This window comes from Myotis myotis, unplaced genomic scaffold (genome assembly GCF_014108235.1).
Source record: "Myotis myotis isolate mMyoMyo1 unplaced genomic scaffold, mMyoMyo1.p scaffold_m19_p_27, whole genome shotgun sequence".
NCBI classification, from domain to species: domain Eukaryota; kingdom Metazoa; phylum Chordata; class Mammalia; order Chiroptera; family Vespertilionidae; genus Myotis; species Myotis myotis.
The window spans coordinates 168,572-410,715 of record NW_023416332.1 but is presented as its reverse complement, the minus strand read 5'-3'; the positions used below and the strand labels follow the sequence as shown (position 1 = coordinate 410,715).

Genomic DNA, 242,144 nt, shown 5'->3' with positions numbered 1-242,144 from the left:
CTCCCCCACTCCCGCCGGCGGGACGCTCTGTTTCCAAATTTACAGCCACTTCCCACAGCCGCTTCCCAGCTCATGGAGATTTTATTAAACGCGTAATGATGGGGTGCGGGGTCCTTCTGGCTACACACCCCCCCACTTGCACACCCTCATGCGCTTCTCCCCCTGAATCCTCTATGCTCCCTCCGGGATGGCCGCCCACCGCCCACACCCAGCCAGCTCTCCTTCCTTCCCAGAGGCAGCGGGCGGAAGGGAGACCCCAGGCCGGCACCGAGCAGGCCCTGCCCGGGCAGGAGCGCCCTCCGCGCTGCAAGATCTGAGTGGGCTGGGGCTGAGAGCACAGGCCCTGTCCTCTGAAATGGCAAACATGTTTACGGGCTAAAAATACCCGGCAGCCAACTCTCTGCCAGCCCTGGGGGCTGTGTCCCAGGTCCAGTTACCCACACAGGGTACAGGCCGAGGGGGAGGGCAGAGACAGCGAGAGGAGACACGGACATGTAGACACTCAGATAATGGGCACAGGAAGGTGGAGACACATGTGCAGACATTCTGACAGGCATGGACATGCAAAGGCACAGAGAAGGCAGAACCGTGGGCACCAGCATTCTGTTTCCCTGTCTCTGTGTCTGTGTCTCTCTGTCTCTGTCTCTGTCTCTCTCTCTCTCTCTCTCTGACACACACATACCCAAATAGTGACTCAAATCCCCAGCAGAGGCAGCCCCACCACACACCTCAGTCACAGCCGGACTTTCTGAGGAATCGCCTTCATTTTGTCCTGCACCCCCTTCCCAGCACCTACCTCATTTAAAGAAGAAAAAAATCTAAACCTTTCAACTTTGGGATGCTTTTAAAAACTGGAAACCGAAAGCTAATTGTTTCCTTTCCCGATGGCCTATTCGATGTTTTTCTTTCTTTTCACGTTTATTCAGCATTTTAAATATGGGCTGAGGATACAGATAAAGTGGCCTGTGATCCTACAAGCGAGCCAATCCTTGTTGACGTATTTTAAATAAAATCAATAGCTCCTTAGGGTGAAGATTATAAACCATGCACAGCAGTGGACAATGCAGTCAGCCTCCCTCCTCCCTCCCCACCCTCCCCACCCTCCTCCCCTCTGCCCAGCGGTGACCACTGAGAGCTGTTCCCCAAGGGATTTCTAACTTTATGAAATGAATCATTTGCTTCCTTGAAAGTGCAAGTTTTCCCAGGTCATACATATCAAACCCCCGGAAATGCTTACACCTCGGTTTTCGGAAAGATGTTGTGCTGCGACCTATGCCACACAGACATAGGGTGTTTGCTGAAGCAGGGTTAGGGGAGCTGGCAGGGAGGGGCTGGAGCAGGAAAGGAAGAGAGGGAGGGTGTGGAGGCTGCGCCCTCACCCCTCACCTCAGCTGGGCCCCAGGTGTGGACAGCCTGGGCTGGTGTCCTGGCCCGGCGCCAGCCTTCAGGCTCCACCGTGTGCTCGGGCCGCCCTCCTGATCAACAGGGGAAAGGCAGGACCGGCTGGTTTGGGGAGCAGCCGGGGCAGAGCAGTGATCACTGTGCAGACACTTCATTCATTCAGGGGTACGACTGCGGAGTGGGTGGGGTCCCTGTGACTGGCTCTTACCCCCTTCCAGGCTACTAGGTAGAGAGGGGTAACAAGACCTTGCCCCCTCAGAAACCATGACCCTGCCTGCTGTGAACAGGGGCCGGGGAGGGTGTTCTAGGTGAGCCTATTAAATAGCCCAGGGGGAGGGAATCTTTCCAACAGTTGTGGGTTTGGTTTTTTATTCAACCGTTTTTTCAATGATGTCGCTGAAGACACTCAGTAATTTCTGCCAACCCTATTCTGCCCACTGCATAACCCGCTCCCCCCCTACACACACACACACACTCCTCACCCCCCAAGCTACCTGCCGGTGACTGTGTCTGACACGGCACAGGCCCTTCCATATGTTGGCTCATTGAATCCTCACACATTCTGGAAGAAAAGGGTTTCAGAGAGGGCTTGTGATTTCCCTGAAGTCACACCGCCCTCAGCAGCAGGAGTCAACCCTCCCACGGCCCCGAAGCTCCATGAGGACAGGTATCTTACTCTGCTGCGTGCCGGTGCCTAGAGCAGTGGCTGGCACTTAGTCAAGAGCATGTTGTGAATGAATGAATGAATGAATGAATGAATGCGTGAACTACAGGTGCATCTGGCCCTGCCCCTGTTCTTTACACAACAGCATCCTGCCCCTCAGATTCCCCTGCTCTCAGCTTCCCCTCCAGCAATCCCCCGCCCCCCACTGGTAGGCCTATACGCAGCTGCACAAACATTGACTGTGTCCAGCACAGGCCCGTGCCTCTGGTGCTGGTGGTGATGCAGGTGGTGGAGAACTGGACAGGATGGGAGCTCTGCCCGCAGGCCCTCAGTCCAGAAGGACATGGACTCCGATGTCCCCTTACCTTGGACTCTGAGTTCCTTGCAGGTCCTACGCTTTGGAGAAATTGGATGTTATCTGTTCTGCCAGGTCACCTCACTCCCTACACACACACACACACACACACACACACACTAGTTTTTAGTTATAATTTGTCCTCTTGGTCCGAACATCGCAAAGATAAGCTCTGTCAGGTTTCAGATTCCACATCAAAATCAGGGCTATCCAGGAATCAGGGAGGACAGACGGCGGTTGGCACGCCCTCTCCGGCTTCAGAGGCAAAGTCCCACACCACGCAGCTCTGCAGACGCCCTGGCAACGCCAGGTGAGTTCCAGGACTTGTCGTCACCGGGATACCCCAGCTTCCTCAGGAGGGCCGCTCCCTGGGGTTCCCTCAGCTGTACTGTAGTGTCTGTTGAACTTGGACTCCTGTTGCCCAGCAACGCGCCTGTTTTGTTCCTATTATGCTTATGTGTGTTTCCATAGCAACCACCAAGGGGCGCTCTGTGGGCAGGCCCCAGGCCAGGGGATTCCCCTTCCCCTCCCTCCTCACCACAGTCCCCTTCGCTGACATCAGTGTTACGGAGAGGAACAGATGCAGGCGGCTCAGAGGCATCATGGCTTCCGAACGCCCACCCCAGAAGGGAAGGGAAGTGAGCCGCCTGTTCGCCGTCTCTGGGAACAGGCTTCCCGCCGGGCGCTTTGTCACGTGGACCCTCCAAGCAGAGGAATGAGGGCCAGCCCTCTCGGGGCCATGTGGGACCATCACGATCACCGGACCCCCCTCCTCCAGCCCGGCCCAGCGAGCAGCGTCCCTGCCCAGCACCAGGCCCTCTCCACTCCCTTCCAGGGCCTCCTCTCTGTCCCGTCCCTAGCCGCCCTGGAGCCCATTGGGTGGTCCCGGATCCAAGCATTCTCTCTCAGCACTTACTCCCCTCACCCCATTCAGACCCCGCAGCCAGGTAAGAGCCTCCGGCTCCAGCCCAGCCCAGTCCAGCCTGGGGTTCAGGCCCAGGCTTCAAAAAAGGAGTCCCTGCAGCTCAGACCAGACAGCGGAGGCGGCAACTCCCCTTTCCACCGCCCAGGCCTCCCTGAAACCTCCAGAGCCAGCAGGCCTGCTCACAGCCACAGCGCGGGGAGAGCAGGGGCAGGGCACAGGCTCTGATAGGTTCTGGGAGGAAAGGAGGCAACAAAAGATGGTCAGGGCAAGAGCAGGGAGCAGAGAGGGCTGGGGGCGCGGGGGCGGGGCCACCCCGGATGGTTGGATTACAAGCATCAGCAAGAGAAGGCCACAAAGGCTGGTGAGTTGTGGGTGTGAGGATGTGGGGGAGCGAGAAGATAATAGGAAATGCGGTCAGGGATTAAGGTACAGAAGTGGCCAGACATGATTGAATGGGGCTGTGTGAGGAGGGAGGGGGGGAGGACGGAGGAAAGAAGAGCTGAGAGCTGGGCTGGGACTGGGCCGACCGACTTGTAAACAGCAGCGGAGGGAGGGAGCTGGAATGATCGGAGCAGCCAACGCCCGCCGCTCCCTCCCCAGCAGGGCCGGGGCGCAGGCCCGGGGCGGGAGGGGCCCAGAGAGGGGAGCACCAGCCTCCTCTCCCCTTTTTCGGAATCTGTCTCTCCCATCCTTCCCATCGTCCCCTGCCTTTCCCCCAGTTCCCGGGGGAGAGGGCGAGCAGCCCGGCTTCCGCGTCCTCTGCTGACACTTCCAAGTCTGGTTGAAGGAAATCAGGCTGAGCGGGAGGAAGGGCCTCAGCTGCCCGGGGCCTGAGTCACCACATAGTTGAGGTTCCTGTTACTGGAAGCCTGGCCGCCTCTACACCCTGTGCCCTCTGCCCGCCAGGCCCCAGGACTTGGGTCCGAGGGCTGCCCTGCCCCTGCCCCTGCCCTGCCCCAGGACTCACTCCTCCCACACTTCCTACCGGTCCAGGCTGCCTTCAATGGCACCCTGGCCCTGCTGCCCTGCTGCCCAAAGCCAGGGAGCTCCGTCCACTATGCTGCCCCCTGCCTCCAAGGAAAGCATCCTCCGCTGTTCTCAGGAGCAAAAGTGACTCAGTGAGTGGCCGCGGGGACTGCAGAGACCAGCATGCGCCCCTGATAAGTCACTTCCCCTCTGGGCTCGCTTCCTCCTGGGTGAGTGAGGGCCTGCTGGGATGGTCTCCCCGGCACTGGCTGCACGAGGCACATTCTCTGTGTCTGAGTCAGAGATGGAGAGTCCCTCGAGGAGAGAGAGTGGGTAGAAGGGGTGTGTCTGCTGACCCCGCGCTGGCAGCAGGAGGGGTGGAGGACACGGGCGCTGCCACCGCAGGGGCAGGGCAGCCAACACCCTGCAGCCAGTGACTCAGGCCCCATATAGAGGCCCACTGGCAGCAGCACCTGGTGGCCGCCGGTGAGTCAGGGGACACAGGGATCTCCCCAAGGCACGGCTGGCCAGGGTCCACTATGGCCAACTTTCCCTCACACCTAACAAAGCGGCAAGCCCAGCCCGGCCCGCATGGCTCGGTGGTTGAGCGTCGACCCATGAACCAGGAGGTCACCCGTCGATTCCGGTCAGAGCACATGCCCGGGTTTTGGGCTTTATCCCCAGTGGCGGGGGGTGGGGGTGGGGGGGTGCAGGAGGCAGGTGATCAGTGATTCTCCCTCATCATTGATGTTGCTCTCTTTCCCTCTCCCTTCCTCTCTGAAATCTATAAAAATATTAAAAAAGAAAGCGGCAAGCCCAGTGCAGCCACTTCCCCAGGCTCCTCACCCACATCCCAGCCTGCAGGGCTGCCCCCTCCCCTCTGCCCTCCCTCCTCCACCGGCTCCCCGGCCCTGCCACGTCCCCTCGGCCACCCCTCGGCTCGGCCACCCTCACTGTCCACCCCCGTGCTGGTCCCGGAGAGCCAGCCAGATGATTGCAAAAGGGCTGAGCCAGCGGGAGAGGCCCTCACAGGCCAGCTGCTCCTGCAGCGGCGGGGAGGGGGCAGCGGGAACCAGAGGAGGCACATTCCAGGGAGATCCGAACAGAAACAGCCCCGAACCCTGACTGGCCAGCAGCCCCGGCCCTGGGCCCCGCCCTTTGTGTAAATAGGGTCGAGGCAGGAGCTCCCGCTGGAATCCCGGGAAATCGGGAAGCAGAGGTGGGCGGGGCTGCAGGAGGGCGGGGGTGACAGGCGTGAAAAGCAGCCGAACATCTCAGGTCATCAGCGACATCCTTGCCACTGACCTAGTCCCACCTGCGCAAGGAATCCTTACAAGGAATCAGAGTGCTGCTGGCCATCAACTGCCATATCCCGCACCCCACCCAGCCCCCGGGGCCGAGGTACCGGGACACCCCCTAATTCCACTGCAGTAAGACGCCAGCCTCCTCCGGGAGCCACGCCAGCCTGACTAGAGCAAACAGACGCGAGCAGGTGGCGTGGTCTCTCTAACCTTTCAGGAGGCAATGCGCTAGCGCCTCAGCATTAGGGGGCTAGGGAAGGGGGTACCCCAGGGTTACATTCCCACATGCAGGACCCAGCACGCTGGGGACGATGCGGTGCCCTGTGGGCGCACCAGCGGGGTGAGCCGGGGAAGCCATGCCACCCAGCAAAACCCACCCGGCGCTGGGGGGACGGGGCTGGGTTCCGAGGACAGTGCCGGTTGCCATGAAAACACAGTATTGCTTTCAGAAACGATTGGGTGGGGCCTCCAAAGCACTCATTCCTCTCCCTTCGACATTCTAGACCCTTCCCCCACCTCCCGAAAGGGGAAGTGGCACATTTGGGGCATGTGGGCCGCGGCAGGTCGGACCGCAAACAGAGCAGCAGCTGTCCCGCTCCGGCTCGAAGCTGTGGGCTCTCGGAAGAACTTCAAGGCTTCTGACTTTACGTGACTGAAGCCAGAAGCGCCAACAAAGCTGAAACAAACAGCTGCTCTAACCAGCACCCACCGCCCGGTCATCCACCGCGGCGGCAGCGCTCGCGAGCCCACTCCCACTGCACCCGGCGCCCATCGTTTCTCGGCCTCCCTTTTTGAGGCGGAGGTTTTGCCCAGTAAGAGGATAAAATAGCCTCCCCTTCCCTCAGCCTCCCCGTTTTCCAAAACCACACCCTGCTCTCGGCCCCTCACTGCACCCCTCCGCCTGAGACCCCAGCTCCTGCGGGCGTGGGCACTGCACCCCTCCCTCTGCCTGAGACCCCAGCTCCTGCGGGCGTGGGCACTGCACCCCTCCCTCTGCCTGAGACCCCAGCTCCTGCGGGCGTGGGCACTGCACCCCTCCCTCTGCCTGAGACCCCAGCTCCTGCGGGCGTGGGCACTGCACCCCTCCCTCTGCCTGAGACCCCAGCTCCTGCGGGCGTGGGCACTGCACCCCTCCCTCTGCCTGAGACCCCAGCTCCTGCGGGCGTGGACACGCAGCACGCACTGGGGGCACAGGGGTGGCACGTGGGGAGCAGTGTCCCCGGCGCAGGTTCTCACTGGCTGCCATGGCCAGCCCACGCCTCCAACCAGAGCTGAAAGGAAGGGGGGGGGGGGCCGGGGCATCAGGATGGGCTAGTTGGGGCGGGAGGTGCAAGTCCAGAGCCTGCAGCGGTGCAGTGACGCAGGCCTCCCGGGGCAGGGCGGGGCCGAATCAGCTCCAGATGTACTTCCCCTCTTTCCAGCCCCACATCTGCCGCTAGAAACTCCCCGTTAACCTTCTCGCCTGCCCATCTGAGCAGCAAGAGGTCCTTCCATCTCACCCTTTTGGAGGCCAACTGCGAGCCTTCCAGAGGCCACAGCCCCTCCCCTCGGGCCTCCCAGCCCACCTCTGCTTGTGGGCAACTGGCCCTCCCCCAAACACAGGCCTGGCCCCAACCACCAACCCAGCCACCCTCCTCAACACCAAACCGCCAGAGCTAGAGGCACAGGAGGCAGGAGGTGTGGATGAGTCACTCTTCCTGCAGACGGGAGGGGGGGAGGGGGGGCAGGCAGGCTAGGAGGCGGGGTCCCAGCCCCCCAGGCCAGAGCCGGCCAATCCACAGGGACTGCCAGGCTTGCTGTTGCCCAGGGTCCGGCTCACCAGGCAGACACAGCCCCTTTCCAGTTGGACTCTTCCTGGGCCTCTCAGGCCTGCCCCCTCACACCCACGTGCCCGGCTTGGTCTCTCCTGCCCAAACCGTCGGCTCCTGGGAAGATGAAGGGCCGGGAAGGCGGGGAGATTACACCAGCGGACAGGGTGTGGTGGGAACGGGAGTCTGACAGGCTCAGTGAGGCCCCAGCCACCAGCTCCGGGCGCACCCGGTCAGCACTCGGCGCTTTCAGATCCTATCCAAGAGGAGCCCAGAGGCTCAGATGCAAGACAGGTAGCAAGTCTGGACCGAGTGCAAGATGAGATGCCAGGAAGCAAACTGAGCAAGAACCAGCCCATCCTCGCCCAGCTGGATTCCTAACCCCCACTGCAGTCCCGGATCCCAGCTAGCTGGAGCTCTACCTTGAAACCACCAGTCCGCTCAGTACCTGGAAAGGTCCCGCTTTCCCTCCTAAGCCAGGAGGGCACCCCCCACCCCGGGCTTAGACTAAACGGGAGGGAGAAAACACCCGGAAAGCCACAACCTCAATACCAAAGGCAGCCACGACTGTTTCTCCATGTGCTTCAAAACGGACTCTAATGTTTGCACGTTCACCTGAGCCGTTAACTTCATAGGGAGGTCAATGCTCTTCAGAAAAGACCAGCAGAGCAGGGCAAGAATCCCTGCAGAGTAGAAAAATTAAGCTTACCCCAGCCAGTGTTGCTCAGTGGATAGTGTCAGCCTGCAAACTGAAGGATTCTGGGTTCAATTCCGGTCAAGGGCTTGTACCTCAGTTGCAGGCTCCAGGGCGAATGCAGGAGGCAACCAATCAATGTTTCTCTCACATTGATATTTCTGTCTTTCCCTCTCTTAAAAAAAAAAATCAATGGAAAAATACCCTCAGGTGAGGATTTTATTTTATTTTTAATATTTTTTGTATTGATTTTTTACAGAGAGGAAGGGAGAGAGAGAGTTAGAAACATCGATCAGCTGCCTCCTGCACATCTCTTACTGGGGATGTGCCTGCAACCCAGGTACATGCCCTTGACCGGAATCGAACCTGGGACCTTTCAGTCCACAGGCCAACTCTCTATCCACTGAGCCAAACCGGTTTTGGCTTGGGTGAGGATTTTTAAAAAACGTTGAAAAACAAAAAGATAAATAATATTTCTTTAAAAAAAATTAAGCTCAAAAGAAAAAACAGTAACCACTGATTTGAGCAGGATTAATGGATGACAATTATGTCGCAACAGGGTGTTTCCAGGCTTTAGTGACACCAAAGGGGTTTAAAATCCTGCCTCTACCAGTTAAGAAATGTCACCACAGCCCGGCCGGCGTGGCTCCGTGGTTGAGTGTCGACCTATGAACCAGGAGGTCACAGTTTGATTCCTGGTCAGGGCACAGGCCCAGGTTGCAGGCTCAGTCCCATGTGTGGGGTGCAGGCAGCAGCCAATCAGTGATTCTCTCTCATCATGGATGTTTATATCTCTCTCCCTCTCCCTTCCTCTCTGAAATCAATAAAAATATATTTAAAAAATAAGGTCATCGCAGGCAAGTCATTAACCCTCTGAACCCTCCCTAGCAAGCAGGGCCGCCCGGTGGCCTGCAGCCCGGTCAGGGCCGCCGCGCGGGCGGTCAGCGGTCAGACACCCGTTCCTGTTGGCCCCTTGCACCCAGCGCCTCGCTCGCAGGGCGGCGGCGGGAAACGGCACACACTGCGCACCATGGCTCCCTCCACGCGTGGACACGCCCACCGCGGGGGAACCCGGTCCCTCAGAGTCAGGTGGTCACCAAGCCCACGTCCCGCCCACCCAGCGGGCACAGGAGGAGGCGGGCGACGACACCGGCCGAGGACAGGACGGACTCTGCCGCTCCGAGGCTCCGCCTGCCCCCGCCGCCCGCCGGAGCGGCGCCCTCACAGAGCAGGCAGACCACACAGGGCTTGATGTTCAGTTTCCTTTAATGACCCCCAGCGCCGGGAGGGCGGGTGCAGGCAGCTCGGCGAGGGCGATGTTCACTTGAAGATCTTGCCCTGATTGAAGGCTTTGCCCACGTGCTGGAAGGCCCCCTCCCAGCAAAAGTACTCTCGCACCAGCGTCTGGGTCTCCGCGCTGCCGGGATCCAACTTCCGCCACGTGTATGACTCGTAGTCCACCTGCCAGTCTGGACTCAGCTGCGGAGAAAAGCCAGGTAAGAAGCATGTGGTCAGGTTACCAGACACGGTCTCACACCTGCCACGCCCAGCTCAGACTCATGCCATCAGGTCGCTAGGCCGCTGGGGACATGCCAGCTCCGCCGTCCCCGCTCCGGGAGGCCCCTCCACGCCTATCAGCCGCAGCCTCCCGGCTAGACGCCCTCCGCCCCTGCCCCTGCCCCTCCTCACCGGAAAGGCGAGCTCCTGGCCTCGGAAGACCCAGACTCCAGAAATGGAGCTGCTGTTGTTGGTTCCAAAGAGGATGACACTGGCAAAGGCGTTCTTCCTCAGCTTGTCCAACCGCTGGAACATTCCTGAAGGAGCAGGGAGAACACTCGGCCTGAGATCGCATTACCTGGCCCTCCTTCCTCTTCCCAGACCCACGCTCTCCTCACCAGTGATGAGGTTGCAGCTCATGAAGGTCTGGGTGAGCTCCTCGGGGAAGCGGTACTCGGCATACCACAGGGACCAGCCGTCCTTATCGAAGTGCTCCCAGAAGTACGGCAGCGCCACCGCCAGCGTGTCCTCGTTGGAGTACTTGCGCTTGAATTCGTCCAACACAAAGGTACTGAACGGAGGGAACAGCAGGGTCAGTGTGGAGCAGGCCTCTTGAGGCGGCGGCAGCCCTGCCAAGAAGCCAAGGGCATTTCCTCGTGCTCCCCACCCCCAGCCCAAGTATGCTTAGCACGAGGGTGGGACCCCAGGGAGCCGCGCCCCAGGAAAGCACGGCGTACTGCTGCCCCCTAGTGGAGGCACAGGGCGGACATTCTTCCCGCCCGCCCCTCCCAGGGCTCTGTTCCATGAGTCACATTCAGCCACTGACTCAGTGTCTTCCCCCATCACACAGGCCTCTTGGGTGACACTCTCATGACAGCGAGGTTAAGCAGGGAGTGTTCTCCCAGGGCCTCCGCCCAGCCTTCCACCCCGTCCTGTAGTCCTGCTGCCCGGAAACCAGCTCAGCCGCTGAACCCTCAGGTGCGGGTTATCTGTGAAGCCTCTGGCACACAGCCGGCCGGGAATTCCAGCCCCCGCCCCCCCCGCCGCCGCCGCCACCCCCCAGTGCTGTTCTTTCTTTTCCAATTGCAAAAACACATGCGCCTGAAGACCACCCACAAAACCAGCAAACAAGACAACTAGTACTTTTTATGTGTTTTGTGAAAAATTCCACTGGTGATTTTTCAAAGATGATATAGCTAGCTTTGTGCCTTTACAAATTGTTCCTTGAACACTATGACACGCCACCGAGAATTCTTTGCAAATGTTTTAATGGCTACATAACCTCCCACGGCATGACTGTGCCATGAACTTATTAAGCCCCCTTACTGAATGTCTAGGTTGGCTCAATTATTCGTTAGTTTTAATAATGCCACGAGTTGCCACCTATTTCACTCCTCAAAGCAAGACCTAGAGCAGTGATGGTGAACCTATGACACGGGTGTCAGAGGTCTGACACGTGAACTCATTTTTTTGGTTGATTTTTCTTTGTTAAATGGCATTTAAATATATAAAATAAATACCAAAAATATAAATCTTTGTTTTACTATGGTTGCAAATATCAAAAAATTTCTCTATGTGACACGGCACCAGAGTTAAGTTAGGGTTTTTCAAAACGCTGACACGCCGAGCTCAAAAGGTTCCCCATCACTGCCCTAGAGTTAGACGCCCCCTCCCTTCACAGACCAGGTTAAGTGCGTGCCCTGCCCGGCTACACTGGAGCCAGGTTCCTTCCTGACACCAGAGTCCTCACCTGAGCTTGTCCACGTCCACCACCACCAGATGGGACGGATGTTTCACACCCTCCTGACCATGTTTATTTTTCATGACCATCATCCCTCCCTCACCCCACAGCTCTCAGCAGCTCCTGAAACAAGCTGGCTGGAAGCCCTAACCAGACCAGAAGGAACTGGACAATGATGGTCTTGGTCTTCGAAGGCATTACCTCTGTGACATTAAGAGTCCTGGGGGAGCCCTAACCAGTTTGGCTCAGTGGATAGAGCTTCGGCCTGTGGACTCAAGGGTCCCGGGTTCGATTCTGGTCAAGGGCATGTACCTTGGTTGCAGGCACATACCCAGTGGGGAGTGTGCAGGAGGCAGCTGATTGATGTTTCTCTCTCATCGATTGTTTCTAACTCTCTATCCCTCTCCCTTCCTCTCTGTAGAAAATCAATAAAATATAATTAAAAAAAAAAAAAAGAGTCCTGGGGGAGCCCGGGCCAGCATGGCTCAGTGGTTGAGCATCAACCTATGAACCAGGAGGTCACAGTTCGATTCCCAGTCAGGTCAATGCCCAGTGTGGGGTGTGCAGGGGACAGCCAATCAATGATTCTCTCTCAACACTGATGTTTCTCTCTCTCCCTTCCTCTCTAAAATCAATAACAATAAGTTAAAAATAACCCTGGCGGAAATCGTCCTGGCAGCCAACTGACAGGGCCTACTTATTAAACAGGCGTTACACACACTCTCAAGCTGTTAAGAAACTCGACTGATTGAAGACCTCAAGCTCGCGGCCTGATTTATTTTCTGCCCAGAGTAACATATGTGACGATCTCTAGCTAATAATTAACAGTGTCGACATCATAACAGCCTATGTAATTGGGTTAGTTATCACAGCTCATTTACACACACCAAAATCCTGCTGGCTTTTCTTTTTCTTTTCCTGTTTAGCCATTTCATATAGAAGGAGGACACAAACAAATCCTCCCCCTTCAGATCACGGCGATGTTACTCTATCCCCTCAGCACAGCCACTAAAATCTACTGGGAGGAAAGGTGGCAGGCAAACGGGGAGAGTCCTGCTCAGTCTTGACCTGCCCCTGAGCCAGGTTCACAGCAAATCAGCTCAAAGAGACACTGTGGAGAGCAGCCGAGCGCGGAGCCTCCGGTCCTGAGGAAAACCCCAGCCACCCTCCAGGCTGTTCCCGCGTGGGAGAAGAGCGGCTGACCTCCCACCAGCACAGCTGCTGTGCCAGCACCGGCGCGCCCCTCCATTCGCTCTATCTACCCCACGAGACGGGAAGTCCACCGCGCTGAACCAGACCAACGATGAAAGGGCGGCAGTGGGCGAGGAAGACCTTTCTCCTATCGCTTGCAAGTCCAACACAGTGACTGGGGGCAGTGAGCGAAGATGTGATGACAGTGAGACTTCAATGGCGCCACCACACTGGACCCTCCAGGCAGAACCAGCTGGATTCGGGCCAGCACAGGCCCCACCCCTATGCCCCGAGGCCTGCTGCTCCCAGCCGGCAGCAAGCATGCAAGGCATCTTCCTCCTATCTGGGCGGGTGACCCTGTGCCCTCTCCGTCCTGCCGTCCTGCCGTCCCGCCCCGTGGCAGGAGGATGCCACGGCGCCTGCGGGAAGAGTGTGCACCTGGCGTGTCCACTCCCTTAACAAACCTGATGTGAAGATGGAGTTGCTGCCTCTGCCAGCGCCTCTCGGCCCTGGGGAGCTTCACTGACCCGGAGAACTGGGCGTGCACTGGGTGCCCCGCTTTTATACACCAACAATCTCCCTTTTACCTTATTCTTTCCTCCAGGAACCCCCACACTGACTGAAAAGAGGGAACAGACAAGCACCCATCTCCTTCCTTCTTCCCGAGGGGCTGCACTCCCCCGTTTGGGAACAATGGGCAGAGGCCGCATGCAGCCCGGTCATCGCCCCCCGACCCTGTGAGCACCAGGCACAGGCCGATTCACCCAAGCAGCGCGCTCCTCACTGAGCTGAGGGTCAGAGGCCGACAAGCACCCCCGAGACCAATGACCCCCCGAACTCCGGCCTGCTGCCTGCCTGCTTGCGAGAAAGGGGATTCTGAACGTCCCCACTGCTGGATGCATTTAGATCGTACTTGCTCCTTTCAAAGCTCACCCAATTCTTAAATTCAGAAAGTCACCTGATTTGCCAACTAAAACACACCTTTAATTTTGTATGAATGACCTCAAACTCTGGGCCCAAGCTGTGCGAGGACACACTCAGGTGAGAAGGGGCCTTCTTGGGTCCCATGCAGCGCTCCCCCCACGTCCCCGTATCCTCACCTCTTGGGCAGGTGAGCAAAGGGGTCCTTGGCCTTGGGCTCCGCCGCCAGCGCCTGCTCACACTCGTCCATCTCCTCCTCGGCGGCGGGCGCAGCGGCCTTCTTCTCCTCCTTCCGCTCGGCCTGGGGCTTCGGCTTCTCCTCCCGGGGTCCCTTCTCCTTCCGAGGGGTGTCCTTTTTCGGCTGGCTCTCTGCAAACTTTTTAGCTGGCGCAGAGGAAGGAGAAAAGTCAGTACCCGGCCTCTTTCCGCTGCAGCACGCGGGGCAGTGGAGGAAAGCGGCAGCGCGGGAGCCGGGCTCAGCCACAGGGCCGCCGGGCGCCACGTCCCCGCGCACGGCCCTCAGTGACAGGTGCGCGGGCAGAAGACAAGGTTCACAAAGCACCAGCTACACAGGTGATGCCCTGCACTCGGGGGCCCACGTCACCCACAGGCTAGACAGGAAGCCCAGGGGCTGGGACTGAGCAAACCCGCCCGGCCTGGCGGCTCACCCCCCGCCTCCTCAGACTCACCATCAAACTGGGCCATCTTCTCACAGAGCTTCACCTCCCCCAGGACAGCGCGGAACTGGGGCTGGTTAATGCAGGTGAGGAACCAGCGGTTGGTGTTGGGGAAGGCCTGGCGGAAAGACGGCTCCAGGACCTGCCAGGACGGGAGGGTGGGAACAGTCAGAGGGGGGACCATCCAGAAGGTTCCGGCCAGAGACCAAGACTTGCTTCTTCCTACACCCGAGCTCCTCCGTCCCCTCACCAACAGCGGCTGCCTGGACACCCACTCACCCTGGAGGGCGACGCCCCACCCACCGTCCTCATCTCCTTAAGGTGATCCAGTCCAACGCAATGGACGCTTGGTTCCCCTTCACTAAGAATCTATTTCGCAGGAACAGCATTCGTACGGCGCCTTGCTCCTTTTGCCAAGCCATTTCACACCTCGTCTCCAATCTTTTAAATTTCACGTGTTGAACATAGAATTTTTTTAAAGGTTGGGATCAACAGAGGGCTATCAATTACTCATTTTGTCAAATAAATAAGTAGAAAATATGCAACAGCAAAAAGTTTGTTTCAGAATAATGGACAGCCAAAACCAGTTTGGCTTAGTGGACAGAGCGTCGGCCTGCGGACTGAAAGGTCCCGGGTTCGACTCCGGTCAGAGGCATGTGCCTGGGTTGCGGGCACATCCCCAGTGGGAGATGTGTGGGAGGCGGCTGATCGATGTTTCTCTCTCATCGATGTTTCTGACTTTCTATCTCTCTCCCTTCCTCTCTATGAAAAATCAATAAAATATATTTAAAAAAAAAAAAAGAATGGACAGACCTTTTAATTAAACAGCTTCATGAAAAACTCATTAACCATTTTTTTTTTTAAATGTTGGGTTTTTTTTGTATTTCAGAGAGAAAGGGAGAGGGAGAGAAACATCAATGATGAGAATCATTGATCGGCTGCCTCCTGCACACCCCCTACTGGGGATCCAGCCCACAACCTGGGCATGTGCCCTGACCGGGAATCGAACAGTGACCTCCTGGTGCATAGGGCAATGCTCAGCCCCTGAGCCACACTGGCAGGCTCATGTGCCATTCTTTTTAGTTTGCCAGGATCCGTGGGGGAGACAGGCGCAGCGTCAGCTCTGTCGTGCTGGTTCTACAGACTCGGATTCAGATTCTACTCCACCATGACCCCCACAACGGGCCACACTAAGCCGATCCCTGTAAGCCAGTGGTTCTCAACCTTCCTAAGGCCGCGACCCTTCAATACAGTTCCTCATGTTGTGGTGACCCCCAAATTCATTGTTACAAATTGAACATAATTAAAGCATAGTGATTAATCACAAAAACAATATGTAATTATATATGTGTTTTCCGATGGTCTTAGGTGACCCGTGAAAGGGTCATCCGACCCCCAAAGGGGTCACGACCCACAAGTTGAGAACCGCTGCTGTAAGGCCTTGGCATGGGGTCTGGCGCGAAGTAGGTGCTTTTCCTTGCTCTCAGCACATTACTACTGACCCCCATCAGTCCGAGAGCTGCTGTTTAGGACCAGCAACATGTCATCTTTGCCCCAATAACCTCAATTGTGGGATTAGTCCCTGGGTTTATGTTTACAGGGGAAGAAAAAGGACCAAAGAGTGCCCACACCCCCACCCTCTACTACAACTAGTCAGAATGCGGCCAGCACTGAACCCAGCTCCGCTTCCAGATCTCCATGCTGAGCCTGCCACCCCCACCCGCCTTCACCACGAAGCACAACTGGCTTCATCAGAACCGTCTCAGCGCCACACAGACGCTAAGGGCAACGGACCACTGCGCTTCCCGGAAGGCCGGAAGGCAGGCGGCCCCGGCACCCACCGGGACTCCCGCGGCTCCCTCAGCGTCCCTCACACCCAAGTCCTCCAATCAGGATAGAGCGGCCCGAGACTTGTCACTTGGTTCTAACCCCACCCACCCTCTGCCGAGCTGATTCGCTGTAAACTAACCTGCTTATAGAGCCACAACAGGGTGCAGACAACTGTGATGTCAGCCAGTGTCACACGCTCGCCCACCAGAAAGGTCCTCGTCTTCAAGTGAGCATCCAGCAGCCCCAGAATTCGCCTCATGTCCTCCTTTGCGGTCTCTGTGGCCTGTTGATCCAGTGAGTAAACTTATCAGTGACTATCAATCCCTCCCCCAATAACTGAACTAAGACAGCTGTTTCACTTACTCATCCCCCCCTCTCAATGGGTCAGAGTCTAGGACAGCCGTGGGCAAACTACGGCCCTCGGGCCGGATCCGGCCGGTTGGAAATGAATAAAACTAAAAAAAAAAAAAAAAAAAAAAAAAAAGACCGTGCCCGTTTATGTAATGATGTTTACTTTGAATTTATATTAGTTCACACAAACACTCCATCCATGCTTTTGTTCCGGCCCTCCGGTCCAGTTTAAGAACCCACTGTGGGCCTCGAGTCAAAAAGTCTGCCCACCCCTGGTCTAGGATCAGCCCAAACATGTCACATGCGAAGCGCAATGTTACATTTGTTCACGGCGTAGGCTGGCTCATGTCCTTTCCCACCTTTCCTTTCCTTTCGGCTGCATTTCCCACTGTCCTGGTCACAGCTGTGTCACGTCTTTGCACGTTAGAAGGAACCTTAGCGGTCATCTGGTCTAACCACTCCCGTCATTGCGTTTAACCTTCCTTCAGAAGAAACCCCTTCTCTGACCACCTCCACGGGTCTGACAAAGAACTCAGACACCACCCACCAACAGCCCAGGGCTCCGAACTCACAGCCCGAAGATCAGGGCCTGTTACACACTCTTGGCATTCTCCACCCCCTTTCTCAACCCCCTTTATTTCTCACTGCCTGACCCTCTGGAGCTGACTCCATCCCGCCTTTGGCTTCTTCCAAGTTCCAAGACTTACCTGCTTGTTGTAGTGCATGATGCCCAAGGTGGGGAACACCCAGGTACTGGCCGGGGGCACTATGTCGCTATCAGCAAAGCTCACCCACTGCACCACCTGGGCTGCTGCTTCTGGACTACTTCCCCGCAGGTCCTCATTGCTCACTGCAGAGGCGGGACACAAAGTCAGAACCCTGGGGTCCACCAACACCAGGCCAGTGCCCGAACAGTCCTCTCCTCCACTCCAGCTCACCCGCACCCTCTCCTACACCCCTCGCTTGACCCTCCCATCCACCACCCAACTGCAAGTTACCGTAGTAGGCAATGGCATTGCTCTCGAACACACAGAATCCATCATCACCTTCAAATGCTGGAACCTGCAGACAGCAGTCAAAAGATAAGTGAAACACTGGCCGGGTGCTCAGTGGTTAGAGCGTCGGCCCCCCAAACGAAGGGTCTCGGGTTCAGTTCCCAATCAAGGGTACGAACCTCGTACCTCAGATGCAGGACCCCCAGCCCCGGTGGGGACGTGTATGAGAAGCAACCAATCCACGTGCATTGCTCACACTGATGTTTTTTCTCCCTCTCTCTCTTTCCCCTTCCTCCCTCACTTCCACTCTCTCTGGAAATCAATGGAAAAAATATCTTCAGATGAGGATTAAGGAAAAAAAAAAAAAGGTAAGTGAAACAGTCATTTCTTTTTTTTCTTTTTTTTTTTTTAAATATATTTTATTGATTTTTTACAGAGAGGAAGGGAGGGAGACAGAGAGTTAGAAACATCGATGAGAGAGAAACATCGATCAGCTGCCTCCTGCACATCTCCCACTGGGGAAGTGCCCGCAACCCAGGCACATGCCCTTGACCGGAATCGAACCCGGGACCCCTCAGTCCGCAGGCCGACGCTCCATCCACTGAGCCAAACCGGCCTCGGCGAAACAGTCATTTCTTACTAGCCAATCCCAGGAACTAAACTGTTCTGGGTGAACGTGTTTATATAATAAGGCTGACAACCCTTGCTAACCAAACTCCTGATATTATCTAAAACTCAAGAACCAAAAGTATTTGAATAACTTGGTGTCCCTTACAGTCTGAGCTCACAAAGAAAACCCAAAATACTTAGGTATTACCAGCTATTTGGAGAAAATCCCTCAATCAGATGAGTAAAGGTAAGAAGCCACTCTTGCATCTCTGTCTGTAACGGTGAGAGCACCAGGTGCTCCCCCCACTGCACCCCCCTCTGCTGAGGATGGCCCCGCCAGCCCCCCGGCCCCGCCAGCCCCCCAGCCCGCCAGCCCCCTGGGGAAGAATGCCGCTCACAGGAGACACCTGACAGGTTGCACTGGAAACAGTCAGAAGTCACCCTCTCCCCCAAAGTGAGCGCGCAAACTATTAAACGTCACCGAGCAGCTCTTTACCATTAATCACTTCAAAATGTGTCCATTGCAATTGACTTGACTTTAGCTACACAGGAATCTGAGATTACCTCAAAATAAAAGGACTTTCTAAAAATACATTTTTCGCCCTGACCAGTTTGGCTCAGTGGATAGAGCGTCGGCCTGCGGACTGAAGGGTCCCAGGTTCGATTCCGGTCAAGGGCATGTACCTTGGTTGCGGGCACATCCCCAGTGGGGGGCGTGCAGGAGGCAGCTGATCGATGTTTCTCTCTCATCGATGTTTCTGACTCTCTATCCCTCTCCCTTCCTCTCTGTAAAAAATCAATAAAATATATTTTTTTTAAAAAAAATTATAAAAAAAAAATTAAAAAAAATAAAAAATAAAAATACATTTTTCATTGATTTCAGAGAGGGAGAGGGAGAGACATGGGTGAGAATCACTGCACTTCCACCACAGGGGATGGAGCCCACAACCTGGGCCTGCGTCCCGACTGGGAATCTAACCGTGACCTCCTGGTTCACAGGCCCGCACTCCGCCCCTGAGCCACACCAGCAGAGCTCAAAATAAAAGTTTTTAAAAAATCACTAAAATACAGGGGGGGGGGGGGGTCTGAAATCTCTTTAAAGATGGAGGCTACCTGCAAAGTAATAGAATCTTACAGCCACTTGGGTTCTCAGGACCAAAGACCCTTTCCCGCGTCCCTACTCACCTTGCCTGCCGGAAACTTGCGGAGAAATTCGGGGGTGCGGTTGGTTTGGCCGAAGTGGAAGTGGGGCGGTGCGGAGAGTACGCGGACCTGAGCCCCGCTGTACTGCGCGGCGATGAGGGCCTTGAAGGCCCTCCAGTTTTCGGGGTATGTGTACAGGGTCTGTGCAAGGAAGAGGGGACCGGGCGTCAGCGCGAGGCCAGGGGTCCCGGTCCTACCCGTCACCTCCCGGGACGACTCCCCCGAATCGTCGCCGTCTGCCCCACTCACTCCCGCTTTCCCTCGGCGGGTAACCCGAGTTCTGCAGCTCGGGGCCTTGTGTAATCAGAGCAGAGGACAGACACACCGACGGCTAAATAAAGCTGCTGACAGCGCTGACCTTCCCTGAGGACACCCGCAGCAGCACGGAACCCACAGCCTGAAGCTGCCGCGGCCTCCGCCTGCGGACCAACGCACCCCGCCCGCCCCGCGGAGCCCGCTTCATTCATTGATGCTACCAGGCCGGCCGGCGCGACTGCGGGGCCGCTCACTTCAAAAGCATCGCCCCTGCCGGGGGCACACGCCCCGCCCGAGCCGCCACGCGGATCCCGAGTGGGTCTTCTCTTCCCCGATCAACCCGGCCTCCCCGTAAGGAGCCTCCCTCCCCCTGGCGCGCAGGCGACCCGCGGGCCGTCGCTCCGGTGCCGTCCGCATGAGCTGCCTGGTGTGGCCCCTCTCCGTCCAGTAACCTGGCCGGCGAGGTCCGACTGATCGGACCCACGTCGGGGTCTCTCCGCTCCCGAACCTCCCTGGTGGGCGAGCCCTGACCGTGGCCAAGTACATGCCCACAAAGACGCCCCGCTTCACCCTGTCCCTGCTATCGCCCCACCAAACGGTCGCAAAAGTTCCGTCCACCTGCCCGGATCCCACGCCTCAAGGAGTGAACCTGAGCCCCTTTCTCCGGCCCCAGGCGGCCAGGACCCGGCATCTCCTTCCGCCTCGAACCCAGGCCATTCCAACTCCTCGGCCTCCCACAGCCTCAGCATCAGTTTCTGCCCGGGGCCTGGAGGCCCGGCTCCCCAACAGCACGGCCTCCGGGCCCCGGATCCGCCCCCCGCTCGGCTCCAGAACTCCTCTGACGCCAGCGGGTCGCAACCGGGCAGAGGATGGCGCCGGATAGGGTGACCCGGACGGCCAGAGCCGGCAAACTTACCCCGGCCGCCATGGTGATTCCGCAGAGAAAGGGGGTGGGGTTCTCAGTGCTGCCGCAAAGTAAGCCGTCGGGGGGAGGGGGGGGTCGGAGAGCCGTGGGGAAACAGCGGCCGGAAAGCGAGGACGGCATAGAAGGCACACGCACGACAGTTGTGCCTACCGCGGCCGCGAAATTGGAAAAAGGGGTGGGGCCTGCGGGTCTGCGCGGAGGAGCTCGCGCCTGCGCAGTGAGTTGCTTGACGGGCCCGCCCCTCAGGCCTGGCCAATGGGAGTCCCGACGTGGAGGGAGAAGGCGCGGAGGGAACCGGGCACCAGGCGCCGGCGGCTGCCCGGGCGGCTGCGTGGCACAGCTCCCCGCCCCGGGTGCCGCGGGGTGAGAGTGACCTGATGGGAGGCTCTGCCAAGCCCCCAACGTGTTGGTGTGACAGGAGCGGAAACTCCGCCTGCAGGTGGCGGTGGGCCAGATTCCATATCCGCTCTGCTGTGTTGTTTTAAGATAAATTTCCATTTCAGAGAGGAAGGGAGAGAGGGACACATCATTGCTGAGGGCGAACCATCCATCGGCTGCCTGCTGCTTGCTCCCCACTGGGGACCCAGCCCGCAACCCGGCATTTGCCCCGACCGGATCCACTGCGGCCGAGGAAGCTCACCCACCAGCCACACCTGGCGGGCGGGGCTTGTTGCTTGACTAGAGCAGCGGTTCTCAACCTTCCTAATGCCGCGGCCCTTTAATACAGTTCCTCATGTTGTGGTGACCCCCAGCCATAAAATTATTTTCGTTGCTACTTCATAACTGTAATTTTGCTACTGTTATGAATTGTCATGTAAATATCTGATATGCAGGATGGATTTTCATTGTTACAAATTGAACATAATAAAAGCATAGTGATTAATCACAAAAACAGTATGTAATTATACATGTGTTTTCCGATGGTCTTAGGCGACCCCAAAGGGGTCGCGACCCACAGGTTGAGAACCACTGTCTAGTTGATAATCCTCTGAAACTTAAATTGGTTTTCTCATTGGACTGCCTTGCAGCTCCGGGATGCTGTTTCTGCAGAAGCAGGGGAGGGGCCAAGGGAGAGCAGCCCTTTCCTGCCCACCTCCTGTCACCCAGGAGCGGACAGTTTAAGACAAACTGATGGGCTGCCCTTTACCCATGTCCAGGCCTGAAGGTCAGGCAGTCGGGTGTTCTCACAGGCACTGTGCAGTACCCGCACCCGCACCCCAGCACCCAGAGCTCTGCTGAGGGGCTGCAGGCACCAAAGGGTCCCAGCCACTCCCTCCAAGTGTGATAGAGGCTGGCAGGGCGGCCAGGCCTCAGAAGGCTGCGATAAGGCTGGGGTGCGGAAGGAGGGCTGTCACCAGGTGGGAATTCCAGAAACTGTAGCAGGTATTAAACCAGCAGCTTTATTGCCCTTTCAGGTGCCAGGCTTCACTTAAGGAGATTGCGAAGGGCTTGAGGGAGGAAAACCTGTAAGAAATGATGGAGATCAGGGAACAGGCCTTGGGAATCCTGCAGTGGGGTCACAGTGAGCGCCTGGTCGGCCTGGGAGGCAGACACCACGAAGGTCAGCAGCGGCTCAGCCTCCGGCCTCTGCTCGGCACTGCCCAGTGCTCTCAGCTCCTGGGTCACGCGAGCCTCCGTCGCCAGCCACTCCACCCCCATGCCTGCGGTGCCTGCCTTGGTCTGCTGCTGCAGGCATCTCCGGGCCCGCCGCCGCCCCTGCCACACTCGGTGCCACAAGGCACAGCGCCAGCTCACTGGAGAGAGCGACGCCCCCTTCCTTGTCTCAACCTGGGCCCCTTCTTCGGCCGCCTGAGGTCCTGCATGGCCTGGCTGCTCTTCTCCAGGGGCCAGAAGCTTTGCAGTTGGCAGGGGAGGCGCCGCTGGCTGCCCAGGGCTCTGCAGGGCCCAGTCTTGTGTAGCTTCGCCAACCTCTGTAACCATTTCTTCCAACCCTTTTCCGCGCGGGCCCCCTGCACACGCCTGCTGCTCCTGCTCCCCGTCCTCGGGGCTGTTTTTCTGTCTGTCTATTTTCAGTCTCTTGCGTGACCCTTCCCGGGGAGAATCCCCAGTCCCACCTCCCTCCAGCCGCAGTCTCTTGGTTCCCTGTTCCAGCCGGCACCCCAATGCTTCCCTTAACACCTGGGCCAGGGCAGCAGTGAGCTGGGTGAAGGGAGCAGGAGGGAAGGGGATGGGGGTTGCAGACAGCAGGGCGCTAGGGGAGCTGGGCTGCAGAAGGGGGAGCAGCCCCCAGTCCCGACCCCGGGAAGAACGGTGCTGGTACTGGAGGCTTCGGCAGTAACTGGCTGCCGCGCGGCAGCAGTTCTGTAGCCGCCCGGCTACCCTGCTGGTTACGTTGGCTGCCACATTGTGACTCAGGTCAAAGGGGTCCTGGAGATTCATGGGGCCGAGACGCAGGCCTTCCCAGCGGTTGGAGGGCAGGCCCCCCGCCACAGGCAGTGCCTGACCCTCCCGAAGGGACAGCAGTGAGCCACGAAGATCCCAGCAAGAAACGCAGGAGAAGAACTGGGCCAGCAGGGAACCTGGAGGAGGAGGAAGACCAGGGAAGGGGGGTGACTCAGAGGCCAGAACCGAGACAGGCCCTGAACCAGAGCCTTCACTTAGCAGGACTTGCTTTTTCCCTTCAAGGAGCTCACCAGTGCCAGCAGCCAGGCCTCTCTGAGCCCTGCAAGCAAGAGGCCAAGCTCGCGCGCTGTGCCCCTAGCAGCGTCCTCCCCTCCCCAGATGCTGCTCCTTCCCCTGGCAGCAGTGCAGCCCGGGGCCGCCCCCATTACTCCAGGACCCGGCTTCTTCAGCTGTGAGCGGCAGTAACACTAGCTGACCCAAGGCGCTGTGAGGGCCATGCGGCCCCAGGAACTGTGGGTGGATGCCACCTGTCGCCATTAACGTCTCCTCCTGGTCCCCACACTCACTCAGGGGCTCCTTGTTGGCGCTGGGCTCCAGTCTCGAGGCATCTCTGGGGAAACTACAGTCCCAGCCGTCCACCGCCACCTGCTCACCCTCACCTGGGAGAGGAGAAAAGGGGCGGTCAGCCTGGAAGCTGGAAGAAGGGGGGGGGGGGGGGGGGGGGGGGGGGGGGGGGGGGGGGGGGAGAGAGGGGTGATAACGGAGCTCTCAGTCCCCTTGGAGCTCAGGGTGTCTACATGAGATAAAGAGCAGGTGAGATGATGCTAACGAGAGAGGGTGGAGGCCGGCTGCGTACCTGCTTTCTGGGTGAGCTGGGACACAGTGGGCAACACAGGAGGGTCCCTGGTCTGAAGGAAATAGATCACGAGCAAGGTCAGGGCGTAGTTATTGAGAAGGGGGCCACTCCCTGGGGAAACGATGATTCATGGATTAGAGGTGGTTCCGGCGCCCTGCCAGGCGGGTTTTCTCAACCCTGGTTTCTGTATCTGCCTCCCTCCTTTGCCCCAACACCAACTCAGCCCCTGGGCCGTCCAACTCTCACCTGTCAGCCCTCGACCCTGAGCCCAGCAGCGGAGGGTGTACACCAGGGGCCGCACCCGCTCATCCAGCTCGGAGCAGAGACTCAGGAAGCGAGAGTTATGCAGGGCCAGCCTGGAACAAAGAGGAGACAAGGATGTTAGGGCGCAGGAACCCTCTGAAGGCATCTCCCCCAGATTTTATTCCAGACTTGGTAAGGGGAGCCGGGAATAGGCCAGGAGAGGGTTCCCACAGTGTCTGCTGACACACTGGCCTTCTGAGAGGCTGTGCAGAGCAGGTCGCATGCTACCCGTCCTATATGCCTGTCGGACATCCACGGAGCAGATCACTGTAAGGCTGCTCAGAGCCTTCGTGTGCAGAGCAACGAAGACAGGAGGGAGGGAGGAAAGGAAGAAAAGGGAAGGAGGAAGAGAGAAAGAGGAAGTGGGGAAAGGGAGGGAAGGGAGAAACCTATTTGTGTTTAACTTAGCATTTCCCAAATCAATTCAACCATGTAACTATCTAAATCCCTTCAAAATAGCATTTCCAAACCCCCGCTTCATGGACACGGAATGGCAGCCACAGGAGGTGCGTGGCAGGAAGGACGGGACCCAACAGGACAACCTCGAGGCCAGCAGGTGCAGGAGCGCCCCACACCAGGCTCCCTCCTCAGCCGCCCCTCCCCAATCACCCCCGAAACAGGTACCGGTTACTGAGGGAGACGTCCCCGTGGAGACCTGAAGGCCGATGGCAGAACTTGACCACGGGGCACCGGGCAGAAGGCACAGTTTGGACTCGGTACACTCCAGGAACACAGCCCCGAAGAATGGACCCCACCAGCTCCAGCATGGCTCCCTGCTCGGTCTTCTCCCCCTTCGGGGCCTCTGCCAGCTCCAGAGCCTTCCCCAGCTCCCCCCCTCCCCGGTCCTCCTGCAGCGGTGAGGCTGGAGGCAGGGACTGGGGAGAGGCCAGGGTCTCGGAGGCCAAAGCCGAGTCCGGAGTCTGAGGTGCCACGGAGGAGGAAGGGATTTCAAAGTCCAGGGCTTCTGAGTCTTGGGGAGAAGCTGGGGGCTGCGAGTCTGAAGAGGATGCTGGGGTGCAGGCCAGGGCTTGAGGATCCAGCGGGGATGCAAGGGCCGAGTCCAACGACGGAGACTCCGGAGCCTTTGGGACCGGCTGTGGATGGGAATGAGCTGAGTGAATTCCTCTCCTGCTGTCCCCTAATTAAGGACCATTCCGTCCCCAAAACAAACTATGACTTACTGCTTATTATGTGCCAGGCCCTACTCCAAGGACTTTATACCTATAACTCATTTAATCTTCACAATACTTTTCTTTTCATTAAAAATAACCTTTCAATGACATAAAACAATGGTCTCTAGCCTACAGAAATGTCATTGTCAAAAAAGGCAGAGAAACTGTTCCAGGGGAAAGAAGACTAAAGCGACAACGCAGCCGTCCATTGTGAGGGAGGCTGACCAGACGGGAGTGTGTACTGCCCATTAAAGTCTTGCCGAGCTTTACACTTGTTCAGTGTAACATTCTCAACGTGCTAACGGCACTGTGTTCTGCACACGCTAGGGCCCCTCGGTTCTGAGGTGGTGCACACTGGAACAGGAAGGGGTAAAGGCGTGGTGTGCAACCTGTTCTCAAATGATTCAGAAAATACAGTGTACGTGTGTAGAGACGATGATAAAGGAAACTTTCTTTTAAAAGTAACCCTTTTTGAGGGGCTGGAGGTAGATGGGAACTTTATACTTTCTGCTTAATTTTGCTGTGAACATAAAACTCTGAAAAATGTAATAACCCTTTCCTATTCCAAAAGCAGAACCTGTACCTCAGATAGTAAAAAACACAGAGAAGCAAAAAACAACCCCAAAATGACCTTATTATATGTCCTATTATATATATATATATATATTTTTCCAGCCAAAATAAGATATACATGCCATTTTGAAATCTGGGCTTTTTCCTGTTACAAATGCCATCTATCTCATGTCAGTTCATTTGCATATCAATCCACATCCACATTCACATTTTTCGAATTACAATATCTTTCAGGCAGGGCCTATGATCCCCACCTAACAGATGAGGAACTAAGGCCTGAGAGGTGACCTGCTTGCCCCGTCACATAGCCATTCCCACTGACGACCACCCCGGTCACTCACCTGGGGCTCTTCCAAGTCACCCAGATCCAGGAAGAGGTCAAGATCACAGTCATGGACGTCAAAGCTGTTTATGGAAGAGCCAAAAGGACGGACCACACAGCCTGGGTGCGGAGCAGAGAATAAGGTCAGGAGACGTTGGGGGGCTAAGCGTGGAAGCACAAAGATGAAAGAGCCACCGAGCACCCACGGCCAGCGGAGGGGGCACCGGAGGGAGCACCGGGGAAGCAGGCGGGGGGACAGCACGGGCTCGGGCGGGAGGCGCTCACCGGGGAAGAACTCTGTGAAGACCTCTTGGATCAGCGCCACCACGAGGCTCCGAAGCTGCCGCTCGGCCTGGGACAACTCCCGCAGCCCCACGAGCTTCGCCATCTGCGCCCCCACGTCCGGGGCCTCGGCCAGGGCTGTGGCCAGCTGGTGACTGTCGGGGGCCGCTCCTTTGGGAGATTTGGAGGCCGGCCTCTGGAATTCTTTCTGTTCCCGTGGCCGGACGCGCAGGCGCTGTCCCCCCAGGCTGTGCTGGGGCTGGGACAGAACAGCCTCCCGGGAGCCCACGTCCCCCATCTCCACGATGGCAAACACTCCCTGGGAAATCACAACAGGGGCAGGGATGATGGGTCCGCAACCAAGAACCCAAACGCGTGGTCTGAGAGTGGGCACGGAAGGTTAAACGAGGAGCACCCTGTGAACCGGGAATATCTGCTTGCTGTTTCTGGAGCAACAGGAAACATTTGGACAAGCAAGTCTCTCCTTCACTTGGATCCCATACGTTACTCACCCCAGTTGGCCTCACTTTACCTATCCCATTGCCCCACTCTTCCCAATGACGTGATTTCACTGGTTATATTGGACCCATCCCCTCACCTTCCTGCTGTGATTAGAGTCATTTAACGTAGATGAAGAATCCACGCAATGAACACTGTGCTAGATAAAATCATAAGCCCTACCTCTAACTTACCATCTAAGCATAAGGGCAATAGGATAGTCGTGTTGCTATCGTGTGGTTGAGTTCAATGATGTTCACTGGGTAAGAGGGTGGGGGAAACTGGGGACATGTGTCAAAATGAACCATTTTTTTAAAATTCGGCTCTAAGCAGTGCCTAGTACAAAGTTAGCAGTTAATGGTAATTGGCAAATAAAAGATTGGCTGAATAAGTAAACAACCAACAAGTAGCCCAGTGACTAACTCCGGTGAACTGTGAAAGTTCAAGTTGGGTGGTATTCACAAAGCTGAACCAGTCCATGGACAAGCCGCGTTAGGAACTGGCCAAAACGGACGCCTGGTTCCTCTCATTTCTTTTGCTGCGTGGAACACCTGACTCCTCATTTACCCCCAGACACATTCATTCTACCTTGTCCTTATCCATGACGACACTGGCCACAGGTCCAAACGCCTGGAAGTACTCAGAAAGCTGAGTAGAATCCACATCCCGGGGGAAACCACTGACAAACACACTTCGAAGTCCCTGGGCCTTTCGGGCAGCTCGTAGTTCTACCAGATGCCGGTGCTTCCGGCCTCCCAAGTGGGCATCCAGGCTGGGTCCTGCAAAGACAAACACGAAACAAAAACTTCCAAACTCGCTCCTCAGGGTGCCTGTTACCCGCCCCCCTAAATCCTACTGACCCTTCCAAGCCATAGAAAGCGTGAACTTTGAATAAACAAACTCCTGGCTCCCTCTGCCTTCCTCTTTTGTCCGTCTTTACATATAGTGCATTTCAAGTGGTTCCCAGAACTGACTACACTACAGGTATTTCTTAAACCAGCGGTTGCCAACCGGTGGTCCACGGACCACTGGTGGTCGGTGAGGTCCGAAAGGTTGGCGACCATTGTCTGAAACCATCTGTAAGTGCTAGGAAGAGCAACACCTGCAAATTGTAAGAGAAAAAAAAACACAGCTAACTTGTGCAAATAATACAAAGAAGAACGAAATATACCAAGACCCTAGACCAGCGGTTCTCAACCTGTGGGTCGCAACCATCGGAAAACACATATAGCATATCAGATATTTACATTACGATTCATAACAGTAGCAAAATTCAGTTATGAAGTAGCAACAAAAATAATTTTATGGTTGGGGGTCTCCACAACATGAGGAACTGTATTAAAGGGTCGCGGCGTGAGGAAGGTGGAGAGCCACTGCCCTAGACTATTTCCCATGGGTCATCTCCGAGTATGGTATAAAGATTACAAATGCAAGATAGGAAGCCACACTGTCCAAGTTCAAATCCGAGCTCAATCAAGCCGAGATCTTGGGCAACTAACTCTCTTCGTGCATCAACTTCCTGAGACATAAAACCGAGGTAACAACAGCACATAACCGACAGGAACTGTTCACATGGCACTTGGCAGAGAGTCTGGCACGCGGCGCACGAAGGAAAAGTTTAGCTGCCATTATGTTTATTACATTTTGAGTCAGCTGCTCGATGTCATCACTGTATGGATGGGGCCAGGGAAGACTGGGTTTCCGGCCGGCCCTGGTGGGACGTAGCAGCGGTGCCATTCACAAAGAAAGAAAAAGAAAAAAAAAACAAGACTGGGAGGTCCTGTTAGGGAATATCGTGATTCTGACTTCAAAGGTCAAACCCGAGGTTTCATGGAGCGCCTGTGCTGTCATACAAGGACCTTGCCAACTTTTAGAATCCCACCTGCCGGCCATGCTACTCGCCCTTCCTCGCCTCTGCAGGGCTTCCCTGGCTCCTTTACTACCTTCCCTGGCCCCGCCGCTCCGCACACAGCTGCAGAGCACGGAATGGTCTCCACCTCTAGGTGGCGTGCTCCCGCATTCCCTCCCCCCGCACCCCCGCCCCCTGCAGAGCCCAGCGGGAACCCCAGGCGCACAGTGGATGTCCAACAAGTGGCGGTCAAAGAGGGGGTACAATGGGAGGTTTCGGATGGCGGGAAGGAGGCTGTAAGGTGGTGGGGCTTCCCCCACTCTAAGTCCTTGGGCCGGACGGAGGGAAGACGGAGGTGGGCGACTCTACCTATCGACGCTTGGCAAGAAGGATGACCTGTTACCCTAACTTTCGCCAGGACCCAAAGACGAGAGCCCACAACCACCCCTCCTCACTAGCCACCGCTTACGGTTGGCTGTGGTGACGTGGCAGAGGCGGCAGCGGAAAGCCCCACGCGGCAGCGACTCGACATCCGAACCCACCGCCGCCATCGCGACTACCCGGTACCGACCGACTGCAACCACTTCCGCCACCAGCGGAGCTCGCGCTTCCAAATCGCAATGCGCTGGAAAGCAACTTCCGCCAGCCCGATCGGAAGTGACGTAAGGCGGCAAACCGTGTAGGCGCACACCTCCGGAAACCAGGTCCCTTCGACTCAGGGTTCCGTTTCCCGCGGGTGTTAAGGCTTTGGAAAAGCCGCCCCATCCACGATCCTTATCTGCATGCCGTAAGCCGATTGGTGTGCTCTGAGCTGTTCCGGTGCTGATTGGCCCAAAGAATCGTGAATATTCATAACGACAGACACAAAGGCGGGCGCGGGTGACAGCCGCTGTTTCCCTGCTGGGGGCGGTGGGCAGGTTGTTCTCCGCTGCGAGGGGCAGTAGAGACCCGCGCGGCTGTATCCTCCGCCCTGGGTTTCCCTGGAGAACAAACGCGGAGGGTGAGCAGCTCCACGAAACCGACCGCTGTCCCTGGACTCCCAACCTCAGGACTGTTGTTTCTCTCTCTGCCCTCGCTCCGCCCCCAAAACGGTGTTCTGCGCCCGCTTCCCAGCCCTGGTTGGGGAGCTCTGCCCGCCCCGTCCCCTTCCGGACTCCGAAGGGCCACAGCCAGATGGATGAGCAAGGCTTTGCTTCCGCAAAGGTGGGCTGCACTCATGTGGGGCCCGAGCCACAGCCACCTCAAGGCATGGGCCGAACCTTCTCTGGTGGCAGCTGAGTAAAAGGCATCGGAGGGGGAGGCGCCGCTTCCCCCCCCCCCCACTTGTCTAGTGAGTGGTCAGTGCATCCTGACCTACAAGTGGAAGCTCAAGACAGGAGCGGGAGGGAGCTGGGGAGGCCCCAGGCCCAGGGAGCAGGAGCTAGAGCACTGTCGATGGGCGAAGCCGCCCTTGCTGTGGTTGTCAGCTCGTAGCTGTGGCCTCTGGAAAGAGCCTCAAGGTCTGCAACCTTGAGCAAGTGACAACTGCTGAGGCTGTGCCCATCTCTAAAGGAAGTGTGCAAGGAGCACAGGATAGGCGTCTGATCTCTCCCCTAAGGTGCGGAGACCATGAGAAAGAAGACACCTACTAAGGGCTCCTGGTGGCTAACTGGATTCAAATTTGTTTTTGCTCACCTGAGGTTATTTTTTCCATTGTTTTTCCGAGAGAGTGGGAGGGAGGGAGGGAGGGAGACATCTGCCTTCCCCACGTGCCCCCACTGGGCGTGCCCTTGACCGGGAATCAAACCCATGACCCTGGTGCTCTAACCTTGGAGCACATGGGTCAGGGCTGGACTCAAATTTTATTTTTTTTTAACCTAGGACCCGTCAGTGCACAGGTTGATGCTCTATCCACTGAGCCAAACCAGCTAGGGCTCAAATTTTATATTTCTTTTCTTTTCTTTTTTTATTTCAGAGAGGGAGGGGGAGAGAGAGAAACAAACATCAATGAGAATCATTTATCAACGGCCTCCTGTACACTCCACACTGGGGATCGAACCCGCAACCCGGATATGTGCCTTGACTGGGAATCCAACCGGGACCTACTGGTTCATAGGTTGATGCTCAACCACTGGGCCCCACCAGCCCGTTTGGCTCGGTGGATAGAGCATCGGCCTGCGGACTGAAGGATCCCAGGTTCGATTCTGGTCAAGGGCACAGGAGGCAGCCGATCAATGATTCTCTCTCATTGATGTTTCTATCTCTCTCTCCCTTCCTCTCTGAAATCAATAAAGATATATTTTTTTAAAAGTAAAAAAAAAAATTAAAAAAACAGAGCCTAGCAGGAGCCTCTCCCACGACCTGCACTTCGGGCAGAAGCCTGCACAGAACTACAGGGTCCTGCCACCTGAACCAGCCCTTGGAAAGGAGCTCCTCACCAATGACAGCGCCTTTGGACCGTTCCCACTGAAAGGACTTGGAGTCCTCGTCTGCATGAGGACAGATCACTCTGAAGGCTGCCCAGAGCACAGAGCTACCTAGCTGGAGAGGCCTGGCCCCAGGGTCACCTCACAGCCGAGTTTGGAGATGGCACCACCCATCAGTTGACAGGCGCTTCGTCTACTGGGCCTAGCGACCTCGGTCTCTCAACCCTAAAGGGCAGGAGCACTAGAGTGGGCCCTGACATGAAGGCAGCTGCTGAGGCCGCCTTGGGGACCCAGGAAGCAGCACTATGCAAATACACCGGAGCGAGGTGGTAAGATCTTGCAGTACCGCCCCCGAGTTGGCTACGTGTCTCGCTCTGGCCTCCCAACAACTCCCAGAATTCCATAGGAAAAGGAAAAGGAGAGTTAAGAATTAGGAAATAAAGAAGCATCTTCGCACACACATACCCATCCTGTGGAGGAGTCCCATCCAGAGAACCAGCTCATCCCAACTGCTTTGAATAAACCTGGGTCACCACAGGGAACTGGGGAGCAGTTTGGGCCCTGCAAGAGGGCCACCTGCCCAGGCTGCACCTCACAGAGCTGCTCCCAAGGCAAGCCCCATCTGTACTTTCTTGTCGTCCTTTATTTTCCAACTGAAGACACACACCCCCACACACTCATGGCAGAGAACAGCTGAGCCAGGAGGAGCTGAAGAAAACAGCTTTTTATTTGTTACTGTAAGAACCAATTACAGAATCGACATTTAAAAAATGGACAAAAGATCTTTATTTCTGAGAATTGGCGTACAAAAGGCGGAGGGGACAAGGGGAGGGGAGGAAAGAGTGAGCATGGGCTGGGTTTGATGCCAGCTTAGGAGCCTCAAACTGTTTAGCAAAGTCCGGACACCGGACAGGAAGAGAAACCCCCAATTAGGAAAAAGAAAAAAAAGAACAGACATGGCAGTGCACCCCCCCTCCCCCAACCAGGTGTCTGTTTACTCTTCCCCTCCCCTGTCCCCTTTCACAAAGGGAGGCAAAATTTTTAAAAAATTAAAAAACCCTCCCCCTAAAACTGTCCAAGACAGCTGTGGGTCCTATCCCCCAAAAGAGGCCAGGTTCCCACCATGGGTCAATTCCTGCAGTCCGCCTTCATCACCAGGCACGGAGGAGCAAGGGAAGGAGGCAAGCCTTGAAGTGGTAACACCAGAGGGCGCCCAATCCCTCCAAGGACACACACTTGCTCCCTCCTTCCCTCCCTCCCTCCCCCCCTCCCTATGACACTCAAGAAAAGGGAACTTGGGTGTACTGGGCACCCACCCTCTAGCTTCCAGCCCCCCTCCCTTCCCCAGAAGTTCAGTCCTCCAGGACAATGGGCTCATTGGTGCTGGCAGGATGTGAAGGTGCAGGCAGAGAGACGGGGGGCCTCACTGCCATCAGCGGTGGCTTCACCTTCAGGGGCAAGTTGGGCCTGCGGGCAGCTCGCCGCATCTCCAGGTGAGTCAGAGCTTTCCGAAGGGCCCTGGCCAGGAAGAGGAGAGGGGAATCCAGAAGCCTACGACCCCAGCGCTGCAACCCCACACTCCACATGGCAATTCCTCCAGCCATTCCTGCCTGGCACCCCGAGCCTGCACCCACGCTCCCTGTTGCTGGCCAGGCTCAGACACTCCTATTTCCCATGCCACCAACCTGGGTTGCCAACATCTCAGCCTCCTCCCATAGTGGGCTCCCTACCTGGTATCTTTTGTGGCCACAAACACCACAGGATTGGGGGCATCCGCTGGGTTTAGTTTCTGACGCTTGGCTGCTGGCTGGGAGCTTGAGCGAATCCCTGAAGCCAGGGGCCTTCCATTGGCAGAGAAGGGAACCCCTGCCATCTGGAAAAGGGTGGGCAGAACAGTGAGGGGCCTCTCTCTCAGCCCCGTCATAAACCAAAGCCCGCCCCCTCGGCGTGGCCACGCCAGCCTGTCACTCACAGCCTCATAGGCCCGTTTCACCATGATGCCCCCCAGGCCCCGGCTCTGGGTCAGCTGGTTTCTGTTGATGGGTGTCTTGGTACCCCGAGGTGTTTTTGGTTTCAGAGGTGCCTGGGCCACTTCAAGGTAAAAAAACAAACAAAAAAACAAAAAAACAAATACCATTCACACTTCCTTTTCTCTATGCAGTTTCCCTGGGCATCCCTAAGCGTAGTGGTGGGGGAGGGGTTTGACAAGCAATTACCAGTACAGTTGACCCTTAATGTGGGGTTAGGGGCACTGACCCCCCACACAGTAAAAAAAAATCCCCAGATAGCTTTTCCTTAAAGTATATTTTTATTGATTTCAGAGAGGAAGGGAGAGGGAGAAAGAGATAGAAACTTCAATAAGAGAGACTCATTGATCGGCTGCCTCCTGCACACTCCCCACTGGGGTTCGAGCCTGCAACCTAGGCATGTGCCCCTGACCGAAATTGAACCCAGGACCCTTCAGTCCACCGGCTAGGGCACCCATATAGCTTTTGACTCCCCAAAAACTTAACCAGTATTTCAAAAGTCACACAGGAGTATGATCTTGTCAAATCAGTATGGTCATATGGATAGCTCATGAGAAAATATTATTAACCTACAAGAGTACAGTTTGTTAAGACTAAACCTCTAAGGCCTGAATGGGAAAGAAAAAAGCAAGGGGAGAGGAGGTTACGACAGTAAAAGGACTGAGAGCCTAACACCAGCCTAACTGGTTCCCCATCCTGTACCCACCCTGTACCCAGTCTGGCTCCCCATCACATACCCAGATCTTTGACGATAGTTGCTAGGGGCAGCCGCACCAGAGGGTGAATCTTCAATGGAGTCTTGGCGGCCTTAGGAAGTCGAATGGAGCCTGGAGAAAAAGGTGAAGGGGCTTATCTATTCAGGCCTTTTCTGGGGCAGGAGCCATGTCTAAATCTTCACAAACCCCTGAGCCTACCATCCGCACTGTCACTGAACACCCAGAGACACACTGGCCTCTGGCCGGGCAGCCCTAACCGCCACCAGCTCAGCACTCCTGCTTACACTCTGCCTTGATGGCATTGGCATTGATAGGGGCATAGGGTCGCCGAGCAGCCCTCCTCGGCTGTAACAGGTCCCTGCACATGCGTCTGGCAAGACGGGTCAGCTTCGTGGTCTGGAGCAGGAATGTTTGCCTGTTCTTAGCCAGCAGCTTGGCCCGGTTGGCGCTGGTCGTATAGGGGGAGAGACTTTGGGCTTCAGGTCTGGACAAATGACCCCTTGAGTGTGGCTCCTGGAAGGACATAGGAAAAAAGAAAAACACAGATGGATACTGAGGCTCCCTTTCTGCCATTCTCTGAAGAGAGCTATTTAGTCCTGACTGATCTCTACCACCGTCCTGACCTCCTGGCTCCTATACCACCTTGCTCCTCCCTCCCCAACACATCAAGCCATCGCCATATATGGAGCTGAGTATTCTGGCCTTCACCTAAGTTCACACCAATATGCTACTGTTCTCCCCTTCCTGCCCCCCATCAGTCCTTACTGTTGTGCCCCGAGCAGCCCCCTCAAGCTGGGTCGGCGTCTTCAGTCCCCCGTACTTCTTCCAGTAGATCCAGCAGGAAGCACAGAGGCGGCACTGCATGTTGGGTGGGCCCCAGGCGTACCACTGAGCAGACTGTGTGGCTGAAAGAGCAGAGAGGAGGTGGAGGTCGGCAGGGGGGAGGTGGGAGGGGCTGCCACTTGAGCCCCTCAGGTTCTTGGGTCAGAGCAGACCTCTCCCCACCCCCCGCATCCCTGGCCCTCCCTGGAACTCACTGTGGCAGCTCTCGCAAGTCAGGCCCTTCTGGAATCCTGCTCCGTTCATGCCAGGTTTTGAGCCCACAGAGATGATCTGGTTAGGGTTTGGTTTGGTGCTAACAGGGGCAGGAGTGGGGAAAAAAGAAAAGAATTCAAGGAAAACAATCCGTTTCCACCTTGTCTCTATAATAACGTGCCCTGCCTCCTGCCCAGCCCTAATCGCCGAGGACAGCACAGCTTGGGGGAAGGAGAGGAAGCCGCGGGCCCCTGCCACTCACTAGGTGGGGATGTAGACCTGTTTCAGTTTGCTGTCTGCTTCCGCTGCTTTCAATCTCTTCTGCAGGAAGAAGGACAGAGAAGGGTCAGAGCGCATCTCAGCAGGAGGCCTCTGGCGCAGCCCCCTGGCCCTGGCCGTACCTGCTGGATGTAGCGGTCTGTGGTTTTCCACATGTAATAAAACTGGACTATGCTGGCCAGTGACTTCCAGGGCAGCTAAGGAGGGCAGAGGGAACAAGGGTGAGCTCGCAGCTGCTCCTAGGTCCTGGTCCCTCACCGGCCGTCTCTTCCGCCTCCCTGAGCCCCACCCACTTACAAAGTCCTGGCGAATATCATTGAAATCCTTCCCGTACTTCTCCAGGGCCTCCTCAAACAGCATGGCCTCGGAGGCGGACCATTCCTCCATCTCGTCCCGGCACAGCACTGGGCCCCCCTGGGGCACCAGCGTCGACATGGCCTTGGCCAGGTCATAGCCGTTCCTCTGCAGTGTGTCCATCGCATGGAACTATGGGCAGGTAAGAAACAATGTTGATGACCCGAGCCCCTCAGCATGCTCTCTGCTGCCCTTTAAACACTCCCATTCGCTCAGAGCCGCCCCTCTCCTGTCCCAGGCTCCGCAGTCCACAAAGCCCAGCCTGCCCGCCACCCACCAGCGCCTGCTCACCAGGGTGATATCTCGAGAGGCAGCGGCTGCACTCATGTGTAGGCTTGGCTGCCGGATGGAGCTGCTACAATCTAGGGCTCTGGCGAAGGTCCCCACCGCTCTGCGAGGGAAACCGAGGCGTCAGGAGGGGAAGAAAGCGCAAGCGGGCTGGGGAACTGAGCCAGATGAGGAAAAAGGACCACACCCAGGCCAAAGCGAGGATGCCCACCCGTAAGAAGAGGGCGCAGAACTACGTTCACACCTCCCCGTCCTTCCCCATCCACCCACCCTCACCGGGCCACCACGAGAAACTGGTCGATCTGCCGGTCTGTGAGAGGATTGTCTGGGTCCCAGACCTTCATCTCCATCTTCTGCTGGTTCCGGTTATCAGACTCCCCTGAGGAAAGGGCAACGGCATCATCAGGGAGAGAGAAGGGAGGTGGCGGACAGGTCCCAGCAGGAGATGAAGGCTAAGGTGCCATGGGTTCCATCAGGCACCTGGACTCTCACTTATCTGCCCACTGTGCCCACTGTCCCTTCCAGCTCCGGAGGCTACATTCTGTCAGGGTGACGGCACTGAGCGTGCAGAGCGGCCCTGCACAAGCGCAAGGCACACGACTCAGAGACTCTGATGTCAGCTAAGCCAGCAGCCAGTCTGTCCTGCTGCTTACCCTCGGCCAGGCGATCTGGGATCTCAGCTTGGAATTTGCAACCAACTCGGATCTCCCCCTGGTCGGCAAGCAGCGTCTTCTGCACGGGGTCAAACACCAGGGAGTAGAAGAAGCAGTCCTGGCGGGGAGGAGGGGGAGGTGAGCAGGGCAGCAGTCCTCAGGGCAGGGCCAATGCCCGCAGAGTCCCCGAAACACACAGCCTGGCAGCCTGCGCCTCCTCAGTCCTCCTTTCCTCTTGCCTCTTGGGGAAATCCGCCCCCTCTCCCAACACCTCTTTCTCACCTCCTTTTCCAGATACTGGCTCAAGATATCTGTCTCGTTCAAGAGGGTCACGCTGCATTTTCCACTACAGGAGAGAGGCCAGGAGAGGCTGGGTGAGCACCTCACCCCAAAGCGTCCCGCTCACCACCCTCCTCTCCATCTCCCGAACAGCGTGCTGGCCAGGGGCCTGACCGTCCCGTACCGGATGTGGGTGGCTGGCAAGGACTCAAACTGCCGAGAAAGAAAAAGTTCCCGGTGCTTCAGTTGATGTCGCTGCTGCTCCGACACCCCTGGCTGCTTTGACTCCTCTTCAAACTCCCCTGGGAGATGAAGGAGGAAGAAACCAAGTCAGAACTAATCCAGCAAGCAGCCACCGTGAACAGCCTCGCCCGGGGAAAACAATGCGTCTCGGGGGGTTTCCTCACACCCCCCAGGCTTCTGCCTTCCTCACACCCCCCAGACCAGCTCTCCCCCACCTCTCCATCGCTAATGCTCTTGGGAAAGGGCTGCTGAGGACAAACCATGGCACAGAAACACATCCCACCCAGGTGCCGTGCTCAGACACCAACCAGAAAGCCGAATCGGCCCCACCAGGCCGGCAAGAATGTCACCTTGTCTCCTCCTTCCTACCCCAGCCTGAGGGCCAGAAACTGAGTACGATGAAAAAGCATCACCTAAGGTGACGTCGCGCACTTCCTCTTTTCAGATTTCAGGAGATTCTGCTCTTACACATCACACGCAATCCTAACCGCCCCTCGCTTTCTACTTGGCTAAGTTTGTTTGTGGGGCTTTCAAGGGCAGTATCTCAACCAGTGCCAACACCTTCCTCCCCAAGGAGCTGCAACTTGCCCCGAAACCTTGGTGGAAAGGGTTAACGTGGCGGGGTGCCAACCAGAGTGGGAGGGGGCAGAAGAGCCACAGGCCCAGATGCAGTGGTGCATTGTTCCGAACCACAGGGAGAAGGTGGGGGGTGCCACAGGCTCCACCCCTCGCCTGTGAGCTCCGGAAACCCTGTGCTAAGGGAAAGGGGACCACACCCCCCCACACCCCTTCTGATTGGACAAGGCCAAGGTCAGCCCCTGCCAGATGGAGCTGGAAACCCCAGAAGGCCAGAGACCTTGTTAGGCCCAGCTCCTCTGTAACCCCTTCATGCCCAAACCAGCCTGAAATAAGGAAAATCATTTGGGAAGGAGGAACAAGTAGGGGAAAGAAAGCCAAAGCAGGAAAGAAAAAAGAAATAAAGAAAATTGAGAGTATTTTTTTTTTTTTGAAAGAAGACGAGAGCATAAGGAGGAGGAATACAGAGGAAAAGGAAAAGGTGTAAAATGGAGTGAAGGGGAAAACAGGAGACGAGAAAGAGGAAAAAGTGCAGGAAAACTCCGTGCTTCCTATCCTGTCCCTTCACCTGTCTCGCCACGTCCTGATCAGGAATCAGCCTGCTCCCCTACCACGCAGGCTTCTAAGTACCATCTCCTCCGCTTCACCTTGACCTTGGTCACCAGCCATTGTCCCAACAGAGCCAAATGCCCCGAAGAGTCCTGACCCTCCAGACCTCCTCCTCACCCCCCATGTACATCCAACCACCTCAAAACAACAAATAAGTAAGTAAACAAACCGTCCCTCTAACACACTCCATTCACACACACACTCCCACACCGGCCACGGTCTGGCTCTCCTTACCCGGCTCCCAACCCCAACGTGTAAGGACAGGCCTCCCTCCACAGACCAGGCCCTTCCCACCCCCAAACGCACACCCTGCCTTGGGCATGCTACCAGGGGAGACACCTGCGAGGACATGCCCGGGCCTCAGACGGCGGGGGGCGGGGGGCGGAGGGGGAAGGGGGTGCGGGGAGACACTCACGCGCATTGCTGTCCGCCAGGCTGTTGAGGCTGCTGGAGATGTCCCTGCGCCGGAAGAGGCACACCACCTTGGCCTCCACGTTCCCATTTGCAGTCTAAGCGGGGGAAGGGCGGGGGGAGCCGGTCGGTGAAAAGCGGAAAGGCACGACTAACAACAGTCAGTTTCTCAGGGATGCACCAAACTCCAGAAATTATAAATAAGGGCGCACGTCTAAGGGCAGACTTCCCAGCCCCTTTCCTCCGCCCCTGGGACAGAGTCAAGTACTTTTCCCACGGAGCTCAACAGCCCTTCCCGACGCACGAATGAATGAATGAATATGAATGGGTCCTGGGGACGGCCGCTCGCTCGCTCTCTCTCCCACTGAAGTTAGAGACCTCAGCAGGCAGAGACCTCCGGGGGGAGGGGGGAGGGGGCACCGCTCCACTCACCTTGTTGAGCTCCTCAATCCGCCTCACCAGGTAGGGATTGCTGGAGGAGTTCTCAAAATAGACGTAATCTGCGGGGGGGCGGGGGGGGGGGCGGAGGAGATCAGAGGAGGGGGGGAGCGGGGGGGGGGGCAGAGACAGGCGGGCGGGGGAGGGACAGCGGGAGGTAAGGGTCCTGGCAGACAGGACCCTGGAAAGTGGAAGTGGGGAGACTAAGAGAAAATGAGGGGCGCCCCCCACCCCGACCACCTAGCTCCAGAATCTGACCTTTCGAAAGTGAGCCCTAAGTTAGCAAGAAGCAGGGGGCTGGCCTAGAGTCCCAACTCAGCGATGGGGCTGCACCCCCGTCTCCAGCGTAGGGCCCCCAAGTGGCACAGCGATCGCCCCGGCCCCCCGCGCCCCTCCCGGCTGGTTAGCTCCCGCGGGACCCCTTTCCCGAGCCCGCTCCCCGACGGGGGGGCCCCGACGCGGCCGGGCTGCTGCTGCCCCAGCCTCAGGGAGCCTCCGGGAGCCTCGGGTCCGGCCGCCTGGCCGACCCCGCACCCCGCTCCCCGTTCCGGTTCCGGTCCGCGCTCGGGACCACGCCGCCGGGGCCGAGCCTCTCGGGACCCGGCTCCCACCCGGGGCCCCGCAGCCCCTGCCCGGTACTCACCCCCCACCCGGTACATGTTGGCCGCCATGGCCGTTCCCGCCGCCGCCTCCGGCCGCACAATGGGCCCGGGAGGCTGGGGGGTACGCTCGGCCCGAGGCGAAGGCCGGGCGCGGGGCTGGCGCCGCGCGGAAGTCTCGGTCGGGCACGCGCAGCCGGCACCGCCGCCGCCTCAGCCGTCGCAGCTCATCTCCGCCCGCAGCGCCGCGCCGCCGCCACCGCCGCTCACGCCGGACGCCGAGGCCCGGGCCGTCGCTCGGCTTCTTCCGGAACGAGCTCGGCTGCGGCGGCTCGGAGCCGGCTCGGCCCCTGCCCTCGCGGAGCCGCTGCAGACGTTGGGCCCGCGGCCTCGGCTTCGCCTCCTCCCCGAGCGCCTTCGGCGGACGGGAGAACAAGGCGGGCGCTCGGCTCGGGTCGGAGAGCGAGACCCCTGCGCTCGGCCACTTCCGGAAGCCGCTCGGCTGCCTCCGGCCCGCCGCGGCCCGCGCTCGGGTATTTCCGTGGCGGCTCCGTCCCGCCTCCGGGGGCGGGCGAGGAGCGGGCTTAACCCTCTCCTGGCCACGCCCGCCGCCCCGCCCGCCGCCCCGGGCTTCGCGGGGTTATTTGCGAGCGGCTTTCCCAGTCGTTTGCATGAGTGGCGCTCGCTCGCCGCCCTCTTCGCGCTCCTCTGGCTCCGCACCCCCACCCCCTCCTGGCCCGGCGGCACCCCGCCGAGCCCCACAAAAGGACTGGGAGGCGACTTTGCTTTTGGTTTATTGCCCCTCAGCAGGCAGCGGGAGTCGGGGCCCAGGCTGGGGCGGCCCGGCTCGGCCAGCGGGTCTGTACAGTGTGTGCTGGGGTGCTGGCCGCCCCCTCCAGGGGAATGCGCGATTGGGAATGTCTCCGAGTCGAGGAAGAGGTCGGCCCCTAGTCCCGGGGCGGAGCCGAGCGGCAGGGCCCGTGGGTCCCGATCCGCGGCGGTCAGACGTCAAGGGAGGAGGCCGGGGACAGAGAGGGGGTTCGCGAGGGCGTGGCGGGCGCCGGCCCCGAGCCCCCGGCGCCCAGCACTCGCCACTGGAAGATGCTGGCGTCCTTGCCGCCCAGCGAGATGAGGTGCGAGTCATCGTGGGTGAACCGGACGCTGGTCACGTGGCTGCCGTGGCCGCCGTACACGAGGCTGGGCGCCTGCGGGGGGGGGGGGGGGCGGGAGGTGGAGTTGCGGGGGCTGCGAGGCCGCGCGGGGCCGGCCCCCGCCCGGGCCCCGCCTCACCTTGGCGCGCGCGCACGGGTACTGGAAGAGGTGCACTTTGCAGAAGTCGTCGGCCACGGCCACCACGCGCTCGTTGTGGGAGCGGCACAGCGAGTTGATGTCCGTGCCGTCCGAGCCGTCTGGCCACACGCCTGGCAGCACAGCGGCCGCTCAGCCCGGCCTCCTCCTGCCTCCGCCCACAGCCCCGCGCCGCCCCGCGCCGGTGCTCCCGGCGCCGCCTCCGCCCACCGGCCACGTTCCAGGCAGTCCTTCCCAGGGAGCGCCGAGGAGCGCAGGGGCCTCCGGGCTGGGTCTGCCGGGTGCAGGACACCCCCCCACATACGCACCCTGGACACCCCCTCCCCCCGCCTCCCTGGACACCGCCCAGCGTTCCCAGCCCGGGGCGCGCTCCCCACCCTGCGCCCCTGCTCACCGTAGACGTGGAAGCCCAGCACGCAGGTGTAGGTGGCCCACTCCCGGTCCCGGCTCTCATAGCGATTCCTCAGCAGCTTGCAGCCTTCGCCCACGTTCCCTGGGGAGAGGGCGCCCACCCAGCTCAGCCCTCACGCGGCCCGCAGAGGGGAAGCGGCTGGGAAGCCAGGTTGGAAAGGCTGACACGGGAGGCCGGGGCATGTGATCTGGTCACCGCAGCAGCCCTCGGCCCCGGGCAAACCCAGCCCCGTGCTGCCTGGGCGCTCCCAAGGCTTCTCCCAGTTCCTCCTCCCTGGGCACCGCAGTCCCGCCACACCTGCCCTGAGGAACTTGTCCGAAACAACCTTTTCTTAGGATATTTTTCAACTCCCTCAAATCCTTGTGGGGAAAAGATGGTATAAAAGTGCGTGTTTGCCCTAACCGGTTTGGCTCAGTGGATAGAGCGTCAGCCTGCGGACTCAAGGGTCCCAGGTTCGATTCCCGTCAAGGGCATGTACCTTGGGTGTGCAGGGTGTGCAGGAGGCAGCTGATCGATGTTTCTAGCTCTCTATCCCTCTCCCTCTCTGTAAAAAGTCAATAAAATATATTTTTTTAAAAACTGCGGTTTTTTTTCCAAATTAGTTACTCCTATCTGTATAATCCTGACTCCAACCCCATCTCCACGTCCCCATCTGACAGCCCCTCCTCCTGGAGCCCCCCACATATCCTTCACCCACCCCCCACAACCAGGAGCCTTCACACACACACAGAGCCCACCCCAAGGACTCTCTCCCCATGCCCACCCTATTGCCACTCACAGTAAAGGATCTCATAGTCCCCAGAATTGGACATGATGAAGTTCCCGTCCTTGGACCAGTCAAGGTGAGTAATAAAGCTGGAGTGACCCTGGGAGCAAGGGTCAAGAGACTAAAAATGGAGCCCCCGTTCCAGTCCCCTAGCCCCCCTAAGTGCCTTGGGCCCTTTGAGGAGTTTCCCTGCTATGGCGATGCCCCACCCGCCACCCCAGCTATCTCACCACACAGCGGCCAAAGCGGCTGGACTTGGCACCATCACTGGAAACACTATAGATGTAGATCATGTTGTCATGGGAACCAATGGCCAGGTGTAACCCATCTACAAAGACAGTCACTCAGACAGGGAAGGACCAGGGACGGGTCTGGGTCCCGGGCGGGGGTGGCTCCCACCTGGGCTGTACCGAACCACTGAGAGCTGCTCATTGCCATCGGTGACGTCAGACACAATCTCTCTGGTCTCCGTATCCAAAACCAGCCACCTGGAAGGGAGGGGTGGGGAAGCAGGTGTGAGGATACCCATCCTGGGCAGCACGCTGACACATCGGAGAGACTCTGAGACGCCCAGAGGAAAGCTGTGAGGCAGGCAGAAAGGCCCCACTGCGTTCTTTTTTTCCCTTTTTTTTTCTTTTTAATCCTCACCAGAGGATATTTTCCCATTGGTTTTCAGAGAGTGGAAGGGAAGGGGGGGGGGGAGAAACATCAATGTGAGAGACACATCAATCGGTTGCCTCCTGAATGCACCGAAACAGGACGGGGCCGGCAATCGAACCTGCAGCCCAAGTACATGCCCTTGACTAGGAATCGAACCCACGACCCTTAGGTGCACAGGCGATGCTCTAACCACTGAGCCACGCCAGCCAGGGCCCCACTGCATTCTTACACTGGGAAATGGGAAGGGGCCACGGGCAGATAAGAGCTGAGGGGCTTCTGATGCCGTGGGAGAAACGAAAAGGGCTGGACTGCAAGGGCCTTGGGGAATCTGTAGGCCCGTCACTCTTCGCCTCCCCTCTGCCCTCCCATCTCCGCAGCTTCCCTCTGCTGAGCTGCCACCTCCTCCATCCCGGCTGGAGGGGAAGGTGGTTGGGGGAGGGCGCGATGGCAGTTGCCACCGGAGACGGAGGCCCAGGCTGCAGGGAGAAGCACCGAGGAACAGGAAGGTGCAGTTGGGGCTTGGAGCAGCCAGTGGTCACGCTGCTTCACTCACACACACACACACACACACACACACACACACACACGCCATCACCAGGAACCCTCCCTACACCCCCTGCTTCCCCCCGGGTCCCTCTCACCTCCCCGTGTTCAGTCCCACAGCCACCACCGCCCCACTGGGGTGGAAGTCAGCACAGAGGCCCGTCTCCTGGGAGGGAGAAAAAGGTCAATTCAAGATGCCTTTCTAGTGAGGGATCCAAGACAGACGCCTTGTCATTCCAAGGAGGGGCAGGGAGGACAGGCGGTGGGCCGGGAGTGCAGGCGGGTGTGTGCGGGCAGAGCCTAAACGAGGTGATACTCAAAATGCTGAGCCACCAGAACTGAGAGCTGGGCGGGAGATTAACCGTCAGTTGCTGGGGCGGGGGGGGGGGGGGGGGGGGGAACGGGGGGGACGGGGGGGGGGGGAGCAGGTACTGGAGGCATCAGCACAGAAGAAGGAACATTTAGTAGCCACACCAGTACAAACCAGCTGCCTCCGGGGAGCAGAAGGAAAGGGGATACTGAGGAAGGCGTGGGGGCCACAGGAGTCACGGCAGGGGTGGCACTGGGGACCCGGGGACCCGGGCTCTACCTTGAGGTCGATGCTCCAGGCCAGCGCGTGGCCCTCCCCATCCCACAGGCAGAGCTGCCTGTCATGGCCGCAGGTGAGGAAGCGGTTCTGGAAGGGGTGTGTGCACAGCCCCCAGAGCTCGTCCGTGTGGCCCTGCAGCAGAGCATGCACATCGCCTCTGCCCTCCCGGCAGCTCTTCCCTCCCGCCCCCCCGCCTCCCCCGAGCCCTTGGCCCCCCAACCTGGATCACAGGGGAGAAGCCCTGGGCCAGATCTCCTCGCAGCAACGCATTCTTCGTGGTTCCCACCAGCAGCTCAGAGCCCAGCCGCTCCGCGATGGCCCGCACAGCCCCGAAGTGTTCAGGAATCTGCAGTGGTGGCAGAAAGTCAGGGGGCACCGGCCATTCCTCTCCCCCCTCCTCCCTCCACCCAGCCCAGCCCTCACCTCAGCTTCCTGGAGGGCCACCAAACCAGGCCCCCACTGTACCAGCCGCCGGTCCCGCCCGCCGCCACTCAGCACGGTCCCGTCCCGCCGGAGACACAGGGCGAAGATGGAACCTTCATGAGCATGGGCCTGAGCCACAATCCCATAGGTCTCTGTTGGCACAGTCCTGGGCAGGTCAGGCTCTCGGGGTGCAGGGAAGCGGGGAAGGGACAGTCTAGGCAGTCACAACAGAGCAGTAACCCCAGCTGCCTGAGGCCTGCTGGTTACCGTCTCTGACTCGGGCTCTTGTTCTCCCAGTTTACAGACTGGACAACTGAGACTCAAAGAATTGAAGTCACTTCTTAAAGGCCAGACCATTAGTGGCAACACTGGGATCTGAACCCAGGACCTGACAGGCCCCAAAGCCCCAGCCCTTCACTCTCTGCCATGCTGCCCCTACCTTTCTCCATGGTCCCCCAGACAACTATCAGCTCTCACGGTAAAAAAAAAAAAGGGGGGGGGAGGGGCAACCCTCTTCTCTGTTCCCATAAACCCTCTAGGGGGCTAGACTTCCCAGATGCCACCCCAGCCACATACCTTTGGCTCCGCCCCTGCCTGGAGTCTTGGAATCTGAGAGGCTCCGCCCCCAGGTGAGAATGTTCCCCTCTGAGTCCCCAGTGAGGATGTCTCCATCCGGGAGGAACACAAAGCAAGGGATAAACTTGGGTTTCTTATATTTCTAGGGGAGAGGTGAGGACACAGGGGAGGGCAAAGACCAAAGGTCACGGGGCAGCCGGGAGGTGGGTAGTACCGGGGTCTCCAGTCCTCCGACCACTACTTCCATCTCCATCTGCCCTCCCCCCGCCCTGCACCCATCCACACCTCACCCCAAAGACACCCTGTTTCCGCGTGAGGGTCCCATTCCCAGGGACCCCCGCTGCACCACTCCAGTTCCAGAAGTGCACGTGCGATTTCCCGCTGGTGACAATGCAGCTGCTATCACGAGGGCTGAAGCCAACAGCCAGGACCGAGTCATTTGTGCTCTGAAGAGAAGACACTGGATTCAGCCACCCCAAGCCCTCAGCACCCTCATCCCATTGACTCTTCCTCTGCATCCTGACTGTGCGTCTGCAGAGACCCAGAAGCCCCGGGGCACCCTTCCGTCCACACCCTGGGCCCCGAAGAGCGACTGCTCCTGATTAGTCACCCGCCTGCCTGGCATGATCTCCTGTGAGACCAGAACTTCTGCAGTCCCCACTGCTCAGCCTCTCAGAGGCTGGGAGGCGGGCCCAGGCGACAGCCAGAAAGGAAGTAATAGGTGGGTAAGTCTGGACTCTTGGGGCCCACCACTCCCACCTCCAACCCCAACCGGCGGTGCCTGCAGGCCACCCGGCCCCTCACCTTGATCTCAGCCAGCTTCGTGCCGCGGCCGCAGTCCCACACGGACAGCATGTGCTCATTGGAATCGTCCACCACGCAGAGAAAAGCCCCCTGGTCCTGAGGGTGGGGACAGGCGGGAGGGGCTGAGTGAAGACCAGAGGTCTGGGAGTTCACGGTCATTAGGCAGCTCACACCATCACACGTGGGGAGGGGAGGAGAAGCGGATACACGTCCCTTTCCAGGAGAACCGGCTGGGCAAGGGTCAGGCAGGCCAGGATGTCTGAGACTTCCTGGTGAAGTGCGAGAAGGGGGTTCCCGGAGAAGAAAGATGGGGGTCTGGAGGCTTCGGGCCAGCTCACCACCACTGAAAAGGCCAGGGCCCCCACGCCCCGCTCGAAGGCCCCCAGTCCTATCTCCTGCAGCTTCAGCAGCGTCTCCGAGTCCCACACGTGAACCACAGGCTGCAGGGGCTGGAGCGGAAGAAGAGGTCAGGCGGGGGGGGGGGGGGGGGAGGACAGCTGGGCGAGAGGTTCCTCCTGCCCGCCTGGGTTTGAGTTTGGCCTTACCTTCCCATCCTTATCCACTCCAGCTGTCTGTCCTGAGGCGACGCGAACACCATCAGGGTGGACGGCCAGGCTACGTGGGGGAGCAGATGCTCTAAGGAAGGGGGTGGGTCTCTCAAGGCCACCCAGGCCGCCTCTCTAGGCTTGCCGAGCAGCAAGGCAACGCCTCTCTCCTGCTCCTCCACACCCGCCCAGGCCCCCTGTCTGCCACGCCCAGCATCCCCATGCCTAGAGCTGCCCACTCCCGGGCCCCGGGCTCCGGGCCCCTCACCATCGAACGCAGTCCGTGTGGCCCCGGTAATGTCTCTGGCCGCCACCTCCAGGACCCCCTGGGCCTCCCCCAGGCCGGTACAGCACCACCACACAGGCGATAAAGTAGACCACCTCCCCAGAACGCAGCACAAACAGATTAGAGCGGGAGTCACGACCCCTGTACCCGTAACTGGAGTGGGCATTGCGGTCAAGGAAAGGGTCAGACCAAGGGCAGGATGAGGAAGAGAGGAGAACAGAGCTTCTGGCTGGCAGTGCTACTGGCAGAGGATGGTAAGAGAGGATTCAGGGGGTTCCCGTCCCTGCAGAGCCAGGAGGAAACCATAAACGGGGGGGGTGGGGGTCCCAAGATGGGAAAGGTGGTTCCCATGGGCCTGGAGGGGGCAGGATACACCCAGTCAAGGCTGAGGGTCTCCGGGGGCGGGCCGCTGGGCAGCTCCTCAAGGCTGCGGATGCCAGATGGGATGTACATGGTAATTGGGCGGCCGCGAAGGAACATCTTCACTGAGATGCCTTCTACAGAGAGAAGGGGGGTGTCAACCACCACCCTGCAGCCCCCCCAGGAAAGCCAGAGCAGAACTCTACCCGCCAGACCTCACAGGTCGCCCCAGAGTAGCTCTTGGGGCTCTAGCCCAAACCCTAACTCTTTCATCCAGATTCTTCCAGATGCTTCTGCACTTACCCAAATTGTAGTTGTTCCTCCGAGATCCCGGGCCCCCAGGGCTGGAGAGCGGGTCTTTCCCCCCTCGGCTGTTGGGAAGACAGAAAAGCATAGGGTTTGGGGTCAGGTCCCGAGATACACGTGCAAAGGGGCCGAGCACAGAAGGGAGGCTACTCGAGGCCACAGTCACCCCCGCAGTCACGGTCTGCGTTCCGGGCACCCAGGCCCTAGAGTAGGCGGGACTTCCGGCTCCATCTCAGACACAAGCCCGTGAGGCTGGGGGCTGAGCACATGGCACCAGGCCATAAAGCTTGCAAGACGCAATGTGGAGTGACAGGGAGGAGCCCTTTCCTCCAGACCCGTGGTCGGCAAACTGCGGCTCGCGAGCCACACGCGGCTCTTTGGCTCCTTGAGTGTGGCTCTTCCACAAAATACCACGTGCGGGTGTGCATGTACAGTGCGACGGAAACTTCGTGGCCCATGCGCAGAAGTCGGTATTTTGTGGAAGAGCCACACGCAAGGGGCCAAAGAGCCGCGTGTGGCTCTCGAGCCGCAGTTTGCCGATCACTGCTCCAGACCATCAGGCCTCTGGCTATGGAGCTTTTCACGTCCCCATCCAAGAAATGGGACAAAAATGAATCCAGAATGTACCCCAGGCCTGCCCTTCGGGGCTCTGGGAGGTAAGCAAGAAAGCCCTTCTCTCTCAGAGGAAAGTAACAGAATTCCAGAGATCACCGTCACAGGTGATAAAGGGTGGTGACACCTCTGCAGAGAAGGAAGGAGACCAAGGGCAGGGCTAGAATGACCACTCCCTGCCCCGAGGCCTGTCCACGCTCTGAGGCAGCTACACTCAACCTCGGGGACTTGCCTTTGCTCTAACAGTCGAGTCTGGTAAGTTGGAGAAAGGGGAGGGGCTGAAACTCTGAGAAGAGTCATCCATGAAAATCATGGAAGCTTCTGCAAAAGCCTCTTGGCATCTCAAGAGGTGTACAGTGATGAGGAGGAAAGGGCAAGGGACTAGAGTCAGGGAGAGTTGCGTTGGAGGCCTGCCTCTAGCTGTGTGACCCCAGACAGATGACTTACCCTCTCTGAGCCCGCCTCCTCACCTGGACAGTGAACAGCATGAGACCACCTACCCCCCAAGGATGCCGTGGGACTGAGTGAGATGGAGGAGGTCGAGGACTTAGCACAGTGCCCGGAACACAGCCGGCCCCCACGCGTGCTGGTTCCCTTCTTCCTGTTGGGCAATGAGGCCCCCCCACCCCACCCAGGGAAGCCAGTGAGGGATGAGGAAAGTCAAGAGCCTGGGCCTGGGGTGGGGCAGGTTGGGGAGCCTCGCCCACCTCTCTGTGCTCCCTGACCGCAATAACAGGTTGGCCGAGGACGCTGCCTTCCGGGAGAGCTTCTGTCGAGGCCGCTCTGAGGGCGATGAAGAGGAATTTCTCCGCGCCCTGAGAGGAGCAATGAGCAGGTGAAGGTCATCCCCTCTAACCATGCTCCCCAGTCCTCTCCCGGCCAACCCCCCCTAACCCCTCGCCCCTCGGCCACAGGACACTCACGTGTCGGTGCACTGGGGGGGCTGTACAAGCCTGAGGATGCCAGGAGAGCCTGTGCCCCCCGGGGAGCCAGCGCCCCCAGGGGAGCCAGTGCCACTGCTGCTGCTGCCCCCTCCTTCAGACTGGGTTCCACTAGGCTCTTCACTGCCCCCCTGAGGGGCCGCGGGCCCATTGCTCAGGCCAGGGGTTCCTGGGGATGCCTCCATCCCCACCTCGGAATCTGTCTGGGTGCCTCGGCTCACCAAGGAGGGGCTGCGCGGGGGTGGCAGTCCTGGGGGGGCTGCAGGGCTGCTGAGGAGACAGGGAATCAGTCCATGCCCGCTGAGCCCCAGGAAGGAGGAAGAGGGGTGACGACAGGCATACCTGGCCCTGACAGGGTCCTGCAGGGAAGGGGCGGGCGCCTGCAGCCGAAGCAGGCGCAGGGCTTCGGCCAGGGCGGCCTTCACCAGCTCCATCTCCTTCTCCTGCACCTGGAGCCGCTGGCTCAGGGCCTGCAGGGCCTGCTGAGCAGGGCCCTCGCCTGGGAAAGGGGAAGGCGCGCTCAGAGGCCCCGCACCTGGGGAAGCTGGAGGCTTCTTTCTCCCCGCAGCTTTGCATGGGTGCAGGAGGACTGCGGCCCGAGGGGAGGAGACGGCGCGGAGGGCCCAGGGCCTCCTCCTGGCGGGCAGGCGAGGAAGCTGGCAGAGCGCCTTTCCTGCCGCCGTCCAGGCCTCCGCCGGGCAGGCCGGACCGGGAGCGCGGGGGGAGCGCGGAGTCCTGCCCGCGGGCGTGGGAACCACCGCGGGAGCCGCAGGACGGGTGAGGGCCACGGGCCACCCGGAGCAGCTCGGTCTCCGGGGAAGGCGGGAGCCCGAGCAGGCAGCCCCGGGACAGAGCGGGGCCACGGGGTGAGGACCAGGAGGAGAAATGCAGTGACAGGAGAGGGCACCGGTGCAGACAGAGCCACGGGGCAGGTCCCGGGGAACCGCTGGGGGTCAGAAGCAAAAAGACACGAAATAGCAGGAGAGGCCCAGGTGCCTGGGGGCCGGGGGACATCCAGGTGCGGAGCAACAGGGGGTGGGGGTGGGGTGGGAGGATGACGCGGGTACGTCCGAAAGGACAGCAGCAGAGGCCCAAGGACCGGGAGGGCGACCCGAGGGCCGTGGAGGATGCTCCAGCCCTGGGGCCGCGGAGCACGCGGGCGCCCCTGGACGGCCGTCGGGCACCAGCAGCGCCGGACCGGCCGGCCGCGCGCTCCGGGAAGGGGCTCGCCGCCCGCCCGCCCCGTACTCACCGGGCCCCCCGGCCCCATCCATCCGGCCCCCGGGCTGGCTCCGAGCGGCGGCAGCGGAGGAGGCGTCTAAGCCGCGGGGGCCATGGCCCGGGAGAGGGGAAGGGGAAGCACCCTGGGGCGCGCGGGGCGCCGGGCCACCCCCTGGGGGCGCTGTCGGGCTCGGGGAAAGGGGCTGGAGGGGGCGGGGGCGCGGGCTCGGGCCCGCCGGGGCCTCGGGCTCTCCCGGGGCCGCTCTGGGCTCCCGGGGGTGGAGTGGCGGGGCCGTCGCGGGCCCCAGCGCCGCTGCACAAACAGGCGCCGGACGCGGAGCCGCCAGGAAGCGCGGGAGGGGGGGCGGGCCGAGGGGGGGGCCGGGCCGCCCGGTAACCCCTCCCTGTCCGGGCCCCGCGGCTCAGCAAGGGGCGGGGCCAACCCGCTGACCCCCCGGCCCCCGGCCGGCCTCCGCCCTCGGGGCCCTTCCGGGATCTCCGCCCCCGGACTCCCTGGGGACGCGGAGGGCGCGTGGACCTCGAGGTCTCCGCCCCCGGCCCGCCGCCCCCGGCCCCCCGGGGCCCAGCCGACCAGCCCCTCCCCCTTCCGGGAGGGGCCGGGGCGGGGCTTTCCCCAGGGGCCAGGCCGAGGCATCCCGAGTTGGCGCGGGCCGGGGCGGGCGCCGGGCGATTACGGCTGGGGGGGCGGGCGCCCAGGGTATTGGGGTCAGGGTGGCATTAGCGCAGCTCAAGCCGGGCTGGGCTGACTCAGCGCCTGGCCCCGACAGCCCGTCCCTGCCAACCCTGCGCTTCCCGGGGCGGAGATGGGAGATGGCGCCCGTGCTGCCCCTGGCGCTGCCGCTCCAGCCCCGCATCCGGCTGGCGCAGGGGCTCTGGCTCCTGTCCTGGGTGCTGGCGCTGGCCGGTGGCCTCACCCTCCTGTGCAGCGGGCACCTCCTGGTCCAGCTGTTGCACCTTCGCACCTTCTTGGCTCCCTCCTGCCCGTTCACGGCCCTGCCGCAGGTGGCCCTGGCCGCGGGAGCCGTGGCTCTGTGCACCGGACTGGCGGGCGCGGGAGCCAGCAGGGCCAGTTTGGACGCAGCTCAATACCCGCCCTGGCGAAGGGTCCTGGGCCCCCTGCTGGTGGCTGGCACGGCTGGGGGTGGCGGGCTGCTGGTCCTCGCCCTGGCGCTAGCCTTAGCTCTCCCTGGAAGTCTGGACACGGGGCTGGAGGAGGGCCTGGGCGCTGCCATGGCTCACTACAAGGACACGGAGGTGCCTGGGCACTGCCACGCCAAGCGGCTGTTGGATGAGCTGCAGCTGAGGCACCACTGCTGCGGGCGCCATGGGTTCAAGGATTGGTTTGGGGTCCAGTGGGTCAGCAGCCGGTACCTGGACCCCAATGACCAGGAGGTGGTTGAGTGAGTGACCTGCTCCTCTCCTCCCCCCCCCCCTCCTCCATCCTTTAAAACCCCACCCACCCAGCCGGGCAACACATAGAGCTTAGTGACTGAAGGGATGGGTGACAGCTCCGCCATCTATTTCTGTGTGGCCCAGGGCAGCTGCCGAACGCCTCTGGGCCCGTGTCCTCATCTGTAGAATGGAGGTGATGACAGCATGTCTCACAGAACTGCTGTGGAGACAGATGAACTGTGCCTGCCTGGCACACAGGAAAGCAGTTAGAAATGTCTCCTCTCATTGTCCAGTGTCAACTGTGCCTGCAGCCTCTCCCCCAGGCCGCTGGCTCCAGACACCCTAACCCTGCCCCTCCCCTCCCTTCCCTTCGCAGCCGCATCCAGAGCAATGTGGAAGGCCTGTATCTGACTGACGGAGTCCCTTTTTCCTGCTGCAACCCCCACTCACCCAGGCCTTGCCTGCAAGACCGGCTCTCAGACCCCCACGCCCACCCCCTCTTCGATCCCCGTCAGCCCAACCTAAACCTCTGGGCTCAAGGATGCCACGGGGTGCTGCTGGGGCACCTGCAGGGGCTGGCGAGCACACTGGGCAGCCTGCTGGCTGTCACCTTCCTGCTGCAGGTGAGTCAGCAAAGTGTCTAAGGCCTCCCTCCACCGGGACTCCTCACTGCCTCCAACCCTGGGGCCCTGGACCCGCTGACCCGCACCGACCTCTTCCCCTTGCTCTCCCCAGACTCCGGTGCTCCTGGGCCTGCGGTACCTGCAGACGGCACTGGAGGGGCTTGGAGGAGTCATCGATGGGGCAGGGGAGACCCAGGGCTATCTCCTGCCCGGGGGGCTGAGGCACAGGCTGAGAACTGCCTGGCTGCAGGGCGGGGCTGCCCACAGGCCAGCACCCGGGGAGGCCCCTGCAGAAGAGGCACCGCCTGGGGGGGATCCGCCTGAGGCCTAGTGGCCTGGAGCTGGGGCTGGGGGTCGGGCAGAGGGAGAAGGGGTGGAGAAGCAGGAAACCTCACAACTCTTTTGCCAAGGCCCCTGGTGGGGAAGTTGTGTGTGTGTGTGTGGGGGGTCCCTGGGATTAGAGCGGTTAAGAATAACTAGCAAGCTGGACGGGGTAGGAGAAAAAACGAGGGGTCTGAGGACCTAGAGCAGCCCAGAAACAGAAATCCCAGGAGGTGGGCAAGCGGCACGGGAGGCTGCGAGCTTCCCTGCGGACTCAAGGAAGCTTCCGGACTGAAGCCGCTGGTCTGCTCCTCAGGGGCGGGTCCCTGAGAGAATGGCTTTCTGTCTGAGAGAGAAGCCAGGAGGCCAGGGTTTTGACCCGGTGGGAATCAGAACACAGAAACAGACTAATAAAACGAAAAGAATGAGAGGCCACTGCAGGTTGAGATTGTTTTATTCTGGAGGTAGGAGGGGTCAGCATGCTCAGGTGGGGAGGGTCCAGCCCAGCTCCTCCAGCCCCCCGCCCCCGTGCGTGCCCAGCCCCAATAAGTTACCCAGTTACTCAGCTGCCCTCCCTCCTGAGTCTGTCCGTCCTGCTCCGCCCCAGACAGGGCTGACCGGGCTCAATACAAGGGCTGCTTGTCCCCAGCTGTGGGCAGTGCCACATGGCAGGCTGGGGGCGGGGGAGCAGCTGGGCTGAAACGGCAGAGGGGCCGCCCTGGCTCTGAGGGGTCAGGACGTGGAGAGCTGCACCCTGGCAGCCAGGGGCCCAGCCCCACAGGTCTGTGCCTGGCGAAACAGCAGTCAGGTGGCGCATCCATCACACCTCCATGGCAGGGTCTGAGCCTCGGCCCTGCCGCTGTAGCTGCTCCTCCTGCTTCATCTTGGGCTTCTCCGTCCGCGTGTGCCACACCAGGACCTGCCCCGGGAGGACTCCGTCAGAGCCGGGCCCAGCCCGAGCCAGGCCTCTGGGCCCTCGGTGTGACCGGATTCTCCAACCCCCTCTACACAGCGTGGGAGCCTCGGTGCCTCGAAAATGGGGCCTTAACCCCTTAACCTCTGTGGGCCATGCAGGTGCCCAGGACGCTGGGAGACAGAGTGGCAGGGCCCCACTGTCCTCCTCTGGCTCCCGCTGCCCTTCAGGAGAGTAAGCAAGGCTGCAGCTGAGTTCTGAGGGTGAGGGTCCCTCCTGCTCAAACACCTGCCCCGGGATCCTCCTCCCAGGGCCTCACCCCACTTCTCCCATCCCCTGTCCACCCCAGAGCTGCGTGCCCACCTCCCTCCTCTTACCCGGGTGCAGTTGGCAGCCCGTGGCTCCAGGTCCTTGGGGTCCACCAGGTGGCTCAGGAGACTGCTCTCCAGGTGGCCCCGGGGAGCGGTTGCGTCAAACTGGGCATTGGGCTTAGCCAACAGCAAGGGCAGGGCCACTGCAAATCCCGCCATATCCACTGGGAACGGCCGGTTGGGCTCCCACGCCGTGTGGAAGCCCACAACCCGGCCGTCCTGTACCCGCGGGCCCTCGAACCGCAGGCCGCCCACCAGCCCCACAGGCCACACGGAGACACCGCGGGTCCAGCGCATCTAACAGAGGTGGGGAGACAAGAGACAGACAGGGAGTGGCCCAGCGGACAGGGAGCAGCAGGAAGGACCACTTGGGTCCTCTGCTCCATGTCCCCCCTCCTCACCCAACAGCCTAAGGCAGTGATGGCGAACCTTTTGAGCTCGGCGTGTCAGCATTTTGAAAAACCCTAATTTAACTTTGGTGCCGTGTCACATATAGAAATTTTTTGATATTTGCTACCATAGTAAAACCAAGATTTATATTTTTGATCTTTATTTTATATATTTAAATGCCATTTAACAAAAATCAACCAAAAAAATGAGTTTGCGTGTCACCTCTGACACACGTGTCATAGGTTCGCCATCACTGGCCTAGAGCAACAGTGATAACCAAGGCAACAGAGGAAGCTGGCCCACGGCCCCTTTCCCGGCCCTCCCCGTGCTCACCTCCTCAAAGAGTTCCCGGCTGTAGGTGTTGTCATCATCAGCAAAGTACACAACTCCCCGGGTCCCCGGGGGCGGAGGGTCCTTCTCTCCCCCGACAGCGCCCCCTCCGCTCCGGAGCCAGTCCAGAGCCCTGTTCCGTTGCTCTACACCGCGGGGACGAACCCAGCCTGGCTCGCCCTCCCGGAGCCTCTGGGCCTTGGGAGTGAGGACAGCCAAGTGTGTGAAGAGGAGGCCAGAGGCAGCCAGCAGCCTGGAGACCAACGGGGTGGGGCCCTCAGCGTCCTCCACCAGCAGCCAGTGCAGCCGGGGCACCAGACTCAGGGTCTGGGACAGTCGCACCAGCTCGGCCTTCTGTACCAGCCTGGAGGGGGAGAGGCAGCAGCAGGGAAGGGGGCAGCCACCAGCTGCCACTCCAGCCAGCTAGCAGACACAGCTTCTCCCGACCCCCTTCTGGCATCCCCAAGGCCTTTCCCCAACTCCTTGTCTTGCCGTCAACTTCACAGGGACACTCACCTGCCCTGTCCTCCCACTCATGTGTGTCACCCACCTCAGCCCTGGGAGGCACTCGGGGAAGGAATCACATCTGGTTTGAATGCCAGGTTTGTAATTAGGGGCGACATCTGGGGGAAATGGCTCACTCTCCCCAAGTCTGTTTCCTTGGCTGTAACATGGGAAGGACAGGACTCTACAAGGTGGTTTTAGAGATTAGATAAGATAATGGTTTTCTAAAACACTGGTGGGACCAGGTCCTTTTCCTTCTGTGCTTGGGTTTCCAGGGAGAGGGCTCTAGGGGAGTCCCTTGACTCACTCGACTCACTCACTCCTCGTCAGGGGAGGATGGCTTATCCGCGTTTAGACAAAGAACTGGGAAGTGGGGCCAGTCTCTTCTAGGGTTCTTTCTCCCTCAGATCGGCCTGCCGGCCACAGGCTTGGTGGTGGTGGTGGTGGTGGTGGTGTGTGTGTGTGTGTGTGTGTGTGTGGTGTGTATTGGGGGGGGGGGGGTGTTCTAGAGCGGCCCGTGCCTAGATGGCTCAACCATCTGATTCCAGGGAGCAATTAGCAGGCCCTTTGGCTGTAGATCCCAAACCACAGTTTCCCACTTGATTTGTGTGAGTAATAAAGGCTACATTTTAATTAAAAACAAAAAAAGCACAGCATTTAGCCCTGGAACTTGTGGGTTCAATGCAATTCCTGGTCAGGGCACATGTCCAGGTTGCAGGCTCGATCCCCAGTAGAGGGCATGCAGGAGGCAGCCCATCAATGTTTTGCTTTCCCATTGATGTTTCTCCTCTTTCTCCCTCTCTCTCTCTCTAAAAATCAATTAAAAATATATATTTTAAAAATAGTGCAGCCCTTAGCACAGTGCCTGGTAAGAGTAAACACATTGTAAATATCTAATGTAACTATTTCTAGACCCTGGTAAAAACTACCAGACTAAGTCCTTCTCCCTTTTTGAAATAGTTTAAAAAAAATTTTTAATCCTCTCCTAGGTTAAATTTTTATTGATTTTATAGAGAGAGGGAGAGGGAAAGAGAGAGACGTAGGTATGAGAAAGAAATATCGCCCCCATTGGGGGATATGTGCCCACTGGGAATCGAACCTGAGACCCTTCAGTGCATGGGATGACACTCCAACTGAGCAACACCAGCCAGGCAGAACCAAGCCCTTGTCTACTCCAAGCTAGATAGGGTTCTCAAACTTTCTCACCAAAGGATCCCTAAGGAGAGAGAGTGAATTCCGTGGCAAGCTCCAAATTTCTTTGAAACGATATTGTTCTATCTTAAAATTTCTCAGGGATTTTGTGTCCCACTTCATAGCACACCCCTATCTCTTTTAGTAGAAAATAACCATTTTCCCACAAGTTTTTGAGTAAAGATGTGGTTCATTTCCCTTGTCATTTGGCACGCCCTAGTTTGAGGAACATTCCCTGGCCCAATGCCTCCCCCAAATCCTCTCCATCAACGCCCACCTCTTGGTCCATGCAAGCCTCTTGGGTGCACCAGAGCCCATACCTGGCATAGGTGGGGGTAACAACATAGATAGTAGGCAGGGCCTCAGGCTCAGGGGGCTGGGCAGGGGCAGGGGCTGGACGATGGAGGTCAGCTTGCAGCTGGGAAATCCTCAGATCCTTCTGCCGAAGCTGCTCTGCTGCTGCCCGCAGCGGGGGGAGGCAGTCACATGGCTGGCCTGGTCCCAGGAAGCAGGGGTCGGGGCAGAGAACCGAAACACAGCACGTTCAGTGTCCCAAAGGCCCATCATGTCATCCCATCTAGTGCAGGAATCGCCTTACAACCTCTCAGACAGCCCTCTACACCGCCTCCATCAGCATCCCCTCTCCAGCTCCAATAAGTCCCATCTGTTGCCCTTTTCATTCGGATACTGAGCTGATGCTCTGCCTCCATCCTTCCTCCCCGCTGGTTCTAATTTTGCCTCCTGGGGCCATAAAGAAGAAGTCTATCTCCCTAAGCCCGGGCGGTCTCAAACACCGGAGGGTCAGCAGTGGCCCTGTCTGTGTGACCGAGGACTCATTAAGCTGATAGTTCCATTGCTGGATAAGCATTTACTGAGTGCTCCTCCGGGAGGCGCTGCCTTCGGCTGGGGAGGCAGCAGGGAGCGAGGCAGACGCGCTCCCTGGAGGCGGGCACTACGCAAAGAACAACACTGCAAATTGTGATAAGGGCCAAGGAGGGAGCACACAGGTTAGAGCCCAAGAGAGAACCCAGAAAAGGCAGCGCTCGGCTAGATGCGGCAGGGACGGCTCGGCGGCGGTGACCCTGGGGCGAGACCTGCGGGCTGGGAAGGCCGGGGAAGCACCGCAGGCGGAGGGAACGGGTGAAGAGCTTGGAGAGCAATGAGCGTGCGGGTTCCGTGACTGTCACGGAGCCAGAGTGACCGGAGCAGAGCGAGCGAGAGGGTTGGGAAACGGGGTGACGGCGGCGGGACCGTGCGGGGCCCTGAACGCAGGAAGGAGCCCGGATTGCCGAGGTGCGGGGGAGCCGGGCTGCGCTCCAGCGAGGGGCCCGCGCCCGGCGGCCGCGGAGGGGGTGTCGCAGGGCCGCGCCGGGTGAATGGGGTCCGCACCCCGCTCATCCCCAGGGTGGGGAGCATCCCGCCCCGCCCCGCTCACCGAGCTGCACCAGCGCGTAGAGGAGGCCGGCGATCGACACTAGGAAGTAGACGAGAAACACGTTCTTCAGCTTCAGCTTCATGGCCGAGCCGCCGCCGGCGACCGGGCAGGCGGGGTCCCGCCGGGACGAGGGGTCCCGCCGGGGCGAGGGGTCCCGCCCCCGCCGGACAGCCTGCAGGCCCCGCCCCTGCAGCGGCCCCGCCCCGCGGCCCGCCTTCCGCGCGCTCCCCTCGACCAGCTCCCGGGAACTGGGGCTGGGGAGCCGGCCCGGGCCCACATCCGGTCAGTCTGGAACACCCCCAGCCCCCCGGGTTCACTTCCGGTCCCACCGCCTCGTTCTGGGAACCTCGGGAGGTGACGTCATATCCGGCGTGTCGAGCGCCCTGGGCGGCTGTCAAGGAGCCGGTGGGAGCACGTGGGCGGGGCTGGGAGGCCTTCCCCTTGAAGTCCCGCCCTTGTGCCCAGGTTTTCTCCTTCTATTCATCCCCCCACCCGTCAGTCACAGCCCCAGTCACAGTAGCTCAGTAAGTACTTGTTACCGGAGTGACGGAAATCCAGGGCCTGTCCTGTGTTCTAGGTTCGTCTCATACAGTCCTCGCCATAATCCTAGGCGATAGATGGTATTGCCTAATTTATAGATACGCAACTAAGATCAACAAGTTATGTGTCAACGTAAGAAACAATCAGGCCTGCAGAGAAGTTTTGTGAGTTGAAACTGTCAGACAATTGCCAGAAGCAAAATTTCTATGAATTGAGAACATACTCCAGAGAATGGCAGTTTTGCATCTTCTTTTACACATGACAGAAGACATAGGTGGGCTACCTGAAATCTATTGGTGATAGGTTAGGGAGCCAGGAGAAAGCAAAATGAGGAAACCTTTGGGATCGAATAAAAAGTAAAGTGATAGACACACACTTCTTTTGCGTAGGGGGTACAGGATAGTTAATAGTCAACAATTAATTCAGGCCCTGGCCGGTTTGGCTCAGTGGATAGGGCGTCTGCCTGCGGACTGACTCAAGGGTCCCAGGTTTGATTCCGGTCAAGGGCATGTACCTTGGTTGCAGGCACATCCCCAGTAGGGGGTGTGCAGGAGGCAGCTGATCGATGTTTCTCTCTCTTCGATGTTTCTATCTATCCCTCTCCCCTCCTCTCTGTAAAAAATCAATAAAATATATTTTTTTAAAAAACACAATTAACTCAGTACGAGGGGATTTATGGTTTCCACTCTGGTTCCGTACCTGTGCTTTGAGGGTTGGAGGGAAAAGAAAATTACTTTGACCTTCCAAAGGTGTGTTATCTAGATGCAAAAGGCAACAGACAAGGCTTAATGAAGGTGAAAATGGAACTTTGTCAGGAACATGGCTACCCACCATAATAAACTGCGTTTAGTTAAGAAGTTTTACTTTCAGACCATCCTGTGTGATTACGTCAGGTCTCTGAGTTTGTGAGGCCACCACACAGGCCTTCCCTGAGCGCGTCAGGCTTACTATGTGGCCTCTTTCCATCCATATATGTCATTGCCGTTGTGCAATTTTCTACATCCTTTCTAGATACATGATTCCAGGTATTCTCTGACCCACATTTCTCAGATGATGGTGGGGGCTTAATGAGGGCAGGGGTGGGGGGCAAGGCAGTGAGCTGTCTCCTAGGGAACTGACTGAAATATTTCCTGAGTTGAGGAATTTAATAAACACATCCTCTAACTCCTGAAATGAAGCAAAGTTTTGCCACCCAAAATATGCCTTTTGGGGATATGATTTTAAGCTGATTATTTTTAAGAAATGACTCAAGCCCAGCCGGCATGGCTGTGGTTGAGCGTTGACCTGTGAACCAGGAGATCAGGATATGATTCTGGAGGGCACATGCCGGGTTGTGGGCTCGATCCCTAGTGTGGGGCATGGTGCAGAAGGCAGCTGATCAGTGATTCTCTCTCATCATTGATGTTTCTCCCTCCCCCCGTCTCCCTTCCTCTCTGAAATCAATAGAAAAATATTTTTTAAAAATGACTCCAGAGGAGTCTTTTACCTCCCCCTGACCTGCCTAAAGGAATTCAGAGACAGAAAAACCTGCTTACAGAAAGGGAACTGTCACCTTAGGGCAGTGATGGCGAACCTATGACACGTGTGTCAGAGGTGACATGCGAACTCATTTTTTTGGTTGATTTTTGTTAAATGGCATTTAAATATATAAAATAAATATCAAAAATATAAGTCTTTGTTTTACTATGGTAGCAAATATCAAAAAATTTCTATGTGTGACACGGCACCAGAGCTAAGTTAGGGTTTTTCAAAAACGCTGACACGCCGAGCTCAAAAGGTTCGCCATCACTGCCTTAGGGTCCTAAGAGCTAAGAATGGCAAGTCTGTTACACTCCCCTCTGCCTCCCATTGTTTCTGGGTGGCCAGGCAAGGATTTGTTTACCAAATGTTTGCTCTTTCTCATCTACCTGTGAATCGCCTACTTTCCATTTGAAGTCCCAGACTCCTGCCTCCCTCTGCTCTGGGCTTGTGGACCTTAACTGCCTGATTTATCCTCAGGTCCCATATTCTCACAGACCCGAAGGTTATTTCCTCCTAATAATCTCATCCAATTTATTAAACAAGTCACAAATTAGAAGTGTAAAAGCTATTTTCCCTCCCCACACTCATTAGGTACAAATCATCTGCCAGTGGTTCTCAACCTTCCTAATGCCACGACCCTTTAATACAGTTCCTCATGTTGTGCTGACCCCCAATTTCATTGTTACAAATTGAACATAATGAAAGCATAGTGATTAATCACGAAACAGTATGTAATTATATATGTGTTTTCCGACGGTCTTAGGCGACCCCTGTGAAAGGGTCACGACCCACAGGTTGAGAACCGCTGAAGCAGTCATTTTTCCCTTAAAAAAAAAACAAGCTAGTTTTCTTGTAAAATCATCTCTAAGACTTGTGGTCAGTCTACAAAATGGAAAATTATTTCCTGTCACTAAAGCAGTGGGAACATTTTTTAAAATGCTGCTAGCTGATGGTGGGCAGTAACGTCCTAGGCCAGTATCTTCACTGACAAGGGCAACCTTTACCTTAACGGAGCCTGTCTGTCCTTTTGCATCTATGATAACACACCCTTGAAATGTCTGGGTAACTTGTAACTTCCCTTTTTCTGGAGCCCCTGGAGCACAACCAAATGTGCTGGGCGCCAGGACAGAGACCACAAATTCCTTCATTATCATGTTAATTGATCCTGCACCCACCTAAGTATGTGTCCTTCATTTTACTTTTTATCCAATCCCAGGGGTTTCCCTGCTTTGCTTTATTCCTCCTCCTTAATCTATCACCAATGAATTCCACGTAACCCACCTACATCCCTCCTTTGATTGCAATGTATAAATACAAATGTAACCCCGCCATTCTCCGGAGCATTATCTCAATTCGCTGAGGTTCTGCTTCCCGGCGTATGTGGACAGTTTGGCTCAAATAAACTCACAAAAATTCTTTTAAAAATAAATAAATAAATAAAATAAAATGCTGCTAGCTAAAGAGAAGCAGCCTTCAGTGTGAACATCTGGTCATATAGCTATTTCTCTTCAAGAGGGACCCCATCAGCCCTGGTCACTATTAAATAGGCCTACCAAAACCTTGTCACCAAAAATATCCAAACCTGTAAAGAACTTTAGTTTATTTGAGCCAAACTGAGGACAGACACCAGGAAGCAAGTCCTCAAATGCTCTGGAGAATGGCAGTTTTGCAGCTTATTTTATACGTTAAAATCAAAGACGTAAAGAAGGTGCATGAAACCCACGGGTGGTCGACTAAGGAGCATGCATAGCAGGGAAATATCTAGTATTGGGTAAAAGGCAAAATGGGGAGACACACACTTGTTTACATGGGGGGGCTCAGGACAGCTACTAAGATTTATAGCACCTAGACCAGGGGTGGGCAAACTTTTTGACTCGAGGGCCACAATGGGTTCTTAAACTGGACCGGAGGGCCGGAACAAAAGCATGGATGGAGTGTTTGTGTGAACTAATATAAATTCAAAGTAAACATCGTTACATAAAAGGGTACGGTCTTTTTTTTTTTTAGTTTTATTCATTTCAAACGGGCCGGATTCGGCCCGCGGGCCGTAGTTTGCCCACAGCTGACCTAGACACAGTATGCAAGGAACGTGTTTCATGCTCCGGTCCTGTGACTGCACCTCCCAGGGGTAGGAAAAGAAAATTACTCTGACATTTCAAAGGTATGTTACCCGCCCTGGCCCGTGTGGCTCAGTTAGTGGGCAACCTCCCATGCATTGGTTCGATTCCCGGTCAAGGTACATGCTCTGGTTGCTGACTCAATCCCTGGTAAGGGGTGTGTGGGAGGCAGCCCATTGATGGGATGTTTTTCTTCCTCTCCCTTCCTGTCTCTAAAAATCAATTAAATTAAAAAACACACACACAAAGGTATGTTATCTTAAATAGACAGAGTCCTGGCTGGGTGGGTCAGTTGGTTGGAGCATCATCCCATACACCAAATGCTGCAGGTTCAATTCCAGGTCAGGACATGTACCTAGGTTGGGGGTTCAGTCCCCAAATGGGATGCATGTGTGTGTGTGAGCAATCAATATTTCTGTCTCTCCCTTCTTTTCTCTAGAAGTTGATGGAAACATGTCCTCTGGTAAAAATTAAAATATTAAAAAGACAAAGCTCATGTTTAGATTGACCTTTGCTAAGGAAGATATAGGCCAAAGATGTGACTACCAGCTATGACCTTCCCAGTGTGGAATTTGTGATCAGACCATCCTGTGTGGCACCTTTACACACACACACACGTATATATGTATATTTTAAAAATTGACTTCAGAGAGGGAGAGGGATAGATAGAACATCAATGATGAGAGAGAACCATTGATCAGCTGCCTCCTGCACAACCCCCACTGGGGATAGAGCCTGCAACCCAGGCATGTGCCCTGCTTGAGAATTGAACTATGACCTCCTGGTTCCTAGGTCTATGCTCCACCACTGAGCCATGCTGGCTGGGCCTGTGTGGTAACTTTTGGCCACTGAGCTGGTCATGTCTGCCAGGTGCCTTCCGAGCGCATCAGGTTTATTGCATCACCACTTTTTCATTCACAATCTGATGACCTCAAGGGGCTCCTCTATGAAAATACTGGCATCTAGCAAACTGAGACAGTCTTGCACTTTTCATTTTTCTGAGTGGACAAAGGCTTATGCTGAGGCTACATACAATGTCAGGCCTGCAGGATTCTAATGGGTCTATAGTTCAGGCCAGAACTAGAATCCAGACACCAACCACCATTTATCGTTTATCTCTTTATTGTTTCTCCTTTTATCAAAACCTGTCACAGCCGGGGGCCAAGAGGAAGTAAAAAAAATTGTCACAAATATGTCCCCTCACCCCCAGTTAGTCCTCCCTCACCCCCCACCCCCACCCCGGGCTTCGGGCCCACCCCGGGCACACATGATCATCTCCCGCCCCCCTCAGCCTTCTCCCAGCAATAAATACAGGTGACTGTGATTCAATGAAACCACAACTGATTTCTCCATCTTGAATGCCCCTCAAGGGGACAAAAAGGGGACAAAATAAGTGTAATGCCCACTCCCACTTAAGAAGTGGAAACTTCTTTCCCCTTAGGACGGGGGGCAGAACTGCCCCTGTCAGAGCTGCAGCAGCTCTAGAAGGAATGGGAAAGAGGAAAGGCTGGAAGCAGAGGGAAGAGAGGGAAGAGGAAGTTCTCCAGCAACCTCACTCGTTTGATCCATTCGCCCCTTCTCAGGTAAGGGGTGGCCCAGTGTGTCGGTGGGACACAAAGGGGAGGGCTGACAGAGGAGAGGCCAGAGGAAGAAATACAGGGAAGCAGCCTGGTCAGGAGGGACGGGGTCGGAGAAAAGGAGCTTTAAAGCTCACTGCCCTCACTTCTTCCAGGGAATGGCACCCACACCCCGAGAGGCGTGAGTGGGGAGGGTCTGGCGGGTTCAGACGCCCAGAAGGAAGGAGAGAAGGGAAAGCAAGGGCCCTGTGGTCCCCAGGTCTTCACAGGTGAATGTGCTCCAGACAGAGCAACAGAGTGAAGGGAGGCTCGGCAGGGGGGGTGGGGGGGGGGTTTGAGGGGGGGGACAGGAGATCACAAGAGGAACTCACAGCCCAGAGACAGCCCTCCTCCTGCCCAGGTGCTGGCAGAATCCGGGTCTGGGGATAAGAACAGTGACGTCTGGGGAAGGTCAAAGTCCAAGGCAGAAGGAACAGTAACTCACATCACAACGGCACCCCTCCCCCCCAACATCCCTTGGGTTATCGCAGGTGAATACTCCAGTCAGATGCCACGTTGACGCCAGGCTTGCGCAGGATCAACACAGAGGTCTCAGGGTCATGTTGGAAGGACAGGCGGCTTTCGGGAGATCCTGGTGGAGGAAGGAAGCGCCGTAGTCACAGCAATAAACTCCCACACACCAACTGCTTTCCTGCAGGCGGGGTCCCCAGCCTGCCCCGGCCTCCCCTCTCCTCACCCTTCGTCTGGAGCACCACGGCTGCTGGCTTTCCAGCCCCCATTATCACCACCCGCTCGATCCAGATTGGTGTCTCAAAGTGGCCTTTGGGGTCTGCTGAGCTGGAGGGAGCAGGATGGGAGTAGATGTCAGAGTAGAAGGAAGGAGGCGGCCCAGAACAAGAAAAGGGCCCAGTGAGCTGTGAGCATCCCTGAGGCCCAGCCGCCCCAGCAGCTGCCAAGGCAGACGGGCACCTCATTACCTGGAGACAAGGGCATTGCCAGAGAATGAGAATCGACGCAGCAGGAACGCATGCTGAGTCTGGTAGTTGAACGTGTGCCCATCATCTAGAAAGAGCTCTCCTTGGGCTGTACCCTGAGGAGGAAGTGGACAGGTGAGAGCTGAGCCCAGGAGGGAGTGAGGCCCATCCATCCCCAGGGGACTGCCGTGCTCTCACCTGTGGGCTGAGTGCAACAAAGAGCGTGATGGGGTCATCCTTCATGCAGTCGGAAGCGCGCCGCACTCGCATCCACCGAGGCACAATGGTCCCTCCGCGCTGGAACACAGGGATCTAGGGCAAGAGCAGCGCTGGGGTGAAGCTGCCTGTTGTCCAACTTGGCCTTGCAGTCTCCTTTGCTGTTGCCCATCCATCCGCATGTGGGTACTGGACCCCAAAGCACACACTGTCTCCGTCTGGAAGCCTACAGGCAGCTGGAGCTGGGGGGCGGGTCAGGCATACTCACACTGCTTAGCGTCACAGGCAGGTACAGGGTCTGAGGACCATGATGTTTCTGATAGCTCTGAACGTCATACCACACCTGCGGGCGACAAGATAGACTCGGTCATGCACCACACAGGCCACCACCGCAGGTACCCCATTCGGCCTCCACCATCCGTTAGTTCCCACCACACCCCTCCTCAACTCACCTCCCCTTGGCCAGGCAGATAGACCTGCACGCCATGAGCCCCAGCGTCTGATACGGGGTGAACCAGCAACGCATCCCCTAAACACCAGAATCAATGTAGAACTCAAGTTCCCAGCCAGGAAGCACCACAGCGCCTGCCATGCACCACCAGCCTCCCCTCCTCCCTCCCCGTGTGTTCACAGACCACCTCCCGCACATGCTTACTTCTCAGCCCACCCACCACCAACTGTCCTCCCATTTCTCACCAAGCAGGAACTGGTCATCTATACTGAAGGTGCTCACATCCTGCGGATAGTGTACCCACAGGGGCCTAGGAAGGAAGGAAGACAAGAAAGGAACATACTTGCTGTTTTGGCAGATGTCCACGATGCCACCCCGGGAGCAGCTAAGAACAGCACAGGGGTAGGAGCCAGGAGCTTCCAGCCAGGGTGGGGGGGAGGACCTCAGCTCTGCAACCTCAGCTCTGCTTAGGCACTAACTTCCTCGCCCAGCTCCCTGCCTCCTCCTGCCGCCCCTCCAACTGTTCTGCACGCAGCTGTCCAGTGGCCACTTGGTTATCCTGGCCAGCAAGGCCCTCCAGGACCAGGTCCTATTTTTCTCCTCCATCTCATCTCCTGCCTCTCCTCTGGTTCCTTACCCGACACACACTGGTTTTTCTACTCCTGGAACACAACGCACTCATTTCCACGTTAGAATTTTTCACTTGGAGTCTCATCTGTTTGGAACAGTCTTTCTCTAGATCACAAAATCCATCTTAGTCATCACTCAGGCCTCATCTCACATGGCCTTCCTCTCAAAAAGGCCCTGGGTGGAACCTAATTCCATTATGCTCTTCTATTTTTCAAAGAGCTAGTCACTGCTGCCAATTTTCTTATTTATGTATTTGTTTCCTCCCAAGAAAAAACGTTCCACAGCATAGGACACTTGTCTGCCTTGATTCTGGCGCTGGGCACAGAGATGAATAATGCCTAACCTGTCGTAAGTACTCAATAATGTCCCCTTCTATTCACTCCTATTGGTCTCTGCTTATTCTTGACCCTCCTTTACAAAGCCCTGGTGAGTGAAGGAAGAGGTGCAGAGATAGAGCCCAGCCCCACCCAGCCACCTCAGCTGACGCACAGACCCAAAGAACGCCTCACCTCATGACAGGAAAGCCTTCGCGATGGGCCTGGTAGAAGAGGGTGTACCAGAAGGGCAACAGGGCATATCGCTGGCCCAAGGCATCTCGGATCATGTCGTGGTACTGAGACGGTAACAGCCACGGCTCTCGCCGCCCAGTGTCCAAGTGGGCATGTGCCCGGAAGAACGGCTGGTAGGCACCCATCTGGTACCAGCGCACAAGCAGCTCTGGCTCCGGATTCTTGAAAAAGCCGCCCACATCAGCTGGGAGAGGGGAGGGGAGAAGGAGGGTGGAAAAGAGGGTGAAGGAGGGCAGCTGCCTAGGCGCGCCCCGAGGCCCCACACTGGACTCTCAGCTCTCCATTCATGCCCAGGTCCTGTGCCCGCTACCTTGTCCCCCTCCCACCAAACCAAGGACCACAAATCCCCTCTCACCCCCACAGAAGGAAAGTCCCACCAGCCCCAAGCTGAGACACATAGGGATAGAGATCTTCAAGTGGTCCCAGTCAGCAGTGTTGTCCCCTGTCCACACGGCTCCTGAGGAAGACAAGAGGGGGGGAGCTTGCAAAGAGAGAAAGGGCTCAGCCTTTTCAGCTGACCTCTCTGACCTGCCACATCGGCTCTGGGCCCCCAGTGTCCTGCTGAAGAGGGCAGAGGTCACAAGATCACCCCTCCCTGGTGTCCTGAAAGTGCAGAGCCGGAAGGGTACAGAGGGGAGCGCTCTGAGGATGGCTGCGTGGACGGATTTCCCCGAGAACCAGGCCGAGATCCACGGCTTCTCCCATCTGGCCTCCCACCCTCTCCCTCAACTCTACCCTCCACATCTTACCGTAGCGCTGGGAGCCAGCGAAGAACGCCCTGCTCAGGACAAAGGGGCGTTCCACACCCCCAGAGCGCTGCACCAGCCCATCAGCAGTCGCCATGTGCTGAGTGGAGACAGGAGGGGAGGGGCAGTGAGGAGCAAAAGCCAGCTGCCATCTGTTGCAAGTTCCCAGCGCTCAGTCCCTCTCCAGCCTCTTACCACGTAGAAGCCGTAGATGTTGTGCACATCGCGGTGCTCCCAGCCCCCGTAATGCTGGGCATCCTTGAGCATGGTGACCTCAGGGCCATTGAACACAGAGGGTTCATTCATGTCATTCCAGACATAGAGGTTGGGAGCTGAGCCCTAAGAGCACAAGGAAGAAAATGGGGACAGAAGGACAGAGGGAGAAAGAAGACACACAGTGTCAGAGCAAAGAGCTCCTCGGAGTCCAGAAAGATGCATTCCTCAGGGTCACCACGGCCCTGAGACTGTCGGCACCCGACCACAGCAGGTTACCAAGCAGAGCACGACCAAGGCAAGGAGGTGGGGTGGGAAAGACAGATGCAGTCGAGACAGAGGCCTGCCATACCTTATAGTCGTCAAAGTTGAACATGTTAGCCCACCAGGCCCTCATCCTGGGATTGGTGAAGTCGGGGTAACCAGCGGCGCCTAGAAGTTAAGGGTGGCTGTCAACCCCAAGGAGCATAGTGGTCACCATTCTACCTCCCTGGTCTTCTGACAGCCGCTCCCTCAGTTCTGGGGCTGCACCACCTACCTGGCCAGCACCAGCCCTCGTAGTCAGAGCCGTCCCGCGTTTTAACATAGAGACCCTGGTTCTGCAACTCCTCATGTACGCGGTAACCAGAGTCCACCTTGATGTGGGGATCCACAATGGCGACCAGCTGGGAGCAAGGAACACGGGTGGTCAGAGCTCTCCAGGGCTATGTCAGAAGCCCAACCATGGCTGTAGTCCTCTTACCTTCCGTTTCTTGGATGCCAACTTCTCCAGCATGGTGAGGGGCTGGGGGAAGCGGCTGGGGTCCCAGGTGAAGTACCGCTTGCCATCGGCGTGTTCAATGTCCAGCCAGATGACATCGCAGGGCAGGTTGTAGTCATCGAAGCCCTGGTTGACGGCCAGCACATCGGCCTCGTCCCGGTAGTTCCAGCGGCTCTGGTGGTAGCCGAGGGAGAAGAGCGGGGGCAATGCCTGGGTCCCTGCAGGTTCAGCGAGGGACGGGGGTCACCATGGAATCAGGCCAACCTGGGGCTTCTGGGGACACCCAGACATTGAGGGAGGCTTGTAGACCAAAGGGAGACTAAAGGGCACGGGACTTCTGAAAGTCACTCCCTCAAGAAGCCAAGGCCGCAGCTTCCCGTGCAGCGTGGGGCCGCGTACCTGTGAGGCTGGCGTACTGCCGGAAGATGTCGGAGACCGAGGGCCCAAGCAGCAGGAAGACATCGATGATGCCGCTCTCCGACATCCAGCGGACATCTGTCTGCGGGGTTTCCCCCGAGCCCTGCAGGTAGTCTAGCATCTTCCCAAACAGGGTCTGGAGAGGGGACCAGAGAGAGGTCCGACACCCACTCTCGTTCCCAACCCAAAGACAAAGCAGCAACATTTCCCTCAAAACCCTCCTAACACTGGCTCCTAAGGCGTCAATCTGAGCTGAGACTAAATGTCACCTCCCAGTGAGGCTTTCCTGGGTGCCACCATCCGAGGCACCGCTGCCCCATGCCCACCTCGTGACTGCCCCATGTCTTTCTCAGCACTTACCACTGAACTCGTCTCGCTGTCTTTGCTAACAGCGCTCCCTCCCTGAGCGGGAGGCCTTTTCCTACCTCAATAAGCAGTGCTGTCCCAGCACCTACAGAGTATCCAGCCCATAACGTACTGACAAGAAATGCATGAGTGTGTGTCTTCTGCAAGTGGCAGGGAACTCGCAGGCGGCTCCCGAGGCCCAGGGCCCCCTCTCTCACCCAACCCCAAATGGGCTACCCCACCAACCTCTTCAAAGCTCATGCCAGCACCCCACCTGTCTCTAGGCCTGACAACGGCCTCCTTCCTGCTCCCCTGCCTGTGCGCTCACCTTCCCGGCAGTGTTGGAAGAGATGTCCACCCACGTCTCTGCAGCGTTGAGCCAGAAGATGCCCAGGTCCCGATGAGGACTGTGTGCCAGGAGCACAGGCACAGACCCGTACAGGGCCATGGGGTTGTACAGCTCGTACTGGAACACATCCAAATTGTAGAGGCGATATGGCTCCCCACCCCTGCAGGCAGACAGACAGACTGGCCCCAGGCCCTGGCACACACAACCCCCACCCCTCCCGCAGACACAGGTGAGGGATATGAGAAACGGCCCCTGCCCTTTATCAACGAAGAATCTTCCAGTGATAAAGGTGATCTGGGCACAGGAAGTGATCCATGCCTGACTGGCGTATCCAATCTGCATGCACATCTCCCACCTTCCCGACTCCTCTGTCCCCCATATCCTGAGGGCAGCCTGGGACTCACTCAGTGACCTTCAGCCTCAGGTTGTCTGCATGCTCAGGGATCCCATACACATGCTCCATGCCCGGCAGAGAGAAGTCCAAGCCCACAGACGTGGGGCCTGGAAGAAAAGCGAAGGGTGCGCTCCAGAGCTGCTGCCTGGCGAGGACTCCCTGCGCCCCTTCCCCGGGCGCTCCGTCCCTCACCATACGGCTTGCTGTCAGAGTGGGTTTTGAACGTCTCCTCCCAGGCGCCTGGCTCATCTCTCTCTGTCTTCCCCGGGGTCTCTTCTGGCTGTGAGGCAGAAAGCAGACCCTGCCCATCACACAGCAGCTCTCTCCTTCCCGCCCGTTTTCGCAGTCCCCTCCCTGACAGCGAGACGGAGCTCCGGTTTCTTGTGGGCCTTTCCGCTCCAACCTCCCAGCCAGCCCTGTGCTCCAACCACGCACCCACACACTTGCCTTGTCACCATCCCCCGGTGCTTCCTCGGGCTGGGCGCCATCGCCCTCAGCTGGGTCTTTTGATTCTTGCCTGGAAGGTAGGAGAGCTGTCTGCTCCAATCCAGAGGGGGCAGGGACGAGGGGCTAGTGGAAGGAGGGGTGAGGGAATAGAGAGCCAAGGGTCCAAAGGAACGAAGGCAATGGAGGAAGGGACTGAATGGTTAAGCCTAGAGAGGGACCCCCAGTGAATATAAGTGTCCAAAGGACATGGAGAGAAATGAGGAGTAAATGCCACCAGGAGGTGTTTCCACACGGAGGCCCAATGGCCTGGGTTCGGAACGCCAGTCCTGGCTCTGCTGTCTCCGGGGAGACTCTGGCCCCAAGTGCCCTCGCTGGGCCTCAGCCTGCTGGTCTGACACCGGGTTTGCAAAGGCCGGTGGGTCACACCATGATCAAGCCGCCTACGGATAAATGCATGGACTCGCACAGAGGGGTGCCCAAGCCTGCTTTCAAGGGCAGCTGGCAAGCAGCTCTGCTCAGAGCCTAGTGCGCCCCCGCTGAGAGCCAGGAACCCCAGCAACAGGCAGCATCTCTCCAGCCCTTGGCAAAGCAAGAAGCTCCCTACATTCCTTAGGGACTTCCCATATTTCATCTTCCTTCTCCCAGTCAGGAGAACAGGGACCAGGGACCACATAGCTGGAGAAAAAGAGGTGAGTGAAGGGCAGGGCATGGAAGGGTCTGGGGCACCTTCCCCTGGGGGCCAGAGTGCAGGGTGGGTAAAGGCAGAGGAACACATACAGTACCAATGGCCATGATTTACCTAGAGAAAATGTTCTTGATCTTATCCCAAATGCTACCGAGCGTGAGACTAACTTTATCCGAGAAACTAGGGCAGGAGGAGATGGGTAGGGAAGGGAGGAGGAGGCACAAAACCAACACAAAAACAGAAACATAAAAGTGAGTTTCAGTCGACAAACTTCCAGACATGGGGGTGGGGGGAGAGGAAGAAAATAAATCTGGGAAATGTGATGGCGTGAGAAGGGGAAAGGGAGAGGCAGACCCAGGCAGGCCTCTCAGAGGAGGCGCCCGAGGTACAGCCCACGGACAAAAGTGACCGCCTCCTGGTTTTTAGAGGAAATGAAGAAAACTGTGACCTGGCCTGCTTCCTACCAGCCCTCAGCCCCTACCTGGCTGTCCTACCCCCGTCTTCCCCAGGGGCCCAGTGCCAGACCCCACAACACCCTTAGGCTCTTTCAACTAGGTTGCCTGCAGTCCCGACCCCGGTACTCACGAGACCCTGGGGGCCCTCTGGTGCTCAAAACCCAGGAGTCCTCGGGCATTGACGCTGAGCAGAAGGCTGCGGTCCTCCAGCAGGTCCAGGCGGAACGGCCGTGCTGTCAGGATGATTTTATAGGGTCCCTCAGCCACGGTGAGCTCCACGCTGTTGTCGTCACGGCCAGAGACAGAAAGCCTGGAAAGAAGGTCGAAAGGGATATAAACAAGGACAAAGGACCAAGCCTATAACGGAGACACTTCAGAAGAAGGGGGTGGGGGTCCTGCCAGGAGCTACAGGCAGTGTGATAACAGTGTAGGGACAAACGGACCAAAGGGACCAATGAAGAGCCTGGAAACAGACCCAAGGATACTTAGAACTTTTAAATGTAACAGAGGTGGCAGGCAGCCCAGTGAGAGCAAGAGGACTAAGGAGAACTGTTTGTTTATTTATTTATTTACTTACTTACTTATTTTTTTAAATGTTTTTATTGACTTGAGAGAGAGGAAGGGAGAGGGGAGAGATAGAAACATCAAGGATGAGAGAGAATCATTGATTGGCTGCCTCCTGCATACCCTTTACTGAGGATCAAGCCCGCAACCCAGGCATGTGCCCCTGACCGGAATGAAACCCAGGACCCTTCAGTCCGCAGGCCGACACTCTATCCACTGAGCCAAACCAGCTAGGACAGGAGAATTATTTAATAATGAAGATGAAAAACAAACTTCTGGATAGGAAAGAAAGTCCTACATCGTGCCAAATACAAATATCAACTCCAGACAGATTATGACTTAAAATTTAAAAGTAAAATCTTTAGAAAAAAATAAAAAGAATTTCTTTTTCCCCTTGAGGTAGGAAAGTATTTAAACACAACTTAGAAAACACTAACACAGAAGTTGTAGAAGACCGATACATCTGGGCCCAGCCAGAGGGGCTCGGCTGGTTGGAGTGTGGTCCCACGCGCTCCAGCGAAAGGCTGCCAATTCGATTCTTCGTCAAGGCCCATGCGGAAGGCAACCAGTCCATGTTTCTCTGTCACACTGATGTTTCTCTCTCTTTCCTTTCCCTTCTTCTCTCTAAGCATGTCCTCGAGTGAGGATTTTTTTAAAAACATGTTTTTACTGATTTGTAAAGAGAAAGGAAGGGAGACGGATAGAGAGATAGAAGCATCGATGAGAGAAAAACATCATCGATGGACTGCCCCCTGCACACCACTTACTGGGGATCGAGCTGCAATGCGGGCATGGCCCTGACCAGGAACAGAACGAGTGACCTCCTGGTTCCTGGGTCGATGCTCAACCACTGACCACACCGGCCAGGCTGGGTGAGTTTAAAAAACAAAAACTAAAACATTTTAAACACTAAAATTCAGAACGTCTACTTATCAAAAAACACCGTTAGGATCAACAAAAATAAGAAAAGTCAGAGACACTGTACTACACTAGAGGAGCTCAAGGAGACATGACAACTAAATCGTAGCGTGCTGCCCTGGGATAGAACAAGGCATGAGGTAGGCCACGTCAGTGTGGGCAACCGGTTAGAGCACTGGCCCATGCACCGAAGGGTGAAGGGCTCGATTCCCATCAAGGGTACCTCCGCTGCAGGTTCAATCCCTGGCCCCGGTCGGGGTGTGTGTGGGAGGCAACCAATCAATGTGTCTCTCATCTCTCCCCACCCTCTACCCCCCGCTCTCCTCCCCTTCTACGCTCTCTAAAAATCTATAGGAGAAACACCCTCAGATGAGGATTAACCAAAAAAGAAAAAGGCATTAGATGAAAGCTAAGGAAATTTGAATAAAATATGGACTTTAGATAGTTAATAATGGCATCAACTCATTAGATAGGACAACTCTACCATAGTAATGTTAACAACAGGGGGAAACAGGAGTGGAGGGTATAAGAAATTTTCATAAAATTCTTGCAACTTTCCTAAATATCTAGAACTATTCTAAAATTTAAAAATTTTTTTCCAAGGCACCTTTAGGAAAGTAGAAAGATAAGCTACAATCTGGGTAAGATAGCTGCAATATAAATGGTAGAGAATTAGTGTCATAGTGTCAAGACATGAATTTCTACAAATTAACAAGGACAAACAATATAAATGGAAAATAAGCAAAGTTGGCAACTACCACTTCACAGACTAATAAGCCAGAATGACAGATACACAGATGTTCAATCTCATTAATAAACTAGGAAAAACAACCAAGCCAAGACCACCACATGGTATCATTCAACACCCATTCCACTGACAAAAATGAAGTCCGATAGTACAACCTGGGTCAGTGTGGATCCCATGCTGCTGGGGGGAGTGCACACCAGCAAGCCATTCGGGCGTTCCCTTAGGAAGTAGATCATCTCCACATTCTACAGCCCTGCAGTCCCCTCCTAGCTCTACACTGAAGAGACACTGGCACAGGGACAGGAGACCCCGACAATGATGTTCATGCCAACACTTCGAATAGCGAAACACTGGAAATGACTAAAATGTTCATCAATATAGAAACGATAAATAAGTTGGGATATAATCATAAAACATTATCAGTAGTGAAAAAATGAACAATGTGCAACAGAGTTAAATAAAGTTATGTGAGAAGAAATCCCAGAAGACATTCATTGAGATGAATGTCCCTATAAACCTCAAAAATGAACAAAACCACGTAATTCATGGCTTAGATACAAACACACCAGTATATGTATGTGTTTATATACATACATGACACAACTGTAAGAACAAAAAGCCAAGGGACTGATAAACTTCAGAATAACAACCGTAACTGGGGGAGCTAGGGGCACAGGACAGAGGGAAGCACATGGATGGGCTGGGCGAAGGATTCATGTTAGCTTCTAAATCAGCGGTTCTCAACCTGTGGGTCGCGACCCCTTGGGGTCGAACGACCCTTTCACAGGGGTCACCTAAATACATCCTGCATATCAGGTATTTACATTACGATTCATAACAGTAACAAAATTACAGTTATGAAGTAGCAACGAAAATAATTTTATGGTTGGGGGTCACCACAACATGAGGAATTGTATTAAAGGTTCGGGGCATTAGGAAGGTTGAGAATCTAAATCAAACACTTAAGCCTGGCAAGTGTGGCTCAGTGGTTGAGCGCTGACCTATGAACCAGGAGGTCATGGTTTGATTCCCGGTCAGAGCACATGCCTAGGTTTCGGGCTCAATCCCCAGTGGGGGCCGAGAAGGAGGCAGCTGACCGATGATTCTCTCTCATCATTGATGGTCTCCCTCTCCTTTTCACTTCCTCTCTGAAATCAGTATGATATATATAGATAGATATATATATATTTTTTTAAGTGGACGAGAAAATAAGTGAAACAGAGAAAGAAGATAGGGGAGGGTGAGGAGTGTGGCAAGGTGCTTGTCAGCTATTGTCCCAATGTTAAGAAAGGTCAAATGCCAAGTAAAAATTTCTCAGGAAGGAGAAAAGGGCCATGAAGATGGACAGGTTTTCTGAAAAGGTTTACCGAGCTGTGGGGGGATCAGCCACCAACACATCTGGCACCCGGTATCGAGGCCGCCGGGGCTCCAGTTCATCGATCCGGATCCGAGTCATGTTCTTCTGAAGGCCCTGGAGCTCCAGCACCAGCAACACCTGGGGGCAGAGGTTTGGATCTGGATAAAGTGGAGGATATACCATGGAATGACCTCTGAACCCACTCCCTCCTGAGGGGTCTCCCGCTCCTAGACCCTTGCCTACGGGACCCGAGGTCTGAATTCCTCACAAAGTGAAAGTCCCCAGATGGCTGGACAGGATGCTGGCTGTAGGTTCCCCTTCCCGAACCCCCTCTGGCCACTTCCTCACCCCCACCCCCACCCCCACCAGATTCCCTTTTCTCCCCTGACCTTGGTGACCTCGTTGATCAGATGGACGGTGAGGGCATCAGGACCAAGCTGCAGGGAATCCAACAAGGCTCGGTATGGAGAGAGGCCTGGCTGTATGTTTCGCTGCCGCCTGCCAAGCAAATGGTTTAGAAGATGGGAGGGTGCCCCAATGTCTCTAGGTTCCCCATCACCTGCCATGTCCCCAGGCTGCCCCATCGGCCACAGAGACCACCTTTTTACCCTACATCCCATCCCACGCTCCTAGAAGTCTCATACTTGCAGAAGGAACTCTCTTCACAGGTCTTAAAGTTGCTTCTATCCACGGCAAGGGTAAGTCCCAGGCAGGCCCCTAGACAAGCCAGCACCAAACCTGTCCAAGACCTAAGGAGAAAAAGGACAAAAGAGGGAACCATCAGTGTGGGGTGAGAAAGGGCCGCACTCTCAGAGGTAAAAGCCAAGTCCTGAAAGACAGCTCAGAAAAGAGGAAAAAGATGGATTCCCATTAAAGAGAACAGAAGGCAGGTGCGCATGAGGTTAAGTTGTCAGGCTGAGGAGTTAGCTCATTCACACTTTCCTTTAAAAAGGCAAAGAGCTAAATAAATAAATAAAAACAAAAAGGCAAAGAGCCTGGCCGTGGTGGCTGAGCATCGACCTATGAACCAGGAGGTCACAGTTCAATTACCGGTCAGGGCACATGTCCAGGTTGCAGGCTCAATCCCCGATCGTGCAAGAGGCAGCCAATCAATGATTCCCATCATTGATGTTTCTCTCTCTCCCTCTCCCTTCCTCTCTGAAATCAGTAAAAAATATATTTTTAAATGCAAAAAATGTACAATTCAATGGTTTTTAGTAACAAACAAAAAAGGCAAAGAAAGGGGACCAAGGACCTTCGGCCGTCAGAGGCCTTGGTACTGACTCTGGTTACATCAGCCTCAGAGCAGGAGCGGGAGCAGCCAGCCCCAGGGGAGGCGGCGGGCTGTGTGTGGAAGCGGGAAACAAAGCAGCCAAGCCTTTCCAGGGGAAGGCACTGGGTGGGGCGACAGGGAAAAGGCTAAAGATGCACCTCCGCCTGCCTGCCCATCACAGCTGCTAGGGCCCCAACATCCCAGCGCCCTAGGCATGCAGCTCCTCCCATCGCCACTCCTTTATCTGCAACGTGTAAGTCACCACTCTCACCACCCAAGTCTGAAAAGAATAACAGCTAACTTGTATTGAATCCTATTGTACCCCAGGGACCTGGCTAACTGCTTTCTCTCCCTGGTTTGCAACTCCGCCTGCAGTTTTTAAAAATGTCAAGTATTTCTTCCCTGAGGGTGGCACAATAGATTAGAGCGTTGTCCCAATAAGCCAAGGTTCGGGTTTAACACCCCCATCGGGGCACATCCTAGAACCAACCAAATGTATTAGCATAACCAACAGACACAGACACTGGGGCGGTGGGGGCTTGCCTTCAGGGTGGGGGTGTCAATTGGGAAAAAAGGAGACATATGTAATACTTTAATAATAATAAAAAAAAAAGAATCAACCAAATGAATGCATAAGTGGACCAACAAACCCGTTCCCTCCCCCACCGCCCCCTCCTCTCTAAAATCAATTGTAAATAAATAAATAAAGTCAGTGCCTGGGTCTCACGCACAGCGATTCTGAACTACCTGGTTTGAAGAGGGGCCTGGGCCTCAGAATGCTTTAAATCTCCCTAAACCACTCTAATGGGTTAGGGTTCAGAATCGCCTCTTTAGCTACACCACCTCCTTTCCCTTCTTTTTTCCTTTGGTGACTGTAGGTTGAGGTTTTTCCCAGATGGGAAAACTGAGGCATAAAAGGCTCAATAATCCATCCAAGTCAGGGGTGAAAATGGGGCGGCACTCGCCTCCGCCTGCCTCTGGCCCCGTACCTCCTGCCGCACAATACAGCACACTCACCACTGGCAGGCCGGCCGCTGAGGACCATCACCCCGCGGCTCCCACCAACCACCACCTCCCCGCTGTAATGTCAAACGACAGACGAGGGATTTAACAGGCTTACGGAACCGCGCTCCTTTGCAGGACACAGTCACGCGTTCTGAGTGTATCCTGCACAGGGGTCCTCAAACCTTCGCGTCTGTGAAGAATCCCCTGCCGAGCTTTCGAAAGGAAGACGCTCGGGCCCGGGAATCTGCGGCTTACACATGCCCGCCCAGACACCGAGGCGGGAAGTCCAGATGGGGAGAAACACACAAAAACCACAGGCTTCTTCTAAGCATTCAAACTCTGCAACCTGCTCATGGGGAAGCCACACGGCACCCAGCACTGGCCTCGGCACCTGCTTGGAAGCTCAAGGGGCAGAAAACCAGCAGAAAGGAGGTCACAGAGCACAGCAGGCCGGCCAGCGCCAGACAGGAAGCGGCGGCAAACACCAGGCGTGTGGCTGACTAGCCCAGAGGAATGAGCAGTGGCCAACACGCAGAAGCAATGCTATCGGACGCGCAACAGCAAGGCATGCGGCCGGGTGCTGAGCGCGGCGCCCACGTCCACCTGCTAACGCAGCAGGAGCCAGCGGCACAGGGAGCGAAAGGCCCTCTGCAGTCCCACTGGCACGCTCTGTGAAATGGGTTTGCCTAGGTGCCGGGGGGATAGGATTTCTAAGAGATCGCTCAGTCGTGACCTGTTGGGGTGCCCCGAGTGCCCCGGAGCCAGAGGTGGCCCAAAAGCCAAGTTGGGGATGAGCAACAGGGCAAGCGGCACCGCTGACTGTTTGAGGCCAGACTTCCAGGAGGTGTGTTACGACCCACGCTTCCTTCATGAGGCACAGTCCGCGCCTCCCCCACCCAGCACGTCCCTCAGGTCCTGGCAAGCGCTTTGTGGAGCCGGGGATTCTTCCGAACCGGTTGTTGTTTTTTTGTTTGTTTTTGCTGGTAATATAAACCCGAGCGCGCAGACCAAACCCTTCGATTGCATGTTGTGTTTGAGCAACATCATCCAGGCCGACTGTGAACTCTGGATCCTGCCCCAGCTGTGCCCAGTGAGCGTGAACAGCGAACACGCCAGGGCTGGTGCCCACGTGGAGGGCACGGCAGGGCTGGGGCTCTGGCGGTGGGGAGCGCACGAAGGGCAGTGCAGGCCGACTGCCGGCGGGACGCTGCGGTCCCGGAGGCCCGGCCACGTCTCGGTCCCCCCGCCCCCACCATGGCCCCGAGCACGGCAGGAAGGAAGCGGCAGCGCTCATCGCAGCGAGCCGCCCGGGAAGGGAGGCGGCTGGGAATGGCCACAGCCAACCGGGGCGCACGGCTGCGGCCTTTTAGAGCCGCCGGAGCAAGGACCAAAAGTATGGGCTCCCAACGCCGCGCGGGTCCACCGCGAAGAAGCGGGGGGCGCTTGAAGCAGCCTCCAGAAAGACAAAGTCCTCGCGACGCCGGGGGGGCGGAGCCTCGGGAAGACACTCAAGAAGAAGAGATTATGGGGCTTGGGGGGGTCTGGGGCGCCCCGAGCGCACCCCGGGTTCCGGACTCCTCACCGCCTCCTACGCGCAGCCACTGCCGCTACCGCCGCCATCTTGTGCCGGGTTTGCTCCTTGACCCCGAGCCTCCCCTCCCCCTGCGCGCGTTGAGCCACGTAGCTTAGCGCCCGCCCCTTCCGGCTTTCGGATTGGCCCGGCTCCGGGCGGCTGCCCCATTGGCGGACCTCGCACTCTAAATGCTCACGGGGGTGGGCGGATCGGGGGCGTGGCTTACGGCCTGGGGCGGGGCTTACGGCCGGGGGCGGGAGTGTCCAGAGCCAGGCGCTGTCTTATGTTGCCGGCTGTAAGCTCTAAGCATCACGGAGGCACTGGACTATTTTTCTCAAATCGGCAAATTTTATTTAGAAAAAAAAAGTAGTGGGAAAAAGTGACAGCGCTCTTTACGCTAAGGTCTCGGGAGAGAAACCTCCATCTTTCTGCAGCACCTTAGCCCCGTCTCACTGCTCAGACATCCTCAGCGTCTAGAGCGAGGAAAAGGCTATGTCCCCTGCCGGAGCAGAGTGGACGGTGAAGCTGCCTGGAAACGGCCAGAGAAAAGGCCCAGGCGGTCAATGTTGCGGTGGAGGACACTATGCAGCACAGCCAGATGGGGTCCACCCTCACCCCCACCCTCCCTGGAGAAGTCCCGGATGAAGCGTCCGCGCTCTGACTGAAAGATAAACTTCTGGGGCAAGGGCCCATGCTCCCGGAGGAAGCCCCAGACACTGAGCAGTAGCAGACGCACTTCGAAAGGGGCCAGCTGGCTAAATACCTCATGCATATTACCCAGGGCAGGTGGCAAGAGGCTCCCCTCGGCCATGACAGCCACCAGGGTGCAGGATGCCTCCAGGTGCCAGGGGGAGTGGGCTGTATCAGGGTGGCGAGAGGCTTCCCAGTGGCCCAGGAGGGCAGCCAGCAGCCCCCGCAGGAGCACGGAGCAGTAGCACAGGGCTGGAGGAGCAGCTGCTACCAGCTTCAATAGCTCAAAGAGTAGGGGCTGTTCCCGGAAGCGCCGGCCAATGCGGAGATCCCGCTCCACGGTGGCCCGGGCGTGCTCCTCGGGAGGCCAGGCTAGCTCAGCACCAGCTGCATCAGGACACACACTCTCCACCAAGGTCACTGCCACAGCTTTGGCAGCCTCCGGGCTCAGGGTGGGAGCCCCCCAGCCGCCCCCACATTCACTGCCCCCAGGGGCACTGCAACAGTGCACCAGGAGGCTAAGAAGGCTCTGGGTGTTATAGATCACTTCCTGATGATTTCGTGACTGGGCAAACTTCGGTGGCTTTAGGCCACGACCGATGACTCCAGCATGGAAAACAGACCAAATCCCTCCCGGACCTGGCACAGCTGCCGTGTGCCGCCGGTTTGTGTCCAACAGGGAGGCAGAAGCCAAAGAAGCGGAGACAACGGAAACAGTCTCGCTGTCCTCATCCACTTCCCCGCCAAACAGTTCTGTGTTGCCCCGATGTAAGGCTCCTTCCACTAGCAGCTGCAAGACAGCCTTGAGCCCCGCAGGGGAGGTCTGCGAGAGGCGGGTCAGAAGTCGGGAGGCTGAAGCCACACCTGGGGGGCCATGCAGCCTCAGAGAGGCAAAGAAACGATGCACCCCAGCTCTCACCAGTCCCAGGAGTTGGGAGGGGGACAGGGCTCCTGGAGGAAAGGGACAAATGGCCAGGAGGGAGGCAGCAGCTTCCGCTACTTCCTCCTCAGGATGTAGCAGGAGAGGAGCCAGGTCAGATAGATGGGCTGAGGCAGACTCCCCAAACCGGGCTCCTAGGGCTGCAGGGCCCTCGCCACCCTGCTGTTCCCACCCCACGAGCAGTGCCAAGTTGCGCAGGAACCGCGCCGTGAAGGGAGGCTGCAAAGTCCCTGCGTGCACCCGAGCCAAGCAACTTCGGAAGGCCAGCGGCAGGAGGCCCGAGAGACTGACCACCAGCCCTGCATATAGCTGGGTGGCCAAACTCAACTCTTCAGGGCTTCGGGCCCGGCTCAGGAGATGGCCCAAGGCCTCAGGTCCACAGCTAGGCCGAGTGTAGACCGAGAGCAGGCCCAGGAGCTGGTGTTGCCAGAGGAAGCGCTTCCGTTCCAATCGTAATGTCTCTCCACACAGCTCTCCAACATGGTTTCTTAGCGCATCTAGAAAGGGCACGGGGCGGGGGGGTGGGGGTGGGCCCAGCACCCCTTCCCCAGGAGGCCCTCCCCGGTGATGAACCAGTTTCTGCAGATGTAGCAGCAGCAGCTGAATCAGCCGGTCACAAGCCTCGCGCACAGCATCCGGCACAGCCAGGCCCTGGGTAGTGATGACCGAGGCAGGCATGGCTGTGTCCACCAGGAACTGCAGCAGGCGGTAGGCACCTGCCCCGGAGGCCTGGCTCACCAGGTGCACAGCCAGGTTGAGCATGTTGTCCAGCTCCTCTCGGGGGAATCCCTGCAGGTGTTGCTGAAGCTGACTCAGCACAGCTGGGGGCTTAAGGCAATCCACCAGCTCTCCAGAGACTGTGCCCAGCAAAGCTGGTGACATGACTGCCAATTGCAGAAGGAAGGGAACTGTGGCCTGAAGGGAGGGGTCCCCACTCCGGCCCCCAATGCCCCCCGCCAGGCTATCATGGAACATTCGCAGGAGCTCCCGTCGGATGCTGTCTCCATGACGGGAGGCCAGGTGCCCTAGGATGCCCACAACTGAGGCAATCTTGGGTACCCGCTTCTCCCCAGGGATAGCAGGAGATCCAGGGAAGGGGTCTGTAGAGGGGATCTGAGAAGAGCTTCCACCAGTGCCACCAGCTCCACCTCCAGCCCCGCCATGAACACAGAAGTCCTTAAGGCCACAGGAAAGAACTCGGGAGATGATGGTGCCAGGAAAAGAGGAGCCAATATGGGCCACAACCCAGTCAAAGTGTGGGGAATGTTGGACGGAGGTATCCAGCAAGGCGTCCACGCAGGCATCTGGGCAACTACCGATAAGAGCCGAGAGGCACTGAACATAGATGTCCATTAGCGTGCGCGTGGCCCGACAGCCCATCCACAGCTGCAGCAATTCGTTGAGAGAGCCAGTGGCATGGGGCACACACTGGTGTTGGCCCGAGTATGTGCTGCTCAGCTGCCCCATGAGGTCAATGGACCACGCGCTAATCACAGGTGCCCAGGCCTTCGGGTTGGCCCGGATGAACTCGGACAGCACCTGCTGTACCTCCTGTACCACATCCTCCAGACCGGGTCCCCCAGCGGGGACGTGGGAGGGTGCAGGCGGGCGGAGATGAGGCGGGCCAGCCATAGGGCTTTCGTCCAGGGCAGCCAGGTGGGCCCGGACACTTTCATCAAAGACACCTCGCAAGTGGTCGAGCACGGCAGCCCGAGCAGGTGGCAAAGAGCGGAGGAGGAGGAGACCACAGCGAGCATGTTCCCGGGCCGAGAGCTGGTGGCCCAGAATGGGGTCGACACCCGTCAGAAAAGCCTTGATTTCCTGGGACAGCTCCTGAGCACTGCAAGGAAACAAGAGACAGACTTAGTGTGTTGGAGATGATGGGCGAGGTACATTCCCTCCGTGAGCTTGCTTCTTGTTATGTAAAATAGGGATAACTATAACTCCCTCATGAAATAATGTTCATAAAGCGCTCAAGCACCATATCTATTTCACACTCATCACCCAATAAATATTAGCTATTTTTCTTCCAATATCATTATTAGATAACTCTGGGAATGTGTTAGGTACTTTTTAAAGTACTTTACCTGTATTATTTCAATCCAGACAACAGCCCAAAAAGGTAGGTATTATTATGATCCCATTTTACAGAGAAGGAAACCAAGGTTAAGTAATCAGATTATCAGCTCCGAGAGGGTAGTAACCATTTCTGTGCTCTTCAATGCTAAATCTCCTTCTGTGGAGGTGCCTGGTATATAGGAAGCACTCAATACATTTTTGTTGAATTGAGTATATTTAAAAACACTTTTCCAATTTTACCGCATGCTCCACCACAACACAAGCACCCTGGACCTTACTCTTCACGGGAAGAAAATCTCCCTCCCGGTACCTGTTCCTTCCCATATTCTGTAAGCATCCGAACCACCCACCACTTGGATTCCACATACACAGCCACCACCTGCCCAGCACCCTCCAGGTGCCCAGGAATCAAGGTGTTCCAGGGCGCAGACAAGGCAACACCTTTCAACCCTTCCCTTCCCCTCCCAAAACATATGGGTTCAGTCTCTGAGGTTCCGTGTTATGAGAAGAGGCAAAATCCCCTTCCTCTCACTGCCCTTTTTTGCCAAAGAAGACAGCATCCCCTAGGGTTCTGACTGTGCCATTCCTCTCTGGATCCTCCAAAAAAATTTTTTTTAAAAAAAATCCCACCCTGGCAGGAGTGTTTCCGTTGGAAGGGAAAAGGCTGGAAATTCACAAAGCATTCTGTGAATTCCTGGGCCTGGGCTCTCGGGGAGTCCATGAAGTCAGGGGACCCTGGGTTTCTCTCCTCCGGGCTAAAGGGGGCAGGACAGCTGGGGTCCCAAGGGTTCTGATGCCCTAATTCTTGGGAGAGCAAGGCCAGGTCCGGAGTACCCAGGCGCTGGGTTTCGCGGGAGGCAGTCCCGAGGCCGGGGGAGCGCGGGCAGGGGAGCCCGGAGTGTGGGGGAGGCAGCCCCCGAGTTCTGGGGGGACCCAAGCAGGACTCTCGGAGACCCTGGCGCAGGCTCTCGGGGAAGGATCCGGGTTTCTGCCGAGGAGGCTGGGGGATCGGCGCGGGGCCGCGCGGTGGGGGAAGATGCCAGGGGCGCTGACTACCTGAGCGGCGCGGGACCGTGGGTGGCCGGGGCCGGCCCCGGAGGCCCTGGGGCCCCGGGAGGGTCGCACAACGCGGACATCCCGGAGCCCGAGCCGGAGGCGGGAGCGGCGGGGCGCAGCGGCGCATGCGCGCTGGCGCGAACCCCCGAAAGGCACGAGCGGCGACGAGGCCTCTCCAGAAAAGCCATCCGGCGACTCCCGCGGGCCGCGCACGTTGGTTCCGCTGCGCCCTGCGGGCCCCGCAGGAGAGCCGCCCAGCTCGCCGGCACTGCCGCCTTTTTCTTTTTTCAAAGGGCCATGGATACACAGACGATTCGATTGTTCTTCCTAAAGCCCAAACTACAAAATGTTCCACTTCACGACGTTTCTAAAAAACGAAGCACTGGGAAACATTTAAGAAACAGTGACCATGTAGAAAGTAGTAAAGAGAGAAGGGACGAGGGAAAGCGGAAAAGAGACGGAAAGAAAGAAGAGAAAATTGGTAAGAGAAGAAAAGTAAAGAGAGGGAGAAGCAGCCCGAAGTAAACTGGGCGTCTTCCCAGCCCAGCGGGGCCCTCCGACCCTCTCAGTGTCCATTGCTCAGGCTGCGCTGTCTCCTGCCCGCACTTCCCCACACCTGCAGAGAGGTAGCCTGGTCACTGCGTGCAGCCAGCACACCTCGGCCAGGGCCCCGCTCCAGCCGCTTACCTAAACCCCAGCTCTTCCACTTACTGGCTGGGTACTTTAACTTTTCCATGACTGCTCCCTCTTATGGAGATGAGGGTGGTAACAGTACAGCCACCTCACAGAATTGTGAAAATTGAAACCAGGAAATATGGTAAGCAAGCACTTAATAAGCATTAGCTATTTTTATTGTATTTATTGCACAAATTCCAGAAAATAAGCTCTTTGAAAACAGGAACTTTATATATATAAACAATTATCTTCATATATATAATAAAAGGCTAATATGCACATAGACCAAACGGTGGAATGACTGGTTGTTATGATGTGCACTGACCACCAGGGGGCAGACGCTCAAAACAGGACTGTCCCTTGCCCTAACCTGTTTGGCTCAGTGGATAGAGCATCGGCCTGCACACTGATAGATCCCAGATTAGATTCGGTCAGGGGCATGTACCTTGGTTGCGGGCACATCCAGTGGGAGGTGTGCAGGAGGCAGCTAATCAATGTTTCTAACTCTCTTATCCCTCTCCCTCTCTGTAAAAAAATCAATAAAATATATTTAAAAAAACAAAAAACAGGAGCTGCCCCCTGGTGGTCAGTGTGCTCCTACAGGGGGAGCGCCACTCAGCCAGAAGCCAGGCTCATGGCTGGGAAGCACAGCGGCAGTGGCAGTGGCTGTGGCGGCAGCACTAAGGAACCCTTGGGGGATGTCCACCTGCCAGCTTAATGGGGAGCGGGCCTAAGCCAGCAGGCGGACATCCCACGAGGGGTCCTGGACTGTGAGAGGACACAGGCTGGGCTGAAGGACCCCCTCACCCCTGTGCACGAATGTCATGCACCGGGCCTCTAATATATATATATATGGCTATTATTATCTTCATCACCTACAATAGTGTCTGCCTGGCACTTAGTAGGTTCTTTTTTCCCATTATAATAGCCATCTTTATTTGTAAAAATTCATATATCAAATGTATTCTTTCGGTCTTTTTATGATTTCCTTTTTACAAAAACAAAAAGTCACATAAACACCTTCCCCACTGTCATTCCCACAGATGGATGTTTGCCAGGCAGCCTACCCCCTGCCCCCCAACTCCCCACATATAGCTACATGCTTCATTCTGGGACGGCTCGCTTCCCCAACATGCTTCGGTGCTTCCTACCAGGGTGGAGTTCTGAGTCCTAAGACTGAAGTACACAAAGGGGTGGGTGAGGGTGCAGGGCGGGCTCTAGTAGGTCTCCTTCTCCACCCAGCCTCCAGGGCTTCGCCTGATGACGAGTTTTCAGGTTTGTCATACACGAAGAGGAGAAGAGAGTTTGGGAAGGCACAGAACCTCCAGGTAGGTTTGAGGGGGTTCATCCTCAGGGCGACTCCCATTCTAGGGCAGTAGGAAAGGAAAGCAGCGAGGGCCATCTCCTCGAAGAGGCCAAATATTAAGATCTTGTTCTTCAGCCCTAGCCGGTTTGGCTCAGTGGATAGAGCATTGCCCTGTGGACTGAAGGGTCCCAGATTCGATTCCAGCCAAGGGCACATGCTCAGGTTGCAGGCTTGATCCCCAGTAGGGGGCGTGCAGAAGGCAGCTGATCAATGAGTCTCTCTCATCATTGATGTTTCTATCTCTACCTCTCCCCTCCTATCTGAAATCAATAAAAATATATTTAAAAACAAATTTTGTTCTTCATCCTCTGCTGGAAGACAGAGTTCCTCTGGGTCCTGCAGATGACCACAGCAGCCCACTGCACCACCACGATGCTGACAAAGAAGGCCGTGTGGCAGGCGAACTCCACAATCTTCCTCCTCATAGGTCCACTGCTGCCCGTAGCTGTCCTCCATGTCGTTGACCCAGCGGTCGTCCCAGTCTACTCGGATGTCCAGCTGGTTAACCAGGAGGAAGCCATGCTCAGCCAGAATCACAAAGTGAAGAAGCCCCTAGGCCCTGGATCATACCAATCTGCCCGTAGGCCATGCTGATCAGCTGCTCGGTCACCAGCTTGTCTGATTTGTCTTTCTTTTTTTTCTTTTTTAAATATATTTTATTGATTTTTTACAGAGAGGAAGGGAGAGAGATAGAGTTAGAAACATCGAGGGAAAGAAACAGATCAGCTGCCTCCTGCACATCTCCTACTGGGGACGTGCCCACAATCAACGTACATGCCCTTGACCGGAATCGAACCTGGGACCCTTCAGTCCGCAGGCCGACGCTCTATCCACTGAGCCGAACTGGTTAGGGCGGGGCTGTCTCTTCATGATGTCGCTCTCAGCTGAAGAGCAGGTGCTCAAACAAAAACTTGTACCTGAATGTTTGTAGCAGCACCACTTATTATGTGGTCCTTCTCCTAATGCAGTGGTTCTCAATCTGTGGGTCGCGACCCCTTTGGGAGTCAAACAACCCTTTCACAGGGGTTGCCTAAGACCATCCGAAAACATATATAATTGCATATTGTTTTGGTGATTAATCACTATGCTTTAATTATGTTCAGTTTGTAACAATGAAAATACATCCTGCATATCAGATACTTACATTATGATTCATAACAGTAGCAAAATTACAGTGATGAAGTAGCAATGAAAATAATTTTATGGTTGGGGTCACAACATGAGGAACTGTACTAAAGGGTCGCGGCATTAGGAAGGTTGAGAACACTGCCCTAATGGTTTCACAGTGTGGCGAGCTTGTTTTGGAGTTGGACAGGTCTGGATTCATGTCTGCTATTTATTAGCCATGTAACCCCGAGCAAGTGACCCAGCTGTTGGAGCTCATTTTTTGATCTGTAAAATGAGCATGATGTCTCATATCTCAGACATTTTGCAAAGATCATTTGAGATCACTTATGTAAAGGACATTGGAACAACTGGGAAAATTTGAATATGAAAAATTGAATATTAGCCATTTCACTCATGTTAAAAATCTTAGGTGTGATAATAGTATTTTTACTATATAGGATTGAGTGGCTTGTTTGGCTGGGTGTAGTCTGGTATACGAAAAGGTTTCTGGTTGGATTCCCAAGCAGGGCACATGCCCAGGTTGTGGGCTCTATCCCCAGTGCGGGGTGTGCAGGAGGCAGCCAATGTAAGTTTCTCACATCGATGTTTCTCCCTCTCCTTTCCTTTCTCTAAAGATCAACAAAGTTTTTATATATATAGCAAAATTAGGGATGGAATGTCATTTGCAATTGACGTTCAAATGAGTCAGCAAAGAACAGAGAGCCATATACATACATATTTGCAAATGTGTAGAGATTAAACAAGTAGAGCAAAATGTTAAAAAATTCGTAAATCCAGACAGAGTCCATATATAAGGGTTCATTGTATTAATCTTTTAGCTTCAGTGAAAGTTTGATATTGTTAAAAATATAAAGTAGGGGAAGAGGTGCAACACTGGCCACAAAGTCTCCCTCTTCAAGGAAGCCTGCACTGATTAAATATACTTCTCAACACAGGCAGCTTTTTTTTAAAATGTATTTTATTGATTTTTTACAGAGAGGAAGGAAGAGGGACAGAGTTCGAAACATCGATGAGAGAGAAACACCAATCAGCTGCCTCCCGCACACCCCCCACCAGGCACGCGCCCGCAACTAAGGTACATGCCCCCCGATCAGAACCAAACCCGGGACCCTTCAGTCCGCAGGCCGAAGCTCCATTCACTGAGCCAAAGCGGTCAGGGCTGGGCAGCTTTTCATGTTCATTAAACACCCCAGCCCTGGCTTCTAGCAGCGTTTTTGACAGAAGGGGAAAATGACGCCTGGCCGGCGTGACTCGGTGTGGTGTCCTGTGCACAAGGGAATCACAGCAAGAGAATCTGTGGTGAAAGGACTTGGCTTCGACTCGGTGTCCAGGTGCGCACAGGAGACAACGGATCACCGTCTCTCTCTCTCTTCCTCTCCTAAATTAATAAATAGGGAGAACAATGTCTGGTCTTCACTTTATTAAAAATATAATCCAGCAAAGGAAGCAGCGGCAAACATGACGAAGCGATTTGCCCACCCGGTAACACAGAGCAGTGGCAGGGCTGGTTTCAGGACCCTCACCTCCTCGGCCATCTCTACAGCAAGCTATATTTTGTTCAGAAGTAAACGTTGGAGTGTCACTCACTCAAGAGGCCGGGCGGTCACGGAGGCTGGCTCCTTGATGCCTTTGCTCAAGCACACCCCGTGGGTCCTGTGTCACCGCTGCCTTTCCCCTCACAGAGCCCTTCTCACGGCCCATCCCCAGCCCTGCACGCAGTCACACACATCTCAGCGAGAATATGGGCTTTATTGCAAATGGAGTTGCCTGCTAAGGAGCCGCCTCTCCAGTCCTCCTTTTCCGCTCTTCCTCTCAACACGCCCCTCCAGGCAGGCCACTAGGCCGTTATGGAAGAGGAGTCTGGGGAGAGTGAAAAGGTGCAATGTCTTCTCCAAAGTCTTCTGGAACAAGCCCCGAGTCCGCCTGGCTCCGGGTGAGAACCTTGTGATGAAAGGGGTAAGACTTAGCTCCCATCTTCAAGGTCCTCCATGTCTACATCCTGGGGGGGCTTCGTCTTCTTTTTTGATTTAGGCTGTGGGCCACTAGTCCTGGCTGGCTTTGCAGGGGCTTCCACTGAACACAGAGAGAGAAGCTGCATTAAAGAACCCAAGTGGAGTCAGGCAGCCCCCGACCCCGCCTCTGCGCCCAGCCTCACCTTCCATGGCTGCTTTCTCTTTCTGGGCAAGCCGGATCTGCTGGAGGAGTTTTCTGCGCTTCTTCCCAGACAGAGTAATGTTGGCACGTGCACTGGACCTGAGGGTTGGCAGGACGAAGATCTGGGTTAGCCTGAACAACACAACCACACAGGCGGTTCTAGCTACTAAAAAGGTCTGGCTCGGCTGGCGTGGCTCAGTGGTTGGGCATCGACCTATGAACTAGGAGGTCACGGTTTGATTCCCGGTCAGGGCACATGCCTAGATTGTGGGCTCGAGCCCCAGAATGGGGTGTGCAGGAGGCAGCCAATCAATGATTCTCTCTCATCATTATGTTTCTTTCTCTCTCTCCCTCTCTGAAATCAATAAAAAAATATTTTTTAAAGAGGTCTTTGGCCGAAACCGGTTTGGCTCAGTGGATAGAGCGTCGGCCTGCGGACTGAGGGGTCCCAGGTTCGATTCTGGTCAAGGGCATGTGCCTGGGTTGCGGGCACATCCCCGGTGGGGGGTGTGCAGGAGGCGGCTGATCGATGTTTCTCTCTCATCGATGTTTCTAACTCTCTATCCCTCTCCCTTCCTCTCTGTAAAAAATCAATAAAATATATTGATTTTTTACAGAGAGGAAGGGAGAGAGATAGAGAGTCAGAAACATCGATGAGAGAGAAACATCGACCAGCCGCCTCCTGCACATCCCCCACCGGGGATGTGCCCGCAACCCAGGCACATGCCCTTGACCGGAATCGAACCTGGGACCCCTCAGTCCGCAGGCCGACGCTCTATCCACTGAGCCAAACCGGTTTCGGCAAAAAAATCAATAAAACATATTTAAAAAAAAAAAAAAAAAAAAAGGGTCTTTGGATCCACATCAAAGAACTATTTAAAAATCTGGGCTCTGAGGTAGTAAGTTTAATTTCAACACATCAAGTACTTAACATGAAGTGTTAAATTTTAATATATTGTAGAGATTTGTAAGGGGAAACTATTTTCCTCCTCTATTCTAGATACTTCTAACATCAGATCGGGGGAGGGGGGTTTAAGTCCTATAAATTTAATTCAGTGACATGATCTACCTGTACTTCTGACCCACCTGCTATGAAGCAGGGCTCTCCTAACCCCTTTTTCAGACTCCGTGATTTGTAAGAAGAGCTCACAGAACTCAGGGGAACATTTACTTGCATTTACCGATTTATCATGAAAGGATACAATTCAGAACAGCCAGATGGAAGAGATGCATAGGGTAAGGGATGGGGGCGAGGCCAGGCGTCCCAGGCCCTTTCCAGGTGAGCTACCTTCTAGCACCTCCATCAGTTCACCAACCAGGAAGCTCATCAAACCTCCGCTGCTCAAGCCTTCTCAGAGTTCAATCACCAGCACCCCACCCGCCGCCACCTACTTCCCAAGGTAGGGGAGGGGGAGGTCTCATGTTCCAGTCCTCTAACCTCTGGGTTTTCTGGTGACCAGACCCACCCGGTCACTCATGAGCTTAAACTTCGGCGTGCTCAAAAGGGGCTCCTAACGAAATAAAAAACGCTCCTATCACTCGGAAGGCTTTAGGGGCTCTGTGCCAGGAACCAGGGGCAAAGGCCAAAGAAATACGTTTCTAACTATAAACTGCCAAGACTGATAATGAAGAATTCAATGAAAGAATGGCGTGGGAACTTTTCTCCCCGACGAGGCCGTCCTGAGACGTCCAGGCAAAAGCCCCGGTGCCCGGGGAAACCCAGCCCGCGGCAGGCCCACGCCCGTGTGCGCCTCAGGCTTCGCTTATAAATTAAGGCGCAAACGCAGGGGACGCGTCCGTCGCGAAGTGCGGGTGCGGACAGTGCCCGCGGCTCGGGAGCTCGGCCACGGGGCGGGACCCGGGGAGGACCCGCGGCAGCGGCCCGGCACTCACGCCCGCTTCTTGAGGTGGTGCCGCGTGGTCAGCCCTTCGTCGATCACGGCCCCGACCACCCGGTGCTGCCGGCGCCGCTCCCGGTTCAACACCCGCCGTCGCTTGAACAGTTTCTTCTTCAGCTCCTGCGGGGGAGGAAGACGCTACTCAGGCGGCGGCCGCGCCCCGCGCCCGGTCTCCCCGCACCCGGCGCCTCGGGCCCGTCCCGGGGGGACAGAGGGCTCGGGACGCCGCGGAGACGCGCTCGGCGCCGCCATATAGTCACCGTTCGCGGCCGGTTGATCTTGCCGCCCGGAGCACCCATGGCTGAGCCGCTGTGTCGGCTTCCGGTCCGCGTTTCCGCCGGACGCTGGGTCCGTACGGGCCCCGCCCCTCAGTCCTCCGAGAGCCAATCGCAGCCCGGGGGCGGGGCCTGGGGCTATATAAGGGAGCTCAGTGGGCTCCTCCGCCTTTCCGGGTCGGCTACGGAGTGAGTGCTGCCTGTTTTCGGGGGGGTCTCTGGGGCGCGCGGGGGTTCTGGGCTGGGCTTGCGAACCCTCCTTTTCTTGGCGGGGTTCGGGCGTGCGGTCCCGGTCCCCGTAATGTACGGAGGCAGAGGGAGAGGGCTCCGGCCCCCTCGGCGTCATGTCTTCGGTGCCGACGGTTGCCAGTCCGCCGGTTCTATCCTCAAGCGCCGGGACACGGGTCTCCGAGAAGCTGGGCGGAACCGAAGTTCCGCGGGCTCCCCCCGGGGTGCTCATGCCTCCTCTTGTTTCAGGTCTGAAGCCGCCACAGGATCCGCAGCTGTCGTATCCCCTCCTTTTCCACTTCCCGTTGCAACCAATAAAGGCCAAGGCCCTTGGTACCGTTTTAGGTGTGTGTCCGAGTGCTTTTTTCCGCGGCTGCTGAGTTAGGTTGCACACGTTATTGCACGAAGCAGATTTTGCAAATCTCCTCTTGAATCTCAGGCTTCTGCGGGGAGTTCGGGCGACACTGCAGCATTTCTGGATGGCGGCGCTGCGACGAACCCTCCAGGTGGCCAGCCGGGCTGCGGGGACACGCCGCGCCTCGGCGGGTAGGAAAGATGGGCGGTGGGAGGCAGGGCGGTTTCTTCCTGACCCAAGTCCAGTCTGGCTGTTGAAGGGTCAGGTCACATCGCGTCGTTTTGGCGGTGGTTTGGCGGTACTCGGGTGACACATGCCTTCCGCTCGTGTCCACAGGCTCCCTGGCCGGTAGCTGCCTGGCGGACCGCTGCCTCTGGGATAAGCTCCACGCCCAGCCGCGGCCGGGCAGAGTCCCCACCTTCGACTGGTTCTTTGGGTACGAGGAAGCCCAGGGCCTCCTCCTGCCGCTGCTGCAGGGAGCCCAGGTCGCCCGTCCACTGCGGGTGCTAGACGTGGGCTGTGGGACCTCCAGCCTGAGTGTAGGCCTCTACGCCAAGTGCCCACACCCAGTGGACGTGCTGGGGGTGGACTTCTCTCCCGTGGCCGTGGCCCACATGAACAACATCCTGGAAGGTGGCCAAGGCCAGACACCCCTGTGCCCTGGGCACCCTGCCTCCCGCCTCCGCTTCATGCAGGCTGATGCCCAGAACCTGGAGCCAGTGGCTTCCGGCTCCTTCCACCTAGTGCTGGACAAGGGCACCTGGGATGCTGTTGCCCGAGGTGGTCTGCCTGGGGCTTACCAGCTGCTGTCCGAATGCCTGAGGGTCCTCAGCCCCCAGGGGACCCTGATTCAGTTCTCAGATGAGGACCCTGATGTGCGGCTTCCCTGCCTGGAGCAGGGATCCCCAGGGTGGAGTGTGACTGTGCAGGAGATGGGCCCTTTCAGGGGCATCACCTACTTTGCTTACCTGGTTCAAGGCTCTCATTAAAGACAGACTTGACCCTAGGGTTTTTGCTGGGTGAGGAGAGATGGCGAGAGCTTTGCCTTTGCAAGATGGCTGGAGAATGAGGGTTTTAGTCCTGGCTTCCATGGTTACTAACTAGGTGCACACAGCATTGACTGCCTGTTTACTCACCAGCAAGGTAGGAATAATGCCTGGATTTATGGGTGTTGCATACATTGATAGCTGAAACATTTAGCAGAACCAGGCCCATAGAGAAGATATAAGTGGATTATTCCCCACCCCCAACTAACAGGAACTTCTAAAAGCAGCAGATAAGAATTCTTTATCCAAATCCCAGCATAGACTGATGTGTGACCTGGTGGCCTAACCTCTAAGCTGGTGGTCGGCAAGCTTGTGAGCCACATGCGGCTTTTTGGCCCCTTGAGTGTGGCTCTTCCTAAGCCTTAGGAGTACCCTAATTAAGTTAATAACAATGTACCTACCTATATAGTTTAAGTTTAAAAAATTTGGCTCTCAAAAGACATTTCAATCGTGCTGTTGATATTTGGCTCTGTTGGCTAATGAGTTTGCCGCCCACTGCTCTAAGCTCATTTTTCTCACCTGTAGAAGGGAAAGATTGTGAAAGGGCGGGCAGAAGGGCTCCACAGACAAACCTAGGTGAAATGTTGAGAGAACAAACAGTACCCTCAGCTCCTGGGCGGCCCGAGATGGTGGCTTCTGCAGACTCGAAGCCTGTTGGATCCCAGAGAGGACTGGGATTGGGAGCTTCCTGGTACATTGTCCTCCGGAACCCAGCAGGCATCTTGCTCTCCCTGTTCCTGCCCCGAGCTGAGTTCTGGATTAAAGGTTGTCATGAGAGATCTGGGGTCCGGGGGCTAAATGTCCAGTCTGGGTTGGGGGAGGGGAGCTAAGAGCCCATTAGCAGTGAGAAATGTTCCTGATATGTTGACCTTAAAAACAAATGAACTTGTGATCTTTTTTCACTTCAGGTCAAATAAATGTTTTGCTTTTTACTAAAAAACACTTGCGTGTGTGATTTTTACTTATGAAAAATGAAGAGCCTCATTTCACAGCCTTGGTTTCCTCATGAGGGGAAAGGATCTCCCTCCTTGGGTTCTGAAAAATCATGACATGAAAGTGTTTGGCACAGTGCCTAGCATATAGTAAACGCTCCCCCCAAAAAGTTCCTGTAACAGTATACAGATGGGAGAAATCTGCAAGAGACTTGCCAAATGTTACGTCTCACTGGGCAGTCAGATTTGGGGAAATTGTATCTTTTCGCCCCCCCCCCCCCCCAGCAAACTGTAAATATATTTTTTAAAGTACATATTAAGCCTTAGCCAGTTTGGCTCAGTGGATGGAGCCTCTGCCTTCAGACTGGGGTCCTGGGTTCGATTCCAGCCAAGGGCACATGCCAGGGTTGTGGGCTTGATCCCCAGTGTGGGGCATGCAGGAGGCAGCCAATCAATGATTCTCATCATTGATGTTTCTATCTCTCTCCCTCTCTGAAATCAATAAAAATATATTTTAAAAAGTACATATTAAGCCCAGTGTGGCTCAGTGGTTGAGCGTCGACCTATGAACCAGGAGGTCACGGTTCAATTCCCAGTCAGGGCACATGCCCAGGTTGCGGGCTTGATTCCCTGTGTGGGGGGTGTGCAGGAGGCAGCCAATCAGTGATTCTCCCTCATTGATGTTTCTGTCTTTCTTCCTCTCCCTTCCCCTCTGAAATCAATAAAAATATATTTAAAAAAACATTGCCGTAACCGGTTTGGCTCTATGGATAGAGCGTCGGCCTGTGGACTGAAGGGTCCCGGGTTTGATTCCAGTCAAGGGCATGTACCTGGGTTGTGGGCACATCCCCAGTAGGAGGTGTGCAGGAGGCAGCTGATCGATGTTTCTCTCTCATCGATGTTTCTAACTCTCTATCTCTCTCCCTTCCTCTCTGTAAAAAATCAATAAAATATATTTTAAAAAAAAACATTAAAAGGCATGACCCAGCTGACATCAGAACTGCTCTCTAAAGTTCATCAGGTACAACAACCACCTTGACCTTTTCCTCCCACGTCAACATTTTTCTTCACTACATTTACTGAACATCTGTGTGCCTGGCACTGCTGAATGCCAGGGACACAACTGAGTCCTGTTTAGAACGCCAGGTCCCAAGGGCTCCATTGCACCTGCCACCTCCCTCACCTGGCTCTTCACTTCGCTCCTGGAAGAAGACCTGGGCCCCTTCCTCATCATCGGTGAGCAACAGCAGCTCCTCATGTGGCCACCGGAGCTCCCCGCTTTCCACTTACCTCAGCAGCTTCTACCACAATGGAGGGCAGCTGGGTCTTTTGAGAGACAGCCTGCATGGGGAACAGCAGGGGTCTTGGGCTCACTTAGAGGATGAGCCAGCAGCAGGACACGGTGGAGAAGTACTAACCTGCACATCCTGATGACCTTCAACGCTGTCAGTTTCTTCTCTGTCTTTCCAGGGAGGGTTGGTCAGCTGCAGATTTTCTAGATGCTGGAAGGAGCCTGGGCTATCTCTAGGCCAAGGCCCATCCTCGCTGCTCCCTGGCACAGTCCATGGCTGCTGGTTTTTGGAGTGCAGGGTGGTTGAGCTCAGTAGAGTTCTGAACCCTGCCCAGTACACCCCACAGGCTGCTCCTTGATCTTCTTTGGAGCCTGGCTCCTTAATTACATCTGAGGAGCGCAGGATGGGCCTTCCAGGGGAGGAAGACATCCTGAGACTAGGATAAGAGCTTTATTTCCACTCACTCCCTTTCCCTGGTGACGCTGGGAAAGGCAGGGGGGACAGCACCAAGGGAATCTGGAGTAGAGCCCTGTGAGTGAAGAACCTTGATGAACTTGGAACTTCCTGATTCCTTGGCCAACTGGGTTGCCCAAGTTGACATATTTCCTTGTATCTTTTAAGTGGATATTCATGTGGTGTTGACTATTTTCCAGGAACTGTTATAAACCCTTTATGTGTAAACGGATTTAATTCTCCTGAAACTATGGCATAGTTATTAGCCCCTTTCCCGATACAGACACTAGGGCACAAAGAACTTAAATGATTTTGTCCAGACACAACTAAGAGGTGTTTTCTTCTCCAAATTGGAATTTGGGTATGCTACACGAAATCTAGAGTTTTCATGATTTATTTTATTTTTTTAAAAATATATTTTATTAATTTTCCACAGAGAGGAAGGGAGAGGGATAGAGAGTTAGAAACATCAATCAGCTGCCTCCTGCACATCTCCTACTGAGGATGTGCCCGCAACCCAGGTACATGCCCCCGACCGGAATCGAACCTGGGACCCTTCAGTCCGCAGGCCGGCGCTCTATCCACTGAGCCAAACCGGTTTCGGCAGAGTTTTCATGGTTTAATAAATATGTCCCAAGAGTATATAGCATGATGAAAAATTTAACAAGTGTGCTTTAAAAACCTTTAAAGCCTAGAGCCTCTCTCCTGCTCTAGCCTTCTCTTGATCCGGAAACTCAGGAACTGGGTTGTTAGTTGTAACAGCCGCGGCAACCATGGAGACGCACTGTGGCCGGTGGCTCGGTGGGTTCGGGCGTCCTCCGATAGCCCAGGTGGCGGGTTCCATCTCCATCAGGACGCAAACACGGAGCAACCTTTAGTTCATCTCACTCCCAACTCCCGCGCTCCGCCTGCGGGGTCAGCGCCTTCCGGACACGCTCAGCCTTCCCGATGCGCTCCCGCTTCCCGGCCACATCCAGGCTTTAGACTCGGGCGCCCCAGACGCGACCTTTCGCGATCGGGTCCTCTCTAGCCGGCCCTTTTCTATGGTGTCCGCTGTGGGGCGCTCTAGCCCGCGCAGGAGCCGGTGAGACGCGGTGCCGGCCTCTCTAGGCTGCGGGAGACCGCGCAGGCGCCTCGCTGCGCGTGCGGTGGGCGATGGGCTTCTTGCGCAAAGCGCTCATCTCAGTCGCGGTGCTGGGGGCGTGGGTTGGCGTGGGCTCCGCGCTCTTTGTCCTCGTGACCCCGGGAGAGGAGCGGGTTCAGGCGATGCTGAAGGTGGGAGCCGTGGGAAATCCGAGGTGAGGTGGGCGGGCAGGCGGAGTCACCCCCGCGCTTGGGGCCGGAACTGCGAACCTCTCTCCCGCAGGAGATGCCGGGGCAGGACTTACGGAGCCGGGAAGAGGCGGCCAGGACCAAGCAGTTAGTGATGGCCGCTCTGCAGGAGGCAGCTGTCACGCAGGAGAACGTGACCTGGAGGAAGAACTGGCTGAGCGGCGGCGGCGGCGGGAAGTCAGCGTGAGCCGGGACCTGCACCCGTGGGCGCTGGGAGCTCCGCTCCGGCACAGGCGGAGGAGGCGGCCTTGCAGGGACCTGGCGGGGAGCCCGGGCTCGGGGAGCTGCCGCCGGGTGAGCACTCCCCCCCCCAAAACCATGCACTGACTGCGCGTTCATGTCCTCGCGGGCCGGCGCCATCGATGTGGGGAACTGAAGGAACCAGTAAATCAGTTCCTCCATCCGGAAAGTGAGCCCTGAGCTGTGACGCCTGTAAATGTCTCCGTTGTGGGGTCGGTTCTGTGGGCTGGAATGGCCGCAGCACCCAGCGCCCCGCTTCCCATGTGCGGCCGAAGCCCAATAGGCACAGCGATCACGCTTTGAAAGCACGAGCCCGTGTGAGTGTTCTTTTGGGGGTAACCAGGCGGCATTCTTGAAGTCGAACTGCCCTGGAAAAGCGTGCAGCAGTAGCTGCCAGGGGACGCTTGGGGTTCCTGTCTTGAGGCTGGAGCTGAGCTCTTAGCACTGAACACGGGCCCGGCGGCTTCGGCGGCCATTGGCCTTGGGAGCCCGTTTGCTGGGAGCAGTGAAAGCGTGTTTTGAGTCAGAGGTTTGATTCAACTCCAGCAAGTTACACGTTTCCTCTGAGCCTCAGTACTGCTCTGTAAAGGTGCTGATCATCTTAAGGGCTGCCATAAGAATAATGTAGAAAAGGAAAGTGTAGGGCCTGGCAGAGCAGCCTCTCAGTAAATAGTGGGGTTTCCCTCAAGGTTTCACTGTAGTTTTAAGCCTGTGAGTCCAGTCGTAGGATCCACTGGAAGCGCCGCTGAAGGGATGAGGTACAGCTGTCAGTGAGGCTGCAGCCCCACCGCCAAGTCCATTGCTTGGCTCCCCTTTTGTCCACGAGAAAAAAGGCTGCTTTCATTACGTAAGTTTAGCCAGAACACTAATACGCGGAGGTATAAACCCAGATACGAGCATTGCTGCTGTTTTCAGCTGCTGGGTGGTGAAGTCATAAGCTGAATACATGTCACCTATGACCTTTAGGTTAATGGTGGCCCTTTCCCAGCCTGGGATTGAGGGGAAGGCAGCAGCTGTTAGGGAACACTAGGGTCAGGTGATCAGTGGCTGTGAGGCAGGTTCCCATAAAGGTGCTTGGCACCTAGAGTTGGGCTCCCGGGTGTGTGTCCAGGATCCGTAACCAGCTGCCTGTGTCAGGTTGGGCAAGTTACGTGCTTTAGTGTCCGAGTCTCTAAAATGAACTAATTGTACCTATTCCTAGGTGGTAACAGTACCTTCATATCTCAGTTAATACTTGTAAATGCTTTTAAGGTCACTAATGTTCCTCAGTGTTTAGGAATGGCCGCATAAAAAATTACCCTTTTAGTAGCTAGTAATTACTGGGACTTATTTGGTGCCAGATACTGTGCTAAAGCACCTTTTATTGACATTATGTAACCCCCATAACAACTCCAACTGACATGTACTATCATCCCTATTTCACTAAAGAAGTAAACCAAGGCACATAGCCAATAAGGAATCCAAGCTTACGCACCATCTTACCCATAGGAGCATCTTACCCATGCTCTCCACCCCCAAGCATGTCTCTCTCCTCAACTTCCCCAGCAACTAATCAGACCGAGATCAGAAACAAGTCTCTCTGTTGGAAATGTAAGATGAATGGCATCTGTTCTGAAAGCATTCATTCCCTTTAGTCTTCCTCTGTCTGTTTAGTCCAGGGGGCCAGTTCACTGTCCCTCAGGCCGTTGGAGGGCCGGACTATAGTTTAAAAAAAAACTATGAACAAATTCCTTTGCACACTGCACATATCTTATTTTGAAGTAAAAAAACAAAATGGGAACAAATACAATATTTGTATTTGCATGTGGCCCGCGGGCCGTAGTTTGAGGCCCTGGTTTAGTCCCTCCCAGTCACTCAGGAAGGAGTCGGGCACATAAGAGAACTCAGGGGCTATTTATTAGGAAAGAGATGTCAGTGCTTTATCAAAGTTGAAGAGGTCAGACAGGAGGTGGGATAAGGCCTCTCAGCTGGGACATTTCTTGGCCACAATGAGGACAGCAGAAGGCACAAGTCCTGAAGATGAAGGAAGAAAGCAGATTTAAGCCACACATACCTACCTTCTGTCTCCCAAATTCCTGGCCTCACACCTCCACCAAGTCCTTTGCAGCCCTTCCCTCTCAGGCATGTCCCTATCAACCCACGTCCTGCTCCAGGTCCCACACGCCATACCCAGCTCCTGCAGAGGCCGCTCCATGTCAGCCTCCGAGAAGGCCCGCCGGGGGAAGCCACTGAGCAGCTGCACAGGGTCCTGGTCCCCGCCCGGCTCCTCCCCACGGTGGAGCTCCACGTAGAGCCGGACAGCTGCCAGCTGTTCCCGGGCCCGGAACGTCTGGGTCAGCGAGGTCCCATCTGGCAGCCGGACCTGGAGGGCAGGTGAAAGCCGCAACACGGTGAGTGTCAAAACAGGGAGGGACGCAGCAAGGAAAAGAGCACAGCTGGCTCCTCCTTCCTCTCAGATGGAACCAGCACTATCACTACTACAAGCACCTAATGAACAATCACTTCGGTTCTGCTTGACTAAACAATGAAGAGAGACAGACTCCTTGTTCCCTCACAACTTAAGAGTCCACAAAACTACCTGGAAAAACACCATGATAGATAAATGAATGAATGTTAGCTTTGCAAACAGCTGTGTAACACAGCCAATGGAAGCATGAACAAGCTGAGGTAACTGCTGAGTAAGAGGGAGGTATGGATTTAAAGAAGACTGGGCAAGTGAAATTTGATACTATTCCTAAGAGGAGAGAAGGTAGGATTTCAAAAGTCATTTACAAAGAAGGGAGAAGTTTGGCAAAGGAAACATAACTGAAAAAAGCTCTGGGCCCTAGCTTATTTGGCTCAATGGACAGAGCTCCGACCCTCGGACTGAGGGGGCCCGGGTTCGATTCTGGTCAAGGGCACGCACTTCGGTTGCAGGCTCGATCCCTGGCCCTGGTCGGGGCTCCTGCAAGAGGCAACCAATTGATGTCTCTCTCTCACATTGATGTTTCTCTCTCTGTGTCTCTTGCCCTCCACTCTCTCTAAAAATCAATGGAAAAATCCTGGGTGAGGATTAACAAACAAAGCTCTGGGCTAGGGGCTTGACAGGCCAACACAGGGGTCTCTGTGGCACCTAGAATGAGAATCAGTACCTGGATGCGGCACTGGTCATACTCCCGCTTGCTGGGAGGCTCCTGGCTGGGAGAGGAGGGAACAGAACCCGGCTCGGTGGGTGCGGACGGCTGAGAACTCACACTGCCTCCATACTGCAGGACAAAGCAAGACGCCATCAGGCACCCGCCCGCCCGCAGGAGACACACTGAGCCCAGCCTTGCCCTCCGAAGCAGAAAATGGGGCTCATTAGCCTCATCCACTTAATTCCTGCGTCTTCCCAACCGCCTACCTTCTTGGCTCTCTCTGCTTTGTCTCTTTCAATCTTTTCTCGGACTCTCTGCCTGGAACGCGGACAGGAAGAAAGCAGGTCAGGCCCTGACAAAGCAAATATTGATTCCTTCCTCAGCTCTGACCAGCGTCCCACCTGGCTGCTAACTCCTCGGCCTTCTCCTTCCTGCGCTCCTCCGCCGCCCGGCGCATCTCGTCTTCCTGCAGCCGCTGCCTGGCCGCGGACAACTCCTGCCCTTGTCTCCGGCGCTGCCGCTCCCGTTCCAGCGCCTCCCGCTCCTCTCTCTCTTCGCGCTCCCGCTGTTTCTGGGCCACCAGCTCCAGCATCCTGTATGCAGACAGCAAAGCTCAAGGGAAATGACCGTGGGGTGGAGAGGTGGGCTGATAACAAGGGACTCGGAAAGCACAAGCCAGGGGACCTGGGTCCCAGCACAACAGGGAAGCGCGGAGAGGGCAGGGGATGTGGCCAGTTGGAGACACTGATCAGACTGCGCCCGGAGAGAGGCACAAGGTGACCCGCCACCGCGCAGGGCCGTGCCGCCTACGTGCCTCTTCGTCTGCTCCTGCCTTTCCTCTTCGCTCAGAACGAGTTTCCCTTCTTCCGCGGGGGACCCGGGCCCTGCAAACAAGCCATCGGCGTCACCCCCGGCATCTCCTCGGGCCCCTCCACAGCCACACCGCGCCCCTCGGTCAGGACCTTCGGGGCCACCCTGCTCCGAGGAGGTGGGTTCCCGTCCCAGGACATGTCCGAGGGGGGTCGGCAGCGGCTCGTCCACATCGGGGTCGTCTTCGTGCTCCATGAGCCTGGCGGAGAGAGTCGGCAGGGAGGTCGACCCGCGGCTGCCCGCCCCGCCCCCGTCCCCGCCCCGGGGTGGGCGCTCACCAGTCCATCGCGGCCTCGATGCCCTGGTTCCCTGTGAGGGCCAGAGCCTTCTCCCTGGGGGCAGAAACACCGTGATAGCGCCCGCGGGCCATGGCGACGGTCAGGCCGGGGCGCGGAGCCTGAGGCCGGGCGGGGGGGAGGCGGACACGCCCGCGAGCCCCGCGGGCCGGGGCTAGAGGGGCTCCCTTACGCGCGTCCCCTGGGGAAGCCCATCTCGATGAGACTCTCCAGAGCCGTCAGCTCCGCCATGACGCCGCCAACGCCGCCTCCGCGGGGACCTGGGGGGACGAAAGAGGGGGGGCGGGGGTCCGTGAGGGTCGCTCCCGGCCCGCGGGCCAGCCCGCCCCCCACGGACGGCCCCGGCCAGGCGTTCGCTCGCTCACCCGACTCTGGACCCGCCGCGGACACTGCCGAGAAGAAAGCGGAGGAGAAGTGGAAGTGCCCGGATCTGTTTGGTCACGTGGCGGCGGACGTGGACGGGGGCCGCCGAGAGTCAGAAAGCACAAGCCTGACGCTCCCGCCGGGGCGGCGGGGGTGGGGACATCTCGCGAGAGTTCCGGAGAGAGACGAGGCTTCTGAACAAACCCCGGCGGCGCCTGACCCCGGTGGGGAAGCGGGTGCGGCCCCGACACCGTGGGCGGACCTGCAGGGGCTGGCGATGTGGTCCCTTGGGCAGCCGGTTGGGAGGTGGTTGGCGCTCTTCCCGCGGGGCCCTGGCCACTGCACACCCTGACCCGCTCGTCTGTCCTCGTCTCTCCGGGCAATGGAGCCGGCCTCCGCCCGACTGCCACAGGGATCTTTGCAAAACACAGTATCTTACCCTGTCATCGCCCACCTGCCTAAAACTCCCCGACTTGCCAGTCCCTTAGGGCAGCGATCTTCATCACACCGGTGTGCCCCAGGAATTTTTTTTTTTTTTATATTTTATTGCTTTTTTACAGAGAGGAAGGGAGAGAGATAGAGAGTTAGAAACATCGATCAGCTGCCTCCTGCACATCTCCCACTGGGGATGTGCCCGCAACCCAGGTACATGCCCCTGACCGGAATCGAACCTGGGACCTTTCAGTCCGCAGGCCGACGCTCTATCCACTGAGCCAAACCGGTTTCGGCTTGCCCCAGGAATTTTTAAAGCGTACACAACCTGACCAGTCCAGGGCACTGACCGCTTTCCCTTAGGTTGTCAAATTAAAAAAATGACAACAGCCAACACAACAAGAGCGTCCAGTGTGAATGAATCAAAATTATATTTGGGAGGGGGGGGGTCAGATCTGCAAAACATACTTTTTGGTGTGCTGCAGAATTCTAGTAATTAGTTCATGTGTGCCATGAGATGAAAAAGGTTGGGGACCACTGACTTAGGAGGAAATGTAGTCTGGCTCCCTCCTGCCAGTCCGTTTTTGTTCGAGTCCCATCTGTAAGGTGGGGCTAACAATAGCCCTATCTTAGGTGCACGGCCAGCCTGTATTGTGTAAATGTGAGTAGTTCGCTGTTGGGTTTCCCACTGGCTGAGGGTAACTTGTGCTTATTGCAAAACAAACCCTCTCTCTCCCCTGGGTCTTTGCACTACAGTCCCTCTGCCTGGAAGGTCCTGCCTCTTTTGTGGGCTTGGTCAACTCCCAGTCGGTTCTTTGGACTGGACTCTGGGTTTGCTTTTACCATTTATTTACTTGAGTTTTTGTGATTTTATTTGAGCCAAACTGATGACATGATGCAAAATTTCAAATGCTCCCTGGGTTTGCTTTCTAAGGGAAGCCTGCTTGGTCCATCCCAACTCCACCTCCCAGCTCCAATAATTACCCCATTACGCATTTATACCCCTGCTGGGTAGTCCTTGTGGATTACTTAGCCCTAGGCTATTTTAGGAGGCAGAGTAACAATAAGTTGAATTGATAATATATGCACTAGAGACTTTTAGATGATTAATGCATATTTAATCATCACAACAATCCGTAGGATATAGGTACCATTAGTCACAGGAAACAGACACAGAAAGATGAGATAATGTATCTAAGGTCACAAAGCTGGTACGTAGCAGAGCTAGGATTCAAACCCTAGTGAACTTAGTGAACGCAGTGTGCACTCACTGAACCGCTATGCTATGTTCCCTCTCCATGGTGGAGTGAAGTGCATCAGGTTTGGAGTCGGGAAACTTGAGCCCAAATCCTAACTCAACTCACTACAAGTAGCTTCAAACCATTTAGAACCTCAACTTTCTCATCTGTAAAAAGGTGATACCATCTCTTGTAATGATCACAAAGATTGAGAATGCATGCAAAGCATGTCTTCCCCCCACTTTTTATTGAATTTATTGGGGTGACACTAACAAAAGTATACAGGTTTCAGCTGTGCAATTCCACAACACAGCATCTGTATACTGTATTGTGTAAACATGTCTTTGATAATTAAATAGTTGGCCCTTATTATTTGTAAACTAGAGGCCCAGTGCACAAACTTTGTGCACAGGTAAGGTCCCTAGGCCTGGCCAGTGATCAGGGCCCATTGGGGCCTTCCAGCTGCCGGCCTGGGCCTTCCCTCGTAACGCGCCCCCCCTGGTGGTCAGTGCATGTCACAGCGAGCAATCGAACAACCAGTCTCTCAGTTGAACTGCTAAGGTGACACTTTGCATATTAGCTGATAGATAGATAGATAGATAGATAGATAGATAGATAGATAGATAGATAGACAGACATAGATATAGATAACTATTGAGGATGCAATAAGCAAAAAAGGCACTGAAGAGTGATAAGTGGCCACTGGTCTGGCTCAGTGGATAGAGTGTCAGCCTGCACACTGAGGGTCCTAGGTTTGATTCCACCCAAGAGCACATGCCCAGGTTGCTGGAGGCCGGCAGGAGGCAGCTGATCGGTAACTCTCTCTCATCACTGATGTTTCTATCTCTCTCCCTCTCCCTTCCTCAAATCAATTTTTAAAAAGTCCTGTCAGGTGTGGCTGAGTTGACTGAGTGTTCAATGCACTAAGAGGTCACCAGTTAGAATCCCGGTAAAGGCACACGCCTGGGTTGCGGGCTCCAGCGGACCAATGTTTCTCTCTCATCAATGTTTCACTCTCTCTCTCCCTCTCTCTCTCTCTCTCTCTCTCTCTCTCTCTCTCTCTCTCTCAAATCAATTAAAAAATAAGTAGCGCCCTAACCGGTTTGGCTCAGTGGATAGAGCATCGGCCTGTGGACTGAAGGGTCCGGGGTTCGATTCCGGTCAAGGGCATGCACCTTGGTTGCGGGCACATCCCTAGTAGGGGGTGTGCAGGAGGCAGCTGATCGATGTTTCTCTCTCATCGATGTTTCTAACTCTCTATCCCTCTCCCTTCCTCTCTGTAAAAAATCAATAAAATATATATTTTTTTAAAAATAAGTAGCTTTATAAAAATTAAAAAAGAGAAAATAATTGTATTACGTAAAGACCTCTGCTACAAGCAATAGTGTTTTGAGGAGGAGGGGAACTTTCACTTTATACTCTCCAGTATTACGTAAAATTTGTATGTGTTACTTTCATAATTTTTAAAAAATGTTATAAGACCTTCAAATCCCACTTCTGGCTTCTGGGGGGAAAAAAAGTAAGATCAATATACTAGTAAGTGAGGATTATACTCTTTAGCAACATAAGACTTTTCTACATCTAATTCACTTAGAAATAAATTCAAAATTATGCATACTACTCTGAAGAACAGGTGTGTGGATAGGGAGTTGAAAAGGATTATGAAAATGAAATGTTTTCCTTTAATGTTGTTACAGGGGGTACACAAGAAACAAGTTGGGGAAAGGGGAAAGCCCTTGGTATTATATTATTACTTGTTATTATTTTTAACTGGCAAGCTCGGCGCAGACAGCAGCATGGGCTGTCCCCATCCCCCCGCCCCCTTCCCTGCCTGAGACGCAAGTGGATTAAGTCAGGTGTGCGCAAGCTCAACAGCTAAACAAAAGGCAGAAGGAGATGTGGTCTGCGGCCCCAAGCTTCCACCCCGCAGCAGCTTATTCTCCGAGCCCTTCCAGGGTGCAGGGCAGGGGTTGCCAAGCAACGCCAACGAGGCCAGATGTGCCCCGGCCTGATGGGTAAGGCCCATGAGCTAAGAATGGTTTGTACATGTTTATAAATGGTTGCATGGTGATATGAGGACCTACATAATATCTTCTTTTATCCTCCGGAACCGCAAAACCAGTTATTTACCATCTGATCCTTTAAGAAAGGACCCTCTCTTCTACCCCTTCCCCAGCTTCAGCCAGAAGAGACAGTCTGGGGCCCGCACGAGCTCTGGGGGCGCGGGCTCCGGGGCCCCGCACCTCTTCGGGGAGCGCGGGCTCAGCTGGCCGGGCGGGGGCTCCGCGGGGGCCCGATGCCCGCCGGGGGGGCGCGGGGGCAGCCGCAGCGCTGGCGCAGGCAGAAGTGCCAGACCAGGGCGCCGCAGCTCAGCAGGGCCAGCGCCGCGCCCACGCCCACGGCCGCGTGGACCAGGCTCTGGGGCCGCGGGGGCACGACCACCCGGCCGCACGGCCCCAAGGCAGGGCCGCCCGCGCCCGCGGAGCCCGCGGAGCCCTCGGAGGCCTGGCCGCCCGCCCCGGGCCCGGGCGCGCCGCTCTCTCCCGCCGCGTTAGCCGCCACCACGCACACGACATAAGCGCCCCCGGGCTTCAGCCCCTTCAGCTCCGCTCGGCGGACGGTGGCGTTGAAGGGGCCGCTCTTCTGGGGGGGCCCGCCGCCCTCCCACAGCAGCAGCCAGTAGCGGTGGACCGGGGAGGCGGGGGCGCACCAGCGCACCTCGGCGCTGCCGTCCTCGGCCACCACGTGCACGTCCCCCAGGCGCGGCGGCGCGGGCGGGAGCGCGGGGCTGGACAGCCCGGGGCACAGGCAGGCGGTGGGGCCCGCGCTCTGCAGCTCGTTGCACGGGACCTGCAGGTGGCGGCAGCGGTCGTAGTCACAGAGGACGGCCGGCCCCGGTGGCCGCGGGGCCTCCTCTTCCTCCTCCTCTCCAAAGTCTTGGGGGGCCAAGGGCTGCGCCCTGGGAACCCCGGAGAAGGCGACAGCCAGGAGCAGCCACAGGAGGCAGGGAGGGCCCGGCATGGAGCCTGGAAGGGAAGGGGGTGGATCAGGAAAGGCTGCTGGGCCCCCATGCCATCCAGGCTCCCCTCAACAAACCCCTGGCGACGGAGAGTACAAAAGGGGAGGGAACCAGACGGACACACTAATTTGTCAACCAATTTCTGAACAGCTTATGTGCATGATTTGGGGCAAAAAATAAAATGTGGTCGGACAGGAGGCAGCTGGGTGTCCAGCAAGGTAGGAAGTACTAGAAACAGTTAATGAATAAACCAAGTGCTTGGGGGCGAGCGGGGAGAAGAGGTCTAAGTAAAACAAGCATCAGTCAAGGACACAAGCAAGCACCGAGCTGAGAGCAAGAGAGACGAGCAGAAGGGGAAGGGAGACTCAGCCCCACCTGTCACTCAGGCCTGGCCCCTGCCTGTTCCCACCTACCCCTCCGACCCGGCGCCTCACCCATGCGCAGGCCTTGATGCAGCGGGATTCTGTGACCAGATCTTAGCGAACGAACGTCAGGCCGGGGGTCTCCGGGAACACAGGCTGCGCAGTCAGGTTTCGTGTCTTCAGTTTCAATGCTGTTTTTATACCCTTTGACTCTGAGGTTACCACGGAGCCCCCCTTCCCCTGCCCTCCTTTCCTGGTAAGTGCTAAGAGGGCTGGTGCCCGCAGAGGGCCTGAGTCATGGGGCCGGGGTGGGGGGAGCCACAGGCCGTGCTTTCAGCTGGAGGCTAGGCTGCCTGGGTTCTGAAAGGGACTGGAATGTGGAAAGCAGCCAGCAGCTGAGAAGCCAAAGGCTGAAGTCATGCCAGGGATGAGGGACACGGGAGGGGGCCACCTGGCTGGTATCAGAGAGGAAAACAGATGTGGACAGCATGTGGCCTAGGCTACCAAATGCTGTTTCAGTAAAAATCATACCACATCCATGGCTGTCATTTCCTGTCTTCTGCCTCCCAATGGACAGAAAGGGAGGGGTGCAGAGGCCTGGATGATGTAGGCCAGCTCTCCAGACCCGCCCTGCACTCCCCACTCCCCACAGGGAGATGAGAGTGATGTGGAGAAGGCCAGATAGGTTTTCCCTCCTTGCACTTCCTAGGCTCATGAATGAAAACAGCTGTGCCGAGCCCAGCCAGGGTGGGTCAGTTGGCTGAGCTTCATCCTGTGCGCCGGAAGATTGCCCGTTCAGTTCCCGGGTCAGGGCACATACCTGGGTTGTGGGTTCGGTCCCATCGGGCCATGTAGGGAAGGCAGCCAGTTGATGTTGCTCTCACATGATATCCCCATACCCGCCCGCCCCCCCTTCCTCTCTCTAAGCATATCCGTGGGTGAGGATAAACAAAAAACCAACCACAGAACAGCTGGGACTAAAACAGCCCACGATGTAGAGGCCTTTCTCATCTGGGTCAGTGCATCGTCCTGACACGCCAAGGTTTGCGGTTCAATCCCTGGTCAGGGCACATGCAGGAATCGACCAGTAGAATGCACGGTTAAGTGGAACAACAAATCGAAGTTTCTCTCTCTCTTCCCCCTTCCTCTTTCTCTAATAAATAAAAACAGCTAAAAAAGAAGAGTCAGGGAGGCAGCTGGCAAGAATATTGTTTATTGGGGAGGCCGCAGGAAAAGGTCAGGGCGGGGGGAAGGGCTGGAGTGTGTGTGGGACTCGGGAGGGGCTCTGCCTGCTCTCAGGAGCTGGAGCAGGTGAGCTGCTGCCGGTGAGAGCCCACGGAGGGTTCAGAGCTGCCCAGCGTCTCGGGGGCCAGGGCAGGGCCAGGCGCAGGCGCAGGCAGGTTGGCCTCTGTCAGCAAAGCTGCATCTTCCCAGGAGCCTGAGCCTGGGCCAGGAGAGGGAAAAGCAAAACCCCAAACAGGAAATCAGATAACCAGGGCCCCTACCCGAATGCCACCCCCACCCCAGGTCCCCATGGGGTCCCTCACCATCGCTGGCTTCCCGCTCTAGCTCTTCCTCTCCATTAAGGGGCTGCGGGTCTGGCTTTTCCTCCTCGGACAGCTGGCCCTCTGCAGCCACAGGGAGAAAGCAGAGGGGAGCCTGGAAGAGCTGCTGGGGAGGCAGGGAGGAGGCAGGAGGGAGGGAGGCGGTGGCTGCGGCACCGTACCTGTCCCTGAGGGGTCAGGGCTCTCGCCGTCCTCTGTAATGTCCGGCAGGGGTGCCGACTCCTCCTGGCCTTGGGATAGAGGGCAGCACAGGGTCAGGTGGCTATGCCTGGCCCGCATGCTCATGTGTGAGAGCCGTCAGCCTCCTCCTGGATGGAGCAGGCCCTCACCCAGCCCCAGCCTCCCCTTTACCTGGCCGGCGGGCAGCTGTCCTCCCCTGGACCTCCTTCCGGGAACCGTTCCTCTTTCGGATGTTTACCTGAGGAGGAGAAGCTACTCAGCAGCGGGGACTGACGTCCCCCCCAGCGACCAGGGCCCCCGGCACGCCCTGGACCACTCCCCAGGCAGAGAAGGGGCAGGAAGGGGCCCGTTGGCACCTGCAGAGCGAAGCGGTGCTGGGGCCAGATGCCCCCCCACACCCACTGCATGTAGCTGAAGAGCACGATGACGCTGAGGAACGTGAAGTTGCTGGAGACGCCTATGAAGGCGCAGGTGACGGGGAAGTTGTACAGCAGGTACCTGAGGCAGGAAGCAGGGACAGCAAGGGAGCCGTTACGGGCACCAGCCTCCTCCTGAGGGCAGGTCTCAGCTCTGGCTGCACGTCGCCTTCCCTAGGTGCCTTCACACAGCTGGGGGCCCGCGTGAGCCCCACCCACTGGGGTTCAGGTGGCCGGGTGGGGTGTCCCAGGCATCGGCATTTTAAAAAGTTCCCCAGGGAACAAACAAAGCAAAACAAAAGCAAACTCATAGAGGCAGACAACATGCTGCTCATCACCGGAGATCGGGCAGGGGCGGAGGGGGAGGGATGGGTAAGGGCCCCGCTGTGTGGTGGTGGTGGAGATGGGCTCTGGTGGTGAGCATGCTGCAGTGTATGGCTGTTGAATTATGATGTTGTGCACTTGAAATGTTAGGCACCAACATGACCTCAAAAAACCACACGCACCAAGAGGAGGAAAGGCTCCCCAGGGAGCTGATCTGTGCAGCCGGGCGGTGACCTGTGACCCCGCTAAACCCTCCACCTCCTCACTGAGCCCCGGTTCCTACCTGAGCCCAGAGAAGTGGGCGTGGATGCAGAGCGAGGCCCTGTACAGCTGGATGCGCTTGCTGTGGATCTCGATAATCGCTCCAGTGGTCGGCACGTACTGCGGGGTCGGGTGGAGGGGGTGGCCCCATCAGGCCAGATCCGGCTGCTGTCAATCCGAGGCCCACCCACTTCCAGCCTCCTGGTGGCTGTCCCCCCTGACCTAGCCCGGCTCCTCGAGGGGAATATTCTAGGCTTCTGGGGAGGCCGTCTCCCGCCCTCCTGCACCCCCTCACCGAGTTTTCTCTGTATTCCGGGTACAGCTCCACCTCCAGGAGCTGCTTCTGCTCAGCGAAGCCGAAGAGCAGCAGGCTGGAGAAGACCAGCGTGTCCAGCATCTGGAGCAGGTCTGAGCGGTAGTGCAGCATCACCTGCGGGGCCAGGAGGCGAGCAGGAGTCAGGCAGCCCAGCTTCCCCTGGGCCCCCCACTCCTGTCCCCCTGAGCGGCTATGAAGACTGCTTCTTCCCCAGGTCCCCTGCTCCCACCTTCTCCTTCTACCGTGCCCGCCCACGTCTTGACCCAACTGTTCAAATGCTTGCGTGGCAGCCCTGCCCTGCCAACCGCATGTCTCTTCCAGCACAACAAAGGCCTCTGCTAAGCAACCTCCCTAGGTCCAGCCTCCACTGTCTCCAATCCACCTTCCCCCCAGATAGCTCTAGCACCCAAGCAGACTGACTGCCAGGGCGCCACCTGAAACTTTCTTCCCCAGGTAGACATTTAAGGATTTGTTTCGTGGCGTGGTTCTGTTGATAGTTAAGAATGGAGTCGATGCCCAGCTTGTGTGGCTCAGCAGTTGAGTGTCGACCCAGGAACGAAAAAGTCACCAGTTCAATTCCTGGTCAGAACACATGCCCGGTTTGGGGGCTCCATCCCCAGTAGGGGTGCATGCAGGAGGCAGCCGATTGATATTTCTCTCTCATCAATGTTTCTATCTCTCTCCCTTCCTCTCTCTCTAAAAATCAATAAAACCTGCCCTAACTGGTTTGGCTCAGTGGGTAGGGCATCGGCCTGCAGACTGAAGGGTCCCAGGTTCGATTCCGGTCAAGGGCATGTACCTTGGTTGCGGGCACATCCCCAGTAGGGGGTGTGCAGGAGGCGGCTGATCGGTGTTTCTCTCTTGTCGATGTTTCTAACATATATATATATATATATTATTAAATATATTTTATTGATTTTCCACAGAGAGGAAGGGAGAGAGACAGAGAGTCAGAAACATTGATGAGAGAGAAACATCGATCAGCCGCCTCCTGCACCCCCCCCCAACGGGGACGTGCCCGCAACCCAGGTACATGCCCTTGACCGGAATCGAACCTGGGACCCCTCAGTCCGCAGGCCAAGGCTCTATCCACTGAGCCAAACCAGTCTCGGCAATCAAAATATATTTTAAAAAAATAAATAAAAATCAATAAAACCATATTAACAAAATAAAACAAAAGAATGGAGTCATGCCCTAGCTGGTTTGGCTCAGTGGATAGAGCGTGGGCCTACGGACTGAAGGGTCCTGGGTTTGATTCCGGTCAAGGGCACATGCTCGGGGTTGCAGGCACATCCCCAGTAGGAGGCGTGCAGGAGGCAGCCAATCAATGATTTTCATCATTCGAACATTTATTGAACACCTACTGTGTGCTAACATGCACTTTACATTTCCTCATTGAACCCTCATGGTCTTGCTGTGAGGAGTTACCCTAATATGGTGTATAATACTTTATACTCACAGGGTTACGGTGCCCTCAGCTGGTATATGTTTCTTTCTTTCTTTTTTTTTTTTTAATATATTTTATTGATTTTTTACAGAGAGGAAGGGAGAGGGATAGAGAGTTAGAAACATTGATGAGAGAGAAACATCGATCAGCCGCCTCCTGCACATCTCCTACTGGGGATGTGCCCGCAACCCAGGTACATGCCCTTGACCGGAATCGAACGTAGGACCTTTCAGTCCGCAGGCCGACGCTCTATCCACTGAGCCAAACCGGTTTCGGCTGGTATGTTTCTGAGTGAGGATTTGAGCCTGGGTCTGTTTGGCTCCAAGGAGGCCCATATTCAGAGCCGTTCTTTTCAGATTTTATCCCAAAGCTGGACAATGACACCGGGCAATGCCTGCTCCCCTTCCCCACCCTGATGTGCCTGTGACCTCGGGGCGAGGCGTTTGCTCCTGAAGGCCTACCCAGATACTCTAACACGGTGAACCTTCTCCACACCCTCCCACCAGGCCACGAACACTTACGGAGCGTGAAGAGGTGGAGATGATTCGTCCGCCTCGGGTGTAGCATGAAATGGTGACCAAGAACATGCCCAAATCTTGATTCACGGGGGACTCTGGCAGCTCAAGCTCTAAGGTAACGCGGTACGGCTGTCCATACATCAGCACCTGCCCAAGGGAGCCCCATCTCTTTTCAAAAACACGTATTTTCCACCTCCTCCCACGCCTTCAAATATTCGCCTCCTAATATTAAGCCACAAGCACCCTGGTTGGCAGTCACCACCTCTCAATCTCGTTGCAAGGTCGTGCTGCCCCCTGCTGGTGGCTGAACCCTTCTCACGTCTCTCTCCCTGCTGTTCTGGAAAAGGCTGTCACGTTTCTTTTCCAAAAGTGAACCAGCGTGTTGCCAACTGGGCCATCTGTGACTCAGGCCTGTCCCCGGAGGCTACTGCCCGCCCCCAGGACCCATCCTGCCTGCACTTACATGATTAATTAACCAAGTGCCAGAGTGCGCATCTCCCCAGCCAGCTCTCAGCCAGCTCTGCATGGTCACTGTCACGCCAGACCATCCTTTTGTCATTCTGGGCCCCTTATCTTGGTCGGGAGAACTCTGAGAACACTATGAGCGGGAAGGCTTCTTCTCTGGGATTAACCTCAAAATGTTCAAGACTTGCCACCAAACATACCCTGGTGTTTCCTGACCATTCCTGTACCCCTCTAAGCCTATATCAACTATTTCCCTATAGCGTGACCTCCACAGGGGTGAAGGAAAGCTTGTTTGTCATCAAAGAGGGAATGGATATTTTTTTATGTTGAAAAGCACTGTGCCAGCCGTAGTGAATCCGCTGCAAGGCTGGGCATGCTGAGGGGACTCGGCATTTCATCACAGGGTAAAAGGCAGAAGCCGCTGATCCCAGTCTATACAGATTCTTACTTTCAGTCTGAAGTCTCTTTTGAAAAAAACGGATTCCATGAGATTCCTAACCCCCTGTAGAGGTCAGATGAGTCTAAACCAGAGGCTTCAGCGAATTCTTTGAAATATTAAAACAGTTCTCTGGGTGGGTTGGAAGGAAATGGAGAGTGACTGCTAGCTAATGGGTTTCTTTTTGAGGTGATGAAAATGTTCTAAAACCGACTGTGGTGATGGTTGCCCAACTCTGTGAATATACTACAAATGACTGAGCTGTGCATTTTAAATGAGCGCATTATTTATCATGTGAACTTTGTATCAACCAGGCTGTTTGTGTGTGAATGCATGTGTATATGTGCCGTCTAAATAAACGTTCTGAGGAGATCCATGGAATCTAATCCCAGAACCTGTGACCGACCCCATGCCTTTGTTCATGTGTGTCTGGTAGGCAGACTCTCCCCTTCTCTCCCGTTCCCACTTGCCCACCCTTCTTTACAAGGTCCACCGTGAGCCTGTCTCCATAGCTCACACTGATCTCGCCCCGTCTTCACAAATTCTCCTGAAATGCAGAACCTGCATCGTACACTAGCTATTTAACACAATGTGCAAAACCCTATCAGTCCTCTGGGTTCTCTGAAAGCAGGACCACGTCTTCTACTTTTAGAAGGTGTTAAGCATAGAGCAGACACATTATTTCATCCACCCAATACAGTCATTCATTCAAAACTGTTTGCTGTAGCCGAACCCGGTTTGGCTCAGTGGATAGAGCATCAGCCTGTGGACTGAAGGGTCCCAGGTTCGATTCCGGTCAAGGGCATGTACCTTGGTTGCAGGCACATCCCCAGTAGGAGATGTGCAGGAGGCAGCTGATCGATGTTTCTCTCTCATAGATGTTTCTAGCTCTCTATCTCTCTCCCCTCCTCTCTGTAAAAAATCAATAAAATATATTTAAAAAACAAAAACAAAAACAAAAACAAAAAACAAAAACTGTTTGCTGTAAATGTCAAACTCGCAGCAGGCAGGCCGCATGCCTCGTTTACTTAAATGAGGCATAGAACCTGGGACTCTTCAGTCCGCAGGCTCGATACTCTGTCCACTGAGCCAAACTGGCCAGGGCCTGAGGCTTTCTTTATAATCTGCTCTGTATATTCCAGTTATTAGTATTCCCGGTCAGGGCACACGCCCGGGGTTACGGACTCGATCCCCAGTGGGGGGCATGCAGGAGGCAGCCCATCAGTGATTCTCTCTCATGCCTCTCTCTTGTTCTCTGAAATAAATAAAAATATTTTAAAAAATAAAAATAGCCCTGACCGGTTTAGCTCAGTGGATAGAGCGTCGGCCCAGGGACTGAAGGGTCCCAGGTTCGATTCTAGTCAAGGGCATGTACCTTGGTTGCGGGCACATCCCCGGTCGGGGGTGTGCAGGAGGCAGCTGATGGATGTTTCTCTCATTGATGTTTCTAACGCTCTATCCCTCTCCCTTCCTCTCTGTAAAATATATTTTTAAAAAAATAAACAAATAAATAAAAATAAAGGAGGATGTTCCCATTCTGCATTTCTCGGGGCTCCCAGGTTAGCTGAAATCACCCTGGCCGCTGGCCAGTCCTATGGCACAGTACCCTTTGTAATGGCAGGTTGCACATACTCGTCAACAGTTTCATAATTTTACGTACAAGCTTTCAAAACTCTTGGGTGGCTTCCATCCTAGTCCAGTGAAACGGCTGGTTTGATAATTTAGGTTCATTTAGATTTAAAACACACCTCGTGTATAGATATGGACTGGCTGAAACAATCTAAGAAGGAGAACATTGCTAACATCTGCAGGAAAAAACAAGCCATAAAATTTATTTGGAGTAACTTTTCTTTAACTTTCCTTTCCTTTTTTTTTAATTGAATTTATTTAGGTGACACTGGTTATTATCATCCCTTTCCTCGAGAGCCTTCCTTTCTTAGTCCCTTTCACTCAACCCCCGTTCTCCAGATCGTTCTCAAGTCTTCCTTCTGATTTCAAGTCATCAAAGCTCTAATGGAACCTCCCTTCAGCTTCCATACTCACCCGATCACGTCCACCCTTAGCTAGGGACACATTGGCAACAGGGAAGGAGCAGAGTAAGGAGGTAGAGGAGTCACAGTCGGTCCTAAATGAGAATGAGGATGACACTGCTAAGTTATGGAGTCTGCTTGACCTGCCTGCACCCCTTGTTGGCCCCCTAGTGCTCCCTCCTGTCCCCCACCCTTCTCACAGAACACCCTTCTCTGTTACAGATGGAGGAGAGATGCAGCCCACAGATTCAAGTGAGTCTTTCATTCTCTTTCTGCCACTTCAGCTAATTTCCCCTCAGAGAGCAGACATTCTTAAGTGGGACTCTACGGACACTTCATTGAAAAGTTTCAGACTTGCCCTAGCTGGTTTGGCTCAGTGGATAGAGCGTCAGCCTGTGGATTGAAGGGTCCTGGGTTCGATTCTGGTCAAGGGCACATGCCCAGGTTGCGGGTTCAATCCCCAGTAGGGGGCAGGGAGGAGGCAGCCGATCAGTGATACTCTCTCATCATTGATATTTCCATCTCTCTCTCCCTCTCCTTTCCTCTCTGAAATCAATAAAAATAAATTTTTTTAAAAAAAGTTTCAGACTTAAGTGTTTCTCACATGGAGAGCTTGATTCCCACCCCCAGATTCTGATGCAGTAGTTCTGGTCTGGGGCCCGGTTTGAGAAAACCCCTTTTTAAGACGGTCATGACCCCCCCCCCCCCCCCGCTAAGTTGTAGGCAAAATTGCACATGGGCATGTGTGTGCAGCATATGGGTGGGCATATCGATGTGTTTTTATGGCAAGAAAAGCCATAACGCCAGCGTGGCTCAGTGCTTGAGCATCGACCTATGAACCAGGAGGTCACAGCTCGATTCCTGGTCGGGGCACATGCCTGGGTTGAAGACTCCATCCCCAGTGTGGGGTGTGCAGGAGGCATCCAATCAATGATTCTCTCTCATCATTGATGTTTCTATTTCTCTTCCTCTCCCTTTCTCTCTGAAATCAATATATATATATGTATATATATATATATATATATATATATATATATATATATATGAGCCATAGCTTTCATGACATCCATAGCTTCTTAGAAATTGTAGCTTATAATCAGGGACACAGACAGGGGAAAAAAAGATTCTGGACCATTGACAATAATGTCCTTATCAGTTTCTCTTGATTGGCCGTTGTTAAGACAAGGGGAGAGAATCTGGCAGGGTCTGTAAATGGGAAGAGCATGACTTTGGGAGTTTACATATCCAGCTACCTGTGTTTCCATAATCTCTACTGTGCAGTAGACTACTGGGAGCGGAAGTGATGCAAAGGGCAAATGGCTGCTTTCCTAATACTTCCTTTAGTAAAGGCCAGGTTAGCTTTGAGCTGAACCAAGGGGTTGGCTTGTTCCAGAAGTCTACTGTGGCCCTGAGAGAGGTCATGTGTCTCCCTGACTCATGACACTCAGGGAGACAGTCTAGAAGGGTTTTTTTTTAAACCTTTTAAACCAGAGGTACAACTAGGAACCCAGACCCCCATCAGACCTGATCTGCTGTTTAGCTTTGGGCTGCGATAGGTAAGTCATATGAGCCACTGGGCCAGTTTCCTCCTCTGTAAATGAGGGGACGGAACTGAATAAGCCCTAAGGGTCTCGCAGCAGCTCTCCCACAGGATTCCTCTCTGACACAAGACCCCTCTCACCTGTAGTGGAAATGCACGGGGCTGAGGTGGCTGACAGTCGGCATGTAGGAATAGTAGAAGGAGCCATAGAGGAAGACAGACACCCAGAGCAGGAGAAGGATGGTACAGAAGAGCACCCCAAACTGCAGCAGCAGCTTGCGGGCACGGCCTGCCAAGACATGGCCCACTTCCTGGGCCCATAGCAAGGCAGGTACTGGTGGGTCATTGACCATGGTAAGGGGTGCAGTGAGTCTGGCCCCGGGTTCAGGCTTTGAGTTCCTAGCTGTTCTGCCACCTGGACGCCACCCCTGGCCATGGGATGAAGCAGCTGGTGGTTCCTGGAAAAAGACAAGAGAGGAGGAAAAAAATAGCTTCTTTTTGGAGGGAGGTGGGGACAAAAGGACAAGGTTACTGGGCTGACTTTGAAGAACCAGATATAACAGGACATAGCAGAGTCTTTGTTTCACATGGCCTTTCTCCAAATGACTGTTTTCCAGGCAATGTCCCTTCCCTTTCCTCCACTGCGCTGTTCACACCCAGTGCCAGGGCTGCTCAGTTAAACTGGTCCTCCCGCCTCCCGATTCCGGATAGGCCGCCTTGAGACTCATTCACAACAATACATAACACACAGAGGGTGCGCACCTTAAAATTATTAAGGCGCTTTTACACACAGTGACACTGAATCCGCACTGCGGGGTGGCTGCCCCGAGAGAAGGTGCGACGCGCCTAAAGTCGCAAAGCCAGACTCAAGAAGCAGCCGAAGCGCAGTCACAATTGCCTCCCGAGTTTCTCCTCTCCTGACCGGCCCGCGCCCCACGCCGGGCAGGGCGTCCCGCAGACTGTGGCCGCTCCCCGCCAGCCCCCTCCCGCTCGCCGCGGGGCGCGGCGCCCGGAGCCCCCACTGCACCCCGCCGCGGTTGAAAACAGCAACTCGCCGGAGCCACAGCTCAGCGGACTCACCAGCATCGCGCGCTGCCTGGGCAACGGCGAGAGGGACTTCCGCCTCCCGGGCACGCCCCGCCCCCGCCCGCCGACGGCCAATGCTGTCCGGGGGCGGGGCCTCGCCAAGGGGAGGGGCGGGGCTAGGCGCAGGGACCCAGCTGTCGGGATTGCGGGGCTCCACCTACGCGCGCTCCGCGCTCTTCCTCCCCGCAGTCCGCATCCTCCGGTTACCGGGCTAAAGGGGACAGGCACCTCCCTCCCGTCCCACGACAGCCCCCGGGCATGTTGTGAGTCAGCAGCATCCCCTGGGCCCGCCCTCCAGGCCGCAATCACGGGCCTGCGCCCACACCTTCACCCGGGCCATTTAACCCCCAAAACGGGAGGGAGGCGGCGCCCAGCCGGCGTTGACGTTGGTCGCCCGTCCTCAGCTCTCGGGCCGGTAGGTGCCCGAGCAGAGAGCACTCGCCAGAGAACATGGCAGTCTGCAGGGACCTGCGCGCCCAGCGCTCTGGCTGCCTCGATCCAGAGGGGTCGCAGTTCGGTCCGGTGCTTTGCCTCCAGCGTCCAGGACGCGTGATAGACCCGCTCTGACCCTGACTCACTCTCCCTGAGACCCCACAGCGCACCAGCCAGACTGGGCCTCGGAAGGCGGCGCCTTCTGTTCTGTATGTCTGTCCGCCCCAATAGGAGCTCTCGGAGGGCCAGGTCAGTATGGGGGATCTTTGCATCGCCCCCAGCACCAAGCACACCAATAACCCCACCGCACCCCAAAGCCCCATCTATTCCAGCGGCACCAGGGCTCCCCAAGGCCCCTACCTCCACTTTGTCCGATTCTCTGGGCCGCTCTCTGCACGCCTCTTTCCCCCCAGATGCTTCCCTTTGGTCTGCCATTTCTTTAGACATTTTCCTGAGGTTCCTCGCTGCTCCTAGAGTCTCCGCTCCAGTCACTTGTGGCTGGAACATGAAGTGGCGACCTAGAAGCTAATACCTGTAGCGCATCACATTTTCCTGGATGTGGGGAATGGCGGGTTCCTGGGAGAGAAACGAAGATGCACGTGATAAATGCTGGGTCAGAGGAGAGGGAGGAGCGGAGGATGGGGGCGACTGCCCAGCTGATGTCAGATTTTCAAATGAGCAGGGTCCCCCGCAGCCAGTCCCGGCTGCACTGCAGGGGCTGTCACAGGCCGGGACCACCCGCTGGAGGGGGAGCCGCCCCGGGCTGCGGCTCCTGCGGGCGGCTCGAGGCCAGACTCAAGATCCTACCCGGCGGGAGGGGCAGGTACTGAGACGGGAGGGGGGAGTGTGGGGAGGAGGGGGTGCGCAGGGGCTGCGGGCACAGCCAGGCGCCCCCGCGGCCCGGCACTTGGTACGCTCCAGGCCCGACCGGCTCCCTCCCGCATCCCGCTCCTTCCCGCATCCTCGTCCCGAAGGTGCCAGCTGGCGGGCCGCGCCTGAGCCGCAGGAACCGAGGAACCGGGACCAGCCCTCCGAGGCGCACTGACCTGCCCACCCCGGGGGCCCTGTATTAGCAGCCTCGGCGCTAACGCTTTCGGCGGCAACTCCCTGCAGGTGGGGCGCGCACCCCGGCACCAGGCTCCGGCGCCCCCCGCGGACCCCGCTCCCGGCCGCCGCTGCCCGTGGCCTCAGGTGAGTCGGGAGCATCTTGCTTTCCCCGAGGGGCTCAGGGCGGGGCTCCTGGCTGAGGCTCCCGAGCAGGAGCACATGGCTGCACGGGCTGAAACGCCCGGGGTCGTGTGTGTGGAAGGGTCGGCGTGGCCCGGGCCAGTGGGAGACGGGAGCACCTCGCCTCCCTCTCCATGGCAGCGGAGGGCGCAGGGGTGGGGATGGGGGAGAACGAAATATTGGGGCGCATGACCCCGCCCTCGGAGGGTGGTGAGCGAGCAGGGAGGGGCCCGCCGCTCCTCTCCAGGATGAAAGGGGAGACCCCGGTGAACAGCACCATGAGCATCGGGCAAGCCCGCAAGATGGTGGAGCAGCTCAAGATCGAGGCCAGCCTCTGCCGGATCAAGGTGGGCGGGGTGCGGGTCAGGGATGCTCCCGTCTCGGTGGGGGGGAGGCCGGGGAGGCGGCGGGGACAGCGCCGGGCCGGGCTCACATCCCTCCCGGCGCCCAGGTGTCCAAGGCGGCCGCTGACCTCATGTCCTACTGCGACGCCCACGCCTGCGAGGACCCGCTCATCACCCCCGTGCCCACCTCGGAGAACCCCTTCCGGGAGAAGAAGTTCTTCTGCGCCCTCCTCTGAGCCCGCCCGCCGCCCCGCGCCCGCCGCCTCCGCCCCCGCTCGGCCTCCGGGAGGTGCCGCAGCGCCCGGCCCGCCCCGCCCGGTTTCCACGCCCAGCGGCGCCCGGCCCCACCCTCCCCTGTGACCCGCCGACCACGGCGAGGGGCGGGCCGGGCCGGCTCCCGCCTCACCTGGGGCCGCGGGAGGGGGGCATCTGAATAAAGTCACCAGAGCCTCGGGGTGCAGCTCCGGTGCCGCGGTCTTTGGGGGGCGGGCCGTCAGTCACGAGGGTGCGTGCGGCCGGGGGGCCGGCGAGGCCCGGGAACGGCCGTTCCCGCGGGTCCCGCACCGCCTGGGGTGGGGGGTGGGGCGGCGGGGACACCGCCAGTGGATTCCACGGGGGATTCACACTCACTCACACTCACACACACACACACACACTCTCACACACTCATGCGCACGCGCACGGGGGCCGTGGACGACGAGGCAAGAGAAACTGAAAACAGACGAACCGAGTGGTTCAGGGAGGGAGCCGGGCGGGCGGCCGCCGACGGGAGGAGCGGGGAGGGAGGGAGAGGCCGGCCGCGCCGCTAAGATGGCCGCGCCCACAGGCGCTTCCAAGATGGCCGCCGCCAGGGGCTCGGCGCCGCCCGCGCCCGCGTCACCGCGAATCCGCGCCCGCCCGCCCGGCCCTAAAATGGCGGCCCAGCGGCTGGCGTTCTCAACATGGTCCCTTCGAGCTCGTCTGGTCTCAAAATGGCTGCCCCGCCCTCGCAGGCTGGGTCTCCCCTCGCACCCGCCCCGGGGCCTGGCAGCCGGCGCCCCGACCCGGTGACGGCTACGGAGGCCGCGGCCCGGGGCCCGGGGCGGCAGTCGGGCTCTCCCTCGCGGAATGGCGGCTCCCGAGGGGACGGGCGCTGCTCCGCTGCCCCCTCGTCGCCACCCCCGCCCGCCGCCCGCGAGGCCCTTCCCTTCAGGGCCTCACGGAGGGGCCAGGGCTGAGGTCACCCGGCGGCCGGCCCCCCAGATGGTCAAGGCCCCCCCCAGGGGCACATCCTTCGGGGAAGCTTAAGCCAGTTTTGTGCCAGGACACGTTTTGGGGGGACGGGGGGGTCAAGGGGAGGCCTCTAGCAATGGGGGGCACCTGCCTCACGGTAGCCATCACCCAGCTCCGCTGTCACAGGAAGCGGGGGAGGGCCGGGGGGGGGGGCGCAGAGGAAGCCGCTGCCCCGAGGGGAGGCCGAGCCCTTTCCTGTCGGAGCCGGTGGAGCCGGAGGACCCGCGCCCCGCGGCCGCCGCCGCCCAGGACCCTCCTCTTCGGGCTGCTCCGCGCTTGGCGAGCTCCAGGCCGGGAGTGAAAGCCCGCATCGGCGCAGACGGGGAAAGCCGGAGGGAGTGCTCGACAGCTGTCACCGGTACTTTCAAAAGCCCTTGCTCACCTGCTCACGCATGCTCATGCTCGGATCCGAGGGCCAGCGCTGCAGCCCGAGGAGCGATGAAGGGGCTCAGAGACGAGGCACGAGCTGTGAATAAGCGCTGAGGTGATGGCTGGGCGGGCCCTGCGATCGGGGGAGCCTCGGGGTACCCGCCTGGGCCTGGGTCCCCCCGTCCGGTAGGGGAAGCCGGGGGCCCCGGACCTGTCCCGGCTCCGCACACACGGGCTCCCCGCGCCGGCGCCCCCAGCCCGGTCAGTCCCGGTGGGAAAGGACGGGCCGTGCAGCGCTGGCTGCAGTCGTGCGCTTGTGAATCAGTTACCTTCTCGTTCCCCAAGTCCACAGAATTCCCCCCAAACACCTCTGCTGAAGGACTAGGCTTTTACTCGTAAGTGGCAGTTACTCATGAATAAACTTACTTGGCCATAAATGGGACCTGAGATTTAACTTCAGGCATCCACCTGGTTTTAGTCTAGACATAACTTATTTTCTTCTATTCCAATGGCTCAAGCTCTTGGCATCAGCAAGCACTGAGTAGGCTCGCCACCGGAGCAGAGGCGTGGCTGGCACCACGTGAAGCCATGGGTGGCGAAGTAGGAAAGCCATCCTTGGTTGGACCCAGTGAACTGGAAGCAGCACCAAAAGTAAATCAATCCCTCAGATGACACACTCCACCCATCAGTGCAGCCACAGGAGAGAGAGTGAATTCAATCCAAATGGTTATTTATTCTAAAACTGGAAGCTACTGTGCCTACATATTCGCCAGAATGTTGTAATGAGAACAGGGGAGGAAAAAGTTACAGATGTAAACAATGACACAGTTACATTTTTTAAAAAATGGTAAAACCCTTTTTTACTGGCCACTTCCAAGAATGCTTTACAGGTTGTGCAAAAACATTTACAGGCTCCATATGATGTTTGTTTTTCTCACAAGCTTTTCCATCTACAACTACAACAGAGGTCTGATAAAACACTAAACAAATCTAAGGAAAACAAGGCCAGGGATCCCTTCTGTTAATCCACATTTGCCCCCTTAACATTTTTTTTTTTTTATAATAAAAAGACAGAAACAAAACCCAGACATCTAGTGTTGCTGTGAGTGATCTTGGATTAAACCAACAAGGACATGGCAGTTTCACTTTCCACCCACCTAGAAAAACAGTTTTTTTTTTTAAAGGTGACTTTCTAGTGTCAAAATTTAACAGCAAGTACCTCCCCTAATCCTCCCTCCCCACAAGAAACCCAAAGGGGCAGAGTTTATCCCCCTGGCCCTGAGGGCCCAGCACCCACAAACCATGTCATAGATTACAAAAGGATGCTACTTGCTGGAGGACTAGATATTTCGAAGGGGGTGGCAGTTTCTGCCTCAGATTTAATTTTCTATTATAACATGATCTTGCCCTAAGAGAATTTCTTTGGGCTCCAGTTTTCACCTCCTCGCCCTGATACTATGAGCAAAGCTTCTCAAAAACTCCCTTAATAATAAAAAGTTAGTGGGTTACAGAAAAGTTCATGCAGTCACTTCACCCACTGCCACACACAAATCCATTCGACGGCACTACAAAAGCAGTGTCCAGAGGACACCATGAGCAAGCAGTTACTTCCTATCAGCCCCCCATTCCAGCCTGGGGGGTCAGAGGTATTTGTGGGACAGAAGGGTGTATCACAGACGGGCAACTAGAGGGCCAGAATGAGAGCCTGCAGACCTAGAGAAGGGCTGCATGGTGGTCACAGTGGGAGAGGGAGAGATCAAATCTCGGCACAAAGTTTTAAACAGAGAACTGCTCAGGTGAGGAAATGGAAGTGAAGCTTTTTTCTAGTAACACAACCCAGGGTCTTTCCTCACCAGGAAGCGCTGCAACACATGGTATTGGCTGAAGAAGCTCTTGGCGGACTCCATGCTGAGCTGCTGAGCGGGAAGATGAATTAAAACTGAAGCTACATATTGAAAGAGCATTCCCATATCCCACCCATAGCCTTGAACTCGGGCACCTGAAGCTGTTAAGAATTGGGAGGGTGTTGGTAAAGTTGCAAAGACCATCCCAACTGAAGTCTCCTGGCTAGAGGCCTCTCCGGGGACACGCAAGCAAAGCACCCCAGAAGGAATCCTGTTTCAAGAAGCCAGGAAGGGGCGCTCCCTTTCATGCACACATGACACACACATTCACACTCTCCCCAAGTTGCAGCAGCCCCACTGAGCTGCCTCCCCCCCCCACCCGCCCCTTTCTATTCACTTTCTACCTGTGTATCAAAAAGACCAGCGGGCTCGTGCCCTCCATACTGTATAAAATAGTTGCTATTCTCAGCACCTGGGCCTGCTAGCCCACACCACAGGATTCACTATATACACATCCTGCTGCCATGAAAAGAATCCTGCTTCATTTCTGTGTGAGCGGAAACCCTGAGAAACGTTCCTTCTCTTGCACTGTAAGAGGACAGAGACTCTAACAGAGATGATTTCAGAGACTTCATGCCTATCTCAACCTTGGAAGACAGAGAGGACTGACGATCACAATCTTCAGGCTGAGGCCTGCAACCCCATTCTCCCCCAAGACTTGATGGGAACTCATTAGTGAGCACGTAGAGGGTGCAAGCTATTCTGCTCTGTGAACAAGCACAGTCCCCTGCCTCCTCAGCCTGGGAATCCTATATAATAGAACCACCCAATTGGTAGTCTCCAGGCCTCAGCCAAACAGCACACAGGCACAGGAAAGTGGAGACAATGCCACTCTGGCCTCCCAGCCCACCAGACCAGATATCCCAAGAGGGAAAGGTTGGTAAAGAAAATACAAACGGTTAGTTGGTGCAAGTGATTGATAAGAGCCAATCGTTTATTTCACTGCCCCAGTCACAAGCTCTCCCTCTGTCCCACTCCTGCCTGCCACGGAGAGTGCCCTCACACGCTTGCTTGCTCACCCTCCACTCCACCTCCTCACTCTCCCTCACATGGCTGCGCTCCTGCTGCCTTACAGTGTTAAAGGGTGACATTTTCAGTCCTTTTCCTGTCCAACTGCAGGTTATAGGACAGGCAGCCCTAAGTGCTGCTTTCTGAGCAAATGTTTTTTGATTACAAATATCTAACTAGGTTTGAAATGTTTTATAGAATAAGACAATATTCTTTTCAACAAACTTTAAAAAAAATGTACAGTTTTGTTGTTTGTTTCCACCTCCCCCCTCCCCCACCCTTGCTTGCGCACCCTCCCTCCCACCACCCCTCCCCGGCAGCTCAGCCCCACCCCGACAGCCCCTGTTTTCCTTGGTTGTGTTTTTGGGGATGGCTGGCACCCCCAGAGATTCAGCTTCATGGCTGACAGGTGACAAGGGCAGAGGCTTCACCGATACCCTTGGTAACCGTAGTAGTTCCTGTAGTATCGGTCTCTGTCCTGGGGGTGGTGGTAGTAGTAATTCTGCCACTAGAAGAGAGGGGAACCCCGTCACCTGAGGCCACAGCTGGCTGAGGACCAAGAGGCATGACACTCAGCCCCTGGTCCTGCCCCCCCTCACCCTCTCTATGCCCAGAAGATACTTACATCCCGATTGTACTGTCTGTAATAGTCTCTGTATCTGTTGTACTCATAATCTCGACTATAGAAGCGATCATAATCTCCCCGGTATCGATCGTAGAAATTACGATAACCCTGAGAAAGGAGAAAGAGGAGTGAAGATTTATGGCTTTCCAGTATCACGATCCACTGCTATCCCCCATCTTACATGAAACACATCTCGGCTTGATTTTATAACAGACTTAATCTTCCCAGGATAAATCCTTCCAGAGGAACACATTAAATGGGCACAAGCTAAGCCCTGAGAAAACAGCCCAAACCACTCTGCTCCCCCAAGCCAATAGGAGTGCTAGCACGGCCCAGAGGAGGAGCAGAAGGAGAGCTGCACTCACCCCTCTGTTTCCAGACTGCCCCCAGTACTGCTGCCCGTAGGCCCGGTTGTCGTAGCCTCGGCGCTGCCCGCCCACTGGAAGAGAAATGGGAGACCGCGCTCAGACAGCTGGCGTGGGGTCCTGGCTCCGTGGCTGAGTGGAAATCAGAAAGTTGGAGCCCGAGGCAATTCTGGGAGAACAGGAGGCCTGCTTCTGTCAGGCTCCCACAATATTAATTAAAGCACTAGCCAGGATCTTTCAGAAAGTCTGAGGGGGAAAGGCAGAGGAATAGCGACACAAGAAAACCAAGCCACCTTGCTTTTGAAGCTCCCCAATTTCTGCAAGATATTTAAGATGACAAAAAAATACTTGGCAGAATAAGAAACATCAGTAAATACTGCCATTCACAGAACCACTGACTTTCAATCCTGGAAGGGATCTCAGAGGTCAGATTACCCCGACCCATCATCTTATACAGACGGAACGAAGTCTAAGTGACAAACTCCCCCAGGGTAGGCACTGTTGGTATTCCCAGTGCCTAGCACGTAACAGGCATGCAAACATTTTGTTGACTTACTTGCAAACACACACACACACACACACACACACACACATTTTTAAAGGGCAGTGAATGCACAGTGGAAGGTTAACTGACAAGCTAGACATTCAAGATGGATATTAATTCCACCAGTAGCCTAACTTACTTTGTAACCCCCACATTACTGCATAATGCATTCACTTTCTGGTCTCTATGGTTGGGCTGACCCACTCGATAGAGCATTAAGAAAACTTAAAGTGAGAATCCAATTTCACTGCACAAACCCTTTAGATAAGCTGCAACAGTGAAGTGGGAAACCTACATATACAAGTGAAAACTAGACAAACGAGAAGGCTCAAGCATTGCTTTTCACAGAAGCAAATATTCATGCTGAAAAATAACTCCCTTTTACTGAAGGATTATGGAAAAAGCACAAGAAGCTGGGGTTAAAGCACACAGGAAGAAATAAGCTCCATAAAGAAGTCACTTCCTTATTCCTGGTTAGTGACTTGACTTGGTTTCCTTATGGATCCTGCTCAGCACAAAGCACAGACTGGGGTCAGGGGCTGGCTGGCCCCCGGGACTCACCATAGCCTTGGCCTTGGCCTCGGCTTCGGTTCTGCCGGTTGCGCTTGTTTCGATTGTTCCGGCGGTTTGTCCGTTTCTCAGAGGGGGGCAGCAGCTTCCTTGCCTCCTCCTTGTACTTAGTGACAAGAGGCTGAGCTTCTTCCTTCTCCAGCTCCCCATATGTCACCTCATCCATGTAGTCGCATTTTTCAGGCAAAGAAAAGTTGGCTGTAAGAGTAAGAGAGAAACTTGTGGGCCTGAAAAGTGCATAGATGGGTAAGAGCTCATTATAAAAACTATTACAGGAAGAATAGATTTCCTAAGCTCCTCTACTAATGCATAAAAACGTGCTGGTACTTTATCTATCAAAGGCTTTCCCTAAATTGTAACAGCCACAAGCAAAGGGCTACTGTAAGTGGTAGATGTACAAGTTCTCAAGTGATCCATAATAAATTAGGGAGTCCACTGGGTTAAGGTTTCTTATCAGGACAGAAGCGGTAGCCAGAGGCGAAAAGTAACTGAGAAAGTTTTGGTGTTGGTTAGATAAGACGCTAAGAAACACAAGTTCAGAGGCTGAGTCCCAGTGGAATGCAGTTCAATGTGGGGCTCTCTTAATTCTTAGATGAATCCAGTGAACCCTCTTGAACGACATTCCTCCAACCGCCTATCAGTTATGGACTACATAGTTCTGTCTGTCTAAACGCGGACAGTCTGGCTCTTAGATGTGCAACCGGCTCCATCCCTGGGTGTTAAAAATCACACCCTGAAGGGAACAGCAGGACAGGTAATCCCGCCTCACAGGGGCTTTGCTACTAGGCTTTGTATTGCATTAAAGGTTTCAGGCTCCGACCAGAAACCAAAATAAGCAAGCCTGATGTGCTATCGGAAATCAAGACATGATGGGATCATTCAATCCAACCACTATATTTTAATTTGAATCATAATACTCCCCCCCAGAATATAAATTTAATAAAGCAGAGCTTCCTTTCATTCACAATTGCCCTCCATCTAGAATAGTGCTAGGCAAGTAGACAGTTTAAGTACTGACTGCTGGGTAACTGACTCAGTGAAGCCTCCGCCGTGAGTTTTAATTACCCTGGGGTCAATCACTATTGTATCTTATCCAGAATGACCAAGGAGTGAGTGCTTCTCCTTCCACTCTGCTTCTTCATTTACCTATAAGCGCTCACATCCATTAATTTACTCTCCAGGGTTACATGTTAGGTGTGGAGAATCCCTCCAGGGGCTGACAGCCCCACTGAGGTGTGTGCTGACCAAGGCTAGGTGCCTGACTTGTACAATTTCCGCCCACCTTTCATCTCCAGCATGATGGACTCAGGCACATCATCGCCCTCCACTTCCTTCCTCCACTCCAGCCTCTGCTTCCAATCCTCCTCGCTAGGGACAACCACCACCACTTTCCGAGAGAACGTCTTAAACAGCAACAGTTTCCGCCGCTGGCCAGAGTTGTACACGTTACACTAGGGACAAGAGGAATAACAGATGTTTTAGGAATAAAAATCAAATTCAACGAAAACACTTATTGAGCATCCTTTACAAATGAGGCACCAGATTAGGAGTCTTATACATACAATCTCCTTTGATTCTTTAAACTCTACATGACAGATATTGTTGGGTTTTGCACATCAGAAAATCGAGACTCATTGAGGCCAAGACTTGTCTAAAGAAGGTAACAAGCCTAGCAAGTGGGGGAGCCAGGAACCCAAAGGAGCTCTAACGCCCTCTCCCCGGCCTCGAGGATGTGCTTTCTGGTCTGGGCTCACGTGCTCTCTGGTAGAGCACGAAGAGAACACCCACCCTCTCTGTGTTCAAAAGATGTTACAACATACAACCTTTTGGTCATAATTAAGTAAACTGATTCTGTTCCTTAACTCAGTATCTTTCTACAAACGCACCCCACTTTAACTCTGAGCAAGTGTATCAGATTAAATGGATGCCAAAATTTTCATCTTTGGATTTTCTGTAAAGTGAGGTTGCTTCTGAATGTCTGAAAAATACCTGATCAAGAATGAAGTTCCTCTTTGTCCGGGAAGCAATCTGGACCAGTTTGCTAAGGCACTGGGAGGCTTGCTGAACTAAAAGGTCTCGGCTTTTGGGGTCCATTTCTGGCTCCTCAAGCCCCTTCATCTGATGAGTTTGAGAGGAAAGGAAGAGAAATGCAAGAAGTTATACAGCAAGTTAAAGCCTAAGAGTCATAGGTTTCTTTAATGCCACCAAAGCTGTCACATCAGTTCATTCCTATTCCTCAGTGCCATGAATGTTGTCCACTTTATGCAGGAGTCACTTCTAGTCTTAATCTGAATATATTCCAGATTTTATCATCTTTCAGAAATATGACAACACAGCAAAGAAGAAAAAAAGCCCTCCCTTTAACATGTACTGAGATGAATTCATTTCTCTATTTGTGTTGTCAGACACTTGAAAGACTAACTCCACTGGGAAGGGTTATAGGAATATCTTGATACCCCCAAAGTTACCCAGTTGACTAACCTCCCCCAGCAACTCACCCTCATTTGATTGAGGACAGTCTCAGCTCCCAGGACATTGTATCTTTTCTCAGGGTTTTCTTTTGAGTATTTCAGTGCCCACTGAGTCTTTCCAGATCCGGGCAGTCCCACCATCAGAATCACCTGCAAACAAACAAAACCAGGAATACCATAAAAAGTAAGCAAGGGTCATGTTTAAAAGCCCACTTTAATAATACCCTCCCGCCCTGACCAGTTTGGCTCAGTGGATAGAGCGTCGGCCTGCGGACTCAAGGGTCCCAGGTTCGATTCTGGTCAAGGGCATGTACCTTGGTTGCGGGCACATCCCCAGTGGGGAGTGTGCAGGAGGCAGCTGATTGGTGTTTCTCTCTCATCGATGTTTCTAACTCTCTATCCCTCTCCCTTCCTCTCTGTAAAAAATCAATAAAATATATTAAAAAAAAATAATAATAATAATACCCTCCCTTGCCCCAGTTCAGTAGAACTTTGAGAAGAAAAGCTGCCACCACCACCCCCCGGCCCCGCCCCCACAATCACTGTACAGCAGGAGCACTAAGCCTTTTGCACACTGTGTTGCACACCTCACACTCCTCTATGGTCTTCGGTGGGACTGCAGTGCGCACACGCTCCTCAACAGGCACAGCATGGATGAACACAAACTCTTCTGGTGGTGGGAAGAAGGGCTCCTCCTTCTGACCAAAATTCAATTCTACAACACAATTTTTGCAGAGGACATGGGGTAGGAGTGCCCGGTCTGCCAGGGATTCCTTGTTGATCCGGAATGCCACACCAAGGTCTTCTCCATTCTTAGAAAAGGAAAGTTCTACTTCTTCAGTCTCAAAATTCTACAGTGACAAAAGACAAGAGCACTTATGGGCTTATAGGGTTTGAGGTTGCTTGAATCTTACAATTTAATCTTTAAGCAATGCATCAAATACATAAAATATAGCAACTAACGGGAAGGGAACTGAATTCCCAATGCCCTCTACCCTCTCCCTGCTGTGCACCCACAACTTTCAGGAGCACTTACAGCAAAGCAGCCAATGACATCATTCTCCCCAAAAGTCTGGCCAAATTCCTCAAATTGCCCATTCTCTGCCTTGAGTCCTCGTCCATCAAAACCGTAAGAGAATTCATCCTCACCTAGAATAGTGAACAAATTAGTTACCTACACCCAAACTTCCCATGAGTAAGCAATATGGTAGCAAACATGAATGATGAAGTTAAAGTAACGTTACCAAGCTGTGGGTGGGAAAAATCAACAGACCATCCGACTCGAAGGAGAGAAACCTCTGTGCAGCCTTCTTTCATTGGGAGATTCTGGGTTACCTGGCCAGGTCAGAAAAAAACCTCTCAGATACTCAGGCCAACTCAGAAGCAAAGTTTCTTAAAAAACAAGATATTTATTTCTTTAATCCTCACCCAAAGATATGTTTTTATTGAGTTTAGAGAGAGAGGAAGGGAAAGAGAGAGAAACATCAGTCAGTCACCTCCCATATGTACTCTGACCAGGAGTCAACCTAGGTATGTGCCCTGACTAGAAATCAAACCTACAACCCTTGTGTACAAGGTAACACTCCAACCAACTGAGAACAAGGCCAGAGCAAGACAAGATTTTTATACAAACTGAAAATGACAGCTATCATAACTTAGCATCAGAATAATAACTGCCAATGAACTTAAACCAAAGCCCTGGGAAGAGACAATTTCTTGATTACTGGAGCTAAGGCTATCATTGAAGTGTGTAGTACCTTTTTCTGCACTAATGAAATACTGGTGGGCAGGAGTCCAGTACATAGTAGTTTAATCAATAATTTAATAAATGAACCGTCTTAATGAGCTGTACATACTACCTTGGCCTCAAAGCAGACTTTCCCCTTTGTCACTCCGTAAGTACTCCTTGCCCCAGACCACAGGGTAGGGAACTTCTCTGAGAAAAGTGGCTGCCCTCCATAGCCGTCTTTGCTCACTTGAAAATGGAGATCAGAGGTATCTGTTAAGAAAGAAGCAATCCATTAATACTTATGTGCCACCAATAGCACACAAGTATACTCAGTTATCAAGAATGGATACAAAATCTCTCATATGCTAAATCTCTTAAAATTTGCAGGCCATGAAATTTTAATCTCCAAAATCACTTCTGATTGGTTAAAACCCCAAACTGTCTGCCTTATACATACACGTGTCCAGGTTCACAAGAGTTTGATCTTCCTCCTCCTCTTTTGCCTCTTCTTCAGGGGGTGGTGGAGACTTTGAGCTACACAAGTAAGACAAAAGCAGATACAATGTAACCAAAGCCCTCGCTTAGCGAGGTGTCTGCAGGATATTGTCTGTTTTAAACTATAGCGAATATAAATTCCAGCAGACAGCTGCTTTCAGTAAACGAGAAAAGGGCAACAGGAGCTTTCAGAGTAGATTCCATCTAAAACTTATGCCTATAAAACCTATTCCATTTTTACTCCACCCCTTTCCAGACTCTCCAATCAACCAGGTACACCAAGATCAGCGCAGACACTCCCTCCAAGGAAGGGACTGTTTCCCTCACCGGCTGTGGTAAGCCTCCTCTCGGAATTCATAGTAAGCTCGGCCATGTTCATCCTTCTCATCCCGCTGTCTCTTTACCCCCCGCCGCTCACCATCTGAGCCTGCTGGTTTTGACTTTTCACTATCTTGGTCATCTCCTACAAAAAGGAGGGAAAGAAAATCAGCAGTTTTCATATTGGAGTGTAGAATAAGCTCAGAACCAACAGATACTAAAGGGGGATCTGAGTATCTGTTTCATCAGAATAGCCAAGTTAATCCCACTGCATCCACAGAACGTTTTATTTCCAAAGATCATCTTCCTACATTGGCTGAAATTGTATTTATGTTTTTAAAGTACACTATGGACTAATTACAGTCAAGCAGTAGACAAAAATTGGACAATTTTTGCATTCTAAATTTATCTGATTAAATCGGGTCAAACTTGCAGCTTTCCCTAACAGTATGACATAAAAAAAACTTCATTGGTTAATTTAATTTTGATTCTTGATAGTCAGATTTGGATTTAAGCTAGACACAAACTTTATTTTCCAACACTTTCCCACAGCTTCATGATATAGAAGCCTCAATTTAGAAAAACAAGGGGTTTGCCTTTCCAGCTTTAAAATGCACAGCCATCCACGGATTTACTTATATAGCAAGTGGATACAGGTGCGTGACACAGAGCTGTATTTTTATAATGGATTTTTACTGAAAGTTGCGAGAGCAAAACCATTCATTCACAAGAGGCACATCTTTTAATTCTGCATCATCACTGCACATAATTTGGGGGCAGAAAGGCGCTATCAGATATTTAGCAACATTCTTTATTAGAGGAAAAAAACAACTCAGGAGTTTTTCCTTCGGCCTCTGTAGTTTTCAATACAAAGGTTTTTAAATAATAATTTAAGGCAGTCCTTTATTCTTTAACCTTTTTTATTTTATTGTTCCCCATCGCCATTTATCCCCTCTATGCCCTCTTCACCTCCCTCCACCTCTTCCTCAACCTCTTTTATCTGCTATTTGGGGTACACATTATGTCAAAGGTTATGTAATGGGATTGTTGTTCCAGGACGTAGGCAAACAATCTTCAAGTTGCACGTGATTATTGTAGAATGGGTTCCAATTAATACCACGATACTAAGTAGCAACCCAAACAATGTATTAAGACAGGCACTAAGGCGGCAACCCGCTTCACAGTAAGACTTAGAGGCGGCTCTAGTTGTCCTCCTCACTCTGACAGATAGTTATGGGTCAGCTTAACCATCCAATTACTTCAAAGGAAGGCAGGTGACTAACTCCCGGGGGCAACTTTACACATGCTCTTCCCCAGGGTTGCTTGATGGATCCACCACCACCTCAAGCATTTCAATTCAGTTCATCAGGGGCCTGAAACGTAAAAGGCTAAGTGTGCACCCAATTTACAGATATGCCCGCCCTTCCACTCAGTGGGAAGATGGCATTTTCATCATAATACAGGCCAGGGAAAAGCCCCCGCCAGTTAACTGACTTATCATTCTCAATGCACTGGACAAGACCTCTCTTCGCTAGTTAACTATTAAACTCGACGCCGTCACCCCACTGGCTGTGCCCTGCTGCTGCCTGCGCAGGAGCAAGGGTAGATCGCCAGATTCTGCGTGGCTCAAGCCGTCCCACTGTGCGTCTGTCTGATGGATCGACCGCTGACGAATTTAGTTACTGCTTCATATTTTTATGGCGAAAAAGCCAGCAGCCAGCCCAAAGGCCAAAGCCCCCAACAGTCGGTCGGTCTGGCTGTCCGTGGGGCTACCCACGCTCCGTGCATTCTCGGGTTAGGACACGGTAACCAGCGCCGTGGGGGCTGCTCCACAGGTAGCTCGCGAGCCATCCGCACGCAGCACCGCTCACGTCCATCCACCACCACCAACCCACCCAGTTAGGCAGGAACCTCCCTCCTGCAGAGCGGGGCCACCCGAGGCGGCCAACCCCCCCAGAAAGGTGCGGGGGGAATAAAAGCCACCTCCCCTGGGGAATCCCACCCAACGGCGAAGGGAACCTTGCACTTCAGGCAGTGAGAACAAGGGATCGGACCCCGGGGTGCAAGGCTGGGCGCCTGGGACGAGGGCGCACCCGGCAGGTCGGAGCCGCGCTCCGCTGCCAGCACCTCACCCTGTTCCTCTGCGGCCTTGTCACCCGGCGCCTCGGATCCCGGCGTCTCGTCCCCGCTGCGCTCCTCCGGCTCCTCTTCTTCCCCTTTGCCGGTGCCCTGCTCTTCGCCACCATTGACGCCACCTGACTCGGCCGCGGCCTCCTCAGCCGGCTTCTCGGAAGCATCGGGCTCGGGCTCGGGCTCGGCCTCGAGCTCGGGCTCAGGCTCGGCCTCGGCCTCGGCCGCGGCCTCCACGGCTGCCTCCTCCGGGGGCTCCGGCGGCGGCTGCGAGGCCTGGTCCGAGGCCTGGGCCGGAGGTGGCTCTTCGTCCTCGTCCTCAAGCAGCGCCTCCTCGTCCTCCTCCTCCTCTTCGTCCTCCTCTTCGTCCCCGCCCGGGCCGCCGCCCGACGCGGCCACAGGCCGAGGCTCCGCCTTGCAGGCCCCGCCGGGCACGGCCCCGCCACCACCGGCCTCGTCCTCGAGCATCTCGGCGTCCAGCGCCTCCTGCAGCCGCTGCGCCAGATCCACCTTGAGGCCGCGCGAGTCCAGGCCCCGCCGCTGCAGCTCCGACCGCAGCTCGGTCACTTTCAGCCGCTTCACCTCCATTGCCGCCGCCGCCTCCTCCGCCTCCCGCTGCCTCCTCCCCTGCGAACCGACGACCGAGCACGACCGCGCAGGCGCCGCCGCCGCCCGCCTCCGCTTCACGCGCCAGCACTGAGCCCGCGCGAGCGAGCGCACGCACGGACGCACGCAGGCGGCGAGGGCCGCGCGCAGACTCTGCGACGGTTCTCCTTTCGGCTCCCCTCCCCTTCGCAGCCCCGGGAGCCCGAAACAACGGAGCGGGGAACTATTTCCCGGCCTGCAGCCTCTTCCCTCTGTTACCAGCCGCGGCGGGCGCGCGCCGAGGACGACGGACTTCCCTCCCTTGGCCTCCCGCCCCCTCTCACGTACTGGCCAATCGCCGCCGGCGTTCCGCTGCGCAGCCGCACGGGAGCCGGAGACGGGCGAGACTGGCTGCCGCTCAAGTGCCTCGTAGCATGGAGGCGTGTGCGCGCCCTTCTTTCCGTACTTCCAGCGGGGAATCGCGCAGCCGCCCGGACCTCCCTCCCCTGCCGCACGCCCCTCCCACCCCGCCACCACCTTCGCTCGGTCTGACTTCCAGTCGCGCTTTCGTCTTGGGGCTTGCTCACCGGGCGCTTTTCCTGTCTAAGCAGGCAGCAGCTTCTTCGCATTTAAAAATAAAAGCCAGAAGGGAAGTTGTTGCAACGTGAAAGCCTCCTAGTAATCGTCTTTCTGACTAGTAAACCAAAGGGCTCTCCAAAACCAAGAAATACAGTAACCTCTTGCTCCGCCCCAACCCTTAATTTCTACCTAGCAACAGATGACCGAACCTCGCCTTGTAGCTAGGCTATTGGCCAACTTGAATCTTCATCTGCAATTTTGATTGGTCATCCGTGGTAGTCCGAATGTTTCCAATTGGCGAAGCTGCCACGGGCTCTCCCCCTCCCCCTCCCCCCTCCCCCTCCCCCGTTGGTCCGCAGAGGAAGCTGGAAAGGCGGGGTCGTTTCTGCGGGATTACTTTTCTGGGGCCGCTCCTGATTGGGCGGCGTGATGCGATGCGCGCGACCCTTTAGACAACAAACTGTAAGGGACCGGACCCTGTCCTCTGGCTGCTCCCACCCGTAATCGGAAACCCAGGGGCAGACTTCCGGGCTAGGGCCCTTGCAGAGGGCAAGGGGTGGCCGCGGGGCTCGGGCCACATTCGCCTGGGTTTCCCAGCTCCGGGCACCGTCATCAACGAATGCTCCTTGAATATACGTGCGAATAAAGAGCCGGGACGGAGGCAAGTCCTTTAAACTTCTCTGAGCAGTGGTGTCCCCGCCTACTTTCTTCCACTTCCAGGTCAGGGAGGTGTGTCCCCAAGAAAGGAGGAAGCAAATTCCGCCGGCGTTCGCACGCCTGCCACAGTTCCTAGCGAGCCCTTTGCGTTTTCGGGGTCTCCTGACTCCGGAGCAAGCACTTACTCTCTGGCTTTACTGTCCCCACATCCTCTCACTGACTCGTTTCCTGCTCTACTAGAGGTCGGGAGTACCTCAGAGGAGACGGGGGGCGGGGGGGGGGGGCGCTGTAGCAGAAACCAGCAGAGCTCGTCCCTGGAGAAGGGCCGTTTCCTGCCTGCACTCGGCTCCCAAAGCAGTAATTTTGCTCCCACCCGCAGAGCTTCAGTTGCCCTCTCGCTTCCCAGTTCCGCAAGACCCCTGGGCGGCGGAGTCATGGACAAGCGCCTGCAGGAGGCTCAGCTGTACAAGGAGGAAGGGAACCAGCGCTACCGGGAGGGGAAGTACCGAGATGCTGTGAGTCGGTACCATCGCGCTCTGCTTCAGCTGCGGGGTCTGGATCCCAGTCTGCCCTCCCCGATACCCGACCTGGGACCCGAGGGCCCGGCTCTCACACCCGTTCAGGAAAGCATGCTGCACACCACCCAGACAGACTGCTACAACAATCTGGCTGGTAAGAACAGGGCCGAAGGGGGGGCGGGGTAGGGGAACCAGGCAGGTACCCCCAAGTCTGTGAACATTGAGAAAACACACTGACGGGCTTTCCTGCGGCCATCTAGTTATTCTGCCAAGAATTGAAATATCTGTCCCCTGGCCGGGTAGCTCGGTTTGTTAGGGCGTGGTCCTGATAAGCCAAGGTGGCAGGTTCATGCCAGGACAGGGCACCTACAAGAAGTAACCAATATAACCAATAATGCATAAATAAGTGGACAACAAATCCATCCCCCCCGCCCCTCTCTCTCTCCCCCCGTTGCTTTCTAAAATATGTAAATAAAAGTTTAAAATCCTTTATCAAATATATACATATATACTTTCCCCCCCAATTTATAGGGCTCTAATTGAGGTTCTGCAGAGCAGTAGTTCTCAAACATCACCTGGAGGGTTTGTTAAACACAACTCCTGAGTCTCACCCCCAGAGATTCGGATTTAATGGGTCCCTGGTGGTGCCTACTATTCGTTTGCATGTTCTAACCGAGTCTCTGGTGATGCTGATAGATTTAGGAAATTCTGCACGCAATGGAGAAAATACCGAGTTTACATTGAAGGGAAGGCATTTTAAAAACAACAACACATGTTTTTATTGATTTCTGAGAGAGGAAGGGAGAGGGAGAGAGAGATAGAAACATCAATGATGAGAGAGAATTATACATCCGTTGCCTCCTGCAGGTCCCCTCTGGGGACCGAGTGGGAAACCCAGGCATGTGCCCTGACCAGGAATTGAACAGTAACCTGGTGCCTGAGTCCACGCTCAACCACTGAGCCATGCCGGCTGGGCAGAGGGAGACTTTTTAGGTCTGTTCTGTGGAAGGCAAACTAACCATGGAGCTAATTAAATTATTCTAATGTATATTAAAATATTCTAACAGTCCAAGTTGAGGCCATAGGAATTATTGGGAGTAGTTTTTACACTTTGTAATGGTTGTTTAAAAGTGATTTTTTTTTTTTACTATAATACTCATCAGCTATGATTTGGTGAATATCTAGCTTTTTTTTTTTACAGTGCATGTTCAGTGCTACTCTTGGGAACAAAAATAGGAATTAAGGTAGTTAATGTTTCAGTTCAACAATTATTTATTGGGTGCCAAGGCCTCCTGCTCTCATTGAACATGTATTCGAGTAAGGGAGATGGACAATTAACAAAAAAGTAACATAATTTTTAGAAAATGGTAAGTGCTGTGGAAAATAAATAAAGCAGAAAATGGGGATAGTGGGTGCCACAGGCATGCCAGTGTTCACTTTTAAAGAGGGGGGGTCCATTGAGGTGACATTTACGAAATGTCCTGGGCAGACACTGTTTAAGCCAGCCGTGGGCAAACTACGGCCCCCGCGGGCCGGATCCGGCCCGTTTGAAATGAATAAAACTAAAAAAAAAAAGACCGTACCCTTTTATGTAACGATGTTTACTTTGAATTTATATTAGTTCACACAAACACTCCATCCATGCTTTTGTTCCGGCCCTCCGGTCCAGTTTAAGAACCCATTGTCAAAAAGTTTGCCCACCCCTGGCTTAAGCCCTTTACACATACGAACCTAGTTAAGAGTCACATGCCCTCCGAGGTAAATTTAAGGAAACAAACAGCTAGTAAGTGGTAGAGCTAAAATTAAATCTAGGCAATTCCTTTTTTTTTTTTTTTTAAATATCTTTTATTGATTTCAGAGAGGAAGGGAGAGGGTTAGAGAGATAGAAACATCAATGATGCGAGATAATCATCGATTGGATGCCTCTTGCACGCCCCCCACTGGGAATCAAGCCCACAATCCGGGCATGTGCCCTTGACCTGTATTGAACCTGGGACCCTTCAATCCCCAGGCTGATGCTCCATCCACCGAGCCAAGCCAGCCAGGGCTCTTTTTCTTTTTTTTAAAGTATATATTTTTATTGATTTCAGAGAGGAAGCGAGAGGGAGAGAGAGACAGAAACATCAATGATGAGCCCTAGCGGGTTTGGCTCAGTGGATAGAGTCTGCAGATTGAAAGGTTCCCAGGTTCCATTCTGGCCAAGGGCACATGCCTGGGTTGCAGGTTTGACCCTCCCCAGTAGGGGGCGTGCAGGAGACAGCTAATCAATGATTCTCATCATTGATGTTTCTATCTCCCTTCTTTTCTGAAATCAATGAAAAATAAAAAAATTCTGAGACTCACTGATCGTCTGCCTCCTGCACCCCCCTTACTGGGGATCGAGTATGACCATTTGGTGGGGGTGTTGGAGAAGGAATGCAAACATCAGCCCTTTAATGTTCTCATCAGCCCTAATTCTTGGTTCTCAGCACTGTGATGTAATACTATGTTTAATTCCCACAATTCTTTGAGGTAAATTTAAGGAAATTAATAGGGAAACATTTATGAAATAGAGAAACATTTCAATTTTTTAAAAAAATTATTTTTTTTTATTTTTTTTTTTTTTAAATATATTTTATTGATTTTTTACAGAGAGGAAGGGAGAGTGATAGAGAATTAGAAATATTGATGGGAGAGAAACATCGATCAGCTGCCTCTTGCACACCTCCTACTGGGGATGTGCCCGCAACCAAGGTACATGCCCTTGGCCGGAATCAAACCTGGGACCTTTCAGTCCGCAGGCTGACGCTCTATCCACTGAGCCAAACCAGTTAGGGCTATTTTATTTATTTTTTTATTTTGTTGTTGTTAATCCTCATCCGAGGATATTTTCCCATTGATTCTTTTAGAAAGACTGGAAGTGAGGGGGAGAGCCAGCCCTTGAGATTCAAACCCGGGACCTTTCAGTCCAGGGGCTGAGATTCCTCTCAACTGAGCCAAACCGGGTAGGGCTGTTTTTATTGGTTTTTTAGAGAGAGAGGAAGGGAAAGGGAGAGAAGATATAAACATCAATCAGCTGCCTCCTGCACACCCCCTACTGGGGATTAAGCCTGAAACCCGGACCTCTTGGTGCATGGGACAACGCTCAATCCACTGAGCCACACCGGCCGGGCAAAATTTCCCTTCTTTTTTTTTTTTTTTTTTTTTTTTTTTTTTTTTAATATATTTTATTGATTTTTTACAGAGAGGAAGGGAGAGAGATAGAGAGCCAGAAACATCGATGAGAGAGAAACATCGATCAGCTGCCTCCTGCACATCTCCCACTGGGGATATGCCCGCAACCCAGGCACATGCCCCCGACCGGAATCGAACCCGGGACCCCCCAGTCCACAGGCCGACGCTCCATCCACTGAGCCAAACCGGTTTCGGCAAATTTCCCTTCTTAATAAGAAGGCAGAAGACTGACCTGATCAGTTGCCTCCTAAACAGACTTGTATTTTGAGGTGCCATCAAGTCATCTAAGGGACGAGTAAAGTAATACCATTGAGAGAGATGATGATTTTGGGGTGAGAGTCCTTGGTACCAGTTCCACCTCATTCCACCTAGAAGCTGTGGCATCTTGACCAGTTACTTAGCCTCTCTGAGCCTTGATTTCCTCATCCATTGAACTGAGGGAGTAACACATACCAATTTCATAGATTGGGTAAGAAGATTAGACAAGCACATAGCAGTGCTTGCTATCGCCTCAGACAAGAACTGTGGTGAAATGGAGACTCAAAACAGAGAGCCTTGGGTGGAAGAGACACAAAGAAGTTTAAATACATTTTAAAGTATAGTCTTATTCGTTTTATAGCTGGGCCTAACTCAATATTAGGTACAAAGTGGGCACTGGGTAGATGTTGAAGTAGATTGAAGATGTGTAAAGCTTGATTCACGGCTGCATCCCCTGCCCAGAGGAAGGTCTGGCACGTGGCAGACACTTACATTTATTTGTTGGGTAAGTGAATGTTGTGATTCTGTGTTTGGTGCTGCCTTGAGTTGGCCAGTGGAATTTAGTATAACAAGGCCCTTCTCCCTCTTCTCTCTTCCTTCCATTTGGCCGCATTAGCCTGTCTCCTTCAGATGGAGCCAGTCAACTACGAACGAGTGAAAGAATACAGCCAGAAAGTCCTGGAACGACAGCCTGATAATGCCAAGGCCTTGTATCGGGCCGGAGTAGCCTTTTTCCACCTGCAGGACTATGACCAAGCTCGGCACTACCTCCTGGCTGCTGTCAACAAGCAGCCAAAAGGTGAGCGAGAAGGGGATGGAGTGGGGAGAACAAAGAAAATTGTCCTGTTAAGGGGGTAGCTGTGGAAGGGGTTTTTGTTTTACTTGTTTGTTTTTAATATGTTTTTATTGATTTCAGAGAGAAAGGGAGAGGGAGAGAGAGATGGAAACATCAATGATGAGAGAGAATCATTGATCAGCTGCCTCCTGCACGCCCTCCACTGGGAATCGAGCCCTCAACCCGGGCATGTGCCCTTGACCACAATCGAGCCTGGGACCCTTCAGTCTGTAGGCTGACGCTCCATCCACTGAGCCAAGCTGGCTAGGGCTTGTTTTATTTTACTTTTTCAAATTTTTGAATAGATAATAATATATTCACATGGTTCGAAATTCAAAAACTATGAAAGTATACAATGAACAGGCCTTCTACGCTTACATTCTTGTCTCCACAGAAAAGCAATATTGTATGTATATCCTCCAGAAATCTCTATGCTTAAATGGGCACACACATATCATCCCTCCTCGTCCCCCCAGTAGAAGAGATTTTAAGGCATTGTTTCTGCCCTGGCCAGTTTTTCTCAGTGGTTAGTGTTGGCCCTCAGACCAAAGGGTCACATACCTCAGTTGCAGGTTTGATCCCTGGCCACTGTGAATTAATAAAGAAATAAAACATAAGCCACTTGTTCATGTTTCTTACCTTCAAGTATATAGATTAACTGCCACCCAGGTATAGTATCTTTAGCGGCTCTGCTATGACAATAACTTTTTCTTCAACCTCCCTGTCATTATCAAATTAGCAACCAGCCCAGATGTGTACGAGATTTTTTTAAAAAAATCCAAAGTGATGTTAATGAGATTTACTACTACATGGAACAGTAATATTTTCAGATCTTAGAATTATGTTTAAAAATGGAAGCATGTTAACAAATCTCCTCCTACCCTAAAGTGAGATTATGGTGTGTCTCTAATTGCCTTCTTCGCCCTCTTGTAAGATGCCAATGTCCGGCGGTACCTCCAGCTGACACAGTCGGAACTCAGTAGCTACCATCAGAAAGAGAAGCAGCTCTACGTGGGCATGTTCGGTTAACAGAGAAGAATGACGCTTCTCCGCTTGAACTTCGGGGAAAGTCTCACCCAGTGAACCCGAGCCTCGCAGGAGACACGAGCCCCACACCTCTGACCCAGGTGTCTGTCTGTCTTGTTTCTAGTCCTGCACAGACTCTGAACAACTTACACAGTCTGCCTTTGCTTTTTTGTCTGTCCATCTATATATTTGTATAGCTTTTAATACATGGTATTCTTGGGGACATTTTCCCTGAGAATTACAACCAGAGTATATTCATCACCTGTGTGTGGAATTAATCATAGATTCTAATGATGGATGTTGTCAGATGTATTCATACACAGAGGAGACGTTTAGCAGAGGATGAAGGAAGGACTGGCAAAGAGGAGTTTCTTCCTTTGTTTTCTCAGATGCCCAAAGCCAAACTTAGGCCAGAAACTGGGCAGTATATTTCTTTTGTGAAACTAGACAATTACAAATTGGGCCCACGTGTCTTAAAATGAAAGGTTTCAGTGCTCGCTTCGGCAGCACATATACTAAAATTGGAACGATACAGAGAAGATTAGCATGGCCCCTGCGCAAGGATGACACGCAAATTCGTGAAGCGTTCCATATTTAAAAAAAAAAAATGAAAGGTTTCAAATTAAATTAATTCCTTATTTTTAACATTCCACACATATTCGGATTCTTCTTCCCCTACAAAAGTATCTGGTTCCTATTGTTTGGGTAATTTCTAGTCATTGCTGTTGTTTGTATTCAGATCATTACAGTAGACTTATTTAATTTTCCATTAAACTCTTCTATTTTAAGATCTCTGGAGTCAAGCATTTAAGTATTTATTTAATAATCCTTCCACCCTCGTGCTACAAAAACACCCAAGTAAGCAGGTTAGTTTTTAATAAGTGCATTGCTATAGTATGCTTGTTTCTCTGAAACTTAGGAAAGACAGATTACTAAGTCTAGAAACAGTACCATGAACGAGCAGGATAAAAGCATAAATCTGTTCTCTACCTGTCACCTTGTATTTAGCCAGAGCCCAGTTCCCCTACAGAGGAGGGAAACCATGAGGAAGGGTTCTCCTTCCTTAGTTAGTGCCTTTTAAGTACCGTTTTCAAAACCTTCTGGAAGCTGTGCGGGCACCAGCGCAGGCTGCGGAGCTGATGCAGCCATGGCTCAGTAGGAGGCTCCATCCACCTTCCACTCACTTGTGAATAATGTCCACACTAGTTCTTTCTGCAGAGTAGAGGAGACCGAATAGCACTGCCTCTGCTTTTGTGAGTGGAGCGGATAATTAGCCTGTGTCATCAGTCATCACATAGCCACCGACTGCAGAAAGAAACACCTTAGTCTTGCCAGATGTACCTAAGTTCTTCTCCCTTTATCAGTCACTCCCCATCTCCCAATAAAATAGCTCCTCTTCGTGTCTCCCTGTTCCCTTCAATATTGCAACCATCAGCTTACAACACAAACTTCTACGAAATAATCTTTTTTTAAAAATATATTTTATTGATTTTTCACACAGAGGAAGGGAGAGGGACAGAGAGCTAGAAACATCGATGAGAAACATTGATCAGCCGCCTTCTGCACACCTCCTACTGGGGATGTGCCCGCAACCAAGGCACATGCCCCTGACCGAAATCGAACCTGGGACCCTTCAGTCCACAGGCTGACGCTCTATCCACTGAGCCAAACCGGCCAGGCCAAAATAATCTTAATGAATCCAAGGATAGAACTAACAAAAGTAGAATCTTTTATTCCTTTTCCAAGCCTCTTACATTTCTAAATCTAGATTGTTGACAAAATTTTGTCATGGTTGCATGTTTTGTGTGTTTTGGGCTGTTTTTGCTTTCTGATTTCATTTTGTTTGTGGTTTGTTTTTCAAGACAATGTTCCTGTGAGTTATCTTCTGTATCAATGAGGAAAAAATAAAACTGATATTTAAAAATGAATTTTGGAAAGTGATTGTACTCACCTTTTCATTAACGCTGAGACAAAGTGACCAGGCCCCCATTTCAGTCTTCATTTCCAAGGCCAGCGCCTAGTGGAGATGTTAATGAACAGGAAAGGGACACCGGCAGGCAGTCTGATTGGGGCTGGAGGAGGGCTGGGAAGCCCACACCTGCAGGGCCCACCCAGAGGTACCACACCTCTGTCCTGAGGAGTTTGTGGAGGAGGATGCTCACCTTCAATCTGTGCAGGTTTCCACCTGGGATTTCAGGGCTTGACGGAAGAGAAGCGTTCATGGAGGTGGTGACGGCTTATGCTCTGGCACATAGGAGACGGTCACGAATAGTGTTTTCCAAACTCATACCCGCCCCTTTACAATTTTGCCAAAACCACATACTATCTGTATTACTATTTATAGATGTAATTTAAATATGTATTTTTAAGGGAACCTTTGGACAGAGGGACATGTTAGATGATATTGGGATGTAAATAGCAAACTCTAAAGTGAAACCGTAAGACAAGTAACTCAGTTTCCTTAATAGTAAATTGCAAGGAAAAGAGAGGGGAACCTATAGAGTAAAAGTCTTAAGAGAAGTCAGCCAAATAAATGTGACTCTGCTTTGGGATTCTGATTTGAAAAAAACCACTAAAAGCTTATGAGACAGGGACATTTGAACAAGAGTTATTGTCAGTTTTGTTGAGCATGATAATATATTTCGTCTCTTTTTTCAACATTTCTTTTAGAAGTGCATGCTGAAATTGCTTACTGATACAACTGGGAAGGAACTTTAGAGCACATCATACCATTTGTTAAAAATAAATAAAATGTTTTATAATAAATAAGTATATGTCAAAGTAAACCATATTGTAAGCATCAGCTTTGGAAAAATTATGATTATTTTAATTGATTTCAGAGAGGAAGGGAGAGGGAGAGACAAAAACATCCATGATGAGAAAGAATCATTGATCGGCTGGCTGCCTCCTGACGTCCCATTGGGGATCTGGGGATCGAGCCCGCAACCAGGGCATATGTACTTGACCAGAATCGAACCTGGGACCCTTTAGTCCACAGGCTGACGCTCTATCCACTGAGCCAAACCGGAAAAGTTGGAACACCAAAATCCAATGTGAGGTGGGCAGAACTGGTGAGTTTTGTGAAGCAGAGCTTGGCCATATGTCTGGCAACCGAAGAGACATTAGCATTAAGTGAAGGCACAAAATAGCCAATTAAGAAAAGACAGGCAATCCTAAACTAGAGATGAATATTTAAAGCAGGAGAGAAAACAGTGTCTGAAACTGAAGTCAGTTTATAGCTCAAACGCAAAATAACTCCTCAGGGTGAAACTCTTAATAGGCTGGGGCCTGGCCTGGCCTGTCCCTCCAACCCCTCCACCCCCCATAAAAGGAGATTGATTTGGGCTCAGTAGAAGGAAGTATTATCCAATAATTAGAGGTCTCCAGCAATACCAATAGGTTTCTTTTGGGGACACTTATCTTCCAAACAGGTTTAACAACTGGCAGGACGATCGCTGTTGGACTAGCCCAGCCGTGGGCAAACTACGGCCCGCGGGCCGGATCTGGCCTGTTTGAAATGAATAAAACTAAAAAAAAAAAAAAAAGACCGTACCCTTTTATGTAATGATGTTTACTTTGAATTTATATTAGTTTACACAAACACTCCATCCATGCTTTTGTTCCGGCCCTCCGGTCCAGTTTAAGAACCCATTGTGGCCCTCGAGTCAAAAAGTTTGCCCACCCCTAGACTAGAGTCTAGATGAGCCAACCTGTGGTTCCATGAATCCATCCATGGATGGGATGGACCATCAAAAGCCATGAAAACTAAAGATAATTCTCTTGAGCACACCTCCACTGACTGTCATAAGCTGATCCTAGCATCAGCAGATAGATAAAGTGAGGCAACTGTGGCCTTAATTGTGTTGGCTGCTGCTCTAAACATCTTGAAAATTCCTAACTGCCACCGCCAAAGAAGGATGCATCTCTAAAACTAACATAATATTGTGTGTCAACTATTTTAATTTCAAAAAGTTAAAAAAGAAAAAAAAAAAAAGCATCCTAAGCTTGGAAGTGGAAGCAAATGCTTGCTGTTCAGGAGAATGTCACCAAGGAACAGACCCTCCGTAGTTGGGTATCAGGGTGGCGGAGACAGTAGCAATGGTTACCGTTCACGCCGTCTAAAGAAACTATATACAATTATGTACACATGTGCACACATTTACTCTATCTTGCTTTTAGGAACCCATGTTCTAAGGCAACTGATTCCTTTTTATATATTTCACATATCGTAAAATTCACCCTTTTAGAAGCAACTGATTCTTTTTAGGCATCTTCACTTACTCCAGGAATGACTGGAAAAGGCCCTCCGCTCAGCTAGAACAGCTCTTACTATATGCATGTATGGGGACCCAGCCTGGTTTCACCAAGGAGTTCAGGCGGTAATGTATTCGCATGAATAAAGTTAGCCTTTTGAAAGAAACTAAACGGTTATTCCAACACAAGGAAAGTGCAAGGTGCAGAATTCACTCTTTTCACCCATGAACATGTTAAGCATCAACTTTTGTTTCCCATAATGTCCCTGATAAGGAGCTTTCTGTGGCCAGTCTTCAATGCTTAGCTCGGTCTCCTTCCCAAAACTCAAAAATAGTAGCTGATTATGACAGACAAATCCAAAAAAGATCAAAGAAGTTCAGAAAATGTACTCATAGTTTCACCTTCCAGCTTTCCTTGCACTCGGTTCCGCCTATGTTGCAGAGGAGGGTTTGTAGGGAGCCCTCTAGTCCATCCTGCAGCAGCACAGGGGCAGGCCCTTCTTACACTTCTAGAACTTTCCCCCATCCTACATCAACACCCAAAACTCCCATTTCTCTGCTATCTCGACTGTCAATAACCCTGTGACCGTACGTGAGTAACTTCACCTCTAGGCTGTCATCACACTTTTTAAGTATGATTCTCTCATCTGGAGTTTCTTCCTTTAGTTTTCCTAACCACCCATCGTTTCCACACCAAAAGCCCTCAACATCCCCCCACAAACCTATACCACAGGGCTTGGTGCTGTCTGCCTCTCCGTTTCTTATTTTCATATTTACGACATGTAAGCAAAAGTTTCAGGTCATCAACACAGCACATGTTGTTGAAACAGCCAACCAAAGGTCTTTCTACGTGGAGACAGAGGTGAAGGGGTAAGGACGCAAAGCCGAACAGTCAAAAGGAGAAAAAAAAGAAAACAACTCATAGTTCTCAGGAAACTATTTTCAACAGTATTTTAAGCCAGCATAGTGAGCCTGGTGTTTTTAGTCACAGGCCATGGTTCGAATTCCAGCTTGCCCTTTAACCAGCTCTGTGACCTTGAACAAGTTAATTTCAAGTTCCCTTGTCCGTGGGAAAAAAAGGGGTGGGCTAATACCTCACAGAGATATTGAGGATTAAATGAGCACTTACATGAAGTCCCTAATACAGCCCACCACACAGGAGCTCACTACAATAACAAACATGATTGTGTAAGACTCCCTACTGTGTATACTTTTCCTACATAAAGTCTGCATTACCCTGTGCCTATGCCACTTCTCATAAGCAACCTGATCCTCACCGCTCCCCCAAGGACAGATGTCATTTTCTTAAAAGGTCTAGAGCAGTGGTTCTCAACCTTCCTAATGCCGCGAGCCTTTAATACAGTTCCTCATGTTGTGGTGACCCTCAATTTCACTGTTACAAATTGAACATAATTAAAGCACAGTGATCAATCACAAAACAATATGTAATTATATATGTGTTTTCCGATGGTCTTAGGCGACCCCTGTGAAAGGGTCGTTTGACCCCCAAAGGGGTCGCGACCCACAGGTTGAGAACCGCTGATCTAGAGGGCTGAAAGCGGCAGGAGTCATGCAGGTTTGTGGAAGAAACCAGCCAACACCAGTTCAATAAGATACTTTCACTGCTAGCTTTATGGTCCAGAATGCAGAGTGAGAAGTGATTACACTCAGGAAAATTCCCAGCGCCCTTGGAGAGGAACCGCCTGGGTAAAGAAAAGGGTGGGAGGGACCGTCAGCCCGGGCAGCACCCATTCCGTCACCCGGCAGGGGAAACGCGATGCTTCCCACCTTCTGTGTCGCAAGAGCAGGCCTGGCATCAGCTCGAGCTCCCCCAGATGTTAGTTTTTGGGGCCAAGTACAAAATCTTTGGGCGGCCCTCCACCAGAGTTCTGTCTGTCTGCTGTGGGGGAGCCAGGGAGGGGGTGCACTCCGAGGAGGGGGCTCGCCTCTGGATCGGGTTTGCTGCGTTTGGCCAGGTCCTCGTTGTGAGCCTTGCGGATGTGGCGGTACAGGTCCCCTGACTGCGTGTAGCTGCGCAGGCAGTAGCGGCACTCATAGGGCCGCTCCCGTGTGTGCACCGTGGCGTGGCGCCGTAGTGTGTAAGAGCACGAGAAGGTCTTCCCACATGTCTTGCAAGTGGGAACATCCTCAGTAAAAACGCCAAAGCTTCCTGGGGCTGCTTCGTAATCAGAAGGCAGGTAAAGTGGCTCATGCAGGGCGGGGGGTGCAGGCAGGGGTGAGGTCACCAGTCCTCGATGATACTGCCCTGGACCTGGCAGCAGATGGTAGGGCAGGTGAGGATCGGAGGGCAGAAACTGGTCACTTGGCCCCACCTCCTCCAATCCTGCTGCCCTTGGCTCCTCAAAAGCCTCTGGCTGGGGAGGCTGAGCACCATACATGGCCTCCCCAGGTGGGAACAATCCCTCAGGCCCCTGAGGCTGAGTCTCCGACACATCGGGCTCCTCATCAGAAATCACAATCGCTTCTACTTTCACCTGGACCAGCTCAGCTTCTGCTGGGGTTGGGGCCTGGGATGGAACTGGGGCTGGGACTGGGGCTGCAGCAGAAGATGGGCTGTAGAAGCCTTGCAATGGTCCTCCGGGACCCCTTGGTTCCACCACCCTCAGACTCTCAGAACCCACGTCGAGGGGAGCCAGTGGCTCCACTGAAACTGTGGGAAGGCCAGAGTAGTAGCTTGCAGGAATGGGCTCTGTGGAGCTACTGGGGCTGGCAAGGGAGATATCCGCCACCGGTGGAGGAGGAGCCCGTAGATGCATTGAATCAACCTCTACGCCAGGCTGTGTCGTGTCAGCGCCGCTGGGCATGGGCGGCTCGTCTGGAGGACAGACAGTAGGTGAGGGAGCAGCAGGGCCTTTCCACTCCCCTTTGCCCCAGTGGCCTGATATCTCCGCAGAAGCCAAGGAGGGCTGAGGGCCACGGGACGTGTGGGACAGAAATTCCAAGCTAAGGGGCTGTGAGCTGGTTTCCTCCTCCTTCTTGGTACTGTCTGCCTCTGCCAGGGCCCGGGCTTGCAGACGCCGCTTACACACCTTGACGATGTCATTCATGTGCAAGTAACTGGCAGCTGCCAGCACGTCTTCCACTGGGGTGTCCCCCCTCAGCACCAGCTGGCCAGCATACATGAAGTCCAGAAGCAGCCCAAAGGCTGGGGCCGTGACAATCTCGTTGTGGATACACACCAGGTCCCTCTTGTCCAGTTCCCGCTCTTTGTAGAAAAGCTGGAAGAACGGGCTGCAGGAGGCGAGCACGGCCCGATGGGCCAGGAACTGGGTGCTACCCACCATCACGGTGCAGTCGCAAAGGAAACCCTGGGACCGCTGCTCTCGGAGGCTCTGCAGCAGCTGCTGGCTGTGTTCTGGAAACTCCATAGCACCCCACGAGGGGCAGGCCCCTAGGAAGGTCCCCACCAGCGGTTCCCTGGGAAGAGAGGACAGTGGGTTAGGGCTGGTAACCTCGCCAGAAACCTTCATATCAGCCCTGAGCTGCCACCAACATACCTCTGGCAACACTGTCCTGACCCCAAAATGCTCGCTTACATTGCTATCCTTTTTTCTTAGGTCACAACCAGTGGTCTTTTAGCTCCGCCCCCTCGACTTAACCTCAGCAGCAGGCCCCACCCAGCCAACAAACCCCGCCCCCGGAAGTCCCTCCCCCTAACCAACCTCCGCTTCCTCTATGCCCACCCGGTGGCTTTCAGCACCTCCTCCAACTGGAGGTCTCTCTCGCCCCCAGGCCTCCCCGGCGATACCTCTACGCCCCACTCCGGGAACTCCCTGAGCCTCTCTCGCATTCCAGGGGCTAGGAAGTCCTAGGGTGCGAACTAGCAGAGAAAGCTGGTCCCTCACCCTCCACCGAGCAGCCACTGGGCGAACTCCGCCCCTTCCCACCTCCTCAGATGCAACGGGCTCAACTTTGCCTTCCCTTGTCACGGATTGGCTCACTGTGCACTAGCCACCGCCCACTCTTGAGCGGCGTTTCCAAGTGGGTGCTGGTGGCCGTCGCTCAGGCAACGAGGCGTCGGATTGGCTGGCGTTGCTGTCCTAAACTTTTCTTCCTGGTCCCGCCTTCTTTGCCTCAGAGCCCTCTGGATTGGCTGAGCTTCTCCATCTACCTGAAGCGGGGACCGCGCTCTAGGTTGCGGAGCGCGTCCACCTGGCGCGGAGTGGGGGCGGGAGTGGGAGGGGGGGCCTTGCACCGCGTAGAGAATTGTGTTGCGTCGGCTGCAGGCTGACCCGAGGAGGAGGACGAACGAGCTGGAGTGGAACTCAGGAGGCCCGGGTGTGAGACCCGCTCTGCCGTGACCGGGGGCAGCAGCCACACCTCTGAACCTCAGTTGTGTCCTGAAGGTTCCTACACCCTCAGTGCCCCGCTGCTTCGCCCCCCTCACCCCGACGGCTCGGGCTCCCGACTCCGTAATGGCGGAGTCCGAGAACCAGCCTCGCGGGCGTGAGCGCTGTCGCAGTCCTGGCCTGAACTCCGGGCTCGAGGCCCTGCAGTCCCCCGGGACAGGAGAGTTAGGGCATGGCTGCTGGTGAAGACATCTTTGAGGCGTCCCCAGACAAAGGAAAGGCTGTACGTCCGGAGTTAGTGACACCTGCCTCTTGACCGACCAGAGCAATATGTCCACAGGGTTAATTGAGTGCCTGTAACCCACTACTCCCCGATTCACCCCCGCTACTCCCCCCTTCACCCACGCTACTCCCCCCTTCACCTCCGCTCTATCCACTGAGCCAAACCAGTTAGGGCAAGGTTGCAGGTTTGATCTCCTGTTAGGGCACAAACAAGAATCAACCAGTGAATGCATCAATAAGTGGAACAACAAATCAGTGTTTCTGTATCTCTCACACTCTCTAAAGTCAACAATTTTTTTTTAAAAAGATAAGAGATGAGGGCCCTAACCGGTTTGGCTCAGTGGATAGAGTATCGGCCCGCAGACTCAAGGGTCCCAGGTTCGGTTCCGGTCGAGGGCATGTACCTTGGTTGCAGGCACATCCCCGGTGGGGGGGTGTGCAGGAGGCAGCTGATCGATGTTTCTCTCCCATCGATGTTTCTAACTCTCTATCCCTCTCCCTTCCTCTCTGTAAAAAAAAATCAATAAAATACATTAAAAAAAAAAAAAAAAGATAAGAGATGAGGGACAAGAGAAGAAAAGAAGTCAAGGATGGCCAGAATTGTAGCATGAGCAATGGTGTGGCTGACAGAGCCATCTTCTGAGATGGGGGTAATGGGGAGGAAAATTGAGAATTCTGTTTTTGACCCGTATGTAGAGATTCCCCTTAGCCAGTTAGACTTGTGGGCCTGAAGATCCAGTGAAACATCGGGGCTGGAGATACATATTGGGAGTGTCATGGGCATATAGATAGTATTTAAAGCTGGGGACTAGCCCAACCGTTTTGCTCAGTGGATAGAGCGGCGGCCTGCGGACTCAGGGGTCCCAGGTTCGATTCCGGTCAAGGGCATGTACCTTGGTTGCGGGCACATCCCCACTGGGGGGCGTGCAGGAGGCAGCTGATCGATCTCTCTCATCGATGTTTCTGGCTCTCTATCCCTCTCCCTTCTTCTCTGTAAAAAATCAATAAAATATATTTTAAAAAAAAAGAAAAAGAAAAAAAGCTGGGGACTGGAGGAAAAACTTGTGGGGCAGAGGGCAGCTGGAGTTGCTAAGCAGTAAGGAGCATACCAGTGATTGGCAAACTGCGGCCCCTTGAGTGTGGCTCTTCCACAAAATACCACGTGCGGGCGTGTACGTACAGTGCGATTGAAACTTCGTGGCCACACTCAAGGGGCCAAAGAGCCGCATGTGGCTCTCGAGCCGCAGTTTGCCGACCACTGGCATAGGCTGCTTGGGAAGCTAAAGCAACCATGTTTCTATAGGTGCAAAAAGGACCAGATGAAGATGAGTCTGCACAAAAGGACTGTGGGCTTGGCACACTGGGATCACCGTGCATACGGGCTCTAGATATTTAAAGTTACAGTTCTTTCAACCTCTGTGCAAACCTGAAGGTGCTCCCTCTGGTCAGTGCACACCAGTGGCCACCAGAGCTTAATGAACCAAGTGTGCCCTGGATTTAGGCTTCTCTCACCCCCGGGAGCACCATTAAAGCAGGGCACAGCTTGGAGGCTTTGCTTCTCAAAGTGGGGCACACAGAGCTACAGGGTACCAGGACACCTCTTTCTAGAGCACCATTTAGTTGTTTGTATTTTTTATTTTTTTATAAAAGCTTTCATTTAGGGAATAGAGGTACTAAGCTAATATAGACAGATTATAGCACATGAAAAACTATGTGAAATTTAAAGCTAAAACTAAAGACATTTCTTACTTATAGTAGTAACTTTCCCCCAAGGAAAAAGATTAAAAAGCTTTGCTTCTATGTTTCTGTGCATTCGTAGAAGTTAGAAAAATATGTACTGTTTAGCATTTGTTAAATGCTAGCAATATGCTAACAATATAGTCCCTGATTCCAAAATAGCCTTTCTTGTCTCTATTAGACGGAAGAAGAGACTGAGGGTCAGAGTGGTTAAGTAATTTGGCCATGGTCACTCAGTGAATACAAGTCAGAGCTGAGACTGAATGTGGGTCTTTATAGCCACACCCCTAATCGCTATTGTAGATCTGTCTTGGTAGAGTGTTCCCACATGGTTGTAGTGCCCAAGGCCAGAGGATTTGGACTCAGCTGGGGGCAGGATTATCCTAGTTGTTGGAAGAAATGGTGGCACAGAAGAAGGAGCCCGGAAGCAGGAAGAAGGGCAGCTGAGGTGGGTGATCCTTGCTCAAAGACTGCTCCTCAGGGGCCGGACCTGCTGCTTGCTTGTGAATCTTTGGAAGACAGGTGGTGGCAGACATCATCACTAGGGCTTCTCTACTATCTAGGCCAGTGATGGTGAACCTATGACACGCGTGTCAGAGGTGACATGCGAACTCATTTTTTTGGTTGATTTTTCTTTGTTAAATGGCATTTAAATATATAAAATAAATATTAAAAATATAAATCTTTGTTTTACTATGGTTGCAAATATAAAAAAATTTCTCTATGTGACACGGAACCAGAGTTAAGTTAGGATTTTTCAAAATGCTGACACGCCGAGCTCAGAAGGTTCGCCATCACTGGTCTAGGCTGCAGAGATCCTATTCTTACAGCAGACTATCTTTTCCAAGATGGCCTTGACAAGATCTTCCCTTCCACACACTCATCCTACAATATGACATTGATGCTCCTCCCATCAGGAAAGGTCTCTTACCTGAGTCTGGGCGGGACTGTCTCCTCCAGGGAGATGTGACATTTGAGAGGCTAGGACTAGGTTGTAAAAGAAGATACAACCCACCCAGTGTGGCTCAGTGGTTGAGCATCACCCTAAGAGCCAGGAAGTCACAGTTTGATTCCCAGTCAGGGCACATTCCAGGGTTGCAGGCTTGATCCCCAGGAGGGGGCATGCAGGAGGCAGCTGATCAACGATTCTCTCTCATCATTGATATCATTGATGTTTCTATGTCTCTCCCTCTTCCTTCCTCTTTGAAATCAATAACAAAATTTTTTAAGGGGGATACAGCTTCTGGTTGGTCCTCTTGGGATAACTGCTCCTAGAGCCGCACCACAGTGCTGTGAGGAAGCCCAGGCCACACAAAGAGGCCACATGTGTTTCACCCACAGCCACTGTGTTAGGATTGTAGCCAGTTTTCTTAATGCTGGCGCTGACTTCCTTTTTTAAAGATTTTGTATTGATTTTTAGAGAGAGAGAGAGGAAGGGACAGGGAGAGAGAAACATCGATGTGAGAATGAAAGAGCCATCAGATGCCTCCTGCACGCCCCACACCGGGGATTGAGCCTGAAACTCGGGCATGTGCTCTGACTGGGAATCCAACCAGCAACCCTTCGGTGCAGGGGATGATGTCCTATCAGCTGAGCCACATCTCCCAGGGCTAAGTGCTGACTTCTTTAACAATACCCTCCTTTGTATCTCTTCTGGCTGCAGAGGGCTCAGTGGAATCCATGTTAACACCAATAATCAGCTGTTTCACACCCCGTGCGTAAGCCAGAGGGCATGCTCACGGGCCTGTCCATTCTTGGAGATACTACCAGCTTCAAATTCACCAACAGCTGCAGCAACACTCAGCACAGCACTGTCAGCCTGAGGAGTGCCTGTAACCATGTTTACGATGAAGTCTCTGTGTCCTGGGGCATCAGTGATGGTCACCTAATACTTGCTGGTCTCGAATTTCCACCAGGAGGCATCAATGGTGATACCGCGCTCACGTTCAGCTTCCAGTTTCTCCAAGACCCAGGCATATTGAAGGAGCCCTTCCCATCTCAGCAGCCTCCTTCTCGAAATTTCCGATGGTTCCCTTGGGAATCCGACCACATTTGTAGGTCAGGGGCCCAGCAGGGTGGGCTTGCCGGAATCTGTGTGTCCAAGATTGACGATGTTGGTACGAGTCTGCCGTTCTCGTTTTGGGTTTGACTTAGTGGTGGTTTTCACGACGCACCCGTGTTCTGGAAGCAACCTGTTGGGAAAAAGGAGGTGATGAGCTTTAACTATTTATTACGAATGATTCTGCCTCCAGTTACAATGTGTTCCCTGCTCCTCCTCTACCCTCCCCCCAACCCCCCACATCCAAGCAATTGCCAGGCACCAGCAACTGGGAGTCCTACAATTTAACTCAATTCTGCTACCATCTACCAGGAGTGCTAAATGGATGTGCTCTGTCAAAGCGTTTTATTCACGCCATCTCTCACGAATTAAATAATTAATTAATTAATAATTTCGTTTAAAATTCTTTATTCAAGAAAAGAAAACAAAAGGAATTCTTTATTGAGCTGCTATTCTGGGCACCGAATTTAAGAGAGCCGCCGGTTGGGGCGCTTGTGGGCGGGAGGGGGCGGGGCCTAGTGGGTTTCCCCGCCCACCACAGCGACGTCCAATCGGGTCCGCGGGGGCCCGGAAGCGGTATTGGGGCGGCTGCGTGTATTTCCGGTCGTGCCGGCGGCGCCGCTGCCCGGGAAGGTGTGGACGCGGCTGCGTCCCTGACTCCGGGAGGAGGATGTTCTACCACGTGAGCGGGGCACCGGGCGGCGGCGCGGGCAGGCTCGAGAGGAGCGGCGGGGCGGGGCGGGGCGGGGCGCCGGGACCCGCGGCCGCTTCTCGCCCGTCTTCCCGCTGCGCCTGGCCTGGTCTCCATCCCGCCTTCCCCGCAGATCTCCTTGGAGCACGAGATCCTGCTGCACCCGCGCTACTTCGGCCCCAACCTGCTCAACACGGTGAAGCAGAAGCTCTTCACCGAGGTGGAGGGCACCTGCACCGGCAAGTGAGTGCCGCGCTGTCCGCGCCGCTAGCAGCCCGCCCCCAGCTCCTCGTTCTGCAAGGTCCTGCCACCGACTCTGGGGAGCCCCCTCCCACACTCCTAGGCGCCCAGGCACTCCGTGGCTTCCTGCCTCGGGTTCCCCGGGCGCCTTCTGCAAAGCTGGGTCACAAGGCTTTGCCCCTCAGCTGAGGTTGGCCATGCATTCGCTCCGCCAACATTTCTGCAGCTCTCCTGTGTGCCAGGTCCCGTGTTGGTCGCTGGGAACAATGACCTCAAAGTTAGAGGGAGGCCAGCCCCGGTGGAGTCACACTCTAATCACCGTTCCCGTGTCTGCCCTCCGTCTGTGATTCTGCTGGTTTTCCCTGCCCCCATGCCCAGGGACCTGACATGGCACATCGCTGGGCTCTGCAGAGAGAGGACTCGCACATGTGTGCGTGAGCTGGGAGGAGCCTAGCACTGTGGAGTACTTGGGCCTCCGTTGTTAAAATAACCTGGGGCATTTTTTGAGCAGCAGATTCCTGAGCCGGATCCCATCACGGCATACTCAGGACTCAAGACGGGGCTGGAAATGTGCATTTTAATAGGCTCCTCCCCGCGACTCTGAGGGTCTCTTGGCTCAAGGACTGCAGCGTGCTTGGCCCTTTTTGTGACATTATGAGAGCAGTGTTTGGCGTTACAGATACCGATCAGCGTCCTGTCCTTGGCCACTGAGCTCTGGGGCAGGGGTGCCATGGGCTGCCCTTTGTGCTGTCTCTGATTCTTGTTGCAGATGGTGCTAGAGGCTCTTCCACACACAGGGCCTTTCTCTTTGTCATCCTCCTTGCAGGTATGGCTTTGTCATTGCTGTCACCACCATCGACAATATTGGGGCTGGTGTGATCCAGCCAGGCAGGGGCTTTGTCCTTTACCCAGTTAAGTACAAGGCCATTGTTTTCCGGCCCTTTAAAGGGGAAGTCGTGGATGCTGTCGTCACTCAGGTCAACAAGGTGAGACCACACATGGGGAGGAAGTGGACGGTCCCTCAGAAGATGTAGGGTGGGTCCCAACTCCACTTGCTAACTGTGCGTCCTTGGCCACCCACGTCACTCCTCTGTGCTTCGGTTTTCTCGCCTGTCAAAGGGTCCTGTCTCAGGGGCGTGTACGTCCGTGTTAATGGTCACGATGACAGTAGCATCCACTGATGGAGTAGTTACTGTGAGCCAGGTAATGTGTGACGCCTCACAGTGACTGACAGGTGGGTGCTCTTACCCCTTTTTATAGAAGCTCAGGTTTAGAGAAACTAAGTCTAGTGGCCAACAAGTGATGAAATCCTGGACAGACAAGCCCCAGGCCTCAGCTCTTCACTACTGTACTATATTTGCTTACCTTAAAACGAAAGCTAGAAAAAAGAGAAAGGAAAACATCACAATTTGGTGTGGTTTCAATACATGGAGAATTTATGAGGACTCAGAGGAAGATGAGGAGCTTAGAAGACTTGGACACAAAAGAAAAAGCAAGGGGCACTCATTTTCCTTCCAGGTTGGACTCTTCACAGAAATCGGACCCATGTCCTGCTTCATCTCCCGACATGTGAGCCTGGGCATGCGGGGCGGGGCTGGGGGGAGACACCCATTCATGACCATCTCCTGCAGCCTCCATTTAAAGCGCTCAGCCAGTCTCCCTTTCCTTTCAGTCCATCCCGTCCGAGATGGAGTTTGATCCTAACTCCAACCCACCGTGTTACAAGACAATGGATGAGGTGAGTCAGTGGGAAGAAGTCAGAGACCGGAGGGCAGGAGCCGCTCTGAGGGAGAGGGGGGGGCTGGGGTGGGGTGGGGGGGCGATATGTCTGAGTGTTCTGTTCCCTCCTCCCAGGACATTGTGATTCAGCAGGACGATGAGATCCGCTTGAAGATCGTGGGGACCCGTGTGGATAAGAACGACATTGTGAGTCTCTTGCCCGCCTCCCTTCCCGTGCCAGGCAGAGCCAGGAGCTATTGGTCTCTTACCACCGAGGCTTCCTGGGGTTTGAGCTCTTCTGCCCGGAGCGGGGGTGGGCAGAAAGTCTGGGGCTGGGCTTAGAGGATAGGTCTGTGCAGGCTTAGACCTCATTTCCTTTTTGCCTTCCCTCCTGCAGTTTGCCATCGGCTCTTTGATGGATGATTACTTGGGTGAGTGACGGATCACGCATGACCGGGTTGATGCCTGGGGAAGGGGAGGGTGGGGACAGGGGTGGAGATGGGATTTAATGCTTGAGTCACAGATGAGGGAAACTGTCTCGCCGTCTGCTTGGAAGACCCAGGGCATGTGCCCCGGGGATGGGCAGTGCAGTGACGGCTGCCCCAGGCTCTGAGTCTAACCAACTGCTTTTCCTCTCCTAGGGCTTGTGAGCTGAACACCGCGCCTCCTACCATGTTTGACCCTTGTCTCGGGAGGGTGATTCTCACACTCCCACGTGGTCCAGAGGCCCAGCCTGGCTGCCGTGGGGAGGCAGGGCAGGCTCCTTGTCCCAGAAGACATCTGACTCCTTCCGGCTTAGCAGCCACTCCCAGATTCTGACTGTTCTGACCCTAAACGGTCTTTGGTTCTCATGGAAGTGTTACCCTCTTTCTTTGGTAAAAACAGCTCTTTTTTTAAAAACTGCAGTTGTTGCTTGCCCCTCATTTCTTGGCCTGATGCTTCAACTAGCCTCCGCCACCCAGGGGATCGAACAGCCCTTTCCTGCCCTAATTGTAGGAAAGGTACTAATGTTTCCTCTTTGGCTTCCAGCAAATGATACCGTGAGAGCCGCTCTGAATACCAGTGTAGTTTCCTCATGTTTTCCCTTCCCTCACCCTTGAAAATTACTAAGAGCATAGCTGGGAGCAGACAGCAAGCAAGGCGAGGTGAACAAGAGGACAGTAAGGACACAGACTGGGGGGTCCCCACACAGCCCTTCCCAGGGTGCGCACAACAACTGGCCTGTGTGTGCTGAGCAATCACCACACCAGCCTGGGAGCAACGCAGAAGACGTGAAGTGACTGCAGAGTTAAACGCCCTGCTCTCCCTCACACTCCGCACCCTGTGGGTCTGCTTTGGAGCGCCCTTCCCCGCCTGTCTGCTCGCTGCTCTCCCTCACACTCCGCACCCTGTGGGTCTGCTGCTCTCCCTCACACTCCGCACCCTGTGGGTCTGCTGCTCTCCCTCACACCCTGCACACTGTGGGTCTGCTGCTCTCCCTCACACTCCGCACCCTGTGGGTCTGCTTTGGAGCGCCCTTTCCTGAGCCGCCTGTCTGCTCGCTGCTCTCCCTCACACCCCGCACACTGTGGGTCTGCTGCTCTCCCTCACACTCCGCACCCTGTGGGTCTGCTTTGGAGCGCCCTTCCCCGCCTGTCTGCTCGCTGCTCTCCCTCACACTCCGCACACTGTGGGTCTGCTTTGGAGCGCCCTTCCCCGCCTGTCTGCTCGCTGCTCTCCCTCACACCCCGCACACTGTGGGTCTGCTGCTCTCCCTTACACCCTGCACACTGTGGGTCTGCTGCTCTCCCTTACACCCCGCACACTGTGGGTCTGCTTTGGAGCGCCCTTTCCCGCCTGTCTGCTCGCTGCTCTCCCTCACACCCCGCACACTGTGGGTCTGCTGCTCTCCCTCACACCCCGCACACTGGGTCTGCTTTGGAGCGCCCTCCCGGCCGGTCTGCTTGCTGCCTTCTAATCTAGCTACCTCAGTCGTTCTTCCCGACGCCCGTGGGAAGCAGAGCGGTGCGGCAGGAAGCTTGGCATTGGAGTTGCTGCGGCGCTGGGTTCGGCCCTAGCTGGTGACTGCGATTCCTCATTGTGAAGCGGGCATACCACCCTCTTTGGATGGTTGCTGCTGCAGGTCCTGGATAATGTTTCTTTCAGCATTGTTTCGTTCAACATTTCTTTATAACCTTGGTACGATTCCTTAGCAACTTAACTATTTTAAAAAACATTTTTAAAATTTTATTTAAAAAAATATTTTTATTGATTTCAGAGTGGAAGGGAAAGGGAGAGATAGGAACGTCAGTGATGACAGAGAATCCTTGATCAGATGCCTCCTGCATGCCCCCTACTGGGGATTCAGCCTGCAACCCAGGCATGTGCTCTAAGAACAGAACCATGACCTCCTGGTTCACAGGTCCACACTCAACCACTGAGCCACACCGGCTGGGCTGCAACTTAACTCTTGCTTGTGTCAATTAGTCTCATAAACTGGATTTCCTTATATGTCATTTTGTTTAAAGTTGCAGAACCTATCAAGAGCATCCAGGGAGGAATTACTGTATATGCAAGTGGCTGACATAGGGCCTGGCCCATGAGAGGCATTCGACTTAACCATAATTACTACACAATGCAGTGGCTGTCATCTGGGGTGACTGGCTCCCAGGGGATATTTGGCAATGACATTTTTGGATGTTGCAAGAGGAGGGTGTGTGTGGCGGGTGTGTGTGTGTGTGTGGGGGGGTGTTACTGCCTTCTAGTAGGTAGAGGCCAAGGATGAGGCTAAACATCCTACAGGGTATATAGCACAGCCCCCCCACCCCCAACAGAGTTATTTAGCCTCAAATGTGAGTGTGCCAAGGTCCAGAACCCTGACTGGAAGCATCCAGAATAAGGCCTGGAACATGGTACGAATGTGGTTCTGTTCACCTTGCCTTCCCAACTCCTGGACTGCTAGAAGCTGTTCCATTTAGGCCTCTGTGGTGGGTCAGAAACATTATTTTGCTATTGTCTCCCTTTTCATTTTTTAATTATGTAAAGTTTCAGTTGTTTTATTGAGATAATTGTAGACTCACATGCATCCCTGTCTTTTTTATATCTCCAGCTCTCAGCACTGCGCCAGCTTTTCTAAGTCTGTTAAATCCAGGAAAGTTACTGTGCTGGATCTGTGGCCACACTTCCTATAATTATTGCTTTGCCTGGCCTTTGTCCCCACTTAGGTTGGGGGCAAAGGAGTCCCAGGCAGCTTGGGTAGTTTCCCAACATCCCTCGGGTCCCTGGCCTTCCTCTTTTGATTGTCTCATGCCTCCAAGGTTGCCCATGACTCTCCAGCCCAGTATCTTAGGAAGATCTGCCAGTGGCCCAGATTCTGCTGATCTGATCTCAGACTCAGGACCTCAGTCCTTCCCTTCACGCACAGGAGGACAGACACTCTAGAGCAGCGGTTCTCAACCTTTGGGTCGCGACCCCTTTGGTGGTCGAACGACCCTTTCACAGGGGTCGCCTAAGACCATCCTGGATATCAGATATTTACATGACAATTCATAACAATAGCAACATTACAGTTTGAAGTAGCAACAAAAATAATTTATGGTTGGGTCACAACATGAGGAACTGTGTTTAAAGGGCCAGAAGGTTGAGAACCCTGCTCAAGTGCAAGCGTAATATTTATTCCCAATGCAGATGCCATTCTGAATATGGTTGGAGGAAACTCAGCGGGGTCGCAGTCCCCTTAGGCGGCGTTGCCATGGCAACCTCACTCACATCCACTTGGCTCTCCCAGCTCTAGTCTCTGAGGATCTTTTCTAAAGGCAGCAACACCTACCCCGAGAGGGAGGGAGAGTGAGGATGTTACATCCATGCTCGCTCCCCTGCAGAAAGCTCCATTCTAGAATCGCTCGTGCAAACTGCCCCTTCTTGGATAAACATAAAGGAATTAATTAGTTTACTGTCTGCCTCATGATGTGTGAGTGAAAGAAAGTTCAACCACCAACTCTGCAAAGCGCTTTCACAAACATCTCAACCTACAGTAACTGTGAGGTGGGTATTATTACCCATTTTGTAGATGGGGGAGCTGCGGTTAGGTAATTCGCCCAAAAGCAGTGTTAGAACTTGAACCCAGGTTGGTCTGACTCCAGATACCATCTTTTCGTCAATAAGCCCCCTTGCTTCTCAGTTGAGAATTGCCCTTGTGCGTGTAACCGGTCAAGGAAGTCGGCGAGGTAGGTGAGGGTTTGTATTTGGTTTATAGGACGGGAACGGGGAAGATAGGAGGTAGGGTGCCCGAATGAGCAGAGCGCGGCGGTCTGGACTTGCACGTGGGTTTGAAGACCCTTCTGGCCGCGAAGAGTACCGGCCCGGGAGCCTTACCCATTCTTTGGGAAAGGTAAGTGGCAGGTGATGCTGGAGAGGGAAGCTGAGCTCCACTAAGAGGGCGAGAAAACGAAGCCAGTCTGAAGCTTTGCTGCAGTCGCATAAATGCAAGCGCTCGGAAGCTCAGGAGCAGGCGAGACCAAGGGCCTGGGGACGCTTTCCTTGAAAGTTATTAAAAAGTACACAAAGTCAAAAAAAAAAAAAAGTACACAAAGTCATACACCCTGGCTCCGCAACCTCCCAAGAGCTGTTGCTTTAAGAAGCGCGATCCTGTAAAGTCACGTGGCCCCGGCGCCTGGGGCTTTTACGGCCCCTTCCCAGTGACCAATCGCGTGGCTGGAAGCCTCCTGGAGGGCGGGAACTTCCCCAGGTGCTCGCGGATTGGCTGTGCTCGCGGAGTGCGGGCCTGAGCGCGGAGAGAGGGAACTCGTGTGGGCGGGGTGAGAGGGCCGCCGCCGCCGCTGTCGCCGAGGTCTCGGAGCCACCTTCGCCGGCCGGAGCCCTCAGGTGAGCGAGCCCTCACAGGCCCACCTCGCCCCGCCCCGCTGCGGGCTGCGCACTCGGACCCGCCTCGAGCCCGCTCCGCCGGGGGCCCGCCCCCTTCGCTGACCACGTGACCCGAGTTCGGTAACCCTTGACCTCTGGCGCCGCACCCCTTCACCTCTGGGTCCGGGATGCGTGCAGCTGGGTGGGAGGATGCGCCGCACGGAGGCCGGTAGCGGCCAGTTCCCACGCCTCCCCACCGGTCTGGCTAGTGGCTGCGGAGGCCGAGGGGAGGCGGAGGAGCGGGAGATGTTGGTGCCAGACGCGACTTTGTGGGTGTGAATGTGGGAACGCAAAGGGACCCTCCCTCCGCGCCTTCCCGGGGCTGGACTTCATGCTCCCATTTTACAGATGGGGGAGCAGAAACTTAACAACCATCTATTGGCGGGTCTGCAACGCCAGGTCTTCGCGCTGGAAACCCAGGCCTTGTTCCCCCCACAGCCCGCCACTCCCGAGGATTAGGGACAAGGGTTTGAGTCCCTGCTCCCTACCTGGTGCTCGCTGGATGGGTGAGCTTGGAGAAGCCATGGACATTTACCTCTCTGAGCTGACTTCCTGGGCTGTGAAACAGACACAGTACTTACCCAACACCCATCTTGTTGTTCACGAGGTGGAGGTATAAGCCTAGAAGCACTTAGCTCAGTGCCTGCCTCAGGCGTAGCATGTGCGTAGAAAAATAGCCGCTCTTCATCTTTTGCAGCAAGTGTTTATCGAGGGCGTGTTATGTGCTGACACTGCTGGACGCTGGGGATGCAAAGGTGAGCAAACAGGCATGATCCTTGCCGGCAGGGAGCCTACAGTCTAGTGCAGCGGTTCTCAACCTGTGGGTCGCGACTCCTGTGGGGGTCGAACGACCCTTTCACAGAGGTCGCCTAAGACCGTCGGAAAACATATAATTACATATTGTTTTTTTTTTTTTTAAATACATTTTGATTTTAGACGCCAAAACCGGTTTGGCTCAGTGGATAGAGCGTCGGCCTGCGGACTGAAAGGTCCCAGGTTCGATTCCGGTCAAGGGCATGTACCAGGGTTGCGGGCACATCCCCAGTGGGAGATGTGCAGGAGGCAGCTGATCGATGTTTCTCTCTCATCGATGTTTCTAACTCTCTATCTCTCTCCCTTCATCTCTGTAAAAAATCAATAAAAAAAAAATATATTAAAATACATTTTGATTTTAGAGAGGAAAGAAGAGGGAGAAAGAGATAGAAACATCAATGATAAGAGAGAATCATTGAGTGACTGCCTCCTGCACGCCCCCTCCTGGGGATCAAGCCCGCAACCCAGGCATGTGCCCTTGGCCGGAATCGAACCTGGGACCCTTCAGTCCGCAGGCCGACGCTCTATCCAGTGAGCCAAACCAGCTAGGGCTACATATTGTTTTTGTGATTAATCACTATGCTTTAATTATGTTCAATTTGTAACAATGTTCAATTTGTAACAATGAAAATACATCTGAAATATGCATATCAGATATTTACATTACGATTCATAACAGTAGCAAAATGACAGTTATGAAGTAGCAACGAAAATAATTTTATGGTTGGGGGTCACCACAACATGAGGAACTGTATGAAAGGGTCGCGGCATTAGGAAGGTTGAGAACCGCTGGGCTAGGGCATGGTCCCTGGCTTTCTATACATCATCTCATTCTGTTCTCATAGCAGCCCGTGAGTTGGGGAGGGTGAGGATTATTACCCTAAATTGATTTACAATTTAGAACACCAGTTGCTCAGGCTGATGAAGGTCTCGATCACATTCACACAGGAAGTGGTAGGGCCGGGCCGGGCGCCAGTCCCCTGGATCCCAAGGCCAGGCACGTTCTCAGTGTTCTCAGGCGGCACTGCCGGCTGCCCCGCTCAAGTCTGTTGCTCTGAGACTCAGAGTTCCTCCCCTGGACGCTGGCTCAGAGCCTTCGTGGCTCCTCGGGTGGGGAATCTGGAGCCGGAGCTGCAAGACCCAGTGGAGGGGCCTGGAGGCAGGCTCCCGGGCGCTCAGGGGGATGGGGGGCTTTGCCAACCTCCCCTCCCCTCTCCCAGCTCCACCGGGGCCATGTCGGAGCGGGAAGAGCGGCGGTTTGTGGAGATCCCTCGGGAGTCGGTGCGCCTCATGGCAGAGAGCACGGGCCTGGAGCTGAGCGACGAGGTGGCGGCCCTGCTCGCAGAGGACGTGTGCTACCGGCTCAGAGAGGCCACCCAGGTGCGCACCCCACTCCCCACCCCCAGCTCTCCTTCCTACCCCCTGTCCCCCCCTCACACAGGGGTTTACTCACCAAACATATCGGGCGCCTGCCCTGTGCTTGGAGGGAGTCCTGCCCCTCCCAGGGCTCCCCTTCTAACCACCTGGGCTTCCGGCGGACAGAGCAGGTCCTGGGCATCTTCTGTGCTCCTCGCAGCAGCCCCGCTGGCAGCCCGGCAGGTTCCTGTTCACATGCTGCGTGTGAGAAGCCAGGGCCCAGGGGGACCGGCGCTGGGTGTTGTCTGCCTAAGAGCAGAGCTGGAACCCAGGCTTTCTGCTGGCTGGCCTGGCATCCTTTCCGCCTCTTCCCCCGGCTGCCTCTGTGCCCCGCAGGCCCGCGCCCCCTGCTCCCCATCCCCTGACTCTGCCCCTCCGCTCCCAGAACAGCTCTCAGTTCATGAAACACACCAAACGGCGGAAGCTGACCGTGGAGGACTTCAACAGGGCCCTCCGGTGGAGCAGCGTGGAGGTGCGTGGGCAGGTGCAGGGCGCAGCCGCAGGAGCCGCCTCCGGCCACGCACACTCGGCCACGCACACTCGGGGCTGGTAGCGCATTGAGGCCGAATGCACACGCGAGGGAAGCGCACGCTGCGGGGCAGGGCTGGGCGCAGGCCCCGGTCTCAGTTCAGAAAAGGAGAGCGGCACGGGGCCGGGGTAGGGAGGCTTCTGGGAAGAGAGGGGACTTGAGCTGGGCCTTCCAAGGAGGCTGGAGTAGACGGCTGGGAGGAGGAGAGGCATAGTGGGGGCGGGAGGAGCCTGGGCCGCGTGGGTGCGTATGTCCTGATAGTTGTTCTGGGCCAGGGCGTCAGGGGAGGGAGGTCTTGTTTAGAAGATAGTGTTTTCACAGTTGGGTGAGCGTGAGGAGGAGGGAGGACAGTGGCGGGCGGAGGGGGATGGGGAGGGGTGGGGGCGGAGACTCAGAGTCCCTGTGGATGTGGGAGGGGGACCCATGTTCTCCATCTTGACCCAGTGAGCACTGGATCCTTCAGCTACGCTTCCCGTGATGGGTCTAAAGCCCCAGGCCCCCCCCCCGCCCCCCCCCCCCCCCCCCCGCCTTTTCTCAGGATTTCTGGCCTTTCCACGGGTGAGGCTGCCTGCCCAGCGGGAGAGCCCCCTCCTCCCGGTCAGCCTGTCTCTGCTCTCTCTGCCAGGCCGTGTGCGGGTACGGAGCCCAGGAGGCGCTGCCCCTGCGCCCCGTCAGGGAGGGGGAGCTCTACTTCCCTGAGGACCGGGAGGTGAACCTGGTGGAGCTGGCCCTGGCCACCAACATCCCCAAAGGCTGTGCCGAGACGGCTGTGAGAGGTGAATGCAGGTCCCTCGTGGAGCGTGGAGCGGGGAGCGAGAGCGAGGCTGTCAGGGGAGTGGTGCTGGGCTGGCTGGTGGGTGGAGCACATCTGGGGGGGTGGGGGGCGCGACGAGGGCAAAGCCCCAGCCGAGCCCTCTCTCTGCTCTGGTTCTAGTTCATGTCTCCTACCTGGACGGCAAAGGGAACCTGGCGCCTCAAGGATCGGGTAAGGCAGCTGTGGGGAGCGGGCCCCCTGGTCAAACCCTCCTCCCGCAGGAGCTGAGGGTGGTACCTCTACACCCCTGAGACCAGCTCACAAATACTTATCGACACCTCGTTCTGAGTGGACACTGGTCTCTGCCCAGAGGGCTCAGCACTGGAGATGGGGGCTCATTCCTGTAACCAGCCGTGATGCTGCGTGTTGGGTGCGAGCACGGAAGTCTGAGCAGCACGCGGGGTCCCTGGGGCATGTGCCTCACTTCCAGGGCCTGCTGAGCAGAGCGTGGGGCTTAAGGGCTGAGCAGGAATCTGCCTGGCAGAGGAGGGGTGGGGGCAGAGCACAGAGTGGTGAGAGCTTGCAAGGTCAGGCAGCTCAGCGGGGCTGGCGGCTCTGTGCTCTGGGGGTCCTGTCTGAACAGGCTCCTGGTGGGGGAGGGGGATGGTGGTTGTGGGGGAGCAGGCAAGGGAGGCCAAGAGCGGGCTGGGCTCTCCACCCTGACCACCTCCTGCCCATCGTCTCACAGTGCCCAGCGCTGTGTCTTCACTGACCGATGACCTGCTCAAGTACTACCAGCAAGTGACTCGCGCTGTCCTGGGGGACGACCCACAGCTGATGAAGGTAGTGAGTGGGCCCCCATTCGGGACACCAAGTCCAGCTTCCGAATTCTCATGAAGTTCTTTTGGATGCCTACTCCCTGTCCTCTGCGCACTGATGGCTGCCGTGTGTGGGAGCTGTTCCCAGCTGTGCTGCTCTGAGCCCGGCCTCCTCCAGTGCCGACTCCTCTCCTACGCCAGGAGGAGCCCTGATCCTTAGGGCATGGGCAGCTCAGCAGGGCCCCGGGTGCCTCCCCACACCTCGTCCCAGAGCCCACTCTCGGAGTGTCTGTGGGCCTGGGGCTAAGAGGGGCATCAACACTGAAACTCCTTTGCCTGGACTTGAGATCGGGGTGGGTCGGGGTGAGCGGTCGGGAGCAGAGGAAGGAGAGGGAGCCAGGCCTGCTCTGAGACCTCCCCAGGCCTCAGACCAGCCCCTGCCGCTTTAGGCTCTGGGGCTCCGAGGCCTGCTGGGCAGTGCCTGTGAGTCCTGTCTGTCCAAGTCCGAGGGTAGTTTGGTGGCTGCTCCACCACGTGGCCTCTGCTTTAGGGTTTTCCATCCTCCACGTCTCTACGTCTCTGGCTGCTGTTGTTTTTCCCTTGAAGATGAGGAATGTGGCTCCCATCCCTTCCTGCCTCACAGGCTTGGCTCCTGTTCCCCGGGCACAGGGCAGGGCCAGCTGTGGGCCTGGGAGCTGACGCCCTCCCCACGGGCCTGACGTCTGCTTCCCCAGCCGCAGCCTTGGGACTGTATCCAGAGGGGTTTGGAGGGCACAGGTGGCGGAGGTGCTGGGTAACAACATTTTCTTCATTTAATGTGTTTTTTCCGCGTATAAAAGTAATGGCAGCAGATGTTTATTGTGGAACTACTGTACACAAAGACATACAAAGTAGGAAGTGAGAGTCTCCTGTGGACCCCACCTTCTGTCCGTGTATAAACAGTGACTGCTCTAGTACAAGCCCCCGGGGCCCTACCGAGACGCCTGGTTTTAGAACCGCTGCTTTTCTCAGTAAAATATCTTGGAAGATCGGACTCTGGGTGGTGGGCGCACAATGCAGTGTATCATAGGTGATGTATCGCATACTTAAAATCTATATAATTCCATTAGTCATTGTCACCCCAATGAATTTAACTTAAAGTGAAATGAAGCTCTAGTCTAGCCAGTTTGCCTCAGTGGATAGAGCCTGTGGACCAAAGGGTTCCAGGTTTGATTCTGGTCAAGGGCATGTATCTTGGTTGTAGGCTCCTCCCTGGCCCGGGCCCTGGTCAGGGCACAGTGCAGGAAGCAACCAGTCGATGTGTTTCTCTCACATCAATGTTTCTGTCTTTCCCTCTCTCTTCCACTCTCTCTAAAAATCAATGGGAAAATATCTCGGGTGAAGATTAACAACAACAACAACAAAAAGTGAAATGAAAAAAAAAAAGGCATTAGGTTGCATTCAATTAAAAAAATTTTTTTTTTAATATATTTTATTGATTTTTTACAGAGAGGAAGGGAGAGAGATAGAGAGTTAGAAACATCGATGAGAGAGAAACATCGATCAGCTGCCTCCTGCACACCCCCTACTGGAGATGTGCCCGCAACCCAGGTACATGCCCTTGACCGGAATCGAACCTGGGACCTTTCAGTTCGCAGGCCGACGCTCTATCCACTGAGCCAAACCGGTTTCGGCATTAAATTTTTATTATTTAAAAAAATATATATTTGTATTAATTTCAGAGAGGAAGGGAGAGGAAGAGAGAGGTAGAAACATCAATGATGAGAAAGAATCCTTGATTGGCTGCCTCCTGCACACCCCACACTGGGGATTGAGCCTGCAACCCAGGCTGGTGCTTTGACTAGTAATTGAACCGTGACCTCCTGGTTCATGGGTGGACATTCAACCACTGAGCCACGCCAGCTGGGGCCAATTTTTGATCAGTACAGACTGTGCTGTGTGTGGGCTTCTTTTACAGTGGGTTAAATTTATAGAAGTTAAATTGCTGAATCAAAAAGTGTAAACATTTAAAACTTTAATACGTCAGTGCTAAACTGTCCTTTAAAAAAAAGTTGGCTTCTGCCCTAGCCGGTTTGGCTCAGTGGATAGAGTGTCGGCCTGCGGACTGAAAGGTCCCAGGTTCGATTCCGTCAGGAGCATCTGCCCTGGTTGCAGGCTCGATCTCCAGTAGGGGGTGTCCAGGAGGCAGCCAATCAATGATTCTCTCTCATCATGGATGTTTCTATCTCCCTCTGCCTACCTCTTATATTTATATAAAAATATATATAAAAAGCCAGTTCTGCCTGGGGCTGGTGGGTCCAGTGAGGCTGCCCCTTCCTTTTCAGATTGCTCTCCAGGACCTGCAGACCAACTCCAAGATCGCAGCGCTCCTGCCGTACTTCGTGTATGTGGTCAGCGGGGTGAGTGAGCAGGCGGGGCTGGGAGGACGTTGGTGGAGGCGGTGACCCAGCAGCATGTGGGGCTCCTGGACGGTGCCATCAGAATGCAGGCTCCTGGGCCCCTCCTGTGCCCCTCAGCCATCCTCTTCCCCCAACAGGTGAAGTCTGTGAGCCATGATTTGGAGCAGCTGCACCGGCTCTTGCAAGTGGCCCGGAGCCTGGTTCGGAACCCGCACCTCTGCCTGGGGCCCTATGTCCGCTCTCTGGTGGGCAGTGTCCTCTACTGCGTCCTGGAGCCCCTGGCTGCCTCCATCAACCCCCTGAATGACCACTGGACTCTGCGGGATGGGGCCGCCCTCCTCCTCAGCCACATCTTCTGGTAGCCACTGGGCCTCGAGCGGAGTCCAGGGTGGGACCTGCAGAGCTGAGTGGGTTGGGGGAGGAGATGGGGTCCATTCTGCTCTGGAGGCCGTGTGTTGAGAGGTGGGGAGCCCATTCCCTGGGAGCTTCCCACACAGTGTGCCGTGGTGCACTGGGATGCGACAGGTGGATGACAACATACTGAGGATTTGGTCCTTCGGCCTCAGGTCCCGGGCAGCTACCCTGGCCCCTCGTTCACCCCCACAAGGGCCGTGCAGGTGCCGTTTTCTCCGCGTGCTGTGACTGGAACCGTGTTGGGCAGGCGCTGCCTCCGCCCCTCTGACTGCATGCTGCTCCCACAGGACTCATGGGGACCTTGTCAGTGGCCTCTATCAGCAGATCCTGCTGTCCCTGCAGAAGGTCTTGGCAGACCCTGTACGGCCTCTCTGCTCTCACTACGGGGCTGTGGTGGGGCTGCATGCCCTTGGCTGGAAGGTGAGGACCTGGCCTTTCTCACAGCCTTTAGAGTTGCCATTTGTCATTAGGAAAATGGTACATGTGTGTGTTTTATCATAAAAATGGTGTATCCTTGCTGCTGCTGTGCACTGAGTTCTTGCCTTAGGCCAGGCTCAGTGATAGCCTTTTATTTTTGTTATGCTTATGTCCAAATGTATTAGATACTTCTGTTTTTTTCTATTTACTTATATTTTGGGGGTAAGTTTTTTGTGTTTTTGAAAAATATATTTTTATTGATTTATTTTTTTTAGAGAGGAAGAGGGAAGGGAGGGAGGGAGGGAGGGACACATTGATAAGAGAGAACTACTGGGGATCAAACCCGCGGCTTCTCCATGTACAGGACGGACACCCCTACCAACTAAGCAACACAGGCCAGTGCTTATTTGTTTATTTTCTTTATTTTTTACAAAAATATTTTTTTATTGATTTCAGAGAGGAAGGGAGGGGGAGAGATAGAAACATCAATGATGAGAGAGAATCATCGATCGGCTGCCTCCTGCATGCCCCACACTGGTGATCAAGCCTGCAACCCAGGCATGTGCCCTTGACTGGAATCAAACCTGGGATCCTTCAGTCCGCAGGCCAATGCTCTATCCACTGAGCCAAACCAGATAGGACTATTTCTTTCTTTTTTATTGAATTTACTAGTGGCCTGGTGCATGGAATCGTGCACATTGAAAGGAAATTAATTAGAAGAAATCTATATATATATAAAAGGCTAATACGCTGAGTGTCTGACCGGGTAATGACATCATGTAGCGATGCCCAGCTTCCTCTCCCTAGCGATGACTAGCATCCTTGGAGTTTCTTCAGCCCAGGAACACAACTTGCTTTATAGCTAGGTGGAAACATTTCACACTTTAACCAAATGTCTTTGAAGTGTTTTCCCATGCCTCATCTCATTTGATCCTCACAGAAGGCCTGGAGTAGGTAGATAGGAGACTCAGTGGAATCCTATATTCTTTTCATTAGCTAGAAAACGGAGATTTAGAAAGTTTAGAAACTTGACCTGACTGAAAAGAAATAAGAAATGGTGGGCCTTGAAAATGACTTCAGGTTTTCTCACTGCACAGTATATAATCAAACACTGCTGCAGTTAAATATTTGACCCTTTGTTCTCCCTGCGTGATCTACAATAATAATCTGCTTCATGTTGATATTTACTGCTGTGTTGCTGACGATTATCTGAAAGAGAAGTTGGGGTGCTTCACTGGGCTGGAAAAAGTTTAGCTAAATCAGAAAGCAGGTCTAATTAAGCAAGTTTATTCTATATCTATAAAAGGCTAAGTTGATTTGCACATGTGCAATACATATAAAGCTCTTGCTGATGCCAGTCTCGTGTTTTGATCTGTCATTGTCAATAGTGAATTTGGTTGACACTTCTATCATAGAGAAAGGGAGAATAGCGATAGTAAGATAATTCTTATAATTTCCTTTCAATGTGCACAAATTTGTGCACTGGGTCAATGTTTATTTTTAAATTGCCAGTGAGGATCATGTACCGGATGGTCGGTTGGCTGGTCGGTCACTTAGCCTTTTATACATATAGATTGGGGTGACATTGGTTCACTGATCTTCTGTATATAAATGTCTTATCCCTTCAAAAGTCCTGTGTGCAGCCCAGCTGGTGTGGTTCAGTGGTTAAGCATTGACCTATAAACCAAGAGGTCACAGTTTGACAGAGACACACACCTGGACCTGCATGTTTTTGTTTTTATTTTAAACTTCACTGGTCGCACCCAGCTTCTTCCTTTGCCAACATGCAAGTTCTTTTCCTTCCCTGCCAGCCAGGCAGGCAGATGGGAGAGGCAGGTGCAGCCTTTCCTGTCGGTAGTTCTTTTCTTTTGAAGGCAGTGGGTTTTTCTCTTGCATTTCTGTCTTCAGTTTCAACTTACCAAATCCCTCAGTCTCAGCCACACTGGGTTTGTCAGCTGTGGTTGCAGAGCTGGGGGAGTGGGGTTCGAGGAGTCTGATCTGCTCAGTGGCTGCCCAGTCTTAGTGTGCGGGGAGGGGGGGGGCGAGGGGTGGGGAGGGGAGGGAGACTTAGAGACAGAGTTTCTTAGTGAACGATATGTACATTTCTGGGATATACTCAATTTGGTCATGGTATATAGTCTTTAAACAGTATTAGAGTGTAGTGTATTTTCTATATACTGGTGAGTTTACTGACATTTTAAAGGATTTCCTTACATTCATGATGAAATTAGCCATGTGTTTGCTTATGTACTGTCCTTGTGTGGTTTTAGGGACAGGTTTACATTGGCTTTACAGAATGGGGGAGGGTATTCCGTTATTATATTTGGTTTAATAATATTGAGATGCTCATTTCTTGAGTGTCTGTAGACTGTCAAATTTGGCGTGGTGTTTTGTCGTTAGATTTGTAATTACTGCAGTTACAAAATTTTTTAAGCTTTCATAGCTCTTGTCTGTAGCAAGTCATATTTTTCTAGGAGCTTGTCAGTTCTGTCAGTATTTTCAGATCCTCAGGCTGTGGACGACTCACCAAAGGCTCTTACCCATCAGAGCCCCACAGAAACATAACCTCCGCTGTGAAGTCTTAATTGCTTTCTGCAAATTGACTTACGGATTTAAAATTCTGTAATCAGGAATCCAGGACTCTGACTTGTTTTTGTGGTTTGAGCTGAGACCCCATTCACATCCAGGCGAAGACAGTACTGTGTGTACAGGGAAGCAGTTGGCACCTAAATTCCTCCCGTTAGCCCTGGCCATCACTTATACCCTCTTGGCCCTCGTGTCAGTGACGCGGCATGTCAGTTGTAGCAGATCCTTTATATTGTGTCTTTGTACCCACCTTAATTTCCAGGGCTCAGTGAAGGCTTGTGCACACAGTAGGTTCCAAATAAATGTTGGTTGAGATGCCACGCAGGGAAGTTAGGAGGGAGCCCTGTCCAGTATCAGGGATAAAAGTAGGACTTTCATGGGAAAGGGCATTGGCGGCGATTAGCCACCAAGAGGCCCTCTGCATCCCTCTCTCTCTTCCAGGCAGTGGAGCGCGTCCTGTACCCACACCTGTCCACCTACTGGACGAACCTGCAGGCCGTGCTGGATGACTACTCCGTATCCAATGCCCAGGTGAAAGCGGACGGGCACAAGGTCTACGGCGCCATTCTGGTGAGTGAGCGGGCGCCCCCCCCCCCGCAATATCCCGCTGGCCAGCCCTCCAGCAATGCCCCCGGGCCGCCCCCCCCCCCCCCGCAATGCCCGGGGGCCGGCCCTCGTGGCCCCCGCACAGCCTGTCCTCTCCCCCAGGTGGCCGTGGAGCGGCTGCTGAAGATGAAGGCGCAGGCGGCCGAGCCCCACCGCAGTGGGCCTGGCGGCAGGGGGTGCCGGCGCCCCGATGACCTGCCCTGGGACAGCCTCCTCCTGCAGGAGTCTCCTTCCGGGGGCGGCGCCGAGCCCGGCTTCGGGTCGGGCCTCCCGCTGCCGCCGGGCGGCGCGGGGCCGTCGGAGCCTGGCCCTCCGGTGACCCTGGCGGACATCTACCGGGAGCTCTACGCTTTCTTCGGCGACAGCTTGGCCACCCGCTTCGGCACGGGCCAGCCCTCGCCTACGACCCCGCGGCCGCCCGGGGACAAGAAGGAGCCGGCGGCGGCCCCGGACTCGGTGCGGAAGATGCCGCAGCTGACGGCCAGCGCCGTGGTCAGCCCGCCGGGCGACGAGAGTCCCCGGGGCAGCGGGCCCCCCGCGGCCCCCGCGCCCGCCGCCTCCGACAACAGGCCGCTGCCGCGCGTGCACCGGGCGCGGGGGGCGCCCCGGCAGCAGGGCCCCGGGCCCCGCGACGTCTTCCAGAAAAGCCGTTTCGCCCCGCGCGGCGCCCCCCACTTCCGTTTCATCATCGCGGGGCGGCAGGCGGGGCGGCGCTGCCGCGGGCGCCGCTTCCAGACCGCCTTCCCCGCGCCCTGCGGGCCCGGCCCCGCCTCCCGCTACGTGCAGAAGCTGCCCATGATCGGCCGCACCGGCCGCCCGGCCCGCCGCTGGGCGCTCGCCGACTACTCGCTGTACCTGCCGCTCTAGCGGCGCCGCCCGCAATAAACCCGCCCGCCCCGCTCAGTCTCCAGTCTCCGCTCGGTCGCGCCGGATGAGGCGGGGCTTGGGCGGTCGTGCGGCCGCCGCGCTTCCTGGGGACCGGGGAGCCATGGCGCTGCCCTGCCTGCAGCGCATCGAGCTCGTGCTGTTCGCCGCCGCCTTCCTGTGCGGGGCCTTGGCGGCCGCGACGCTCACCCGGACCCAGGTGCGGGCGGGCGGGGCGCGGCGGAGGGGGGCCGCTCTAACCCGGGACACCGCTCAGCCGGCGGTCCGCCGCGGCCAGTGTCGGCCCTGAGCGACTCCTCCCAGGTCGAGTCTAAATCCTGCTGCTGCCAAAGGGCCGCTCCCGGGCGTCCTCCCCCGGGTGTTGAGACAAATCGGCGAGGCCCTGCCTTCGCCCGCACCTGAGACGCGAGGTGCTGAGCTGCGCCCAGAGGACGCGGGGGGGGGGGGGGGCCGGGGGGGGCGGCCGACCAGCGGCCATGTGACAGCACGGGCAGCGGGAGTGACAGCGATGGGGAAAGAGCCAGGGAACCAGCCGGTGCTGTACCCGCTCCGCCCCAGGCAGCAGGGCTCGCCAGGACACAGGCCCCCGAACCCCAGGAAGCAGGCACAGGCTTCAGGTTAGGGAACGCCGGAGGCCGGGCTGTGAGCAGCTCCGTGTATAACCACCGCCCGTTTCCCGATCCTCTGGCCACCGCGGGCGTGATCACCCCAGCAGGCCTCCTAGTGGCCCAGAGAGGAACTGACTGCAAATAGCTCCCTGGGGTGGCCCGGCCCAGGTTACCCCGGCACCTGCCCGGAGCCGCATCCCGTCCCGCGGCGCTCCCCCGAGATCAGCACTCAGCGGCTTCTCTCCGCAGGGCTCCTTCGGCGGCCGCTGTCCCCTGTATGGCGTGGCGGCCTTGAACCGCTCCTCCCTGGCCTTATCCAGGGGCTCAGCCCCCTCCCTCTGCTACTTTGTGGCTGGGGCCTCTGGCCTCCTGGCCCTCTACTGTCTCCTGCTTCTGCTCTTCTGGGTCTACAGCAGCTGCATCGAGGACTCCCAAAGGTGACTCTCCCACTCCGAGGGCCAGGGGCGAGGTGGGGGGAGTCCCGCCGCCACCACAAGGCTGTTCTCTCCCTCATAGAGGCCGGATAGGGCTCCGCATTGCGCTGGCCATCTCGGCTGTAGCCACCTTCCTGGTCTTAGTGTCGGCCTGTGTCCTTCGGTTTGGCACCAGTTCTCTCTGCAACTCCATCATCTCTCAGAACGCTACAATTAGGTAATGGGAGATGGGGGAAGCCTGACCCCTGGGGCCAACTTCCCTCTGCAGAGGGCGTCCTGTACTCCCGTTTCATCCCAGTCGATTATTCTCATCTCAAAGGGCGCTCAGGCGCAAGAGTATTTATTTGGGATATATCCCCCCCTTTCTCACAACTGTCTTTTTGACCTCACAGCTGCTCTGAAGCCCAGAAAATTCCATGGACACCCCCTGGAACCGCTCTACATTTTTACTCCAACCTACACAATGCTGAAGTGAGGTCTTGGGATATGAAGGACTGAGTGGAGGCCCAGGGATACCCAGATTCGTAGAGGCACCTGTATAGGTTTAGGGGTGCCCACCAGTGAGGCTGAGAAGAGCCGAAGGGCTTGGCCGCCTGGCAGCCAGCAGTTCAGAGCGGTGTGCGGGCGGAACCGGATTGAGGTGCCGCTCCTCACACCTGTCCCTGTCTCCCACAGAACTCTTCCTGGGTCAATCTGGTACTGTGGTGTGTGGTCTTGGTGCTCCAGGTCGTGCAGTTGAAGTCTGAAGCCACCCCATACCGGCTTCTGGAGAGGGGGGACCCGGAATGGAGCTCTGAGACAGACGTCCTGGTGGGGCCCCGCCTTTCCCCTTCCTGAAGCGCTTCCTGCAGCCATTGGCTCCTGGCCCAAGTGCCTGCAGTCCTCCTGCCCCCCTTGCCCCCTTGGCCCTGTGATGCTGAGAGCCTCAGTTCCCTCGAAGAGGGAAACATGAAGACAGCCCCCCTCCACCTCTTCTTACAGCTGTTTTTGTACCAGAATATTATTATACGACTTCCTTCATCTTGGTGCCGAGTCCTTAGTATGAGAGCGCTGTAGGCAGATGGATGGGAGGAAAGAGTAAAGGCTAAACAGGTCAAGAGTACGTTCAGGTGTCTGCCCTGGAAATGACTTTTATTTGCTGCTATGTAGTCTTGGGCCCCCTTGTATTACTCTGGTTGCCACCCACCCTAGGGTTCAGTTGTGTGTGTTTTTAATTATCACCTGAGGATTTGTTTTTACTGATTTTAGAGAAAGGGCAGGGAGAGAAACATCAGTGAGAAATATCAGTTGCCTCCCCTATGCACCCCAACCAGGGATGGAACCCACACCTGGGCATGTGCTCTGATTAGAATCAAACCCAAGATCCTTCCCTTTTTAAAATATATCTTTATTGATTTCATTTCAGAGAGGAAGGGAGAGAGAGAAACATCAATGATGAGAATCATTGATCGGCTGCCTCCTGCATGAGCCTGCAACCCGGACATATGCCCTGATGGGGAACTGAACTGGGACCTCCTGGTTCATAGGTTGATGCTTAACCTCTGAGCCACCGGCGTGCCCAAGATCTTTCCATGCACTGGGACAATGCTGCAACCGAGCCACACTGGGCAGGGCCTAAAGGTGGTTTTTGTTCCCCTCCTGGAGGGGTGCGTGTCCCGAGGTGGCTTTTTCACAAGCTGCGGTAGGCACCCACAGTGTTGTCAAAGAGTTTTGTGTTAGGGAAATACCCAGCTTTGTCCAAGAGGAAGTAGAAGCGTCGGCCTTTGACCTTTAGAGGCACCACGGCAGGGACTTCACCCCGGTGGGCCATGCAGGATACTTGGTTCAAGGGAACAGTGAACTGCGCTCCCAAGCCAAAGGGGGCGTGAGTGGTGAGGGTCACCCGCTTCCCTCCAGCCTGCAGTATCACCGACCGCACAGAGCGCAGGGAGAAGAGAAGTCCAGCGGCCAGGACCAGGGTACCTGCAGGGAGGAGCGGAGTGGGGTGAAGGGTTTCCGGGAGCGCTAGCAGCAGCCCTCGTGCACTCTGAGTAAAAGACGTAACATTTACAGACCCCAGATCCTTGGTTACTCATTCCTCCCAACATTACTTAATAGATGCCCAGCCCCATTTTAAGGAGAAAACTGGTCCCGGGCCGCAGTAACTTGCTCGAGATCGCACAGCGAGTGGCCGGCCTCAGCCTAGGCCTGCCTGTCCCAGGGCTCGGTGCTCGGACTCCGCCTCCGGTGTCCCTCACTTCTACTGGGGGCGGCCTGCCCCCCACCCCTGCTCATCCTGGAGGGTCGGGCCCAGCTCCTCACCGATGGCGCCGCAGCCCACGGCCAGGCCGTAGCGCCAGAGCGCGGAGCGCACGTCCACACGGCCGGGGTCTGTGGCCGCATCCGGAGGCCGCGCGGGGACCGGGGGTCGGGCCAGGGCCGCGCCGGCCAGCGAGGCCCAGAAGACGCCCTGGCCGGCGCAGAAGAGCCCCAGGACCGCGAAGAAGCGGCCCCGCTCGTGCTCGAAGAGCAGCACATCCCGCGCCGGGGCCCACTCGTGCAGGGCTCGGCGTGCGGGGAAGCCCCGCGCCGCCACGAGCAGCGGCACCAGCCACCGCCGCCCCGGTGCCGCCATGGAAGCGCAGCCTGCTTCCGGGGCGGGACTTCCTGCGGGCGGGGCCCGCCCCCAGCCTCTTCATTGGCTCCGAGAGGCAGGCGGCCTCCGTCCCAGCCCCTTTCCCTTTAACCACAGACCAGGCAAAACGCGACACAAAATACAATCTCACTCTTTATCTTAAAAAGTCGGGGAGGCGGGATCCTGGGGTGAAGGGCACAAAGCACCTCAGTCCTTCGGGTCGTTAGTGTCAGTTCTACACGGCGCTTGGGTTCCTGGCCCCAGTGGGACTCCACTTTCTGGAGATGGTGCGGGGCTCCGGGAAGGCAGGCGACGGGAGGGGCGCGGCCTCCCTCCTCCGTCAGTCCCAGTCCCCGCCTGGCTGGCCGGACGAGAGCCGACTACCACGGGCAGGGAGACATCGCTATCCGGGGCTATTTACAGGGGCCCGGCGGCCAGGGTCACTTCATGAACGCCACTTCCGGGATTTCACCCTTGGCCTGGAGGAACAGGGAGGTCAGCCGAGCCAGGCTCCCCCCGCCCCCCACCCTCCTGAAGGCCCGGAGACCCGCTTTCTTGCGTGATTCCCAAACCTGACCTTGAGATGAGTGAAGGCTTGGGCAGATCTGGTGTAGTCCCAGTTGTTGTCCTGCAGGCACCTGGAGTGAGAAAGGAAGGCCACCTCCATTAAAACCAAAATGCAGTCACCCTCATCACTAAATGCCACTTCGAAATCCATTCTATACAAACACTTGCCCAAGTTCCCAACAATTATATACATTCTTGCACAATTAATACAAATGAAGAGTAATCCAAATGTGTATCGGTGGTCTATGGAACACAAAAGAATACATATGAAACAGCTATCAAGACTACCCCCTGGCGAGTGTGGCCTGGCTGGGTGGAGCATCATCCCACACACTGAAGGGTGGCTGGTTCAATTCCTGGTCGAGGGCATGGGCAGGAGACAACCGATCCATATTTCTCTCTCACACTGATCTTTCTTTCTCTTTCTCTTTCTCTCTCTCTCTCTCTCTCTCTCTCTCTCTCTCTCTCTCTCTCTCTCTCTCTTACATCCTCGCTCTGAAATTAAAAACAAAAAGACTAAGGTGGCTTTTATACTGATAGTGGAAGATGTTCACGGAATAAGGAAAAAAAGTTGCACAACAGTACATATAAAGGGACTTCATTCTGGCTTTAAATTTTGTTATGCTAATTTATAAACTTGTGGGAAACTTTTTCATAGACCATTACAAAAAAAATTTTTTTGTAAATATATTTTATTGATTTTTTACAGAGAGGAAGGGAGAGAGATAGAGAGTTAGAAACATCGATGAGAGAGAAACATCGATTAGCTGCCCGCAATCCAGGTACATGCCCTTGACCGGAATCGAACCTGGGACCTTTCAGTCCGCAGGCCGACGCTCTATCCACTGAGCCAAACCGGTTTCGGCTACAAAAAATTTTTAAAAATATGTTTTTATTGATTTGAGAGAGAGAGGGGAAGGAAAAGGGGGGGAAGGGAGAAAGGGAGGGGGAAAGAGAGGGGGGAGAGAGAGAGAGACAGACACAGACATTAATTACTGAAAGAGCAACATCCACAGGCTGTTTCCTGCATGCCCCTACTGGGGATTGAACCTGCAACCTGGGCATGTGCCCTGATGGGAACTGAACCAGCGACCTCTTGGTACATGGGACAAAGCTCAACCAACTGATCCACACCAGCCAGGGCTCTTATTTTTTTTTAAAGCAATAAAAATAATTTGACTTTTAAAATTTCAGGAGCACTCCTTAGTCACCACGAGCTCTACCTCAGTTTGCCCCTCTTTGTACACATGCCCAGCACTCACTTCTGGGACCACTCGAGGTTCATGCCAGACTGCGTAGAGAACGCCTGCAGCATTTCCTGCTGCTCTGGGGACAGGGTGGGCACCGGGCTGGAGGAGGGCGTGGGCGCAGGCATGGCGAAAGCTCTCTGGATCTCATCAGGGCTGGCATTCCGCACAAACAACTCGTCGTTTACAATGCACAGTCTTGGGGACAAAAAGCGCCTTAGATAGTTGAACACACACAGGTAACCTCATCCTCCCAACATCATTCCTATTCTCGCTAAAATTCTCGCTAAAAAGGCCTCCTCACTCTTAGCTATTATTACCTTATTCTCAGCTATTACCTTTTATCGTTTTACTGACATGGGCCCCACAGATGCAATCATGTGCCAAACGCAGAACTGTACATTCTGCCCGAACCACAGACAGCTCTTGCCTCCCACCTGCCTTCACAACAGATTCAGGAAGTGAATAGTTTCACCAGTCTTCAGATGAGGAAACTGGCCCATAGCGAAGTGGGAGAGCAGGCTGAAAAGCCCAGTCAGTCCAACTCCAGAGCAAGCTCTTCGCCTCCTACTCTGATTCCTCCTTGCCTTCCTGAAATTCTGAAAATACCCGGAGGACTGACTCTACCCCTGCCCCTCCAAGTCCCACAGCACTGGGACTAGAAGCCCATCTGATAAGCCCAACACTTACCCTGAATTGCTGGCTGGAACAGCGACGAACGTCCGTGTAAAGGCTCGCAAAGAATCCCGGGACTTTCCATCCACTGCAACAACAACAATGGCCTGAGAGGCGCTCACACTTCGTTTACAAACAGCTTCTCAAAACATTGTTGCATTTGATACACAGAACCCCCAGGGGCCAGAAGGGAATGACGTTTGTGCAGAGCTGGGGAGCGTGAGGCCAGAAAGGACAGTAATAGCCACTGTTGGCCACTCAGTCTGTGTGTGACAAGCCTGTGTCACTCTCGGTCACTCCACAGCACCCCAGGAGATGGCTGTTACTAACCCCCTTTGCAAAGAAGGAATCTGAGGCTCAGTAGGAATGTAAATTGCTCACACATGGCACCAAGGCTGGGACAGAAGCTCAGACCTGCCTGTGTCCTCCTATTCCTCAGGCTTTCCCCACATCCCAGGCAGAAAAGATAGGCAAGAGGAGAGGCCCAATGAAGATGGCTTGGGGGCACAACAGGAGAAGGTCAGGGAAGAGGAGGGAAGAGAAGACAGCTGGGGAGCTGAGACTGAGAAGACTAGCTGGGGAAAGGACTGCTCCGAAGACAGGACTCCCAAGATGCTCACCTTCCTTGAAGACGCCATTGACAGAAAAACACAGCAACGTGTTCTGAAAGAGAAGCAGCAGTTACCATGCAGGCTCTGCACAGCCCCTTCCCCAATTCCAGGCTGTCAGGGAGGAAACCTGCTCACCGTTTGGGCACTGATGTCGACCACAAAGGAATTGATGTCGTGCTGAGTCTTGGGCAACTCGTTGAGGAAGGCCACCACGTTGAGCCGTGTGTGCTTCAGCAGCCGGAACCGCAGGGCTGTGGGGGAGGAGAGGCCACGGTCAGGGGCTGCCATGCACTGCACAGCCCCCGACTCCTTCCCATTCCCTTCTCCCATCCTGCTTTGCTCACTTCACACACTTACTCGGGTCTTTCAGCTTCTTCACATTCCTGCTGTCCTTGAAGTACTCGCCCAAGTTGCTTCTGGGAATCAGAGGAAAAGGAGGTGGCGGTCAGGCAGTGTGGGCGGCAGTAGGTGCCGGCCGAGATCTATCGAGAAACCTGGTCCGGGGCAGGTTCCAAGATGTGACTCTTACCGGGCAGGGTTCTGGGGGGTGAAAGGGATGCTCAGGGAGCAGCAGGCTCCATCATGGTAGGCGTCCAGGAGCCGCTGCCGGTTTCCAGAGTCATAAATGGCATAGTACCTGTGGGGAGGACAAAAGGGCAGGTCTGTGCTTCGTAAAGGGACCCAACAGCTCTCAAGAGCGAGCTGGGCTGAGGCCAGTCCACCTCTCCCCAAACCCGGGGCCCGGGGACTTACTGCTGCAAGAAGTGCAGGACCAGAGTCTTCAGGGTCTCCGTTCCAAAATAGCTCCCCTGGGATCAAACAGGTGTTAGGACTGCGTCACTGATCCTGTCCTCCCTACACAAGTCCCAGCTCTGTCCCCTCGTCTCACCTTGCAGGGTGGCAACATCGTGGGGGCTTCAACGTCAAAGGCAATTGGCGGGGGTAACTCATGGCCGTCCTGCAGAGTGAGGTGGGAGTGTGAAATGGAGAAAAAAGGCTGGGTGAATAATAAAGTGGAAAAACTAAGAGTAAGGGGACAGAGGTCAAGTGTAAGAGACATGGAATCCTGACAGATGCCATTTTGTCAAGAAGCATTTTCCCAGGAAGGAGGATTATACTAGTACTTTTGTTGGGTTTTCAAAGGGCTGCATGTCCCCAAGTTAATGGTCATACCATCACGTTAGGCCAAGACATTGGTGAGAGGTACTATGCTTGTTACAAAAGCATTAAAAAAGTTATAAACTTACCAAACGTAGTAATTTAGGAAATCGTTCGCGAATGGCGCTGTCAAGAACGGGACAGAAGTCAGTGACGCTTCAGAACCACCGTGCCTCCTGGGCTGCTCTAGGAGCAAATACACCAACGCCCGAGGGGCAGCCCATCCCATTTTCCTCCTCCCCTCTCCTCCCAGCCTCTGAGCTCCAAGAAGCATGGCCCCACTCCCCACCCGGGGCGCCCAGAATGACTCCCTGCAGGCTGACTCTCTTCTCTGCCTGACCCCGAGTGCCGTAGAGCAGCTCTCTCAGCCCAGGCTTGAAGCCCAGGACCTCCTTTCCCTCCCTGCCCCCTTACCTTCTACCTACTCACCTGTGCAGCCCCGGGAGGAGGGAATGGGGTGGGAGCCCAGGGGCTCCGCTGCCTCAAGAGGTATCCATCACTTCTGCCAGGTCTGGCTGTGGCCAAGACCAGAACACACCACAGGGATGGCACAGGATATTGGGGCAGGGAGATGAGCCAGGCGGGGATCAAGAGGGAAGGCCAAGGAAGAAGTGAGGGAAAGGAAAGAAGGGACAGAGAGAAAGGTAGGCTGGGACAGGGCCAGAGAGAGAGATGGGGGAGATATAGGGTAGCAGAGAGAAAAAGAAGAGAAAGCAAAAGAACTACAAGGCATGGAAGTGTTCAGAAAAAAGAGGGAGAAGAAAGGGAAGAAGGAAGCATCCTGACACAGCCCTTTCCTTCAGCTGCCCCTTCCCCCGTGGTCCAAGGTAGAAACGGAAAACAAGTGCTGTTGCAGTGAGAGGGCAGCTGCTGTCAGCCAGTCTCTGTCTTTACCTGGGTCCCGATCTGAGCTGGGCGTGGGAAGCGAAGCAGCCATGGGGGCAGGAGACCTCCCTCAGAAGGGGTGAGGGTTCAGGCCTCTGCAAAGTTGGGGGGGTGAGGGTCTGTGCCCCACCTCTGTTGACCCCCAAGTTGTCTCCTGATGGCCCCTCTGCGACTGTGCCTGTCTTAGGTTGTAGCCATCCTCCGGGGCCAAGCAGGGTGATGTGAGGTATGCGAATGAGGGAGGGGCAGCGCCCTCCTGCAAGAGGTTCAGTTCTGTCTCCTTGGTAGCCTATGTCCCCGTGGCCTCCACGCCCAGCACCTGCCTTGGGCTCCCCTCGCCTGCTGGCGGGGCCCCGGCTCTGGTCACATATCTTGGGGAACCCAGGTTTCTTCTCCAGGGAGGGCCCAGCTCACACCACTGGGCGAGAGACAGACAGATCCATGGCACCGGCCACCACGAGGCCTCACCCTCAGCGTGAACAGAGAGCCCAGGCAACAGCTGTGGGCAAATGGACTGTGAGAAGAGGGTCCCTCTTGGCACAAGGGCAAGAGGGGCCAACACAGGACAAGGGAGGAACGGCCTGTCAGCATGCAGGCCCGGGATAGGGCTTTCTCAGCCCAGGATGTCAGGCTCTTGGCACAAGACAACTCCACATATGGGGCATATACCAGGCACCTCCAGTCACGGCAGAAAAGGGAGGTGCCCTTCCTGGAACAGGAGGGTAGGGAGATTCTAGAAAAGGCTGTGTTCAGGATAGAAGGAGAAAGCCCATAGAACCAGCAAACAAGTAGTCAGATTAAAAAAAAAGAAAGAAAAGAAAAAGGAAAGGAGATGTGGGCAAAGCTGGGACATATAGACAGACAAAAAGGAGGCACATGTGATCCTCCCAATGGACAGGTGGTTCCAGCTCAGGGCTGCACATCTGCTGCAGACGGGCACTGGTCAGGGTGCGCTAACTCGGCTCCCAGGGGTGACGGTCCCCAGGAGGGAGGCAGAGGCCACAACTGACCTGATGTAGGTCGACTGGTCTCGGAAGGTGTCACACAGCGTGTTCCCTTCGAGCCACAGCTCTTCCAGCTTCAGCCCTTTTATCTTGTCCAATTCCCGCTCAGATTTCAACTGCAAAGGTCGGGAGAAAGGGCAGGAAAGAGACCCTAGTGAGACAGCCAACTAGTGCCCACACCGCAGCCTCCGTCCTCACCCCTTAAATTCCTTCTTCTGCCTCTTGCCGCCACCAGGCAAGTCCTCTTCACCCTCTGCCTACCCCAAACACAACGCATGCAGGTCTCAATTCTCACCTCATTCCCAGAGAGGTTTAGGATCTTTAGGTTGGGCGCTTTCTGCACAATGCTGGACATGTCATCCAGCCTGTATAGCTTGTTACTGCTCAAGTTCAAGGACAACAGCTGTGGGAGAGAAGAGTTTAGAGGAAGCATCACCAGAGAGGGGATCAGAGACACATCTGCCTCCGAACCACTCTCTCCCCCACCTGCTTCTTCCTGCCTAGTAACGGGGCAAAGGCCTCACCTCAGGGATATTCTCCTCAATGATTCGCAGGGTAGCCACCATACAGCTTTTACGATTCAGGACAACATCAATGTTCTGGGCCACCAAATCTTCAGGAAAGAAAGGCAAGTGTGAGAGGGTTTGCCTAGGCCAGCATTAGCACCAAACCACTCTCCAACCTCCCACCTGAAAGATTCCCCTCTGCCCACACCTATCTGAGAACTGCTGCCAACAGTACCTGGGTCTAATCGGAGGCCTTTGAGGTCAAGCGCTTGTTGGGAGCCATCGTATCGTTTGCTCATGATCAGCTGCAGAGGAAGAGAAAGGCTCCAGTGGTTACTGGGGTTGTGTATTTGGGGGGGGGGGGGGGGTGTGGGCACGGGGATATGAGAACTGCTAGGACTGGGGAGGAAACACGTGTGCTTGAAGCTGCCTCACCTTTAGCTGCTCTACTTGCTCTGGCTTCAGCTCATTCTGCACAGTAAGGGGCGGAGGAGAGGAGTTGATGATGATGGATATCTGCAGGGAAGACATAAAGGAAGGGTGGACCCTAGGGAAGCCTAAGTCCCAGGACAAAGACCCCGGACCCTGAGTACCAGTCCCTGCCTCCAGCCAAGCCTTCATACACACCCTTCTGTTATCCTGATCCAAAATCTTGTAGTTGATAGCCTTCAATGCAGAGGCGGTACTGGCGTCCTCAACAAAAAACTGGGCCCGGGTGTTTTCATAGTGAAACTGCAGGAGGAAACAAGCGCAGTCGACTTGGAGCCCAGAGCCCCTGGCCCACCTGGCCCCTCCCACAGCCGCTCGGGCCATATCTTACCTCAATGGGGGTGAAAGGGACACTGCATTTGCTCTGAATCATACTTAGGAGCCACGCCTTGTCATATTTCCTGCCATAAGGAATCTACATGAGAGAAAGAGAAGGGAGCAATATGTAACTAAGGCTAAAGAGCAGGTCCAATCTAGTGCTCCTTCATATGGCTTGCCAAGCTTGGAAAGATTGTCTACAGAAAACACCAGTTAGCGCGGCTAGTGTGGCTCAGTGACTGGTCAGGAGATCACCAAAAAACAAAGAAACCAACAAAACAACAATAAAAAGAAAACAGCCGAAACCGGTTTGGCTCAGTGGATAGAGCGTCGGCCTGCGGACTGAAAGGTCCCGGGTTCGATTCTGGTCAAGGGCATGTACCTGGGTTGCGGGCACATCCCCAGTGGGAGATGTGCAGGAGGCAGCTGATCGATGTTTCTCTCTCATTGATGTTTCTAACTCTATCTCTCTCCCTTTCTCTCTGTAAAAAATCAATAAAATATATTTTAAAAAAAAAATAAATAAATAAAATAAAAAATAAAAGAAAAAGAAAACATCAGTTAAAGGTTTCCTAACTCAAGCCAGACATGGATTTCTCAATCTCCCTCCTGTCTGTTGATACTTATTATTCATCAAAAGAATCAAACTGCTGCCTGGCCAGCATGGCTCAGTGGTTGAGCGTCGACCTATGAACCGGGTCACTGTTTGATTCCATCAGGGCACATGTCCGGGTTGTGGGCTTAATCCCCAGTGGGGGTTGCAGAAGGCAGCTGATCAATGATTCTCTCTCATCACTGATGTTTCTATCTCTCCCTCCTCCCTTCCTCTCTGAAATCAATAAAAAGTATATATTTTCAAAAGAATCAAATTGCTTGACTCTAAAAGTCCCAAAATACTATCTATAACTTGTTTGCCCCCCAGAGAAGTTAAAAGACCCCAACCCCCACAACTGAGCTTGAGCCAAATGGAGACATCCAGGAGTTACACCACCACCCCTCAACCAGTCATCACGCTTCCCTTTAGATGCCTCTCCTTTCCTGGCAATCCTGCCAGTCCCTTCCACTCCTTTTCTGAACCAGCTGCTCTAAGATACTGATCCTTAGGAGAAAGGATGGATACCTGACTGGGGAGTAAACAGCCGAGAGGACTGATTTTGTGGTGTGAAGAGTCAACACCTTCGCTCTGAGCCCAGCCCCCAGCCCCCACTTCCCCTGCACCATCTACTTCCCAGATACTCACTGTAATCTTAAACCAGTTCTTCGAGGTCCCATCCTGGCTGTTGCCAGCCCCTCCTCTCTGCGGAGGAACTCTGTCTCTCCGCACAGTAACATGGATGCGGTCTCGATCATGCCAATTATCAACCCGCCGGTTGGGTCGCGCAGCATAGGGGGTGCTGTGGGGAAGCCGAGAATAAGACATGGCAAATACTCAACCATTCGGCTGGCCCTGGCATTTCTCACGCTGGTAGGTAGAAGAGAGATGACCTGGCGTAAGAGGGCTGTGTAAAGGAAGTCACTGAAGTCAGACCACTAAGGGCAAGAGCAGCACCGTGTACCGAAGGCGGCTCAGTACAGGGACCGTGTCTGACGGCCTGAGGGGTGGAGGGAGGCCACCATCCAGTCACTGAGGGGAGCACTAGACCCCGAGGCTGCGCGAAGGCTGCCCACTTACTATCGTACTCGGGGAACATCTTGGGCATCGCTCATCGCCACATCTCTGTCATCGTCCTCAAGGCGGGGCGTCCGCACGCCGGCACCCCCTCTTCCAGACCTGCGGCTCCCCTCGCACTTCCACCGGAAAGGACCCCGGCCCTTCTTCCTTCTCTGAGGGAAGCTAACGCGATCATCGTGCTCTGCAGTGGGAAACAGTACAAGTTAGAAGACGCATCGCTGGTCTAGCTGCCCTCTGTGACCACCGCCGCCTCGCTCCACGCAGGCCCTCGCTGTCCAGAGAGAGCACCCCTCTGTGAGGCGACCGCCTCGGGGAGCCACTGGAGGCTGCAGGGCTTTTGAAAAATAAGCAGAAGCCGGAGCCGCAGGGAAGGGAAGCAGATGGGGAAGGGTGTGATTCAAAGTGGAACTGGACACACACAGACCTGAGTCCCCTGAAACCTGCTTTCACGCAGCCCCCCACCCACCAGCCACAACCCGCACAGCGGCTCCAGCCAACAGCTGCTTCCGCCCAGCAAATGCCGACAAGCACGGCCAACGCGAGGTCTCTACGGCCGGATCTCCAACCGCCCCTCGGAGGGAGCCCTTCGCCTCTTCGGCCAGAAGACAACCCCAGCTGCGGCTCCAGGGGCAGAGCCTGAACCCGGGTCCTCAGAGACCCAGGACCCCCCAAAGGGCCTCACGCGGCACTGCGGACAGTGCGCTTCAAGAAATGGCCCCAGAAAAAGGAGTAAGTGAACAGAAGGCCCAGCTAGAGAACTTCCTCCAGGCCAGGCACCAGGATGCTCCAGGCACAACGTGCACGGCCTCATGCTCACACTCACACACATTTACTCACACTCACTCACTAACACACACACACACTCTCACACACACGAGGGCACGAACTCAGGCGGCCGAGGCTGCTTCGACTGCATTAGGGGGTGGAAACGCGGCCGAGCTTAACTCTCAAGTCCGGTGTAGCCACGCCGGCCTCCAGCCTTGGCTGCCAGCGAGCTCAGCCCACGCCCGGGCCCAGCAGGGCCGCCACCCAGGCCCAGGAGACGGTCCGGTCCAGCGCCGAGGTGGGTGTTAAGTAAATTGTTTTGCCGAAGTCAAAGCCGCAGGAAGCGGAGCAAGGCCACTGGACGCGACAGAAAATGGGGCGCAGGCAGCCGAGCGGGTCCTGACTCACATCAGAGAGTCCGGCCGCGGCGGCGATGACAGGGAGCCACGGCCCAGCGCTCAGAGGAACCGCGTCGCCGCACCGCCAGCCACCGCCGGGGCCGCGGCTCGCAACGCCGGATCCCCGAGTCAACAACTCGCCCCCCGCCTCGAGTCCCGCCAGGCCGCCCGGGCTGCCTCGTCCCCGGCCCGCGCCGCCACCGTTCCCCGCGGGCTCCTCGCGGCCTCCCGCCCCCGGGCTGCGGCCTAGGCCGACGCCGCCCCCCGGACCCGGGCGCCCCGCCCCGCCTCTGAGCCGGGCCAGCACTCACCGTTGTAGGACTTCCCTCCGTCCGCCATGGCACAGCGAGGAGCAGGACGGGCTCAGGCGCGCCGCGACGCCCCCAGACGTCAGAATGCCCACGGCCTCCCGGCGCAGCGCCCCTACGCCCCGCGCCACCTCATTTATGAGGCCAAGCGCGCGGCGCGCCGTCGACGTACCCAGAAGTGGGCGGTGCCCCCAGCAGCCCCGCCCACCCCCGCGCGTGCGCACTGCCCGGCGCGGGACAGGGGCGGGGCCTCCGCCGCACGCCCATCCCCAGGCGCGGGTCCCGAGCGCCAGGTGGTGGCTGCTTCGCCCGGCGCCTGCCTTTATCCGCCCTCTGCCCCGCCAGCACCTCCAGGGTGATCGCTGGAGCAGGGAACGGGGACTCCGAAAGGAACGGGGAACAGGGGCCACACAGAGGGCTTCAGAGGAAAGGGAGATCTGAGTGACAGCTCCCAGACCCCTGGAGGGATCCAGCCAGTGTTTGTCTCAGCTCTGCCCTCTGCCAGCTTCAGATCGATACTTCATACTTCGCTTTTCTTGCCTATAAATTGGACTGTCAAACCCCGCGTTGTGGCTCAGTGGTTGAGCATTCACCTAGGATGCCCAGGTTGTGGCTGGATTCCCAGTAAGTGTCGTGCAGCCTGATGTTTCTCATTGATGTTTCTCTCTTTTCCTCTCCCTTCATCTTTTCTCCCTAAAATCAGTAAAAACACTAGAAATACAATAAAATAAAATTAGCCCAGCCAGCGTGGCTCAGTGATTGAGCGTCAACCTATGAACCAGGAGATCACGGTTCGATTTTCAGTCTGGGCATATGCCTGGGTTGTGGCCTCAATGCCCGAGGCAGCCTATCAATGATTCTCTCATAGATGTTTCTCTCCTCTCCCTTCCTCTCTGAAATGAATTTTTAAAAAAATCAGAATGTCAAGAAATAGAAAACTAAACATAAGTTCCAAAAGAGCAGGGCCCTTGCCTAATTCATGGCTTTTTTCTTTAGCAGCTGGTTCAGTACCATGCTTGGCACATGGCAGGAATTCAACAAATACCTGTGAAATAAATGAATTTCTGATCTATGCAACCCCTCCATGAAGCGTTGCAGAGTCAAAGGATTGATTTGTCAGGCTTTAGTGAGCAATTGTCTTCACAAACCTCCCCATCTCCCACAGATGTGCTATGCCAGGCCCACATGGTGTGTCAACTGGGTACTGAAGAGTCCAGCAAGACCACCTACTGAACAGAGGCCAAGGGGAGAGGAAATATTAAAATGCCAGAGCTAGAAAAGGCATGGACTCTCCTAGACCCCCCGAAGTACTAGGCCAAGCCAGTGTGTGGTGACTGTTGTCTCTATAGCTTGAGCTTCCTTTGTGTTGAGATGAGAGGACTCCAGTGACCTCATAATGATGCGGTGGTGGGTCCTGGTCAGGAATGACAAGGCATATTAACCTCCCTGGAGGGTGGGTGTTCCAGGCAGGTCTCCTTCTCCTGTGACCGGCTTGGAGTGTGAGGGGCTTGGCGGGAACCAAGAGCCTCCGCTGGAGCTGGGGATGAATGCTTCACCTTTCACTCTTGAGCTCCTGCTTCATCCAGCTCAAGGAAAAACTGGGACCAACCAGTTAGCAGATGAAACAGGTCCAAATACCGCTGGAGATGGTCTGGGAAGTTGCCACCCATCAGGAATGCACTCTGAGGTCCTGCTTGCCCCGCTGAAGGGAAGTTGCCACGCTAATGAAGTGCTGCGGTACTTGCTTCTCCTGCCTGGAGGCCACTGTGCCCGGAGCCCACCGCCTGGCCCCTCACAGCCATGGCCCCAACCCTTTCAGTTCTTGAACTGGGTACGGGCGCACTCCACTTGCTGCCTAGGCCCTTCGACGCTCCCACCCAGAAATGACGACATGGCTAGGGAGGCTGTCAGTCTTGCTGTAATTGGGAGGAAACAGCTGCAGCTCCTTTGGCAGACTGAGTCACCAGCAGCCAAAGTTGGGGTTGTGCGGGCAGCTGAGGTGCTCAGGGCCCCTACCTCACATAGTGAAGAGAGGAAGAAAGAGGTCAAATTTTAACCCAGATGGGAAAGTTGGTCCCGGGGCAGTTTCGCTTCCTCTCCTCACTCTCAGGATGTGAGGAAGGGCATCATCTCCCTTGCTGCCAAAGTTCCCTTTGGGAGAGGCTGGGAGGGTTTCTAAAAATCTCCTAGTGGAGACAACCTCCTCACTGGCCCCTAGGTGGCCACTGCTCCTTTCCAGCCACTTCACAGCAGAATCCAAATCCAGAACCCTGTGTTCAGGGCCTGAGGGTGGTGAGGGGAGGACAGGGTGGCTGGCCAGAGGCAAGGGGTAGGGGACCAGGGGCAGTGGCCATTCTTAGCACTTCCAGGAAAACAGGGCCTTTCTCCCAAGCACCCTGCGCAGGCTCAGTGGCAGCACTGGCCACCTGCCCTCCCAGGTGGGTTGCAAACCCCCACGGAGTGCCTTAGGGTGGAGAAGGTTCAGGCAAGGAAGACCACAAAGATGATGAATAAGACAATGAGGATGAGGAAGATTTTGACCATGAGCCACCGGTTGGAGGTAACTGACTGAAAGTACTTGAGGATCTCTGAATGGGCGCCCTCAACATCCAGCTGGGCTCCCATCACGTTCTCGTCAATCCTGGAGACAGGCGAGGAGGAGAGGAAACGGGACACCGATTAGCAAGCGTGCTCGGAGCATGTTTAGTGACATGGGAAGACGGTCACAGTGCGTAGGCGTAAAGAACGCTCAAGCATGTCGCCCCTTCCCGCTGTTCCCCCAGGGGTTGCCTTTGCCTTGCTCTCTCCTACGCTCCAAGGGCCCTTCTGCCCCTATGACTTGCTTCCTGAGCCTATGCAGTCCAGCTGGCTCGCTTCTACTACCTCTGTAACTTTCCAAATAAACTTTCTCATAATTTGAAACGAAGTGTTTATATGCAGTATGATCCCATTTTGTGTGTGTGTAGAAAAAGCTCTGGAGTCTGACTGGCGTGGCTCAGTGGTTGAGCATCAACCTATGAACCAGGAGATCACAGTTCGATTCCTGATCAGTGCACATGCCCAGGTGGGGCTGGATTCCTATTGGGGAGCACACAGTAGGCAGCTCAATGATTCTCTCTCATCATTGATGTTTCTCTCTCTCTCTCCCTCTCCCTTCTTCCCTGAAATCAATAAAAAATATATATTTTTAAATATATTTTATTGATTTTCTTTACAGAGGGGAAGGGAGAGGGATAGAGAGTTAGAAACATTGATGAGAGAGAAACGTCCATCAGCTGTCTCCTGCACACTCCCTACTGGGGATGTGCCCGCAACCAAGGTACATGCCCTTGACCGGAATCGAACCTGGGACCCTTGAGTCCGCAGGCTGACGCTCTATCCACTGAGCCAAACTGGTTAGGGCAAAAAAAATTTTTTTAAAAAAAGCTATAGAAAGGTAACATAAAGAAGTCTTGGCTCTGCAACTTATTATTACCTAATGACCCTAAGCCAGTCATTTAACCTCAAGTCTCATTTGCCTCAACTGAAAAAGGAAGGAAAAATGAAGCTAACACAAAACCTACTTACCTGAATTAACAAACATGAAGTGCTTGATCCATACTAAGAGCCCCCAAATATTAGCTATTAAGATTTTTCCTCATCAGTACTTACTTTTTAGAAATGTTTATTACATTTATTGGGGTGATACTGGTTAATAAAATTATGTAAGTTTCAAGTGTACAATTCTATAATACATCATCTATATATTGTATTGTGTGTTTACATCCAAAGTCAAGTCTCTCAGTATTTATTCATTTTTGTCTAATAAGTATGTGTAGCATTTATAATGAGGGGGGGAGGTGTGAAAGTTCACAGGCCTACCCGGTCAGCATAGCTCAGGGACTGCACACTGACCTATGAACCAAGAGGTCACGGTTCGATTCCCGGTCGGGGCACGTGCCCGGATTGTGGGCTCGATCCCCAGTGTGGGGCGTGCAGGAGGCAGCCAATTGATGATTCTCTCTCATCATTGATGTTTCTATCTCTCTCTCCTCTCTTCCTCTCTGAAATCAATAAAAAGATATTAAAAAAAAAAAAAATTCACAGGCCATTCCAGTCAGGAAATCCTGGTTCTAAATAAGAGAGAAAGAGAAACCTAATCATATGAACAGGAAGTCGGGGGATAAGAACAGCCCCACAGTAGGAGGCCAGGTCTCTCCAGGGTACAGAAAAGTCCTCAGAGGCCGGGCAATCTCTTGAGAGCTTGCTGAGAAAAAGGGAACATTTCCCAGGCAGCCTGCATGCGCGTGCAATCCTGAAAGACAAACACAATCCTGGCCTTTGCAAAGGGAGGCCCTGGGAGCAGAGACTTTCCCAAGTTGTGAGGATAGAAGAGTCAGTGGAGCAGGCAGTCCAGCTGGAGAGTGAGAGGAAAGGCGAGGCCGCGGCTGCCAGCCAAGGCCCTGCGTCATGAGGACTGGGAGCCCCTCTGTCCGAGTACAGGAGCCTGGGTTGTACTTGATTTCCTATCTACGTCAGAGAGGCTACCTAAATGGCCAGGTTTTCTAGCTTTGGGCTATAACGTTCCTCAGTGTGGGTGCATCTGTCATCTCATCTATAAACATCTAAAAGGCTAATATGCTAAGTGTTCGACCAGTCGCTATGGCGCGCACTGACCAGCAGGGGGTAGACGCTCAACACAGGAGCTGTCGAGCTGCTGTGATTTGGCAGCAGAGGTTCTCAGGTGACACGCCCAGAAGCCAGAGAGGGAGCCTGATTCCTCATGGGGCCATGCGATTCCACCCTTGGCTGTGGGTTATGTTGTTGCTAAGGCACTGTCGGCCCTGAATCTGGTTTACTCCACACTTGCGTTTGCGTTCCACACCCTTTGCCGAGTGCCCTCTTGCACTCCAGGACCCCTCGGGGGATGTCAGAGAGCCGGTTTCGGCCCAATCCCCAGAGGCCAGGCTGAGGGATCCCACCTACTGGTGGGACCCACTCACTCCGCAGACGCTGGGAAGGGACCACAGGAGGTTGGCTCCAGGACGTGTCTGGCCCATCTTGCCGTCTCACCCTGCCGGCCACCTTCTAACTAATTTCCTTTCAATGTGCACGAATCCGTGAACCGTGTCACTAGTATTCAATCAAGCTCACATTGGCTTTAACAAAAATGAAAAAATAATAAATGCAATCTGGCATATAAAAGATTTAAAATCGAAGTCCATGAATGAAACTAATAAAAGGGAACACGGGGGGTAAAAAAACAACAACCTACAAATCAATAGGACACTGAGAGGAAATAGCAGGGGAGTTATAAAACGAAAATGAATGAGGCAGAAAATAATGGCTTGGGAAGGAGAGGATAAGGAAAATGGAAAAGAAAAAGTTTACATAGGGAGGACAAAAGAATATCTTACTGCTGGCTCAGTAGTTGAGCGTTGACCCATGAATCAGGAGGTCATGGGTTTGATTCCCAGTTAGGGCACATATCTGGATTATGGGTTCAATCCCCAGTGTGGGGCATGCAGGAGGCAGTCAATCAATGATTCTCATCATTGGTGTTTCTATCTCTCTCTCCCTTCCTCTCTGAAATCAATAAGAAAAGAAAAAAAAAAGAATGAAGGTGTACACCTGAAACTGATATAAAATAATATTGAATGTAAACTGTAATTTTAAAAAATTTTTTAAAGAATGAAGTCCCTGGCTAGTGTGGCTCAGTTGGTTGAGTGCCATCCTGTGCACTAAAGGGTCTCTGGTTTGTTTCCTGGTGAGGACATACGCCTGGGTTTTGGGTTCAGTCACTGGTCAAGGTACATGCAGGAGGCAGCCGATTGATGTTTCTCTTTCACATCGATGTTTCTCTCTCCTTTCTCTCTCTCTCTCTTCCTTCCTCTTTCTCTAAAATCAATACAAAAACAAAAAAGGAAAGTGAAAGAGATATTTTCAAATAAAAGTAAAAGAACTTGTTAGCAGATCTGCACTACAACAAATGCTGAAGTTCCGCCCTAGCCAATCTGGCTCAGTGGACAGAGCGTTGGCCTGTGGACCAAAAGGTCCCAGGCTCGATTCCGGTCAAGGGCACATTCCTTGGTTGCAGGCTCCTCCCTGGCCCAGGCCCTGGTCAGGGCACGTGCAGGAGGAAACCAATCGATGTGTTTCTCTCACATCCATGTTTCTCTCTGTCTTTCCCTCTCTTTCCACTCTCTCTAAAAGACCAATGGAAAAATATCCTGGCGTGAGGATTAACAAAAAACAAAAAATGCTGAAGTTCTTCAGGTTAAAGGGAAGTGGGTATTCAGGAAGGAATGAAGAACACTGGAAATGGTAAAAACCTGAGTAAATATAAAAGACTGTTTTTTCCTCTTTCATTAAACTTTAAATATATATTTATGAAAATATAGTTTTATTGATTTCAGAGAGGGAGGGAGAGGGAGAGAGAGAGAAGCATCAATGACAAGAATCATCCATTGGCTGCCTCATGCATGCCCCCTACTGGGGATCAAGTCTGCAATCTGGGCATGTGCCCCGAATGGGACTCAAACTGTGACCTCCTGGTTCATAGGTCAACGCTCAACCACTGAGTAACACCAGCCAGGCCGTATGTGTATTTTTAATAATGAATCTCCCCTACTAGGCTTTAAGTTCTGCAAGTGCAGGGATGTTTATCTCTTTTGTACAAGGCTGTACCTGTATCTCTATAACCCAGTGATTTTCAACCTTTTTCATCTCACAGCACACATAAACTACTAAAAAATGTACTATATTTTTTGCCGATCTGACAAAAAAAAATAATTTTGATTCATTCACATAAGTAGGCTATTGCTGTGTTGGCTGTCATTTTTTTTTTAAATCCTCACCCAAAGATATTTTCTCCATTGCTTTTTAGCCATGTGAAAGACACATCGATTGGTTGCCTCCTGCACCAGCCCCCAATGGGGCCAGGAATCAAACCTGCAACCCAGGTATATGCCCTTGACCTGCCCTTGACTGGGAATTCAATCCATGACCCTTTGGTGGGTGGGCTGATGCTCTAACCACCGAGGACACTGGCCAGGGCTCCTGTCATTTTTTATTTGACAATCTAAGGGGAAAGAAAAAAGGTTAGTGTCCCTCACTAAATAGTCAGATACTGTATATTTTAAAAATTCTTGCTTTACACGGGTTGAAATTGCTGCTATAACAGATTGAATGAATAGTAAGTGCCAAAGAGGAAGAGCTGATAAAATGCCTCTTACAGCCCCAGCTGGTTTGGCTCAGTGGATAGAGCGTCTGCCTGCGGACTGAAAGGTCCCAGATTGATGTTTCTATCTCTCCCTCTCCCTTCCTCTCTGAAATCAGTAAGAATATACATGCATATTTTTAAATGCCTCTGAAGCAGTAGGAGGCGCAGAGAGGCCCTCCCGTGGGTGGGCTCTGCCTCCCTCCTCCTCATCCTGTCCCTCTCTGTCCCTGCTCATGCTGGTCATCTCTGATTCTTGAACACGGCAAGAATGTCCCGTCTTAGAGCCTTAGCTGTCCACACTGCCTAGAATACTCTGCCTCTTCTTTGCATGGTTGGATCCCTCTTGTCATTCAGGTCTCTGCTTTAGTCAACATCACGGTCTTCAGAATGGCCTCTCTGCCGCCCTATCTGATACACCACCCTAGTCAGTCACTGTCTTAACACATCGCCCTACTTTAACTCTCTGTATACTCCTTTCACTGTCTGAAAATGTCGTGTTAATTCTTTTTAGCAGGGTGTGTACACACTCCACACACACTTACAAAAGCTAAGCTCCATGAAACAGAAACTTTGCTTCCTACTCATTGCTGTGTGCCCCGCACCTAGAACGGAACCTGACCGGGAACCGGTGCTCCACACACTGTGGAATCCATGGAAGCAGGTGAGCTGTGCCCGGGGGTGGGCAGGCACTCTACTCTCCCGACTGTCCCTGGGGACCTTTAGGGAGAGAGAGCTCTTCTGGTTGGGTGAGAGAGAGAGTCTCACCTCTGAATGGTTTCTTCCTGTTCCTTAACCATGTGTGCCAACTGCTGAAAGATGGAGCCCAGCTCAACGATCGTGGACTCGATGTTCTGCATGGTGTCTGCCCGGCTCTGGATGTAGGAATCCTGCAGAGCAGAGAGCGGACATGAGCACTGGGAGCTTCTGAGGGCAGGGCCTGCCTCCTAGGACCCGCCCAGCTCGCCATTTCACATGGCGCATTCCAAACACTGGCTTGTGGCCCACAGAGGGCACTGGGGCAACGCCTCCCCAGCTCAGAACCTATGTACCTGCTCGTCAATGAGCTGTAGCTGCTGGCTGGTCCGAGAGTCCAACATGTCGATGGCCACATCCCCGGAGGCACGGGACTCTGCCCCCAAAACCACAGCACCGCCTCCTGAAGGAAGAAAGAAGACATGGTGTTTTTTTATTGGTTAAAAGCAGTTTCAGCCGAAACCGGTTTGGCTCAGTGGATAGAGCGTCGGCCTGCAGACTGAAAGGTCCCAGTTCGATTCCGGTCAAGGGCATGTACCTGGGTTGCGGGCACATCCCCAGTGGGAGATGTGCAGGAGGCAGCTGATCGATGTTTCTCTCTCATCGATGTTTCTAACTTTCTATCTCTCTCCCTTCCTCTCTGTGAAAAATCAATAAAATATATTAAAAAAAAAAAAAAAAAAAAAGCAGTTTCAAAGCCCGCATGCTCTGGATTTGAATCCCTCTTACTAGCCTCATAGCCCTGGACAAGTCATTTAACCCCTTTTGAGCCTCAGTTTCCTCACCGGTAAAATAGGGAATAATAATAGTTGTTTTCTCAGAGGGTGGTTGTGAAAATTAAATGAGAGCATGTGAATAAAGTGAGTGCACAAACGTATCAGTAACTGCTATTCTTCTCTTCTGAACGTGACTGAATTCATCCCCAAGGGTGAGAACGTGGGAAACCAAGTGCGGATCAGTAACACCAGCAATGAAGTTGACCTTTGAGAGAGAAAGCTTAGCAACTTCCTTGCCCCCATATTCCCTCACCCAACCCCTGCCCTTAGAAGATGCCATCACAACCAGAGTAACTAAGCTGTGCCCCTCCGCACTCCCCGAATGGCCTGTGACTTACCCAGGTGGTTGGGGGCAAGGGGCAGGGCCGACACAGGCGCTCGGGAGAACTGCTCCCGCCGGGTCCTCTGCTGCTTCAGGTTCTGGGGTTGGGGAAGAAATGCAAAGGTCCTGAGGCTTCTGGAAAGCACGTATGTTAGAGACCCTTCCTGTCGGCCATGACCCTGTCACCCTTCCCTTGCCTCCCACCTGTCTCTCCCATTTCCCTCCTGGACCCTTGTCCCCAGACCCGATCCCTCCCACACAGATTCCACTCACCTCTGTCCTCACTTCTAAGACGGATTTGAAGTCGTTAGACATGGAAGCCAGCTTTGACTAGAAGAAAGAGAGAAAGGTCAGCAAAGGAAGACAAGACCTTCTTGCCTTTCATCTCCCCGTCCCCCGCACCCAGGTCCCACCTGCAGGGAGACCACTATGGTGTTGGAATGGGTCTGCAGGTGCCGGCCGCTCTGGCTGCCCTTGGCCCTCACAAAATCCTGAAGCTGGGCGATTTGCTTGTTGAGGCTATTGATATCCTGGTGAAAGAGGCAACAGAAAAACAGTATCAGCCAAGGAGTCCTCGGCCAGGCCTCTCCCGCATGGACATCTCTGGCAGGGAAGACAGACTGGGAGTTACTAGCAGTTACAAGTCAGCCCAAAAGGGCCCGCTGAGATTTTCCAACCTCGGCAGTTTTCTCAAGTTCAGTCCCTGCAGAGGAGAAACAAAGAAATGAAATCTGGCCGCATCAATGTGTAAATAAATGACTTGCTTACCCCTACGCCCTACTGCCCTACTTCACACCATGAGGCCAAGTTCAGGGTCACAGAAACACTTAAAAGGCCAAAATCTTAAACCCAGAGCATGTTAACCAACAAAGCACCTATGTGGTACTCAGGAGAAAAGAGGAGTCAAAGGCAGCATGGTTTTCCAAAAGCATCAATGGAACAATTTCTATATACAGAATTCCTTTCAGGCTGGCGTCATTTTGAGGCTCAGCCCATCTGGTTTTCCAGATGACCTAATAAATTCGTATTTCTTAAGAAAAAAAAAAAGTTTACTGCGCCCGGTCCGGATAGCTCCATTGGTTTAGAGCATCATCCCAATATGCCAAGGCTATGGGTTAGGTCCCTGGCCAGGGCACATACAAGAAACAGCCAATGAACGCATCAGTAAGAGAAACAACAAAGTGGTTTCTCTCTCTCCCTTCCTCTCTCTAAAGTCAATTTTTAAAAAAGTTAGCCCTGGAGTTTGGCTCATGCCGGGAGCCGGTCCGTCCTTGCTGTTTCAAGGGACCTGGCATATATGGCATACTGTTCTTAATATGTTTGCTCACCTTCTTGGCACTATGTGTTTTAACCAAGGTCACCTCTCTGAGAAAGGTTGTTTCCCCAGGTAGGGATTTTCCCCTGAAGTTGGGGAGGGAATAAAACCCCTCAACTAAGTGCCAGGCGGGTAATTAATCACTTTAACTATGAACAATCGTGCTTAATCTACATAATCTTTACTCCCTGGAATGGAGATAAGAAACGCCCTAACCTTTGGAATAGAGATTGATAGGATTGGAATCAACTGGTATAAATACAGATGTAACAAGACAACAACACACAGAACCTAGACACAGAACCTAGAGACAGAACTTAGCGAGAGAACATGGCAAAAGATCCTGGACAGGACCTGGCTACAGAACTTGGCTGAAGAACCTAGCCAGAACCTGGCTGAAGAACCTGGCTACAGAATCTAGTGACCAAACCTGGCTGGAGAACCTAGCGAGGGAACATGGCTACAGAGCCTGGCTGGAGAACCTGGAGAACCTGGCTGGAGAACCTAGCAAGAGAACATGGACACAGAACCTGGCTGGAGATCCTAACCAGAACTTCGCTGGAGATCCTGACCGAAACTTGGCTAGAGATCCTGGCTAGGCTGCTGATCAACTGAACGCTGCCTCTGTTTAATTCCTTCTTCGCTGACTCCGTCCACACCTTTGGGGACCCCTGGACCCGCTGGGGGTGGAGCCCGGCAGGCTCAGTGGACAGAGTGTTGGCCCATGGACTGAAGGGTCCTGGGTTCCATTCTAGTCAAGGGCACATACCTTGTTTGCAGGCTTGATCCCCAGCACTGGTGGGGCGCGTGTGGGAGGCAGCCAATTGGTGTGTCTCTCTCAGATCGATGTTTCTCTCTGTGTCTCTCCCTCCCTTCCACTCTCTCTAAGACTCAATAGGAGAATGTCCTCGGATGGAGATTAACTAACTAACTAACAACATTGCAAGAATGAAAGCTGTGACTTGTTCAAGGTCACACACAAGAGCAGCAGCACAGCCAGGCTTTCTATACCAGACCAATGCCTCATCCACTCCCCAACCCAGCCTGCCGAGGGCCACACTAGACAAAGGAGATGAAGGAGGCCGCCAGCGAATGGCAGAGAAGAAGTGTGGCCCAGGGCAGCCAGCCAGAGAGGAATCAGAGGAAGAGGAAAAGGGAAGGGAAAGAGGCCTAGAATAGTAAGTTCAAGAAATAGACGAGTCCTAACTGGTTGCTCAGTAGTTAGAGCGTCAGCCCGTGGACTAAAGGGTTCTGTTCTGATCAATGGGAAAAAATATCCTCAGGATTCACAAACAGCGAGAGAAATAGGCCAGATGGAAAACTAGATCAGACAACTTCTATCACGCAGTCTCCCCGGTTAGCATCTCCCCACAGAGTATCCTCGCCCCAACCATGCTCTACACTCTCGGACCATTTCCTCGGCTGACTGTGGGTCTGTCCCTTTGGAAAGCTGATGCAGCCTCCTCATAGTCATGGGTCCAAATCGACATTCCACGTTTTTCCCCTTAAGATCTCCTCTCCCAGGGTTCTAGCTTAGAAAACGGCACCATGTCCCGCCACGGTGCCCAAGCTGGAAGCTTCTAAATCACATACTCGCACACCCCAACCCACCTACCCATATACCGCAACACAACCACGTTCTATTGAGCGCTTACTGTGTACTCAGAACTGTGTAAACACAACAGTAACCTCGGGTTTGCTTACTGTGTGTCACGCAACTTGCTAAGCAGCTTACAACTTCCTTCGTACTTAAACTTAACACAGAGATCAACGTTTAATTCCCCCCTCAAAGCTGTTCCCCCATCTTCCTTCTTTTCCATTTTGGTAAACGGCACCGCCATTCACCATTGTTCAGACCAAAAACTTAGAGCCATCCTCAATTCCTCTTTTCCCTGAATCCACATGGACCCCAAGAACCCAGCCGAACCTGCCAACTCACCTCGCTGCTGAACCCGTCCTCGCCCAACCGCCTGCTCTCGCCAAAAAAGCTCCACGAGCCTCGTAAGTGACCTTCCTCCTAGAGCTTGTCCCGCGACAATCGTTTCTGCACGCAGCCAGAGGGATCTTTTCACCCAAAATGGGACTCACATCCCTCGTCCAATCTTCCCAGGGCTTCCCACTACATGTGAAACCCCACCCAGACCCCGGCCTGGCTGCACAGACGCTACTAGTATACGGTCTGAACATACAGTACATGTTTCTGCTCTCATCCCCTCCCAGCCTCCTTCGCACTTGCTATGCTGCGATCACTTTAGTCTCTTTCACGTTTACCAAAGTCGCCCGCACTTTAGAACCTCTCCCTTTGCTTCTCTCACTTTCTAGAAAGCGCTCCCACCAGGTCTTGTCGAATGGCTTTTCTCTAACCGTTCAGGCCTCAGTGCCACTTGTTTACCCCGTCCTACATCGCCCCATCTAAAGTGGCCCCCACCCTGAGTAACCCACTTACCTTATTTCTTTTTAAAAAATACATTTTTTATTGATTTCAGAGAGGGAGGGAGAGGGGGAGAGACAGAAACATCAAAGATGAGAGAGAATCACTGATAGGCTGCCTTTTGTACACCTGCCACTGGGGACCCAGGCATGTGCCCTGACCAGGAGCTGAACCGTGACCTCCTGGTTCATAGGTCGACACTCAACCACTGAGCCACGCCGGCCGGGCTTACATTATTTCTTATTGAAAAATTTATCACTGCCTGAAATTGCCTTTTCTGTCTACCGGTATAGTGCCTACTTTACCCATTCAGAAAGGAATTTCCCGAAGACAGGACCACACATCTGCCTTGTTGGCTGCCCAATCCCCAGAACCAGGGAGCCACACGCACTCAATAATGTGAGTGACTGGAAACAAACAAGGGAACCCTGACCACCACCCTGAGGCGGGTGCTGTTATCAGCCCCTCGTTATTTGTAAGGGACTGAAGCTCAGCACAGGCAGGCACTTGGGTCACGTCGGAAGGGGTGCACCTGGGATTTGAACTCGGCTGCCTGAATCCAGTTGTGGTTCTTGAGTGCCTACGCAGTAACACTCCGACAGTTAGCGGAACCCCCAGTCCCCCCCAGCACAGCCTGACCCGAACGTGTCTGCCCTCCGGCCTCCGCCAGCAGCACCTCTGTCCCGGGTGGCTGCAGGCACTGCGCAGGGTCCTTGCTAGCCTCCCTGCCGCTGTGCGCCAGCGTTTTCTCCCCTCCTCCCAAGGTCCTTCAACCTCACAGTTTATTCTTATTACACTGTGCTGGAAAGGAAGGAGTCGCAGTGTGGAGACCTGTGCTAGACCAGTGTCTCTCAGGCAGAACTGGGATCCAGGTTCTAATGGTCTCTGCAGCCCACGGCATTCAGAGTGGTTCCATCCTCCTTACAGGGTCCACAATGAGCTCCACAGCCAGCCACCATCTACCTTTATAGCCTCATCCATCTCCTGCCAATGACTCAGTCAGTCAGCAAGTACCGAGCCCCTACCAAATGCCAGACCTGTCCCAGGCATTTGGGGTTCATCTGTGAACAAGCAGAAAGGAAAAACATCTCTGCTCCTGGGCCCTTCCTTTTTTGAGGGGAAATGAGGTAGTTGGGAGAGAACAAAGACAAAACAATAAACATAACAAGCGAATTATACAAAACACTGGAATTTCAGATTCAAGTGCTTTAAGGAAGAAAACAGCGCTGGCCGGGCAGCTCAGCTGGTTAGAGCATCGCCCTGACAGACCAAGGTTGCGGGTTTGATCCCCGGACAGGGTACATACAAGAATCAACCAATGAATGAATGGAACAAATCAATATTTCTCTTTCTCTCTCCCCTTTCCTCACTAAAATCAATCAATTAAAAAAGTAATCTATAATAATAAAAGTGTAATATCCTAATTAGACCAGGTCTCCTTTCGGACGAAACTGGGGCTGCAAGGAAAGCCCGGGTCCGAGTGCCTGCTGGTGGCCGGAGGGAAGCCGGTGCCGGCAGCCGGGGGAAGGAAGGCCGGCTGTTGCATGAATTTCGTGCATCGAAACTATAGTTATTAAATAAATAAATACAAAGAACGGAGCGAGGTAAGAGAGATCAGAGCTTTGGTTGCTGGATTTATTAAACAGCACAGTCAGGTAGGCCTCCTGAGCAGGTGACATCGGAGCAAGGCCTGAACCCTCCCTGCGAGAAGCCATACCTCTGCACTCCGTTTTCTCTGTCTGGAATTTTCTTCGCTGGCTCTATCCAAGCTTTAAAACTAGCTCAGGTTTGAACTCCTCTAAAAAATCTTTTCCAGTGTTCCAGACTATTTCATTCATTTTTTAAAATCTTTATTGTCGAAGGTATAACACATGCCCCCCTTTCATTCATCTTTTTGTAAAATGTTTTCTATACACTCATCTCCTACTCATGTTATGGGGCTGGATACTCTTCTAGACAATAAACCCTTGAAGGCAGAATCTTGTCTCATGTTTGGGAGACAAGTGCCCAGCGCAGTGTTTGTACACAGCAGATAATGAAACAGTATCTTGAGACTCAATGGATGAACAAGATGTTTGGGGCTAACTCCAGGAACGTGCTCTGGGCCTCCATGGCAACGGAAAATGATGGGAGTGATCTGGCTGGAAATCTGGGCCCTCTTGATAGCTACTCGCTCACCTGTTTGATGATATAAGTTAGCTCCTCAATCTCCACTGCTTTATCATCAAAGAGGGACTTGCGCTTTGCCACTGCGGAGATAAAGAAGCCACGACGGGTGACCTCAAAGAGAAGGCTCAGGGAGTACGGTTCCTCCACCCTCCTTGGTCCACTGCCCGTTCCTGAAACACCCCAAGAACACTCACAGATTGTCAGCTTCTCCAGCTTGGCAAAGGTGTTGCTGAGGTCTTTCCCAATGCGCCTGCAAGCAAGCGTTAGTGAGAGCACCGTGGGAGAGAGCAGGAGAGGGCCGCCTCCCCCATCAGCTCCAGCACAACCCATTCCAGCCCTCACAGCCCGCCAGCAAAGGCAGCCTCCTCCTCTGACACCGCCTCAGCCCACTCCACTCCTCTCAACTCACTTGGCCATGAGGGAGAATTCACTGCGCTGCCGGACAGCACGGAGAGCTGGCTTGTTTGCCTGTATCCCATTCTGAAAAGCAATGTCAAGAGGTGAAACTTGAATCCCCTTCCCCATCACCAGCTTTCACTGTTCTCAGCTGTCCGCTAAACTCTCTCTAGGACTGACCGTATTCTCTACCAGCGGGTCTACCGGGAGTAGCGGGAGTAGCAGGTGAGAGCCCAGATTTGAAGACAGAGAGACCAGGGTTCAAATCTTGATTCCATCACTTAGTAGCTGGGGAGTTTGGGCCAAGTTACTTACACCCTTCTGAGTCTTCTACAAAACGAAGACAACCCCCACACCTCCTTATGGGTGTTGCTAAGATGAAAGGACAGGGGGTGGTGCACTGTAAAGACTAAATACCCAGCTCCGATTACCATTCTGTTCTTCCGATCTGGGGACCAAAGAGGATAACGGGAGAGCTCTTGGAGAGTAGAGTACAGAAGAGCAGGTGTTAACAAGGGCTGAGCAGTACAAGTATGTGAAACTGCAGTCACTCGGGCCCCACCTACATTCACCAAGTCTGGATCAAGGCAAGGGAATGCAATTTCTTAAAACGCACTCCAGCCGAGACCGGTTTGGCTCAGTGGATAGAGCGTGGGCTTGCGGACTGAAGGGTCCCAGGTTCGATTCCGGTCAAGGGCATGTACCTTGGTTGCGGGCACATCCCCAGTGGGGAGTGTGCAGGAGGCAGCTGGTCGATGTTTCTCTCTCATCGATGTTTCTAACTCTCTATCTCTCTCCTTTCCTCTCTGTAAAAACTCAATAAAATATTAAAAAAATAAAATAAAATAAAATAAAATAAAACGCACTCCAAACTGATTTTGGTAAAAGTTACTTATCTAGACAAGTCCCTTCAGTTTACAGATACAGAAACAGAGCGAACTTGTGGCAGCGCTATACCAGAGCTGGAATTCCAAGTGGTTGTCTCTGGGCTAGGGGCTCTTTCTCGAACCTGGTCCTTATCCAAACCCAATATATCGGAGCCACCTCTCACCCCGAGGTATTCCTTCAGGACCAGCAACCCTACCCTCCAGGTTCCTCGCATGAGAAGGTCTGTGTGTCTGCCTGCAGGTAGCGAGCCCACCTCTTCACAGACCCCATGCCCACTCCAAGCCCGGCCAGTTCCCCATCAGGCTCCCGCAAGAATGCGCTCCCCAGCTCCGAGCAGAGCGCACCCCTGCCTTTCGTTCCCACGCCCGGCCCTTACCTGACGGCTCTGCAGGAATTTGCAGGCAGACAGGAACTCCTGGGTCCGATCCCGGCAGGACATGGTGTCGGGAGGGGGAGGGACCAGGGCCACTGGGGGGGGCGGAGGGGCGATGTCGCTGCTGCTACTGCCAGCAGTTGCAGGGGACAGGACCTGTGTCTTTGAGAGACCCAGGTAGACACCCTGATCCGTGTTCTTAGTCCCGTAGCGTTTCCGCGGGATCATTGAGACGCATAACCTCGGACTGTTGTGGAGGAGAGAGTGTCATTCCCAGGCCTCTCCCCCAGAAACTGCCCCAACCAGCAAATTCTTGCGCCCCGAAGCCAACCGCAGATCCTGGGGCCGGCGGGCAACAGGCTGGGCCCCACTTCCTCTCCAGCCTAAGCCGCTCCCTCCTCACTCTTCTTCCAACTTGGCTCGGGCAGCCCGAGCGCGGGCCGGGGGCCCCGAAGCAGAGACAGGGCCCAAGGCAGGACCCGCGGCCCCAAAGCTCCAGCTCGGCCTGTGCAACTGCCCCCAGGCCCTAGCTGGGCCCTCCTGGATCCACGGGTTCCTTCCCCGCCTCGGGGAGAAAGGGTAACGGACCTTCGGAGGGGGGGACACACTTCGGTGGGCGGAGGGGGAGAAATCTCCGGGTGTTTATTTGAAACAGGAAGTCCCACCCCCCGCTCAAGCTCCGCCTCCTAGGGGACTGCAACTAATGATTAGCTCATGCCGACGTCTTTCTTAACAGAGGCTTTCCTGATTGGACACCGAGGTGTTCGCTCACCCCGAGCCCGGCCGGCAAGACTTGTCCGCTCGCCCCTGGTTTCCTTCTCCCCCACCCCCCACCCGTCATCGCCCCCGGAAAGCCGCGGCCCCGAGCTGCCACGGCGGCCAGACCACTCTTAGAGCAAGTCCTACCTCCTCTCCGCCGCCTGCCGCCGCCGCCGCCACAATCTCCTGGGCCGTCACCGCCTACTCCCCGGGCGCGGAAGCCTCCGAAACTCGACCAAAGACTAGGAGCCGCCACGTCACCCACACGTAACCCCACCCCCGCTGACTAGAGGGCGGTACCACGCCTATTCCAGCCCGGCACCCCGGGGACACGCCCCCCACCCAAATACAAGAACGACTCCGCTCTCCCATTGGCTAGACCGCTGTCGTGACCCCGCCCCCAGGAACTAGAGCGGCGGCCCATTGGGCGGAGCCAGCCTCTGGGGAGGAGCCTTAAAGAGACCGCAGCCCGGGTGGTGCGGGCAGAGGGCAGCAGAGGCACAAGCGCTCCGGCTAGTACACGTTAGAAACTTTATTCTCTGGAAGCTGGGGAGGACCGAGAGCCGGGCTGGGGTCATCCCTTCTCCGGCTCCTCCCGGATTTCCTCCGGGTTGTTCTCCTGGAACGTACACCCATGCTTGATTGACTGCCTCTTGGTTGTCCGCGAGTCCCGACGGCTGAACAAGGACAGCCGCCGCCACAGCACGGTGATCAAAAGGCTTTCGTTGGACTTGGGCTTCCGGTGGTCCGACGAGTTCACATCGACCTCCTCGGCGTCTGCAAGGATGAGGCGGCCGCTGAACTCCACTCCCACCTCCCCCCTCTCGACCCTGACCCCTCTCCCGTTCCCTGAGCACCCCAGCTGTGTTTCTGTTCCCACCTTCCTCGACTGCCTCCTTTCTGGACGCCTTGGACTTCCCATTGGAGGTTTTCAAGGCCTTGTCTTGGCAGCAGCCCATGGCCCGCTAGGGCCCGGCTCGCCCGGCACTCGGTGCTACCACTCCAGCCCACTGGCTCCCACTGCTTTTGTGACGTCAGATATCCCGCCGCCCCAGCTCAGAGAGCAGGCGCCCCTTTAATTTCTCCCATCACAAAAGGCTCGGGGTCACGATGGGTGTCAGCTGTTTATTTACAAAGTGAGCTCAGGCCCCTCAGGGGCTGGCAGAGCCAGGCCGCTTCTTCTTTCTCCGCCCGGTTGGGACGACCCCTGATGTCTGCTCCAAATCAGGGCGCTGGCGCTTGGCAGCTGCCTCCAGGGAGGCCCAAAGTTCATCTGCCTCTGTGTCTTCCGAGGACAACTTAGCCGGCTCTGGAGGCTCTGGCGGCTCATCCTAGTGAGTGGAGAAAAGCTGAGGAGTCGGGGGCACAGGCAGACCCACAGGGGAGGGGGCTTAACGGGGAGTCATCTGGCCAGGTACCACCACTTGCATTTCCTGCTCTGGGGACAGGTCCCATCCATGTCCCTGTGTCACTCTTGGCAGGAACCCTGTCAGGACTATAACTATTTTTTTAAAAATATATATTTTATTGACTTTTTACAGAGAGGAAGGGAGAGGGATAGAGAGTTAGAAACACCGATGAGAGAGAAACATCAATCAGCCGCCTCCTGCACATCCCCCACTGGGGATGTGACCACAACCAGGGTACATGCCCTTGACCGGAATCAAACCTGGGACCCTTCAGTCCGCAGGCCGACGCTCCATCCACTGAGCCAAACCGGTAGGGCAGGACTACAACTATTCACACTCCTCACAAAAATGCAGTAATGCGGCAGGGAGATGGGCAGGGCCAGTCTCTGTTCCAGCTGCTTCCTTTTGCTCCCACGGGAAGAAATCTCACATCTATGCTCTTGGTTCCACTTTCCCAGACCCAACTGCTTACCTCCCAGTTGTCCCTGCCTGACAGAAGAAGGCAGTTCAGCTGAGACTTCAGATAGACCTGCAAGAGACCAGGGACCTTAAGGAGTCAAGCACAGTGAACTGTACAGAGTATGAGTGGGGGGCACAGGAGATAGCAGGCTCTCACCTTATGCTCCAGGCCCCGTGGATTCCGGATCCTGTGTACCCTCAGGATTCTGTCCAAGCCACAGGAGGCTAGGAGAGGCTTGGAAGGGTGGCACTGCAGCCCTCTGACACTGCCTGCCAGCCCCTTCAGGCAGCCCAGTAGGCGCCCTGGAGAAAGGGGGAGGCGTTAGTATTTATTGTTGAAAACACTTTTTATTTTGAGACTTAATTCTTAACATAACGCTGAGATAGGAGTTACCATTATATCCATTTTACAGGTCAACTATGCACAGGGAGTTGAAGTAACATGTCCAAGGTCATACAGCTTTTGAAACCAGGATTTGAACCCAGACAAACTGATGCCTAAATGAGGGTTCAACTGCCCCAGAGGGAATCCTGCCCCACCCTCCTGCAAGGCTCCCCAGTCCGCTACCTTGCCGAAGGTCAATTTCTGCCAGCTGCCCATGAGTGTTTCCTACAATCACCGAGCTGAGAGGAGAGCAGAGGCAGGTGGGGTCAGCAGGAGCCTCCTGAAGCCCTGACCCCACTCCTGCCCTCTAAACACTCACTTGCCCCCGGGAGTGAGAGTCATAGCGGTCAGCGGGTACTCGCCATAGGTGGCCTCGAGGACTGGCCGGCGTTGGGGGGAGGCTGGATCATAGACACGGACCTGGAAGAAGACTTAACTATCACAAGGGTACCCTCACCCTATACCCCCACATCTTCACCCACTTCACACCCTCCTTCATATACTGCTTTCCTGTTTATGATCCACTCTTAGAGAAACTTTCTCATCTGAGTGTTGTGGGGGGTTGGGGTTGGGGGAGAACAGCTTAGCAGCATAAATGAACAGGGCAGAGGGGAGTGAGCCCCCAGGTGGGGAAGTGGCAGCATTCCCTGGTCTTCATGTGTGACCATCCCACCCCCGCATACTCCCATCTTGGTGGAATGGGAAAGCAAGTCAGTCCAATTGTCAGCGGATGCTGAATTTCAAGCCAAGAGGTTTAGCCTGAACAAGGGAGGACAGAGGAAGTCCTCAGTGTGTGTGCAGCAGAAGCAGATCACCAAGATCAGACTTCAATACGCAGAGCAAAGGCAACAGCAAATCCAGGGACCCAGTCCTGCCTGGGTCAGGGCTGTAACGATACCCAGCCGGGCCCTCCTATGGGGCTGAGGAGCTGCGGCCAGAGGAGAGGCAAGCCTGGGTCCCGCAGCAAACCAGAGGCTGCATCAGGACCAGAGACCCAGTTCTCTCGACAAGCACCCCAATGTCCTCTCGTGACACCTGCGCCCTGTAAATCTACTGTGAAGGAAATGCTCCCTCCCCCGCTCCCCTCCTCTCTTCCAGGCGGAAGAACATGAAGAGTCCTAGTTCAGGAAACGCCACCCCAGAACACAGTAAGAGAAGGCTACGGGGCTGAGTGGACAAAGGCGTGCTCCCTCCTCTGAGAGCTCAGGTTTGGGAGGCTGGTGGAAGGATGGCCATGACAAAGGACGGGCAGAGCCTCAGCCGGGGGCTGTTTCTTTAGGAGGCTGCTTAAGCCCAGCAGGAGGTCAGGGTGGGTGGTCCCTCACCTGGTGGTACCCTGTACAGGTGACGAGCTTCCGCGACTCAGGGAGGAACTGTATGTCCTGGTCCCAGATGGGAACTCGCAGGTCAAGCCAGTCATTCCGTACCTGGGGGAGCGGGTCGATGGGGGACAGGGCTGTGGCGAGCTAGTGTGCCCCTTCCTGTTGCCCTCCGTCATCATCCCCGAAAGCCCATCTGGTTTCTGACGCATGGTCAGCGGCCCCAGCCTCCCTGGGTCTGAGGTCACTCACGTTCTTGGCTCTGAACACAGGCTCCTCAGACCCCTGCAGGTCCCACACCTTCAAAGCATTCTCCTTCCCACCTGTGGCAACTACGTGGGGGTGCACTGGGTCTTGGCGCATCCTACACACCCCAGGGCCCACCCTCAGTTCCAGGACCTGAAAAGAATGAGAGATGAGAGGGGAAATGAGAGTCAATTCCTGGATCCCTAATCCTCCTCCCCGAAGCCCTCATTCAACTCCTGCCCTGGCTCCCACCTTCCCCAACCACGAGGATCAGGGCAGGGGAGCCTCACTGGGTCAGAGGAGGTCTCCTTGTCGTCACCCCAGACTCGGAGAACCCCAGAATCCACACACGTGATGAGGGTGCTGCAGGGAGAGGAAGGATAGAGTCAGGGTTAAAAAAAAAAAAGTGTGAAAATATTCTCTAAGCCCAGTCAACCCACCCCCACATTAACTAGACCCCAACCAGCCCTCCTCCTCAGAAAGCCTCCGGGTAACGTGCGTATATTATTTCATTTCCTTAACAGAGTGAGGTTTTATAAGCGAAGAAATGGAGGCTCTGAGCCATTAAAAGGTTTGCCCACTCAGCAAATGTCAGAACCAGAAATCAAGTCTGTGATACTCCAAAGCAAAGTGCCTTTGTAACCCACAGCTACATCTAGGGGCACCTGGCCCTGCCGGTCTTTCTGAACCTTTCTCCGGTCACCAGGGGCCAGGATCAGTAACTCTGAAGGGACTGAAATGGCACCGGTCGGGAGTTAGGGTTTGGCCAAAGTCAAGCACCAGCTTCAGTTCCCTGTCCGGGCTCCACGTGCTCATTGTCAGCACCCCCCACAGTGTACTCCTCCCAGGGAGCCCCAGCGAGTCTCTCCCTAGAAGCTGCCAGCCCCAGCCTATGCGCTTTCTCACACTGCCCACCCTCTCCACCCTCTCCACCCTGGTTCAGGGTCTACATCGCCTGCCTGGGCTGTGAAATAGTCTCCCAACTGCTCTCTCCCCAGTTCATCCTCCACACCCCTACAGGCTCACAGCTTGGGCCACAGCACTGCTGCTCAAAAACCAGTAACTCCCCACCACCTCCAAGACAAAAATGGCACGTGCAGCCCTCTACAATGAATCCCACCCTACCTTGCCCATCTCGTGTTAAAATGCTTCCTCGGCGTCCACCCCCCCAAATGCAATTTATCTTCCCTGCAAGGTACCCTGTGGCCCGACACCGATCCTTGGCCTCTGCCCAGGCAGTAGCGTCTTTCTAAAATGCCCTTAACCCCTCTCTCCACTGTCAACATTTTACCAATCCTTCAAGGCCTGCCTTAAGCTTCTCACTCCCCCAGCCTCCTAGACCTCACCTGCCAGAATTAGAGCCACCAAACCCACACAGCCTGCCCGCAACCTCCTCTTCACTTAGGAAGAAAGCGAGGCAGCCACTAGCCGCCAGCACTGTCCTCCTAACTTTCCTTTGGGAGCCTCCTCACACTGTGAGTGGCTGTCAGTCCCCATCTAAAGGCATCCTCACTATGAACTGACTTGCTCAGGGTCACCCAAAGGTTATGGAATCAGGAGAAAATCCCTCGGGGTGCAAACGGTGCAACAGTAGGTACTGTGCGTGTCTGGGTTACCTGCAGCCCTCGCATTCTGCAATGCCTGGCACTCGGCAGGGGTTCAATAAACGCTCGTTACAGGCATGAACACAAGAAGGCAAGACACACGCCCCTGTCTCCGAGGCCAGGTCCGAGCCCTCTAAGGGTTGATGGCCATTCCTCGGCCGTCTCACGGGAGCCTCTGCGCTCTCCCTACCCGTTCGGCGAGGGGCTCGGGCTTACCCGTCCGCCTGGGCGAGGCCTCGGAACGTGCCCTCCCCGCCGGGGCAGTGCCTCTGGCCCCGGAATCTGCCCTCCTCGATGCTGAAGTGCCTCACTGTCCGGTCGGCACAGCCCATCAGGATCTGCGGGCAGAGGAGGGCAGGAGGGATGGAGGGCGGGATGGCGAGGACCGCGAGGCTGCCGGCCCCCCGGCCCCGGCCAGGCCCCGGACGCTCACCTGGGTCTCCCCGCCCGCGCCCCAGCACAGGGCGCTCACCGCCTCCTCGCGCCGGGGCTGTCCCGCCGCCGTGAAGTTGGCCGCCTGTTTGCGCCGAAGGTTCACCCCTGCGGGACGCGGGCGTCAGTCACACCGGGTCGCGGGCGGGCGACCCCGCCCCCCACTCCCCGACGCCGGGTCCTGCCACCCACCTTTCAGGATCCCAGTCTCGGTTCCGACCCACACATGGTTCCAGCGTGCCCCGGCGGCAGCCATCACGGAGCGGACCGACAGCCGCACTTCCGGCGCAGCGCACGTCATCAGCGCGCGCCGCGTGGGGGCGTCGGGGCAGCGCAGCTTCCGGGCGTTTAAAGGGCTGGCAGAGTATTCGCCGCCCGCCTGCTCCCTCCGGTATTGCAATGCGAGGTCAAAAGGTAGAGATTTGTGGGGATCTGAAGAGCAACTTGCTCCAAGTTTTCATTCGCAGCGGATCTCATCCTAAGCGGACCGCGATGCTGGGCGAGCCCGCCCCAGCCGCCTCCCTGCCCCCAGCAGCGTGGCATGTTTTTTTCTGCTGCCGACGCGATTCAAATCACTATTGTAATAGGCGCTTGGTTTCTAACTCGAGTATAAAAGACACAAAACAAAGAAAGACGGGGGCAATGAAACCGACGACCCTAAAACAGATCTGTGTTTTGGGAAATGGAGATAGGACGTCATTTTTATTCCCTCACATTGAGGTTTGGTGATGGCAAAAACTAGCTCAGAGTAAACATCGGCAAGTTAATAGAAACAGCACTCCTCCCAAGGACCGGCTGCAATGTCATAACGGCCCCTTTCTTTCCGTGATTGTTTTCTTACTGAGAAATAGTCTTCTTCTCTGAAATCATAGACGCTCAGAGACTTTGCTGTTTGAAATTATAGCAGTAAGAAGAACGCATCCCCCTCTTGCCTGGCAGATTGTCTTCCACGGAAGAGCAGCCTTATCAGTGCAGCTGCAGAGCTGCCGACAGGAATTCTGAGCATAACGTTCCACATTTACTTTTGTATTGTTACCAAGGAAACGGCACCCTGGGTACACTTCACAGCCCGGACCCGATGTTGACGTCTTTGCACACAGTTCTACTCTGTATTGAGCCTATCAGAACAAATTCCATCTTTCCCTATAATCCTATAACTATTTTTATTTATTTACTTACTTACTATTTATTTATTTGGCGAGGCATCCATCCATTCCTCATTGGTGCGGTCTTCTTCATTGTAAAGTCGGGGGACACGTCTGGGTTTTTAAGGCTGATAGGATTAGACCTAGACATCTGCCTTTATTTTTATTTTTTAAAATCCTTACCCGAAGACATTTCTTCCATTGCTTTGATAAGGGAGTGAAAGGGAGGCAGAGAGAGAAAAACATCCATGAGAGAGAGAGAGAGACATGGATTGGTTGCCTCCCGCAGGACTCCTCCTCCCCCGCACTGGGGCGGCGGCGGGAGGGTGGGGGGGGTGGGGGCGGGGGGGATCTAACCTGCAACCCAGGTACGCGCCCCGGACCCCAAATAGAACTCGGGACCCTTGAGTCCCTGGCCAGATGCTCCAACCGCTGAGCAAAACTGGACAAGGCGAAATCTGCTTTTTAAAAAAAACCTCGCCCTCCCCACGTGGGAATCTGTGCTTGTTTCTCAATAAATTTCCATCGTTTCCTATAAAAATAGAAAACACTCACCCGAGGATGTATTTTTTACTGATTTTAGAGGAAGGGGGAGAAAGAGAAACATGGGTCGCTGGTGCCTTGAGCAGAACTGGAGCTGGCCTTTAGAACTGAGTTAGCCTTCTGAATGGGGGCGATACTCCAACCACCTGAATCACACTGGCCTGCGTGGGGTCTGCCCTTTAAAATAAAGTGAAAGTGAAAGAAAAACGGAACAAAGAGAGCCAGCCTTCTGGAAGCGTGCTGACTATGCGAGAGCACCCATCGCTTCTTCTTGCTTGAGAAGCAGATGTTAAGTCTTTCTTTGAACCACCAATGTTCCCCCGAGGGGGTGCACCGTTCCTGGAGGTACTGCAATACCAGGTCGATGCGTGGAGTGGACGGAGCAAGCTCCTATTCCATCTCCTAATCCCAAAAATCCATTTAATATATTGTCCTCGGATAGAGGACGTATCAGATATTAAACTGATAAGAACAGATACTACACTTGATCTTAGCCAAAAGGCCGAGAAGCGATACCGGCGTCTCCGACTCTGCGCCAGGCTTGCCGTTACTGTTGCTTTATCAGCTGTGGTTACTTTTATGGCCTAACGATTAGATTGTTTTCAGTATGTCATATTTCTTAAACCCAGCTTTTTTTATTATTTTTTCCTAAAAATAATGGCAGATTTTTGGGAACAGACTTAAAATAGAATTCTTTACTGCTTTTCCCATGCGCTCCCTGCTGGGTGTGTTTTGCATAAACCCGCCCCTCCTCTTTGTAACAATCTTGGGATTGGTCCACATACAAGTCGTCATTTCAGTGCCTCTTGGTCTCTTCTTCTCCCGGACTGTGGGTTAGTCTCGCGTCCTGATGGCTCGCTGGCGGCCCGTGGGGGCGGCTGGCGGGGTTTCCGTCGGTGGGTTGAAGGTGTAGCGGGTGGCGGTGGCCCCCTCTGCGGGACACGTTTGAAGAGGCCGCGGTTCCGAGCCCAGACCCTGGAGTCCAAATTGCTGAGTTGGGATCCTGCTCCTTAGTTCCTCCAGGAGGCGCAGGTCCCTGTTAAACGGGGAAATCCTAGGGCGCTGAGGCGGTGGTCTGAGAAGTGAGGACACAGGGAAGGGCGGACTGAGTTCTCCCTGACCTGTCACATCCACCCCGTGGGGGCAACAGGGCCTTTCAGAGGTTCCTGATTCCAGCACCCAGGATCCAGCCCTGGGAGAGGGGGTGGAGCCGGTGTAGGTCAAATTTAAATGAGCAATTCTTTTATAGGCTCAAAGCAAAGGCTTTATGAAGGGACTAGATGCCCTGTGCATCGCAGGGGGAGGTGGGGGGGAGGGGAGTTCCTCAGTCCCGCCTGCACCCTCTCGCAGTCTGCGACCCCTTGCTCGGTACCGCCCCCTGCAGCGGAGATGGGAGAGGCTCCACCAGTACCTCCAGGCTTGCCAGTCTCAGCCTAGCTTCTGGCTCCTGGGTTGAGCGTCTGCCCCCTGGTGGTCATTCCACTGTTTGGTTGATTTGCATGTTAGGGTTTAATTATATAGAACTAGAAGCCCGTTGGAGGAGGATTCCTGCAAGAATAGGGCTTCCTCGGCTGATCGTGCGTGCTGCCAAGTCCCTGCAGCCCAGGACCGCAGAGGGGGGGGTCTGGGCTGGGGGCGGGGCTTAGGCCGCACTCCGGCGGATGGCAGCTCGTGCTGGCCCCCCCTGCCTGCATTATGCAACTTAGCCGCCATCTTTGTTGGTGGTTAATTTGCATATCATGCTGATTAGCCAATGGGAGGTGTAGCAAAGGTACGGTCAATTACCATGTTTGTTATTAGATAGGAGGACGAGTGGCCTGGTGCATGAAATTCATGCACGGGGGTGGGGTGGGGGTGTCCCTCAGTCCAGACTGCACCCTCTCCAATCTGGGACCCCTTGGGGGACATTCCCCTTGCAATCCTGGACCACTGGCTCCTAACTGCTCACCTGCCTGCCTGCCTGCCTGCGTGATCACCCCTAACCACTCTGCCTGCCAGCCTGGTTGCCCCCAACTGCCCTCCCCACTGGCCTTCTCACCCACAACTGCCCCCCCTGCCGGCCTGATCACCCTCAACTGTCCTCTCCCCCCGCTGGCCTGATTGCCCCTAATTGCCTCTGCCTCTGCCCCGCCACCATGGCTTTGTCCAGAAGGATGTCCGGAAGGTCTCCCGGTCTACTTAGCATATTACCCTTTTATTAGTGTACATTCTATATCCGGCCCTGTCAGAGAAGGGACCTGACTGAGGTCCTGTTTCCTTGGAAAGTAGAGGCCTCAGCTCCGTGTCAAAGGTACAGGCATGGCTGAGATCCTTCAGGCAAGAGTAGGTCATTCCATTCTCACTATTGTGTTTTCAACTGGCAAGCTTTCTGAAAAGCCATGATTTAGAGAACAAGGTCAAGGGTCTCAGCACTGTGTCCTCGATGTTAATAAACAGAAGCGTAAAACCAGGGCCTCCGGGGAGGGACTGCATTAAGGGGGTGTGGTATGTAGAATGATGCCCCCACAAATGTGCCTGTGTTTTAATTCTTAGAACCTCTGAATGTGTGATCTTACATGGAAAGAGTTCCTGTGTAGATGTGGTTAAGGCTTTGAGAATGCATTATGGCAGAGACTGCCGTTAACGCTATTTTAAAAATCCTCACCTGAGGATGTGTTTTCATTGACTTTTTTGAGAGAGAGGGAGAGAAAGAGAAACATCAATGTGAGAGAGACACAAAAATTGGTTGCCTCCTTCCCACACGCACCCTGATGGGGCAATCTAACCTGCAACCCAGGTGTGTGCCCTTGACTGGGAATCAAACCTGAGGTCCTTTGGTGCATGGGCTGACACTGTAACCACTGAGCACACCGTTCGGGGCACTGTTCTTTGTTGGCATTTATCACATACCTCAGGGTGTCTAAAACAGCACTATTGACGTTTTAGGCTGGATAATTCGTTGTTCGCAGAGTGGAAGAGAGGCAGCTGTCTGTCTAGTGCATTGTAGGGTGTTTAGCAGCATCCTTGGTCTCTACCTACTAAGATGCCAGGAGTTTACCCCACACACTCCAAGTAGGGACAACCAAAAATGTCCCCAGACATCAGTAACTGTCCCTGGGGGCAAAATCACCCCTGGGTGAGAGCCACTGTGCTAGCTCAAATAATCTTATCTGCTGGCTGTCTTCGCCTCTTACAATGTAACCCAAAGGCAGGAGTGAGGCCGTGGCTCTGGGTTAGTGCATTGCTAGGTTTGGGATAGAGAACTTGTTGGTGCTCTTACCACCTAACTGAAGTGGGGAGACTGGGGGAGCAGACATGGACAGACCAGGGAAATCAAGGGTCTGAATCGGATACCTGGTGGGGAGGTCAAGGGGCAGTTGGGTGCCCAGGGAGGAGGTCCAGGCTAGAGATGCCGTAGTCAGTGTACGGGACCGTGAGCAGCCAGGCGCTTTTCACCATTGCTCCATATAATCCGTCTCATATTTTTTCATTTCTTAGCCCAAGTAGCCATTAACTTGGGCTTTAATTTGAATTCCTTATTTGCCAAATGGTGAAAGTCGTTTGAGGAAAGTGTCATTATCTTTGGCTCCATCACCTCCTTGCTGCATCCCCCAGACCTGCGTTAGAGTGACAGTAGCCTGGTCTAATGGCTACACCCCTGCAATGTGGTCAACTGACCCTCCTCCACTGCAGTTGTGACAATGGATAATTCGCTCACCTTTTCCTTGTCTCCCCCGGTTGAGGTAATGCACGCACTAGCGACCATTCTGTAGCTAAAATGCAACACACCTGCTTGCAGTCATTTTGTCTGTTGTGACCTTTGTTGCCTTGACACACCCTTCACCAGGTGTTCGTGTGGGTTCTCCCGGTTACCAGTTCCCCACTCTGCAGGCCTCCCATGGTTGCAGGGCCTTCTGGGCTTCCCCTCTGCTGCTCCCCATCTTTAAATGCTGGTGCACCTCCCACAACCCACCGCCCCCAGGGTCCTGGTGTGGGTCTTATCTGACCCACTTTCAGGACCACCCCTCTCCTTCTCTTACTGTTGACAACTCTCAAATCCGAATGGCTACCACTTAATGAACAAAAAGCATTAACTTGCCTCTTTATACTCTAGTTCTGTGGCGCCCACCAGGGCCTGAGTTCGGGGGAATTAAAAAGTGGTCCGGTGAAAGGAGGCTCCAAGGGGCTCGCAGAGAGTAAGCTTAAAAAACAAAAGTTAGAAAATAAGAAGTTAAGCTTAAAAAGCAAAAGTAAGAAGGCCAAAAAACAAAATAAGGTAGGGAGCCGAAGTGTGGTAAAATTAGCTCTTTGTAAATCCTGGGAATATGCTTAATTGAAGCATTCTTAAAGTAAGCATTTTTAAATTTCTAAGGTAGAAATAAGAAGTGGTAGAAATAAGCTGTAGAAAGTAAGCAGTAGAAAATAAGCCGTAGAAATAGAGTAGGAAATAAGTTGTAGGAATATAGAAATAAGAAGTAGAAAATAGCCGAAACCGGTTTGGCTCAGTGGATAGAGCGTCGGCCTGCGGACTGAAGGGTCCCAGGTTTGATTCCGGTCAAGGGAATGTACCTTGGTTGTGGGCACATCCCTAGAAGGAGATGTGCAGGAGGCAGCTGATCGATGTTTCTCTCTCATTGATGTTTCTAACTCTCTATCTCTCTCCCTTCCTCTCTGTAAAAAATCAATAAAATATATATTTTTTTAAAAAAAGAAGTAGAAAATAAGTAGAAATAAGTTGTAGAAATGTAGAAATAAGCAGGGGTTGCAACCCAGGAAAGGTTTGGGCAAAAGCAGCCAAGCCGACCTATAGTTCATAGTTAGAGGTAGAGAAATAAGCAAAAACAAAATAGGTAGAAATAGGTAGAAATAGAGAAATAAGTAGAAATAAGCGGTAGAAATAGTGTTAGAAATAAGCTGTAGGAATGTAGAAATAAGTGGTAGAAATAAGCTGTAAAAATAGAGAAATAAGTAGAAATAAGTTGTAGAAATAGAGAAATAGGTAGAAATAAGTGGTAGAAATAGAGACCTAAGTGGTAAGAAATAAGCGGTAGAAATAAGCAGTAGAAATAAGCTGTAGAAGTAAGAAATAGGTAGAAATAAGTGGTAGAAATAGAGAAATAAGTAGAAAATAAGCGCTAAAAATAAGCTGTAGAAATAAGTAGAAATAAGCGCTAAAAGTAAGCTGTAGAAATAAGTAGAAATAAGTGGTAGAAAATAAACGGTAGAAAATAAGTGAATAGGAAGATGTAAAATAAGGTAGAAATCTCCCAGGTTTTGTTTAAGCCACTGTAAAGCAGCAGATGGCTGTGGTGGTTTATGTTTAAGGAAGTAATTTTTGTTTTAGACCGAGATTGTAAGCTCTTGCCGCAGTTGCATTGTTTCTAGGCTTTGGTTATCTTTGCTTGTGCAACCAGATAGCTCCCTGGGACTTCGGGTCTGTGTGAGACGCAGACTCAGAGTTGGAGGTCTCCAGCCCCCCGAGGGTTGCTCGTTTCCATGCAGCAGCGGATAAAGAACAAGAACTTCCACCGGCGTGGACAGGGCTGATGTGACTGGGACTGATGCGGACTCAGTGCCGAGGTCAACCTTCCAAACAGCCTGATCCAGGGGACTAGTTTTGCATCAACGGCATCTTTGCCTCGCCAAGGTATCAGCATGGAGTCAGCTGAAGAAGATGGCGACTGAGGCCAAGCAGATGTTAGAAAAGCAAGTGGGAGCTATGCTAGTGTTGGTGAACTGTCAGTTTTCTGTAAAATCTTGAGGAGCTAAATCTAAGGACTTTGAGTAAGATATCCTGAAAACGTTAACATGTTTGTAGTTTGGTTTTGCACTGGTATTGCTTTGTTATTAGCCAGAGTTTTGTTCTCGTTAACATTGCTGTCTCTATAGTTTTGTTAATAGCCAGAAGTTTGCTGTGATATTTTGATCATGCTGAATAATCTGTTTAGAGTTTTTTGGATAACGTAAATAGGTGTGTTTAAAAACAAAAGCAGCCGAAACCGGTTTGGCTTAGTGGGTAGAGCGTCGGCCTGCGGACTGAAAGGTCCCAGGTTCGATTCCGGTCAAGGGCATGTACCTGGGTTGCGGCGCACATCCCCAGTAGGGGATGTGCAGGAGGCGGCTGATCGATGTTTCTCTCTCATCGATGTTTCTAGCTCTCTATCTCTCTCCCTTTCTCTCTGTAAAAAATCAATAAAATATATATTAAAAAAAAAAAAAAAAAAAGGCAAAGGGGGAGATATGGGGCGCGGCTACAGTGCTTTGGCCAGGTTCAAGCCTGGACTAATGAAAGGACAGGGTCCTCTCACTGCCACGTGCAAATCCCAGCTGGAGGACAGGGCCCTCCCAGCACAATCATAGCCAACGGCTGTGGCTGTGAGCTTGAACCTATGGTTCGAACACGTGGCCCCACGTGCCTTGTGATAGACCTCGGGTGCATGTAGTTGAGTAGGGTTGAGACTCACGAGAATGCTGTAAACAACGTGATCACGCCCCTGCCTTGCCTCGTGGCAGCTGCTATAAAACAAAGACACGGCTTGTGGGCGCTGGCGCTGTCTCCTCATCAGGGAGCAGTGTCCCACCGAGACCCAGCTTTCATTCTCTCATCTTTCCTTAATCCTTTCCCCCCCCACTCAGTTTACCTTTGGCCGCAACATATGGCGTCCGACCAGGGACTGAGTTTTGGCCGCAACAGTTCTGACACAAAATGCATACTTGGCCCTTCGTTATCTGCAGGTTCCACACACGCACTAATTGCAGATGGTTTTTTTACACTTACACCACGAACTCCCAGGAAGTGGGTACCATCACTGGCTCCTTTCCACTGGCTCTCAAGTGAACTCTGGGTGGAGCAGGCTGACCCTCCCTCCAATTGAACCCAGATTTTACAAGGGTCCTGAGCGTCCTTGAGCTTTGGTGCCCATGAGGATCCTGGAAACAATACTCCAGGGCAGAGGGAGACCTTACCCTAAAATTCACATATGCAGAACCCCCAAAACAGGTGGCAATCCTTGAATTCATACCCATTCTGTGTAGTAATATAAGGACCGACACTATGTGACAACTTGCACCGCAAGGGCCCAGTGAGGTGTGGACCCCGTGTGCATGTTAACCATGCTGATTTGACCCTCTGGGCTTGGAAAACTAGGTAACTGCTTTAAAAGGCTCAGAATCAGACTTAACCACACACATATACCCTACCCATGCCGTGTGCCACTACCTAAAGCTGAAGCCAGCTTGCCAGGACCAGATAAGGACTTGAAAACATTGGGTATGTGGATACAAGGCAACCCATTTGGATGAGACTAACTTAAAAGTCATTTGCATATGCTCAGATATAATGGCATATGGAGATCACAAGATGAATGTTTAATGCCAACTATTATTCGTTCAACAATTGTTAACCGGAGCACCCCCCTCCCAGATGCCCTAGAAGTTTACCCTATTTAGACAAACAACTAGATCCACTCAAACACAACCAGAGTGAGGGATAAAAAGAGCCTTTATTTTTAAGGATGGAAATGATTATTTGAAAATTTAAACAGCCAGATTATACAAGAAATTGCTTGAAAATTCTCGTCTTCAAAGAGTTGGATTCCTGTAGGGGAAAAAAAGTGAGTTTATTTGATGGGAATGAATATGCACTGTGAGCTTACAAGGTGCCAACCTTTAACCCAATTACACCCCTAGGTTTTATGTTTGTCAGTAACTTTGAATATTGATTAGTTAACTGGCATTAAAAAAGGTTGCTTAGGGTGTACAAATGGTTATATACCCGAAAGTGGGAAGATACCTACCATTATACATGCTTTGTTCTTTCTTTAGACCTGAAAAAAGAAAAAATACGCTTTTTTTGAACAATTGAGTTATTCTTCCCTTTCCCATGTTTAGAAATCCTTGTGATCCCTCAGACAGTTCCTTCTGGAACAAACTTTCCTCTTCTCCCCCAGCCAGCCCCAGTGGGTTCACCTTTACAGGCTCTGGGACAAGGACAGGAGGTAAGACATGTGAAGGTTTCCTCACTGGGAAATTGTAGCTTGGCTTGCACTTTACCTTTGAATTACTCACCTCAAACTTCAGACTGAAGTTGAGCAGAAATACAGATTACACTTCCCCTGCAAAAGAATGAATGGGAACTCAGTCAACCAGCCCTAGGCACACCTGTATAGGCTGCATAGGTTTCAAAACACACTTTTCAGAAACGAGGTGGTCCAAAGAATGTCCTATTAGCTGTACTGCCTACTCAATCAACTTCCCAGGGTCACTTTTCATTCCAAGGCAAGCTCACAGCTCAGAAAATACCTTTCAGTCACAGTGATCAGACTGGGGCGGTATAAACTCATCACTGGTGAGGGATCCCAAAGTGCGAAACTGGCACATTTTATATAGCAGCCATAGATTGAGGTTACAAAGAGGCTTACCTCAAATCATTCCTGGGCCCCAGAGGAGGTGCTGGACCTGAAACAAACAAGACAGAGTCAGCAGCATGCACTTCCTGCATTAAATGCAGGCTTCAGCCAGTTCCTAGAAAATCAGATTTCCGAGTCTCAACAGCAAGTCATCAGCCGAACGAGATTCCATGTCAGTCATCATATATACAGGCCTCAAGGGCATTCTCTACCCGGCATGTTGCACATATGGAAACCACTCACCTTTGAGCGGACAAGCAAAGCAGGTCACTGTTACCAGCACCTAGAAAGACAAGGCTGTGGTCAATGAAAATGCCAACTCGGTATCCCCGCCGCCACCATCTTCTCCAGTTTCTCAGGTGTTCAAATGTTTTCATTATGTAAGTCATAGTGAGCTAGTTCGATTCATCATAGAAACTGACGACTTGGCGGCATAAGCCTGACAATCAACTCACCTTTTAAGTTTGGAGGTTTCTCAGGAGCATACAGGGCCCAGCCGCTCCTGAATGAGATCACACAATTAGCAAAAGACCTAAAACAGCCGCAGTGATTCTAGCTATGGTTAACAGGCAGGACCAAGAAAAACTAAGCAACGCTATCTCTCTGTTGTACCTCAGACAGTTCCTTATGGAACAGGTTCTCATCCTCTCTCCCAGGTAGCCCCAGTGGGTTCACCATTACTGGCTCTGGGGCTAGAACTGGGGTAAGACAGGATGTTTGCTCTCCTCACTGGCACTGGACTCTGCAGCAAGTTACAACAGTTACACATACTCACCACTGCCACCTCTTTCCATGTGTTCAACCCTGGGCAGATCAATGGTGACCTAGGAGGCAAGAGATCAAGAAATGTCACTACAAGCAACGAGAAACCAGAAAGCTAAATGGGTCAATTAAGGCTCTGGTGACAAAAACAAAACACGTTGCCAAGTTATTCACTGGATAATGGGTTCACGTGTTAGTTTACCTCAAGATTGGAGTACTGGAAGAAGCTACTTACCATTTAGATAGGCGAATAGATCATCATCAGGACAACCTATAAATGAAGAGTCAATTATTACTAAAAATGTTAGAATGGAGTAAGATTTCATCATTGAACAGAAACTGCCATCAGAACTCTAACATGCTATTACCTGTCGTACCTCACAGAGCATCAGTGTAACAATTCAAATCATCTGACAGTGATGTGTGGGTGAGGGGGAATATCACACCCCCAAGAACCAGATGTACCACCGGGGTGTTCTCTCCCTCCCCAGCACAATCATTCCAGGAGAAACCAGCAGGAAGGACCATTTGCTCTCCTGGTTGTGGGGGACACTGGAGAGAGAACATCTCAATGCCCCATTTAGAGAATTACCTGTGATCACCCTCGGAGGCAGCTGAATCCGTCAGGACCGATGAGATGCTACGGACAGAAAGAGGAGGCATTACATACATTACATATACCCAGGAACAGCCATTCAAAGCCCGTGAAGACTCCTGGCCGACTTCTCAGTGCTTAGATGACATCACTTGTAAGTTCAGTCATATGCTTGTCGTTGTATGTTCATCACGGAGTGGCCAGCCCAAAGGGACACCCATCTGCACACTGCGCCCCTACCCATAATGGCATAATCCTGTGTACCCACCGGAGCGCCGCTGCAAGGACTGATCTGCACGGGGATAGGTCTGGTCCCATCCTCCAACCGGTACGAGCTCTCTGGGTCGGAACCATACCTGGAAAACAGCGAAGAGCACCCTTCACTTAGGTTTCATACCTTGCAGCCTCGTCTTGTGCGCGTGCCCTAACACTTCCGAGCTAAACAGACCCCAGGCATGAAAATACAGCCCAACTTTTGCTGCGGATGGTGCTACTCAGAATGTATACACTTCTCCACCAATCCATCAGAAAGAGAGAGTTCGGCTTTTATCATCCCCGTAGCACACCGCACAGGACTCGCATGCACGCAGCAGCGGAGGAGTCGCCGTGAAGGGCGGCCTTCAGCACTTACTCGAACAAGAGGGATGTCCCGGGTTCTCTAGCGTCCACACGTGCGCCCGAACCCTGCAGACAAGGAGGACGTTAGGTCGATATTGCACACTGCCCAACGCTGTGGCCTCCGGGGCGCCCACTGCACCGGGGGTGCAAGGCCCGTCTCAGAGTGTCTTATCCTCACGGGACTCGGTACAGGTCTGTGAAAGGTGCTCATCACAGAGAAGGCCGCCGGCACCGCCCGCCATCGCCATTTTGTCCTTCACGAAGCCCTGCGGTAGCTTCGAGGCCTGGAGGCCATGGCCAAGTCGCCCCATTTGCCCTCCCGCCCCCCCAAACAGACATAACACAGAAGACGGCCTAAGTCCCACCACGCTCACGCGGGCATTCCTCCCCGACGCAGAAAGAACACTCACCAGAGCAACAGAGAAAAGACAAGACCCAAAAGCCTCAGCGAGGCACTTAAATACCCTCTCGCAGAGGCCCACGGGACTGGAGGGCGGGGCTGCGGCGGGCGCACGCGCACGGGGAGAGCGCGTGCGAGCCTGGGGAGTTGTGGGTAGAGATTTCCAGACAAAGAGGACGCGAGCGCGCGCCCCCAGCGGCGCGAAAAGCCGCGCATGCGCCTTAGGGCAGCGCGCCGGCACGCCTTGGGGCGCCGCGGCGCGGTCTGTACCGCCGCCTTCCGGTGGGACTGGAGCCGTGAGGCCGGGGGCGGCTTCCCGCGCCTTGTCGCTGCGTCCGGGTCAGAGCCGCCCACCCCCAAACCCTTCCCTGAGCTCCCCTTGACCCCCCGCACCCTAAACCCGTGTGCAGGGCCCACCTCCATGGATCCCGAACCTCCGGAGCCCTCGGCCGGGCCTGGTGCGCAGGGTGCCGGCGCGGGAGGCGACTCAGGTACTGCAGGTCCCTGCATGGCGCCGTTTCGGGAGTGAATCCGGGCGAGTCTGCGGCAGGGTCTGGGCTTTCCGGCCCGGCCCGGTTCTGCTACGATCTTGATTTGTGGCTCGGCTCGCGTTGGGAGCACGTTTCAAGCACACTGCATGAATTGAGGAGTCCTCCCAGGTCCCCGGGTCCCCCTGTTACCGGGGAGGGGCCCCTGCAGCTCCCGCCGGGTGGCCGGGTGGTTCCCGCCACCTGGAGACCCGTCACTGAGATCTGCCGCGAACACCGACCGTCCGTGCGCGTTTTATAAGCATGCAAAAGCTCTTGGCATGTGCTCTGCCGCACGACCTCACTTCCTATCCAGCCCCAGGGAGAAGGACTGAGATAAGGTTATAGATGGGGAACCCGAGACCCAGAGCGGTTAGCGGACTTGCATGGTGTTATCCCGCTAAGAAATAGAGCGCCAAGGTGCCAATCCAGGCCGCCTGATTGCAGACCTGCTCTGGACATCCATGCTGGACCGCCGTCATCGCACACTGTCCTCCAGGTAGCGGGGGACCAAGCAGATACCCAGGAAACAAATGGAATGTTCGGGTACTGTTTCTCAAGCTTCCCTCATTAATCTCTCTCCGCAGGCTCCTTAAAAAGACATTTTCCCTTCTAATCCCCCCTCCCCATAAAAATTTCTTTTAAATATATATATATATATATATATATATATATATATGATATATATATATAAAGTATATATATATATTTTTTTATTGAGGAAGGGAGAGGGAGAGAGAGATAGAAACACCAATGATGAGGGAGAATCATGGATCGGCTGCCTCCTGCACGCCCCCTACTGGGGATCAAGCCTACAACCCGGGTATGTGCCCTTGACTGGACTCGAACCCGGGACCCTTCAGTCCAGCAGTCGCCAACCTTTCGGGACCTCACGGACCACCAGTGGTCTGCAGACCACCGGTTGGGGACCGCTGGTCAGTCCACAGGCTGATGCTCTATCCACTGAGCCAAACCAGCGAGGGCCCCATGAAACTGTAATACCACTGACACACTGTATCTGCCCTTGTGCTGTGGCCTTTTGGAGGGCCAGAAACCTTTTCAGGATCTGAGCTTTTCCTCCTCCCCTTCCTCTACCCAAATCCCATTTTCACTTCTTTAGGGGCAATGTGGTCCCCATGTGTCCCAGGATGATAGAACAGGTGACAGTGTACAGAATATTGGGAGAATTCCAGTTTGAGCAAAGTTATTATGGACGAATGAATTCATTTGCTCAATAACCATGAAGTGCTTTGTTCAAGACCATGGAGCAGGAAATGTATGGGAAATCCAGAAGTCCCAGGGTAGGCAGGCAGGGCTAGGGAGGCTGTATGTGGGAATGGAGATTGGAAATGCTCTATGGAGTGGAGTGTCTGAATCTTGAAGGGTAGATAGACTGACCCGGGAGGAAATTAAAGAAACAGTTTGAACACAGACTTGGAGGAGCTGGAAAAGGGAAGAAAGTGTATGGATAGAATTCATGAAATGTGGGCGGAAGGGAATAGTAGAATATAAAACTGGGAAAGATTTTCCGGGGAAAGCCAGGGGAGGAGGGCCTGGATTGCAAAACCAAATCATTGAATTATAGATAGGAAGAAGAAGAAAAAAGGCCATGGAAGTTTTTGAGCAGGTGGTGATGACAAATTGAGGAATAAGATGGAGGCAAGGACATTAATGAGATTGTCTCAGTAGTTTAGGCTGCAGGTAAGTGGATTCTGTACGAACAAGTGAAACGGCAGTGGAAACGCAAAGGAGAGGATTTAAGTCAGGGTCTCCCTCCAACTCACACCTACAGGAATGTCAGGAATGCAGATGATCAACATGAACTGGGTGGGGACCCTGGAGAGCTTAGCGGCCCTTTCTTAGCTCCAGCTGATTGTTGCCCTGCTTGAGTGGTCTCCAAAAAAATATGACCAAGAGGTTTGAGAGATCCAACATTGTATATTTGCCTACTTTAAGTGTTTCTTTCTAACTTCCATTTAAAAAAAAAGTGTTTCTTTTTAAAAGAAAATATTTGTATTGATTTCAGAGACGAAGGAAGAGGGAGAGAGAAACATCAATGATGAGAGAGAATCATTGATCTCGGCTGCCTCCTGCAAGTCCCCCACTGGGAATCGAGCCCACAATGTGGGCTTGTGCCCTTGACTGGAATCGAACCTGGGACCTTTCAGTTCGAGGACCAGTGCTCTATCCACTGAGCCAAACCAGCTAGGGACAACGTCCGTTTTTTTTAAAGCATATTCTGTGAGCCAATCAAAATATGTCTATGGGCCAAAGGTGGTTAGGACTGAGTTTGCAGCCTCTTGTGTAGTGACATAGAATCCACTAGAAAAGGGGGAACGTAAAGGGGGAGTGTCAAACACGGGATGCTCTTTTTTGTAAGCTATAAAGGGGGTGAAGGGAATAGGTGCCAATGAAAACCAGTGTTCTTGGCAGTTGGAGATTATAGGTGACTTTCATTTAACATTCTACCAGTATTTGTTGAGCACCTACTAAGCCCAGGAGATAAAACAGGGAACAAAGCAGACAGTACCTTTATGCGCCCTTGGAGTTTATATTCTGGTGGGTAGACACAGAGAAACAAACAAATGAGTAATATGCCAAGCCCGGCTGGTGTGGCTCAGTAGTTGAGCATCGACCCATGAATCAGAAGGTGACGGTTTGATTCTAGGTTAGGACACATGCCTGGATTCCCAGTTCGGGGGCACGCAGGAAGCAGCTGATCAATGATTCTCATCATTGATGTTTCTATCTCCCTCTCTCTGAAATCAATAAAAACACATTTTAAAAAAATGACAACAGCCAGCATGACAATAGCCGTCTAGTGTAAATGAATCAAAATTATACGTATTTTTTTGTCAGATCAGCAAAAAATATATATTTTTTGGTGTGCCGCAGGATTTTAGCAATTAGTTTACGTGTGCCATGAGATGGAAAAGGTTGAAAATCGCTCTCGGAGGATGCAAGCTGCTTCCAGGCGTTTTTCTCGGCATCCTTTGCCCCCTCCTGGCAGCAAGAAGCACTGCCGGGAGTAAGGCTACGCAAATGCACCGTGCTCTGCTGGGAGCCGGGAGGAGGACATTCACCTCTACGGCAAAAATTCAGTTTGAGACCAGAATTTCCTTATTTCCTGAGCTGTCGAGGAATGTACCACTGGGGAGCTCTCCTAGGGAAGGATTAGACTGGAGTGGGGGAGAAATGAAAATGCAGAATTTTATATAAGGAACAGCTTTCAGGCTGCTTTTGTTTTTGTTTTAAATATATTTTTATTGATATAGAGGAAGGGAGAGAGAGATAGAAACATTAATGATGAGAGAGAATCATGGATCGGCTGCCTTCTGCACAACCCCTACTGGGAATTGAGCTCGAAACCTGGGCATGTGCCCTTGACCGGAATCATCCTGGGACCTTTCAGTCCGCAGGCCGACGTTCTATCCACTGAGCCAAACCGGTCAGGGCCAAGAAAAACTTTCTTTTTTTTTTTTTTTTAATTAAATCTTTATTGTTCAGATTATTACATTTGTTCCTCTTTCCCCCCCCATAACTCCCCTCCTCCCAGTTCCCACCCCACCCTCCGCCCTCACTCCCCATCCACTGTCCTCATCCATAGGTGCACGATTTTTGTCCAGTCTCTTCCCGCATCTCCCACACCCCTTTCCCCCCCAAGAATAGTCAGTCCATTCCCTTTCTATGTCCCTGATTCTATTATAATCACCAGTTCATTCTGTTCATCAGATTATTTATTCACTTGATTCTTAGATTCACTTGTTGATAGATGCATATATGTTGTTCATAATTTGTATCTTTACCTTTTTCTTCTTCTTCCTCTTCTTAAAGGATACCTTTCAGCATTTCATATAATCCTGGTTTGGTGGTGATGAACTCCTTTAGCTTTTCCTTATCTGTGAAGCTCTTTATCTGACCTTCACTCCTGAATGATAGCTTTGCTGGATAAAGTAATCTTGGTTGTAGGTTCTTGGTATTCATCACTTTGAATATTTCTTGCCACTCCCTTCTGGCCAGCAAAGTTTCTGTTGAGAAATCAGCTGACAGTCATATGGGTATTCTCTTGTAGGTAACTGAGTTTCTTTCTCTTGCTGCTTTTAAGATTCTCTCTTTGTCTTTTGCTCTTGGCATTTTAATTATGATGTGTCTTGGTGTGGTCCTCTTTGGATTCCTTTTGTTTGGGGTTCTCTGCGCTTCTTGGACCTGTGAGTCTATTTCTTTCACCAGGTGGGGGAAGTTTTCTGTCATTATTTCTTCAAATAGGTTTTCAATATCTTGCTCTCTCTCATCTTCTGGCACCCCTATAATTCTGATGTTGGTACGCTTGAAGCTGTCCCAGAGGCTCCCTACACTATCTTTGTATTTTCGGATTCTTTTTTCATTTTGCTTTTCCGGTTGGGTGTTTTTTGCTTCTTCGCATTTCAAATCTTTGACTTGATTCTCGTGCTCCTCTGGTCTGCTGTTGGGAGTCTGTATAGTATTCTTTATTTCAGTCGGTGTATGCTTAATTTCTAGTTGGTTCTTTATCACAACATCGAGGGTCTCATTAGATTTCTTGAGGATCTCATTAAGTTTATCGGCGGCTTCTAGACAGTTCTTGAGAGACCTTAAAAGTGTGGTTCTGAACTCTATATCTTCCGTTGACAATTTTGTCCTGTTTCTTTGTCTCCCCATTTTGTTATGCTTTCTTGGTGCACCCCCAAGTGGTCTTTGTGCGAAGTCTTGTAGTTAAGCCTTGATTGTTGTAGCTAATACTAGGGGGGATTTGACCTCCAGGCCAAGTGGCTGTGAGAATCAGCTGTGTCAGCAGTGAGAGAACTTCTGTCCTCTAGGGAGGTGCTAATCTGGCATTTGCCTGAGGCTATCTGGCAAAGGCGGGGCAGGTGGGTCGCACGGGATCAACAGTTATAGCTGCTCTCAGTCCTGTCCCCAGGGGCTCTGCCTCTCTGAGTCCCAGCAACTGCTGCAAACCTCGGAGAGAAAGCTGCACTCGCTCCGACCGAAGCCAGACAGTCCCGCTTCTCCCGTTTGAGTCTGGGTCCCTAAAGACTCGCCCGGATCTGGAGCTCAGATTCTGTGACTCCCTCCCGATTGAAAACGCCAACCGCGCCCTCCGCCGCCAGCCCGCTCCGCGCACTCCGCACCTCAGAATTTGACTTCAGCACTGCGCCTCCTCTGAGTGTCCGTATGCGTTTCTCTTTCCTCCTAGTTGTAGGACTTCCACTCAGCCAGCGTTCCTGTGGTTCTGGGTGATGTCCGTTCCGTCTTTTAGTTTCACTTTTGAAGTGGTTGTTCGAGGTAGCAAACTCCGGCGTTAACCTATGCCGCCATCTTGGTTCTCCCCGGTCAGGGCCAAGAAAAACTTTCTTAAATAACATTTCCATATTTGAGTGCAGTCGACCAAGGGTCTAGAGAAGAATCTGCTGTTATGACCTGTTTACTACCAACCACTATGACCTGTTTTCTGTTCCGAATACTTCTGACACCAAACGTGTGGGTTTTCCACACCAAGTAATTCTCCACTTCCATACAGACACCAACAATTTAATTCAGTTCTGAAACTAACACCTAGGGTTTGTACAGTCCCAGAGGTTAAGGGCTCGGTCTTACAGACTGTCCCCAACTTCAGACACCAATCTCAAGTAATCCGTTCCCAGGTTACTCACACTTCTGAGTTGGCCACAAATCAGGGTCCCCACAACCCCCTCCTCAGGTTCGAATTTGCTGTAACAGCTCATAGAACTTAGGGTAACTCTTTATTTCCTATTACCAGTTTATTATCCTGTACTAGAGGCCCGGTGCATGACATTCGTGCACTGGGGTGGGGGGGATCCCCATCAGCCATGCCTATGCCCTTTAGCAGTCCGGAAGTCCTCGGGGGATGTCTAGCTGACAACTTAGGCCTGCCCCCTCCCCCCGCCCCCCAGCGCAGTGACCCCCAGGGGGCAGCTCCTGCATTGATTGCCCCCTGGTGGTCAGTGTGCATCATAGCAACCATTCTGCTGTTAGGTCAATTTGCATATTACCCGTTTATTATATAGGATAATAAAAGCTAGTATGCAAATTGTCCCTCGACCAGGAGTTCTTCCAGGAGTTCGACCAGGGGGCGGGTGGGCTGGGGACAGGGGGGAAGGCCCCGGTTGGTGGCAGCGGCAGCAGCAGGCAACCGGGGGAAGGGAGGGAGTACCCTGCCGGCAGCCACTAGGGACCCTACCAGTGCACAAAATTCCGTGCTCTGGGCCTCTTGTAAAGGATAACATAAGTGAATGGCCAGAAAAGAGGTGCACAGGAAGAGGTCTGGAAGAGTTCCAAGCACAGGCGCTTGGGGTGTGTTATCTTCCTGGCACATGTGTTCACCAGCTGAAAGCTCTCCAAACCCTGCTGTGTCGGGCTTTTCTGGAGGTGCCATTGCGCAGGCATGCCCATGGCCACTGGTGATGGACTCGGTATTCAGCCTCTCCCCTCTCTGGAGGTCCAGGGGGTGGGGCTGAAAGGTGTAACCTGCTGGTCACTGGTAATTCCTCTGGCAACCACCCCCTATCCTGGGACTATCTAGGCCTCCCCCCTCCCCCCCAGCACCTCCTTAACATACAAAATGACACACTTCCTACACTAGCGACTCCAAGGGTCTTAGAAGGCCTGTGTCTGGGAGGACTAAGACCAAATATTAGAACAAAAGATGCACCCATCACCTCTATTGTTCAGGAAATGCAAGGGTTTCGTAGCTCTTGTGCCAGGAAACGGATGAAGAGCAAATGTATATACAGACAGTTCCCAATTTAGGATGGTTGTCTTGTGACTTTTTGACTTTACAATGGTGTGAAAGCAGTAAGAATTCAGTAGAAGGGCTAGGCTAAGCTCTGATGTTTGGTAGGTTAGCTGTATTAAATACATTTTCGACCTACAATATTTTCAGTTATGATGGATTTCTTGGCATGTAACCCCATCCTAAGTCAAGGAGCATCTGTAATTCTTATATGCCAATATCACAGCCTGGTATTGCAGCACCTCTGGGAATATGTGCTTCAGGGGACTCACAATGGTTAGAAAACGTGTGAAATTGGGGCTGTGATAATCATGTAACAGATATAATTCTTTCGTCCCTATCCTAGCGGTGACTTCATATTCAGGAAATCTAAGATTCTATATTGAAATCTAAGCTCCAAAATTCTCATTATGTGTCTTTAGAATTATCCTGTTGGAAAGCTCTGGGAGCAGTTAACCATTTTGGATGCCAGTGTCCAATTTAGGAGGGTGCACTTACTCCCCTTTGCCTAAGAGATGCTGTTAGTTGCATTTCCTTTACTCTTTCTGATTCTTATCCCCCCTCAATTCCTCACCCTTCCCTAAGACAGCTCTCTTCTTTAGGAACCAGTGTCCCTCCTGCGGGATTTGTAATCATATTCCAACACCAGTTCTTCCCATAACAGCTGCCAACTCAGTCCCTTTGGTTGGGGTCTGCCTCCTTCTTTGCTTTCATTTCAGCTGCACTTTGACTTCCAAATGCTCAGTTTCTTGACTTCAGCCAGCACCTCTTTTTCAGACGGCTGAGCTGCTCGGGGTGATGGGAGTGTAGAGGCAGAGCCCAGATGCTTTTTCCTGGGTCTTTGGAATAATGTGCTGGGCTTGGGCAGAGTTGCCGTACCCTCTGCTGGCCGGGGAGACAGCCTCCTGTTTCTAACTGTCCTCCCATCTTTGCTCTCTCTTTGGAAATCCTTTTTTATACTTTGGAGGAAAATAATGTCCTTATCTTTTGGCCAAGATCAAGTAATCGTCATCTGTTGGGAAATGCGTGACATGAATTTTTGCAGGAGAATTAGAAAGATTTCAGGGCCCCGCCTCTACCTGCCGGCCTGAGTGTGAAGTGCTGAGGACTTGTGGCTGCCTGCGGTCCTATTGGCCTCTGGACCATTGAACTGCTTTTTTTTGTCTCAGTTTCTCTTGAAGGCTAAATTCTTTTTGACAGATTCTATACTTTGCATCCCTGTGTTAAATATTAAATTTTATATTTATCCACATACATTGTAGGGCCTGAGGCTCTCTGGCCACCCCCTGCCTTCTTTCTCCACCATTGCTTTTCTGTCCTCCCCTTCCCCCAGACTTGGGACTGTGTTTTATACTGTGTTTTATTTTGGCTGAGCAGTTCCGAGTCTTGTTGTCCCCTGCATAAACAGCTTCATCTTTATAAATATTGTTTTGTGGACGAAAGGGGCCACATGCTGACCTGACAGCTCAGGGGAGGCCTGCATGGCTGTCTTGCAAACTCAGACCTAAAGTCACCACAGGGATGGTCTGAAATTAAACTTTAAAGCAGTGATGGTGGGCATCTTTACCGACAAGGTCAACCTTTACCTTAACTGAGCCTATCTGTCCTTTTGCATCTATGATAACACACCCTTTGAAATGTCTGGGTAACTTGTAACTTCCCTTTTTCTGGACCCCTTGGGGCACAACCTAATGTGCTGGGCGCCAGGACAGAGACCACAAATTCCTTCATTGTTATGTTAATTGTTCCTTCACCCACCTAAGTATGTGTCCATCATTTTACTTTTTATCCAGTCCCAGGGGTTTCCCCTGCTTTGCTTTCTCCCGCCTCTCTAGTCTGTCACCAGTGGATTCCATGTAACCCACTACGTCCCTTTCCTTTGATTGCAATGTGTAAATACAGATGTAACCCACCATTCTCTGGAGCATAATTCATTGAGGTTCTGCCTCCTGGCATATGTCGACAGTCTGGCTCAAATAAACTCACAAAAAATCTTTACAGGTTTCAGTGTTTTTTTACATTAACAGTTTAAATTCCTTTTCACTTTTATCTCTATCTTCACATGCTTCTTTTGTTGAATTGTGTCTATGAAAGGAATTATTTGGGCTTGATTGATACAGTTCATCCACTCATTTATCAAACAAGCGCCTGCTCTATGCTCCCTCTGAGCTGGCAGGTCCATTGACAAATAGCACAAGGTCCCTGCCACCTGTCTTGAAGTGCAAACAGACGCTCAGACAAGGAAATGTAGTGAACAAAGGGGATATGAATTGTAGCAGAGGTCGGTGCACAGTGGATGGAAAGTAATTCTTTTGGGGGAGATGAGGAACGCTGTCATTTGAGCTAAGTCTCAAATGAATAGGAGTTTATGAGGCAAACTTGGCAGAATAGGAAGGGCAAAACACAGGGAATGACCTGAGCAAAAAGAGGCAGAGGCCTGGAAAAGGCTGTGTGCTGTGAGCTGGCAGGGGCTGGAGGGTAGTCCCCGTGGTGGGCGTGGTGGGTGTGGTGGGTGATAAATGGGAGGTGTTAGCTACTTTATCTCATGCAGAAGGCCTTGGCTTTATCTGTCTGGAGCCATGGGGGCTGAGTGCGAGATACTGTGTTCCTGGGGGGGTTATGTTGGACCATCTCAAGGAGAGCTTCTGAGCCCACAGTTTTCAACCTTGAGCTTTCTTGCTGGGGATCAAAGTCTGGGCAGAGCCCCTGGCTGGCGCTTAACTGCATGCCCGGGCACCTTGGCCGTCTTATCATCATTGAACACCGGACTGAACTCCAACCTCTCCCCACTTGGCTGCCTCCCTTTAGGAACTGGCTCCGGCTGTATCAGGCCTGGGAGGGGTGTGGGCTTTGGGATGAAGGAGGGGACGCGGAGGACGAGCCTTTCTCCCCTGTGGCTCCCCTTCTGGCCTGTTGTTTCTTCAGATCTTGGTTTCTGCTTTCTTCCAACTGCACAGCCACCTTGGCTTCCAGCCCACGTGAGAGGGGAAAGAACCTCCTTCAGCTCGTCTCTGAAAAGGACCCAGCTGGCACTGCTCAGGAACAAGGAGTCCTGAGGGTGCTGGCACCTCCTGTGATGCTGCCCAGCAGCCCTTGCTGTGCTCACTGGCCCTTCATGGGGGGACCTGCCTGTTGGAAAGCTGGGTGGTCTTCCAGGCCTCCGGGCAGAGCTGCCTCCCAGGCTTCCATAGGGAAGCGGTGGGGAGGCCAGGGCACCGGGGGTTGTGGGGAAGGGTCTGCCACGGCATCTTCTGGTCCAGTGGTTCTCAACCTTCTGGCCCTTTAAATATAGTTCCTCATGTTGTGGCCCAACCATAAAATTATTTTCGTTGCTACTTCCTAACTGTAATGTTGGTACTGTGATGAATCGTAATGTAAATATCGTAATGTAAATATCTGATATGCAGGATGGTCTTAGGCGACCCCTGTGAAAGGGTCCTTCAACCGCCAAAGGGGTCGCGACCCACAGGTTGAGAACCGCTGAATCTGGGCGGTTGTAGGAAATATGTAGATGCCTCTAACTGAGGCCTAGCCCTGGAATGTGTGGTTGCCCATCAGTCTCTCCTGGATGTCCAATTCCCAGCTGCCCGACCTCCGGGCGCCAGACACTGGGGGAGGGGAGGGTGAGACCACAGTGTCAGCACCTCCTGTCCCAGCAGAGTCGTCATAAAACATCCTGGAGAAGACTGGGCTGGAGTTCATTCCATAAAGTTAACAAAGCAGCGTATTGCAGTGGGCGTTCCATGAATAATTGCTGCCTCGTGAATTAATTGAGCAAAAGTCAAGATGCGTCTTGCAGGAGTGGGCGGAAGCCCTTGGGGAGCGAGGTCTGGGAGCCCCAGGGGTCTGAGCCGAGGCCTGACGCGAAAGGGCGCGGGCTGGTTGTGCTCTGGGCCGCTAGGGCCGCCGCAGGGGGGGGGGGAAGGCGAGGCAGGCGGTGGTGGGAGTCCCGCGCAGGGCAGATATGCTCCAGTGTGTCGGGGAGTCGCTCGGGACGCACGCTGCGGGGTGCCCTGCGGGGTGTGCTGCGCGGTGGCTGGGTGCCTTGCGGGGACCGGGCGGGGGGCCACAGCCGGCCCACCTCCGGAGGCTCCGTGCTAGGGCGGCTTCTTAGCGTCCGGCTGGGGGAGCCCTGGGGCAGCCGGGCTCCAGGTGGGGAGCTGACCCCGCGGCAGCGGTGGCCTGTTCCCGCACTGGTGCCCTGCACGCTAGCGGTCGGGAAAGGCCCCGGGAGGTTCCGCTTTAAGGGGAGGCGGGGCGGGCCGGGGCGGGCGGGGCGGGGCTCCCGGCGCCACGCCCCCAGGTCGCGCCGCGCGGCCGCAGACGAGGTCAGGCGCTCGGAGCAGGCGGCCGCGGGGAGAGCGTTCTGGGTCCCGGAGGTCGAGACCCGCGTGCAGCCACCACCTGATCGCCGGCTGCGTCGTGTCGCCGGCCCCGCAGGCACCATGAGCCAGGACGCCGAGGTGGACATGAAGGAAGTGGAGCTGAACGAGCTGGAGCCCGAGAAGCAGCCGATGAACGCGGCCTCCGGGGCGGGCGCGTCCGCGGTCACGGCGGGCGGCGCCGAGAAGAACGGCCTGGTGAAGATCAAGGTGGCTGACGACGGGGCGGAGGCGGCGGCCGCCAAGTTCACGGGCCTGTCCAAGGAGGAGCTGCTGAAGGTGGCGGGCAGCCCCGGCTGGGTGCGCACCCGCTGGGCGCTGCTGCTGCTCTTTTGGCTCGGCTGGCTGGGCATGCTGGCGGGCGCCGTGGTCATCATCGTGCGCGCGCCGCGCTGCCGCGACCTGCCGGCGCAGTCCTGGTGGCACAAGGGGCCCCTCTACCGCATCGGCGACCCGCAGGCCTTCCAGGGCCCCGGCGCGGGCGGCCTAGCAGGTGAGCTGCGCACCCCAGTCCCCGACCCCGAGCGCCCCCGGCTTAACCGGGGAGCCGCTGAGGCCTCACCTCCACCCCAACCCCGACCACGACCCCCACCTCCACCCCACCCCCGTGGACTCGGACGGTTCTCCACCCCACCCGCTGCCTGGGACGTCGCGCCTCCTGCCCTTCTTCAAAGAGTTTCCTCCCTTCCCTCCCTCCCTCTTTCACGTGGGTAGTTGACTCAGCTTCTTCTCTTCCTCGTGTGGCCACGGGGTCTGAAGCAACGTGCTAGGCCCCTTACATCAGCTGCTCAGCCTCCGCGCGGAGCCCCGGGGGAGGGGGCCGGGGGAGGGGATCGTCTCCGACCCGCCCCCGGGGCCTCTTCCCTCCCCTTTGCAGGCCTGAAGGGGCGCCTGGATCACCTGAGCTCCTTGAAGGTGAAGGGCCTCGTGCTGGGCCCCATTCACAAAACCCAGAGAGACGACGTCGATGGGACCAACTTGGAGGAGACCGACCCCGCTTTGGGCTCCAAGGAAGATTTCGAGGGTCTCCTGCAGTCGGCCAAGAAAAAGGGTGGGTGCCTCTGGGGGGTCCCGGAGGGGCCTCGGAGGCGGCAAGGGAGCAGCGAGCAAGGGCTCGGCCTTCTGGCCCGGGCAGGCAGGGGAGGGTTTGTCTGCCTCGCTCCTGGCGGCCTCCGCTTCCCAGCAGGGACAGAGGCGTGGGGAGGCCTGAGCCTACAGGGACTTTCCACTTGACTGTGCAGACCTTTCACTTCTGGGCTTCAGCGCCCATGTTTTCCAAAAGGGCTTTTACTAAGTTGGTGGTTTTTAAACTTGGAATGAAAATCCAGGTAAAATCTTGTCTTGCTTAAAAAGGGTTCACCTTGGGGCGGGAACCCAGACCCCTATAGCTCAGCCTTCTCCGTTCACATTGTTCACCTGCTGCCCAATGAGATTTCAAAGCCCCTTCTTGCTCGTGTCTCTGTTTCAATGGACTGAGGTTTGCCAGGGTTCAAACCTAAGCTTTTGTAGCAAGTAATGCATAGGAGTTACTCTGTGGGCCCATGTGTTGATTTCCTCCTTTCTCCCCACCCCAAAGCCTTTCTCAACACCTGCTTCTCCCCCCGTTGTCCCAGGCATCCAGGTCATTCTGGACCTCACTCCCAACTACAGGGGCCAGGACTCGTGGTTCCTCCCCACTCATATGGACACTGTGGCCACCAAGATCACGGTGAGTGTGCAGGTGCTGATGGCAGGTGGGGGATCCTTGCAGGCACGGCCACCCCTGTAGTAAACCCAGCCCCCCTCCCGCCAGGGGCCCTGGCTGCTGCAGCCCAGCAGGTGCGCTCCCCCCACGGAGGCCAGCAGGGCACCCGTCTTAGCTTGTTCCTTTTTGTCCGCTCATTTTTCCTGTTTTCTCAACTCTGATGGTGACTGTGCCAGGAAGGGAGCTTCAGGAACGCTTCTCAGTGGGAGTCTGTCCTGACTGGTTTCCCAGTCCTTGTTTGATGTTTTGAAGTGCAGCCCTGTCTGAAATTACAAGCGTGGGGATCTTCCTGTGTCTGAGACTGTGCCAAGTATTTTTAAAAAAATATATTTTACTGATTTTTTACAGAGAGGAGGGGAGAGGGATAGAGAGTTAGAAACATCGATGAGAGAGATACATCCTTCAGCTGCCTCCTGCACACTCCCTACTGGGGATGTGCCCGCAACCAAGGTACATGTCCTTGACCGGAATCGAACCCAGGACCCTTCAGTCCGCAGGCGGACGCTCTATCCACTGAGCCAATCCGGTTAGGGCTATGCCACGTATTTTATAGATGTTTTTTAATCCCCTCTGTACCCACATAAGGTCCCTGTCATCCCCAAACTGTACAGGAGGACACTAAGATTCTGAGGGTTTAATGCTCCTGGGACTTGAGGTCCAAGTAACCTTATTTCTCTAACCCTTCCCTTAAGCTATGGGCTCAGGCTCTATAGCCCTCAGGCTGGGGGAGGGGCTGTGAGTGTCACCCAGGCTCCTAATGCCTGCGTTCTGGGACACCGGCCAGTTCAGAACGGGCAGAACAGAAGTGGAGGCGCCCCTCACACTTGGCTGGCAGCCCTGATTCTGGGGTGGGATCTGTTCTCCCAGCGTTTCTGTAGGACCCTTGGAGTCCTCCAGTTCACCCGCCAGCGAGTTGCTGGGAGACCCTGTAAGTGTTACTGATAGGGAAGCTTTCGGATGGTGAGGAGATGAAGATGGTAGCCTCAGGAGAAAATGGAGGCCGAGGAGGGGGCACATGGAGCAGAGAGGAAAGGGGAAAAACGGGCAGTGGCAATGGGGCTGTGTTCTGTGCCTCACACGCAGGGCTTCAGGCCTGGGCCTGTCCTGCAGAACCAGCTCCTCGCCCCAAATCTTCATGGAAACTGCCTGCGGGGGGAATGCTTTGCATTTCAGTCTTTCATCCTCGGGTTGTCCTGACAGCTCTGCCCTGACCGACAGCCCTTTGCACCACTCCTAGGCCTCAGGACACTGGGGGAGGCGTCGGTACATTTGTCTTGGGATCTGTGGGATTTTGACTGCTGTTTGAGCCCTGTCTCTGCTACTTGCTTATTGAGCCTTGGGCGTGCCTCCTTGCTTCTTTGAGACTATTTCCCCGTCTCTGACATGGGTACACCAGCATTCCACACACGCCAAGTTTCAGTGAAGTTATGGCTATGAACACACTTTCTCTCTTGGGCCTCCTCAAAGGTGAAGCCATGGCTGGAGAAGAGAAGTGAGATGCCATATCACTAGGAGAACCAATGGTCGGTTAGAATGGGAGGGAGCGGGGGCTAAACCTTTATGGTGGAGGCGGGAACACAGGCCATTCCAGGCTCTCGTTCAGGTGAGGGCCCGGATCACAAGGAAGCACCCGGGGGGCGGGAGTTTGTGAGCCTCTGCACAGTGTCACTGTCTTTCCTCCGTCCTCCCCCTGCCCTGTAGGATGCGCTGAGATTTTGGCTGCAGGTTGGTGTGGATGGGTTCCAGGTTCGGGACGTGGAGAACCTGAAGGTGAGCTTCCTTGACATGAGCGGTGCAGCCTTGCTCGATAAGAGCAGTGGGACTCGCCAGGGCCGGGCAGTAGCTGCCTCTGCTTTTTCCTTCTAGAATGCGCCTTTACTGTTGGCCGAGTGGCAGAACATCACCAAGAGCTTCGGTGAAGACAGGTGAGTGCCAGGCCCCTTGTCCCCAACTTAGCTCCGTCGGGGGTCCCCTCAGTGGGGTGCTAGGCCCTGGGAAGGGGGTTCCTAGTTCACATGCCTTCCTTTCTTCCTCTCTTGTCCTGTATCGCCCTTGACCTTGGCTTTGCTCTCTGCAGGCTCTTGATGGCAGGAACTAAGTCCTCCAGCCTCCAGGAGATCGTGAGCCTGCTCGAGTTGAACAACGACCTGTTGTTGACTAGCTCATACCTGTCGGCCTCCCCTTTCACTGGGGAGCATGTCGAACTCCTGGTCACCCAGTTCTTAAACGCCACCCGCTCGCATTTGACAAATGACAGCCGCTGGTGCAGCTGGAGTCTGTCTCAGAAGGGACTCCTGACTTCCTTCGTGCCGGATCAGCTCCTCCGACTCTACCAGCTGCTGCTCTTCACCCTGCCGGGGACCCCGGTTTTCAGCTATGGGGACGAGATCGGCCTGAAGGCAGCTGCCCTTCCTGGACAGGTATTTTCGTGGCGCAGTGGGGGAGCTGTGTTTATCCGTCAAGGTAGTCTGTGGATGCCACGGACAGGCGTGACTCTTGGGGTGGGCGGGAGGGCTGTGTTTGTTTCCTAGTCAGTCACCTGGTTGGTAGCTGTGTGGCCGCGGCCAGGGGCTTCACGTCTCCACGTCCTGGTCATCTGCCCAGTGAGGCTGCCTCTCTTGTAGGGCGGTTCGGATAAAGTGACGGCTACTTTATTTTATTTATTTATTTATTTAAAAGATATTTTATTGATTTTTACAGAGAGAAAGGGAGAGGGGTAGAGAGTTAGAAACATCGATGAGAGAGAAACATCGATCAGCTGCCTCCTGCACATTCCCCACTGGGGATGTGCCCGCAACCAAGGTACATCCCCTTGACTGGAATCGAACCTGGGACCCTTGAGTCCGCAGGCTGATGCTCTATCCACTGAGCCAAACCAGTTAGGGCAAGTGACGGCTACTTTAAAATGCAATGTCGTACCTGGTGGTGTCCAGTATGATAGCCATCACTCACTTACTCACTCACTCATTCATTCATTGGACAGTGGGTGTTCTGCTGGGCTCTCCTAGTTTAGTGGGGGAGCCAGGTGAGTGAGAGAAGAGCCTGGCAGTGAATGTGGAGATAGGGGTAAGACCAGGAAGGCACTTGCTGAGCTCTAGCCACAGGCGTAGAGGTTGGCACCTGAGCTGGTACTTAGAGAGCCAGTCATTCACTTATTCCCGAAGTCTTACGGCGTGACTCCCGCGCGCGTGCCTGGAGGAGAGAGCAGTGCACAGAGGGCTGGGGTGCTGTGGGTGCTCCGCAGAAGGAAGCCTGCTATGTCTTCTGAGTGGCCACAGGGAACCCTGTGAGCCAGCTGAGCAGAGGCTGGGGGCAGGGAGGAAGCTGGCTCATGGCTGTCTGGGAGCAGAACTCTCTGGCCGAGGGGCAGTGCAAGGACCTGAGGTGGGAGCCGGCCTTGCTGCTCCCAGTGGAAGTTAGGTGTGAGGGCGGGAAGGCCTGCTGGGGGTGGGGGGCAGGAGGAAGAGTCCGGGGAGTGGGCCAGCCTTTCCCAAGTCCTGTTTTCCCTGCCTTCCAGCCCCAGCAGGCCCCGGTCATGCTGTGGGATGAGTCCAGCTCCGTCAACACCTTGGGACCCGTCAGCTCCAACATGACTGTGAAGGTACAGGTTTTCGGGCGGCAGGGCCTGAGCAGCGGACGGGCGGGGGCTTGTAGGAGCTTGCAGCCAGGGGAGCCCTTCACCCCTTCCTGCTATGTCTCCATCGCTTGCAGGGCCAGAGCGAAGACCCTGGCTCCCTCCTCGCCCTGTTCCGGCGGCTGAGTGACCATCGCGGCAAGGAGCGCTCCCTGCTGCACGGAGACTTCCACGTGCTCCCCTCGGGGCCCAGCCTCTTGGCCTACGTCCGCAAGTGGGACCAGAACGAGCGGTTCCTGGTCGTGCTCAACTTCGGGGACGTGGGCCAACCTGCCCAGTTGGGAGCCTCCGGCCTGCCCGCCAGGGCCGATCTGCTACTCAGCACCCAGCCGGGCCGGGAGGAGGGCGCCTCTCTTGAGCTGGAGCACCTGAAATTGGAGCCCCATGAGGGGCTGCTGCTCCGCTTCCCCTACGTGGCCTGACCTGTGGGCCTGCCGGGACACACTGCCCTGTCCCTCCCCTCCCCTTCCCTCCCCTCCCCTCCCCAGGCCCTTGGGGTTCTGGTTTCTCTCCTTTTTTTTTTTTTACTGTCACAGATGAACCCCCAATAGGGTGTTTTCTGGCTTCAAATAAAAGTCACCCCTGCCTAGCGAGGTCTTGTCTTCCCTCCACCTTCTGTTATGATCAGGGTCTGAGAGTTTCATCCGTCTGCCAGCTCAGACAGGAAGCAGGGAGGTGTCACTGGGGCTAGCACCCGGCCTCTCCCCAGCTGGGTGTGCTCTCCTGGAGGTCTCGGTCTGGCTGGCTCCCTCAGCAACGGGTCTCCAGCCGTGTGGTCAGTTTTCCTGTTTCTGCAGACTTAGCCTCTCGGGGGATGGAGTGGGAGTGGGGCGGCCTGTTGCCCGAGAGGTCCTGCTAAAGGGTACAAGAGGCCATCCACGCAGTGGGACGTGATTGCACACTCAACACGTGCCAGGAAGTGTTCTGGGTCCTGGAGTACAGGAGGGAGCAAAGTTCAAAAATCCCCGTCCCTTGGGGCTTACGTCCTGGCGAGGCAGATTAAATGGCCCTGGCTAGTGTGCTCAGTGGATAGAGCATTGGCCCCTGGACTGAAGGGTCCCAGTTTCGATTCTGGTCAAGGGCACATGCCCGGGTTGTGGACTTGATCCCCAGTAGGGGCCGTTCAGGAGGCAGCTGATCAGTGATTCTCATCATTAATGTTTCTGTCTCTCCCTCTCCCTTCCTCTGTGAAATCAATAAAAATATATTTTAAAAAGTAAGACGAATAAACTTTAGAGTATGGTGATAGTTGTCCAGGAGGAACAAGTAAGCAGGAGGAGAGGTGGGTGTTTGGGGTGGGAGCTAGGGAGGCCTCACCAAGGACGTGACATTTGAATAAAGGGCCTGAAATAACTAGGCAGGTATATGGGCAGCAGCTTGCCAGGGGCCTGGGGTGGGAGCGTGCCTGGCACTGAGGAATGAGGAGGAGGGAAGAGGCAAGGGGTGAGGTCTAGTTGGCAAGGGGTGGTCACAGCAGCTGCAGAGTTGGGCAACCTGCACGGTGAGGGCACGCTGCCCTCCCAGCAGACACCAGCTGCCGGCTCCTGACCTTCAGTGGCTCATTGCGGGAACGACGCACAGAACCCTGCAAGCACAGATGAGCTTTATAGCGAGAGGATGCGTGTTCGAGCTGGCCCTAGGGCGGGGTGCGCAGTGCCCAGGGCGGAATCCGAACATGAAGCTCCTCCCAGGGAATCCTGGACCCCAGACCCAGCATATAGCACTGGCCAAGCTGGGGCGCCCCCCAGCCTTTGGCCTCCGGAGTGTTCTTGGGGCTGAATCACATCCTGCTCACTCCCACGGCTGACCTTTAACACCCAGCCCCTCCCAGAGACCAGGCTAAGACCTTTAGTCCTCCGGAGACAGCGTGTCTCAAGCCTCATCATAAATCACAGTGCCAGGCAGGTCTGAAGTCCCCAGTCAGGACATTCCGGGGCCTGGACATCACCGCCCAGCAGCTGAGGGCAAAGGCCGACTTCCAGGCCGGATGAGTTTTTTTTTTTTTTTTAAATGTGTTTTTATTGATTTGAGAGAGAGGGAGAGGGAGGGAGAGAAATATCAATGATGAGAGAGAATCATTGATCAGCTGCCTCCCTCACGCTCTGCACTGGGGACAGAGCCTGCAACCTGGGCATGTGCCCTGTCCGGGAACGGAACCATGACCTCCTGGGCTGCCAGATGAGTCCCTCACCACACAGTCTGAGGGGACAGGACGGCAGTGGCGGGGTGCTGAGCCGTGGCGCAGGCTGGCGGGTTTTAGCTGGCGCCCTGGCTGTTCATTCTTCAGGGCGGCTGATTGGGGTGGTGGTTGCTTCTGCTCAGAAGACGTACCAGGGTGGTAGCAGGGGGGCTGGTCACAAGTGTTTGGGTCCCGCATTTGTTTTGCTGTTGGAGCCTCTGAGACCATCATGAGGATTCCTCCGTCGTGGTGGGCGGAGTCTGGCCCTCCGCACCTTCTTAGGGAAACGAGGGCTGGGCTGGGGCCGCTGAGGGTGCCTGGTAGAGGGAACAATCAAGTCCGGGCCCAGTCCTGTTTGCTCACCGGGCTGGGGCCCGCTCTGCATCTGTGCCTGAGGGCCGCCTGCGGGAAGGGGCGGGATGCCAGCATGTGCTCTGCGGGTCCAGCACAATTCCAGGGAATACATGCCCAGCCCGCCAGCCAGCTGGCCCGGCTCCCTCTGCCTGGGCCCTAGGACTTCCCTTCTCCTCCCCCTGCTGGCTTTTGTCTAATCCAGGCCTCTCTCCGGGAGGCTCCTTCCCCAGGGCCCCAGCTCCCCCCCCCACTCCCCATTTTCTCCTCCGGACTCCTGGTCCCGCTGACCCACAGTTTGTAACGTGGGGTCGCTACGGGTGGAGTCTCCTCATGACTGCGTGCTTTGCAATTCACTGTGGACTTGGCTGTTGTTGTTAATCCTCACCGAGGATATTCTCCCACTAATTCTTAGAGAGAGTGGAAGGGAGGGGGAGACACAGAGAGAAACTTCGATGTGAGAGGGACACATCGATTGGTTGCCTCCCGCAATCGTCCCAGCCAGGGCCGGGGATTGAGCTGGCAACCCAGGTGCGTGGCCTGGACCAGAATTGGACCCGGGACACTTCAGTTTGCGGGCTGATGCTCCATCCACGGAGCCAAAGGAAAAAGAAGTGGTAAAATATACATCACAAAACTTAGCATTCTGCCGAAACCGGTTTGGCTCAGTGGATAGAGCGTCGGCCTGCGGACTGAAAGGTCCCAGGTTCGATTCCGGTCAAGGGCATGTACCTGGGTTGCGGGCACATCCCCAGTAGGAGA

General features: G+C 54.4%; 28 protein-coding genes, 1 long non-coding RNA gene, 12 other non-coding genes and 1 pseudogene across 75 annotated transcripts; 11 read left to right on the top strand and 31 right to left on the bottom strand.

Moving 5' to 3' along the window:
- Nucleotides 1-9,362: 9,362 nt before the first annotated feature.
- On the bottom strand, nt 9,363-20,457 carry EEF1G (eukaryotic translation elongation factor 1 gamma). Its single transcript, XM_036295713.1, has 10 exons — nt 20,301-20,457; nt 19,112-19,270; nt 17,321-17,384; nt 17,030-17,172; nt 16,111-16,254; nt 14,154-14,283; nt 13,644-13,848; nt 10,010-10,182; nt 9,804-9,928; nt 9,363-9,593 (listed from the first exon to the last, which is right to left on the bottom strand). The coding sequence occupies exons 1-10, from the start codon at nt 20,427-20,429 to the stop codon at nt 9,435-9,437; spliced, it is 1,431 nt and encodes a 476-aa protein (XP_036151606.1). The 5' UTR covers nt 20,430-20,457; the 3' UTR covers nt 9,363-9,434.
- Nucleotides 12,265-12,401, bottom strand: LOC118649127. The gene has a single exon (XR_004965565.1). It is a non-coding gene; the product is annotated as a small nucleolar RNA SNORA29 (small nucleolar RNA).
- A 1,236-nt stretch (nt 20,458-21,693) lies between the features above and the next one.
- TUT1 (terminal uridylyl transferase 1, U6 snRNA-specific) lies at nt 21,694-29,165 on the bottom strand. 3 transcript variants are annotated; one of them, XM_036295794.1, is made up of 10 exons: nt 28,998-29,120; nt 28,321-28,390; nt 27,268-27,458; nt 26,185-26,500; nt 25,919-26,019; nt 24,457-24,926; nt 23,776-23,885; nt 23,530-23,640; nt 23,240-23,332; nt 21,694-22,849 (listed from the first exon to the last, which is right to left on the bottom strand). In XM_036295794.1, exons 3-10 carry the CDS (start codon nt 27,280-27,282, stop codon nt 21,735-21,737), a joined length of 2,331 nt encoding a protein of 776 aa, XP_036151687.1. In that variant the 5' UTR covers nt 27,283-27,458; nt 28,321-28,390; nt 28,998-29,120; the 3' UTR covers nt 21,694-21,734. The 3 variants fall into 3 exon arrangements, with proteins under 3 accessions (XP_036151687.1, XP_036151685.1, XP_036151686.1); XM_036295792.1 differs by lacking the exon at nt 28,321-28,390 and having other exon boundaries at nt 28,998-29,164; XM_036295793.1 differs by lacking the exons at nt 23,530-23,640; nt 28,321-28,390 and having other exon boundaries at nt 28,998-29,165.
- A 2,530-nt stretch (nt 29,166-31,695) lies between these two features.
- Nucleotides 31,696-39,840, bottom strand: MTA2 (metastasis associated 1 family member 2). Its single transcript, XM_036295573.1, has 18 exons — nt 39,485-39,840; nt 38,836-38,903; nt 38,408-38,501; nt 36,749-36,866; nt 36,568-36,631; nt 36,286-36,403; nt 35,909-36,011; nt 35,636-35,735; nt 35,288-35,476; nt 35,113-35,187; nt 34,974-35,032; nt 34,714-34,811; nt 34,442-34,581; nt 33,961-34,189; nt 33,698-33,787; nt 32,906-33,024; nt 32,664-32,806; nt 31,696-32,451 (listed from the first exon to the last, which is right to left on the bottom strand). The coding sequence occupies exons 1-18, from the start codon at nt 39,510-39,512 to the stop codon at nt 32,286-32,288; spliced, it is 2,001 nt and encodes a 666-aa protein (XP_036151466.1). The 5' UTR covers nt 39,513-39,840; the 3' UTR covers nt 31,696-32,285.
- Nucleotides 39,841-40,217: 377 nt separating this feature from the next.
- EML3 (EMAP like 3) lies at nt 40,218-50,117 on the bottom strand. 3 transcript variants are annotated; one of them, XM_036295571.1, is made up of 22 exons: nt 49,824-50,113; nt 48,914-49,070; nt 48,554-48,841; nt 48,338-48,445; nt 47,016-47,083; nt 46,726-46,849; nt 46,335-46,505; nt 46,067-46,136; nt 45,860-45,970; nt 45,522-45,617; nt 45,008-45,163; nt 44,718-44,859; nt 44,142-44,293; nt 43,939-44,064; nt 43,719-43,850; nt 43,228-43,295; nt 42,326-42,414; nt 42,157-42,254; nt 41,939-42,026; nt 41,143-41,241; nt 40,731-40,861; nt 40,218-40,645 (listed from the first exon to the last, which is right to left on the bottom strand). In XM_036295571.1, exons 1-22 carry the CDS (start codon nt 49,843-49,845, stop codon nt 40,442-40,444), a joined length of 2,700 nt encoding a protein of 899 aa, XP_036151464.1. In that variant the 5' UTR covers nt 49,846-50,113; the 3' UTR covers nt 40,218-40,441. The 3 variants fall into 3 exon arrangements, 2 of the variants coding, with proteins under 2 accessions (XP_036151464.1, XP_036151465.1); XM_036295572.1 differs by having other exon boundaries at nt 48,554-48,838; nt 49,824-50,112; XR_004965521.1 differs by lacking the exons at nt 40,218-40,645; nt 40,731-40,861 and having other exon boundaries at nt 41,939-42,015; nt 49,824-50,117.
- A 183-nt stretch (nt 50,118-50,300) lies between these two features.
- Nucleotides 50,301-52,584, top strand: ROM1 (retinal outer segment membrane protein 1). Its single transcript, XM_036295574.1, has 3 exons — nt 50,301-51,213; nt 51,582-51,828; nt 51,941-52,584. The coding sequence occupies exons 1-3, from the start codon at nt 50,624-50,626 to the stop codon at nt 52,157-52,159; spliced, it is 1,056 nt and encodes a 351-aa protein (XP_036151467.1). The 5' UTR covers nt 50,301-50,623; the 3' UTR covers nt 52,160-52,584.
- Nucleotide 52,585: 1 nt separating this feature from the next.
- Nucleotides 52,586-58,221, bottom strand: B3GAT3 (beta-1,3-glucuronyltransferase 3). 2 transcript variants are annotated; one of them, XM_036295577.1, is made up of 5 exons: nt 57,284-58,221; nt 56,126-56,343; nt 54,157-54,351; nt 53,440-53,730; nt 52,586-53,068 (listed from the first exon to the last, which is right to left on the bottom strand). In XM_036295577.1, the coding sequence occupies exons 1-5, from the start codon at nt 57,363-57,365 to the stop codon at nt 52,970-52,972; spliced, it is 885 nt and encodes a 294-aa protein (XP_036151470.1). In that variant the 5' UTR covers nt 57,366-58,221; the 3' UTR covers nt 52,586-52,969. The 2 variants fall into 2 exon arrangements, with proteins under 2 accessions (XP_036151470.1, XP_036151469.1); XM_036295576.1 differs by having other exon boundaries at nt 54,157-54,517; nt 56,169-56,343; nt 57,284-58,207.
- Nucleotides 58,222-62,565: 4,344 nt separating this feature from the next.
- Nucleotides 62,566-78,254, bottom strand: GANAB (glucosidase II alpha subunit). 2 transcript variants are annotated; one of them, XM_036295714.1, is made up of 25 exons: nt 78,137-78,254; nt 74,921-75,025; nt 74,666-74,774; nt 74,287-74,414; nt 70,820-70,999; nt 70,349-70,414; nt 69,550-69,619; nt 69,295-69,382; nt 69,113-69,209; nt 68,688-68,868; nt 67,997-68,150; nt 67,580-67,815; nt 67,376-67,502; nt 67,190-67,269; nt 66,820-66,963; nt 66,628-66,724; nt 66,234-66,335; nt 65,819-66,062; nt 64,925-64,989; nt 64,681-64,757; nt 64,497-64,571; nt 64,211-64,324; nt 64,016-64,128; nt 63,775-63,875; nt 62,566-63,669 (listed from the first exon to the last, which is right to left on the bottom strand). In XM_036295714.1, the coding sequence occupies exons 1-25, from the start codon at nt 78,172-78,174 to the stop codon at nt 63,560-63,562; spliced, it is 2,901 nt and encodes a 966-aa protein (XP_036151607.1). In that variant the 5' UTR covers nt 78,175-78,254; the 3' UTR covers nt 62,566-63,559. The 2 variants fall into 2 exon arrangements, with proteins under 2 accessions (XP_036151607.1, XP_036151608.1); XM_036295715.1 differs by lacking the exon at nt 70,349-70,414.
- A 199-nt stretch (nt 78,255-78,453) lies between these two features.
- On the bottom strand, nt 78,454-83,050 carry INTS5 (integrator complex subunit 5). The gene is made up of 2 exons (XM_036295771.1): nt 82,893-83,050; nt 78,454-81,597 (listed from the first exon to the last, which is right to left on the bottom strand). The coding sequence occupies exons 1-2, from the start codon at nt 82,970-82,972 to the stop codon at nt 78,618-78,620; spliced, it is 3,060 nt and encodes a 1,019-aa protein (XP_036151664.1). The 5' UTR covers nt 82,973-83,050; the 3' UTR covers nt 78,454-78,617.
- Nucleotides 83,051-84,784: 1,734 nt separating this feature from the next.
- LOC118648937 lies at nt 84,785-87,596 on the bottom strand (annotated as a pseudogene).
- Nucleotides 87,467-90,530, bottom strand: CUNH11orf98 (chromosome unknown C11orf98 homolog). The gene is made up of 4 exons (XM_036295652.1): nt 90,374-90,530; nt 90,109-90,233; nt 88,217-88,314; nt 87,467-88,134 (listed from the first exon to the last, which is right to left on the bottom strand). Exons 1-4 carry the CDS (start codon nt 90,410-90,412, stop codon nt 88,025-88,027), a joined length of 372 nt encoding a protein of 123 aa, XP_036151545.1. The 5' UTR covers nt 90,413-90,530; the 3' UTR covers nt 87,467-88,024.
- On the top strand, nt 90,231-92,974 carry CSKMT (citrate synthase lysine methyltransferase). 2 transcript variants are annotated; one of them, XM_036295650.1, is made up of 4 exons: nt 90,231-90,577; nt 90,866-90,961; nt 91,056-91,162; nt 91,308-92,974. In XM_036295650.1, the coding sequence occupies exons 1-4, from the start codon at nt 90,411-90,413 to the stop codon at nt 91,958-91,960; spliced, it is 1,023 nt and encodes a 340-aa protein (XP_036151543.1). In that variant the 5' UTR covers nt 90,231-90,410; the 3' UTR covers nt 91,961-92,974. The 2 variants fall into 2 exon arrangements, with proteins under 2 accessions (XP_036151543.1, XP_036151542.1); XM_036295649.1 differs by lacking the exon at nt 90,231-90,577 and having other exon boundaries at nt 90,585-90,961.
- Nucleotides 90,644-90,792, top strand: LOC118649125. Its single transcript, XR_004965563.1, has one exon. It is a non-coding gene; the product is annotated as a small nucleolar RNA SNORA57 (small nucleolar RNA).
- On the bottom strand, nt 92,787-94,915 carry LBHD1 (LBH domain containing 1). The gene is given in 4 exon segments (XM_036295538.1): nt 92,787-92,824; nt 94,133-94,233; nt 94,235-94,290; nt 94,368-94,915. Coding segments are annotated over 4 exon segments (498 nt in total). The 5' UTR covers nt 94,671-94,915.
- Nucleotides 94,916-95,774: 859 nt separating this feature from the next.
- LOC118648991 (ubiquinol-cytochrome-c reductase complex assembly factor 3) lies at nt 95,775-96,577 on the top strand. Its single transcript, XM_036295653.1, has 2 exons — nt 95,775-95,969; nt 96,061-96,577. The coding sequence occupies exons 1-2, from the start codon at nt 95,850-95,852 to the stop codon at nt 96,211-96,213; spliced, it is 273 nt and encodes a 90-aa protein (XP_036151546.1). The 5' UTR covers nt 95,775-95,849; the 3' UTR covers nt 96,214-96,577.
- A 1,563-nt stretch (nt 96,578-98,140) lies between these two features.
- UBXN1 (UBX domain protein 1) lies at nt 98,141-101,070 on the bottom strand. Its single transcript, XM_036295651.1, has 10 exons — nt 100,914-101,070; nt 100,721-100,808; nt 100,531-100,584; nt 100,345-100,451; nt 100,197-100,266; nt 99,784-99,975; nt 99,649-99,700; nt 99,398-99,511; nt 98,436-98,628; nt 98,141-98,279 (listed from the first exon to the last, which is right to left on the bottom strand). Exons 2-10 carry the CDS (start codon nt 100,777-100,779, stop codon nt 98,230-98,232), a joined length of 891 nt encoding a protein of 296 aa, XP_036151544.1. The 5' UTR covers nt 100,780-100,808; nt 100,914-101,070; the 3' UTR covers nt 98,141-98,229.
- A 3,170-nt stretch (nt 101,071-104,240) lies between these two features.
- On the bottom strand, nt 104,241-106,810 carry LRRN4CL (LRRN4 C-terminal like). Its single transcript, XM_036295893.1, has 2 exons — nt 106,035-106,810; nt 104,241-105,607 (listed from the first exon to the last, which is right to left on the bottom strand). Exons 1-2 carry the CDS (start codon nt 106,036-106,038, stop codon nt 104,844-104,846), a joined length of 768 nt encoding a protein of 255 aa, XP_036151786.1. The 5' UTR covers nt 106,039-106,810; the 3' UTR covers nt 104,241-104,843.
- Nucleotides 106,811-107,153: 343 nt separating this feature from the next.
- Nucleotides 107,154-119,934, bottom strand: BSCL2 (BSCL2 lipid droplet biogenesis associated, seipin). Of its 9 annotated transcripts, none has more exons than XM_036295564.1 (13): nt 119,913-119,934; nt 117,339-117,554; nt 115,602-115,918; nt 113,934-114,015; nt 113,639-113,695; nt 110,993-111,136; nt 109,004-109,138; nt 108,731-108,828; nt 108,064-108,205; nt 107,879-107,945; nt 107,689-107,757; nt 107,510-107,590; nt 107,154-107,406 (listed from the first exon to the last, which is right to left on the bottom strand). In XM_036295564.1, exons 2-13 carry the CDS (start codon nt 117,483-117,485, stop codon nt 107,258-107,260), a joined length of 1,488 nt encoding a protein of 495 aa, XP_036151457.1. In that variant the 5' UTR covers nt 117,486-117,554; nt 119,913-119,934; the 3' UTR covers nt 107,154-107,257. The 9 variants fall into 9 exon arrangements, with proteins under 9 accessions (XP_036151457.1, XP_036151456.1, XP_036151454.1 ...); XM_036295563.1 differs by lacking the exon at nt 119,913-119,934 and adding an exon at nt 119,277-119,376; XM_036295561.1 differs by lacking the exon at nt 119,913-119,934 and adding an exon at nt 118,956-119,171.
- GNG3 (G protein subunit gamma 3) lies at nt 117,589-119,003 on the top strand. Its single transcript, XM_036295570.1, has 4 exons — nt 117,589-117,801; nt 117,953-118,169; nt 118,453-118,552; nt 118,657-119,003. The coding sequence occupies exons 3-4, from the start codon at nt 118,454-118,456 to the stop codon at nt 118,783-118,785; spliced, it is 228 nt and encodes a 75-aa protein (XP_036151463.1). The 5' UTR covers nt 117,589-117,801; nt 117,953-118,169; nt 118,453; the 3' UTR covers nt 118,786-119,003.
- Nucleotides 119,935-123,412: 3,478 nt separating the features above from the next.
- Nucleotides 123,413-133,255, bottom strand: HNRNPUL2 (heterogeneous nuclear ribonucleoprotein U like 2). 2 transcript variants are annotated; one of them, XM_036295558.1, is made up of 14 exons: nt 132,352-133,254; nt 130,229-130,364; nt 129,864-129,940; nt 129,537-129,676; nt 128,922-129,012; nt 128,714-128,826; nt 128,265-128,528; nt 127,705-127,827; nt 127,196-127,324; nt 126,489-126,657; nt 125,198-125,404; nt 124,093-124,166; nt 123,728-123,835; nt 123,413-123,610 (listed from the first exon to the last, which is right to left on the bottom strand). In XM_036295558.1, exons 1-14 carry the CDS (start codon nt 132,935-132,937, stop codon nt 123,530-123,532), a joined length of 2,298 nt encoding a protein of 765 aa, XP_036151451.1. In that variant the 5' UTR covers nt 132,938-133,254; the 3' UTR covers nt 123,413-123,529. The 2 variants fall into 2 exon arrangements, 1 of the variants encoding a protein (XP_036151451.1); XR_004965520.1 differs by lacking the exon at nt 124,093-124,166 and having other exon boundaries at nt 123,568-123,610; nt 132,352-133,255.
- A 607-nt stretch (nt 133,256-133,862) lies between these two features.
- Nucleotides 133,863-141,948, top strand: TTC9C (tetratricopeptide repeat domain 9C). Of its 3 annotated transcripts, none has more exons than XM_036295858.1 (4): nt 133,863-134,174; nt 134,577-134,842; nt 138,776-138,958; nt 139,929-141,948. In XM_036295858.1, the coding sequence occupies exons 2-4, from the start codon at nt 134,605-134,607 to the stop codon at nt 140,021-140,023; spliced, it is 516 nt and encodes a 171-aa protein (XP_036151751.1). In that variant the 5' UTR covers nt 133,863-134,174; nt 134,577-134,604; the 3' UTR covers nt 140,024-141,948. The 3 variants fall into 3 exon arrangements, with proteins under 3 accessions (XP_036151751.1, XP_036151750.1, XP_036151752.1); XM_036295857.1 differs by having other exon boundaries at nt 134,550-134,842; XM_036295859.1 differs by lacking the exon at nt 133,863-134,174 and adding an exon at nt 138,521-138,664 and having other exon boundaries at nt 134,713-134,842.
- Nucleotides 140,512-140,618, top strand: LOC118649130. Its single transcript, XR_004965567.1, has one exon. It is a non-coding gene; the product is annotated as a U6 spliceosomal RNA (small nuclear RNA).
- A 3,795-nt stretch (nt 141,949-145,743) lies between the features above and the next one.
- On the bottom strand, nt 145,744-148,334 carry ZBTB3 (zinc finger and BTB domain containing 3). Of its 2 annotated transcripts, none has more exons than XM_036295922.1 (2): nt 148,043-148,334; nt 145,744-147,711 (listed from the first exon to the last, which is right to left on the bottom strand). In XM_036295922.1, the coding sequence occupies exon 2, from the start codon at nt 147,660-147,662 to the stop codon at nt 146,112-146,114; it is 1,551 nt and encodes a 516-aa protein (XP_036151815.1). In that variant the 5' UTR covers nt 147,663-147,711; nt 148,043-148,334; the 3' UTR covers nt 145,744-146,111. The 2 variants fall into 2 exon arrangements, with proteins under 2 accessions (XP_036151815.1, XP_036151817.1); XM_036295924.1 differs by having other exon boundaries at nt 148,140-148,334.
- Nucleotides 148,335-153,215: 4,881 nt separating this feature from the next.
- Nucleotides 153,216-156,216, top strand: POLR2G (RNA polymerase II subunit G). Of its 2 annotated transcripts, XM_036295724.1 has the most exons (9): nt 153,216-153,343; nt 153,486-153,595; nt 154,419-154,578; nt 154,712-154,795; nt 155,111-155,161; nt 155,265-155,330; nt 155,447-155,518; nt 155,709-155,742; nt 155,953-156,216. In XM_036295724.1, the coding sequence occupies exons 1-9, from the start codon at nt 153,332-153,334 to the stop codon at nt 155,964-155,966; spliced, it is 603 nt and encodes a 200-aa protein (XP_036151617.1). In that variant the 5' UTR covers nt 153,216-153,331; the 3' UTR covers nt 155,967-156,216. The 2 variants fall into 2 exon arrangements, with proteins under 2 accessions (XP_036151617.1, XP_036151618.1); XM_036295725.1 differs by lacking the exon at nt 154,712-154,795 and having other exon boundaries at nt 153,217-153,343.
- Nucleotides 156,217-158,927: 2,711 nt separating this feature from the next.
- On the top strand, nt 158,928-171,868 carry TAF6L (TATA-box binding protein associated factor 6 like). Of its 4 annotated transcripts, none has more exons than XM_036295719.1 (12): nt 158,928-160,174; nt 160,911-160,968; nt 162,247-162,406; nt 162,828-162,914; nt 163,597-163,747; nt 163,906-163,956; nt 164,474-164,568; nt 166,868-166,942; nt 167,080-167,300; nt 167,644-167,776; nt 170,801-170,929; nt 171,068-171,868. In XM_036295719.1, exons 2-12 carry the CDS (start codon nt 160,961-160,963, stop codon nt 171,830-171,832), a joined length of 1,875 nt encoding a protein of 624 aa, XP_036151612.1. In that variant the 5' UTR covers nt 158,928-160,174; nt 160,911-160,960; the 3' UTR covers nt 171,833-171,868. The 4 variants fall into 4 exon arrangements, with proteins under 4 accessions (XP_036151612.1, XP_036151614.1, XP_036151613.1 ...); XM_036295721.1 differs by lacking the exon at nt 158,928-160,174 and adding an exon at nt 160,200-160,294; XM_036295720.1 differs by lacking the exon at nt 158,928-160,174 and adding an exon at nt 160,312-160,826.
- Nucleotides 171,869-171,891: 23 nt separating this feature from the next.
- TMEM179B (transmembrane protein 179B) lies at nt 171,892-173,912 on the top strand. The gene is made up of 5 exons (XM_036295723.1): nt 171,892-172,049; nt 172,708-172,895; nt 172,975-173,109; nt 173,285-173,363; nt 173,568-173,912. Exons 1-5 carry the CDS (start codon nt 171,897-171,899, stop codon nt 173,727-173,729), a joined length of 717 nt encoding a protein of 238 aa, XP_036151616.1. The 5' UTR covers nt 171,892-171,896; the 3' UTR covers nt 173,730-173,912.
- A 394-nt stretch (nt 173,913-174,306) lies between these two features.
- Nucleotides 174,307-175,626, bottom strand: TMEM223 (transmembrane protein 223). The gene is made up of 2 exons (XM_036295699.1): nt 175,194-175,626; nt 174,307-174,854 (listed from the first exon to the last, which is right to left on the bottom strand). The coding sequence occupies exons 1-2, from the start codon at nt 175,504-175,506 to the stop codon at nt 174,562-174,564; spliced, it is 606 nt and encodes a 201-aa protein (XP_036151592.1). The 5' UTR covers nt 175,507-175,626; the 3' UTR covers nt 174,307-174,561.
- A 31-nt stretch (nt 175,627-175,657) lies between these two features.
- On the bottom strand, nt 175,658-186,293 carry NXF1 (nuclear RNA export factor 1). Of its 6 annotated transcripts, none has more exons than XM_036295693.1 (21): nt 186,113-186,287; nt 184,639-184,819; nt 184,207-184,360; nt 182,980-183,063; nt 182,787-182,891; nt 182,595-182,675; nt 182,395-182,464; nt 182,178-182,266; nt 181,949-182,056; nt 181,660-181,769; nt 179,854-179,890; nt 179,496-179,564; nt 179,360-179,415; nt 179,136-179,243; nt 178,964-179,022; nt 178,742-178,857; nt 178,616-178,658; nt 178,011-178,083; nt 177,336-177,518; nt 176,084-176,144; nt 175,658-175,985 (listed from the first exon to the last, which is right to left on the bottom strand). In XM_036295693.1, the coding sequence occupies exons 1-21, from the start codon at nt 186,138-186,140 to the stop codon at nt 175,947-175,949; spliced, it is 1,854 nt and encodes a 617-aa protein (XP_036151586.1). In that variant the 5' UTR covers nt 186,141-186,287; the 3' UTR covers nt 175,658-175,946. The 6 variants fall into 6 exon arrangements, with proteins under 6 accessions (XP_036151586.1, XP_036151589.1, XP_036151588.1 ...); XM_036295694.1 differs by lacking the exon at nt 186,113-186,287 and adding an exon at nt 185,812-186,029 and having other exon boundaries at nt 175,906-175,985; XM_036295696.1 differs by lacking the exon at nt 177,336-177,518 and having other exon boundaries at nt 178,011-178,102; nt 186,113-186,293.
- A 924-nt stretch (nt 186,294-187,217) lies between these two features.
- STX5 (syntaxin 5) lies at nt 187,218-203,791 on the bottom strand. Its single transcript, XM_036295731.1, has 11 exons — nt 203,640-203,791; nt 202,737-202,980; nt 201,486-201,556; nt 201,271-201,326; nt 201,086-201,156; nt 195,575-195,691; nt 195,435-195,491; nt 195,178-195,259; nt 194,360-194,466; nt 194,076-194,197; nt 187,218-188,750 (listed from the first exon to the last, which is right to left on the bottom strand). The coding sequence occupies exons 2-11, from the start codon at nt 202,959-202,961 to the stop codon at nt 188,591-188,593; spliced, it is 1,068 nt and encodes a 355-aa protein (XP_036151624.1). The 5' UTR covers nt 202,962-202,980; nt 203,640-203,791; the 3' UTR covers nt 187,218-188,590.
- Nucleotides 203,792-204,006: 215 nt separating this feature from the next.
- LOC118649052 (testis-expressed protein 54-like) lies at nt 204,007-204,514 on the bottom strand. Its single transcript, XM_036295791.1, has 2 exons — nt 204,373-204,514; nt 204,007-204,269 (listed from the first exon to the last, which is right to left on the bottom strand). Exons 1-2 carry the CDS (start codon nt 204,449-204,451, stop codon nt 204,067-204,069), a joined length of 282 nt encoding a protein of 93 aa, XP_036151684.1. The 5' UTR covers nt 204,452-204,514; the 3' UTR covers nt 204,007-204,066.
- An 83-nt stretch (nt 204,515-204,597) lies between these two features.
- On the bottom strand, nt 204,598-209,698 carry WDR74 (WD repeat domain 74). Of its 5 annotated transcripts, none has more exons than XM_036295786.1 (11): nt 209,539-209,698; nt 209,348-209,454; nt 209,131-209,252; nt 207,601-207,673; nt 207,317-207,463; nt 207,071-207,172; nt 206,065-206,165; nt 205,929-205,984; nt 205,518-205,663; nt 205,374-205,430; nt 204,598-204,823 (listed from the first exon to the last, which is right to left on the bottom strand). In XM_036295786.1, the coding sequence occupies exons 1-11, from the start codon at nt 209,645-209,647 to the stop codon at nt 204,644-204,646; spliced, it is 1,200 nt and encodes a 399-aa protein (XP_036151679.1). In that variant the 5' UTR covers nt 209,648-209,698; the 3' UTR covers nt 204,598-204,643. The 5 variants fall into 5 exon arrangements, with proteins under 5 accessions (XP_036151679.1, XP_036151680.1, XP_036151681.1 ...); XM_036295787.1 differs by having other exon boundaries at nt 209,387-209,454; XM_036295788.1 differs by lacking the exon at nt 207,071-207,172.
- Nucleotides 209,699-211,357: 1,659 nt separating this feature from the next.
- LOC118649119 lies at nt 211,358-211,548 on the bottom strand. The gene has a single exon (XR_004965557.1). It is a non-coding gene; the product is annotated as a U2 spliceosomal RNA (small nuclear RNA).
- Nucleotides 211,549-218,496: 6,948 nt separating this feature from the next.
- Nucleotides 218,497-222,235, bottom strand: LOC118648995. 3 transcript variants are annotated; one of them, XR_004965532.1, is made up of 12 exons: nt 222,214-222,235; nt 221,410-221,462; nt 221,047-221,134; nt 220,776-220,823; nt 220,419-220,454; nt 220,197-220,245; nt 219,877-219,923; nt 219,665-219,704; nt 219,434-219,470; nt 219,081-219,127; nt 218,810-218,839; nt 218,497-218,610 (listed from the first exon to the last, which is right to left on the bottom strand). It is a non-coding gene; the product is annotated as an uncharacterized LOC118648995 (long non-coding RNA). The 3 variants fall into 3 exon arrangements; XR_004965531.1 differs by lacking the exon at nt 222,214-222,235 and adding an exon at nt 221,807-221,899; XR_004965533.1 differs by lacking the exons at nt 221,410-221,462; nt 222,214-222,235 and adding an exon at nt 221,807-221,866.
- Nucleotides 218,915-219,040, bottom strand: LOC118649123. The gene has a single exon (XR_004965561.1). It is a non-coding gene; the product is annotated as a small nucleolar RNA SNORD22 (small nucleolar RNA).
- Nucleotides 219,298-219,365, bottom strand: LOC118649122. Its single transcript, XR_004965560.1, has one exon. It is a non-coding gene; the product is annotated as a small nucleolar RNA SNORD31 (small nucleolar RNA).
- On the bottom strand, nt 219,540-219,609 carry LOC118649121. Its single transcript, XR_004965559.1, has one exon. It is a non-coding gene; the product is annotated as a small nucleolar RNA SNORD30 (small nucleolar RNA).
- On the bottom strand, nt 219,772-219,838 carry LOC118649131. Its single transcript, XR_004965568.1, has one exon. It is a non-coding gene; the product is annotated as a small nucleolar RNA SNORD29 (small nucleolar RNA).
- Nucleotides 220,030-220,156, bottom strand: LOC118649124. Its single transcript, XR_004965562.1, has one exon. It is a non-coding gene; the product is annotated as a small nucleolar RNA SNORD22 (small nucleolar RNA).
- LOC118649132 lies at nt 220,524-220,598 on the bottom strand. The gene has a single exon (XR_004965569.1). It is a non-coding gene; the product is annotated as a small nucleolar RNA SNORD28 (small nucleolar RNA).
- On the bottom strand, nt 220,905-220,976 carry LOC118649133. The gene has a single exon (XR_004965570.1). It is a non-coding gene; the product is annotated as a small nucleolar RNA SNORD27 (small nucleolar RNA).
- Nucleotides 221,268-221,339, bottom strand: LOC118649120. Its single transcript, XR_004965558.1, has one exon. It is a non-coding gene; the product is annotated as a small nucleolar RNA SNORD26 (small nucleolar RNA).
- Nucleotides 222,092-239,446, top strand: SLC3A2 (solute carrier family 3 member 2). The gene is made up of 9 exons (XM_036295654.1): nt 222,092-222,287; nt 233,533-233,967; nt 234,352-234,525; nt 235,088-235,182; nt 236,920-236,988; nt 237,085-237,143; nt 237,296-237,638; nt 238,736-238,819; nt 238,930-239,446. The coding sequence occupies exons 1-9, from the start codon at nt 222,218-222,220 to the stop codon at nt 239,272-239,274; spliced, it is 1,674 nt and encodes a 557-aa protein (XP_036151547.1). The 5' UTR covers nt 222,092-222,217; the 3' UTR covers nt 239,275-239,446.
- Nucleotides 239,447-242,144: the final 2,698 nt, after the last annotated feature.

What these genes read in the sequence shown, in the direction of transcription:
- HNRNPUL2 (XM_036295558.1), bottom strand. Translation starts at nt 132,937, where the DNA reads ATGGAGGTGAAGCGGCTGAAAGTGACCGAGCTGCGGTCGGAGCTGCAG. An exon ending in AGACCATAGAGGAGTGTGAG is followed by an intron (nt 127,828 to 128,264) that starts GTGTGCAACACA and finishes GTTTGTTTGCAG; the next exon opens with GTGATTCTGATGGTGGGACT. An exon ending in GGCAGTCTGGAAACAGAGGG is followed by an intron (nt 123,836 to 124,092) that starts GTGAGTGCAGCT and finishes CTCCTTTCTCAG; the next exon opens with GGTTATCGTAATTTCTACGA.
- ROM1 (XM_036295574.1), top strand. Translation starts at nt 50,624, where the DNA reads ATGGCGCCCGTGCTGCCCCTGGCGCTGCCGCTCCAGCCCCGCATCCGG. An exon ending in AATGACCAGGAGGTGGTTGA is followed by an intron (nt 51,214 to 51,581) that starts GTGAGTGACCTG and finishes TTCCCTTCGCAG; the next exon opens with CCGCATCCAGAGCAATGTGG. An exon ending in CTGTCACCTTCCTGCTGCAG is followed by an intron (nt 51,829 to 51,940) that starts GTGAGTCAGCAA and finishes TGCTCTCCCCAG; the next exon opens with ACTCCGGTGCTCCTGGGCCT.
- EML3 (XM_036295571.1), bottom strand. Translation starts at nt 49,845, where the DNA reads ATGGATGGGGCCGGGGGGCCCG. An exon ending in CACACGGACTGCGTTCGATG is followed by an intron (nt 46,137 to 46,334) that starts GTGAGGGGCCCG and finishes TCCCCCACGTAG; the next exon opens with CCTGGCCGTCCACCCTGATG. An exon ending in GAGTGGATAAGGATGGGAAG is followed by an intron (nt 45,971 to 46,066) that starts GTAAGGCCAAAC and finishes CTTCCGCTCCAG; the next exon opens with CCCCTGCAGCCTGTGGTTCA.
- SLC3A2 (XM_036295654.1), top strand. Translation starts at nt 222,218, where the DNA reads ATGGATCCCGAACCTCCGGAGCCCTCGGCCGGGCCTGGTGCGCAGGGT. An exon ending in CGGCGCGGGCGGCCTAGCAG is followed by an intron (nt 233,968 to 234,351) that starts GTGAGCTGCGCA and finishes TCCCCTTTGCAG; the next exon opens with GCCTGAAGGGGCGCCTGGAT. An exon ending in GGGACGTGGAGAACCTGAAG is followed by an intron (nt 236,989 to 237,084) that starts GTGAGCTTCCTT and finishes TTTTCCTTCTAG; the next exon opens with AATGCGCCTTTACTGTTGGC.
- B3GAT3 (XM_036295576.1), bottom strand. Translation starts at nt 57,365, where the DNA reads ATGAAGCTGAAGCTGAAGAACGTGTTTCTCGTCTACTTCCTAGTGTCG. An exon ending in CTACGCGCTGGTGCAGCTCG is followed by an intron (nt 56,344 to 57,283) that starts GTGAGCGGGGCG and finishes TCCTGGGACCAG; the next exon opens with GCCAGCCATGTGACTGCCTC. An exon ending in GTTACCCCCACCTATGCCAG is followed by an intron (nt 54,518 to 56,168) that starts GTATGGGCTCTG and finishes CTCCCCCTCCAG; the next exon opens with GCTGGTACAGAAGGCCGAGC.
- INTS5 (XM_036295771.1), bottom strand. Translation starts at nt 82,972, where the DNA reads ATGTCCGCGTTGTGCGACCCTCCCGGGGCCCCAGGGCCTCCGGGGCCG. An exon ending in CACGGTCCCGCGCCGCTCAG is followed by an intron (nt 81,598 to 82,892) that starts GTAGTCAGCGCC and finishes GTTTCCTTGCAG; the next exon opens with TGCTCAGGAGCTGTCCCAGG.
- CSKMT (XM_036295649.1), top strand. Translation starts at nt 90,690, where the DNA reads ATGTACGGAGGCAGAGGGAGAGGGCTCCGGCCCCCTCGGCGTCATGTC. An exon ending in GGCCCTTGGTACCGTTTTAG is followed by an intron (nt 90,962 to 91,055) that starts GTGTGTGTCCGA and finishes CTTGAATCTCAG; the next exon opens with GCTTCTGCGGGGAGTTCGGG. An exon ending in GACACGCCGCGCCTCGGCGG is followed by an intron (nt 91,163 to 91,307) that starts GTAGGAAAGATG and finishes TCGTGTCCACAG; the next exon opens with GCTCCCTGGCCGGTAGCTGC.
- TUT1 (XM_036295792.1), bottom strand. Translation starts at nt 29,079, where the DNA reads ATGGCGGCGGTGGGTTCGGATGTCGAGTCGCTGCCGCGTGGGGCTTTC. An exon ending in TCGTCATGGATAAGGACAAG is followed by an intron (nt 26,501 to 27,267) that starts GTAGAATGAATG and finishes GTGATTTCCCAG; the next exon opens with GGAGTGTTTGCCATCGTGGA. An exon ending in CCAGCTCACCCAGAAAGCAG is followed by an intron (nt 23,333 to 23,529) that starts GTACGCAGCCGG and finishes CTCCTCTCCCAG; the next exon opens with GTGAGGGTGAGCAGGTGGCG.
- EEF1G (XM_036295713.1), bottom strand. Translation starts at nt 20,429, where the DNA reads ATGCCGTCCTCGCTTTCCGGCCGCTGTTTCCCCACGGCTCTCCGACCC. An exon ending in GAGCTGCAACCTCATCACTG is followed by an intron (nt 9,929 to 10,009) that starts GTGAGGAGAGCG and finishes CTGCTCCTTCAG; the next exon opens with GAATGTTCCAGCGGTTGGAC. An exon ending in GCCAGGAGCTCGCCTTTCCG is followed by an intron (nt 9,594 to 9,803) that starts GTGAGGAGGGGC and finishes TTTTCTCCGCAG; the next exon opens with CTGAGTCCAGACTGGCAGGT.
- LOC118648991 (XM_036295653.1), top strand. Translation starts at nt 95,850, where the DNA reads ATGGGCTTCTTGCGCAAAGCGCTCATCTCAGTCGCGGTGCTGGGGGCG. An exon ending in GGGTTCAGGCGATGCTGAAG is followed by an intron (nt 95,970 to 96,060) that starts GTGGGAGCCGTG and finishes TCTCTCCCGCAG; the next exon opens with GAGATGCCGGGGCAGGACTT.
- GNG3 (XM_036295570.1), top strand. Translation starts at nt 118,454, where the DNA reads ATGAAAGGGGAGACCCCGGTGAACAGCACCATGAGCATCGGGCAAGCC. An exon ending in CCAGCCTCTGCCGGATCAAG is followed by an intron (nt 118,553 to 118,656) that starts GTGGGCGGGGTG and finishes CCCGGCGCCCAG; the next exon opens with GTGTCCAAGGCGGCCGCTGA.
- WDR74 (XM_036295786.1), bottom strand. Translation starts at nt 209,647, where the DNA reads ATGACGTGCGCTGCGCCGGAAGTGCGGCTGTCGGTCCGCTCCGTGATG. An exon ending in CCTGTACAGGGTACCACCAG is followed by an intron (nt 206,166 to 207,070) that starts GTGAGGGACCAC and finishes GTCTTCTTCCAG; the next exon opens with GTCCGTGTCTATGATCCAGC. An exon ending in ACTCTCACTCCCGGGGGCAA is followed by an intron (nt 205,985 to 206,064) that starts GTGAGTGTTTAG and finishes CTCTCCTCTCAG; the next exon opens with CTCGGTGATTGTAGGAAACA.
- STX5 (XM_036295731.1), bottom strand. Translation starts at nt 202,961, where the DNA reads ATGATCCCGCGGAAACGCTACGGGACTAAGAACACGGATCAGGGTGTC. An exon ending in TAACTTATATCATCAAACAG is followed by an intron (nt 195,692 to 201,085) that starts GTGAGCGAGTAG and finishes CTCTTTCACCAG; the next exon opens with GATATCAATAGCCTCAACAA. An exon ending in CCTTGCCCCCAACCACCTGG is followed by an intron (nt 194,467 to 195,177) that starts GTAAGTCACAGG and finishes TTCTTCCTTCAG; the next exon opens with GAGGCGGTGCTGTGGTTTTG.
- ZBTB3 (XM_036295922.1), bottom strand. Translation starts at nt 147,662, where the DNA reads ATGGAGTTTCCAGAACACAGCCAGCAGCTGCTGCAGAGCCTCCGAGAG.
- POLR2G (XM_036295724.1), top strand. An exon ending in GTTACAAGACAATGGATGAG is followed by an intron (nt 155,331 to 155,446) that starts GTGAGTCAGTGG and finishes CCCTCCTCCCAG; the next exon opens with GACATTGTGATTCAGCAGGA. An exon ending in GTGTGGATAAGAACGACATT is followed by an intron (nt 155,519 to 155,708) that starts GTGAGTCTCTTG and finishes TCCCTCCTGCAG; the next exon opens with TTTGCCATCGGCTCTTTGAT.
- TAF6L (XM_036295719.1), top strand. An exon ending in CCTGGCGCCTCAAGGATCGG is followed by an intron (nt 163,957 to 164,473) that starts GTAAGGCAGCTG and finishes ATCGTCTCACAG; the next exon opens with TGCCCAGCGCTGTGTCTTCA. An exon ending in CTCCTCAGCCACATCTTCTG is followed by an intron (nt 167,301 to 167,643) that starts GTAGCCACTGGG and finishes CTGCTCCCACAG; the next exon opens with GACTCATGGGGACCTTGTCA.
- TMEM179B (XM_036295723.1), top strand. Translation starts at nt 171,897, where the DNA reads ATGAGGCGGGGCTTGGGCGGTCGTGCGGCCGCCGCGCTTCCTGGGGAC. An exon ending in CGACGCTCACCCGGACCCAG is followed by an intron (nt 172,050 to 172,707) that starts GTGCGGGCGGGC and finishes TTCTCTCCGCAG; the next exon opens with GGCTCCTTCGGCGGCCGCTG. An exon ending in TGCATCGAGGACTCCCAAAG is followed by an intron (nt 172,896 to 172,974) that starts GTGACTCTCCCA and finishes TCTCCCTCATAG; the next exon opens with AGGCCGGATAGGGCTCCGCA.
- TTC9C (XM_036295858.1), top strand. Translation starts at nt 134,605, where the DNA reads ATGGACAAGCGCCTGCAGGAGGCTCAGCTGTACAAGGAGGAAGGGAAC. An exon ending in CTGCTACAACAATCTGGCTG is followed by an intron (nt 134,843 to 138,775) that starts GTAAGAACAGGG and finishes TGGCCGCATTAG; the next exon opens with CCTGTCTCCTTCAGATGGAG. An exon ending in TGTCAACAAGCAGCCAAAAG is followed by an intron (nt 138,959 to 139,928) that starts GTGAGCGAGAAG and finishes CCCTCTTGTAAG; the next exon opens with ATGCCAATGTCCGGCGGTAC.
- NXF1 (XM_036295693.1), bottom strand. Translation starts at nt 186,140, where the DNA reads ATGGCGGACGGAGGGAAGTCCTACAACG. An exon ending in CGGAGGGAAGTCCTACAACG is followed by an intron (nt 184,820 to 186,112) that starts GTGAGTGCTGGC and finishes TTCCCACTGCAG; the next exon opens with AGCACGATGATCGCGTTAGC. An exon ending in CAATGGCGTCTTCAAGGAAG is followed by an intron (nt 178,084 to 178,615) that starts GTGAGCATCTTG and finishes TTGTTGTTGCAG; the next exon opens with TGGATGGAAAGTCCCGGGAT.
- UBXN1 (XM_036295651.1), bottom strand. Translation starts at nt 100,779, where the DNA reads ATGGCGGAGCTGACGGCTCTGGAGAGTCTCATCGAGATGGGCTTCCCC. An exon ending in GGCTTCCCCAGGGGACGCGC is followed by an intron (nt 100,585 to 100,720) that starts GTAAGGGAGCCC and finishes TTCTGCCCCCAG; the next exon opens with GGAGAAGGCTCTGGCCCTCA. An exon ending in AGGCAGGAGCAGACGAAGAG is followed by an intron (nt 99,976 to 100,196) that starts GCACGTAGGCGG and finishes GTCTGCATACAG; the next exon opens with GATGCTGGAGCTGGTGGCCC.
- BSCL2 (XM_036295564.1), bottom strand. Translation starts at nt 117,485, where the DNA reads ATGTTCCAGCCACAAGTGACTGGAGCGGAGACTCTAGGAGCAGCGAGG. An exon ending in TCTCCACCTCTTCACGCTCC is followed by an intron (nt 109,139 to 110,992) that starts GTAAGTGTTCGT and finishes CTGGCCCCGCAG; the next exon opens with GTGATGCTGCACTACCGCTC. An exon ending in CGGAATACAGAGAAAACTCG is followed by an intron (nt 108,829 to 109,003) that starts GTGAGGGGGTGC and finishes CCGACCCCGCAG; the next exon opens with TACGTGCCGACCACTGGAGC.
- MTA2 (XM_036295573.1), bottom strand. Translation starts at nt 39,512, where the DNA reads ATGGCGGCCAACATGTACCGGGTGGGGG. An exon ending in CCTGGCGGACAGCAATGCGC is followed by an intron (nt 36,867 to 38,407) that starts GTGAGTGTCTCC and finishes TTCATCTCCCAG; the next exon opens with GGGAGTTTGAAGAGGAGTCA. An exon ending in TGAAACGGGCCTATGAGGCT is followed by an intron (nt 32,807 to 32,905) that starts GTGAGTGACAGG and finishes ACCCTTTTCCAG; the next exon opens with ATGGCAGGGGTTCCCTTCTC.
- LOC118649052 (XM_036295791.1), bottom strand. Translation starts at nt 204,451, where the DNA reads ATGGGCTGCTGCCAAGACAAGGCCTTGAAAACCTCCAATGGGAAGTCC. An exon ending in AAAGGAGGCAGTCGAGGAAG is followed by an intron (nt 204,270 to 204,372) that starts GTGGGAACAGAA and finishes TCATCCTTGCAG; the next exon opens with ACGCCGAGGAGGTCGATGTG.
- CUNH11orf98 (XM_036295652.1), bottom strand. Translation starts at nt 90,412, where the DNA reads ATGGGTGCTCCGGGCGGCAAGATCAACCGGCCGCGAACG. An exon ending in AGATCAACCGGCCGCGAACG is followed by an intron (nt 90,234 to 90,373) that starts GTGACTATATGG and finishes CCTCCCCCGCAG; the next exon opens with GAGCTGAAGAAGAAACTGTT. An exon ending in AGAGAAAGCAGCCATGGAAG is followed by an intron (nt 88,135 to 88,216) that starts GTGAGGCTGGGC and finishes CTCTGTGTTCAG; the next exon opens with TGGAAGCCCCTGCAAAGCCA.
- GANAB (XM_036295714.1), bottom strand. Translation starts at nt 78,174, where the DNA reads ATGGCGGCGGTAGCGGCAGTGGCTGCGCGTAGGAGGCG. An exon ending in TCAACTTTGACGACTATAAG is followed by an intron (nt 66,964 to 67,189) that starts GTATGGCAGGCC and finishes TTGTGCTCTTAG; the next exon opens with GGCTCAGCTCCCAACCTCTA. An exon ending in AGATGACCAGTTCCTGCTTG is followed by an intron (nt 64,758 to 64,924) that starts GTGAGAAATGGG and finishes TCTGGTGTTTAG; the next exon opens with GGGATGCGTTGCTGGTTCAC.
- TMEM223 (XM_036295699.1), bottom strand. Translation starts at nt 175,506, where the DNA reads ATGGCGGCACCGGGGCGGCGGTGGCTGGTGCCGCTGCTCGTGGCGGCG. An exon ending in CGTGGGCTGCGGCGCCATCG is followed by an intron (nt 174,855 to 175,193) that starts GTGAGGAGCTGG and finishes TCCTCCCTGCAG; the next exon opens with GTACCCTGGTCCTGGCCGCT.